The sequence below is a fragment of the Drosophila suzukii genome, unplaced genomic scaffold (assembly GCF_043229965.1).
Source record: "Drosophila suzukii unplaced genomic scaffold, CBGP_Dsuzu_IsoJpt1.0 scf_4, whole genome shotgun sequence".
Taxonomy (NCBI): domain Eukaryota; kingdom Metazoa; phylum Arthropoda; class Insecta; order Diptera; family Drosophilidae; genus Drosophila; species Drosophila suzukii.
In genome coordinates, this window is record NW_027255927.1 from 5388357 (window position 1) to 5676714 (window position 288358).

The 288358-nt window shown below is 40.5% G+C and overlaps 3 protein-coding genes and 4 long non-coding RNA genes across 18 annotated transcripts; 1 reads left to right on the forward strand and 6 right to left on the reverse strand.

Moving 5' to 3' along the window:
* Nucleotides 1–4940: 4940 nt before the first annotated feature.
* On the reverse strand, nt 4941–212315 carry LOC139354879 (gamma-interferon-inducible lysosomal thiol reductase). Of its 12 annotated transcripts, none has more exons than XM_070999125.1 (6): nt 212053–212260; nt 211858–211998; nt 65206–65430; nt 6089–6280; nt 5330–5488; nt 4941–5245 (listed from the first exon to the last, which is right to left on the reverse strand). In XM_070999125.1, exons 2-6 carry the CDS (start codon nt 211960–211962, stop codon nt 5093–5095), a joined length of 834 nt encoding a protein of 277 aa, XP_070855226.1. In that variant the 5' UTR covers nt 211963–211998; nt 212053–212260; the 3' UTR covers nt 4941–5092. The 12 variants fall into 12 exon arrangements, with proteins under 12 accessions (XP_070855226.1, XP_070855225.1, XP_070855224.1 ...); XM_070999124.1 differs by having other exon boundaries at nt 65206–65529; nt 212053–212254; XM_070999123.1 differs by having other exon boundaries at nt 65206–65529; nt 211858–212254.
* Nucleotides 143170–168051, reverse strand: LOC136117341 (uncharacterized). The gene is made up of 2 exons (XM_070999118.1): nt 152221–168051; nt 143170–151932 (listed from the first exon to the last, which is right to left on the reverse strand). Exon 1 carries the CDS (start codon nt 163354–163356, stop codon nt 161713–161715), a length of 1644 nt encoding a protein of 547 aa, XP_070855219.1. The 5' UTR covers nt 163357–168051; the 3' UTR covers nt 143170–151932; nt 152221–161712.
* LOC139354881 (uncharacterized) lies at nt 176266–191732 on the reverse strand. The gene is made up of 2 exons (XR_011605721.1): nt 182845–191732; nt 176266–182596 (listed from the first exon to the last, which is right to left on the reverse strand). It is a non-coding gene; the product is annotated as an uncharacterized lncRNA (long non-coding RNA).
* Nucleotides 212316–215720: 3405 nt separating the features above from the next.
* Nucleotides 215721–216354, reverse strand: LOC139354884 (uncharacterized). Its single transcript, XR_011605724.1, has 2 exons — nt 216218–216354; nt 215721–216160 (listed from the first exon to the last, which is right to left on the reverse strand). It is a non-coding gene; the product is annotated as an uncharacterized lncRNA (long non-coding RNA).
* Nucleotides 216355–221582: 5228 nt separating this feature from the next.
* LOC139354883 (uncharacterized) lies at nt 221583–222216 on the reverse strand. Its single transcript, XR_011605723.1, has 2 exons — nt 222080–222216; nt 221583–222022 (listed from the first exon to the last, which is right to left on the reverse strand). It is a non-coding gene; the product is annotated as an uncharacterized lncRNA (long non-coding RNA).
* A 4593-nt stretch (nt 222217–226809) lies between these two features.
* Nucleotides 226810–227968, forward strand: LOC139354880 (uncharacterized). The gene is made up of 4 exons (XM_070999132.1): nt 226810–227083; nt 227138–227363; nt 227425–227482; nt 227545–227968. The coding sequence occupies exons 1-4, from the start codon at nt 226940–226942 to the stop codon at nt 227642–227644; spliced, it is 528 nt and encodes a 175-aa protein (XP_070855233.1). The 5' UTR covers nt 226810–226939; the 3' UTR covers nt 227645–227968.
* LOC139354882 (uncharacterized) lies at nt 227053–228789 on the reverse strand. The gene is made up of 2 exons (XR_011605722.1): nt 227985–228789; nt 227053–227927 (listed from the first exon to the last, which is right to left on the reverse strand). It is a non-coding gene; the product is annotated as an uncharacterized lncRNA (long non-coding RNA).
* Nucleotides 228790–288358: the final 59569 nt, after the last annotated feature.

The window sequence follows — 288358 nt, forward strand, 5'->3', positions numbered from 1 at the left end:
GATCGAGATAGTTTGGAGACCAAGGATGAAGATCCAGAGAGTTTGGAGACCAAGGAGCGGATAGGGAGAGAGTGGAGACTTGCCGGGCAGAGCAAGAGTGCCATGTGGGGATAACGGGACTCCACCGTACTTTGGACTCTCCCGTGAACTTTGGACCGGGAGAAGAAATACCACATCTCGGCAGTGGAGCGGCACACAGGTGTGCCACCAGCATCACGGGAATCAGCGGGACGGCAGCAGTGGGCGGAGCATCGATTGGAAGCGGTACGTGAAGGGCAAGTGGGTCAAGTAGGAGGCACGGACTTTGGACCCGGAGTGGAGAGATTCAGCGGGCCATGCGCAATAGGCAAATAACGGTTCCCGGAGGCCCTATATAAGGCCGCAGAGCGCTGGCAGCTGGATCAGTCGATCACAAGGAGTCAAACCATCAAGATCACTTAGATACCAAAGTAAACAATCAAACAACCAGATAATCTACTAGGGAGCAACAGCAAGTCGAGTCGCCAGAGAAGCGGCGCCGTCGGAGCCTACAAGGAGCAAGATTGCTACGTCGAGACGTTCGGGATTGGGATACCAGGAATCTCCGAATTGAGACGCAGGGAGCTGAGGTCCAGAGGGCATCACACGGCTAGGTCAAGGCGTTCGGTTAACCTTATCCACAAAGTCCTGGCGTTACGCCTGGAGAGAGTATAACAAACCAGAAGGGAGAGCGATCGATCGGTACGGTCTCGAGAGGAATTGTCCAGGAGAGCCCTACAGATTCGACTTTCGAGGTCCCGGAGAGGCGTGCCCGAACCCCAAATATAACAAGCCAGAAGGGAGAGCGGTCGATTGGTACGGTCTCGAGTGGAATTGTCCAGGAGAGCCCTACGGATTCGACTTGCGAGGTCCCGGAGGGGCGTGCCAGAACCCCGAGTACCAAAAGCCACGCGGAAACGTCCCGGACCAAAAGCAAAGGGTTGAGGCTAGGGTGGAACGTTCGTTTACACTAGGCGTGGAAGCGAAGTAAAGCGCGAGGCAGCTTCCTGGCGTTCCGCCTTGCCTGTCCGCGCGGGCTGAGCGGAAACCCCAGTGGGACCATCCGGGACAGAGCAAGGGACAGGCGGCGACTAGGTTCACCCTAGTCTGAGAAGGGTGACGCTTCTTTAAGCCCGTACGGCTGATCCCCCTCGCGAGTCCGAGTCGTTACCAGCAGTCAGAGGAGCGAGCAGCGAGCGAGCGTCTTCAGGGAGCTGCGAGGATCTTCAGGGAGCTACAGGACGTTCCAAAGGTCACAAGCGACGAGTCAAGGCCAACCAAGCTACCAAGACATTTGTAATAATAAACCCGCAATAAACCCACTACGAACCCGTGAATTCTGTGCTTTCTCACTGAGCTACTGGGCGGTCACGTTTATATAAATTTGGTGGGTCGAACACGCAATCTACTGAGCTAGCCGCACGAATCTCGTAGCGAGCAGACCACAAAAATCAGTTCGTTACAGGTTAAAGCCGTTATTTTGGTAATACTTGTTTCCTCTACCACGATAATTATCTCGGTAGTTATTACCGCGATAGGTTACCCGTTTCTTTTGTATAATACTGAAATCTCGTTGCCTGTAATTTTGGTAGTAAATTGTATGTACTTTGTGGCGGCTTCATTCATTGTATTGAAATTTCCTGCTTCCAGCATTCTCGAAAACCATCAAAGATATAGAATTGGGATTTCAAATTTAGATTCCGTAGCTTTGAAGTCTGACGCCCACAAGCCACCCAAAACAGTTGCGGCCAAAAATTTCATGCTAAAAAATAATTTTTAACTGAAATGTATTTTTCTCGTCAATACCTATCGGTTAACCTAAAAAAGTTTGCCACGCTCACTGTCTTCCGCCCACATAACCATATATTGAGATCGTGGGTAGGATGCCCATTATAATCGCCCTTTGCTGCTTGTATATCTGCATCTCGCTTTGGTCCCTTTAGCTGAATAACGGGTATCTGATAGACGAGGCACTCGACTATAGTGTTCTTCCCTGTTTTGATTGAAATAAAACTGGAACTCAAAATTCTTTCAATTTAATACCCATGGCTTTGAAAAGTGTGATCTTAAATTGTTGGGCGTGGTCAACTTAGTATTTTTCCAACTATTTACACTGCCATTGGTCTTAAATTGGTAGAAATTAGAGATGTTAAATCGGAAAGTACTCATCGAAACTAGCTTAAGCTAGTTTGTGTTTCTTTGGATTAGCTCGTGTTTTCTTATTATAACGAGTTAAAGTTGTAAATACCAATTTTATTTATAATGGCCACACCTTTTAAGCCGATTGAACTCATGTCTTCAGCGGTTATGTAGCTATGAACCCAAGGAACTAAAAAACCAACACACCCTTTCAAAGAAGCGAACCTAATAGTTAAAAAACGAAAAAAAAAATATTTTTTGGGGTTAATCGAACTCTTTTCTCCTTTAAGGGATTCCACTTAATTATTATATTGGATGTTAATGAAGCTAAATACAGATTCAATTATTTGGATATTGGAGCATATGGTCAACCAGGACCGAAACAGAAAAATCTTGATAATCATCGTGTTTTTTGCGTATTTACATAGATAAATGGCAATATTTTCATAATACAGTGGAACCATAGCATATTTTATTGATTTTGTTGAAGAAATTTCCCTGGAAACTGAAAAATTTACTTGTTATCATTTTTAGCTACTTTTAAAGTCATTTTTATGTTTAATTACTTCGCAAGGAAAACATACGATTTGTTTGCACCTTTTCTATCAAATCTCTTTATTGCAATCTAATAAGAATATAAAAACCAAAAGAGGGCGAAAAAATGTTCAATTAACTATTAACCCTCTAGTGCCCAAATTTTCTCTTCCAAAAAAAAAAATTATTTTTGGATTCATTGTGTATCAAAAGTGAATGTTTGTTTTAGAAAAACTTTTACTTTTGCATGGATCGAGTTTTGTAGGACTATATCGTTGGACCGCCTAGAGGCGGCTTTGGGAAGGTAGGCCGACAAAGAATTAGGTAATCAATTCTTTTGTTTACAATTTTTATTATAAAAATTCTTAAAGAAAGGCTCCAAAAACAAATAAAACAACAAATAAAACTAAAGTTACTTAAATTCACAAAGCTTCAAATATTTGGGTACAAAAAGTTATATTACTTATTTGTGGTGAAAATCATAGAAACAGTCTTTTTTCTGGGAAATGCACAGGTTTATATTACTATTGCGGCAGACAATTTGAGTTTCCGATGTACAACCAGGAAGCTTACAGGTTTTTTTGTCAGCGCGTGATAAAAACATTGGAAAATGCTCGACTTTATCATAACGTACATCATTAATCGGAAGGAAAGTTTTCTTCCCTGTGCATTTATTTTCCTTTCCATCAACTTGTCGCGGGCGCCCGGGTCCTTTTGGCAGATAAGGAGTTTGTAGCATGCAAAGAACATTTGCAACTTCTGACCGGAAGTTTGGCAATTGGTATTTTGTGTTATTAGCGTCCGGCTGGTTTATTCGGTGGAACAAAATGTAAGCGTTTACCATGGCTAAATCGAGCATATGTGTAAATAGTCGATTTGTATACTTGTTGCTCTTTACGGGAATTTTATATCGACCAATAAGTCCGTCCATTGAGTCGACACCACCCATGTGGCTGTTGTATTCGTGGATTACATTTGGGCAATTTATGTCAACGTACTTTTTTTCGGAACGAACAAAACGTGAAACCTGATCTTTTGAATTCGTTTCATTCAGGAAAGGCTTTGTGCCCGCGTAAGTCGAAGCAAGTCGTACTGCCTTATTGTCCTTCCAAATCGTCAAAGACAGTTCGACTCCTGATACAGATCCACAAAATTCTGTAGAATATCCACGCACTTGTTTCTTGAGGTCGCTGTCAGATGGCAGCTTACAATTTGGAATGCGATTCGAGCGAATAGTTCCCAAAGAAAATATTCCCCGGGACTTGAGATATACAAGAAGCGGCAAAGAAGTATAATAATTGTCAAAGTAGATAATCTGGATTTTGAAATCCGGAACATTGCGTGACAATCGAACAACTACATTTGCTGCCGCACCAAGATCTGGTGAGCCAGTTTGAACAACGTTGTCACCTGCTCCACAATATATCTCGAAATTATAGCAAAAGCCAGAAGAGTCACACAAATTGAAGAATTTCACTCCCCATTTGTGTGGTTTGTCTGGTAAATATTGTCTAAGAAAGGTCTTCATCTTCGTTGCACACATTTGTTCATCCACAGATAAGCGTTGGCGCATCGGAACTGACTGACACTTCTCATTGAAGTGATTCACGAGCGGCCGTATTTTGTATAAAGGATCGTGGTCGGTAGAATCCTTGGAGGGCAATATCAATTGAATTTAAAAATTTTTCAATCTCCACGTCGGAAAGAGCTGATAGCTTATTCACTTGTCGTCGCTCCATGACTACTGAAGCAATTATTTGTACTTAAATATGTCATAGGTTGTTCCACTTTCAAACTTACCTTATAATTTTTTTTTCCCGAATTGTCCCAAGACCGCCTCTAGACGGGATACCTTATAAAAGCTATAGAAAGCTAACGAAATCTTATTTTTAGTGTGGGTTTCGTTTTTTTAGTCCTTGAGACTATCAGCAACACGGTACAATTTTTTTTTCCAGCAACAAACTTTTTACAATATTTTAAAAAAATATTTATATTTTGCACTTAATTTGCAAATAATTATTTCGTCCGAATTGCACAAATTTTCTGCTTCAAATGACTACAGCAGCTTGCGCAAGCTCTAGTATGTATTCCAAACGCAACGAACTTAATTTTTGGACTTCCCCGAATTAGAAAAAACGCAAAACCGAGTCAAAAGGAATGAAAAGACTAAAATAACGGTGTTTTTAACCTTACCCGTCTGGAGGCGGTCTTGGGCACTAGAGGGTTAATAAAACAATATGGAAAAATCGTACGTTCGCGACGGGTATTTAATTCAATAAAAAAACAAATGGAGTTATTTCCTTGGGAACACACTCGATAGAAAGCTACATGAATCCTTTTTTAAAAAGTAAAGTTATTGCTTTAGAATATTCCGTCCCAATTCGCAGATTTTAGCATTTTACTAGATTAAGCCAAAGTCGACATCTCCACTAGAGCCAAATGTTCTTCGGTTTTCCTTTACCTTGGGTCGCCTTTTGTTCGGAGTTGTTTTTGGCCTTCGATGTCGAACAGCTTCAGATTTGTTCATAATTGAGATAATTAATGGACTCGTCGTCTTTCTTAAAATTTGTGATATAAGTTTTAAAAAAGTTGAATTTTTTAATCTTTTGGGTGTTCATATACAGGGTAAAGTACTTACGTTATTTTTTTGAAGAAGAAACTCCCACTGAACTTTATCTTCGTACTTCAAAGCATCCCCGTCATCTGCTTCTCTTTTTGATAATCGAAAGGAAACCTGCCTTCGATGGTACTTATAACTTTCTCGTAGATAGGTCACTGCATCCTTACATTCAATCACCTATTAAAAATAATAAAGTTATATAAATATCCGTACTTATTGTCCTTACTTGCCAGTTTTCTTCAAAGTTTCGCCAATGAATTCCCATTCCTCTCTGAATATGTTACTATCAATAGTAATATCAATTAGTAAGGTCCCAAATTACGCTATGATTTTTAACGAAATGAATTATCAATTATTTTTCATTACTTAAGAATCTTTTGATGCGTTTTTGTCGTTGCGAACATATTTTGCGATTTGACTTTTAGTAACATAATTAATAGATCAAGAAATATATAAAATACATTATTTTTTAGCGGCATTACAGTATTTTTTTTTGTGTGGCATAAAGGCTGCTGACTTTTGACTGCTAACTTTTAAGATTGCTTAACCTATTCAATTAATGGTCCGATTTCAACCGCTATGTGAAAAAAATATAGGCGTTGTTTTGCTTTGCACTAAGAATTATTCAAAAACTTTTTATTATATTAAGATATGTAAAATTGTATATTTAGTTAAACATTCAAATTCAACAATAAATATTATATATTTAGTGAGTTAGAGGTTTTGTTACTCGCATATATTTTTAGCTTCCTCTAAATCACTGACTGCTTTGCATACCTCAGAAAACAAGTCTTTTAAAATAGAGGCTTGTCTACCTTGGGACCCGTCTATTGTAATTGTAGGAATAAATGTTACAGGAGGCCTCAGTGCGTGTGTGGCTTCTGCATTCAATTTAAGCAAATCCAGGCCTTGCTTACTGTCGGAACATTTTTGAATGAGCGTATAGTCTATATTGTGTTCTTTTGCGCACTGAAAATAAACAATTGATTTTTATTGTAAATAAATCTATAATACAGAAATTTCATCGAGAAGAGCACCTGAAAATAAAAAAGGGTCAGATGTAAGTAAAGCAAGCCCAATCCATTTAAGGTTTTTAATTACACTAGCTTAAACATTTTAATTTTAAAACAAAGTCTTATGCAGTCTTATGTTGGTTGATAATAATTTTGGTGTGAAGAAGAACTGCCTGAGCATGCTGTATGTTCTGCCAGAAGTTTTGTAAATATGGTCCTGCCTGAAAAGAGCGCTGTTTATTGTATACCCGTGGTTTTCAGTTTAGTCAACGTAATCAATGAAAATATTTTTGGGTTTTGGTAAGTAAGTAAGTAAAATTTCAATCGTAGTGGACTAGATAAGTTTTTTATATATCACTGTTATTATACGCTCAAAAATATTACATACAGACGTACAGGCTTACACATATGTGTGCATATATTGTAATGTTTCAATTTAAGAAAAAATTTTGCAGATCATTCAGATGCAAAGAGAACAACAAAGAACCCAGAACAGAGCCTTGAGGAAGAGTGGTACAGGTACGAATTTCACGTATCTTTAGGTGCTCAAATTTATTGTTAAGGTCATTCCTGTTTATATTATTTTCCTGCTCTAAAGTTTTTTGCTAAATTTTTCAGAATATAACTATTTTAAATAGTTATGTTTTTTGCTCTACACTATTTTACAGCGATCTATACGAATCTTTAAAAGCTGCGGTCTTATATCTGGTTTGTTTGGCATAAGCTACGCCTCGTTTTGTAATTACTGACATATTACTTTGGCTGATCCAAGAGGATTTTCCGTCGGACAGGTACTCATTTTTCAAAGAAATAAACTATTTCCAAACACAAATGTTTGAATTGTATATCAGGAGTTTGTAAATGGCGTTCCAGTCAGGGCGACTAAAGAGTTCTGACACAGTTTGACACAGTTAAAAAATAATGAAAGATGCTCGCAATACCATAACAAATGAGTAACAATTTTATTATGCCACTATATAATAAAATATTTACTCATTTGTTATGGTATTGCGAGCATCTTTCATTATCGTTTCATCTTTTCTAACAAAATTACACCCAGAAAGCAAATCTAGGTGTCACAGAAAGCGGTTCAAAAATAAGTGGGCGAATTTAAAACAACCAAATAATAGGCTTTGAAAAGAACGTTTACAGGTCCTGCGCAGAGACCTTGTGTAGACCACTGCAAAAACTTTTTAATGTCTTTAGAAACCTGCAATTTCCAACATACTCGTATATGTATAAAGTCGTATTCACTTCATAAAAAGAGTAGCAAATTGAACGCATGTAACTAAGTTCTTTGAAAACATTATTACACCCCATTTGCAACATAGTTGTAGGTCTCATATTTCCTCATGCCAACACGGATTTATAAAACGTAGGTTAACGACAACAAGCCTTTAGGGCTCCGCGGGTAACAAGCATTGGTTGGTGTCTTAGGGCCACTTGTTTGTACTGATCATAAAGCATTAATGTCCAAAAAAGAAACAAAAAGGCCAAATTTACTACGAATTTTAATAGATTCTGTGATACTGACGGTTTTGGTTGGTTGCATTCAAAGCCAACGGTCCTAAAAACCGTCGATGGTTTCTGTGAAACTTCTGTGGAAAAAATTTTTCTAGCTCCATTTCGGCGATTTCCATCGAAGAGGCCGATATCAATTCGAGATTATTGTATCCTATGTCCTAAAACTGGTTTCAGAAAAGAGTTACCCTCGCCAACATTCCTCAAACAAATAATACAGTACTCAGAGGTATAACTTGTTTAATTATTTTCTTTTGTATTTATCATACATTGGTAATCCTTATTTTTCACAAATAAATCAAAATACTTTTCCGAGCTGCCCCCTTTTGGCTGCGATACACATTTAAACTAGCATAGTTCTTATAATCCTAATTTTTCACAAATAAATAAAAATACTTTTTCCGAGCTGCCCCATTTTGGCTTCCTGCGATACACATTTAAACAAGCATAGTTCTTATGTCTTTCCAAAATCTATTGCTGGTGCAAATTCAGAATTACCATTCCATCCTTACCGGCAGCCAAAGTATGTGGGACTCCTTTCACCGATATCCTTCGATTTTCAAAGATTTTGTATCTCCATTATCGATATGTCGAATACTATTGGTAACACTTATATCATTTCCGAATATAGTACCTTTAAATTAGAAGTCTATCTTAATGTAAAAAATACCTATCTTGTTATAAAAACATCTCTCAACTTCTATGTTTTTTGTATTCGCCAATTTAAAAACTATAAATGATCGAGAAAAATAATTAGTTCACCAAAATTATTATTGAACTGTGGTCGTCTCCTAAGTGCAGTAAAACTAAAGTGAAAGTGAACACAATAAAAAATAGTCGAAATGCATTCAAATTCTGCCATTGTTTCTTGACAAAGAACAAGTAGGCAAACCATTTTTGTTCGGAGATGCATAGGCGGAATGCATTTCAACCCATTGTCCCGTACAAGTCAATAAAATTTCTGAGGCGCTTGAAATGGGTTTTAAAAACTCAAAATGTTCAAGAGAAAGGCAGTGGTCTCTTATGGTGTTTCTGGAAGACGGTGAAAATGTACTTTATATGTACAATTCAAGGTAAAATTCTTTATTTATCAGAGACCGTTATTTAAGAGTTATGGGAATAAAAAAAATCAAGCAGGGAGCCCTTTTCTATGATGTAAACACCAAGAATTTGTTGTCAATTTTTATTCAAAAGTTTAACAAATGAAATTATTTGGTACTTTTATTTACAAAAAGAAATGAAGATAGCTTCGGCAAGCCGAAGATTCTATACCCATTTATATATCCTTTATTATTTAAATGAATATATTTTATGGTTTTGCAAAGAGCTAGTGGGATGGCTCGGAGGGCGCCGAGCTGAAAGCTACCGAACGGGTAGCAGGTTGCGGATAGCGAGTGCCCTGGTTCTCCAGGGTAGTTACGAATAACCGTGGAAGTTGGATACGGCCCGGCTACCGCCAAGCCCCCAACATGAAGCGTAGGTAAGTAGCCCCGGACAGTAAGCGGGTATCTGCGCCGTAGCAGTACCGACGTCGCGCTTGTGCTGCCGCCTCCGACAAATAGCTCACACATACCCCCTTCCCACACTCTTTAAACCTATCTCTTCCCTACCCACACAACTCATCTCACCCCGGGCTGGACTAAGGTGTCATTCGAACCGTGCCGAGAGTCAATCTGGCTGGGAGCCCGAGTCATCAATTAACTCAGTCTCAAACGGTGAGCTCAGGCAAGTGGCGACCGCCTGTTCTAAGTCAGCCTTACCCGGGTTCGGCGGATCTCTGCCCGGGTGGACCTGTCCCTTCTCCGCAGCTCGTGAGAACTAACATGGAGAATCTAACTAATAGCAACAATATAACAGACAACAACAATAAAAAAGAGCCCGACACTCTCAGAAAGTCGGAAGTCGTAACCAACGACAATAAGAAGAGCAAGATCACGGCTCCGTTTACCCTAGTCCCTGTGACGTCGACCCCTGTCAAGGCCAGCGAACAACGCACCCGGCTAGGCCCAGCTCACCACAACGACAAGCCCAAGCCTTCCACCATCGTAGGTGTGGCTAACCAGCTACACCAGCCTGAGGGGATCGCCAAAGCCGGTCTCGTGGTGAGTACCAGGGCAAAGGAGTTAAAGAGGGTACCACCTAACCAGGCAGGACCTCTTGATCGCAAGAAAGCTTTTCGGATCCTCAAACGGCTGGCCACCAACCCGATACGAGAGGATCAAGCGTCAAAATCGGATTACCTAAAAAGCCAAGAGGACAAAGCCCGGGCAAAGGCGGTAATCCCAGACTTCGACATCGCTATGACCACCAGCAAAATCAACAAGCGAGAAAGGTCGATGGAGACAGCTCAACCAGCGAGCAAGAAGGCCAAAGTAACCAACCGCGGCACATGGTCGAGATCCTTTGCTGAGGTAGTAAAGGATCGGAAGATCATTGGAGTCATCGACCAGAGCGATGAAGGCGGTAGGATCCCAAGGAACCGATGGGGTCTGGTTAGACGGGCCCTTCCGTCAGTGGCCTTAAAAGTGCTGGACGAGAACCCACGTCTGCCACCCGATTGCACAGATGCAGGGTGGTACCAGGGCAACGTTAAGTACTACGTTATAAGGCTGCCATTAACAAGGTCGACGAGGTCTACCCCGGGGCCAAGCTGGCAGTTTGCGAGGCTGCAGACATCCCGTCTCGACCGAGAGCGAGGGTGTGGCTTCCGTCGGAACCCTCGGAACCAGAGGCTATACTCATCCTGCTGACCAGGTTCAATCCGAAACTTTCAACAGACGGTTCACAGTGCTCTTGAAGCAGAAGCAGGGTTTTTGAAAATGGATGGAAGGTTTTTGAACGTAGAGTTTTCCTACATGAGCTCTAGTTTCAGAATTTTCAAACAGCGAAATCATACCTGATCCTATTTTAAAGATACATGTGTATATATCTTCATATGTATACTCTAAGTGGATTATAAATAAGTCTGCACAGATAATAATTTCAAATACAGATTAAATGTGTTTTATATATTTCTTTTGTATTGTTTTAGTTAATTTAGAGTTGGATTAATTAGTTTAATAAGACATCTTGTCAGAAAAAATTTAAATACTTGAATATACCACTTTCAGCGTAACCCGGGACCAACGGCGTGGACGTAGTGGTAATCTGGACCCATATTTTTTTTTTGTAATTTTTTGATTTTTATTATATTTTTTTGTATTTTGTTTTTTTTATTTTGTTTTCGTTTTGTTTTTAATGTGGTTTTTCGTTTATCGAGAAATGTTCAAATGATGAAAAATAAAATAAAATGACGTCTGGTGCTACAGATAAATACGTCATTATTATATAAAAATTTGAGGAATAACAATCCTTTTTGGAATCGGAATTTCGATTATACATTGAGTGATGAAAATTCTACAACTGCTCTGAAAAGCCTCTCTAAGTATAATTCGTCTTCGATAGTATTAATTTTATACCTCTCCCAAGTTTGAGAGAATTCGCGGTGGAGTGACTCCCCACTTTGCTCAGACCAATACCCTAGTCCATTATTGTGTTCTATGAACTGAAGACATTCTTTAATGTGAGTTTTTAATACATGTATTTTCAATGTTATAGAGACGTCTTCAATTTCATGTAAAGCATCTAAAGCTTCGTTAAGCTCATTTAAATGAATATCCAGTTCTGGTCCTACTTTACCAGATGTGAAACTGCAATCGACAACTTTATTCATTATCACAAAAGCATTGAAAAAGGGTATGATTTTCAAATAACCGACTTTTTCATATATCTCAGGATCTTTTAGTTTGTGAGCTTCTTTTAAAAGTTTCCTACATGCGTTGCCTTCGAAACAATCTCCGTGGTAGTTTTTGGAAATAAGTTTTAACTTTTTCGGCCAGATCAAAGCTTTCTCTTTACCCAAAAGGGGTACTAAACCCTTCCAAAATAGATGATTTACTAAACCCATCAACACATGTAATTCAGGAATAACGCATTTTTCTAACACGGTGGTATCATCACTTTCTGTGAATAGAGGAGAGTTGATAGTACTGTGAAACTCTTTGCTGTTTTTCTTATTTCTACCAGAAAGATCGAACTGTTCGAAATCATTTCTTAAATCTCCGAAAGTTTTTAGTCTCGTGACATTGGTTTTTAAATTATTTGCATCCGAACTACAATGAGAACTGCTTACATCCTCCTGCGTAGGAGTCTTATTTTCTCTCAGGTCGTCGAGTGAAATGAAACAGTAGGGGCAAGGAAACATTGCAGATGCTGTCTGTTGGCCATTTATGATAAGCAACAATTTGAAATCCGAAACGAACTTAAAGGGAATATTATTTATTTTAGTGATTTCAAACAAAAGTTTAACATTTTCATATGTTTCCTTAATCTTAGGAACAATGCATAGCAACACAACTCGTTTCACGCTCATCAATTTCGCTTTCTTACTTGCGCTACCACCTTCGAAATACAGACATCTTCGATTCCTATTCTGAATTGTTGAATCATCATCATCATCGTAATCACAGTTTTCTTGAAATATTGATAGAGAAATTTTGAAAAATCCCTGAAATTTTCTCTCTGTAACAACTGCATCAAAAAGTTCTTCTGCATCTGTGTAAACTACTGGTCTTTCTTCTTTTTTTCTATCGTCACAATCAAAAGAGTATTTACCTTTTTTATAAATATTTTGTAAAATTTTAGATTGCCCTGATATGTGCTTACTGTAATCAGCGGGTACTGACTTTCTCCCAACATTTGATCTTAGAAAGTTAGCAATATTCTTCATTTTATTGCTAGATAAGCCAAGATTCACTCGCAAATTATCCAAACGCTCCTCGCTGAACGTAGTGTTTTTTTTTTCATTCGGATTGACAACAATTTTCATTTTCGAACCCTTTGTACTCAACTGAATTTGCTTATTCCTAATGCGCCCGCTTGCATTGTCTTCAGAATGAATTTTTGTTTTAATAATACTAGACGCAATGTATTCTTGCTTTTTCTCGGGAACGTTTTCCATTAGTTTCAAGACACCTTGCATATTGTTACATGAATGCTTCTTACCTTTGCTGATTTCTTGTAAGCATTTTTTACACACTTGAAGGGTAATTTTTTCCTTTTTTTGGATATTTTTCTTTGCAAGTTTGTCAATATTTGAGGATCCATAAAGACCGTTAGTTGTGTCAATCTCAGATTCAAAGTTTCGTTTACAACCTCTACCCTTTACTACTTTTTCATGACCTTTATGTCTACCTGTTAAGCATATATAACAATTACAACTGTCCGTAGATGTGCGAGTATTTTTAGGTAAAACCAAACAAATGTAATCTGGCATACCTGGTAAAGGTCTTGTAAAAATATTCTTACTTGCATCAAATAGTGTAAGATAGCAGGTTCTGCATATGCTTAGGGGAAATTTCTCGTTATTTAAATCGTAATCTTTGTTTATAAACATCTTAATCAATGATTCATACTTTTCATTTATAAGAAATTCATTCGGCTTTCTTTTCCCGAAAAAAATTTTTTTACCGCAAGGTCCGCAGACTTTACGTCTATTTTCATCGTGAAGACAAGTTTTCGTATTGTCCATTAGAGCCTTGCAGTTTTTATGAAGTCTTATAACAATGCTGATATGTAAATAGCTCGTTACACCCGTGAGGCCTTGCGTCCATAGGGACCTGAGCACATACGCAGTAAGCATACGCGACTGTCAACTGTCGAGAGAAGCTATTGGTTCAGTTCAAATGTTTATATTATATTCAACCAAAAATTTTTCTCGACAGTCAACTGTCTTTCTCATTAGTAAATCAACTAAAATTAAATAAACTTTTGATGTTATATAACCTATGGACCTCCAATGACGAAATGAGCAATGTATTACTCATAATAACGCATCTATCACAGGTTAAATCAGTCTAACTTTAAAATAGGATCAGATATGATTTCGCTGTTTGCAAATTTTGAAACTAGAGCTCATGTAGGAAAACTCTACGTTCAAAAACCTTCCATCCATTTTCAAAAACCCTGCTTCTGCTTCAAGAGCACTGTGGGTTGGAAGGTGGTCAAGGTGGAAAAAACCGAGCGCGTCACCATGAACGTGGTTATCCTCCTGAACCAGGCCTGCTCTGAACGCCTCGCAGCCCAACAAAACCGTGTGAACTACAGGTTCGATAAGATGCAACTGCGCGTCTATGACACGGATAAGCTAGCGGCAGACAACTTGGCTGCCTATGCGTCGTACGAACCCCCGAGCGACGACGAATTGGAACATGAAGAGGCCACCCTCAACGGCTACTTGTCAACCGACTCGGAGCTGACAGAGAGCCTGAAGCAGCTGTGCACCCAGGACACAACCCGACCAGGGCGCACTGTTCTCCAGGACATAGCGGAGGAAGCGGAGGGTACCCAGCCCGACCTCGGTCCCAAAGATGCTGCAGTTTCTGCAGATTAACCTGCACCACAGCAAGGCAGCATCCGCTGCCCTCCTCACCCGCCTGGCAACAGGCAACATAGACGTAGTCCTCATTCAAGAGCCATGGATTGTTGGTAACAACATCTGTGGCTTATCAACCCCCCTATACAAGCTATTTTACACCAAGGATATGGGTAAAACCAGAACCTGCATTCTTACAAAGACACACTTTAACACATTTCTTATTCCACAGTTTAGCGAGGGGACCTCACCACGGTCAGACTGGAGCTAAACGAACACACTCATCACACCATAGCATCATTCTATCTGGCTCACGACTACAAAGGGCCACTACCAAACACCATTATACAACAACTCATTCACACACACACTCATCTAAGGAACTCATCCTGGGTGGGGACGCTAATTCACACCACACACAATGGGGAAGTACAAACACAAACGAAAGGGGTGAGTTACTCTACGACTATCTCCTTCAATCAAATCTATTTATCTGCAACAAAGGTAATGACCCAACTTTCATCACTAGAAAAAGGAGGAAAGTCTTAGACATTACACTAATATCTGATCCCCTACTTAACCAGCTAGATGCGTGGAAGGTGGGGATCGAGCACTCATTCTCAGACCACCGACACATAGAACTTACAATAACTCTAGACTGTCCTCCCGCCGAGAATATTACTAATCTAAGATTAACCAACTGGGGATACTACAAAAATCTCCTCAACAGGAACCTACACGCTCCACCGACACACATACGCAACTGTCAAGAATTAGATAACCTTGTTAACACTTTTACTGATATCTGCGGTGAGGCCCTAAAAAGGGCTTGCCCAAGCAGAACAGTCAAAACAAAGCACAAACCCCCTTGGTGGAACGCAACCCTGGCGAACCTTAAAAGAGAGTGTAGAACTTACTTCAATACAGCTAAATACAACAATAGCGAATCCTCCTGGAATTTATACCATACAAAACTAAGCCTATACAAAAAGGAAATTAGAATACCAAAACGAAGAGCTTGGGTAAATTTCTGCAGTAGAATAGAATCTACTGCGGAAGGATCCAGACTCAGAAGAATTTTAGCAAAATCTAAAAACCAATGCTGACAGCTGAACGGAAAACAAACTTCCCTAAAAACACCCATGGAGTGGAGGACCTCTACATAGAGGAAAACTTAGACGACCAGAGTATAGACAACATCTCGAGCCCTGGCCGCATTCAGTGGGCTGTTAACTCTTTTAAGTCCTTCAAATCCCCTGGCCCAGATGGATTCTCCCCGGCCTAGCTACAACGGACACTTGATATTTCCCTACCCTGGCTGACAGCCATCTTTTGCGGCTGCCTTGCTCTAAACCATATTCCAACAAGGTGGCTTGACGTTAAGGTAATTTTTATACCGAAAGCCGGCAAACTCTCCCACACCAACCCAAAGGACTTCCGCCCGATTAGTCTCTCTTCCTTCTTGTTGAAGACCCTCGAAAAGCTAGTTGACATTCATATCAGGCTAACCATCGACCAAAGCCTACTCTCTGACGCACAACAAGCGTACTGTAAGGGCAGATCAACAGATACCGCCCTCCACTCTCTAGTGGCCAGTATAGAGAGAGGTTTCCACAATAAGGAATACTCTCTGGCAGCGTTTCTAGAAATAGAAGGAACCTTTAACAACGTCACCCCAACGGCGATTACTGGTGCTCTCACTGAACTGGGCATTGAGTGGCCCATAGTGGGACTCATACTCACCATGCTAACCAGCAGAGTAGTGTACTCCACTATGGGATCAGCCCACTCGACCAGGAATATCAGCAGAGGAACCCCACAAGGGGGCGTACTCTATCCTCTTCTATGGGTTATAGTGGTCAACAAACTGCTATTACTTCTAGAAGAGGCGGGCACTAAAGTGCTAGCTACTGCAGGGCAAATTCCCGCAAACTCTTTGCAATCTAATGGAGACAGCCTTATCCACCCTCTCCAGGTGGACGGCTGGCTGTGGACTGGGAGTTAACCCAGAAAAGACCGAACTGGTTCTCTTTTCAAGGAAGTATAAGATAACAAATCTAATTCTCCCCAAACTACACCAAACGCGCCTAACCTTAACAACCAAGCAAAGTACCTAGGTGTCATCCTTGACAAAAAGCTTCTCTGGACAGACAACATCCTAGATCGCACACGCAAAGCGGCCATAGCTCTCTTCGCTTGTAAAAAAGCCATAGGGAGGAAGTGGGGTTTCTCCCCCATTATAGTTCACTGGCTATACATTGAAATAGTCAGGGCCATTCTTTTCTACGGAAACATTGTATGGTGGCATTCCCTAGAAAATAATTGCAACCTTCGGATCCTTCACAAGATCCAAAGAAGCGCAGAACTATGCATCAGTGGGGCGCTTCGCACCACCGCCACTGAAGCTTTAAACTCAATTCTCGACCTCCAACACCTGGACCTACTTGCCAAAAGCTGGGCATCTGCAACAGCGTTGAGGCTCCGCGCAGTACAGACTACGTTACACCCATAGTCAACTTCGAAAGAAGATACAAGATCAGACTGGGACAACCTCCCACACCAATTCGAAAAGGCTGTCAACATATACACAGACGGCTCCAAGCTTAACTCCGAAACAGGTGGGGGAGTCTTCTCCACCAAACTAGACATAAAAGTCTCATTCCGCCTACCAGACCACTGTAGTGTTTTCCAAGCGGAAGTCATGGCTATTCATGAAGCCATGACCCACCTGGGCACGTCAACACATCATGACATGGATATTTTCATCTTCTCGGACAGTCAAGCAGCCCTCAGGGCCCTCGACTCCTACACAACAAACTCAAAAACAATCTCTGAATGCCGCAAATCTCTTAACGAGATGGCCACTCATCTGAGAATTAAACTCATCTGGGTGCCTGGACACCGCAATATTGAGGGCAACTGCATAGCAGACGAGCTAGCAAGACAGGGGACAACCGCCGATATCCTTCGCGGTAAGGACACGGTGGGTATGCCCATGGCTACCTGCAAGCTCCTTCTTAGGCAGAGACTGTACACACTTTCCAACAACCGTTGGAACTCAATCTCAACATGCCACAATTCTAGACTCACATGGCTAAACTACAACTCGAAAAGAACAAAAACTCTCCTACAATATAGCAGTGAGGACATCTCCACTCTCCTAAATGCCACTGTCTTATAGGGACTCATGCGCTCAGGCTGGGACTCAGTAACCACGACTTCTGCCAGAGCTGCAAACAGATAGACAAAGAGGAGAGCATCGAACATCTCCTATGCTTTTGCCGAGCGCATAACCTAAAGCGCTTTCAAACCCTAGGTAGCTACACACTTCCGAACCTTGCGGCCATTCAGGGCGTAAGCATCCAAAAACTCTTATGTTTCCTAAAAAGAACAAAATACTTCGCGAAAGCAAATGACCCATGATCTATGGAAAAGGATCTAACCAGAGATCATGTGGTATGACAAGGGGCCCAATGCGGCCTAAGTGTGGGGATTGGAATCTAATCTCCAACCACTCCTACCTAACCTACCTAACCTAACCTATGGTTTTGCATTATGCACAATCTTAAGAGTCACAGCAAAATTAAACATAACGATTTTTCTTCTTGACAATTTTGCCTGGTAGCCACTTATACATTTGCGGAGTGTATAATACATCGATGGTTATACGGGATTCGATTTGGACAAATTGTACAGACTATAAGTAGTTTCGATTGGACACTTTAAGTAGAAATGCTAAATTAGGCTTCGGTAGTAGGTGGTAGAGTTTAGCAAGTTAATCCATATAATCCAAGTTTGTGGGGCGGAATCACGAGTTACTTAATTTCAACAATTGCGTTAGACATGTTAAACGATTTACTCAGACGATAGGACATAGTGAGAGGCATGAAAATGAAACGACGAAAGGAAGAACAACTTGGAGTGCTGCTTGCAAAATATATTCCCTTCTCCGGCTGATCAGCAGATTAATATAGGTATGCGCCTCTAAGTATGTGTGTATAAGTATGTTATAAGCGATTTATATTTATAGGTTTATGTTTTTATGTCGGTCTGAGGATGTGATGGTGAGTCATTAAATGCTTGGCAGCTGCTTCTGCTCCAGGGCACACTCCCTCTACCAGAATCCGCCCGACGAGAATCCGCCAGGAGGGACTCGGCCACGAGCCTCTCCGTTCGTGGCCGCCTGTTTGTTCGCCGAATCCTTCGTCTAGATCGCAAAGTACAATCTCTGACCTGGAACAAATCATCGAAATGTCTTTTTGCATTGTGTTGATTGTTTAGATGTTACTCTGATCTGGGATCCCTCAGGGCGAATTGGAACCAGGCGCGTGCGTAGTTATCTGCCCATAAATAGTTTCTCTGGTGACTCGCCTATTGTGTAGTGTTGAGCGTTGTTGTACTGACCGTGGAATTCGTTGAGATCTACCTTTAAGGAACTAGAGGAAGTACCTATTGCTTTAAGGGCACCTTTGTACTTTGTACAGTTGTATATTGCGCTCTGCTTGTCGTTCGATGCTGATATGGAGCTGTGTACTTATGGTATTTAACTCCGATTTTGGTCAAAAAATCGTTGATTTAAAATTGGTTCCGTTATCGGTAACTACCAAACTTTAATACTTCGCAAAAAGATTATCCAGTAAAGCGCTGGTAGCTGATGCTGTGTTTAATTTCCTAACTGACATGGTAGGCATAAGAAATAAGTAGTCGGCATTGCTATTTTGGCCTAGTATTCAACCTAACAAAAAGTCGTCCAAAACCAAAAAAGGTATATAAAAAAAAAATCACAAAAATGTGTAGTTTTTTTATATAAAGATTCTGGTTTTGGACGACTTTTTGTTAGGTTGAATACTCTCTCGGGATCGAATGTTCGTCGATAATCATTTGCGGGTTTACTGTTTGTTTGTATTTGCCTACAATGCAAATACCTCCATTCTTCTTTGTAACTACATGTGTAGTTGATGCCCACTCTGATTCGACCGTTTGTAAAATTCTGCTTCAGTTTTTGATTCGATCTCCTTGCTATAAGCGTCCTTCGGTGCTAAGGGTACCTGTCTTGGTCATGTGAATATCGGCCTGGCATCTGCTTTGAGGTGATCTTTGGCAACCGGTTCCTTAAACTTGCCCGCTGTTGTACTGAAAACATCTGTAAATTGTTGGAGTAATTGTTGAAGGAGCCATATTTCGTCTGTACGCAAGACTGTTGTTTGTATTTCTATTGCGTTGACCAACTCTTTACTCGCATTCGAGATTCCCTGAGGTGCGGTGTGTGATCGAGAGCAAATTGGCTTGAAAAATGTACTACGAATTGTCAAATCCATCTCGTTCACATAATGTATAAATGTTTCCATCCACTACATACAGATTTAGCTTGTGGGTGGTGTTTTTATATTTCACGCTTACCACTGCACGACCTTTACAGTTGACGACGTGACCAGTGAAGCTCGCCAATCTACGGTTCGTATTTATTATTCGGAATCCGATATGATTTATGATGCTACATAGAGCCCCTGTATCTAGTTCCATTACTATTTCCTTTCCATTGATCTGCATTTGAATCATTTTCTTTTCGTGTTTCCCTGACGTGCTCAACTAATTACATTGGCGCAATACTTGCACCTGCTCATTTTCTTCTGCTTCCAAATCAATGATTTGGTTTGTAGTGGATTTGCACATCTTTCTTAAGTGCCCCAATTGTTAAATTTATGAAGAACGCTTTAGTCGAAGGCATTGAATATTAGATACCCGTTATACGGCTAAAATAAGTGGAAGGGAGGTGGAGATACGCATGCAGCAAATCAGCAAATCAGAATACACACTACCCCAAACAGGCCACCATGGTCTGATTTGAACAATTTTTGGCTGAACGCTACAAAATTTGAAAGCATTTTACCTTTAAATTCGTACTCCAAATGTGGAAACTTTCTATCACGTACAGGTAAAATCCTTTCAGTAGCGTTCAGTCTTAAGCTTTTTTTCCACCTGTGTAATCAGAACAAAATCCCTGTTCGTACCCAAAGGTGCTCAACATGACCACACGCAACAAATCAAGCAGTAGCCAAGTTGGGAACAGTACCAGGCGCCCAGTAGCACCCACTGCATATAAGAATTGCTGATCAGCATATTATATGTCTCACTCACTCACCGTCTCACCGACTCAACGGCACACTGACCCGCCAATGCAGTCAGCACATTTTGCAGTGTCAGCCAACTACGCAAAGCCAACTACGCTAACTGCTACCATAATCATAATTCCCTGACCTACTTTAGAATATAGCTTACTTCACTAATCATTACACTAAACTTCCGTGTTCCAAGTAGTATATAAACATGTTCCAAATGAAGAATAAAACAGTTATCAACACACCTCTTAACTCCGCGATTCTACTTCCTACATCTGGGAATAGGGCTCGTAATACACTATCTCAAGTAGCAGCTAACCTACGTTAGCTCAACCTCAGCGCAGTTCCGCATCGCCTGTGGTCCGGCATTGCAGTAACCATTGCCGCGACGCGATCGTCCTGCCAGCAATGCGTCCCCGTGCCAGCGACAAGTGCTCATTACCCTCTTGCCCCGCAGTGTGACCAGGAAGTGTCTACTTCGGTTAGGCACAAACATTGGTGACCCCGACGTGATCCTTTAACAACAAAGAATCACATTCAAGCAACCACCACTAAAGGAACTTCAGCTTAATCCAGCTTCACAGGATACGCTTCTTCTTCAAGCGTCACAGGAACTTCAGCTTCATCCAGCTTCACAGGATACGCTTCTTCTTCCAGCGTCACAGGAACTTCAGCTTAATTCAGCTTCACAGGATGCGCTTCTTCTTCCAGCGTCACAGGAACTCAGCCTAATCCAGCTTCACAGGATACGCTTCTTCTTCCAGCGTCACAGGAACTTCAGCTTAATCCAGCTTCAAAGGATACGCTTCTTCTTCCAGCGTCACAGGAACTTCAGCTTAATCCAGCTTCACAGGATACGCTTCTTCTTCCAGCCACACAGGAACTCAGCTTAATCCAGCTTCACAGGATACGCTTCTTCTTCCAGCGTCACAGGAACGTCAGCTTCAACCAGCTTCACAGGATTCGTTGTTTCCAAGACACACAATATGTATACTTCATTCATAGAGGAAACAAGTCACACAAGAATCGATTTACACAATCGATTACTAGACACCCAAAACGAGCTGCAAGGGAAAATCCAACAGCTCATTATTATTCCGGTAAGCTAAATCAGTTAAACGATCTCTGGCAGCAGTTTTGCGACCTAGATGAAGAAGTCCAGCAAGCGGCATTACCCACTGGAAGTGAGTACTCTTCACGATTAGTAGCACTTAAGGAGCTGGTCGAAAAATATCAGAATATGTTTCTGGACGACATGCCGACTGGAAGCGGGCTTCCGAAGGCCCCGAGGCGAACTTCGGCCAACATCAAGATCACAACAAGAGATCAAGTCAAATGAGATTCCACAATTGACACGGTGATCCGACAGTTGCAGAGAAGATGCAACGAATTGGAGTCATCATTAACATTGGCCTCGAACGCCCCAACCGTCACCCCAGCCCTACAAAGACACCCGGATCTCCATTGGGCGTTGCTGAGGCAAGCCCACGACGAATTGGACAGCACACCTGGGGCCGCAGCCCTGGCAGAAGCAGAGCTGGCTCAATTCCACACATCATACGAGGAATACGAAATGAACCTGCTTCGAGAAAACGACTCGCCAATGAGCCTAAACTTGGCACTTCCGCCAATTAGCATTCCGGAGTTCAACGAAGATTATATAGACTGGCCAAGGTTCCATGATCTCTTTGTGGAATTGGTACATAATAAACCATATTCTGCCAGTCAAAAACTACATATTCTACAGATTTCGCTTCGTGGTGAAGCAAGAAACGTCTTGACAGACACAGCCTTCTCACAGGGTGGCTATGACGACGACACCTGGTTGCGTTTAAAGGCCAGGTACCAGAACGGAAAACTACTAGTATTCGCCGCCATTGCAAAAATTATTGACCATAAGCCTATAGACGGCTCCTCGCGGCAACTAAGGGCCTTACATGACACTATAAAAAACTCAATGAGTACTCTTAAAAACCTCGATATCAGCACAAAATCCTGGGATCCAATCCTGTTTTTTCTTATCAGAAGAAAACTAGACCAGCAGTCTCTAGCTGCTCTAGAAAATTCAGCGGATGCACCAACGGATATTCCAACGTTATGGAGTGTACTGACGTTTTTTGAGCGGCGCGCTTGCATGCTGGAGACGACAGCAACACTCCGTCAGTTCACAACGAAGGCAGCTGTAAGATTTGTCACCTAGGACAACATAATCTTAGAGCATGTAGCCGTATGCAGCAAATGAACCCCAACGCACGGCGCCAAGCCATTACACCAGTTTATAAAAGAAAATTGATGAAATACGCCTTTCAGGAAACCTTTGTTTTCCGGTAAGATACATCTCCCTGATTAAGAAAAGGGCACTTAAAATTTTTTCTATGGTACCAATTTTTTTTAAAGTGTAAAAAACGTTTTTCGCCTTTTTTTATTTTCTAACTTGAGTTGTGATAAACCGAATTCGGTCATCAAAGACTCATTTTACAGGTAATAGAATGCCCTTTAACTTTCCTATACACATCATTAAGTTCCATTCATTAGTTCAAAAGCTACACTTCGTCAAAGTTGAAAAATTTGGAAAAAAATCAAAAACGCTGGCATAAATGGCTTCCTTAAAAATACACGAGTAAAAACCGAAATTAGTTTTATATTGTTTTCTTGAAGGCTGAACCATAACGGAGAATATGCGCCATTGATCACGACAATCCGTTGGTAAATCGATTTTTAACAGATTTTTAAACGTATATACCCAAGTTCAGTATTCGGGAGCAGCGGCCGTTAAACGTTATTTTAAATTTTCAGTGTTGGGGAACGTAAGAATTTGGTGCCAGTTGTTATGCATAACGTCAGTTTCCTTGCTATTAGCGCTGGGCAAGCTAAAAAGTATGCGATTACAGTTACGAGGAAATCATTTTCATATATTTTTAGCAAGGAAACTGACGTTATGCATAACAACTTGCACCAAATTCTTACGTTCCCCAACACTGAAAATTTAAAATAACGTTTAACGGCCGCTGCTCCCGAATACTGAACTTGGGTATATACGTTTGAATATCTGTTAAAAATCGATTTACCAACGGATTGTCGTGATCAATGGCGCATATTCTCCGTTATGGTTCAGCCTTCAAGAAAACAATATAAAACTAGTTTTGGTTTTTACGCGTGTATTTTTAAAGAAGCCATTTATGCCAGCGTTTTTGATTTTTTTCCAAATTTTTCAACTTTGACGAAGTGTAGCTTTTGAACTAATGAGTGGAACTTAATGATGTGTATAAGAAAGTTAAAGGGCATTCTATTACCTGTAAAATGAGTCTTTGATGACCGAATTCGGTTTATCACAACTCGAGTTAGAAAAAAAAAGGGCGAAAAACGTTTTTTACACTTTAAAAAAAATTGGTACCATAGAAAAAATTTTAAGTCCCCTTTTCTTAATCAGGGAGATGTATCTTACCGGAAAACAAAGGTTTCCTGAAAGGCGTATTTCATCCATTTTTTTTTGTAAACTGGTGTTATTCAAGTAGGAGCATGCACAAATTGTTTGTCTACAGCTCATAAGGTTGAAAACTGTGGATCACCGACCACTTGTCGAGTCTGCCAGCAACGGCATCATTCACTGTTACACTAAGGACCGACTAGCAATCCAGTGGCCGGCGCAGTAACCATTGCAAGCTTCGACGACGTAGGAGGATATACTCTGCTCTCGACCGCCAAGGTATCATTACCATGGGCCAAACGGCAGACCAACCGTCAGTACCGATTGATACCGATCTTAATATTCCCGGGGGCTGCCGTTAGCAGATCCTGACTTTCGGCAACCTGGACCCGTTGACCTAACCTTAGGGGTTGAGGTGTATTCTCGTGTTATTACCGGTGAACTTCTTGAACTAGGACCTAATAAACCTTTGGCACAAGGCACAAGGCTTGGTTATGTAATCACAGGTTATCTCAATAAAGAAACCTCATCTGATATGGAAATCAACCTTATTCTAATAGAAGACAGAGATGATCTTGCAGGACCGAATGCTGCTTATGCGCCAAAGAAAGGATTCACTTAACGAACTTAGAATTGATGGATCATAAAAAAAAGGGAACCTGAAGATATATGTAGCCAATCAAGAACCAGCGACACTGACTCGTCCGATCGAGGATCAACCGCTATACATAATAGTTAATTGCAGCACTTTATACTACAAAAGAAAAACCAATTGATACAGAACCGACTTCCCATCAACTTAAAACCAATAAGCCTGACTTTTGTTCAACATTTCTAAATTTAACCAAGAAATACCTAAGTGTTGTTGCAGAAAGTCCACATACCACAGACGTGCCAAATAATCAAGTTCTACGAGGGCACAATTTCAGTCCCCACGGTAATGTAAATTTTTTCGCAACGGGGAGTGTTAAGCAGCATCAAGAAGGTATGAGTGACCTGAATCGCAAACATGAACCGCCGCAGTTGAAGGAAGGATCCACCTCGGTCATTGATTTGTTAGGTGTTTCCTATACAATTCGACCAAGAGCTGACCGACATCACGACTTAATTGAGGGTACCCCTCAATTGGGGGTAGAATGTTCGTACCCAAAGGTGCTCAACATAACCACACCCAACAAATCAAGCAGTAGCCAAGTTGGGAACAGTACCAGGCGCCCAGTAGCAGTTGGTGCTAAGAATTGAGAATTGCTGATCAGCATATTATATGTCTCACTAACTCACCGTCTCAGCGACATTTGCAGTGTCAGCCAACTACGCAAAGCCAACTACGCTAACTGCTACCATAATCATAATTCCCTGACCTACTGTAGAATATAGCTTACTTTACTAATCATTACACTAAACTTCCGTGTTCCAAGTAGTATATAAACATGTTCCAAATGAAGAATAAAACAGTTATCAACACACCTCTTAACTCCGCGGTTCTAAATCCTACATCTGGGAATAGGCCTCGTAATACACTATCTCAACTAGCAGCTAACGCACGTTAGCTCAACCTCAGCGCAGTTCCGCGTCGCCTGTGGTCCGGCATCGCAGTAACCATCGTTACAATTGCCGCGATGCGATCGTCCTGCCAGCAAAGCGTCCCCGTGCCAGCGACAAGTGCTCATTACCCCCTTGCCCCGCGGTGTAACCCGGAAGTGTCTACTTCGGTTAGGCACAAACAATCCCATTTACACTTTCACAAAATATAAATAATTAAGATACCATTTATACCCGCAATTTCAATGTATGGTAATGCAAGCGGCAGACAGATTTAATCGTTATGGGCGCTTGTGGGTGATTGTGTGGGCGGTGCAAACTTTTTAGGTCAATCGATAGATATTGAGGAGACCAATACATTTCAGTTAAAATTTTTTTTCCAGCTTGAAAAATGTAAGCGCTGCAGTTTTGGGCGGTTTGTGCGCGTTAGAGTAGAGGTGGCATGTTCGCGTAACATATTTGCGCTGCTTACCAAAATAAGAAATCTATATCTGAACCCTCTAGCTCTTATAATTTCCGAAATTACAGCGTTCACACGGACAGATGGACATGACTAGATCGACTCCACTAGTGATTCTGATCAAGAAAATATATTTTTTGTGAGGTCAGAATCGCTTCCTTCTACCTGTTACATTCATTTCCCCGAAACAAAATACTCTTTTACTCTACAAGTAACATGTACATAAATGTGTGCGATTGACAAGTTTTTCTGTGTTATGGGCGTTACAGTAGGCGAACAAAACTTCTTAGGTGGAGTTATTACTGAACCGTTGGAATTTTCTTTACCGATCTACGCGGGACGCAGAACTTGTATCCTCTCGCGGTCTTTACCAGGTCCCTGTTCGGGTTTGATTATACATTTTATTTAAAAAGATTTAACTTTTCTTGAATGAGTTGGATTAAGAACTAACTGTACATAAGTTTAGCGTTGCCACCGTCTTTGCCGGTGTTGTCGATTCTGCTGACATTGTGCTTTACCTTGGTTGCTGCTCTTAGTACCGTCGATGTCACTGTCGCCGATGGCCATTAGTGTCGAATTCAATGAACCTAGTCGAATTCAAAGAACTTCGAAAATTCTCTGTTCTATATTCCCACGATAGCTGGCTGAAAAGATGCGGTCCTAGCGCAAATTGATTCGGATGAACTTCGGGAGCTGATATTTATTTTAATGTGTTCCAGGAGTTCCTTTTAGTTGCAATAAATTCAGTACTGAAAGATACTTCTGTCAAGTTCACGTTAAGAATTGAGAGTAAGTTTATTACTCAGCTTTACTTTATGTACACCCTCGCGACACAAAAATGTCTTAGTCAGCCAATGTTGGGGAATCAGACACCCTGTACACTTATACTTGTAAACTTTATCTCTCGCTCACTTGTGGTATCTACTTACACACACACGCATGAAGCGCAGCTTAACTTTTATGTACTTTCAAGAGTTTGCCCAAATACATTGCCTCGGTCAGTTCTTTTCCAATCATCTCTAACTGTAACGTGTTTACAAGTTAACTCAACCTATTCTTGTAGTAATATACCAAGCCACCTCAACCGAAGCGGGATTGATTGTATAGAATTTTTGGATTGTTCGGTGAAGACAAATAATTATAAATTTATACAGTTACACTTCTAGCGTCTGACTTATTAACATAAAATAATTTATCCTTCGAGCTGGACAGCCAGGAACTTGTTTGTTTTCGGGACATTTTAATTTAAGTTAGTGATGAAACGGTGATCTATAGATATCTGCATCGTATAGAACGGTCGTCAACATGGCATAACAATGCCACTAAATTTGTGGAAGACGTTCAGTCAATCCCGACCTTAGTCGCCAGCCAACTACAGGACAACTATTTGCGGTTCGTGCCGCTCACGGAGGATTTGTGCGCCTATGAGTCTGATAAGGGTTGGGAAGAAGAAGACATTGATATATACTAGGGAGAACACAACGCTACATACGCTATTCTCAGTAACACGCTTAAAGAGTTAAAGTCTGAAATCGGTGACAATACTCTTCTTACTACCGATCAATCCATCAAAACTTCTAGCAGAAGCCACGTGGACTTTTAGTTCGAACTAATCAAGCTCCCAAATTTTTCGGGAAACTATGAAGACTGGAAACATTTTTCGGACATGCTCACGCATCAAGCACGGGTCTCACTTATTGCCAAAGCTTTCACTATTTGAAATCATACCTGTCCGGCGGGGCGCTCACATTAGTGAAACAAATTCCCATTACTAATGAAAATTACAGTGAAGCCTGGTACATGATGGAAACGCGGTATAAAAAAAACGCTAATTATCCGATCACTTCTGTACAGTTTTTAAACGTTACCTAGTGCCACAACCAGTAGCATCAGCACCGTGCGTAAATTCGTTGAAGTTATGAAGTTATCATGGGTCCAGGGAGCAGAATCTGAAAATCACAGTGTGATTATCGACCAATTTCTCACTTTACACTGCGACACCTATGAAGCGCCCATGCTAACGCCAATCAGAGACGCGACGAAAACAGGTGTATATATTGCCAGCAGACTCATCTACTGTATAGGTGTGATCTATTCCTAGCATTGGACGTTGCAACTCGCAGAGAATTCCTGAAAGCCAGAAAGCTCTAATTTAACTGCCTCAGCGCATCCCACATGGTCGGCAACTGCACATCGAAACACAGCTGTTGGGTCTGCCGCCGTCGAACTGGAGTGCACAATGGGTAACTTACCGTAAACACTCTGTCCTCAACATCTCGAGCTAGATCTTTAAGCTCGAGCAATCAACTTCCCACTAAAGAAGATACAGCATCAAGAAGCGTTCCTCCTGTAGGGAACAATTTCACTCACCATACCCTGGAAAACATTCCGGTTGCTGGTTCGCAAACCCCTTGCCAACCATCCTCGCCGACTTCATCGACGCTTGGGAAACACAACAAAAAGCAGAATGCTCTTAGACACGGGATCCACCATTACTTTGGCATCGGAATCATTTGTTCAGTGGATTGGCGTGCATCGAACGCATGCACGATTTTCAATTTTTGGTCTGGCCGCAAACAACGCCGGTCATACTAGAGGGCACTCACACTTTAGGCTGCGCTCTCAGCATTCGCATCAAATCATCTAGATGGACTCCTTACTTTTGTCTTCGCTGACATCATCGCTTTCAGCGCAAACTATTGACACTTTACCTTTAACCTGGAAGGAAATTTCAGCACTTCCCTTAGCAGATCCCACGTTCTGCACCCCGGGATCTATAAATGTTATCGTTGGATTTGATCAACTAAGGTCTCTATATACCGGACAACGAAAATATTTTGGTAAGGACTATCCTATTGCTCTCAATACAATTTTTGGTTGTATTATTGCAGGCTCGTACGCTGCCTGCGACGACCACATCACTCCGGCCATCACAATGGACAATGCGCAGCCTACCCAGACTCTCTTGGACTCCAGTGACCCCACAAAGAGTCATTTTGCAAACACTTACACGCGCTCCGAAGACGGGGTCTATATTGTCGAGTATCCCTTCAAGGATCGGCTCCGCCTATTGATTCAACTCTTCCCCAGGCCACCAGCCGCCTAATCTCATTGGAACGAATGTTTTGCCGACATCCGGAACTTAAACAGCAATACGAGGAGTTTTTGGATGACTACTTTCAAGCCGGTTATACGGAATAACTGACATCAGCCCAAGTGGGGGACGACCCTGACACTTGCGTTTATCTACCGCACCACGCTGTCATCAAGAAGGATAGCCCGACTATTAAATGTCGGGAAGTCTTCGATGGATCTGGGGAAGACAGTTCTTCATATTGGGCCACCGATTCAGCGGGACGTTCTCGGGATCTGCCTACGTTTCCGGCAGCACCAGAATGTTATATGTTCAGATATGAAAATATGTTTGCAGGGATTCAAGTTTCCAGGCCTCACACAAATTATCAACGCATTTTGTGGCGCAAAAATGAGAATGAACCGAAGCTTTATTTTCGTCTTTTTACAGTCTCGTACGGCCTAGCACTCTCACCATTTCTGGCCGTTCGAGTTTTAAAGCAACTAGCTGACGATCATCGCCTCGAGTACCCGGCCGCATCACGAGCGAAATCACAAGATGCTTATGTGGACGACATCCACACTGGATGTGATTCGGTAGACGATCTTTTGGTTCTAAAGACGGAGCTGATTGGACTTTTCGGCAAATCAAAGACCAAACTACGGAAATGGAGCTCAAACTTTTGGCATCTTCTGCAATCACTTGGTGAAGAGAATAGATGTTATGATCCAGTACCATCCGTAAAGGTCATCGGAATTCAATGGAATCCAGGTCGGGATGTAATGTTCATCAAACCCACAGCATTTGATCTCAGCATTCTCCCAACGAAACGGCTGCTGACCATTGTCAAGGCGTCGTTAACTATTCCTGTTAACAACACGATCTGCTGGACAGATTCGGAGATCGTGCTCCACTCACTGTTAGCACCACCACGGAATTGGAACACATACGTCTGCAACAGAACGGCTGAAATACTGAGCGAACACCCACGTAGCTGCTGAAGCCTTGTCCGCTCCGAGGATAATCCTGCCGACTGCGCAGCTAGACTCCATCCATTTAAGCTTTTTAACCACGAACTTTGGTGGAAAGGCCCCTCCTGGCTGGCCATGCCACGATGCGAATGGCCGCTTTCTACTAGCAAGTTCTGAGGTGATACATATTTGGAGGACAGGGCCGAGCAACGTCCAGCCAAGTCAACAACTCAACATAGCTTCCCTGAGGAAAGTATCGTCGTGATGCTTATTAACAAAATCTCATCCTCGACTCGGCTCATAAGGTTAACTAACTATTGTTATCGCAATGAGGACATTACCTCAACGGAACGGACCAACTCCTTCGTCACATCCAACGAAGGGCTTTTCAAAGAGAGTAAACGCAGCTATAAAACGGACGGCAGCTTCATGCAAAATCGCTGCAGATTCAGTTTTCTCAATTAATCGATAAGGAGAGTCCATTACGAGTTGGCAGACGAATAGAGAGGTCGACCCTTAACTACAACGCCAAGCACCGGGTCTAATTCCAAAGAGTTCTCCAATCACCGAGCTCTTTGTGCGACATTCCCATGTAAATAATCTTTACACTGGATTGGACGCTACGTTCACAAATCTTTGTTAACAGTACTGGATCTTAAGTTCACGAAATATTCTCCGAAAGACTCCCTTTCAATGTACAAGGTGTTTGCTCGAACGCACGAGTACAGGTAGCTAGTTAATGGGAGAGCTATTGGTGCTGGGCAAGGTAATAAATATGCGTATACGTGGAAATAATTTTCATATATTTTTTGCAAGAAAATAGAAAGGAAACTGAAACTATGCATTACTACTTGCACCAAATTCTTACGTTCCCCAACACTGAAAATTTAAAATAATGTTTAACTGCCGCTGCTCCCGAATACTGAACTTGGGTATATACGTTAAAAAATCTGTAAAAAATCTATTTACCGAAGGTAAATCGATCTCACGATCGAAGCCCAAGCTTTTGCGTTCTAAGTTCAGATCATATTGCGTTTCAATTTTCAATCAAATTGAATCGGTTCTAGAAGCTTGAAAAATACAAGCTTCTGGCCGAGGTTTGTTGGATAAGCTTTTAGATTTAAGAAGTCAGTCTATTTCGGATTGAAGCCGCGATCGGTCATTCAAAAAAAATGGAAAGTAGAAAAGTCTTGTGTCTTCATGAAAAAGTGAGTTAAATGAATTAAGGTCTAACAACAATAAAAAAAAGTTGTTTTTAAATCCACGACAATTCATAAAATTATTTTGTAAATATATATGTATCTGTGTCAGCGACCGGTTGTTGCGACAGAGGTACATTGTGCTGGTTGCTGGCGCTGCATTCTGTTTCCGGAGTGAGCGGCCACTGACCGATCATTGGTCACCTCACTGGGTAGCACGAGGTAATTTGGTTATGTACGTTGGTAATATACGTTATTTTCCTGATCAGTACCATTATTATAACTCCTCCAGCTGTTGTAATCCCTAGCTAAACAAATGTATACATGACTTGTGAAGAAGTGGTGTGTCCAATCTTCAAAAGTTTTCCAAAGCTTGTTAGCTCAGTTCTTTAGTAGTCTTATTGACAATGATAGGTATAAATATATTAAGGACTTCGGTGAACACGCCTATATTTTCGCCGTATGTTGAGTTATTAATCGTGGTAGTCCAATTATGGGTGTTAATCAATGCACATCCGCTAAATATAAATTGGTCTTTACAGGAGGGTATGGTTAAGATGTTGGCGGTTTTAATATGAATAACGTTTCCGTCTTCTGCTTTTATTATTGTCACGTTTTCCACAGCTTACACCTTTTTCCACTTTCTCGCTTTGAATGATTTCTAAACAATACTTACATTATTTGTGTGAGATTTTGTCGCTACGATAAACATATTGGTTATGTATTGTAGACCATTTTTGGTTAATACTAAAAATATTTCGTTCAATTTGTACAACGTATTTAGGTAGTTGTAGAAAAGTTGTGTTCTTTATAGATAATAGAATAATATTCCAAATTATACTGTCATTATACCCGTTACTCGTAGAGTAAAAGGGTATACTAGATGCGTCGGAAAGTATGTAACAGGCAGAAGGAAGCGTTTCCGACCCCATAAAGTATATATATTCTTGATGAGGATCACTAGCCGAGTCGATCTAGCCATGTCCGTCTGTCTGTCCGTCCGGATGAACGCTGAGATCTCGGAAACTATAAGAGCTAGGCTACTGAGATTTGGCGTGCAGATTCCTGAGCTTCTTACGCAGCGCAAGTTTGTTTCAGCAGAGTGCCACGCCCACTCTAACGCCCACAAACCGCCCAAAACTGTGGCTCCTACAGTTTTGATTCTAGAATAAAAACTTTAACTGAAATGTATTGGTCTCATCAATATTTATTGATTGACCCAAAAAAAAGTTTGCCACGCCCACTTTAACGCCCACAAGCCGCCCAAACCTGTGACGCCCACAATTCTCATGCTAAATAAAAAATTTTAACTGAAATGTATTGGTCTCGTCAATACCTATCGATTGATCCAAAAAAAAAATTACCACGCACACTCCAACGCCCATAACGCATAAATCTGTCTACCGCCGGTAGGTGGCGCATTTTAATCTCGCTTTGCTGCTTGCATATTTCCATTTAGCTGAGTAACGGGTATCTGATAGTCGAGGTACTCGACTATAGCGCCCTTCCTTGTTATTAAGTAGATTACTTGCTCGTAATAGGTTGATTATGATGCAGTTACAGAATTTGATGCTCGCTATAGCACTCGCGAAAATTTACGTAGCCAGACCGAATTTATTAAATCACACAGACTTAGAAAAGGTTTGGATGGAGAAGCCCACCGATACCCCTATAAAAGATATATTGTCCGTTGCGTCCGTAAAAATTTTTTAATCCATTAACATTTTACATTTTGTAATAAAATTTCCCAAAGTTAAATTAGCATGTAGAAAGATAACAATTTTTCCCGTGGCGCACAATAACGTGATGTTAAGATAGTGGATGACGTCGAGGATGAATGCAACGGAGAATTCCATGCGATTAAAAGTTGCTCTGTAACACCAGGAGGCCCTTTCTGCCAGCTGGCGACTGAGAGTTCGTGTGTGTCTCAGCCAAGCGAGTTACACCCAATCACGTATGTCGACGAGGGAACCATTATCATAAATGATCGAACAGCTCTGGACGAGTGAACAACGGGAGCAGCGTCTGGATACACTGCACTCATCTTATCATCTTTAATGAGCGCGCTGCCATCAACCATAACTACGCCCAGAAGAGGACTCCTAGAGTGGCAAGATCGCCCGCTCTGAACATCATCATCAGTCAGGATGTTTTAAGTCTTCCTTACCTTCACCGCCTGAGTGAACGAAATCTGGAATACATTCAACAGTTCGGAGGAGAAGTCAACACAAACCGGACCGGATTTGCGTCAGTCTCGCCTATCAGCGATTCACCAGGACGAGGAGATATGCGGTTCAACTAAGGGAGGTGATCGCCCAGATAGGGAAGTAGTTAATTAAAGTCAACAGGACTCAGAGTCAATGTCTGATGGCTGAGCGCTGGCCAAATTGCAGACACTGCATTTGACCGGAAGCTCGTGCATAGCCGAAAAACACAGCATATTTGAGTGGCCGCTATGAAGTTCTTTTCTTGTTAGCTTTGGTTCAGTTCCCTTTTGGTATTCAAAGAATAAAGAACAAAAGTTCTAGGCGAACAACTCCGGCAACCGCCATTAAATCTTTTATTAATTTAATCTTGACTGAGTAAATGAAAGTGAATCCAAAGTAAATACTGAATCGAAGAGTTTTACGTGACCTAAAATTATTTGATTCATTGAAGTGCTCTTTGGTAAACCACATTTTTTGTTTTTGATCTGACGTTAAAACAAACAAAGCGAATGGTTTGATTGATTTTCTAAACTTATCCCGCAAACACTAAGCGATTGGCCTTGCGACTTGTTAATTGTCATTGCGAACGCAAGGCGAACTGGAAATTTCAATCGTTTAAAGTCAAACAGAAGATCAGTCGGAACTATTGGTATTCAGGGAATACATACATTTTCACCTGCGTACTTTCCGTTCATAATGATTGCCTTAATCAAATTCGGAATAAGTCCTTTTACCGAAAATCGAGTACCGTTGCAAAGTCGCGGTGGATTCAAATTACGTAATATCATAATAATTGTACCAACTTTGAGTTGCAAGTTATGTAGGGGAAATCCTGGTAACTCCAGAGAGTTCAAATGGTGAAATTCAGTGCGTGTACATCATTATTCTTTGCGGCAAGAATTGCTCGTTGACTTAACCAAGCATAATTCTGATAATTCTCACTAATGTTTGTGAAAACATTTTCAATAAGAGCTAATTGAGAGTCTACAAATCGGCAAAAGTCGTTGATAAGAGTAATTAATCCAGATGTTGCAACAACTGGGACTTTTCCATTTCTAACAGCTAACAATTGTTTGGAAAATTGTGCTGCCCTTTGATCATTTTGAAATTGAACTCTCATATTAGTGGTTAGCGATAATGTTTTTACGTTATTCCATAAAGGTGATGCCTTCAGACAAGCATTCAATTCATCTGCAGGCGTTCCACGGGGAATTACTGACAACGTCTGCCTGAAATGACCTGCCAACAATATCATCAAACCGCCAAAGATGTTGTTATTTCGCCGAAGATCCTTCAGTGTGAAGTTAAGTGCTTCAAGTGATTTCTTATGTGCTATTGTGCACTGGATTGTGAAATATTGCATGTTGGAGTATCAATTCTGTTTAAATTGAGTGGCAACTTAAGCGCAGAATGTGCAGTACGACCGCCATCTAGAAGAGTCGCCGCAATTCCAGATGATGCTAACGCCAAAGCTATATCACATCTTGATCGAATAGTGGCCAAAATCAATGAAATGACAAATGTTTTCCCTGTTCATCCAGGTGCGTCCAGAAAGAATAGACCACCAGTATATTAATAATGTTTCGAATACTGGTTTTTGCTGTTCATTCAGCAACGGCACATTATTTCGAGCGAATTCCTGCAATGTAACAACATTGTGTTGCAGCTCTTGATTTAATTCTTGGTTGAATGCATCGTGCATCGATCGATTTGGAGCAATCATTCCTACTTCAATCAGTAGCTTGTTTGCAATAGTCAAGCATTGATTCTCAATCAGAATCAATCCTTCATTGTAGATATCATCGGTTATTTGGATGTCAGGACTATTCGTTTGATTGCGCAAGCGATGCAAGATATCTTCACATATGTCGTCTTTGTATTTGTTTCATAACTGAGTTGGTTGTGAAGGAAAATATGTGGTGATGATAATTGCGAACAGCGTTCGTATTTGGTACGCATTTGATGAAACAACTGAATCCGCAAGTGTTAAATCCCAATGAGAATCGTTTTCCAGCAAACCCAATAGTTGACATGCTTATCGATATGTTTGGCATTGGTGGACATTCACAGTTTTCAAATGCGCAAAAGATTTTGGTCCGTGAACATTTACCAACAACAGTCGCAAATAAAAACATTTATAATTTCTAGGATGAGCAGTATACATGCGACGTAGTGCATCAGTGGAAAACACCTGTGACCAATCTGGAACTGGGGTTCTTTGTTTGCGACGTTGGAATTTCTTTGTTGATTGATTTCAAGTGTAATACTTGGGCATTTCAACGTACATATGCGTCGCTGCGAACGGATCTGCTCCACACATTGCAAAGAAGCTAGTCAATGTTGTCGATGGTGGTCTCTCTATATATACTAGCAAACCCGGCGAACTCCGTTTCGCCACTAGATGGCTTCGTTTTATGTTACATTTCGTTTGGTGATTAAAAGATGAAGAAAAATTTGTTTGTTGGCTTCTGACATTTCACCGAGTACATATAACAACGTGTGTCACCAAAAAGTCGATACTTAGTAAGCACATCCATCATAACCTTGAGTTTTTGCTGAAATACTCTGGCGATTATGTCATGGCGATCTTGCGGTTTTTGGCCCGGTTCCAACTCACGTTCAATTTTCGTCCACTTCGGATTGCATGTGAACGTAATAAATAAATCCGGAGATCCATAATTTCGCACGTACTGACGTACGTCTTGCGTCTTGAGTGTACTCGTGCATGTGGGCGTGGACTTCCGATATGAGATGATACAGGTGCAGACATCTCTTTAATAAAAGATACTTCGAACTCATTTAACCATGTTGACTACAAAAATATTACCCAAATATCAGGTGTTGGTGAAGGAACAACCAACTCAAAAGGATTAGTATCAATAGAACTTCATTCAAGAAACTATGCTACACCGCATAATATATTGTATATATTGTTGAACGTTGATGCACTAAAAGCATTGCAAACAAGTGGCCCAAACGACACCAAGCACGTGCTTGTTACGCGCGGGCCTGTGCATTTTTATTTCGGGCAAATATGGTTCGCGTGGAAGGTACATAGAACAAATAAAGACAGGACAGAACATAGATCAACAAGACTAAAGCAAATGAGCTAAGATTTTAGTTTTTAATTCAGGGATAGAAGTCAAGAAACAAATTAAATGATATAGGTTGTTATAATTACTAGAAAAGAACGCGAAAGGGCTCGTGCTGACTAAAATTGGATGAACATCGTGGCAAGTAAATAGGATAGTAGATTCGCATTCGTCTAACAGGAACATAAAAGGTTAGGAGGCATACCAAATCTATGGAATCAATATCGCCTCTAATAAGATAATGCATAAAAATAGTACCAAGCATAGTTCTACGGTTATAGACTAGGCTAATTAATTAATAGCAATCTACTCGAGTAAGAAGGCAACCTGACGTTTTGATCTCAGTTCAAACCACGTAAGGCAAAAAGAAAAAATTGTTTCCGTACGGACTCTATACGGTCGATGTGCATTTGATACTGAGGACTCCAAACAGTATTCAAAATTAGGACGGACAAGGGAGGTAAATAATAATTTGGTAGCGTATGGATCATCAAATTCTTTAGACCAACGCTTTATAAACCCAATAACACTCATAGCTTTATTAACAGTAGTGGGAGTCAAATTTAAGTTTAGGATCTAGGAGAACGCCTAAATCGTTTACTGAGTATATTCGGTCCAGGGATATGTTCTGAAGGGAATAACTCATGTACGTTGGCGTATCTCTATAAAAAGTCATAACGTTGCATTTAAGATAGACACACTATTGAGCTTAAACTATCTTAAATGCAACTTTATGACCTCGTATAGGTGTACCCCTACGTCTACGAGTTATTCTCTTCAGAACAAGTCCCTGGACCGAATATGTTCAGTTAACAATTTAAATGTTTTTCTGGATGCCGAACTTAAATTTGACTCCCACATAACCTCAAGCGTAAACAAAGCTGGGAGTGCTCTTGGGTTTATAAAGTATGTCATAATTTAATGGTCCCTTGTCCACATTAATCTGGAATAATGTTCTTCGGTTTGGATTCCAAAATATCAAGTGCACACTGGCCGCATTGAGTCGGTCCTAATGCAATTACATCTTTTTGACCTTCCTGGCTGGAACTGGGATCAAAACAAGAGGTTACCTTCTTACCAGAGTAGATTGCTATTTCTAACTTACCTACTCTAGTAAATCGAAGATTAATGCTTGGTTCTGTTTTTGTAAATAATCTTATTAAAGGTGATATGGATGCGTATCAAAACCGTGCTTGGTGTCGTTGTGCCACTTGCTTATTGCATCAACGTTGAACAATCCAATATTAAATCAAAAGAGAACGCTATAGTCGGTGCCATGTACTATCAAATACCCATTAATCGGCTAAAGAAAGTTTAAGAGCGATGGAGATATGCTTGCTTGAGGCTAGAGCCACCTAGCGCTACCAATCGCGCCCTAGCCCATAACACCAACTAGCCCATAGCGCCCCTAGCAGCTTGGTGGCGTATAGGTGAAAACAGCTGATTTGCTGCATGTGGTGTTCAATCCCGATTGAATTTGCAAAATATTGACTATTAGTTGGTTATAACTTTTTAATAAATGGTCCGATTTCAATAATGGCACGTAGATGGTTTTTGATAATGAAATCTTTTAATCTACGAGTAACGGATACAAAAAGTAGTCACATGGATCTCAATGTTATATTGACTGCACAAATCCATGAATAATTTTCCCGAAAATTCTGCTCCTTGGTCAAAGATAAGTTTTTGAGGATTGCCGTACGTTGTACGCAGTGCTTTAGTAGTGTTAAGGCGGTCTCTTGTTGGGATTCTATATCCCACTGAGAATTTAGAAAAATGTTCAATAATAGTTAGTATTGTCTTTCAATTTATCGTTTATAAATCTTTAAAAAAAAACACCTCTTAACGAGGTAAAAAGTAGTGGCGAACGCGCCTTTAACAAAAATTTCTGATATCAACAATTGTGACGAAAAATGATTTTACATTCGATAAAATAAATAAACTATATTAAATTTATGACTTCGGCCCGCAACAGTAAATATTTATTTACCTACACGTAAATTTTCTGTTATAACGTGCCGAATACATAAATTTAATATTATAAAATTAAATTATCTTTTCAAAGATATATAGCACGTTTCCGAGCATTAGTTGTTATATACTATAAGCATTTTAAATCTGTTTTTTTTTGGATTTTCCGCTAAACTAGCGGGTTTTTCCAAAAGTCGTAGAACAAACGTTTCCTAATTCCGGCTACTTTATACACCCATAGGGTTTCCAAACCCCTAAAACTAAGATGGGATGCATACAAACCCACAAACAAAGGGACAAATATTTTCATTTTGGGTAAAAGAAGAAAATCTTGTTTTTTGAATTACTTTTGAACGGGACATCGGATTTCAACAAATGAGGTGTCATTCGACGCGTATTCTCAGTAAGATTAAAACTAGGTAAACAGCCGGGGGCTTTTAAATTTCCTAAATTTTTACTTTTACACTTTCACCGCTTTTTTTTCCAAACAAATCTGTTTTTCGAAAGTCTTGGTAAGCAATCTTTTTAGTTTTTGCAATACCTTTTGATTGGTGTATCACTCGTTACGATCGGACCATAATGGCAGATTTTCAATTCTGCGGCTATATATAGTAGTTGTCTTCGCACGCTCTCTTGCGCACTTCGCCACTACGTGTACTGCCGTCCACAGTGATGTGAATTTTTCAAATTTTTTGTTTTTTAGGTCGCTTGTCGTATTTTAAAGTTTGGGAAATGTAACAATTATTCGTAAATTGAGTTATTGCCTGTCGTATTTTTGGAAAACAGATAGTTCTTCTAAGATAATTAAAGGTGTCATCAATAATAATTTCTTAGCTTTCCGGATCCTCAAACGGCTGGTCACCAACCCGATACGTGAGGATCAGACGTCAAAATTGGATTACCTAAAAATCCAAGAGGACAAAGCCTGGGCAAAGGCGGTAATCCCAGACTTCGACATCGCTATGACCACCAGCAACAGCAACAAGCGAGAAAGGTCGATGGAGACAGCTCAACCAGCGAGCAAGAGGGCCAGAGTAAACAATCGCGGCACATGGTCGAGATACTTTGCTGAGGTAGTAAAGGATCGGAAGATCATTGGAGTCATCGACCAGAGCGATGAAGGCGGTAGGATCCCAAGGAACCAATGGGGTCTGGTTAGACGGGCCCTTGCGTCAGTGGCCTTGAAAGTGCTGGACGAAAACCCAGGTCCACCACCCGATTGCACAGATGCAGGGTGGTACCAGGGAAATGTCAAGTTGATCGCCTGCGAAGACGAGAGATCGGCAGCACTGTACAAGGCTGCCATTAACAAGGTCGGCGAGGTCTACACCGGGGCCAAGTTGGCAGTTTGCGAGGCCGCAGACATCCCGTCTCGACCGAGAGCGAGAGTGTGGCTTCCGTCGGAACCCTCGGAACCAGAGGCGATACTAAGCCTGCTGACCAGGTTCAACCCGAAGCTTCGAGCAGACGGTTGGAAGGTGGTCAAGGTGGAGAAATCCGATCGCGTCACCATGAACGTGGTAATCCTCCTGAACCAGGCCTGCTTGGAACCTCTCGCAGCCCAACATAACCGGGTGAGCTACGGATTCGATAAGGTGCAACTACGCATCTACGATACGGATAAGCTAGCGGCAGACAACTTGGCTGCTTGTGCGTCGTTAGAACCCCCGAGCGACGACGGATTTGAGCATGAAGAGGCCACCCTCACTGGCTACGTGTCAACCGACTCGGAGTTGACAGAGAGCCTGAAACAGCTGTGCACTCAGGACATAACCCGACCAGGGCGTACTATTCTCCAGGACATAGCGGAGGAAGCGGAGGGTACCCAGTCCGACCAAGGTCCTAAAGATGGTGCAGTTCCTGCAGATTAACCTGATAACCTGCCTGGCAACAGGCAACATAGACGTAGTCCTCATTCAAGAGCCATGGATTGTTGGTAACAACATCTGTGGCTTATCAACCCCCCTATACAAGCTATTTTACACCAAGGATATGGGTAAAACCAGAACCTGCATTCTTACAAAGACACACTTTAACACATTTCTTATTCCACAGTTTAGCGAGGGGACCTCACCACGGTCAGACTGGAGCTAAACGAACACACTCATCACACCATAGCATCATTCTATCTGGCTCACGACTACAAAGGGCCACTACCAAACACCATTATACAACAACTCATTCACACACACACTCATCTAAGGAACTCATCCTGGGTGGGGACGCTAATTCACACCACACACAATGGGGAAGTACAAACACAAACGAAAGGGGTGAGTTACTCTACGACTATCTCCTTCAATCAAATCTATTTATCTGCAACAAAGGTAATGACCCAACTTTCATCACTAGAAAAAGGAGGAAAGTCTTAGACATTACACTAATATCTGATCCCCTACTTAACCAGCTAGATGCGTGGAAGGTGGGGATCGAGCACTCATTCTCAGACCACCGACACATAGAACTTACAATAACTCTAGACTGTCCTCCCGCCGAGAATATTACTAATCTAAGATTAACCAACTGGGGATACTACAAAAATCTCCTCAACAGGAACCTACACGCTCCACCGACACACATACGCAACTGTCAAGAATTAGATAACCTTGTTAACACTTTTACTGATATCTGCGGTGAGGCCCTAAAAAGGGCTTGCCCAAGCAGAACAGTCAAAACAAAGTACAAACCCCCTTGGTGGAACGCAACCCTGGCGAACCTTAAAAGAGAGTGTAGAACTTACTTCAATACAGCTAAATACAACAATAGCGAATCCTCCTGGAATTTATACCATACAAAACTAAGCCTATACAAAAAGGAAATTAGAATACCAAATCGAATAGAATCTACTGCGGAAGGATCCAGACTCAGAAGAATTTTAGCAAAATCTAAAAACCAATGCTGACAGCTGAACGGAAAACAAACTTCCCTAAAAACACCCATGGAGTGGAGGACCTCTACATAGAGGAAAACTTAGACGACCAGAGTATAGACAACATCTCGAGCCCTGGCCGCATTCAGTGGGCTGTTAACTCTTTTAAGTCCTTCAAATCCCCTGGCCCAGATGGATTCTCCCCGGCCTAGCTACAACGGACACTTGATATTTCCCTACCCTGGCTGACAGCCATCTTTTGCGGCTGCCTTGCTCTAAACCATATTCCAACAAGGTGGCTTGACGTTAAGGTAATTTTTATACCGAAAGCCGGCAAACTCTCCCACACCAACCCAAAGGACTTCCGCCCGATTAGTCTCTCTTCCTTCTTGTTGAAGACCCTCGAAAAGCTAGTTGACATTCATATCAGGCTAACCATCGACCAAAGCCTACTCTCTGACGCACAACAAGCGTACTGTAAGGGCAGATCAACAGATACCGCCCTCCACTCTCTAGTGGCCAGTATAGAGAGAGGTTTCCACAATAAGGAATACTCTCTGGCAGCGTTTCTAGACATAGAAGGAACCTTTAACAACGTCACCCCAACGGCGATTACTGGTGCTCTCACTGAACTGGGCATTGAGTGGCCCATAGTGGGACTCATACTCACCATGCTAACCAGCAGAGTAGTGTACTCCACTATGGGATCAGCCCACTCGACCAGGAATATCAGCAGAGGAACCCCACAAGGGGGCGTACTCTATCCTCTTCTATGGGTTATAGTGGTCAACAAACTGCTATTACTTCTAGAAGAGGCGGGCACTAAAGTGGTAGCTACTGCAGGGCAAATTCCCGCAAACTCTTTGCAATCTAATGGAGGCAGCCTTATCCACCCTCTCCAGGTGGACGGCTGGCTGTGGACTGGGAGTTAACCCAGAAAAGACCGAACTGGTTCTCTTTACAAGGAAGTATAAGATAACAACATAACATCGAACACCTCCTATGCTTCTGGCCAGCGCATAACCTAAAGTGCTTTTAAACCTTAGGTAGCTACACACCTCCGAACCTTGCGGCCATTCAGGGCGTAAGCATCCATAAGCTCTTATGTTTCTTGAGAAGAACAGAATACTTCTCGAAAGCAAATAACTCATGAGCTAGGGAAAAGGATCTAATCAGAGATCATGTGGTTTCACAAGGGGCCCAATGTGACTTAAGTGTGGGGACTAGTATCTTATCTCCAACCTCTCCAGCCTAACCTAACCTAAGTCTGGCCTTTGATAATTTTTCGAAAATTCGCCATTGTAGGTGGTGGGGATGCGATTCGAGGGTCGCGGGGACTGAAAATCCTACGGACTGGACCTTCGAGCGAGGCCGCAGCCGGGTCTTCTCGTGGACGGTCGGGGTGAGCGTCGTGGGGTCTGAAAATCCTACTGGCTTGACCTTCGGGTGAGGCCGCGGGTTGGAAGCAAGTTTGATTAATTATGGCGGAAGGATCTGCCATTCCGTTACGATGTAGGATTGGTGGGGCAAGTGAGAGGATATTTCCTCTCGCTGCGGGAAATAGGTGGACACCAAGGGTTCTGCCGCTTCGCTTTAGAGTGCTAGGGGGCCACGCGAGAGGATCTTCCGTATCGTTGCGGGAATCAGTGAGACACGAAGGGTTCTGCCGTTTCGTCGGAGGGAATAAATGGGAGAGTGAGGGGATCTTCCGCCTCACTGCGCAGGTGGATTAACGGGATGTTGTAAGAATAAATATAGTGTGAATATCCTCACCGCGACCAGCCGGATCGCCGGCCATCGGTAACCTAATCCACTTGGGGAAAAGGGTACGTGGAAGTAAAAATAACAAACACTCGTTTTGCATATACATATATTTCACTTGTTTTCATCAACTGTCGCCATTCTTTGTGTTTCCGTTGTATAAATACATTTTTGTTTCAAAAATGCCTTGCGTTGTTGCTCTGTTTTCTGTTTCCCTACACCGATTGCACTTATTGCTTACTAACCTTATTTTCCTACCGACCGCGTTCTTACTCGCCGCGTGCTTAACTTTCAACTTTTTTTCCGCGTTGTCGGCGTGCGCGACCGTCTGCCTCGACGTACGTGAGAAAGAGAGACCCGGAAGCTGCAGTGAGACCCGCTCGTACTCTCCGGTCTTTTCCTTGCAATATCGGTTTAGTATTTTCCTCCAATTTTCTAGTATTTTCCTCTATTTTTCTAGTATTTTCCTCTATGGTTGCCACCTTGGGCGGATGGTGTGGAACTAAACTTGGCCTATTCTGGTTCCATACCCAAAAATCCCATCGGTTCGCTTTCCGATTATTAAATAAAAATACTTCATTTCATTTCTCTTACAAACTAAAGATTATAATAATATTAAGCTCAAATAACTATTTCCTATAACCATTGAGCCGGCCCAGCAGGATCGTCACAATGCTATTTGTCCCAAAATCCTCGTTTCCCATGTACTGCACACTGGTCCCAATGCCCAATATTTTTGCAAAAAGCCATTTTTTTAAGTTACAAAAAAAAAATTTGATCTCCTTAGAATAATATACGTTGCATTTAAAAATCGCAATTTCGTTACTGAAACTGCAGCCCTGCTAAATTCGGTGGCCCTGAAATTCAGCTGTTCGTTGATCAGAAACGTTGACTTTTTGGCGCGCTATGTAATTGCACATTTTAAAGTAAGATTGGAAAAGTGATATATTAACATTTTAAAACAAAGTAAAATGGAAAATATTAGTGCCGGTATGTAAAATTTAAGTGTTTAATGCAATGGACGCGAAACCGAAAGCCTTTACAACTTTGTGTTGCAGCATCGAACTGGAAACTTAAATCAAAACATGGAGTACATTTGAAAAAGCTCGGCTGAGGAACTTGTGAGATGGTTCCAAAGTCGCCTAGCTGGGGCAACCGAGTAAATAAACAGTCACGGACAGCCAGCGGGTATACTGCAACGAAGCAATACCGGCGATGCGAATTGTTCAGCCGCATCTAAATATTTGCGTTAGACAAACCCACTCCCAACACAACACCTACCCATCTCCCCTCCCAAGCAACATCTCACTCCGGGCCGAACTGCGGTGTAATACGGACCGTGCCAAGAGTCAGCCTGGCTGGTGGCCCGGATCAAAAACTAGCACAGTCTCAAACGGTGTGCTCAGGGACATGGCGACCCCCTGTTCTAACTATCGCCTTAGCCGGGCATCGCGGATCACTGCCCGGGCGGACTTTTCCCCTTCGCCACTCGTGGGACCAATTATGGAATCAACTAGTACAACAAAAAAAACAAAACACAGAGACGGGAACTCCCAAAAAACCGACGGATAAGCTGAACACTGGTTCCACCATCCGCACCAGCACGGTCCCGAAAGGGCCGCATCCTAAACTGGGGATGACGGGTGGCAGAAAGCCAGTCGCTTCTGCGCCTAAAGCAGCGGTAGGCACTGCCAAGGCGCTCTGCGCTCTTACACTAGGAGCAACGTTGCCACACCTTTGCCTTAATGGTTAAAGAAGGTAGAGTGGGCAAGGAAGGTGCTTCCTAACTACGGGCAGGACAAGCCCACTCAAGAAGGGGCTTAGGCGAAAAGTCAGCGATCCCTCGAACTACCCGGACCATCGGTCTCGTTCGCCGAAATCACGAAGAACCGTGTCCTACTCGGCCTAATTGACAGGGGAAATCCGGAGGGCAGGATACCCAGGAACAAGTGGAAGGCAGTGGAGTCCCACCTTTCCCTCATTTGCCTGCGCATGGTACGGGAGAAGCCAGGCACCACCAGGTGGTGGCCTGCGACAGTCAGCGGTCGGCCGACCTGTACAAACAGGCGACGAGCAAGCTCGGTGAGGTCTACGAAGGGGCGAGCATCGTCGCACTAGACTGGTGTGTTCTCCCCAGTAAGCCCCGAGTCAGGATTTGGTTTCCAGCAGCGATCAAGGCGCCGGAGGATATCCTCTTCATGTTGCAAGAATGCAGCCCGCACCTCCCCACGAAGGACTGGAAAGTCGTCAAGGTGGAGGAGCATGAAGGGAATGTCAACCAGGCGGTGTTGGTCCTAAACAAGGAGTCAGTTGCTCCGATCGAGACTGCTCGAGGAGTGCTGCCCTTCGGGTTTAGTGCGATCCACATCAAGGTGTATAACACTCTAACGCCGCTAGCAGCTCTGCCGGCAACCCAGCCGAGCAGGTGTTTGCTGAGGAGTTGGAGGCACCTGGTGGGCCGGAAGACGGCTATTCAACTGATTCGTCGCTAAACAGAGAGATGCGAACGCTCGGACCGGCTATAGATGTCACTAAGACTTCTACAAATAAACCTGCACCACAGTACAGCAGCGTCTGCTGCACTTTTGCTTCGCTTGACCGAAGGCGGAGCCGACCTAGTCCTTGTACAGGAACCTTAGATAGGCAAGGTTGCTGGACTAAGAGCAAGGGAATACAAGCTTATGCTTGACCCGAACAAAGAAGGTAAAATTCAAACCTGCATATTAGCCAAAAGGCATCTTAGTATATTACTGCTTCACAATTACAGCAGCCGAGACAACACCGCAGTAAGCCTGGAGCTGCAAAGGGACTCTACAAGGGTCCTGTCGGCCTACTTGGCCTTTGAAAAGGAAAACCCCCCAGATTCGCTGGTCAGAGGACTGGCAGAGGAATGCGAAAAGCTCAGGAAAGGTTTGGTAATAGGCTGTGACGCCAACGCCCATCACACCCAATGGGGTTGCCCAAGCAACGACAGAGGTGAGTCTCTTCTTGATTTTATTCTAAATTCGAACCTATTCTTATGCAATAGGGGCAATGTCACTACATTCATAACTAAAACTTGCCAAACGATCATAGACCTAACTTTGGAATCAGACTCACTCGTAGGCGCAGTCAAAAACTGGGCAGTCTCTGACGAGCACTCCTTTTTGGACCATAGATTCATAGAAACCGTATTGTCCCTTGATTCGCCCTTGCCGGTCAGCTTCGCCAACACCAGACGAGCCGACTGGCACAGGTACAAAGAAGTTTTGACGAATATCCTCCCCTTGCAACCGTCAGAAAGCATCACAAACCCACAGGAGCTGGACGGAACGGTAAATAAATTCACAGGAGCATGCAACACTGCCTTCAAAGTTGCATGCCCCACAGGGAAATCAAAGGGAAGGAAAAAACCCCCCTGGTGGACCCAACAAATATCAATCCTCAGAACCAACTGCAGATGCCTGTTTAACAGAGCAAAGGCGGGAAATGAGGACACTAACTGGCAGAACTATAAGTATGAACTAGCCTATTACAAAAACGCCATTAGAAGAGCAAAACGAACTGCTCTGACATAGAAAAAACAACCGATGCCGCAAGGTTCAGGAAAACACTCTCTAAGACAGCCGCGCCTTTGGGCTATCTTCAGAAAGCAAACGGATCATGGTCAGACTCCAGTAAAGAGTCCTTGGACGTGCTCCTAGACGCTCACTTCCCGGGGAGCCAACAAACAGGTCATCCTCCTAAAAGAGGAGCAGGAGAGGGAATCGAATTAGATTCACTCCTATCAGACCGCAACATGAAGTGGTCCGTTCATAGTTTCAAACCATACAAATCGCCGGGACCGGACGGGATAGCCATAAACTGGTGGAAGAAAATCTTCCACTCCATCCTGGCGGTAGGAGAACTACCAACAGCATGACAAGAAACGAAGGTGGTTTTCATTCCCAAGGCAGGGAAGGCCACTCACACCACAGCAATGGATTATAGGCCAATAAGCCTAACATCATTCCTGCTTAAGAGCTTTGAAAGAATGATAAGCCTAAACATAGGGGCCACCGTAGACCCGACACAAATATCAGAAGCACAGAACGCTTACACAAAAGGTAAGTCAACCGAATTGGCGCTACACTTGGTGGTAAGCAGCATCGAGAAATCACTTACCATTAAGGAATACACACTGATCGCCTTCCTGGACATAGAGGTAGCCTTTAATAACGTGCTTCCCACTGCATTAACAGAATCTCTCACAGAACTAGGGGTTCAGTCGCAAATGATAGGGTTGATCCATAAATTGCTGATAAGCAGAATGGTCACAGCCACACTAGGGACCTCAACCCAGACTAGACTAGTGAACAGAGGCGCCCCGCAAGGAGGTGTACTATCGCCACTCCTGTGGAATATCGCAGTAGATAAACTACTGCGGATTCTGGAAGGAGGAGGTTAAAAAGGTTGTGGCATACGCAGACGACGCCGCCATCATCTTTAATGGAAAATATCCACAAACACTTTGCGATCTTATGACCGCTAAACTTAAAACACTATCGGAATGGACGAACGGACTTGGGGTAAATCCCTCGAAAACGGAACTTGTTCTATTTACAAATAGATACAAAATTCCACAACTCAACCCACCCATTCTAAACAAACGTAATCTTTCTTTTAGCGATCACGCCAGATACTTGGGGTTAGTACTAGATAAGCGCCTCAAATGGGGCTTAAACAACCAAGAGAGAACCAAAAAAGCGACCATTGCACTATACTCCTGTAAAAAAGCAATTGGGCTAAGATGGGGCATGTCCCCTAGAATAGTCAAGTGGATATACACAGCGGTAGTCAAGCCAATCCTACACAGGGACACAGGGCAGTGGAAAGCCCAATTTTATGGTCATGCTAAAATTCTCCAGCATGATAAATCGATTCCGAAGATAACGGATCTATGCAAATCCATTGAATATAGTCGCACACCCTTTGAGGCCCTGATTCCAGATAGAGAGGAATGGGAGCAGGGCCGACCGGGCACGACGGACGAAATCTGTTTCTATACAGATGGCTCCAAATTAGAAGGACAAGTTGGCGCAGGTGTATACTCCGAACAATTAGATATCAGGAAGTCATTCAGGCTCCCTGACCACTGTAGCCTCTTCCAGGCGGAGGTCCACGCTATAAAAGAAGCACTAACCTGTTTAGGGAACTTAAGCCTCCAAAGAGGACACCTAAACATATATATTGACAGCCAAGCGGCTATTAAATCGATCTACTCGACAAACACCAACTCCCGTACTATAGCAGACTGTCGCAGATCTCTCCACGAGATGGCTAATCACTTTACTATCAGCCTAATATGGGTTCCGGGTCACCGGGATATTGTAGGCAACAGCATAGCGGTCGAGTTAGCCAGGCAGGGTCACATCAAGCCTCTCCTCCCAGGAAAGGAGAATGTTATTATGCCCATGGCAACTTGCAAGCTAAATATAAAAAACTACTTTAACAAACTAGCCAACACCCATTGGCAAAACGCACCTTAGTTTCGTATCTCTCACCAGACATGGCCTGTGATAAACAACAAAAAAAACCTCGGAATTAATCAAACTCAGCCGCACAGAGTGCGGCATGTTGATTCGAGCTCTTACAGGCCACAAAATGATTTCTGCAGAAGCTGCAGGGATGAGGAAGAAGAGGAAACGGTAGAACACCTGCTCTGCTTCTGCCCAGCCCTATGCAGACTCCGACTGAAACACTTAAGAAGTCCCTTCATCGATGGTCTGACCTAAATATCGGAGATTAACCTCAAAAACATAAGTGCCTTTATAAAATCGTCCGGGTGGAAGACATGCTGATCAGCTAAACACAGGCTGAATCTTCTAGATACGGGACCCTAGAGAAGGAAAAAAACGAGATCATGCGGTATCACAATGGACACATAGAGGTCTAAGTGTGTCGGACCATAGTCCGACAGTCGCCCTAACCTATCCTAACCATTTGAAAAAGAGGATTAAGAGCTTTGTTGCTTATGTTGATGCTGGAATAAAAAAATGCTCTTGGATAGTTCCAAGGTATACGGCGCAGAAAGAAAGTTTTCTTGCATTACGTTTTCAAGCGAAATTTCAGCCACTATATTAAAGAATCCCCCAATAGTGGAGGATGGCCACGATTAAGCTGTGATGAAGGGCGTTCTCGATTAAAGCATAGATTAGCTTGCGATCTATCTATCAATCTATCAATCTCCTAGCTCATGCAGCTGCTATCGCTGCCAAGAAAGCGTGCTTGAAGCCCGTGGAGGAAGCAACAATAATTCCGCTTAAGTTATTGGATTCGATAGGTCGAGTTATTTGGATAAATCGGTCTCCGCAGTCTGTTCGATTTTGCAGGCCTCTAAAAATTGAAATGATAAAAGAAACACAAAGTCATATCAGAGCAGAGAAAAAACCACTGGACTCTGAAATTGAAAATTTAGTGCCGTTTGGTTTCACAGATGAGATCAACAGCGTTTTCCCCATACATTTTGAACTGAAAATGACATTAATTGATGGGAAAGTTTATAATATTTTGACAGAAAGGATTTCGACCCAGCCTTGCCCAATCTGTGGAGCAAAACCCCTGGAATTCATGACTGTCGCTGATGTTCAATCGGTTCGCTACATGCGTGGACTCGTTTTTTCAAGTGGGAAGTACGTGTCCCTCAAGACAAAGAAAAAGTGGCTGCCCGTAAAAAAGAAATACAGCACAAATTATAGGAGAAGCTTGGGCTCCATGTCGATAAGCCCAAAGCAAATGGAAGCGGAAGTACCAACGACGGGAACACAGCGAGGAGAGCATTTTGCATACCGACAAATTTGCAAATGCTCTTGGGTTCGACCAGGAGATTTTGAAATTTTTTTTTTTATTTTAATAGCAATTTTAAGCAACTTTGAAATAGATGCTTCAAAATTTAAAAGTTTCTGCGCAAAAAATGAATTTTTATATATAGGAAAATATCCCTGGTAACCTATGTCAGCTACTGTACATAAAGTACTAGCTCATGGGGCCCAGATCGTTGCCGCTACGTCCCTTCCACTTGGCTGCCTAGGCGAAAATGTATCCGAAGCTCGGAACAAAATTTATAAAAATGATAGACGTTCGCATGCAAGACAAAATAGTCGCTTAAACACCATGCCTGACGTTTTTTGTAGAGCACTTGATTCATCAGATCCGATGGTTTCCAGCATCCACATCAAGGAAAGAGTACATCAAAACAAAAAACGCAGTAGTTACCCATTAGTAGTTATTGATCTTTTAACACCACCAAATGTCGATTTCCTAAATAGTTATCCTACTACAGATAAAGACGGTGAAGATGATTTGGATACATTTGATTTAGATGTTGAAAGTGATTAAAAATTAATGAAGTAAATATATTATAATTGTTCAAGATGCATTATTTAGTTTGGAAGTTGAATATTGGTAGGGCGGGAGAGGATGGGGGATTGAGGGGATATTTACTAAAGTTATTTTATATATATTTAAAATTTATTGGATATATTGACCAAATTTTCATGGATATTTTGTAAATTTTTGTCCCAGGGTGCATTGGTTTCTATGGGGCGAAAAATAAGGCGAGGCCCGATCGGCACAACATTTTGTCCAGACTATGCATATATAATAACTTATAGTGTGCCAAGTTTCAAGTCTGTAGCTTCATTTTTCTAGTTTGTGCAAGAATATTGGGCATTGGGACCAGTGTGTACTGGTAGCATCACCTCCTAGACTGAGTTCCTTAGATAAGTGCACGTGTATGAGTTCTTTTGTAATGCTGTCAGGTGTAGGCCCATCGGGACAGGTAAAATAAGTATAAAGTGAGATATGTGTTTAGATCCAGCTTAACTGTGGAATTATAACTGTGATGTGGAATAACATATATAGCTACAGACGTTGTTACCAAGAATAAATGGCTCTTGGATGAGAACTACGTCTATTTGGCCTTTATGCGTGCGTGTGAGCAGACCAGCTTTAAATTCTCGGTGAGCTTCGAGTCAGTCGACAGGTAACCTGTGTGGTTGGTCTTTTCGTGTTCAATCGTAGCTTGGGGGTTTGTAGGAAGTGCATGCTCCGCTGGATCTTCCGCTAGCGTGTCCTCGCATTGCGAGGGGTTCCAGGCATATTGTTTTAATTTGGCTCCTTACTAACGCCCCAATTTTTTCCATTCCGCTTTATGTTTCTATCACGCTCTAACGTGGTCTCAGCCGTATAGTATGTTTACTAGAGCATGTCAGTGTGAAAAATGTTAGGCTAGTGTGTGGACTCAAATTTCGGTGGCGTTTTAGGTAAAACATCACATGAACATTTTTTTTAAAGTTTATTTAAGTGAAAAGAATCCCAATAATAATTACATTTTTAAAAAAGACCATCGACCATTTTTAAAAGATTTAGATTTTTGTTATATTGAATCGGAATTCACTGCATTATGTCAGATAGAAAGAGGGGAGCGGTAGAAGAGTAAGATAAAACTTCTAAATTAAAAGTCCGTCCTAAAAGTGTTTTTACTTCGCCGTATAGTATGTCCTTAGTATTCGGACCAATAGCCGAGTCGATCCAGCCATGTCCGTCTGTCCGTCTGTCTGTCTGACCGTCTGACCGTCTGTCCGTATGAACGCTGAGATCTCGGAAACTATAGGAGCTACAATACTGGGATTAGGCATGCAGATTCCTGAGATTCCTGCGCAGCGCAAGTTTGCTTCAGCAATGTGCCACGCCCACTCTAACGCCCACAAACCGCCCACAACTGTGGCTCCTACAGTTTTGATGCTAGAATACAAATTTTAACTGAAATGTACAATTGTTCTCATTGCCACGCCCACTTTAACGCCCACAAACTTCAAAAAATCGTAAATCTGAACGCGTATATCTCGGAATATATCAAAGATGGAGAAATGGGATCTCAGATTTAAATTCCGTAGCCTTGTAAGCACCGCAAGTTTGTTACGCGAATATGCCACGCCCACTCTAACGCCCACAAACCGCCCAAGCCTGCGGCGCCCACAAATTTCATGCTAGATAAAAAATGTGAACTGAAATGTATTAGTCTCCTCAGTAGCAATTGATTGATTAAAAAAAGATTGTCACGCCCACTCTAACGGCCACAAACCGACCAAAGCTGTGGCGCCCCCAATTTTCATGCTAGATAACAAATTTTAACTAAAATGTATTGGTCTCGACAATACCTATCGACTGATTCAAAAAAAGTTTGCCACGCCCACTCTAACGCGCATAACGCTTAAATCTGTCTACCGCCCACATAACCATATATTGAGATCACGGGTAGGTGGCGCATTTCAATCTCGCTTTGTTGCTTGCATATCTCCAATTCCCTTTGGCCCCATTAGCTGAGTAACGGGTACCTGATAGTCGAGGTACTCGACTATAGCGTTCTTCCTTGTTTTGTTTTTAATTCACTTACAACGTAGTTAAAAATTAAAAAGGCATTTAATGAAACCAAGAAAATGTACAGAACAAATATGAACCAGGCGGATAACTAATGACAACCAGAGTACTGTTATCGATTTCTTCAATGTCACAAAGTAAGTACTTAAAGCGGGCGGATAACTAATGACAACCAGAGTACTGTTATCGATTTCTTCAATGTCACAAAGTAAGTACTTAAAGCTTTACTATTTTATTTTAATGGTCCGTTTTATTTAGCGCTCAAGGGTGTGCTCTTATTACTATTTAATTATTCTTGCACCAAAGGGAAAATATAAAAAAAAACAAGGAAGAACGCTATAGTCGAGTACCTCGACTATCAGATACCCGTTACTCAGCTAAATGGAGATATGCAAGCAGCAAAGCGAGATTAAAATGCGCCACCTACCGGCGGTATACAGACTTAAGCGTTATGGGCGTTAGAGTGGGCGTGGCAAATTTTTTTTTGGATCAATCGATAGGTATTGACGAGACCAATACATTTCAGTTAAAAATTTTTATCTAGCATGAAAATTGTGGGCGTCACAGGTTTTCGCGGTTTGTGGGCGTAAAAGTGGGCGTGGCAAACTTTTTTTTGGGTCAATCGATAGGTATTGATAAGAACAATACATTTCAGTTAAAATTTTTATTCTAGCATTAAAACTGTAGGAGCCACAGTTTTGGGCGGTTTGTGGGCGTTAGAGTGGGCGTGGCACTGTACTGAAACAAACTTGCGCTGCGTAAGAAGCTCAGGAATCTGCTCGCCAAATCTCAATAGCCTAGCTCTCATAGTTTCCGAGATCTCAGCGTTCATCCGGACAGACAGACGGACAGACGGACATGGCTAGATCGACTCGGCTAGTGATCCTGATCAAGAATATATATACTTTGTGGGGTCGGAAACGCTTCCTTCTGCCTGTTACATACTTTCCGACGAATCTAGTATACCCTTTTACTCTACGAGTAACGGGTATAAATAGGAAAACCTTTAAAATGAAAATAATAAAGTTTAACAAAATATATTCACCGTGGAAAATGCCTCTCGAAATATAAAGTTTTGCAGCCAAGGGGAGTGTGGGGGAGATGTTTAAGCAGCAACGCGACTGACAGGTTTTAGCGCCATGGGCGTTTGTGGGCGTTAGAGTGGAATTGATACCTTGCTGAATTAAACTTACGCTGCGCAATAACCTCCAGAATATTCATGCCTAATCCAAAAGCCGAGATCTGAGCGTTCATACGGGCGGACGGATAAACGGACATGGCAAATTTGACTCGGCTAATGATCCTGCTCAAGATTATATACTTTATAGGGTCAGAAACTCTTCCTTCTACCCGTTACATACGTTCCGACAGACCTATTAAACCTAATTCCTCTACGACTAATGGGTATAAAAAGAAAAAAAGCAAAGAACTATACAGTCGACGGCCTCGACTATTATATATCCGTTTTTCAGCTAAAGAGAGTGCGGGAGAGATGCAGATAAGCACTCAGCAAATTGGCTGTTTTAGAGATTGCACACTTTATTTCCTTATACATTTTTAATGAAAAGTCTGGCTTAAAAATTGATTTATTGATAGTCAAATCAAAACCCCATTTACACCTGTGTGTGTACATCTAGGACACCCTTCTACTCTACGAGCAATGGGTATAAAACCATTAAGGATCGTACGGCACTTTAAGTCAAAATCGGATCCGGTCGCTGGGAAATAAAATTAAACCGACATGCGGTTGTGGCACAGAAAAAACAACTCTTTTGGTTAAAAACTGTGGTAGTGACTTGAGTGTCAAATCAAAATTTACAGATTTTTGAGAGGTCTTGGAAGTCCTTTATAGTCAGATTTCACAAAATCCTTTCTTAGTGCTCCTTTTACTAAAAAACGATTCCGATATTATGATCTCGTGTCTTATTTCGGTTCCAACATATGTGTGCGAGTGTCATGCCAAGGTCAACTCACCCACTACCCCTGATTATATCAGCAGGGTCATGGTCAGTCATTTGGTACCGAATTGGACTTCTACTCCAAGTTGTGTACTTATTTCCTTGTATCTTCCGTCTGACAACCTAATTTGCTGTCCTAGAGCATGCAGATTGTCACCCCATTTATTTTCAACGAAGCTCGCTGAGGCCCCGGTATGGGTTGTGGCTTTGTATGGTTTTCGACAAGACGTCTGTGTGATGCTTGGTGGTCTCCATTAGGTGTTGATTGGCTGCCTCTTTTGGCTCATGCTATTTGGTGTCCACTGACCACTCTCTCGTATGTTCTGCTTGCCGATGTCTTCACACCTTGCTTAGGGACTGACGTCTTATTCCTAACAAATTCGATTTCTTGAACGAACGCATTTCGATTATTCTGCAACTTCTCGTATTCGTCGGCCATGATATGTTTTGTTATAAGGTTGAGTCTCTCTTGGCGAATATTTAAATGACCTTATTATCGTCGGCAAGTCAATTATGTAGTCCTTGGAGGAGTTGAAGGGCATCTCTCCATATGTCGATTATATCGACCATATCGCCCATTGTTGATGAATCGCATTTTTTCCAATAGTCTTCTCAGCTTGCTGGCCTTCAGACCCAGGTCTATCAGCTGTTTCGGTCAATCCCTTTGCTCATTGTCTGCATGAGCGATGAGGTGACTATATACACGATTAATATTCCATAAATGGACGAACGAGGGAAACATAAAACAGATTTATTGCGTGGGTCTTAGGTATTTTAAGACCAGTTGACCTTTTCCCAAAAAAATTTTTGGACTTTTATCGATAAAAGCTCCACTCAACTTCTTCATGTGTGACGACGTTTTAGATCGATAAATAATTAATCAAAAACTTACCTCGGCAGAAAAATGGAATTAACTCGTGAACATTTTCGTGCAATCATTTTTCACTACTTTCGAATCATTGTATGGCGATGAAGCCTATAGCATTGGATTAATGAATTTAATCGTGGCCCACGCTCGTTCGATGTCGAAGGTCGTGAAGGTTGAATTGATTCCGCGCGTAAACTTTTAATGCCAGATCATCATGTGACATACCGTGAGATAGAGGCATCCTTGGGCATTTCTTGCACATCATACATTCGATACTGCATAAACATCTGGCTGTAAAATGGGGTTCCTCTCGTCGGTTCCCGCAAAATTTGAAGAACGGTCAAAAAAAGGTTCGTGCTGATTGGTGCAAATACATTTTAAACAAATACAATCGCGGTGTTTTAAAAGAGGCTAATAAGATCGTTACAGGTGACGAATCATGGATCTATACCTTTGAGCCCGAAACAAAACAGCAATCGACCGTGTGGGTCTTTGAAAAAGAGCCAAATCCAACGAAAGTTGTTCGGGGAAGCACTTCGATGCAAATGGTCGCCTGTTTCTTCGGTAAAAGTGGTCATGTGGCGACTGTTCCGCTTGACAACGTAGGACGGTCAATTCTGAATGGTACACGGAAAATTTGTTAGCCTGAAGGCTTTGGAGATATTTGTAGAACGAACAAGAGAAGACGGATCATTATGCACCATGACAATGCGACCTCTCACACATCAGCTTAAACCAGCGCCCTTTTGAACAGCAAAAACGTCAAATTAGTGGGTCATACGCCGTACAACCCTGACTTAGCACCCAATGACATATTTTTATTCCTGCACATCAATGGAAAAAAACGTGGTCAACGATTTTCGTCGCCAGAAGATGCTGTTGAAGCGTTCAAATGCCATGTTTCGCAGGTGTTTCAATCGGTGTGAAAAAAGTGCTTCGACAGTTAGCTTGAGAGCATGCAAAGGTGTATTAATCTTGCTGGATAATACTTTGAAATACAATAAATATTAGAATTTTCATTATTAGGCCAGAAATATATATAGCGACCCTCGTAATTTTACGAACTAGGTAAACAGGTGGACAAAAACACACACATACATCCATACAGTTATGACAGATGGCTACCTTATGATACTTCAGAGGTTATTATTAACACAGACCTTTTGGATTCTTTTAGAAAGGTAGAGAAATATCCACTCGAGCAAACTAGGAGCAAAACTAGGAGGCAAACCTAAAAACAAGAGAAAACGCTATAGTCGACGTCCTCGACTAACAGATACCCGTTACTTAGCTAACACCTAACGCTCATTCCTATCGGCTGTTTACGGGGGGGCTAACAAAAGTTCGTTTAGTCGGTGTCATTTTGTAAGATTTTATTAAGTCAGAAATTATATAATAATTCTCATAGTCTTACGATATACCTCCGTAATTTTCAGAAAGATTGGTTAAAATGGAGACAAGAAAACGTAAAATCAGTGAAACAGTGTCAGTGGAAATTCTTGTGCCAACGCAGCAAGAGATTCGGTTTGCTATTCTTTTCGGATTTCGACGTAAGCTCAAGCCTGTGGAAATACTTAGTGAATGCCAAACAGCGTTTGGGGTGTATGCTCCATCCCTTGTGACTATTTCAAAGTGGTTCCGGCGATTCCAAACAGGTCATTTTTCTGTGGAGGACGAACCTCGAGAAGGCCGTCCATAATCTTCGACTGACGATGTAAGTGTAATGGAAATGATTGCTGAAGAACTGGGCTTGAATGCCATGGCTGTATCGCGAATATTAAAAAATGATCTTGGATACACGAAAAAATCTGCACGATGGGTTCCCAGAATTTTAACTGAGGCTCAAAAAGAGGCACGCGTGCGTTTTGCTCATTTTTTTCTTAACAAATTTAAAAACGGTGAGTCTAGCACTTTCAAGAAAATTGTAACAGGTGATGAAGCAGGGTTTTACAAGTACGACCCTGAAACCAAACAACAATCCATAATATGGAGCCCAGAAGGTGCAAATCCACCTGTTCAAGCAAAGCAGCAAAAGTCAGCAACAAAAGTAATGTCAGTTTTCTTCACTAGATATAAAGTTATAGCTGCTATTCCTTTGGAAAAAGGTTAGACGGTAACTGCTAAATGGTATACTGAAACTTGCTTACCAGAAGTATTCCAAAAATTATTGGGAAAACGCCAAAAAAGGAACTTCGCAGCTACTTTTTACATCATGACAATGCGCCTGCACACACTGCTGGAAAGACATGCCATTTTATTGCGCAGTCAGGCATCGAAGAAATCCTACGAGCACCTTATCCGCCAGATCTAGCACCTTGTGGCTTTTATTTGTTTCCAAAAATAAAAAAAATCTGAGAGGAAGAGTCTTCAACAGCAAAGAGGAAATAATAAATGCGGTCAATGGTGAACTTTTGAAACTCCAAAATGCCGATTTGGAAGACTGTTTTTCAAGGTGAATTTATCGACTTCAAAAATGTATCGAAATAAATGGCGATTACGTTGAAAAAATACAAAGAGATGAAGAATAAACATATACAATTTAAAAAATGTTTGTTTAATTTTTTCTACTCTATTAAGCGAACTTTTGTTAGTCCCCTCGTACGAGATATCACTAACACGCCACATAACGTGAAACGTAGGTGGCACTAGTGAAATTTCGTAAGTAGATGGACTCGGCTAGTGACCCCTTTATGGGGTCGTAAACGCTTCCTTCTACCTGGTACATATTTTCCGACGAGTCTAGTATACCCTTTTACTCTACGAGTAACGGGTATTGAACGGGTGTTTCTGTCGATTAGGAGAAGCCAGACAGCTGTTTTCTGGCGACTCTGAGAAGCAGTGGACAACAGCAGTTTTAACAGCGAATGTTAGATTTCTGCTGCTAATGTTAGCAGCACAACACTACGAAGAAGACATAAGGCGAAGCTGGTTGCGTTTATAACCGAGCTTTTATATTTTCCTAATTTGTAAATCAAAGTTAGCAATTAAGTCAAAGATTGAAAGTATACAAATGAATACAACTGGTGAAGTTCAACATATTTCCGAGTTTTTATTACAAAGTGTGTGAAAGACCCCCAGAGTAGACTTCTGCTCAACTTTGACGATCGGGTGCGAATCGTCACAACATTTTGGTGGCCCATGAGGGGAACATACACTCATAATTTCATCAGCTTCCAATATTTGTAAACATACTTCAATCTTTGTGCTTACTTGTTTGCAAATCTATTATTAATTTAAACCAGCAAAGTTACGCAACCTTTGCCACGTACATCGCCATAACGGAGCCTCGAATAACGGAGGAATCAAGAAGTCGAGGAGAATAGCGGATTCAACCCATGCCTATTGCCATCTCATGCGACACACTAGTCTCGTGAAGTTTGCCGTCCCCTTCCTTCAAAGCTTGATCGCAACACGAGCGGAACGGCTGAAACAGGTGAGTGTGTTTGTGAGAGTATTTGTGCGTGGTATTTCAAAGCAGAGTGCAATAGGAAAACATTAAAATGGGTAAAAATGAAAGTAATGGTAGTGATTTGGCACAACAGAGCTCGGCACCTTTGGCTGTGGTCGAGCCTTTTGCAGACATGTACGCAATGCAGATGGACTTATCTTCCAGGTTGACCCAACTAATTAAAAATGCTAAAAAGGACGGTCAAATAAAGAAAACTAAATCCTACTATGAGTTTCGCCTCAATAAGCTCAACGAGCTTTCAAAACAATTTTACACAAATCATCAAGCGCTCATTTTACAGCAATGTCCACGATCGCATCCATATTTTGCGGATGCTGTTGAAGACAATTTTGAGCAAGCATACAGCCACATTTATTGTTCTTTCGCCGATGAATACGAAACCAAGTTTCCAGTCCCAATACAGGTATCAGGTGATCAATCCATAAACAACACCCTTGTGCCCATTCCTGTTTCCACAATTCAGCTGCCCAAATTGCCCGTACCCCACTTTTCAGGAAATTTTGTGGATTGGCCATCTTTTTATGACAGCTTTACGCAGCTAATACATGAAAATCAATCTCTTTCAAACATTCAAAAATTTCATTTCTTGAAGCAAGCACTACCGCACGGGCGAGACCAGGATATACATCATATGGCATTAACAGAAACCAACTATTCAGTGGCATGGAACCTTGTGGTAAAACGATACAACAACCCTCGACTGCAGCCACTGTCCAAGGAGATCGCGGTGGACCTTAGGAATTTGTTAAACTTGGCAAATGTATGTATTAGTGAATTCCGACGACTACACGTTGCCATTGATTCCTGTGATCATTGGTTGGTACATCACTTACTCACAAAGCTGCCTATCAGCGCAACACAGGCCTGGGAACATTCCCTGGGCAACAACGTGGAAATCCCCACCTTCACAAAGCTGGAGGTGTTTCTTCACAATCGATTGGTCAGCATCGACCTAATCGAGAGTAGGAAACCAGCCGTTCCAGTTAGATCATCTATACAATCGACCAACCATCGCCAGACAACCAGACCATCGGGAAACTCCACTGTTAGGGGACACAGCTTCCACAGTACTCTTGAGTCTGGATCCATCAGGTGCTCGCTCTGCCAACAGAATCACGTTCTAAGACGGTGCCCGGACTTCCTTGCCAAGGATTGTTTCGCGCGAAAGGTTATAGTCGACCGCTCGAAGGCATGCATCAATTGCCTTAGTGCTTCCCATTCTCTCAGTTAATGCAGCAGCAACCGAAACTGCTCGCAATGTGGTCAACGGCACCACACTTTGTTACATTTCCCGAATGCTCAACAAAGTCCTTCATTGACTCCTGGAGTATCCCGACAGCTTACTTCAGACTCTGGTCGGAGCGCAGACGCGGTACAAAATGCACCATCAACGCAACTCTTCAGCGCAGTTGCCTCCCATCTGAACTCAACGACCCTTCTTGCTACTGCACTGGTTCGGATCGTAAATAACTCCACTGGGCAGTCAGCTTTAGTTCGAGCTCTCATCGACCATGGCTCGGAAGGCACCCTCATCACGGAAAACATCGTTCAAGCGCTTAGACTCAAACGGCATCCTGTTCGAGCTGAGATCACCGGAATTGGTAATACGTCGCATAATCAGTGCAGGCACAGCACCGACTTCACTATAATCTCATGTTCAGGATCGGATTTTAATGCCTACGTATCCTCAGCCTTCATCCTTCGGTCACTAACAGGTCATTTACCAAAAGAAAATGTAAACATTAAGTCCTGTAAACATCTCCAAGGGTTATTCTTTGCAGATCCTAATTTCATCAAGTCGGGTCGCATTGACCTACTTATCGGTGTCGACATTATCCCGCAATTAATGCTTCCGGACATACGCAAAGGGACGGTTGAAGAACCAATTGCACAAAACACACAGCTGGGCTGGATAGTTTTTGGACCAGCTGAAGCAGCCCAGACGACATCAATCTCCATCCGTTGTAATTTGGCAAACCTAAACAACATGGTACAGAGGTTTTTCGAATTGGATCAGGTCTCCACAACACGACAACTCAACGCAGAGGAAAAATGGTGTGAAGACCATTTTCAACAAACTCATATCCGTCAGCCGAATGGGAAATATCTAGTTCGTTTGCCTTTAAAAACGTTGTTTGACCCCACACAGGTGATCGGCCAGTCAAGACAAATCGCATTAAACCGTTTCCACGCCCTGGAAAGGAAACTTAATCATCGGCCAGATTTCAGTCAACAGTATGCCAGCACTATTCAAGAGTACTTTGATCTAAAGCAGATAAAAGAGGTAAAAGGTAGTGAGGAAGAACACACTAGGATCAACGCTCAAAGGCAACTCTCAATCTCTGCGTGCACCGTTCCACATCATGCGGTGATCAAAGACGACAGTTTAACTACAAAGATGCGCGTCGTATACGACGCTTCGTGCAAAACGTCTAACGGGAGGTCTTTGAATGATATTTTATGCACGGGTCCCGCCCTACAAAACGATCTTGGAGGAGTTATACTCAACTGGCGTCTCCATCGGTATGTCTTCGTGGCCGATATAACGAAAATGTATCGCTGCATAGATATGCATGAAGAAGATGCCCAGTATCAGCGAATTTTCTGGCGCGATGAAAAGGGACTCATCAAGGAATATTTTTTGACTACAGTAACGTTTGGCACTGCCTCGGCACCCTTCACAGCGATTCGAGTCATACATCAGATTGCGTCCGACGAGCGCGAACGCTATCCTCTGGCCGAGCATGTCCTTAAAAAAGAAATCTATGTGGACGATGTTCAAACAGGACACGAGACCATCGACGGAGCTCTAAAAATTCGCAATGATGTCATCGCAGCTCTGCAATCAGCAGGCATGGAGCTCAAGAAGTGGGCATCCAACCATCCAGATATCTTAGAAAGCATCCCAACTACAGATCTCTCTAACAGTAGCATTTTTGAGATAGACAATAAGGACTCCATTAAAACTTTGGGGTTGTATTGGCATCCAAACAAAGATGGTTTTGGTTTTAGTCTTAAGTTTTCTCTCAATCCTATATTCACCAAACGTTCTATACTATCCACAGTAGTACGCTTATTCGATCCGTTGGGATACCTGGCACCAGTGATCATCGCTGCGAAAATCCTGTTGAAGGAAGTTTGGAGTTTTCGTATCGAGCGCAAGGATGAGCCCCCCGCATCATTAGATTGGGACGACCCATTGCCAGATCAACTCGCCGAGCGGTGGCGACAGCTCATTCAAGAGCTCCCCGACATTGAAGAGATACACATCCCTCGGTGGTTAGGCTTCGATTTAAGGCATGTCTCGACGTTGCAACTACACATGTTTTGTGATGGATCATCCATGGCGTATGCAGCATGCGCCTATCTTCGAGCTAGTTGTACGGATGGTTCCGTGCAGGTTAACTTATTAGCCGCCCGCAGTCGAGTCACACCTGTTAAGCCGCTAACAATTCCGAGAGTTGAGTTATCCGGAGCCCTGCTGTGTACACAATTAGCCGATTGGATTGTCAATCAACTTCAAGCATCACATCACACCATATCCGGACACTACTGGTCGGATGTAATGATAGTGCATCCATTTGTGACAAGACATTTGTGTCAGGTATCTGAATTTCAACAGGCTTTGTTCGCACTGGTGCGGATGGTTCAACAAGAAGTCTATTCGGAAGAATTATCAAGACTACGATCCAACAAATTTCTATCCAAACACAACAAACTCAGTCAGCTATCACCGTTTCTCGACGATGAGGGGCTCATGAGAGTTAAAGGCAGATTTAAGAATGCTTTGCAGCTCTCCATGTCTCAACGCACACCAATAATCCTTCCAAAGGCCCACCACCTGACGATTTTGGTTATAAGGAACGCTCATCACAACACCTTACATGGCGGTGTGCAACTAACTTTATCTACAATTCATCAAGTTTTCTGGATCGTCAACGGTAAACAGGCAGTAAAAAGGATTCTGCGACAGTGCGTAACCTGTTTCAAACACCGGCCGTCACCATCAAGCCAACTGATGGGAGATTTACCAGCGCACCGTGTCAATCCGCCCAAACGGGCGTTCGAAGCAACTGGAGTTGATTACACTGGTGCGATTGAGATAAAGTCATCCAGATTCAGAGGTCACACTTGCTATAAAGCATACATTGCAGTTTTCATTTGCTTAGCGAGCAAAGCGATTCATTTGGAAGCAGTCACGGGAATGTCGGCACAGCATTTTCTGTGGGCGCTGCAGCGCTTTATCGGACGTAGGGGTTTTTGTCAACATCTATACAGCGACTGTGGAACCAACTTTATCTCAACCGACAAGTCTCTAAAGCTGTGGACCAATGAATTCTATAAAGGAATTGAAGAGACAGTAGTTCCTGAACTTACACGTCGAAACATTCAGTGGCATTTCAATCCTCCACATAGTCCAAACTTTGGAGGACTCTGGGAATCCAACGTAAAAGCTGTTAAAACCCATCTTTATCGATCGTTTAATGGGATTCGAATGACGTACGAGCAGCTGTCTACCATTCTTGTCCAGATAGAAGCGTGCCTGAACTCTCGGCCATTATGCCCCTTAACGTCTGATTTAGATGATTTGCAAGCTCTCACCCCTGCACATTTTTCAATCGGTGATTCGATGATGTCACTCCCTGAGCCTAGCCCTAAGGATTCTTCATTTAACACAGAGTTCCTGAATGGTCAAAGGATGTTTCGCCTCTTTTGGAGAAAATGGAGTGCAGATTGGCTATCTCATCTGCAGGCGCGCCCCAAGTGGCGCCACGAAACTGACAATCTTCAGCGTAACGACATGATCATCATCAAGGATGATCGAACTGGTCCTTCTGACTGGAAATTAGGGAGAATCATCGACTTACATCCTGGGGCCGATGGGCTCGTTCGAGTAGCTACAATTAAGACCTCAACGGGTATTTACAAGAGGTCTGTGTCAAAGATTTGTCGTTTGCCCTTGCCAAGATTTACTGAAGAGTCTAGCCCAAGTACACAACCCATGCACCTTTGAATATACCCGCATTCACTCCATAACACACTTCAACCTTTTCAGAGTTAAGCATGGTCTAAGGCTTTGAATACTGGGTCCAGTATTGGGGGCGGCATGAACGGGTGTTTCTGTCGATTAGGAGAAGCCAGGCAGCTGTTTTCTGGCGACTCTGAGAAGCAGTGGACAACAGCAGTTTTAACAGCGAATGTTAGATTTCTGCTGCTAATGTTAGCAGCACAACACTACGAAGAAGACATAAGGCGAAGCTGGTCGCGTTTATAACCGAGCTTTTATATTTTCCTAATTTGTAAATCAAAAATAGCATTTAAGTCAAAGATTGAAAGTATACAAATGAATACAACTGGTGAAGTTCAACATATTTCCGAGTTTTTATTACAAAGTGTGTGAAAGACCCCCAGAGTAGACTTCTGCTCAACTTTGACGATCGGGTGCGAATCGTCACAACAGGTATAAATAACTTATAAAAGAAAACTGAAAACTGAATCAAAGGCTTTATTACCATCGCCCTTTTTTTAATCGGACTTTTAAACCTTAAATTAAACACAACTCTCCCTAACTGAGCATTTATGCTAGCACTGTTTGGCCAATGTGGCCAGCAACTAAATCCAATAAATTTTTATTTACCAAAACCACTCGAATTTGTTTTTCGAATTGCGCAAATTCTTTGTTGTTTTTTGGAAACGATTAACAATGTTTTGAATATATATTTTGAATAAGTGCAAAAACAAGAAAGAAGAGTTTATTTTGCACCCTTTGTCGTCCTGAACATCGCTATCAGTTCAGGTTTGAAGTTTCGACAAAAAGTTTATAAATATTTAGTTAACAAATACATAACGACATTAAATGGACACCAAAGTAATAAAAAACAATGAAGAACGCTATAGTCGAGTACCTCGACTATCAAATACCCGTTACTCAGCTAAAGGGACCAAAGGGAAATGGAGATATGCAAGCAGCAAAGCGAGATTAAAATACGCCACCTACCGGCGGTAGGCAGATTTAAGCGTTATGGGCGTTAGAGTGGGCGTGGCAAACTTTTTTGATCAATCGATAGGTATTGACGAGACCAATACATTTCAGTTAAAATTTTTTACCAAGCATGAAAATTGTAGGAGCCACAGTTTTGGGCGGTTTTTGGGGCGTAAGAGGGGGCGTGGCACATGGCTGAAACAAACTTGCCTAGCTCTTATAGTTTCCGAGATCTCAGCGTTCATCCAGACAGACAGACGGACAGAAGGACATGGCTAGATCGACTCAGCTAGTGATCCTGATCAAGAATATATATACTTTATGGGGTCGGAAACGCTTCCTTCTGCCTGTTACATACTCTCCGACGAATCTAGTATACCCTTTTACTCTACGAGTAACGGGTATAATTACAAATGATTACCAAAGTAAACTCTAAAATACCCGAGTTTGAAAAAAATGTCTCTTATTGTTAATGCTTTATTCTCTGGTCCTACATATACCGATTGATATCCCATACTAATCGCAATTAAAGAAGTGCAATAAAGACTACTCCATCAGTTTTTACATATAATCTACTAACCTTATGCATAGCATCTTGAGGAACTCGATTGTCTCCAATCATACATGTTACAACATTTAGTCGCAGGAGTGGGTCTTCAATTATCTTTGTTGCGCATGCGTGGTAAATGTTAGCTTGGCATTCGGTAGGTCCGTGTTGACAATCGAAAGTAATTTTGCCATTTAATTCTTTTTTTCTTGCCTTTCCATAAGGTGCAAGTTGTACCTCCATAAATTCTTCAGCAACCTTGAAAGTTGGAAGAAGCTGCTTAGTAAGAAAATACTTGGAGTCCGGGCACAGAGCCTCATAAAACACAGTTACGACCACTTTCATTGAACGTTGATTCTAAAAATTAAATATATCAAAATTGAAAAAAATAATGAAATAAATGTTTTGGCAGGCAAAATAGTAGTTTCAAGAACGCCGCGGAAATACATATTAATCAAAACCACGTTTATAAACTCAGTGCTCACCGCTATTTCTTAACTACTTTACCAATTTTCTCCGAAGTGTCCTATGTGGAGCATTAAAGTGATTAAATTTAGTAAGCTAGTCTTATTTAAGGAGTTTTTTAAAATAAGGGTAAAGGGCTAGCATATGGGACGTTCCATATCCACCTCACTTTTTTTCAGCGCTCGTTACCACCTTGAGATCAAAGCACATAGTTTCCAAGATTTATCCTCATACCTATTTCGACGCTTATATTGTCTTTCGCCGAGTATCCACGTAAGATAGTTTATACATAATCTATTACATCTGGCGGAGGACACGATTAACATGAATCAAAAGCAGATGGATTTGTCTTTACATGGCTGATTACCAAAAAATTAATGGATTTTATTTTGCAACAAAAGACTAAGCAGTATCATTTTTAAGTCTAAAAGAAGGATTGCAGCCAAAGCGCCAAACGGAAAATATAGCAATATAATTTTCCAAAAATCGCACTTTATTTCACTTGTTTCAATGTGGAATCTTTGCGAAGAAATAATTTATGACTTTTTAAAATAAATTTATTGTATTTTCCAAAAGCATATATATGGTTTTTGAACCAAAAACAAAAAAAGTTCCGACCCGTCTGCCTGTGTAAACAATCAAATAAAGCCAATTCAATCTTTAATCAAAACATATTTCTCATTAGGCAATGTTACAGTAATCTGTAGTCAAAAACATAAGAGCTCACAAATATTAAAAACAAGAAAGGAAGTTAACTTTGGCAAGCCAAAGTTTGTAAACCCTTGCAGTTATAAGAAATAATCAATGTTAGTAACACCATGTTAAATTTTTAAGGATTGTTGCTAGCTTCAGTGCTATTTGTGTAAAAATAAAAATAATACTGAAAAGTTTAAATATTCTATATCCCAGAGTAAAAGAAACTACAATCAAAATCAACAAAGAAAAATTTTTTTTTAAATAATTATTTCATTATTTCTCGGACCGTTTCTTTGACAGCTATAAGTAAGAGTAAGTAAGTAAGTAAGAGATTTTATTAAATTGAATTCGAAATTCTTAAAAATACAAAAAATTGTATTCCCAATAGTATAAGATAATATTTCAAAAAACACCGAAGCTATACTTTGTTTCATAATATTTTTCCACCAATTTTCCGATCGTTCCTATGGCAGCTATATGATATAGTCGTCCGATTTTGATAAAATTAAATTCAAAATTCAGAACTAGTTAAAAAAAATAGCATACAAAATTATGCTAAAAAACACTTTTATTCCTATGAGAGCTATAAGATATAGTTGTTCGATCCAGCTGGTTCCGACTTCTATACTACCTGCAAAAGAAATAAGACTTTTGGGAAATTTTCAGCCCGATAGCTTTAAAACGGAGAGACTAGTTTGCGTAGAAACGGACGGACAGACGGACATAGCTAGATCGATTCGTCTAGTGATGCTGATCACAAATATATATATACTTTATGGGGTGAAATGGACTGAAATCATAATACCCTCTGCAAGGGAATAAAAATGTAAGATAAGATAATTTTGATAACAGATATTTAGCTTTCAAGGACGAGATATACACACGATAAATTGAGTAGCGATGAAATCACCGTCCTAACCAATCGCTAATATAGTTATGAAAGAACTTTGGACATAATCCAAAACTTCCAATGAAATATGTTCATGATTGTTAAAAAAAAAACAAGATACAACTATAGTCGACGGCCTCGGCCATCTCCCCGTTACTCAGCTAAGTGGAGTGCAAGGGAGATGAAGATATGCAAGAAGCAAAGCGACTGGTCCCACCTCAAAACAACTTATAATGAACAATTTTTGGCATAGGTATTGAATCAAAAAAAAATCCCATTCACATTTTACAATTATTAAACAAGAAATGAAGTTAGCTTCGGCAAGCCGAAGCTTGTATACCCTTGCAGTTATATTTATTAAATTTAAAAATACAAAAAATGATATTCCCAATAGTATATATGTCAGCAAACACCGAAACTATAATTTGTTTCATATTATTTTCTCACCAATTTCCCGATCGTTCCTATGGCAGCTATATGATATAGTCGTCCGATTTTGATAAAACTAATTTCGAAATTCATAACTAATTAAAAAAATGTTATTTCCAAGCGCAGGAGGTTATATGTTAAAAAACACCGAAGCTATAATTTGTTTCATATTATATGATATAGTCGTCCGATTTTGATAAAATTGAATTAGAAGAATTAGAACTGCGTTGCAAACTTCTGACTTCTACTCTGCAAGGGTATACAAATGTGGGCGCTAGACGACCATAACGCTAGCATGCGTTTGCGCCGCGCAAGAACTTCAGGAATCTGCACGTTAAGTCCCAACATTTATAGTTTCCGTCGGGATATAGCATGCAGATGGCTTTGACTACTAGATACCCGTTATTCAGCTAAAGGGAATGCGTGGGAAATGGAGATATGCATGCCTACATTGTTTTACCTTATAACCCTATAATGAGTGGTCTGATTTTTGGAATGTACTAGATGGGCGTGGCAACCTGCAAAAGCAAACTTGCGCCACACAAGAACACCAAGAATCTCGGATCGACGAAAAAGGCAAATTGACCACTATTTAAAAAGTGAGCTGGGGCTAACACATCCAGATCGGCAGGGTTCTTTGAAATCGAGACTAAGGGTCGAGAATTAACTACTGCAGAAATATGACACACCTGTCCTTCGGCGAAGCTTAAGTATTGGCTTTTCAGCGATAATTGGGGGCGGCCAGTTAGCTTTGGAACCACAGAGGAATGGAGGTCCATGAGCCCTGAAAGGACACTCATTCAGTTCAGTGGGAAAAGCACCTCGGGACAGGATGTCGTCTGGATTTAAAGACGTTGAAAAGTAACGCCACTTTACTGACTCAGTGAACTCTTGAATGGCAGCAACCTAGCTTTCTGGTGAATATATAAAACTTCAAACACGACTACTTATCATCTTCAGCAGCTCTATTCAAAACAGCGGGCACCATCGATCAACACTTTTTAAGTTTAAAATTTCCCTTGGCTAAAATTTTGGATGTCTGATCCATGATGGTGACAGCCTCTTCCTTAGATTTGCCTCCAGACATCAGGTCATCAACATAAAAAATGGCGAAGCAGGACCTCAGCCCCAAGTAGAAACGCTGTCCGCTCGTCTTATGCAACTTATGCATAGTTCGTACAGCCAGAAATTATGCAAGTTTCTTTCCATAAGTAAAAGTGTCTAGCCTGAACACCCGCAGTTGGTCCTGAGGGGACAACGGTACATTTTGCATATATCTCCTTTGATTGCTACTGGGTGTGAACGAAACCGAAGAAGAATCTGGAACAGTTTACAGTTTATGCTGAATTACGGGACCCGCCATAAGCACATCGTTGATAGAATAGCCAGATTAACTGGCCGGAGCTATCTTTTTTTTAGGACGCAATGATAAGGCAAGAAGTATTGGCACGACCCGATGTCATCGGCACAGACAAATAACATGTGCCCTAAATCGAGGTATTCCTATATGAATGCTGCATATTGAGCCTTCAAGGCTTGCCTTCTTGTCGAGGGACAAGAATCTACGACGAGCTTGCTGGTAGAACTCTCCCAAAAGATCAAGATTCAGCTGGCAAACGAGCGACACAGTCTCACAGTCTAACTATTCCTCTGTAGCACGTATAATTTGCTCGGCGCAGCTTTCCACTTCTCACCGATCCAAACTATTCCCATTACTAGCGAAAGGTAGATCATGAGACGACATTAAGGAGAAGCCATGTGACTGCATTGTAATACTAACCGAGTAACAAAATTTGAATCTCCCAATCCTGTTACAGATGCCAAAGTCCTTATCTTCTTTGTTTGAAGCTGGTTTGCTAATCGGGATGTTATTAGGTGCATCCGAATCGAGTAGAGCTCGACAAGGAACGAAAACCCAAGAACGGGTTTTTACTAAAACGCTGGCTGTTGCTAAGAGCACAATATCATTACTAAAATCCTGTGCAATAAGTACACAAGAGGTGGAAGGCAATTCAGAGGGTTTTATGACACGATTTAGTGAGGCAGAGGCAAGCGCTTCTGAAGACTGCGATGTTTCTTGCGAAGAAGTGGAAGCTAATTTCCCAGGTGCCGTATGCACGGCCATTACTGAAATTGCACTGCCTATTTTAATGACCAGTCTTAAGGCAATATATGCAAAGGCCTTTTTGCCTCCTGAAGTCGATTCTGACAATGGTAAACAGAGTGACCCGCATCATTACAAAATGCACAGATCCAAGGATTAAGATTAGTTTGCAATGGCAAAATCCATAGTCTCCAACGCACTGCATCGTTGCTTTAGAAAGCATGATTGCAGATGTTGTTTTTTTTTGTGTGTTGATAAGGATTGATTGATTGATTGGACTTTATATATAGCGATAAACGACCAATACATATTCTCGAGTCAGAACTAAGTATCCTCAGGCAGGGACGAATGACAGTTAGAGAATACTATAATGAAGTCAATAAAAAAATGACTCTACTAATAAACAAAACCATAATGACATACGGAAAGGACAGCGTAATTGCCAAAGAAACAAACAAAACAATAAGGAGCAATGCTTTACGAATATTTATATCTGGGCTAAATGGATCTATCTCAGAAACTTTTTTCTCATTAAATCCACCAGATTTGCCCAATGCTTTGGCAAAGGTCCAAGAATTAGAATCAAACAATTTCCGTGCTCAATTTGCAAACAGGTTTAATGATTTAAAAAATGAAAATAAATATCAGGGAAACAACTTACGATTTGATCAAAAACGACAGAACAATAATACTAATAAAATGGGAAATAATTGGAGTAATAACCAGAATTATAATTGGCCACAAAAGGGACTTTTTGGCAAAACGATAATCAAAATAACAATCAAAAGCAACAAGCCGTCGAGCCAATGGATGTTGATCCATCGATTCAACTCCAGAACATACCTAGTTACAATCGGCAGCCGAATAATAATTGGCAGGTAAATAATAATCGAGGTAGATATAATAATAATTATTATCAAAATAATAATCGATCAAATTACTATCGCACTAATCAAAATAGAGAGCAAACTCAAGTTCAGAAAAGGGAACCAGATGGAACAGTAAATCAGCCAGATAATAAAGTAACCAGATTAAATAATATCAACGAAGATCATTGTTTAGACCAGACCCCTCCAGGGGAATGCCTTATTTAAATAGGACAGACCGAAAAACCAAGAAGCAGTTAAAGATTTTAATAGATACAGGCACCACTGCTTGCTATATAAATAAGGGAATTTTCGAAAATAAAAATTAGTTATCAATATACAAAAAGGTAACTACAGTTCATGGGTATTCAATTATAAGGTATTATCATATTTTAAATATATTTGAAACAAGACAATTATTTTATGAAATCGAAGGATTAGAATCTGATTTGCTAATTGGGTTTAATTTATTAAGAAAAATTGGAGCTATAATAAATATAGAAAAGGGAGTCTTGGAATATTTTGATGATAAAAGTAGCGTAAACACTGATTCATTATTTGTGGAAAATAGTGAAAAAAGCTTGGGAACTAAAAATCCTGGGAGTGCCAACGTAGAAATATCCGTCAACAAAAATAAAAATATCTTGGGAATTAAAAATCCTGAGAATGCCGACGTAGAAATATCCGTCAATAAAAATACAAATACCTTGGGAATTAAAAATCCTGAGAGTGCCGACGTAGAAATATCCGTCAATAAAAATACAAATATCTTGGGAATTAAAAATCCTGAGAGTGCCGACGAAGTAAATACCGTCAAATAAATAAAAATCGTTAAAAAAGTACTGATCAATTAGATAAATATGCAGATTCCTTTTAGAACAGACATAAAGGGGGAAAAAAATCTTATTCACGACAGGCCAATATACGGGGAGCAATATCCGTATATTATTATCTGTCACCGACTTCGTGAATAGTAGTAGAATGTTAGCTATTAGCGCTGGGCAAGCTAAAAAGTATGCGATTGCAGTTACGAGGAAATCATTTTCATATATTTTTAGCGAGGAATCTGACGTTATGCATAACATCTTGCACCAAATTCTTACGTTCCCCAACACTGAAAATTTAAAACAACGTTTAACGGCCGCTGCTTCCGAATACTGAACTTGGGTATATACGTTTAAAAATCTGTTAAAAATCGATTTACCAACGGATTGTCGTGATCAATGGCGTATATTCTCCGTTATGGTTCAGCCTTTAAGAAAACAACATAAAACTAATTTCGGTTTTTACGCGTGTATTTTTAAAAAAGCCATTTATGCCAGCGTTTTTGATTTTTTTTTTCCAAATTTTTCAACTTGAACGAAGTGTAGCTTTTGAACTAATGAATGGAACTCAATGATGTATATAAAAAAGTTAAAGGGCATTCTATTACCTGTAAAATGAGTCTATGATGACCGAATTCGGTTTATCACAACTCCAGTTAGAAAATAAAAAAGTGCGAAAAACGTTTTTACACTTTAAAAAAAATTGGTACCATAGAAAAAATTGTAAGTGCCCTTTTCTTAATCAGGGAGATGTATCTTACCGGAAAACAAAGGTTTCCTGAAAGGCGTATTTTATCAATTTTTTTTTGTAAACTGGTGTTATCTTACAGAACTTATGAACATTCGACGACAGTCAGATGCAGATTCCTTGCGCGACTTAGTGGACGCCGGCAATTCTCAGTTGGGTGCGGACATTTTGAATGCGATTGATTTCCACTTACTTTACTTAATTTTCACTTGCTTAAGCCGTTACCACCGGATGAGAAATTCTTCATAGAACTTTAAAATTTGCGTGATGTACAGTGTCGCTGCCATTCAATGAACCTATACCAGAGTTGAACGGTTCGTACGAAAAACTAACTATAGTCAACTTATTGAAGAATAATTGAATATTATAAATATTAAATAATATAATATATTCAATATTGGATATAATAATATTAATTCGGTCAGACAGCGTATCGACTAAGCTAAGAGTTTTTCAGATCCAGCAACGGACTGTCAGTTAGCAACACAATGTTATTAGGAGCAGCACTTCAGCCAGACATTTTTGAAACATTGACAACATTTAGGATTTATAGATATACGCTGACGGCAGACAAATCAAAGATGTATCGATAGTTTTTGGATTGTGCTGAAGATCAAAATTTTCAGTGCATCTTGTAGAGAATGGCTAGAATAGACCCAAACAAGGTCTTGCCCTTGAAAACCGTAACATATGGAACCAACTCATCGCCCGGCAGCAGTACCCAATTCCTTGTTAAGCAAAAGAGAGCAATTTCTATATGTATGACATGGTCTGTGGGACTTACAAATTCAAAGCAGCGGCGTTCTAAATTCACTATTCACATTTATCGTTTTGTTCAAGACTGATTCAACTAAGACCGAAACTTTGTCTGCAGCACCAAATTCATGTCGGCCTCATTTAGATAGCACCCAATTTACAGTTCTTAAGATTCCAAGGCAAATTGACAAAAATACAGGAACTAAATCCGTATATAGACACATTCAACGGGATACAAATTGTAAGACCATCTTTAGATAATGTATCATTTGACACTAAGCACACAACATTGTTACCTAACGATCAAATTGCTATCAGATCCCTATTCAAATACATTCACCAACTAAATTTCACGCCGATGCACACGCCTTGCGTGCTTTTGTGAGACTAAGGTACTGGGCTATAAACTCTCGAAAATGAGCACGCCTGACAGTGCGTAATTGTATTGCATGCTGTCGTCAAAGCCCCCTCTCAGTGCGTCAAATAATGGGATCATTTCCGGCAAGCAGAGTAAATATTGTGAATCCTTTCGAACGAACTAGCCTGGACTTCGCTGAGCCTCTGTGGATGAATTTCAACCAGAGAGGACGGAGACCAATAATTGTGTACTTACGCATCTTTGAATGTTTTCTGACGAAAGCCTGTCATTTGGAACTCGTATCGGATCTCAGCACGAACGATTTTCTCGCCGACCTTTAGAGGCGTTGAACAATGCTATAATGCGGTAACATAACTAATTTCGTTGGGAGATCTTAAGGTGTGGGACTAGGACAGCAAGCAGCAGATTAAGAATCAATGCAGTCTGCTGGCTGTCAACTTTCATTTTATACCACCTCGCTCGACCCATTTTGGAGGGCTGTGGGAGAGCGCTGTCAAGGTGGCTAAACAGCTTTTAACTGATTGCTTCAACGAAGCCGAGAAAACGACCTCGACGTTGCCGTGCACCACTCCTTCTGGCGGTGTCAATGGAGTAGTTGAATCTCCTGTAAGAACGTCTGAAGTAAAGTACTGAATATCGAAATCTACAACAAAGAGGCCTGGTACTGATTGCAGAAGATCACGCGAAGTACGGTCAATGGCGGTAGGCAGAATCCACGAAATTCACCCTGGCCTGATGAAGCAGTTCGCATCGTCACCATTAGGACAAAGGCCGCAAAGTACAATATCCTCCTGCTCTCCTTGTCGATATGGCTAAAACTGATGGAAGAAGCTTCCAACGCTGGAAGGATGTATTCCTGTCAAATGCCACACAGTTGGGCGAAAAAGCCAAAAGGCTCAGCAGAGCCTTATGGCCATCTACATCTGATTGGATATTGCTAGAAGCAAAAACAAAGATGGTTAAAAAGTTTTTGTAAAGTTTTTTAGATTTTTAAAAGAAAACATTTTGGTTTAATTTAACCTTATTTTTAAAACTTGGTGTTGGGGCTAAGTGGCTTGAGCGATGAAAATAGCTGGAGTCCCAAGAACGAATGGTACGCAAAAAACACGGGGGTACTTTGGGGTTTTAGCGCGACGTGCATAGATGTTTATTGGTTCACTTTGAAAATAGACCTAGTTAAGCCTAACTTAACTTAAGCGCTCCAGAGCGAAGCGCTCGGAGAGCGGACGGCAGTGCGAGCGCGCGAGATGTAGACATCTGGATAAAACTGCCGCTCGACACTGAGGCGGATACTGGCCTACGACGGTCGGATGGAATCGGCGGAGTAGTAGGGCCGCTGTTTTGATGCAGCAATGTGTGATACCGATCTTGGCAAGTTAGACAGTTGTGAGCGCTTGTGCAATCCCGGAATTGGTGGCTGCTTGCAAAGCAATTGGAGCACAACTGCTTCCTTTGAATGTAGGCTAGACGACCGTCTACCGTCATTTGTAGGAAGCGTGGACATATACGCACGGGGTGGTTCTTCTTCGAACACAGATCGCAGCCTTTGGGTATCGGAACTAGCCTTGTGTTGAAGGAATTTATTTTTAGAAATTCTGCCACTCCATTTGTGTCTTTGGACTAGACGTGGTGGAAATTGGCAGATCGGAAGCTATCGACGGCCTCAAGGGTTCGATGGCGCTCCGTCAAATAGGAATCAAGCTCAAGCCACGTAGGAATTTCGGCTATATTTTGGATGGATTGCTCCCATAATGAGAGAGTGAACTTTGGTAGTTTTGTCGAGCACATATAAACCAGGATAGGGTCCCAATTCTCAATATTAACACCGGAAAATTTTAAGAACGTTAGGCAACCTTGAAAAGTGCGTTGAAGTTCCTTTAAGGCTGCTCCCGACTCATGTGCTATGGATTGCACATTGAAAATTGTTTTCAGGTGACTGTTCATCTGCAATCGCTTATTTTCGAAACGCTCAGTTAGGTTATTCCAGGGTAAGAACGCAGTAAAAAACAAGAAAGGAAGTTAACTTCGGCAAGCCGAAGCTTGTATACCCTTGCAGTTATATTTATAAAATTTAAAAATACAAAAAATGGTATTCCCAATAGTACACAAGTCAGAAAACACCCAAGCTATAATTTGTTTCATATTATTTTCCCACCAATTTTTCGATCGTTCCAATGGCAGCTATATAATGTAGTTGTCCGAATTTGATCAAATTAAATTCAAAATTCAGAACTAATTAAAAAATGATATTTCCAAGCGTAGAAGGTTATATGTTAAAAAACACCGAAGCTATAATTTGTTTCATCTTATTTTCCCACCAATTTTCCGATCGTTTCTATGGCAGCTATATGATATAGTCGTCCGATTTTGATAAAATTTTATTTGAAATTTAAATCTAATTTAAAAATGTTATTTCCAAGCTTATAATTTTTTACAATTTTTCTTTCCGATTATTCCTATGGGAGCTATATGATATAGTTATCCGATTCGGCTGGTTTCGACTTATGTACTACCTGCAAAAGAAATAAGACTTTTGGGAAATTTTCAGCCCGATAGCTTTAAAACGGAGAGACTAGTTTGCGTAGAAACGGACGGACAGGCGGACATAGCTAGATCGATTCGTCTAGTGATGCTGATCACAAATATATATATACTTTATGGGGTGAAATGGACTGAAATCATAATACCCTCTGCAAGGGAATAAAAATGTAAGATAAGATAATTTTGATAACAGATATTTAGCTTTCAAGGACGAGATATACACACGATAAATTGAGTAGCGATGAAATCACCGTCCTAACCAATCGCTAATATAGTTATGAAAGAACTTTGGACATAATCCAAAACTTCCAATGAAATATGTTCATGATTGTTAAAAAAAAAACAAGATACAACTATAGTCGACGGCCTCGGCCATCTCCCCGTTACTCAGCTAAGTGGAGTGCAAGGGAGATGAAGATATGCAAGAAGCAAAGCGACTGGTCCCACCTCAAAACAACTTATAATGAACAATTTTTGGCATAGGTATTGAATCAAAAAAAAATCCCATTCACATTTTACAATTATTAAACAAGAAATGAAGTTAGCTTCGGCAAGCCGAAGCTTGTATACCCTTGCAGTTATATTTATTAAATTTAAAAATACAAAAAATGATATTCCCAATAGTATATATGTCAGCAAACACCGAAACTATAATTTGTTTCATATTATTTTCTCACCAATTTCCCGATCGTTCCTATGGCAGCTATATGATATAGTCGTCCGATTTTGATAAAACTAATTTCGAAATTCATAACTAATTAAAAAAATGTTATTTCCAAGCGCAGGAGGTTATATGTTAAAAAACACCGAAGCTATAATTTGTTTCATATTATATGATATAGTCGTCCGATTTTGATAAAATTGAATTAGAAGAATTAGAACTGCGTTGCAAACTTCTGACTTCTACTCTGCAAGGGTATACAAATGTGGGCGCTAGACGACCATAACGCTAGCATGCGTTTGCGCCGCGCAAGAACTTCAGGAATCTGCACGTTAAGTCCCAACATTTATAGTTTCCGTCGGGATATAGCATGCAGATGGCTTTGACTACTAGATACCCGTTATTCAGCTAAAGGGAATGCGTGGGAAATGGAGATATGCATGCCTACATTGTTTTACCTTATAACCCTATAATGAGTGGTCTGATTTTTGGAATGTACTAGATGGGCGTGGCAACCTGCAAAAGCAAACTTGCGCCACACAAGAACACCAAGAATCTCGGATCGACGAAAAAGGCAAATTGACCACTATTTAAAAAGTGAGCTGGGGCTAACACATCCAGATCGGCAGGGTTCTTTGAAATCGAGACTAAGGGTCGAGAATTAACTACTGCAGAAATATGACACACCTGTCCTTCGGCGAAGCTTAAGTATTGGCTTTTCAGCGATAATTGGGGGCGGCCAGTTAGCTTTGGAACCACAGAGGAATGGAGGTCCATGAGCCCTGAAAGGACACTCATTCAGTTCAGTGGGAAAAGCACCTCGGGACAGGATGTCGTCTGGATTTAAAGACGTTGAAAAGTAACGCCACTTTACTGACTCAGTGAACTCTTGAATGGCAGCAACCTAGCTTTCTGGTGAATATATAAAACTTCAAACACGACTACTTATCATCTTCAGCAGCTCTATTCAAAACAGCGGGCACCATCGATCAACACTTTTTAAGTTTAAAATTTCCCTTGGCTAAAATTTTGGATGTCTGATCCATGATGGTGACAGCCTCTTCCTTAGATTTGCCTCCAGACATCAGGTCATCAACATAAAAAATGGCGAAGCAGGACCTCAGCCCCAAGTAGAAACGCTGTCCGCTCGTCTTATGCAACTTATGCATAGTTCGTACAGCCAGAAATTATGCAAGTTTCTTTCCATAAGTAAAAGTGTCTAGCCTGAACACCCGCAGTTGGTCCTGAGGGGACAACGGTACATTTTGCATATATCTCCTTTGATTGCTACTGGGTGTGAACGAAACCGAAGAAGAATCTGGAACAGTTTACAGTTTATGCTGAATTACGGGACCCGCCATAAGCACATCGTTGATAGAATAGCCAGATTAACTGGCCGGAGCTATCTTTTTTTTAGGACGCAATGATAAGGCAAGAAGTATTGGCACGACCCGATGTCATCGGCACAGACAAATAACATGTGCCCTAAATCGAGGTATTCCTATATGAATGCTGCATATTGAGCCTTCAAGGCTTGCCTTCTTGTCGAGGGACAAGAATCTACGACGAGCTTGCTGGTAGAACTCTCCCAAAAGATCAAGATTCAGCTGGCAAACGAGCGACACAGTCTCACAGTCTAACTATTCCTCTGTAGCACGTATAATTTGCTCGGCGCAGCTTTCCACTTCTCACCGATCCAAACTATTCCCATTACTAGCGAAAGGTAGATCATGAGACGACATTAAGGAGAAGCCATGTGACTGCATTTTAATACTAACCGAGTAACAAAATTTGAATCTCCCAATCCTGTTACAGATGCCAAAGTCCTTATCTTCTTTGTTTGAAGCTGGTTTGCTAATCGGGATGTTATTAGGTGCATCCGAATCGAGTAGAGCTCGACAAGGAACGAAAACCCAAGAACGGGTTTTTACTAAAACGCTGGCTGTTGCTAAGAGCACAATATCATTACTAAAATCCTGTGCAATAAGTACACAAGAGGTGGAAGGCAATTCAGAGGGTTTTATGACACGATTTAGTGAGGCAGAGGCAAGCGCTTCTGAAGACTGCGATGTTTCTTGCGAAGAAGTGGAAGCTAATTTCCCAGGTGCCGTATGCACGGCCATTACTGAAATTGCACTGCCTATTTTAATGACCAGTCTTAAGGCAATATATGCAAAGGCCTTTTTGCCTCCTGAAGTCGATTCTGACAATGGTAAACAGAGTGACCCGCATCATTACAAAATGCACAGATCCAAGGATTAAGATTAGTTTGCAATGGCAAAATCCATAGTCTCCAACGCACTGCATCGTTGCTTTAGAAAGCATGATTGCAGATGTTGTTTTTTTTTGTGTGTTGATAAGGATTGATTGATTGATTGGACTTTATATATAGCGATAAACGACCAATACATATTCTCGAGTCAGAACTAAGTATCCTCAGGCAGGGACGAATGACAGTTAGAGAATACTATAATGAAGTCAATAAAAAATGACTCTACTAATAAACAAAACCATAATGACATACGGAAAGGACAGCGTAATTGCCAAAGAAACAAACAAAACAATAAGGAGCAATGCTTTACGAATATTTATATCTGGGCTAAATGGATCTATCTCAGAAACTTTTTTCTCATTAAATCCACCAGATTTGCCCAATGCTTTGGCAAAGGTCCAAGAATTAGAATCAAACAATTTCCGTGCTCAATTTGCAAACAGGTTTAATGATTTAAAATATGAAAATAAATATCAGGGAAACAACTTACGATTTGATCAAAAACGACAGAACAATAATACTAATAAAATGGGAAATAATTGGAGTAATAACCAGAATTATAATTGGCCACAAAAGGGACTTTTTGGCAAAACGATAATCAAAATAACAATCAAAAGCAACAAGCCGTCGAGCCAATGGATGTTGATCCATCGATTCAACTCCAGAACATACCTAGTTACAATCGGCAGCCGAATAATAATTGGCAGGTAAATAATAATCGAGGTAGATATAATAATAATTATTATCAAAATAATAATCGATCAAATTACTATCGCACTAATCAAAATAGAGAGCAAACTCAAGTTCAGAAAAGGGAACCAGATGGAACAGTAAATCAGCCAGATAATAAAGTAACCAGATTAAATAATATCAACGAAGATCATTGTTTAGACCAGACCCCTCCAGGGGAATGCCTTATTTAAATAGGACAGACCGAAAAACCAAGAAGCAGTTAAAGATTTTAATAGATACAGGCACCACTGCTTGCTATATAAATAAGGGAATTTTCGAAAATAAAAATTAGTTATCAATATACAAAAAGGTAACTACAGTTCATGGGTATTCAATTATAAGGTATTATCATATTATAAATATATTTGAAACAAGACAATTATTTTATGAAATCGAAGGATTAGAATCTGATTTGCTAATTGGGTTTAATTTATTAAGAAAAATTGGAGCTATAATAAATATAGAAAAGGGAGTCTTGGAATATTTTGATGATAAAAGTAGCGTAAACACTGATTCATTATTTGTGGAAAATAGTGAAAAAAGCTTGGGAACTAAAAATCCTGGGAGTGCCAACGTAGAAATATCCGTCAACAAAAATAAAAATATCTTGGGAATTAAAAATCCTGAGAATGCCGACGTAGAAATATCCGTCAATAAAAATACAAATACCTTGGGAATTAAAAATCCTGAGAGTGCCGACGTAGAAATATCCGTCAATAAAAATACAAATATCTTGGGAATTAAAAATCCTGAGAGTGCCGACGAAGTAAATACCGTCAAATAAATAAAAATCGTTAAAAAAGTACTGATCAATTAGATAAATATGCAGATTCCTTTTAGAACAGACATAAAGGGGGAAAAAAATCTTATTCACGACAGGCCAATATACGGGGAGCAATATCCGTATATTATTATCTGTCACCGACTTCGTGAATAGTAGTAGAATGTTAGCTATTAGCGCTGGGCAAGCTAAAAAGTATGCGATTGCAGTTACGAGGAAATCATTTTCATATATTTTTAGCGAGGAATCTGACGTTATGCATAACATCTTGCACCAAATTCTTACGTTCCCCAACACTGAAAATTTAAAACAACGTTTAACGGCCGCTGCTTCCGAATACTGAACTTGGGTATATACGTTTAAAAATCTGTTAAAAATCGATTTACCAACGGATTGTCGTGATCAATGGCGTATATTCTCCGTTATGGTTCAGCCTTTAAGAAAACAACATAAAACTAATTTCGGTTTTTACGCGTGTATTTTTAAAGAAGCCATTTATGCCAGCGTTTTTGATTTTTTTTTCCAAATTTTTCAACTTGAACGAAGTGTAGCTTTTGAACTAATGAATGGAACTCAATGATGTATATAAAAAAGTTAAAGGGCATTCTATTACCTGTAAAATGAGTCTATGATGACCGAATTCGGTTTATCACAACTCCAGTTAGAAAATAAAAAAGTGCGAAAAACGTTTTTACACTTTAAAAAAAATTGGTACCATAGAAAAAATTGTAAGTGCCCTTTTCTTAATCAGGGAGATGTATCTTACCGGAAAACAAAGGTTTCCTGAAAGGCGTATTTTATCAATTTTTTTTTGTAAACTGGTGTTATCTTACAGAACTTATGAACATTCGACGACAGTCAGATGCAGATTCCTTGCGCGACTTAGTGGACGCCGGCAATTCTCAGTTGGGTGCGGACATTTTGAATGCGATTGATTTCCACTTACTTTACTTAATTTTCACTTGCTTAAGCCGTTACCACCGGATGAGAAATTCTTCATAGAACTTTAAAATTTGCGTGATGTACAGTGTCGCTGCCATTCAATGAACCTATACCAGAGTTGAACGGTTCGTACGAAAAACTAACTATAGTCAACTTATTGAAGAATAATTGAATATTATAAATATTAAATAATATAATATATTCAATATTGGATATAATAATATTAATTCGGTCAGACAGCGTATCGACTAAGCTAAGAGTTTTTCAGATCCAGCAACGGACTGTCAGTTAGCAACACAATGTTATTAGGAGCAGCACTTCAGCCAGACATTTTTGAAACATTGACAACATTTAGGATTTATAGATATACGCTGACGGCAGACAAATCAAAGATGTATCGATAGTTTTTGGATTGTGCTGAAGATCAAAATTTTCAGTGCATCTTGTAGAGAATGGCTAGAATAGACCCAAACAAGGTCTTGCCCTTGAAAACCGTAACATATGGAACCAACTCATCGCCCGGCAGCAGTACCCAATTCCTTGTTAAGCAAAAGAGAGCAATTTCTATATGTATGACATGGTCTGTGGGACTTACAAATTCAAAGCAGCGGCGTTCTAAATTCACTATTCACATTTATCGTTTTGTTCAAGACTGATTCAACTAAGACCGAAACTTTGTCTGCAGCACCAAATTCATGTCGGCCTCATTTAGATAGCACCCAATTTACAGTTCTTAAGATTCCAAGGCAAATTGACAAAAATACAGGAACTAAATCCGTATATAGACACATTCAACGGGATACAAATTGTAAGACCATCTTTAGATAATGTATCATTTGACACTAAGCACACAACATTGTTACCTAACGATCAAATTGCTGTCAGATCCCTATTCAAATACATTCACCAACTAAATTTCACGCCGATGCACACGCCTTGCGTGCTTTTGTGAGACTAAGGTACTGGGCTATAAACTCTCGAAAATGAGCACGCCTGACAGTGCGTAATTGTATTGCATGCTGTCGTCAAAGCCCCCTCTCAGTGCGTCAAATAATGGGATCATTTCCGGCAAGCAGAGTAAATATTGTGAATCCTTTCGAACGAACTAGCCTGGACTTCGCTGAGCCTCTGTGGATGAATTTCAACCAGAGAGGACGGAGACCAATAATTGTGTACTTACGCATCTTTGAATGTTTTCTGACGAAAGCCTGTCATTTGGAACTCGTATCGGATCTCAGCACGAACGATTTTCTCGCCGACCTTTAGAGGCGTTGAACAATGCTATAATGCGGTAACATAACTAATTTCGTTGGGAGATCTTAAGGTGTGGGACTAGGACAGCAAGCAGCAGATTAAGAATCAATGCAGTCTGCTGGCTGTCAACTTTCATTTTATACCACCTCGCTCGACCCATTTTGGAGGGCTGTGGGAGAGCGCTGTCAAGGTGGCTAAACAGCTTTTAACTGATTGCTTCAACGAAGCCGAGAAAACGACCTAGACGTTGCCGTGCACCACTCCTTCTGGCGGTGTCAATGGAGTAGTTGAATCTCCTGTAAGAACGTCTGAAGTAAAGTACTGAATATCGAAATCTACAACAAAGAGGCCTGGTACTGATTGCAGAAGATCACGCGAAGTACGGTCAATGGCGGTAGGCAGAATCCACGAAATTCACCCTGGCCTGATGAAGCAGTTCGCATCGTCACCATTAGGACAAAGGCCGCAAAGTACAATATCCTCCTGCTCTCCTAGTCGATATGGCTAAAACTGATGGAAGAAGCTTCCAACGCTGGAAGGATGTATTCCTGTCAAATGCCACACAGTTGGGCGAAAAAGCCAAAAGGCTCAGCAGAGCCTTATGGCCATCTACATCTGATTGGATATTGCTAGAAGCAAAAACAAAGATGGTTAAAAAGTTTTTGTAAAGTTTTTTAGATTTTTAAAAGAAAACATTTTGGTTTAATTTAACCTTATTTTTAAAACTTGGTGTTGGGGCTAAGTGGCTTGAGCGATGAAAATAGCTGGAGTCCCAAGAACGAATGGTACGCAAAAAACACGGGGGTACTTTGGGGTTTTAGCGCGACGTGCATAGATGTTTATTGGTTCACTTTGAAAATAGACCTAGTTAAGCCTAACTTAACTTAAGCGCTCCAGAGCGAAGCGCTCGGAGAGCGGACGGCAGTGCGAGCGCGCGAGATGTAGACATCTGGATAAAACTGCCGCTCGACACTGAGGCGGATACTGGCCTACGACGGTCGGATGGAATCGGCGGAGTAGTAGGGCCGCTGTTTTGATGCAGCAATGTGTGATACCGATCTTGGCAAGTGAGACAGTTGTGAGCGCTTGTGCAATCCCGGAATTGGTGGCTGCTTGCAAAGCAATTGGAGCACAACTGCTTCCTTTGAATGTAGGCTAGACGACCGTCTACCGTCATTTGTAGGAAGCGTGGACATATACGCACGGGGTGGTTCTTCTTCGAACACAGATCGCAGCCTTTGGGTATCGGAACTAGCCTTGTGTTGAAGGAATTTATTTTTAGAAATTCTGCCACTCCATTTGTGTCTTTGGACTAGACGTGGTGGAAATTGGCAGATCGGAAGCTATCGACGGCCTCAAGGGTTCGATGGCGCTCCGTCAAATAGGAATCAAGCTCAAGCCACGTAGGAATTTCGGCTATATTTTGGATGGATTGCTCCCATAATGAGAGAGTGAACTTTGGTAGTTTTGTCGAGCACATATAAACCAGGATAGGGTCCCAATTCTCAATATTAACACCGGAAAATTTTAAGAACGTTAGGCAACCTTGAAAAGTGCGTTGAAGTTCCTTTAAGGCTGCTCCCGACTCATGTGCTATGGATTGCACATTGAAAATTGTTTTCAGGTGACTGTTCATCTGCAATCGCTTATTTTCGAAACGCTCAGTTAGGTTATTCCAGGGTAAGAACGCAGTAAAAAACAAGAAAGGAAGTTAACTTCGGCAAGCCAAAGCTTGTATACCCTTGCAGTTATATTTATAAAATTTAAAAATACAAAAAATGGTATTCCCAATAGTACACAAGTCAGAAAACACCCAAGCTATAATTTGTTTCATATTATTTTCCCACCAATTTTTCGATCGTTCCAATGGCAGCTATATAATATAGTTGTCCGAATTTGATCAAATTAAATTCAAAATTCAGAACTAATTAAAAAATGATATTTCCAAGCGTAGAAGGTTATATGATAAAAAACACCGAAGCTATAATTTGTTTCATCTTATTTTCCCACCAATTTTCCGATCGTTTCTATGGCAGCTATATGATATAGTCGTCCGATTTTGATAAAATTTTATTTGAAATTTAAATCTAATTTAAAAATGTTATTTCCAAGCTTATAATTTTTTACAATTTTTCTTTCCGATTATTCCTATGGGAGCTATATGATATAGTTATCCGATTCGGCTGGTTTCGACTTATGTACTACCTGCAAAAGATATAAGACTTTTGGGAAAGTTTCAGCCCGATAGCTTTAAAACTGAGAGACTAGTTTGCGTAGAAACGGACGGACAGACGGAAAGGCGGACAGACGGACATGGCTAGATCGACTCGATTAGTCATGCTGATCAAGAATATACATACTTTATGGGGTCGGAAACGTCTCCTTCACTGCGTTGCACACTTCTGACTGAAATCAATATACCCTCTGAAAGGGTATAACAAGGGAGAACGCTATAGTCAGCTAAAGGGACAAAAGGGAAATGGAATTATGCAACCAGTAAAGCGAGATTGAAATGCGCCACCTACCCGCGATCTCAATATATGGTTATGTGAGCGGTAGACAGATTAAGGCGTTATGGACGTTAGAGTGGGCGTGGCAAATTTTTTTTTGGAACAATCGATAGGTATTAACAAGACAAGTACATTTCAGTTTTTTATCTAGCATTAAAATTGTGGGCACCGCAGATTTGGGCGGTTTGTGGGCGTTACATCTTTGCGTAATAAACTTGCACTGCGTACAAGGCTACGGAATCTAAATCTGAAATCCGAATTCTCTGTCTTCTATAGTTTCTGAGATATCCGCCTTCATATTTACTATATTTTGAAGTTTGTGGGCGGTTTGTGGGCGTTAGAGTGGGCGTGGCAAACTTTTTTTGGGTTAATCGATAGGTATTGATGAAAACAATACATTTCAGTTAAAATCTTTATTCCAGCATCAAAACAGTATGATCCACAGTTTTGGGGCGTTTGTGGGCGTTAGAGTGGGCTCAGAAATCTGTATGCCAAATCTCAATAGCCTAGCTCTTATAGTTTCCGAGATCTCAGCGTTCATCCGGACGGACAGACAGAAGAACATGGCTAGATCGACTCGGCTAGTGATCCTGATCAAGAATATATATACTTTATGGGGTCGGAAACGCTTCCTTCTACCTGTTACATACTTTCCGACGAGTAGTAGATTAATACGGGAGCTGGCTCACTAGGTAATAAATCATGTCAAAAAAGGAGGTGGGGGTGACCCTAATTAGTCACGCATGGTTGCACACAGGTATTCTAATGACCTAATTAGCATAATTAAGTCAAAAAGGGGGGTGTTGCTGACCCTAGTTAGATGAGCATGGTTGCACACAGGTCACTTAATGAGGTCAGAAAGTGGTGTGTAGGAGTGTGAGAGAGTGGTGTTTTGATATGTCTTGTTTTGTCTTGTCTTTTTCTCACGCTAAAGGTGTGTGTGTGATAGGGGTGTTTTGTCATGCGTAGGATTTTGTGGAGTGCAATGGTTGCACACAGGTCACTATGTTGCTTCTAACTTGGGTTAGAAGGCGTTATGCGTGGGCGTTTTGTTGAGTCAATTAGGGTTGTAGGTGACACCTGGCTACGGTCTTGTGGTCAAAAGGTGTTGGTTTGAGGGATATTAGACCGCATACTTTTGTGGTGTGAAACAAGCGTGAGTTCGGTAACCTCCCCCTCTTTAGCGAGCATTAGATGGGAAAGTGAGCGTGGGAGTGTAACAAAAACGTTGTTTTGTTATGCGTGGGCGTTTTGTTGATTCAATTAGGGTTGTAGGTTACACTAACACCTGCCTACGGTCTTGTGGTCAAAATGGTGACTGTGGTGGTGGTTCCTAACAGAACAAAACCAAATGAGATCGTTTATTTAGTCAAATACGTTTTTCTTTAATCATATTTGAAAATTTATTCTCATGCGTTTATAGAAAGAGAAAACGGTTACCTTCTAAGTTTTCAAAAAATGTATGTGTTAAGGAGAAATGTGGAAAGTAGTTTGTTGAACTAATAAGCTTTTTTATTAGTTATTGCTAAATTAAAAAATACGAATTTCAGGTTGCTTTAGCTTTATGCTTGTTAACAATTTATTAGCGAAAAAGATTACAGCATGCGAGACGAGAGTGCATTTAATGTCGAGATCAGAATTCGTACTGATTTACAAAGAGACGGCCAGCCGAATGCAGGGCCCAAGAATGCAAGTACACAAAAAACGAGAGAGCTAGAATGGCAAGAGCTACCTTTCGCGATGCAATTAATATAAGAGATCGAATTACGACGTTAATTAGCTGCTGCGGCTGCGTGACCCAACATACTCCCCCCGTTGGAAGCCTGGGTTTCAACATCATCCTTAAGGGGTAGCAGACACAGCTTGTTTACTGCTCGCTTTGTCACTCCTGATGCTGTCTTCAGAACGGCAACTCGAGCAACCCCGTCTCCACCGAACAGAAGCTCGATCACTCTGGCGAGGGGCCACTTCATGGGAGGCAAGTTTTCGTCCTTGACCAGAACTAAGTCATCGACAACCAGGCCAGGTTTTGGGGTGCGCCACTTGGAGCGCTGCTGCAGTAATGTTAAGTATTCTTCCTTCCATCGGGACCAAAAGATCTGCTGCAAGTATGCCACGCGTTGCCATCCATCCAAGCGATTGAAGTTAAGACTGGTCACATCCGGCTCGACGAAAGAGGAAGACGGACCACCATTCAAAAAGTGCGCTGGGGTTAATACATCCAGATCAGCCGGGTTTTCTGAAATCGAGACTAATGGTCGAGAATTAACAACCGCCGAAATGTGACACACCAGGGTCCGCAGCTCCTCAAAGGCTAAAACAGCAGTGCCAACAGCGCGGTAGAAATGATGCTTAGCGATCTTCACAGCCGCTTCCCAAAGACCGCCAAAGTGTGGCGACCTAGGAGGAATGAAACACCAATCAATAGCCTCCGCTAGGCAAAAGTCCAATGTAGCTCTCTGATGATCACTGCTGAGGAATAGGCGCCTTAGTTCGAGCAACTCATTGCGAGCTCCAACAAAGTTGGTTGCATTATCAGACCAAATCTGCCGCGGCCTTCTTCTAGTGCATATAAATCGTTTGAGGCCATGTAGAAAAGATACCGTAGAGAGATCCTTGACCAACTCCAGATGAATAGCCTTCGTGGCGAAGCAAATGAAGACACAAACGTAGCATTTTACTGGAGGCTTGCTTCGCACCTCTGACTTGTAGAGAAATGGCCCGCAAAAGTCAATGCCAGTGACTTCGAATGCATGAGATCCATCAAGTCGTTCCTTTGGAAGATCCGCCATTATATGCTCCACTACTCGAGGCTTCATTCGAAAGCATCTAATGCACTTGTTTACCGCCTTCATTACCGTCTTTCTCCCCCCAATAGGCCAATATTGGGATCGAATTATGCCAAGTAATGCCCGTGGCCCAGTGTGCAGATTGCGTTCATGAAAATGAGTAATAATGGCAATAGTGACCGAATGACTCCGTGGTAATATAATTGGATGACGCCCATTAAAATCCAGAGAAGAATTCCTCAGCCATCCACTCTAAGAAGCCCAAATTGGTCAATGAATGGCGAAAGAGATGCGAGCGAGCTGGAGGAGTGCACCATTCCCTTTGACTGCAATGATTTGATGTCATCCCATAAATGTGAGCGCTGGACAAGACGAAGCAACAGCAGCGTACCGCCTTGAAGGTCAGACACCGTGAGCGTAGGACGATGGATGCGATTACTAAATTTATAGACGTATCCGAAAACTCTTTGAAGGGCAGCAAAGGAGTTGGCAAATTTGGAACTGGACACTATGTCTTCATATGGAGATTTTATTAGCAGGATCCTCCGGCGAACCTCAAGCGTTGGCTTTTCAGCAGTGATTGGGGTCGGCCAGTCAGCTTTGGGACCACAGAGGAATTTTGGTCCATGAGTCCAGAGAGGAGACTCGTTGAGCTCAGCAGGAAAAGCACCTCGGGAGAGAATGTCAGCTGGGTTTAAAGAAGTTGGAACATATCGCCACTCCACTGACTCAGTTAGCTCCTGAATGGCAGCTACTCGGTTCGCTACAAAGATATTGAATCTGGACGGCTCGTCCCGGATCCATGAAAGCGCAACAGCAGAGTCGCTCCAGCAATAAACCTTTCCCTCAAATGCATTCGTCCCAGACACTTCTGCGATGAGCCTAGACAGGAGCTCCGCCCCACACAGTTCCAACTTGGGCACAGTGAGTGTTTTCAAGGGGGCTACCCTTGACTTTGAGCAAAGTAATTGAGATCGACCGTTGCAAACGATGTAGACACACGCACCATATGCTTCTATGCTGGCATCACAAAATCCATGAATTTCACTCTCAGAGTTTGGAGAACGAACCAGCCGAGGAAATGACGCATGCCTAATCTGCCCAAAACTCGTACATATAGCACTCCATTCTGTATTCTGTGATTCAGGAAGGCTTTCATCCCAGGATAACTTCTCCTTGCACAGTTGTTGAAGGAAAATTTTCGATTTGGTGATCACAGGTCCAACCAACCCGAGAGGATCGTAGAATCGCGCTATTGCAGACAGGACAGATCGCCTGCAGGGGCTTGATGTTGACTGTAAGACCGAAAAGGAAAACAATAGTTGGTCAGAAACTGGATCCCAAGCGAGACCTAAGGTTTTTGCAAAATCAGTGCCATCATCAAACTTCAAATAGGACTCCTTATCCTTGTCTGCAACTCCATCCAAAACAGCTGACACATTTGAGCACCACTTTCTAAGCTTAAATTTTCCCTTGGCTAGAAGTTTTGATGCCTGATCCATAATGATGACTGCCTCTTCCTTGGACTTGGCTCCAGATATCAAATCATCCACATAAAAATCGCGACGTATGACCTCAGCCCCAAGCGGAAACGCTGTATGCTCGTCTGCTGCCAACTGATGCATAGCTCGCACAGCCAGAAATGATGCTGGCTTCGTGCCATAAGTAACGGTGTCTAGCTTAAACACCCGCAATTGATCCTGGGGGGAATCCCTCCACAAAATGCATTGCAAATGGCTGTCCTCAGGCTGAACCCTAACACAACGGTACATTTTGCAAATGTCTCCTGTGATTGCTACTGGGTGTGAACGAAACCGTAGAAGAATCTGGAACAGCTTAGGCTGAATAACAGGGCCTGCCATAAGAACATCGTTGAGAGAATAGCCTGAGGAACTGGCTGCCGATCCATCAAAAACTACGCGAAGCTTTGTAGTGGAGCTATCTTTCTTTATGACGCAATGATGAGGCAAGAAGTATCGGCACAGCCCAATGTCAGCGGCAGAAACTGATGACATATGTCCTAGATCGAGGTATTCTTTTATGAATGCTGCATATTGAGCCTTCAAAGATGGCTGACGATTCAACTTTCTCTCTAGGGACAAGAATCTTCGATAAGCTTGCTGGTAGGACTCTCCCAAAAGATCTAGATTGAACTTGGCAGGCAGCCGAACAGAATAATCGCCAGCTGGCAAACGAACGACGTGTCTTACGAAATGTGCTTCACAGTCCAATTCTTCCTTAGTAGCGCGTATAATTGGCTCGGCGCAGCTTTCCACTTCCCAAAATCGTCGAAGAAGATCATCTAACCGATCGAAACTATTCTCTCTACTATCGAGAAGTACATCTTGAGACGACATTAGAGCCGAGCCATTGGAAAGGCCATAGCCTCCAGAAACAACCCAACCCAGACGCGTCTTTTGAATTAGGGGTAATCCAGGTGGGAGCTTGATTTGGCCAACGCACAACATCTCGAAAAAGAGGCTGGCTCCGATTAAAAGATCCACCCGCTGGGGAGCATGAAACGTTGGGTCAGCTAACTGTATATTTTTGGGTATGTTCCAGCTGCCAATGTCGACGTTGAAGCTAGGCTGCCGCTCTGTTATGTTCGGAGCAATCACCGCGGTAATGTTGGCCGAGTATTCGGAAGTTCGGGACTGAATCGTAATATTGACCGAGTGACCGTCCGTCACAAAACTGGAATCTCCTATTCCAGTTACAGATGCTGAGGATTTTATTTTCTTTACTTGAAGCTGATTTGCGAATCGGGATGTTATTAGATGCAGTTGGGAGCCCGAATCGAGTAGAGCTCGACAGGGAACGAAAACCCCAGAACGGTTTTTTACCAAAATGCTAGCCGTTGCTAAGAGCACAATATCATTACTAAACTCCTGTGCAATAAGAGCAGTCGAAGTGGAAGGCAGTGCAGAGGGTGAAGCAGAGGGAAGTACTTCTTGAAGCTGTGCTCCTTCTTGTGAAGGAAAAGAAGGTTAGTTTCCAAGGTGAAGCAGGGTGTGGTGTTTAGATCCGCATGAACGACAACTACTAGAGTTGCATTGCCGAACTTGATGACCAACCTTAAGACAATTTATGCAAAGACCGAGCCGCTTCGCTTCTTGAAGCCTATTCGCAGGAGACAGGATTTTAAAATTCTGACAATAAGGAATGGAATGCCCCGTATCATTACAGAATATACAAATCCAAGGGTTAGCATTCGAGGCAACAAATGCTGATCTACGCGCATTGGGTATTCTGTTACTTCCCACCTGATTGCCCGGCGCATAGTTTGCCATGGCGAAATCCATAGTCTCCAACGTCCTGCATCGCTGCTCCAAAAATGATGCCATTGACTCCCACGTAGGAATTAAATTGACGAAGGCAGGGTCCTCTAAACGCTCTTCCCACTTTGCCTGACTTGCCGGATCCAACCTTTGGAACAGGACTTGGACGATGATGCATCCTGCGATTTGTTCCGTAGTGCCCAGTCCTTTGAGAGCACGAATATGAGCGTTGAATTTATCGGACAGCTCCCGAAGTGTCGAGACGGAACCACTCTGCACCGCCTTTAGTCCCAGGATCTCAGTAATGTGTGCCTGAAAAACCAAACGTCGATTATCAAATCTATTTTTCAGCAAATCTAAAGCAATTGCATAGTTGCCATCCGAAATTTCCAATGAGCGAATAGTTTCCAACGCTGCGTCCCTCAGACATGATCGTAGATGCTGCAGCTTTTCTACGTTGGTGAGGTCCGGATGACTATCTATGATCGTGGTAAACATAGAATAAAAGTCAGCCCAATTTGCATAACCTCCAGCGAATTTTGGAAGCTCCAGTGGGGGCAGCAATGCTGCCCTATGTCGAGGCTGACGCTGCTGGGGGCCGAAAACTCCCGGAGTGATGCCGTCAGCAAAGGTTGAATGCGAAAGAAGCTGTGAGGCGCGCTTTGAAATTTCGGATCGAACCGATGACTTCAGAGTTACGAGAATGTCATCAAATTTCTCACTTAAATCACTTTCAATTTCCTTGAAATCCAATTCTTCGAGCTCACCGAGCACCTTTTTAAATGACTCTTGAAGCTCATCGATCAACTCTAACCTCACATGAAGACCGGATTCGTCGCATGAAGTTAACGCCGCACTTGATAGGGAATCCACTAAGCGCTCCACTCTATTAAATAAAGCCGTTGCCTTGCGCTTTAAAAATATTGCCCTGTTTGCATCAGCGGTAACATCTCCAAAAGTTCCCGTAGGCATGGCTACAACAACAACAGCAGACGAAATGCCCGAAATTCGGCTCAAGCGGGAAGATGAGCGCAAAGCAAACGAAGGAATAACAGCCCGTTACTTGGCTATGTACGCTTCTATGTATAGCTGATTTTGCGCCTTATATGTAAATTTCCGCAATCACCAACTGCTATTTATTTTATAGCGCTCACTGCATTTAAGGCCTTATGATTGTTGCTCCGCCAATGCACCGCAGCAGCAAGAATGAAAAAGTCAATAAATAGACTTATATGATTTGCACTTAGTGTTATTTATGCACAAATCACGTCGGGGTCACCAATGTTGAACTAATAAGCTTTTTTATTAGTTATTGCTAAATTAAAAAATACGAATTTCAGGTTGCTTTAGCTTTATGCTTGTTAACAATTTATTAGCGAAAAAGATTACAGCATGCGAGACGAGAGTGCATTTAATGTCGAGATCAGAATTCGTACTGATTTACAAAGAGACGGCCAGCCGAATGCAGGGCCCAAGAATGCAAGTACACAAAAAACGAGAGAGCTAGAATGGCAAGAGCTACCTTTCGCGATGCAATTAATATAAGAGATCGAATTACGACGTTAATTAGCTGCTGCGGCTGCGTGACCCAACATAGTTCAGTTTTAGAAAACTATTTGAGTTGAGCGAACCATCTAGAATCGTCGTGTGAACCCTCCGGTAATTCAAAGCTAAAGTAAAGTTGTGTTAACTTACGTTCCATCCGAATTCGATTTGTGCGAGATTATCAAATTGATAAAAATTAAAATACTTTACCAAGTGTAAAGTAAAGTTGTGTGAACTGTGAACTACCCAGATTTGTGTTGTGTAAACTTATCAAATTGATAAAACATAAAATACTTTACAGTAAAAGTAAAGTATAACAAAGTGAAAAGTACAAGTAACAATACAATACTTCCAAAAAAAGAAAAAAATCAAAACAAAAAAAATGAATAAGTATTGTGGAAAGTGCAACATTACCCTATCGGGTAACATTTCGTGGGCTCATCATCTGCGAACGGAGCAACACAAGAAGAATGTTGTTGAACCAGTGGATTCAAGGACAAAAAAAATCAGTTCTGGATTTCAAGGAAGGATTGTTCACTACTTATATGAAAACACCAACAATGATGTAATTTATCCAACACAATTTATGGAGGAAGCAGGAGAAGCTTTTCTACCTCACTTGTATCCATTGTTGGAAAGTTATGCATCGGTGAAAATAAATTTTGAACTTTTTGGAGAGTACGAACTTTTGAAGGAAGAAAAGGAATGTATTGAAATAAAGTCATTTCAAAGTAAGATGACAATAATTAGTGCCTATTCGAACATTAAAAATGAATATAAGGAGCACATGGAAAAAATTTTGGCGAGGATGGAAGAATTCCAAGAAAGGGATAGTGGATGGACTTTGCTTCATCTCACTCGATTGGAGATGAATATTAATCAATATTCACCCTTAAGAGGATCATCTTATATAAAACTACCCTCTTGTTTAGAAGGAAAAAAAGCAATTATAAATGTGAAAAACACAAATGATGAATATTGTTTTAAATGGAGCTTAATCGCAGCATTAAGTAAACTAAATAAGAATGCGAACAGATGCACAAGCTATAAAGTGAATATAAATGATGAAGTAATTCAAGTCAATGGGATCACACTAAATTTCACTGGATTGCAATTTCCACTAAAGCCTGCGGATATATCGAAATTTATGGAAATAAATAAAGACATAAATATTACACTTTTTGGATTCGACGATGGAGTTATATTCGGGCCCATATTTTACTCTCCTGAAGTGAGGAGAAATCATATAAATATGTTGATACTGGAGGAAGGATGTAAAGCACACTATACTTGGATAAAAAATCTCTCAAAGTAAGTTGTTTTATCATTTTATCATTATTATATCTTTTACCTGTTTTTGTTTTTAAATTTCATAATATTTATTAGCTTTCATACTTAAAAAAATTTTTTTTTTCTTGTGTTTATCTTTTTTTAGTTTGGTTTCCTCTCAAGTTTCGAGAGACAAATCAAAAAAATGGTTCTGCCAAATTTGCTTAAATTATTCATTGAGTGAAGATGCTGCCAACCGGCATTCAGAAGTCTGTGGGAAAAAAGTCTCGCGTTTACCCAACATGAAGGATGCCACTTTACGGTATTCAAATGTTCAAAAGGAAGTGATGGTCCCATTCACAGTTTACGCTGACTTTGAATGCATCCTTCAACCAATTAATAAAAACGAAACATTAAATTTAAATATTATAAATATACATAGACCTGTTTCATATGCATACTATATAAAGTGTGCACATGATAACAGTTTAGACACGTTTGTCTTAGAAACTGTATTTAACTCGGGAATGAATTTCCTGTATATATATTTCAAAATCTGTTTCTTTAATAATGTCAGATGTTGAAGAAGATGATTTCCAAAAATCTAATAATTGTCATGTATGCAACACTCCTCTTTTATTAGACAGAGTTAGGGATCACTGTCACTTCACAGGAAAATTTAGGGGGGCAGCACATAATGAGTGTAATTTAAAATATACAGTTCCAAAATTTATTCCTGTTTTCTTCCACAATTTCACCAGGTATGATTGCCATCTATTTATTAAAGATTTGGCAGTCATACCTGGTGAAATAAAGGTAATTCCATTAAATAAGGAACAATATATATCAATTTCAAAAATTATAACTTTAAGTAATGGTGATAACTTTGAAACCCGTTTTCTAGACTCGTTTCGATTTATGCCTTCTGCTTTAGATACATTAGCTTCAAATCTAGATAGTGAACAAATGTGTATAGCAAGATCATTTTTCCCTAATGAAAATTATTTCAACTTAATGCGACGAAAGGGTGTATTTCCATATGAATATTTAGATTCAGTTGAGAAATTAAAAGAAAGTAAATTACCTCCTAGAGAAGCTTTCTATAGTTCCTTAACCGAAAATGAATGTTCAGTTGAAAATTATACTCACGCACAAAAGGTATGGAATGAGTTTTCTTGTAATAATCTTAAAGATTATTTAGAATTATATTTAAAAACAGATGTTTTATTAATGTCTGATGTCTTTGAAAACTTTCTAAGACTTTGTAGTAAAATTTACTCACTTGATCCAGCACATTTTTTCACTACACCAGGATTATCATGGGAAGCTATGTTAAAATGTACTAAAATTGAATTAGATTTATTAACTGATATAGATCAGTATAAATTTATTCAAAGTGGTATTCGTGGTGGCTTAGTTCAATGTACATGTAGATATGCTAAAGAAAATAATAAATATGTTGAGAATTTTGATAGTACTCAAAAATCATCATATTTGATTTATTTGGATGCAAATAATTTATATGGTTGGGCTATGTCACAATCTTTACCATATGGAGGTTTTGAATGGATTTCAAGGGGGGAACTTGATAGTATTAACATTGCTGAGATTGCAGATGATAGGGAATATGGATACATTTTTGAGGTAGATTTAAAATATCCTTTAAAATTGCACGATAAACATAATGACCTTCCATTTTGTTGTAATAATCAGTTACCAACAAAGTCAGACAAAATAAAAAAATTAATTAATTAATTAAAAAAATATATAATTCATTATAAAAATCTTCAACAGTGTATAGAAAATGGATTAATTCTAACAAAAATTCATAGAGGTCTTCGCTTCTTTCAGAAACCTTGGCTAAAAACATATATTGATTTGAATACATTCCATAGAACTAATGCAAAAAATACATTTGAAAAAGATTTTTTTAAACTTTTAAATAATGCTGTCTACGGTAAAACGATGGAAAATGTCGATAAGCGCGTTAATATTAAATTAATTACTGAATGGGAAAGTGCTTCACCATCCGATTCTTCTGGTCCAAAAAGGCATTGTGGTAGATCTCTTATTTCAAAGTCAAACTTCCATAGTGTCAAACAGTTTTCAGAAAACTTCTTTGCCTTTCAAATGAAAAGATTAAATGTGTTGTACAACAAACCTTTATATTTAGGTTTTGCTGTATTAGATTTTTCGAAATGGAAAATGTATGATTTTCATTATAGTTATATCAAACCTAAATACAATGAAAATGTTCAATTAAATTATATGGATACAGATTCTTTTATATATACCATTAACACTGAAGATTTTTATAAAGATATTCAGAATGATGTTGAGATGAAGTTTGATACATCAGATTATTCTGATGAATTACTTAATCTCTATAATTTTCCTAAAGCTAATAAAAAAAGGTTGGGTTTTTTTTAAAGATGAACTCAATGGAAGACCTATGACTGAATTTGTTGGTTTGAGATCAAAAATGTATGCCTTTAAAACATCTAATAGTAATGACAGCTCTGAAAAAACAGTCAAAAAATAAAAGGGTGTTAAAAGAAGTGCAATAGATCAATTAACTTTTAATAGTTTTAAAAAATGTTTGTTTTCGGAAGAGGAAGTGGTAGGCTCTATGTCAATGATTAGATCTAAAAATCATCTTTTATCAACAATTAAATGTAAAAAAGTAGTTCTCAGTCATAAAGACACAAAGGCTCTTATACAAGACAATAAAATTAATACACTACAATATGGCCATTATAAAATAGATGAAAAAAGATTAGAAAATAAACTTAATGAAATGGATTCAAATATTTATGTTTATGAACAAAGAATAAAAGAAATAGAGAATTGTTCTAATAGAAATAATTATCAAGAGAATGAAATAGAAAAATTTCACAAAAAATATATATGAATGTGAATTTGAAATGTTTTGTACAGAATTAGAATTAAGTTTACTAAATGATAAAAAAATGAATAAATGTACTCTATAATTGTAAATAAGACAGAACAAACAACGCTTTTTTATTTAAAGGGTAAAATGTAAGGTAATGTATAAACCAAATATTACAATTCACAATATTATTATTATAAAATTTTTATTTAACAGAACAAACATCGCTTTTACTTACAGGGTAATGTTAAAATCTATGAGAATTAACAGAACATGAAAATTTGAATTTAACAGAAGAATTACAATATTTTCTTTGAATTACATTCAATTTGCTTACTTTCTTCTATATTTAGTGGTACAGTTTGTTTATAGTTATCTATACCACCCTGTAATCTATATACTTTATTGTCATCATTACTTAAAGGAATTGATTTAATGTATTTATCATTATCTTCATCTAAATTAAACGGTATAGTTTGAACATAGTTATCTATACCACCCTCAACAAGAATAGTTTCATCCTCACTAGATGATCTTGGAATACATGGTTCCGGATTTTCATCATCATAAAGGATTGTATCATGATCATCATCATCATCATCGTCATCACCATACAAATTATGAGAAAATTTGCCATCCTCTTTTTTATTAATGTTTTGGAGTTCTGAAAATATAAATATTTTACTATATATATATATACAAATATTATTTTATATGTATTTAACCAACCTTTTTGAGCTCCATCCGAAATATTATTTTCAACTTCTTTATTTATGTTTTGGAGTTCTGAAAATATATATATATATATATATATTAGTATATAAAATTATATATATATATATATATATATATTAAACTCACCTTTTTTTAATTTACTCGAATTATTATTTTCATCTTCTATTTTTATATTCTGTAAAAACAAACATATTTCCCTACTCAATCAGATTATGATATAATATCACTATTAGTTATTTTGAAATCGTTAATATCGTTAATTGGTATTTTATCTGTGCTAATCTGACTTTCTTTTTTATTTAAATATTCAACCATCATTTGAGCTGCTAAATTTCTCTTTCTTAAATATATTCCATTAATTCTTTCTGCTTCATCGATTTCAATTTCATGGATTTGTGGACCATCACTAAGATAACCTGTTTCTTCTTCTTCTATCTCTTCTCTTTTACTCTCTTGTTTGGAGAGAAGATCAGCATCCTTTGATATTTTTTCATAGACAATCCTATCTTTTCGTCTCTCTGCATTAATTACTGTTTGGGATAAAACTTCTGCAAATTCAAAACAATTTATTCTTAAAGTTGCTAAGGGGGTATTAGTATTGCGTTTAGATTTTTGGTGGTGGTGGCGATTAGATAAATATTTTAAATTCATACGCTTAGATTTACTTAAACTTCGCCTAGAATGTGTTCTTCTATATATATTATTGTAATGACATTTAACTCCTACTGTAGCAGTTTTGTATTGGATGGTAAAGAATCTGTTTAGACCCCTTCTTCCCAAATCCATATGCCCTCCTATTCTCCTTTCATTTTCAACTAATTTTTGCTTAAAATTCTCAATTATACATCTCTTTGTGAATTCGATTTGAGAGTTGTGTATGTTTTCAGTGCTTTTTAATTTATGAGTAGTGTTCCTTTTTATTGGAACCCGACTTACACTTTCAAATTCTGTATCACTATCACTGATCCCCAACACTAATTCTTGTGACGTATTACTAAATGTTGGTGCTCGACTTACGTTTTCAAATTCTCTCTCACTATCAATTATACCCATATCAATTTTTTTTGATTTTTCTTCTCCTATGGTTTTATTTTCTATGTGATCAACACTTTCATTTTCGCTATTAAAATCAAAAAGATTGGTTGGGGTTGTAGTTGTTGATGTAGCTGTTTTTGTTGTATCTTCTTCCAGAAGTTCTTTTTTTAATGTAGTCGCTGCTGTTGTAGTTGTTGTTTCTTCCTTCTCCTCCTCCTCCAGAATTCCCCTTCTCATTGTAGGTGTAGTTGCACTTGTTGTAGTTGAGGTAGATGTAGTTGTAGTAGATGTTGATGTAGATATTTCTTCTTCTTCAACTGTACTTGCACTTGTACTTGTTGTTAAGTCTTTTTCATTAATGCTACCATTAATAGCATTAAATATTTTTGTATCGAGTTCACTTTTTAAGTTTGGTATCTCACTTTCATCACTTGTCTTGTTTATGAGATCCATAAAAATATGACTGTCCTCTAGGATCTCAAATTTTAAGTCAATTTTAATGATTTTTTTAGTTTTGGAACATTGATAAATAACCCAATCGAATTATTGGAAGTCGATGGGTTTTCAATTAAAGTCATTTCATTGGGGAGTGGTACCATTTTCACCATCGGATTAAAGAGGGAAAGTATCACAAAAAATATTATAAAAACCGCCATTTTAATTTTGATTTTGTTTTTTTTGACAATCGAACAAACGAACGAATGAATGAATAAGCAAACGATTCGAAATTGAGTTGCGTGAACGAATAGATGGAAACTGAACACTTTTTGAAATTCTTCCGCCTTTATACCCTCCAGATTTGTATATATAAATATGTAACGTTCTGTTTAAATTCTTATCTGTACATGCTTTTCTTCACACTTTATAAATAGGAATTGCGTGATTGTGAAGAAACATAATTTATTTCACGCATTGACGTCAATGTCTACATTTTTATTGTTCTTTATAGAATTTCGTTTTTATGAATCCAACTATCTTCTGATTTTGAAAGGCCTACCCAACGCACAAGCACATAATCAAGTTCCACCCAAAATTCTTATCTGTATATACTCTTTTAGTCTAGCCAACGCACAAGCTCATAATCAAGTTCCGTTCCGTTTATAAATAGGAATTGCGTGCTTGTGAAGAAGAAACATAATTTATTTTCACGCATTGACGTCAATGCCTACATTTTAATTGTTCTATGCTTCCACTTGTTTTTTATAGAATTTCGTTTTTATGAATCCAACTATCTTCTGATTTTGAAAAGCCTAGCCAACGCACAAGCACATAATCACCTTTTTGTTTCACAATCTTTTCAACAAGATAAGTATTAGGGAATTTTGTTTTTTTAGTTTCTTGTTTATAGAAACCACCTTGTACTGGATCACCCTTCAAGTCCTCAAGTAAATATGTGGTGGGGGATGTATTTTGTACTTTCCGAATTCGAAAAATTTCCGTTGTCCAGTTTGGGGTATAGCCTTTTTCAAAGACATGTTTATATTTACTTATTCGTACATGATCCCCCTCTTTAAAGTCCCCATTTGTAAATATTTTTAGATGATTGTATGATCTCATCAAAATCTGTTTTTCATTTTTAGCATTGACGTCAATAGGCTTCATTTTAATCGTTCTATGCTTCCTGTTATTATAATTATTAATCAACTCTTTGTATATTTGAAGCCAAGTATATTTTCCATTAAAACTAAACTCACGCCACATAAGTTCTTTTATTGTTCTATTAAAACGTTCCACAATAGATGCTTTAAGAGTACTAAATGTTGAGTAATGATTAATTTCATATCTTTTCATCAATTCTCTAAATTGTTTATTATAGAATTCATTTCCATTATCTGTTTGTAAATTCTTTGGTACTCCACGACCAGATTTCAATATTTTTTCCATTGCTTTTGTAACTTCATCTGCATTTTTTGATTTTATAGCTTCACCCCATCCATATTTAGAAAATGTATCTATTACTGTTAACAAATACCTATACCCCTTATTTGATGATGCATATGCCCCCATTTCAACCAAATCAGCCTGCCATAAATCATTAATACCCTTTACTATAACTCTACGTCTTGGGAAATTCTTGAATGATTGGCGATGTAACTCATTTACAATATCTCGTTTACTCATAGCTTTATTTTATCTGGTATAAATGGTTTCTTCTCTAAAGATTCAGTTTCACCTTTTAAAACTGAGGTTGGTGCAATTATATAATTGAAAATGTTACTTTCTATTTCATTTATATCCTCCACTACCTTATTAAAAGTTTTCATGAGAAATTCCAATTTTTTAGAAATTTCACTCACTTTTCCCTCAATATTATTGATTCGAGGTCTTAATCTAAAGATTTGTTGTTTCTGCGGTTGCTTAGAAATTTCATTAGATGTATTCTGTACTACTTTACTTATTTCATCATCAATATAAATCTTTGTTGCAATATCATTTTCATGAATGGGGGGTAGGGAATTTTTAAATCGTTTCCTCTGAACATTTAAATGTCCATCATAATCATTAAGTATACTTTGAAATTTTTCTAGACCTTTTGTTATATCTCTTGAGTACTCTTTCTCATTTAAAAAACAACCAAACTTATCAACTGACATTTTAATTATAAAATAAATAATGAAAGAGTGGTATATTTATGTATGATCCACATTAATTGTTAAAACTTCTTCTTCGTTTACACGATGTGCAAATGGACTTTTCCGAAGTATTATTCCATCTATTTGTGTCTGATCAGAACGAATGATTGGTGGAGGTTTTTTTAAATGTTGGTTTATGAATTTGTTAAGATTTTCCAATTTATCTAGAAGCTCTTTTATTGAATTATGTATATACTCCATTTGAGTTATCATTTTTATTACTTTACTTTCCAGCTCTGATACTCTTTTATTTCGTAGTTGAAATGATTTAGTTATAGTTTCCATTTGATATGATTTCGCTTCATTAATTTTATCATCAACATAAAATTTAATAGCCAAATCATTTCCATTTATTGGTTTTGAAGAGTTTTTAATTCTTTTTTTCTGAACATTTATGTGACCATCAGTGTCTATATATATACCTGTAAGACTCTCAACTTCCCTTTTGAAAAGCGAGGAAAAATCTCTATCATTTGAAAAGTGACCAAACTTGTCAATAGACATTTTACTATTAAACAAAATGAGAAAATGTTTTCTATTTTATTAATATATTATTTTTGCTTCCCGCAATTCTTCTATTATTGAAAGAATTTCATTAGTATGGTTATTATTACCAGCAGCTCTCGATGCCATTAAGAGTTGCAATCTTTCAACAAGTTCATTAACATTATCCCAATATACATAGTTTGGTGGTATTTTTTGTAGTCTCATATACCCAGAACCAGTAAATTCTTCATTTACTGAAGATGATATTAATGGTTTAATAATTGAAGAATATTTTTTAGAACGATTACCCTTTACTTGACCATCTGGTTGATAGTTTCTTTTGTGAGCACTTGTTTCAATTAAAATGTTTTTATATGATTCTAAATCATTCTTAGTATAATCCTTAGGACTATTATGAAAAATTAAAGAGTATAGACCTGGTGATAGAGTCCATAAATTTCCACTTCCTAATTTCATTAAATTTTTTTTTAATTTTAAGTGTTGTATTACCCAACATTAAAATATTATTTTCTTCTCTTGGCCCATAACTATTGTCTAAAATCTTTTCTTGCTTTAACTGATTAATGTTGAGATTGTACTTCACCCCGGTTTCTTCATACACACTTTCATTTAAATCATCTGTGTGAGGCTGTTGTGAAACATCGGATTCATCTATAAGAGACTGTTGTGAAACATCAGATTCATCTATAAGAGACTGTCGTGAAAAAGCATCAACATAAGCATCACTCTCACTATCACTTTCGATTACTCTCTCGTGTACCCTTTTTTCTTTTTTACTTTTAGGTACTTTTATTTTCTCTTTCTTGAACTTAGTCTTAATATCATGTGTATCATTAATATATTCTTTTTTATTCAATTTTTTATTTTCAGTGAGTAATTCATGTAAAGGTTCTGTAATAGGTTTAAAAGTTTCCTCCAAATTTGATACGTTCTCATTTTTTAATTGTTTCAATTCATTAAATTTTCTTTTTAATGAATTTCTACTTTTCGTCAACTGTTCTAAAAGTTTACGCTTCATTGTTGTCGTTTTCTCTGATACTCATGTGCTACTGGGAAAAATGTACTATAATTTAAATTTTTATAACAAAGGGTTTGAGTTTGAGTTTTATAAAACTTTATTTTTATTTTTATTTATCAAAATAGATACATTAATAATATTAAAAATGAAAACATTTTAAGCTTTATTTAATTCTAAATAGAGATTGTTATCATTCTTTTTAATAATACAAAAAAGATTATCTTTTATATAATCAATTGTTGAATCCTCTAAAGTTGAGTATCGTTCCGGCAAGTACAGCATATACTCTTCAAGTTCAAGAGTGAGGGCCATCCCAAAGCTGGTTTTCTTACGTTGAGCACGTCGAATAGGGTAGCACACCTCCGATTCCATCTTCGTCTTTGTTAAGAGAGGTTTTGGTGCGTTACCATTAAACTCCTTGAGTACTTTCATCATTCCCGGATTGACCATTTGTAGTTGTTTCTTCTTGTAGTTGTTTTCGTTGTTTTTGTTGCTTTTACCTGTTTTTGTTGTTGATTTTAGTTGTTATTTTAGCAGTTGTAGTTGTTTTTGTTGTTGAATTTACCTGTTTTTAGCAGTTGTAGCTGTTTTTGTTGTTAATTTTAGTTGTTTTTTTAGCAGATGTAGCTGTTTTGTTGTTGTTTTCAGCTGTTTTTAGCAGTTGTATCTGTTTTAATTGTTGTTGTTGTCTTACTGTTTTAACTGTTTTTTATGTTGTTCTTATTGTTGTTGATTTTGATGATTGCAAGATTTTTTAGGTTGAAACTTTAGGCTGAGAACGTTTTAGCTTGAAACTTTTAGGTTGAGACTGTTTGCAGGTGGTTTTTAAATGTGTGTTAGAATAACTTTTGATCGAGTTTTTATACCTTGAGGTAAACTAACCCTCCCTGTTCTCTCTCATTCTTGATTTAGCATCGACCAATCACAGCAGTGAATAGCATGTAAATAGGGTGGGTTTCAAGAATCATAGAGAAATTACTTGATCATAGTGTAAAAGTTAGGGTGGGATAGAGAGAGTAAGAATTGGAGGGACAGGTGTCCACAGTTGGTACTATTAAAGTCTTGTTTTCTCTCATAGTTATAGTTAATGTTATTCCCCAAGTATTTCACAATTTCTTTTGGGGGTTGTAAATTTCCAAAACTATCAAAGTAATGTATACTTTTTTTATTTTTGTTATAAGCTACCCAATGTGTACCATTTGATGAACTATCATCTAGGTTTATAATTCCTGACTCTTCTCTCCAAGGAGATTTGGGGAGTGAGTCTCTCATAAACACACCTCGGAAATGTGGAATGTACTTTTGAGCAAAATTCAAAATTTCGAAATTTGAAAGAGGTTTTTTAGGTAGCTTAGTAATTAGTTTTTTGGATTTCCTCTAAATGGATTAAGATATAATCCATAACCTTTTCTATAAGGTTTAAGAAACATATTTTCACCCACCTTAATACTTTCCATTTTCTTATTATGTTGCTTATCTCTTCTAATTGTTTTTTCCCCATATTTGCATTATTAATAGTTTTAGCAATAGCTGCACTACCAGAGGCGAGACTACCTAATGCACTTAGTGCAGTCAAAATGGGTACAATAGGTAAAAACCACCAATTTTCGGTACATTAATAATACGAGGAATCTTAATTTTTTTTTTATTTCTGCCAATTGATTTATTGACTGCTTTACGTGCAACCTTAATCGCACTCATTAGATCTAGTGGCTTCTGAGTTTTCAATGCCCGCATTCCTGTTTGGATAACATTTGAAAAACTCTTTACCTTTGATTTCCTTTTCTTACACTTTCTCTTTGTTCCCTTTTTCACACCCATTCCGAATTTCTTTTTTGTTTTCATAATATTTGTAATCAAGTATGCTGCTGTTTTCTCTGCAATACTACTATCTTTTGAACCAACACGTTCCCACGCTTTATTTATTAGTACTGCGTCAGCCTTATGTCGATCAGCTAGATCCTTATATTGTGAATATGCAATATCATGTACTCTACAAGCTTCATCCAATTGATTTATCCCACGATCACCGCGCTCCAACCTTTGTTTTAGCTTTGTTCCAGGTCCACAAAAATTATAACCAGGAATATGTACTTCAAATGGAAGTGTGTTAATTATTTTGTTGATAATACCACTACCTCGTTTCAAGTTTGAACTCTGACTGCAACAATTATAAAAACTTTTACCCATTTTATATAATGTTTAATCAAGGAGCATTTCTCATCGAATGAAGTACATTACACACGTGAATATGCGTTTAATACGTCAAAAACAAGAAATCTGTGTTAGAAATATCGAGGGTGGTGATCATTCATTAACAAATTCAGTTCCACGACATAGTTCTTTATTACCCAATACAATAAGAGCATTGGTTGTCGGTCCCTCAAACTGTGGAAAAACAAATGTTATGCTCAGCCTTATTGAAAGTCCAAACGGGCTAAAATTTGAGAATATATATGTATTCTCAAAGAGTTTATATCAACCAAAGTATGAGTATTTAGAGAAACTAATTAAAGATCATTCATTATACGAATTTGGAATTAATGTTCCACCAGGCTATAAAATGAATATCACACCACACAATCTTATTTACTTACCAGTCAACACTAGAGAAATAAGTACACTCTCTATTCACATAACTGATCAGAACGGTGAATTAATAAATTTACGCGGTGAAAACTATACAATTCGTTTACACTTAAGATTAATACAATGATTATATACAATAAAAGAGGTGATACCTACCATCATCAGCACACTTTAAAACATAAAGTTATAGGAAGAGGATCGAAACCAAAAAGACACACACTTACATTAAAAAATAAGTTAATTCTTAAATCATTGGGCTTCAAAGTGCGAGTTTAACTAAAGTCATGGGGTTGAATGAAATATTGGCAGTACGGGAAAAACCTTTCTCTGATGAAAGTATATCAAAGAAGGAATATCACAGCTATCAACCCTATCAACAATCATTTAAACCAAATGATGAGATAAGAATTACAATCCAAAATCAAGATTTATATGTACTCCCCCATGAGAGTCTTCTAAATTTTCAAGGAGATATTACCCTAATTAAGAAAGGGGGAGCGGTAGAAACTCAAAATGTTATTGCGAGAATGAGAAATAATTGTATGGCATACTTTTTAGATGAAATACGCTATGAAATCAATGGTGTTGAAATAGATAGAACAAGATTTAGTGGTATTACTTCTACAATAAAAAACTTTGTTTCTTTAAATCAATTTGAAAGCAAGAGACTTTACAATTCTGGATGGAGCGGAGGACCCGATTTCAATTTAACACCCCACTTCAACTTTTCAATACCCCTTAAAAATCTACTTGGATTTGCTGAAGATTTCAAAAAAGTATTATTAAATTGTAAACATGAACTAGTACTATTAATATCAAAAAATTTTAATGATGTACTTGAGCAAGATAAATTTGAGAGTGCACAATTAGTCGGAAAGTATCATCTCAATATGACTAATATTACATGGAAAATTCCTCATATAACACCCAGCGATTCAACGAAAATTAAAATGTATGATATTATAAAAAGTGGAACCAATCTACCGATTGCATTCCGTAGTTGGGATACATACATTAATCCTAAACTAAGTAATGGAACAAATCATGTTTGGAATGTTAAATTAGCTGCTAACCGAGAACGTCCACGATTTGCTTTAATTGGATTTAAAGATAACCACCATCTGATTACAAACAATTTAAGAAATCTAAAGGTCTACTTAAACTCTGAAACATATCCCTACGATGACATAAACTTGGACTTTGAAAAAGATCGATTTGCTCACCTATATGAAATGTATTGCAAGTTTCAATCTAGCTACTATAACCGAAGTGAATCTCCTTTACTATCACCTACAGAGTTTAAAACTAAAGCTCCTATTATCGTAATTGACTTATCATATCAAAATGAAATGGTTAAATCGGGACCCATTGATGTTAGGATTTCAATTGAACTTACCAAGCCCACTATCGAAAATGTTCAAGTATATTGCGTGCTCATACATGATCGTTTAGTTGAATATAACCCGTTGAATGGTCTAGTTCAGCGGATTGTCTAACAATTAATCAATTATGAGTGAAGATATTGTTGCAATTGATGTTCAAGGATTTCTTGGGAACAACAATAAATTTATTCTAAAGGAAATTGGAGTCGTATTCAAAAACGAGACAATCTTGAATTCTAATTTTATCATACACTCTCCACATGATTTTATTGAATTGAATAAGAAATGTAGAAAAACAGCTACTTGGCTAACAAAAAAACATCACAAAATTTATTGGAATGATGGAGTATACTTTTTCAAAGAAACACAAATGTATTTAAGAGAAAAATTAGAAAACAGGAAATAATTTGTAAGGGATATTAAAAAGGGTTATTCCTACAAAAATTTTTAAAAATTAATAATGTAATTAACATTGATGAAATTGGTTGTCCCTCTCTAAAAATAATGGATGGAAAGCACTTTCCATATTGTTCATTACATGCTCGGGATGGTGTCTGCTCTCTGAACAATGCTCATAAAATCTTAAACTTTTACACAAACGAAAACTCCTAAACACCTTTTAAACAATTCATTCACATTTTGAGAGTCGGGAAAATAAGTTTACGAAATGACTGATTCTAATAACAATCTTAATATACCGACTTATTCATCTTTAATAAATAAAATTAATTTTTTTATTAATACATTTGGAAATATGATTTCAAAAGAGGACTTGAAATTACTACTGGAGACAAGGAACATGTTCATGGGTACTGACGTAAAGGAGTTTATAAAAACAACATTTGGAGAACATTTAAATTTATGTACATTTTCTCATGATAATATAGAAACTTGTGCTTGTTTTAATTTTGTAATTCAACAATATAGAGTTAGAAAATTAATTTCATCATATATTGAAATTTTTAAATAAAGAGAAAACCAAAAAAAAAAATTTCTATTGTTTTGAATTTGTTTTCGAGGGTGGGGATATCATCAGCTGTTGCATTTTTTAACATCTGTTTTCTAAGTATAATACAACGAGTTATCTCTACCAAACTTTAGTTTAAGATAAACATTCAGACTATTACGTTGAAAGAAAAAATGATTTCCTCAAAAATTGAAGAGTTCTTAAGGGAGCATGGAAGTGAGATCTTCAAGGAACATGCTACGAAATTGAAATCATTTCATACATTTTTTAAAGATGTAGAAGCCACCCCACTAATTCATTCAAAGTATGGAGAACACCTATCATCCTGTGCATGGGCATATGATGATTGTAAAGTTGGACCTGACACTTGCAGGTGTATGCATGTTGAAAAGAGAGAAGAAGACGCCTTAAAATTGATGGAAAGATACATTCATTTATTTAAAAGACTCAATGTAAACTAATTTAAGACGAATATATAGAAATAAAAACGTATTTGACTAAACAAACGATCTCATTTGTTTTTGTGTATAAATGTGTATATTCTGTTAGGAACCACCACCACAAGCACCGCCACCACCACCATCCCTCTTACACTCCTACGCTTACTTTCCCATCTAATGCTCGCTAAAGAGGGGAGAGGTTACCGAACTCACGCTTGTTTCACACAACAAAAGTATGCGGTCTAATATCTCTCAAACCAACACCTTTTGACCACAAGACCGTAGCCAGGTGTCACCTACAACCCTAATTGAATCAACAAAACGCCCACGCATAACAAAACAACTTCCCTTCCTCCTCCTCCTCCGCCTAAATATAGTTTTACAAATTCATACGCATGACAAAACACCCCTTGTAAAACGAATAGTTTTCTAAAACTGAACTACTTTCCACATTTCTCCTTAACACATACATTTTTTGAAAACTTAGAAGGTAACCGTTTTCTCTCTCATGTAAGCGCATGAGAATAAATTTTCAAATATGATTAAAGAAAAACGTATTTGACTAAATAAACGATCTCATTTGGTTTTGTTCTGTTAGGAACCACCACCACAGTCACCATTTTGACCACAAGACCGTAGGCAGGTTACACTAACAGGTGTCACCTACAACCCTAATTGAATCAACAAAACGCCCACGCATAACAAAACAACGTTTTTGTTACACTCCCACGCTCACTTTCCCATCTAATGCTCGCTAAAGAGGGGGAGGTTACCGAACTCACGCTTGTTTCACACCACAAAAGTATGCGGTCTAATATCCCTCAAACCAACACCTTTTGACCACAAGACCGTAGCCAGGTGTCACCTACAACCCTAATTGACTCAACGAAACGCCCACGCATAACGCCTTCTAACCCAAGTTAGAAGCAACATAGTGACCTGTGTGCAACCATTGCACTCCACAAAATCCTACGCATGACAAGACACCTCCTATCACACACGCAAGCCAGGTGTCACCTACAACCCTAATTGACTCAACAAAACGCCCACGCATAACGCGTTCTAACCCAAGTTAGAAGCAACATAGTGACCTGTGTGCAACCATTGCACTCCACAAAATCCCACGCATGACAAAACACCCCTATCACACACACACCTTTAGCGTGAGAAAAAGACTAACACTCCTACACACCACTTTCTGACCTCATTAAGTGACCTGTGTGCAACCATGCTCATCTAACTAGGGTCAGCAACACCCCCCTTTTTGACTTAATTATGCTAATTAGGTCATTAGAACACCTGTGTGCAACCATGCGTGACTAATTAGGGTCACCCCCACCTCCTTTTTTGACATGATTTATTACCTAGTGAGCCAGCTCCCGTATTAATCTACTACTCCGACGAATCTAGTATACCCTTTTACTCTACGAGTAAGGGGTATTATAAAGAGTGGAAATCTTAAGGAAAAATTGTATGATCGGGAATTTTTTACTGTGGCTGAGTTTAATTTTTCACACAATTGGAATTGAATATATATTTCAAAAATATTTTAGTTGAATAGAAGCACTGAAATGTCTACTGGAATTGTTTCAAGTGTACAATTGTGGGGAAAAGAAACTGGAATATTGTCGGGCACAAGTAACGGAATTGAAATACATATATTCAATGCCGTTGCGTCGGTTTAATCACTTTTGGATTTAAATCCTGCCCACATGTTTGATGATTTTTTAAAAGGGTAAACGCAATTTTGTTTTGATAATCAATAACTATCTTCATGTTGAATTGGAATTGTTGAAATACAGAAAGTTAGTCGAAATAGGGTTCGAAAAACTGGCTGTATGATTGGCAAGTATTAGTAAGTGGCACTTATCTTGAACGGTTCAAGCCTGCTGGGAAAAGTCAAAGGAAACTCCAGGAGAGGAAAATCCAAAGATTTTGAAATCCGGCTCGAAGGACCAAAATGTTGGGGCGGGGTGGCTTGATCGAATAAAATAGCTGAAGTCCCAAGAACGAATGGTACGCAAAAAACACGGGGGTACTTTGGGGCTTTTACGCGACGTGCATAGATGTTTATTGGTTCACTTTGAAAATAGAACTAGTTAAGCCTAACTTAACTTAAGCGCTCCAGAGCGGAGCTGAGACTTAGGGGAGAGATGGAGAAGCAGAGCGGATGGTAGTGCGAGCGCGCGAGATGTAGACATCTGGATAAAACTGCCGCTCGACACTGCCTCCTGAAATTAAACGCCCTTTTGACGTAAACAGTTGGACTTTATTTTATAGCTGCCATATAAGTGTGTCCTTTACAGGGGAATATAACGCTTCTATTTGAATATTTTATTGTGAATATGTAACAGTTAGAAGGAAGCGCCTCTGAACCTATTAAGTGTATATATTCTTGATCAGGAGCACCTGCCGAGTCGATCTAGCCATGTCCGTCTGTCTGCCTGTCTGTCCGTCCGTATAAACGCTGACATCTCTGAAATCGTAAAAGCTAGAAAGTTTGGATTTGGCATGCAGGTTTTGGAGGTTCTGGGAAAGCGCAAGTTTGCTTCAGCAGGATGCCACGCCCACTCTAACGCCCATATGCCCACGCTAAGTCCTGCCCTCATGTTTGTCGTTTATTAAAAGGGTAAATGCAATTTTGTTTTGATAATCAATAACGATCTTGATGTTGAATGTTGAATTGGAATTGTTGAAATCGTATACTGGAATCGTCGGAATGTTTGTAACAGGTAGATAATGTAACTTTTAATATTTTGAAATTCAATCCAGATTGTGCACCACATGCAGCAAATAAGCGGTTTTTACTAATACGCCGCCAAGCCGCTAGGGGCGCTATAGGCTGTAGGTCAAGTGGCGCCATAGGCTTAGTGTATGTGAAAAACGCACAGTTGCTTTAATCATATCTCCATCCCTGACTTTAGCGTTTAGCTTTCATTCGTATACAGATTTCAATTGTTTTTAAAGTTCCAATTTTCAAAATCTTAAAAAAAAATTTGACGTGGTTTATGTTCTAGTAGCCCAATAGTGTGTCATGGCTGGGAGAATTAGCAATAGCATAAAATACATCGTTTTGAAATGGAATTTCTAATTGGCAACAATACTATATTTTGAATTTGAAAATTTAACTGCATTTAGAACGTACTAATCGATAATACTAGTTTACATTCAAAAACGATCAACTTTTAAATCGAATTTTCTAGACTAATTTGGGCTCTCTGTACACGCTGGTGTCCCTCACGTGGTTTTTGATGTTGTTGTCCCTGTTGTCTAACCGTTTTGCAAGTATCACTATCTGAAAGTAAATGAATGTATCTTTAAAAAAATGTATAACACTATCCTCTATTTACATATTTTCATTCGGCACGCTTTATAAAAATCGCGAAAAGTATAACTTTAACTAACTTTATAACTTTATAACTTTATAACTTTATAACTAACTTTATACGAAATAATTCTTAATTGCATTAATAACCGAATAAAATAAAAAAATCGTGGACACGGTATAAGCATTAAAAAAAAATATCGTTGCTAAATACACAAAGCTAAATTACAGTTCTTATTTAAATTAAATGACACTAAGACATTTTTGGGTTTTACTGTTGTCAATTTCAACCGATACAACATGGAGATTAAGTTGAACACAAATTGATAGAGCACAGTTGTACTGGTAATTTTTCCTTTCTTTAAGGACCAGAAAAAATCTATTGTTTATATTCACTTTATAAACAGTTGGCAATCTAATTAAAAATTACCCGATATTTTTTGTGTTGTTTAATTATAACTATATTTGTCTCTTTTGAGACAAAATTGAACTTTGTGAAATTTCCACCAACCATTTCTATTTTTCAATGACATTTGGGTGCACCTGAGTAAAAGTCATATTTTTCCAATATAATTTAAAATGTCAGCAAACATCGGATTTCTTTTTCTTATCTATACCGCGGAACCGGTTGGTGATGAAACAAAACTTTGTATGGGATTTTAACTTAGGATAATCCAATTATATATTGTAACGAACTGATTTTGTGTGTCTGCTCGCTACGAGATTCGTGCGGCTAGCTCAGAAGATTGTGTGTTCGTCCCACCAAATTTATATGACGTGATTGCCCGTAGATAAGTGAGAAAACAAAGGGGTTCAAATGGTAACAGTGGGATTTATTCTCGTGGTATTAGTACAGCGGCTGTGTGGCTGGGCTGGCTTCGGTATCTCCTGGCTCTGGTTCCGCCGGCTGCTGGCGCTCCTCTTTCTGGCTCCTCGACGCGTTGACTCGGCTTCCACTGGATCCTGGGCTTCGGGACGCTCGTAGTGGCCGCCTCCGCTTGCTTGCCGACGCGCTGCCTCGGGGTCGCTTGTTGCGCCTTCGACCCGCAGAGAGTTCGGCCTTGTGGGCTTAGGGAAGCGTCACCGTTCTCAGATTAGGGTGAACAAGCCTTGCTCTCCAGGCCGACGCCTTTCAAGGCAATACCTGTCCCTTGCTCTGTCCCGGACGGTCCCGCTAGGTTCTTGCTCAGTTCGCGCTGACAGTCAAGGCTGCCGCCAGGAAGCTGTCTTGCGGTTCACTTCGCTTTACGCCTAGCGCAGACGAACGTTCCACCCGGCTTCACCCTAATGCGTGAAGTCCGCGACGCTCCTGCGCTCCCCAATGAGTTCCGCGCGGCGATGGTGACGTGGCTGCCGGAAATGTCTACTGGCGTCGCCGTCGATTTCCTCTGCGCTGTCTTCTCACCAGTATCTCGTCGTTCTGGCACTCGGGGAGTTGGGCGATTGCTGTTCGGAACTTCGCCGGTAATCGCAGGGCTCTCCAGGCGGCCGCCTCTTGAAACCACAAATCGATCTACCGCTCTTCGTCGTAGGACTCTTTTGCTTGTCTCTGACAGACCCGCCGGGCGACTCGCCAGGGTGTGGTCGTGACAAAGTTGGAAAACAAACGCCTTGACTTAGCCGCGTGACGCCTTCCAGAGCTCAGCCACCTGTGTCTCAATTCGGAGAATCCTGATGTCTCAATAACGAACGTCTCGACGTGGCGATCTTGCTCCTTGTGTGCTTCCCACGGCGCTGCTTCCGACGACTCGCTTGGTTGTAGCTCTCTCGTAGATTATTTGCTTGACTGACTGTTTACTTGGTACTTTAATTGATCTTGAAGGTTTGACTCCTCGTGATCGACTGATCCAGCTGCCAGCGCTCTGCGGCCTTATATAGGGCCTCCAAGCACCGTTATTTCCCTTTTGCGCACGGCCCGCTGGATCTCTCCACTCTGGGTCCAAAGTCCGTGACTCCTAGTTGACCCACTTGTCCTTCACGTACTGCTTCCAATCGATGCTCCGCCCACTGCTGCCATCCCGGTGGAGTTCCGTTATCCTGTTTTTGCACACGGCACTCTTGCCTTGCCCGCGAAGTCTCCATTCTCTCTCGATCTCCATGCTTGGTCTCCAAACTCTCTCGCTCTCCGTCCTTGGTCTCCAAACTCTCTCGATCTCCATCCTTGGTCTCCAAACTCTCTCGCTCTCCATCCTTGGTCTCCAAACTCTCTCGTTCTCCATCCAAGTCTCCAAACTCTCCTCGCCGCGCCGTTACTACGCGAATTCGCCGCGTAACTGGTAAACGGCCGGCCATCTGCTGCTGCTTCTATTTGTGGGGAGTTATTCAACTCCTCACAATATATGTACTTAATATTTCTCTAAAAAAAATACTTTTTCAAAAGTTTCGAAGCATAAGTCTTTTTGTCTGGCCAATATTCTCAACACATTTTGTTCTGAAATCCTTAATAATCTTTTCACTGAAGAATTATTCATTATTTCCTTTACTCGTTGACAAAAAAGTATATTGCATACGAAAAAATAAGTAATAGATAAAAGAAAGCGTTTCCGACTGAATTGATTCGGATCACTAGCCGAGTCGGATAATAGGTTCAGTGCAAGTTTGTTTCTACAAAAGGTAAAAGGAAATGTATTACTTTCTTCAATACCTATCAGTTGACCTGAAAAAAAGTTTGCCCACCCACACTTACGCCCACAAACCGCCCGAAACTGTGGCAGTTTTCAAAAAAAAAAAAAATTTAAAAAAAATTACTACTTTCTTCAATACGTATCGATCGGCATTAAAAAAAATTTTGCCACGCTTACTAACGTCAAAAGAGCCCATAACATTAAAATCTGTGTGTTGCACACATTTTTGTAAAAGTTTAAATGGAATTTTGTTTTATTTATCAATACTTATCTACAAATTGTTCAAATCGGACCATTTATTAAAAAGTTATGACGATATATTGTAACCGCCGCTAGGTGTTGCCCTGCAATCTTGGAAGAAGTAGGTTTGCAGCTAAGATTTCCCCGTCTCCCTTGTGTTCTCTTAAGCTAAAAAACGGGTATATGATAGTCGAGGCACTCGTCTATAGCGCTCTTATATGTTTTGAAGTTTGCGGATGTATCCCGAGGCTACACCAGTTTCAAGATGACAAAGGTCAGTGTGTTCTGTGCTAGTCTAGTTTCTTAACCCGTTACTCGTAGAGTAAAAAGGCATCTAGATTCGCCGGAAAGTATGTAAGAGGTAGATGGACAATGTAAAGTATATATCTGGACATGTCCGTCTGACTGTCCGTCCGTATGAACGCTCAGATCTTGGAAACAATAAAAGCTAGAAAGTTGGGATTTGGCATGTAGATTCTTGAGCTTATTGCGCAGCGCAAGTTTATTTTAACGCACACTCTAACGCCTAAAAACGCCCATAACGCTAGAACCTGCCTAACGCCCAAATTTTATAAAATTTTTATGTTTAAATTATAATTAAATTTAAATGTGACTTTGTTCTTATTATCAATACTATACAATTCTTCATATAGGACCAATCATTAAAAGGGTTTAAGAAAATAAAGTGTGCAATCTTGGTAACAGTCGTTTTGTACATCTCCTTATCTCTCGTACTCCCCTTAGCTGAGTAAGGGGTATTTGATAGTCTGAAAAGCAGTGTCTCAGTAAAAGAGAGCAAAAAGAAATGCTCAGTGTTCGAGGAAAACACTTGAGATCCCATATTTCATAGGGTCCTAAGGTAACAGGCTTTTCTTTGACAACATGTAAATGCGGACACTTTTGGGAAGCTCTGTTTTTGATATGTGTTAAAAAGAACGGATTGCTTGTATCTGGTTGTTGCTGATGATCATCCTCGTCACTTTTCGTCATATTCTCATACATTTTAAATTATTTCCAAGCACAAAATTTTTTTTAAAATATCAGTAAGTTTATGAACATTAATGCAGTTAAGGTTTCAGTGGGATTTACTCATTCCAAGAGAGGAATGCGACGATATATTCTTAAACACAGTTCGTACGACATGGACGGTTGTTTGTAGTCTGTTAGTAGAGTCAATCAACATAGCTAGCAAATGATTTCGAGACTTAGAGCTCGAACCCTGACATTCAAATTATGCAAGAGTTTTAAGGCCTAGTTCCGAGATCATTTCTACATACCGCATCATAGCGCATTCAAGACAAACCGCACCTCGACAATACTTCAAGAAGTTTTTGACGTTTCTTGACACGCAAGATCGCGAAAAATCTCTACATTATTTATTACTAGCTCTATAGACTTCTTATTCAATGTAACATCGTAACGCCATTACTGCCAACCAAGTAAAAATGGTCCGATAAGTCCTCGTGGATAAGAAGGATCGAAGATCCAAAAAGTGCTCTGGAGAAAGTCACCGCTAGACCCACCTCGTACCTTTGAACCTAGCACTGTGTCTTAAGTGAATGCATCGGCACCATTTCTGGAAATTCACAGCACCTGCCGACCAATTCTCGTGTGAACATAAGTTGCCTAAGCCACAAGGTCTTCGTTTTGTGTAGACAAACTTCTACCCGCTACCGATACCGTAGAATCGTTAGTTCAGATCAAGAGTGTTTTTTCGGTTAGTTATGACAGACACCAAGATGGAGAATATGGAGCGTTTGCGGCCAGTCTGGGGTTTTAAGCCCCATAAAGTATATATATATAAACAATTATAACCCAACACCAACTTTTTTAATATTTTGAAAAGATTTAAATTAGATTAGATAGAAATCGGACCAGTCATAAAAAAGTTATTTATTTATTTATTTATTTGTACACTGTAGGCTTACTTATAAAAATTAAGCTACAGGGAGGGATGACAGCCATAGCTGCTAAAGCTTTCGGCTGATTATATATTCTTCTATTTCTTATTAATTTTATAAGATTTAACACTTAACATTTAGCTTACGATTAACAAATAACACTTAATTAGGAAACAGAGATCTTAATTTTAATACATGATATTAGAAAGTAGCTTTAAATTCTCTTATTGTAGCCTTATAATTCGTTCATGATGTTGGCTTTTTTTAGAAATTTAAGAAGGATAATTATGTTTTCAGGTTTTGGATTAGTTAAGAAAGGGATGAGATCGGAGTTTGGGGTTTTGGGTCTAATATTGTGGAAGGATGGGCATTCGTTCAAGATGTGTATAATCGATGTGTCCGTGCTATTGCAAAATTTGCATTGGTTCGATGGAGGTTGAACGAATCTGTTTGCATGGGTCAGTCTAATGTGTCCAAGGCGTAACCGTATAAGCTTGGTTTGTTCATTTCTGGATAGTTTAAAAAAGACCCGGTTTTTTGTGTAGTGGGCAATGTTAAGATGGCTGACATTCGTTGTTTGGTACCAAGTGGAGGTTTTATTAATCAGTTGTGGAACATAGTTAAGCAGTGTTGATTTTAAGTATCTATTCCTATCAAATTTATTTATGTTTGCTGACGCTATTAAGGGGGAAATTGTAGCTGGTTTAGCAGCTTCATCGGCGAATTCAGTACCAGCTATACCCATATGGCTTGGCACCCAAAGAAGTTTTATTTTTGGGAAGTTGTTAATTATAAGACTTCGAATTTTGGAGATAAGATATGTCGAGTTTTCTATGTTTTTTATACCTTCCACTACTGACAGGGAATCAGTGCAAATGCATGTTTTCCCTCTAGTTTTTAGACTTATTTCGATTGCGTCAAGGATTGCTGTAGCTTCTGCTGCGTACACTGAAGAGTACTCAGGGAGCACTCCTAGTTTAATAGTTGAGCTTTCTGTTGTTATTGCATAGCCAATTATTTCTTTGGATAGAGATCCGTCCGTGTATATAAGGGTATAGTTTTTTAATTTGTGTTTAGTTTCTAAAAATTCTTTTAAAAATATTTCTTTTGGGGTACTTGCTTTTCTTTTTTTGTTAAGGTGTGTGTCTAATGACTCAGGTTTTATGTGCCATGGGGGGTTGGACTTAGGTAGTTTTTTAACTGGGGTAATTGTCAGTCCTAGATTGGTGCAGATGTCGATACATTCTTGGAGTACTGAGTTTTTGTATTTTTTATTCTGTTTGTTTATAATTTTGTTTACTATGGGATAAAGGGGGGTGTCCTGGGAGTGTACTATTGTATTCCAAAGTTTGGCTTTCATGAACAGGAGTTTTGTTTCTAAGGGGCATACATTCGCTTCAAGATAGAGGTTGTGGGTTGGAATGGAAGGGAATGCTCCTAACGCTGAGCGGAGAGCTGAGTTAATGTATGTTTTAATTGGCCTTAACGTAGATTTTGGGGCGTTTCCGTATATTGGTAAAGCGAATTCAATTTTTGATATCAAAAGACTTTTTGCTATTTGGACTAATGTGTGTGGGTGACTGTTGTATTTGTAGCTTGATAGACATTTAATAATGTTTAACGGCTTGGCCAGTGATTTTTTTAATCTGTTAATGTGAGAGTTCCATCTGTACTTTGAGTTTAAGGTTAGTCCTAAAATAGTTGTTTCTTTAGATCTTTTATCGGACATAAGCTTGCTTCTATTTCGCATCGGCAGTTTGTTTTCCTACATATATGTAAGTGGTTGCATTTATTTAGGGATAATGATGCTCCAGAGATTGAGCACCATTTGCTTATTTCAGAGAACAGGGCGTCTAAGTTGGGTCTTACAGATTGGCTTTTTTTTAGGTCAATTATAATGTTAAAGTCATCTGCATAGGTAGTAGATAGTGGGGATCCTTGGGGAATGCCGTTGTGAAGATTTTGTATCGATGAGTGTGTCTGGTTCGTGCGTACTCGGATTTCCCTGTTCGTCATAAAATTCCTTACATAGTTTAGGGTCGTTTGACCGCAACCCCAAGCCTTCAATTGACCTATTATAGTGTGCAATCCTATTTTTTCGAATGCCTTTTCAAAATCTAATGAAATTATGGATGCGTGTCGTTTTTCGGATAGGGCTCGGCTGACCAAAGCGTCTACAAACAGTAGACAGTCTGTAACCGATTTCCCCTTCCTAAAGCCAAGTTGGTGACTATTAAGTAATTTGTTTGTTTTAACAAACCACCATAGTCTTTTGGAGATAATTTTATCTAATATTTTAGATATGCAGGGATTGAGCGATATAGGGCGGTAGGATTCGATTAATGTTTTGTCTTTTCCTGGCTTGTGGATATTATTATTGTGCTGACTTTGTATGTTTGCGGAATGTTTGATCTTAAAATGCTGTTGAATAAGACTATTATTCTATTTTTTAAAAGTTTTGAGGCGTGCCTAATCATTGAGTAATTGATTTTGTCGTATCCTGGTGTGTTTCCCTTAAGACTATTTAAGGCTGCAGAAAATTCAATGAAATTTATGTTTTGTTCCATGAATTCTGCGTTTTTGTGCGGTAGGTCATGGGTCCAGTTGTTAAATATATCGTTTTTAGCTTGTAGAAAAAGAGTCGAGAAATTGCTGTCATCTGAATGGAGAGACCAATGCTTGGAAAATGCGTTGGCTATAACCCCCTGATCTGTAAAGGTGTGATTTGCGTTGTAGTCCTTGATACAATGAATTGAGGTTGCCTTATGTAAGCCACAGAAAGTGCGTGTTTTATTCCAGATAGTTTCACATTTAGTGTCTGGGCTGATGCTAGATGTTAAAATTTGTATGCTTTCTTTTTTACAAGCTCTAATTTCCCTTCTGTACAGCGCGTTAATTTGTTTAAAGTTTATAAGATTTTGAGAGCTCATATTTCTGTTAAATGTTCTCCAAGCTGTGTTTTTTTTGTTTTTTAAGGATTCTAATTTTCTGTTCCACCATGGTACGTCGTATTGTTGTTTAGGGGCCTTGGTTTGGGGGATGCTTTTGTATGCACTCTGTAAAATTATTTTATTTATGTTACTAGCTTCTTTGTTGGTGTTGAATGCTATTGGTAAACTAGTGTTTAAGTTGTTCGTGAGTGTTTCGTATTTATCCCAATCTGCTAGGTTCATAATGAATCTGGGTAGGTACCTATTTGTTTTTTTATTCTGAAAGGGAAACATTTGTATAATAATGGGGAAGTGATCACTTCCTTGGAGTGTATCGCTAATTTTGAAGGTAGAGTGGATTATAAGATCTGTAGAGCAAAGAGTTAAGTCAACGTGCGTGTATGAGCTATGTGTGGAGAAATGTGTGGGTTTGCCATTGTTTAGGATTATATAGTTGCTGTTGTGTATGAATTTTCCTAGCGTGTTTCCTTTTTTATTATTCTTGGGCGATCCCCACAAGCTATTCCAACTGTTGAAGTCGCCTGTGATTATGGATGGTGTATTATTGTTTGGAAACATTGTTTCCAAGTCAGTTTGAGTGAACTTTTGATTTGGGGGAATGTACGCAGCGAATATAATAAATTTTTTGGCTGAATGAACTTCAAGAGCAATGGCATCGAATATACGCCCTGTAGGGATTTGTGTGTGTTGCAGTGATTTGTGGATTAGTAAGGCGACTCCGCCTTTGGCTACAATGGATAATGTGTGGTAAATTTCGAAGTTTACTGGGGTAGGGACGTTTTGGTAAGGTGTTATATGGGTTTCTTGTATAGAGATAATTTTCGGGTTGTATTGTTTTATTAAGATTAAGAGTTCGTTATAGTTGTTAGTGTATCCGTTCATATTCCATTGTAGTATGTTAAAGGCCATTGTAAAGTGATAAATGGAATTTAAGAGGCTAGGTTAGTTGTATTCTTAACTTAGATTTTCTTAACTTTAGATCGGGTTTGTATTGGGCTTTTTGAGACGTCGTTTTTTAGTATTCTTTTTTCTCTTTCGGTTAAGTTTTTTGGGTAAACTAGGCAATTAGGATTCGACTTATCATTGGGATTTTTTTCCGAACTGATAGAGCTGGTGGACATTTCGTCGTCGTCGTCGTATTTGATAACTTTCCGTTAATTGCTTGTTGATGGTTGTTCCTGGGTTGTTGGTGGTGAAGGTTCGGCTAAATTTTGTTGTACTTTTTGTTCTTGATTTGCTTGGATTTGTGTAGATTTGGCAACTGTTGAATACAAAGAGCCGTCGTGCTGATGTCTCTGCTTGTAGATGGACCATGCTTTTCGGTTGTCAACTTTTAGTAACGTTTTTATCGCTTGTACTTCCTGATGAGTTATAAAGACTGGACATTTCCTGTCCCTTGGAATGTGATTGGTGTTAGGGTATTTATTCTCTAGGCAATTTATACAGCATGGGGTTTCTTGGCATTCTTCTCCTGTCATAGCGTCGGTATGGCTGCACTTAAGGCACGATCCTTCTCTTTTGCAGAACTTTGCAATGTGTCCAATACGCATACAGTTCATGCAACGCATTGGCTGAGGGATGTATGGTCGAACGTTTATTTTCTCATAGCCGATGTTAATGGTTTCTGGTAGGGTGAGCAGTGAGTATGTAAGTATTATGAGGCCCGTTTCGCTGGTTACACCAAAGCTGGCCCTTTTTGTAATTTTGTGGACTTCAATTACTTTTTGGGACTTTAAGTTCTCTAATATTTCAGCCTCTTCGATGCCTCTCAAGTCGTTGCAGTATATAACTCCTTTGCAGGAATTAAGTGATCTGTGTTCTGACACTTGAATTGGGATGTTGCCAGGCATTGTGGTAAGTTTAATGAGTTTTTCCGCTTGTAGATTGTTCTTCGTTTTGATCAGAAGGTTTCCGTCTCTAGTTTTCTTGCATTCTGCGACTTCTCCACCCACGGCAGAGTCAATAGTCTTCTTGATCAAAAACGGTGAGGTGTTGCTAAATGTTTCGCTGTCCGATCTGGTGATAACGAGGTACTTTCCGTCGGGTGCGGGGGGCCTCTTCCAGGGGGGGTCGTGCATTTTGAGTTTTTTGGCGACTTAAGCTGCACTTTTTGATTGACGAGCGTATGTCGGATTGTCTTTCGATAAGATAAGCGATCTATTAATAGATTTACGAGTGGGTTCACTTCGGGTACTTGAAGGTTTTTACTTGATCTATCACAAGAAAAGCACAACCGTTCGTATCGACTGTCGAAAGTTATAACCAAATAATAATCAATATTTTACAATTTAATCGAGATTTCACACCACATGCACCAAGTTAGCTTTTTTCACTATTACGCCACCGGTAGTTCGCTATAGAGTATGTGGCGCTGTAGAAGATGAAGATAGGTGACGCTAGGTGGCGCTCTAGGCTAGCAGAGTTTTTTTTAAGCATATCTCCATCCTTCTCGCACTCCCTTAAGCTGAGTACCGGGTATCTAGTTGTCGAGGCCATCGACTATAGCGTTTTCTCTTGTCTTTTGATAGAATCTAAAAAATCTGTTCGCGGCTTTATTTCGCTTATAGCCCCATACCTGTGCATTATAACCCAATATTGTGAGCGCTGCGGCCGTGTAGATTTTGTACTCCATACTCTGCAGGATTTGATTGAGACTGCAAGCTTGGATTGTTTGTGCTCTTCGAAGTTCCCATTATGTGTGAGTGTGACACCAAGGTGTTTAAGTTCTTTGGCGATCTCCAGAAAGCTGCCATCTTCCGTTATTGCGCAGATAATATTTTAACGACCCCTGGGAGGGCAACGGACTTGAAATGCTGCCTTACTTATCTTTCATTCAGAATGATATTTTTCGTTCCTTGCCAATGCTGCATTTTTACTATACAGAAAATTTATAGAATTAGCTGAACTAAAAGAACAAGCTTTGTCTGTCGATGATGTCGAAGGCTTCTTTAAAGTCGAAGAAGCAAATGTACACATTGGAGATTCGTGTTTTATGTTGTCCACTGTGATTGATTTTTAACCCAGTCAGCTAGGCGCGCAACCACTATTCATTTCTTCACTATTGCCGTAATAATAGATATTTCCCTGTAGTTCGCCAGATCGATGTGATCACCATTTTGAAGTTTTTTTCCAGAACCTGGTCTGTATTCCAGATTGACCGAATTTCCCCCGGCGATTTTTTAGGAACTCTGCTAAAATCCTGTCTATTACGAAACCCTGAAACTAGAATTGCTTGGGTACCATGTAGCTGCTCACCGCTAGCTCACCCTTTTTCAGTTCTATACAGATATTTGGGAAATAGAGGAGCAACATTTAAAATTAAATTCACCATTCAGCTTTTAAGAAAAAAAATTGAAGAATAACAAGAAAGGAAGTTAACTTCGGCAAGCCGAAGTTTGTATACCCTTGCAGTTATAATTATTAAATTTAAAAATACAAAAAATGATATTCGCATTAGTATAAGATAATATGTCAAGAAACACCGAAGCTATAATTTGTTTCATATTATTTTCCCACCGACTTTACGATCGTTCTAATGGCAGCTATATGATATAGTAATCCGATTTTGATAAAATTTAATTCGAAATTCAGAACTAATTAAAAAGTGTTATTTCCAAGCGTAGGAGGTTATATGTTAAAATACACTGAAGCTATAATTTGTTTCATATTATTTTCTTACCGATTTTACGATCGTTCCTATGGCAGCTATATGATATAGTCGTCCGATTTTAATAAAATTAAATTCGAAATTCAGAACTAATTAAAAAATGTTATTTCCAAGCGTAGGAGGTTATATGTTATAAAACACCAAAGCTATAATTTGTTTCATATTATTTTCCCACCAATTTACCAATCGTTCCTATGGCAGCTATATGATATAGTTATCCGATTTTGATAAAATTTAATTCGAAATTCAGAACTAATTAAAAAATTTTATTTCCAAGCGTAGGAGGTTGTATGTTAAAAAGCACCGAATCTATAATTTGTTTCATATTATTTTCCCTCCAATTTTCCGATCGTTCCTATGGCAGCTATATTATATAGTCGTCCGATTTCGATAAAACTAATTTGGAAATTCAGAACTAATTAAAAAATGTTATTTCCAAGCGTAGGAGGTTATATGTTAAAAAATACCGAAGATGTAATTTGTTTCATATTATTTTCCCACATATTTTTAAATCGTTCCTATGACAGCTATATGATATAGTCGTCCGACTTTAATAAAATGTAATTTAAAAATTTAAAACGAATTAAAAAATTGTATTTCCAAGCTTAGGAGGTTATATGTTAAAAAACACCAAAGATATAATTAAGAAAAAAAAATTTGTACGATTATACTTATGGGAGCTATAAGATATAGTTGTCCGATCCGGCCCGATAGCTTTAAAACTGAAAGACTAGTTTGCGTAGAAACGGACGGACAGACGGACATGGCTAGATCGGCTCGTCTAGTCATGCTGATCAAGTAAATATATACTTTATGGGGTCGGAAACGTCTCCTTCACTGCGTTGCAAGCTTCTGACTGAAATCAATGTACCAGATGCAAGGGTATGAAAACTAAGAGAAGTATTTAAAGGGCAAACTTAAAAATAAACGCAGCGAAATGTAATTTGTTTCAAAAGGGGTTACAATTTTTGGGACTTTTAGTAAAAGATCAGGGCATAAGAACAGACCCGGAGAAGGTGGCAGATATAGGGAAGTTGCCGACACCGAAAACAAGGAAAGAGGTCCACAGTTTTTTGAGCGTGGCATCGTGTACAAGACCTTAGGAAAAAGGATAACAATTCGAATGGCAAACTCGACATCAGGAAGCGTTCGACAAGATAAATAACATTGTTTGGGAACCAGACACCCTATACATATATTCTTGTTAACTTTATCTCTCGCTCGCCTGTGTTATCTATTTACACATACACGCGCATGAAGCGCAGCTTAATTTGTGTGTTCGTGCAAGAGCTTTGCCAAATGCATTGCCTCGGTCAGTACTTTTCCATTCATCTCTTACGGTAACGTATTTACGATTTAATTCAGCCTATTCTTGTAGTAATATACCCAGCTACAGTCAGTCACATTTTTGCTACCAACGCAACCAGAGCGAATCGAGATTGATTGTACCAAATTATATTGAATGTTCGGTGAAGACGAATAAAAATTAATTTAAACAGTTACACTTCTGGCGTCTTATTTGTTAACATAAAATTACTGGTCCTTCGATCGCGGATAGCCAGGAACGCGTTTGTTTTCGGGACATTTTAAATAAAACAAGGAAGAACGCTATAGTCGAGTACCTCGACTATCAGATACCCGTTACTCAGCTAAATAGAGATATGCAAGTAGCAAAGCGAGATTAAAATGCGCCACCTACCGGCGGTATACAGATTTAAGCGTTATGGGCGTTAGAGTGGGCGTGTCAAATTTTTTTTTGGATCAATCGATAGGTAATGACGAGACGAATACATTTCAGTTAAAATTTTTTATCTAGCATAAAAATTGTGGGCGTCACAGGTTTTCGCGGTTTGTGGGCGTTAAAGTGGGCGTGGCAAACTTTTTTTTAGGTCAATCGATAGGTATTGATGAGAACATTACATTTCAGTTAAAATTTTTATTCTAGCATCAAAACTGTAGGAGCCACAGTTTTGGGCGGTTTATGGGCGTTAGAGTGGGCGTGGCAGTCTACTGAAACAAACTTGCGCTGCGTAAGAAGCTCAGGAATCTTTACGCCAAATCTCAATAGCCTAGCTCTCATAGTTTCCGAGATCTCAGCGTTCATCCGGACAGACAGACGGACAGACGGACATGGCTAGATCGACTCGGCTAGTGATCCTGATCAAGAATATATATACTTTATGGGGTCGGAAACGCTTCCTTCTGCCTGTTACATACTTTCCGACGAATCTAGTATACCCTTTTACTCTACGAGTAACGGGTATAATTAGTACTTGTAAACGGTGATCTATAGATATCTGCATCGTATAGAACCTTCCTCTAACCTCAATCGTCATGCGGAATGTGATTCAACAGCGGGGCTTTTGCAAAAGCCAAATCACTCGTGCGCATAACAATGCCACGAAATGTGTGGAAGATATTCAGTCAATCCCGACATTAGTCGCGCGATTGGCCCACCTACAGGACAACTACTTGCGGTTTGTGCGGCTTACGGAGGATTTGTACGCCTACAAGTGTGAAGAGGGTTGGGAAGACCCTGTTGAAGACGTTGATATATACGAGGAAAAACACTACGCTACATACGCTATTCTCAGTAATACGCTTGAAGATTTAAAGGCTGAAGTGGCTAACATTCTCTTCTTGTTTCCGATCAATCGTTCAACTTTACTCGCAGAAGCCATGTGGACTTTCAGTTCGAGCGAATCAAGCTCATAACCTTTTCAGGAAATTATGAGGACTGGAAACATTTTTCGGGCATGTTCACGGCATCGATCGCATCAAATACGAATTTCACTGATTGCCAAAGATTTCACTATTTGAAATCCTATCTGTCTGACGAGGCGCTCGCATTAGTGAAACATATTCCCGTGACTAAAGAAAACTACAGTGAAGCATGGGACAAGTTGGAAAAACGGTACAACAAAAAACCGCTCATTATCCGATCATTTCTGAACATTTTTTTAACGCTACCTAGTGCCACACGCAGTAGCATCAGCACTGTGCGTAAATTGGTTGACGGCGCAGATGAAGTTATTCGTGGGTTAAGAGCACTTCAGTGCGATAACCAAGATCCCTGGTTAATTTTTATATTATTATCAAAATTAGATCCTGAAACTCGGCAATCATGGGCCCAGTGCGCAGAATCTGAAACTCCCAGTGTGGCCATCGACCAATTTCTAACTTTTCTCACATCTCACGGCGACACCTTTGGAGCCTACCAACTCGCTCTCAAGCTCGACGATCTGCTGCTACCCATCATGCTGACGCCCACCAGAGGCGCGACGAAAACAAGTGTATATATTGCCAGCAGACTCATCAACTGTACAGGTGTGACCCATTTCTAACGTTGGACATCGCAACTCGCCGAGAATTCCTGAAAACCAGAAAGCTCTGTTTTAACTGCCTCAGCGCATCACACATGGTCGGCAATTGCACATCGAAACACACATGCCGGGTCTGCCGCCGCAAACATCATACATTGGTCCACGACACGCCGCTGCCTTATCGAACTGGATAGCACAATGAGTCGCCCAGCGTAAACACCGGCAATCTGCCCCCTCAAAATCCCGAGTTAGATCTTTCAGCACAAACAATCGTTCCTCCTGTGGGGAACTATTACACTCATCATACCCTGGAAAATATTCCGTAAGCAGGTTCGCAAACCCTATTGGCAACCATTCTCGCAGACGTCGACGACGCTTGGGGAAACACAACAAAATGCAGAATGCTCTTGGACACGGGATCCACCATTACTTTGGCATCGGAATCAATTGTTCAGCGGATTGGCGTGCATCGAAAGCATGCACGAATTTCAATTCTTGGTCTGGCCGCAAACAACGCCGGTCATACTCGAGGGCGCGCACACTTTAAGCTGCGCTCTCGGCATTCGGATCATATCATCGATATGGACTCTTTCATTTTGTCCTCGCTGACGTAATCGCTTCCAGCGCAAACTATTGACACATCATCTTCAACCTGGAAGGAAATTTCAGCACTTCCCTTAGCAGATCACACGCTCTGCACTCCTGGATCTATAGATGTAATCGTTGGATCTGAGCAACTATTGTCTGTATATACCGGAGAAAGAAAATATTTTGGTAAGGACTATCTGATCGCTCTCAATACAATTTGTGGTTGGATTATTGCAGGCTCGTACACTGCTTGCGACGACCACATCACTCCAACCGTGACCCATCACGCGCATCTCGACACGATGGTTCGATCGTTTATGGAAATGGACAGTTTGCAACCTAACCAGTCTCTCTTGGACTCCAGTGATCCCACAGAGAGTCATTTTGCAAACACTCACACGCGCTCCGAAGACGGGGTCTATATCGTCGAGTATCCCTTCCCGCCTATCGACTCAACTCTTCCCCAGGCCAACAACCGCCAAGTCTCATTAGAGCGACATCCGGAACTCAAAAAACAATACGAGGAGTTTTTAGATGACTACTTGGAACACGGTCATATGGAACAACTTACATCAGCCCAAGTAATGGACGACCCTGACACTGGCGCTTATCTACCGCACCACGCTGCCCATAAGCAGGATAGCCCGACGACCAAATGTCAGGAGGTCTTCGATGGATCTTGGAAAGACAGTTCTGGAATCTCCTTAAACGACAGACTTCATATTGGGCCACCGATTCGGCGGGACTTGCTCGGGGTTTGCCTACGTTTCCGGCAGCACCGATATGTTCTATGTGCAAATATTGAAAAAATGTTTAGAGGCATTCAAGTTTCCAGGCGTCACACCAATTTTCAACGTATTGAGAGGCGCAAAAATGAGCTTCATTTTCAGCTGTTAACAGTCACGTACGGCTTAGCACCCTCTCCATTTCTGGCCGTTTTGAAGCAACTTGCTGACGATCATCGCCTCGAGTACCCGGCCGCATCACAAGCTTTATCACAAGATGCTTATGTGGACGATATCCCAACTGGATGCGATTCGGTAGAAGATCTTTTGGCTCTAAAGACGGAGCTGATTGGACTCTTAGGAAAAGCGAAGTTCAAACTACGGAAATGGAGCTCTAACTGCTGGAACCTTCTGCAATCATTACCTGAAGAGGATCGATGTTATGACCCAGTACAGCTCAGCAAAGGTTCACCGATGGAATCGCCCGTCAAGGTCCTTGGAATTCAGTGGAATCCAGGTCATGATGTAATGTTCGTCAAACCCACAGAATTCGATCTCAGCATTGTCCCCACGAAACGAGAACTGTCATCGCAACTTTCCAAGATCTATGACCCACTCGGGATTGCAGCGCCTACCACCGTGCTTCTCAAGCTCATCTTCGAAGAAAGTTGGACCGCTGCAATACACTGGGACGAACCTATTCCTGAAGCCCTGAATGCACGCTGGAGGGCATTAGTAGAGGAATTATCATCGCTAACACAATGCCAAGTACCTCGGTATATTGCTGCACCCTACCAACACATCCAACTGAACGCATTCGAAGACGCATCCGTGCACGCGCATGGTGCTGTTGTTTATAGTCGAGTAGCATCGGATGGGAAGTTCCACATAAATCTCGTAGCCGCCAAAACACGTGTGGCTCCACGAACTTTGGTGGAAAGGACCATTCTGGATGGCCTTGCAACAATACAAATGGGCTCTGTCTACTAGCAAGTTCCGAGGTGATACAAATTTGGAAGTCAGAACAGAGGAACGTCCAGCCAAGCCCACAACTCTACATAGCTTTCCTGACGAAAGTATCGACGAGTTGCTCATCAACAAGATCTCATCCGGACACGGCTCATAAGGGTAACTAGCTGTTGTTATCGCTTTATTCATTGTCTTTCCTTGCAGCACAGGCCTATTCTGCGTACCTAACTTCAACGGAACTGCAGTCAGCTCGAGACCAACTTCTTCGTCACAACCAACGAAGGGCCTTTCAAAGAGAGTATACGCAGCTAGAAAACAGACGCCATGCAAAATCGCAGCTGATCCGGTTTTCTCCGTTTCTTGATAAGGACGAACTAATGGGAGTTGACGGACGAATCGAGAGGTCGAACCTTAACTACAACGCTAAGCACCCGGTTATAATTCCAAAGAGTTCTCCAATCGCCGAGCTCCTGGTACGACATTCTCATGTGACGAAACTTCACACTGGAGTGGACGCCACGTTCATAAATCTTCGACAACAGTACTGGACCTTGGGTGCACGAAATATCGTCCGAAAGAGTGTCTTTCAATGTAAACGCTGTTTCCTCCAACGCAAGAGCACAAGTAGCCAGATCATGGGAGAGCATCATACCGGCTTGGATTATGCCGGGCCAATTTCAATTAAAGGTTCAACTGGGCGCACACCAATGATCGGAAAGGCATGGTTCGCAATGTTAGTTTGTCTATCAACTAAGGCGCTCCACATCGAAGCAGTCACCGATCTAACAACCAAGGCCTTTATTGCGGCTTTCCAACGATTCATTGCTCGCGATCCAAACCAACTGATCTCTACTCAGACAACGGTACCACCTTCAGGCAGCAAACGAGTACTCGACGAAATGCGGCTGCTAGCCATGGAGCAACGCAAGGATGAGAATTTAGCAAACTTCTTCGCCAACAAAGGAATCCTGTGGCACTTCATACCGCCTTGTGCCCCACATTTCGGGGAAATATGGGAAGCCGGAGTTTGGTCCATCAAGCTACATATGAAAAGGATAATGTCTACAGTTTTAATACAGATTGAAGATTTAAGTAAACTCTCGTCCTTTTTGCTCATCAGGGGATTCTACTTTGGATCCGCTTACACCGGCCCGTTTTTTGACTGGCGCTCCCTATACTGCCTTACCGGAGCCAACCCGTCTAGACGTCCCGATCAACCGCTTGGAACGATGGACTCAACTACAAGCAATGATCCAAGGCTTTTGGAAACGATGGCATATGGAGTACCTATCCTCTCTGCACGAGCGCACCAAATGGCAACTGGAAGACGGTAATTTGAAGGTCGGCACACTGGTAGTGCTCAAGGAACCAAATCTACCTCCATCGAAATGGATTCTGGGACGTATCCAGGAGGTACACGCCGGACAAGACGACAAAGTCCGAGTTGTTACCGCCCAAGGACTCTTCAAGCGGCCAATTACCAAATTGGCGATCTTGCCCCTTTGCTGAATAGCCGTTCAGGGGGAGCGGTATGTTGGGGAACCAGACACCCTGTACATTTATTCTTGTAAACTTTATCTCTCGCTCGCCTGTGTTATCTATTTACACATACACGCGCATGAAGCGCAGCTTAATTTGTGTGTACGTGCAAGAGCTTTGACAAATGCATTGCCTCGGTCAGTACTTTTCCATTCATCTCTTACGGTAACGTGTTTACGATTTAATTCAGCCTATTCTTGTAGTAATATACCCAGCTACAGTCAGTCACATTTTGGCTACCAACGCAACCAGAGCGCATCGAGAATGATTGTACTAAATTATATTGAATGTTTGGTGAAGACAAATAAAAATCAATTTAAACAGTTACACTTCTCGCGTCCTATTTGTTAACAAACATCTTGATGTTAGTACCGGATCTAGCATGCCCGGAATTCACGAAACAGTTCATACTGCAACAGTCGCAAGTGATCTGGGAGTTGGACGGAGAACACCACCATAAACACCACATTCGTCTGATACTTTGGAATGTGTGGAATCAGAATTAGACTTCCAGCCTCCAGCCATAAAAAACGCAAGAAAACTGGACCTGGCGTGTGAAAGTATTTTGAGCGATGCAAAAAAAAAATAAAAAGAGAACAAGACTTCTGGCAACACAACCGACATGTCAGATCACTTGAAATTCTTCCATCCAACAAAAGTAGTTGCAAATTTGGAAAATTAAAGAAAAAGGGTGTTGGATAAAGGTTTTGCTAAAATGGTGTGTTCTGATATTCAACCATTCAGCATTATGAACGATAGAGAATTCCAACATTTTATAAAACTACCGACTCAAAATATGTGTTGCCGAGACGTACATTACAAATTGTGATTATCAAAATATTTATGATGAAACACTGGTAAAATTGAGAGGTAAGCTGATTACGATCCATTATTGCTGCCTTACAACGAATTGCTGGACGTCTCGTTCGAACAGAAGTTACCTTACGTTGACGTGACACTTTGTTGAAAACTTCAAGTAAAAAACGGTAGGTCTAGCCACACACTATGTCGACAATATTGCAGGAACCGTTAAAGAAAAATGTCTTGACTTTGATATTTTAGATAAAATAGTAACTGTTGTTACTGACATTGCGAGAATTTGCAGAAAAAGCAACTGGGCTGTTTTGCCCATTTATTAAATTTAATCGTTCAAAGCTCGTTAGTTTTAAAGGATGTGCAAGAAGTTTTAAAATGCGTGAAAAGTATTGTAACATATTTTAAAAGCAGTGCGATTGCGTATGCCAAACTTAGGTCTGCTCAAGGTGTAGGAGAGCCGTTAAGCCTTATACAGGAAGTTCCTACTCGTTGGAATACTGCCTTTTATATCATAAAGCGAATTTTCTCGCTGGAGAGGCAGTTTGAAGAGTCTTGCCAAAAACATTGAAGGCACCAGATTCCTTGAGTGAGGAGCAATTTTGTATTATTGAAGATATTTGCACAATTTTATAGCTTTTTGAAACAGCAACAGTAGATTCGTCGGCTGCGAAAACAGTAACTATATCCTTAATAATACCGACAGTGCCGGCCCTTATAACTAAAATGAATAAGCAAATTTACATTTATTGTTCAACAACTTTTTGGGGGATAACGAAGTCCTATTTGTCTCCCTTGCGCAGTGCGCCCTAAAATATCTAAGTATTCCGGCCACCTCTGCGGAATCGAAAGGGATTTTATTTTTCGTTGATTGTAAAGATTTCGTTTTTATATTAAATAAATTTAATTTTATGTTAAGCTCTGAAAATCAATAATTTTTGTAACTATTTGGATCAATTTATGGGAATTTTATAAAAATGTTTTCCACTATCGATGTTTTTGCATCACTAGTATTTAGGACCTAGTACAGCCACACTAAATGCGGGCGGGTATAAAGGGAGGTCCGATCGCCAAGGATAAGTCACTGTGCGGCCAACAGCGATTGGATGAGGTGAGCGCTTAAGTAGGAGTCAGCTACTGAGTTTTTTAGGGCCAGGTCTCGTTACCCGGTCCAACCAATACATGGTAGTTAGCAACCACTTTCCCACCCCACTTTCCCAAGAAACAGCCGTCATTAGTGACCACCGATCCTCAGATCCTATCCCGAAAGCCAACGCCGCCATTAGTGGTACCCGATGCCGTGGTCGAGTCCGTTTACCCCGTGCCTACGAGTCGATCGATTTCCATTAGTCAAAGCCGATCGACAGAGGGCGGGATTTATCTCGTGAGCTACAAGCTATCCCGTCTCGTAACCTAGAAGATCTTTGTGGTCTCTAACCCGTCTGGTAACCAAAAAGACCTGTGTGTTCTCTTGGTCTCTATTGGGGCCAAATATATCGCAGCGCGACCCAGTCACCTCTCCGTTTTTCCCACAAGTCACACCCACAGCCAACCGGCAAAATCTCGCCGCTGATGTTTTCCTTTATCTCTTAACTTCCAAATTTACTCGAAACTATTCTTTACCGAAGCTCGTACGTGCCATACTCTGTGATCGGGTCAGACTCTTTTACACCAACCACGCCTGGATAAAGAAATATTGGAACGAACCGCTGCACAGTGTTTGATCTTGTATGGCAAAGGCGGCCAAAAATACTTCTAGTTGGAATATAGATCTGAACATTTCTGTACTGCTATATACACCCAATAATATAAATTATGTATCCAGAGGACAATGCTTACAGTATTGATGCACATTTTGTTACGTGGGCATATTAGTGCCCGAGTCCTGACAGGGACTTGGGCCGGGGGAAAGGCCTCCGATGTTCAGGCACCATTTGCCGGCATAAGGTACGTCGTATTCGGGTCGTGGGATCTTGGTAAGCCTCTCTCCTCTCCAACATAAAGAAAATAAATATGAAAAGTGTCTGGAAAATAATATTAGTCATAAAGTTCGTCAGTCATCAGTCCACACTGCCCAACAAGCTTAGCTGTAGCTTGATCGCAATACGATCGGGCTGTGTTTTGGCCATATACCCTCCCCTTTACACATTCGTGTGCCAATAGATCGTCGCGGGCCGCGCAATACGATCCCCTATTGTGAAGGTTGTCCGTCGAAAGTTATGTCATTGTTCTTGACCTACTCCACTCCTCGCGTCAGCACACCCCCTTTGTTAGAGTTCTAGCACACCATGGTTTCGAATTCTTTTCACATTATAAATTTATTAGGTAATATATATCTGCGTCCATTGATTAATTTAATTTAATGGACAATTATTCTGTTAGCGGAGAGTATCGAATTTATCACCTGTGAAGGTGCACACATTAGCAAAATACTGACTATTCACGACTACAAACGTCGCTCAGAGGGCTCAAGGTTGATACTCGCCGCTGAAAAAGTTTATAGTAGTCTATAAAACTGTAGAATACTGCACGAATATTTATATATGTATGTTTATAAGAAAGGAACCGTGTCCCGACAAACTTACCCCCTCTTTAAATCCTGGGCGATGAGATCTCGACGCTCCGGATCCTGGGCTTTGGAAAATATTATATTGGATATATATATATATAAATATACGTGCACCAAAATACGGCTGTTCTTAAGTATACCAGTTCACTTAAACACAAAATATATATATATATTATGCCAGAGGCATGTGACTTCTTCAACGGCTGCTGGAGAGATTCGTCCTCTCTAATTGTTCATCATGATTCGCACTTTGTCTATTGATTCGGTTGGTTTAAGTATATTTCAATACATGTTTGAATGCTTCCAATGTTTTTTTGATTTTCACTTGTTATCCAATTGTATTATTTGAGAATATTGGTCTTTGGTTATTCATGAGTTCACTTTAGCTTCGGTTGGCTCGTACGCTATGGGTCGTTACGCCTCTGAACGGATGGCTCCTACAGCTGAACAAATTTCATACATCACAGTATGTCGGATGTCGTCCTTATTGTTGATCCTCTCCACGTTCTTTGATGACAATGACGGCGCTGGTTCGACACTTAAGATTCTTTCAAACTGCAATTGTGTTCTCCTCAAGGAATGTTGGATATGGTGGCTGGTCCTGGTGGCAGAAGACTCCGTGGTCGACTACTCCCTGGGAAAGTCGCCTTCCCTCGGAGCTGCCGGCTTCCGTCAGCAAGACACCCAAATGGATTCTCCCCCTTTCTCTATTTGTCTACGGTCTTTTATACCAGACTAGAGCTTTTACTTGGCTGTCGGTATGGATCTGACGCAAAAAATGGATGACATGAAAGTCTCATGTTTTATCGGCTGAGCTGTCCAGGCTGATATCCTCACTGCTGTTGCTTTATGTTAAATGTGTATTTTGTACCCTAGTATTTTTCTTAAATTTGGCGCATGGTATCTGTGTTTCGCTTAAGGCATAATTATTAGAAATGTTTGATTTATATGTTTACATGGTGTAAGAACTTTTCTACTATTAGGAAATTTTTTAAGAGCTGGGCATGTTTTTCGCAGTATTGTGTAACCAGCGGTCCACTAGAAGACCCTCGCTTTTGAATTCCGTTAACGAAGTTATTGGGGATGTCAGCAGCAAGCCGCCCATTTGGGAGCTCATGTTATCTTTTGAAAGCTCAACAAATTCATCTTCATCCATTTTTTGCGTCAGTTTGAAATGCAAGTTGTGCATATCGGAGACATAATCGCTGAAGGTTTCGTACTGTCCTTGCTTGCGTTCCATTAGTTCCTTGACTTTCATAAGGTCACTTCCGGTAGTGGAAAACGCTCGATCCATCTCCTGTGTCAACGAATAGTATTCAAAATCGTAGTCTTCTGTCTTGTCCTCCATTAGCTGCCAATACCATTTCGTGGCTGCACCTGCCAGCAGAAGATGGAATTCATGAAAGACTTGTTGGCGGCTGAGGTCATAGAATTCTTGTAACCGTTCCACGCGGAACAGGAAACTTTCAACTGTCCGCTACCATTGAACTTTAGGTTCCATCTGTCTAATCTGACATCTTTTTATCTCGGTCCCTGAAACGATCAGTTCCGATCGATCTCTGGGTGCAGTTGGTGACTCGACTCCCTCTCGTTTGTTCTGGACTGCCTATGGGACGGGGTGTCCATCCGCCTGGGTGTTCTTAACCAGTGCATCTAGCTATTGAGCATGTCCTGCGTTACCGGTTCCAGAGGCGGAGTGTCTTGATATCTCAAGAAACTGTCCGTGGGACTCGGAACAGCTCGGGGCGGCGAAGGCAGTCCCTTCTGTTCGGGTCTCCTTGATGTCGGCGCTCATACCACGCTGCATTTCGTTACTCTGCCTCAAGAGCTCCATCAATCTTTGTTCCCGCCGCTCGGCAGCCTCTAAGTTGTACTCCTCATGCCTCTGAAATTGGGGAAGCATACTTGATCTCCCCTTCGGCGGTCCTAGGGGTAGATTCTCCCCACCGGCGGCTCCTTCCATTTCAGTACATTGCTCCAGATTGTTTTCCTCAGACAGGGAATCTACGTGTCCTGGCTGATTCTGTGCGAGCTCCCTCGGCTCTCTTTCAGGTGAATCTCCTAGCCTTGGCGCGCTTGCACTGCGGGGTTGGTGATTTTCACCGCGCGTTGTTGCTCGGGTCACTCTTCCGGTGCTGGGTTGGAATAGGACCTTCTTCTTGGCCCCTTCATTTATATGATTGGGCCTTTTTTTAAAGGCCTCCGCTTTTTTTTTATAAACTGTCACTTTGTGCTAATTAATACACGCACTAAAATTGTCTTCATTTTTTTTTCGTTTAATATAAAAGGTTGACGTGATTCTTTTCAAAACACCCAGTCAGCGACGTAAACGCTGAATAAGTCGACAATAGAAATGTTTATAAACTGGGGGTGCTTCTCTCTGCTTCTCAAGTTTCTCTTCGGTTAAGAACCGTCCGATATTTAAGCCCCAAAAACAAAACAAATATCCCTAACTAACTGGGTTCCGCTAAACTAACATGCCCTTACTTTCCCTTTCTATTCAGCCCAAATGCTCCAAACGGAATCTGGCTGTGTTTAGATAAGGAATCTGTCCAAAAACCCCCTCCCGCCAGTCGTCGGAAAACAAGTTGTTTGACCGATCATTCTCGGGCTCCACAACTGTCTCCTATTTTTCTGGACTCGAACCAAGCAAACGACCTGACCAACTAGCCTAATACGTTGTGGGGCGTCGGCCAGAGAAACTAAATATCGTTCACCGCCCAAATATGTCAAGGGAAACCGCAAAGAAGCGAACCAAGCAAACGACCGGGCAAATGCCTAGCACGTTGTGGGGCGTCAGCTTTGCGTTTCCTGTCAGTTCCCCCACCCCCGTTCTGTCCTGGATCGACAAACGAACAGTAGACCCGCACCGCAACTGCTAAATGCGTTACCGTAATGCTTGCGCTCCTGCTCTTTCTGGACTCGAACCTATCAAACGACCTGACAATTGCCTAGTACGTCGTGGGGCGTCGGCCAGAAAGCACCTATAAATTGTATTTACGTTAATTTCAACAAATAGTCGTTCAGCACGTAATTTCATAGTATTATAATAAGGAAATCTCATAGTTCTTGTTTTTAGGAAATTCTGGCAAATTTGTCCATGAACAAAACAGGGAATTTCTACGGTTAAAAACATTTCAAAGTCAGGCCTCTATTCTGCGACAAAGTTCTGATTGAGTGGCCACTGAGCACTGACAGTCACAGAAGTTGGGGACTTTACGGTTACTAATTTAAAGACTATAAAGACAAGAAATTACGTGCTGTCTACATGTAATGTCCATTTATATGCTGATGATGTTCAAATGTATGTTAGTCGTCCCTTAAACAGAATTAGTGAGTGTTTAGATATTTGTAGAACGGAGCTTGCAAAAGTAAATGAATGGGCGAAAAACAACGGTCTTGCCATCAATCCGTTAAAATCAAAGTGCTTAATCATTTTTAAGAAGAAATTATGCAATATTGAACTATCCCCCCTGATGATTAACGAAACACCAATTGAGTACGTGGAAACCGCCAAAAATTTGGGTATAACATTTAATAGGACCTTGAACTGGAATGACCACGTAAACAAAGCTGTAGGAAAAGCATACGGACTAATAAGATCCTTGTCACTAGTTAAATGTTCCTTACCTGTTAGTGTGCGTCTTCTAATTGCGAAGTCTTGTATAATACCCACACTCTTCTATGGTCTAGAGATCTATGCAAATTGTGATGAAGCAAGTCAACATAAGCTGAAAATAGCATGCAATAGTATTGCGCGTTTTATATTTAATTTGCATAGATCTGACCATGTAACTCAATTTGCTTACAAGATATTTGATATAAGCTTGGCAGATTATATTAAAAGTAGAACAATAATCTTTTTACACAAAGTTATATAGAGAGCCATCGTACTTATTTGAAAAATTTCAATTCTCCAGATCTACAAGAACAAAGAATATTATCTGCATTCGACACAGGTTTCTGCTTTCAAATAGACAATTTTTTATAAATACGATTAGAACGTGGAACGAGCTTCCCAACTACATAAAAGAAACTAGGAGCGCAACACTATTTAAGACAAAACTTCTCTCACACCTAAAAAATAGCAGTTCTAGTCTGCTATAAGGTATCATATCCTATCTTAACATTGCGACTTATCCCCAAAACCTTTTCCTCAGTTTTTTAATTTCGATTTAACTTTATTTGTCACTCTAAATGTACAACAATTAATGTAATGTAACAAAGTATGTCATTAGATTTAAGAACCAATTTTATCCAAATTAAAGTATGTTTACCAGTTGTGACTAGCGCAGTAATTTATAAGTTTTAGAACTGGTAGCGTTAGGAAGTCTAAACAATAAATAATAATAATAATAAACAATTAAGTAGGTGCATATTAAAAAATATTTAAGTTCCCTGTTCTATAAAACAGTCAAATTACTCATGGCAAATAAAGATGAAAGCTATGCCATCCCTATGCACATCCACTCTGATACCGCATGCATCGAGACTGTGGACCCTGGTAAAATTCCTTAAGGAACATGAAATGTCCTAGCGTTGGACGCCAATTCTGTTACGTGGGCATATTAGTGCCCGAGTCCTGATAGGGACTTGGGCCGAGGGAGAGGCGTCCGATGTTCAGGCACCATTTGCCGGCATAAGCTACGTCGTATTCGGGTCGTGGGATCTTGGTAAGCATCTTTCCTCTCCAACATAACGAGAATAAATATTAAAAGTGCCTGGAAAATAATTTTAGTCATAAAGTTCGTCAGTCGTCAGACCACATTGCCCCACAAGCTTAGCTGTCGCTTGATCACAATACGATCGGGCTGTGTTTTGGCCATATTCCCTCCCCTTTACACATTCGTGTGCCAATGGATCGTCGCGAGCCGCGCAATACGATACCCTATTGTCAAGGCTGTCCGTCGAAAGTAATGTCATTGTTCTCGACCTACTCCACTCCTTTCGTCAGCACACCCCCTTTGTTAGAGTTCTAGCATACCATGGTTTCTAATTCTTTTCACATTATACATTTATTAGGTAATATGTATCTGCGTCCATTGATTTATTTAATTGACAATTATTCTGTTAGCGGTGAGTATCGAATTTATCACCTGTGAAGGTGCACACATCAGCAAAATACTGACTATTCACGACTACAAACGTCGCTCAGAGGCCTCTTGCAATTGTGAGGCCTCTTGCGGGCTGATACCCGCCGCTGAAAAATATTAAAGGAGTCTATAAAACTGTAGAATACTGCACGAATATTTATATATGTATGTTTATAAGAAAGGAACCGTGTCCCGGCAAACTTACCCCCTCTTTAAATTCTGGGCGATGAGATCTTGACGCTCCGGGTCCTGGGCTTTGGAAAATATTATATTGGATATATATATATATAAATATACGTGCACCAAAATACGGCTGTTCTTAAGTATACCAATTCACTTAAACACAATATATATATATATATATTATGCTATAGGCATGTGACTTCTTCAACGGCTGCTGGAGAGATTCGTCCTCTCTAATTGTTCATCATGATTCGCACTTTGTCTATTGATTCGGTTGGTTTAAGTATATTTCAATGCATGTTTGAATGCTTCCAATGTTTTTTTGATTTTCACTTGTTATCCAATTGTATTATTTGAGAATATTGGTCTTTGGTTATTCATGAGTTCACTTTAGCTTCGGTTGGCTCGTACGCTATGGGTCGTTACGCCTCTGAACGGATGGCTCCTGTTGAACAAATTTCATACATCACAGTATGTCGGATGTCGTCCTTATTGTTGATCCTCTCCACGTTCTTTGATGACAATGACGGCGCTGGTTCGACACTTAAGATTCTTTCAAACTGCAATTGTGTTCTCCTCAAGGAATGTTGGATGTGGTGGCTGGTCCTGGTGGCAGAAGACTCCGTGGTCGACTACTCCCTGGGAAAGTCGCCTTCCCTCGGAGCTGCCGGCTTCCGTCAGCAAGACACCCAAATGGATTCTCCCCCTTTCTCTATTTGTCTACGGTCTTTTATACCAGACTAGAGCTTTTACTTGGCTGTCGGTATGGATCGGATAAACTAGGTGTTCCCACCTAGGATTACTGTTTCTTGATATCTGCTATCTTGGGAGTCAACGGCCGGCTGTTGCCCTTTGCCAGCTACCGGAGTATGGTTACCAGTAGATCGATCATGGCCGTTGTTTTGGCCACGCGACACCCGGGAATTGCCGAATTGCATTTTCTTCTACCTTTACCATTATGAGTCTGGTTAGTCACATGCACCCCTCCCCCTGGCTACAGATTCGTCGTTGTTTCTCTAAGTGAATCTTTCTATGTGGAGGGCGTACGTAACAAATTTTCAATTAAATGTTGTTCAATGCCAGTTATTCTGCAGATAAATGGGAATTATGGAAAAATTTTCTTGCAGTGTTGCCATCATTTGATTTTTCACTACCACCTACTTTTGGGTTATGGACAATGAGACCCGTTTTTTCTCTAAATTCGAACTGAATATTTGATTTCCTTCTCTGAAATAGTACTTTATTTTCTTTACCTCTTATTTGCCATTGTCTGATTTCAAGTTTATAAGTAAGGTGAAGAAAATATTCAAAGAAACAAATATAGGCATGTAATGGTGACCATCCAAATTCGTAACGATCATCTCTGACTTCTTCATTTTGTATTAAATTTACGGATTCCTTTTAAAATTTAATTCGAATCGGTCGGCAATAACGGGTAGACGATGGTCGCGGGTTTTTCGAAAAAAGTTCTGTCCGTTATCATTATCAGATTTTACTATTAGTTGAAGAGGAACTTATGATGTGATAAATAAGGAACTGTCTTCCAAATAGTTACCTTCCAATTTTTGCCTTTATTAACTGTGTCCAGAACTGTCATCGAAGCCCCATTTTCCTATTATTGTGAGGTTATTATAAGACTTATTGTGTTTACCTGTTACATCGGTCCAATAAACTTTGTAGCGAAACTTTAGTGTCACATTCTGTAACGCTTAGTAGCTCAGGAAAGCTTTTCTGTTTTTCCTTTTAAATTTTATTAAACAAAAACACCACCTTGATGGTGCGTGATCGCCACGACCTCTTACCATGTAATGAAATGTGTTTGTTTGATATCAGAAGTTTTTGTTATGCCCTTGCCGAAGGTATAATAATTTCAGTCAGAAGCAACTTTCCTTTCTTGTTTTAAAAAGCAATTATAAAATGGGAGTTCCATTCACTTTTGCTGTAATACTCATATATGCGGGAAGAGGTGTTTTTCTCGACTCGACTATTTTGACCTCCTTCCATAGCTTCCTCATGCTTGCTTTTCTGGCCTTTTCACTGCTTCTGCTGGTATTTTCTGCTGTTAGCTATAATGCTTTCTTCTGTTATGATAACTCTTAAACATAACATCAAATTTTATTGTGCTTTTTATAATTTATTTATTACAAAAAGTTTTAGTCGATAACCAACTTCTTAATGCTTCCCTTTTTATTAAAAAAAGACCTAACAAGGAAGAACGCTATAGTCGAGTACCTCGACTATCAGATACCCGTTACTCAGCTAAAGGGACCAAAGAGAAATGGAGATATGCAAGCAGCAGAGCGAGATTGAAATGCGCCACCTACTTGCGGTAGACAGATTTAAGCGTTATGGGCGTTAGAGTGGGCGTGGCATACTTTTTTTGAATCAATCGATAGGTATTGACGAGACCAATACATTTCAGTTACAATTTTGTATCTATCATGAAAATTGTGGGCGTCACAGGTTTCGTCGGTTAGAGTGGGCGTTAGAGTGGGAGTGACATATTCGCGTAACAAACTTGCGCTGCGCTCAAGGCTACGGAATCTAAATGTCAGATCCCAATTTTCTATCTTTGATATTTTCGGAGATATCCGAGATTTGAAGTTTGTGGGCGGTTTGTGGGCGTTAGGGTGGGCGTGGCAAACTTTTTTTTGGGTCAATTGATAGGTATTGATGAGAACAATACATTTCAGTTACAATTTTTATTCTAGCATCAAAACTGTAGGAGCCACAGTTTTGGGCGGTATGTGGGCGGGGCACTCTGCTGAAACAAACTTGCGCTGCGTAAGAAGCTCATCTCGCGTATCTTTAATCGGCGGTCTGCCAATACGAGATCGTGGATTTTTGTCACGTTGTCCTCCGTGTTAGCCGTTTTCGGGGCACCTGGGCGTGGCTCATCAAAAACCGACGTGCGACCACGTTGAAGCTCGTTAAACCAATTTTTGACGGTCGCCGTCGAAGGAGAAGAGTCACAGTACACAGCATCCAAGCGCTCTTTGATTTCGCTGCGCGATTTCCCTTCCAAAAACAAGAATCGAATCACAGACCGACATTGCTCTTTCTCCATTTTTCTAAAATCCGCGGACACGTCCGATTCCACACGCAGTCAAAACAAAACTACAAGCCCGATTCGGCTGAAATTTCGACAGTAGCCGTCTACGAGACTAATAAGATCCTTGTCACTAGTTAAATGTTCCTTACCTGTTAGTGTGCGTCTTCTAATTGCGAAGTCTTGTATAATACCCACACTCTTCTATGGTCTAGAGATCTATGCAAATTGTGATGAAGCAAGTCAACATAAGCTGAAAATAGCATGCAATAGTATTGCGCGTTTTATATTTAATTTGCATAGATCTGACCATGTAACTCAATTTGCTTACAAGATATTTGATATAAGCTTGGCAGATTATATTAAAAGTAGAACAATAATCTTTTTACACAAAGTTATATAGAGAGCCATCGTACTTATTTGAAAAATTTCAATTCTCCAGATCTACAAGAACAAAGAATATTATCTGCATTCGACACAGGTTTCTGCTTTCAAATAGACAATTTTTTATAAATACGATTAGAACGTGGAACGAGCTTCCCAACTACATAAAAGAAACTAGGAGCGCAACACTATTTAAGACAAAACTTCTCTCACACCTAAAAAATAGCAGTTCTAGTCTGCTATAAGGTATCATATCCTATCTTAACATTGCGACTTATCCCCAAAACCTTTTCCTCAGTTTTTTTAATTTCGATTTAACTTTATTTGTCACTCTAAATGTACAACAATTAATGTAATGTAACAAAGTATGTCATTAGATTTAAGAACCAATTTTATCCAAATTAAAGTATGTTTACCAGTTGTGACTAGCGCAGTAATTTATAAGTTTTAGAACTGGTAGCGTTAGGAAGTCTAAACAATAAATAATAATAATAATAAACAATTAAGTAGGTGCATATTAAAAAATATTTAAGTTCCCTGTTCTATAAAACAGTCAAATTACTCATGGCAAATAAAGATGAAAGCTATGCCATCCCTATGTACATCCACTCTGATACCGCATGCATCGAGACTCTGGACCCTGGTAAAATTCCTTAAGGAACATGAAATGTCCTAGCGTTGGGCGCCAATTCTGTTACGTGGGCATATTAGTGCCCGAGTCCTGATAGGGACTTGGGCCGAGGGAGAGGCGTCCGATGTTCAGGCACCATTTGCCGGCATAAGCTACGTCGTATTCGGGTCGTGGGATCTTGGTAAGCATCTTTCCTCTCCAACATAACGAGAATAAATATTAAAAGTGCCTGGAAAATAATTTTAGTCATAAAGTTCGTCAGTCGTCAGACCACATTGCCCCACAAGCTTAGCTGTCGCTTGATCACAATACGATCGGGCTGTGTTTTGGCCATATTCCCTCCCCTTTACACATTCGTGTGCCAATGGATCGTCGCGAGCCGCGCAATACGATACCCTATTGTCAAGGCTGTCCGTCGAAAGTAATGTCATTGTTCTCGACCTACTCCACTCCTTTCGTCAGCACACCCCCTTTGTTAGAGTTCTAGCATACCATGGTTTCTAATTCTTTTCACATTATACATTTATTAGGTAATATGTATCTGCGTCCATTGATTTATTTAATTGACAATTATTCTGTTAGCGGTGAGTATCGAATTTATCACCTGTGAAGGTGCACACATCAGCAAAATACTGACTATTCACGACTACAAACGTCGCTCAGAGGCCTCTTGCAATTGTGAGGCCTCTTGCGGGCTGATACCCGCCGCTGAAAAATATTAAAGGAGTCTATAAAACTGTAGAATACTGCACGAATATTTATATTTTATTATTATTTATGTTTATAAGAAAGGAACCGTGTCCCGGCAAACTTACCCCCTCTTTAAATTCTGGGCGATGAGATCTTGACGCTCCGGGTCCTGGGCTTTGGAAAATATTATATTGGATATATATATATATATAAATATACGTGCACCAAAATACGGCTGTTCTTAAGTATACCAATTCACTTAAACACAATATATATATATATATATTATGCTATAGGCATGTGACTTCTTCAACGGCTGCTGGAGAGATTCGTCCTCTCTAATTGTTCATCATGATTCGCACTTTGTCTATTGATTCGGTTGGTTTAAGTATATTTCAATGCATGTTTGAATGCTTCCAATGTTTTTTTGATTTTCACTTGTTATCCAATTGTATTATTTGAGAATATTGGTCTTTGGTTATTCATGAGTTCACTTTAGCTTCGGTTGGCTCGTACGCTATGGGTCGTTACGCCTCTGAACGGATGGCTCCTGTTGAACAAATTTCATACATCACAGTATGTCGGATGTCGTCCTTATTGTTGATCCTCTCCACGTTCTTTGATGACAATGACGGCGCTGGTTCGACACTTAAGATTCTTTCAAACTGCAATTGTGTTCTCCTCAAGGAATGTTGGATGTGGTGGCTGGTCCTGGTGGCAGAAGACTCCGTGGTCGACTACTCCCTGGGAAAGTCGCCTTCCCTCGGAGCTGCCGGCTTCCGTCAGCAAGACACCCAAATGGATTCTCCCCCTTTCTCTATTTGTCTACGGTCTTTTATACCAGACTAGAGCTTTTACTTGGCTGTCGGTATGGATCGGATAAACTAGGTGTTCCCACCTAGGATTACTGTTTCTTGATATCTGCTATCTTGGGAGTCAACGGCCGGCTGTTGCCCTTTGCCAGCTACCGGAGTATGGTTACCAGTAGATCGATCATGGCCGTTGTTTTGGCCACGCGACACCCGGGAATTGCCGAATTGCATTTTCTTCTACCTTTACCATTATGAGTCTGGTTAGTCACATGCACCCCTCCCCCTGGCTACAGATTCGTCGTTGTTTCTCTAAGTGAATCTTTCTATGTGGAGGGCGTACGTAACAAATTTTCAATTAAATGTTGTTCAATGCCAGTTATTCTGCAGATAAATGGGAATTATGGAAAAATTTTCTTGCAGTGTTGCCATCATTTGATTTTTCACTACCACCTACTTTTGGGTTATGGACAATGAGACCCGTTTTTTCTCTAAATTCGAACTGAATATTTGATTTCCTTCTCTGAAATAGTACTTTATTTTCTTTACCTCTTATTTGCCATTGTCTGATTTCAAGTTTATAAGTAAGGTGAAGAAAATATTCAAAGAAACAAATATAGGCATGTAATGGTGACCATCCAAATTCGTAACGGTCATCTCTGACTTCTTCATTTTGTATTAAATTTACGGATTCCTTTTAAAATTTAATTCGAATCGGTCGGCAATAACGGGTAGACGATGGTCGCGGGTTTTTCGAAAAAAGTTCTGTCCGTTATCATTATCAGATTTTACTATTAGTTGAAGAGGAACTTATGATGTGATAAATAAGGAACTGTCTTCCAAATAGTTACCTTCAAATTTTTGCCTTTATTAACTGTGTCCAGAACTGTCATCGAAGCCCCATTTTCCTATTATTGTGAGGTTATTATAAGACTTATTGTGTTTACCTGTTACATCGGTCCAATAAACTTTGTAGCGAAACTTTAGTGTCACATTCTGTAACGCTTAGTAGCTCAGGAAAGCTTTTCTGTTTTTCCTTTTAAATTTTATTAAACAAAAACACCACCTTGATGGTGCGTGATCGCCACGACCTCTTACCATGTAATGAAATGTGTTTGTTTGATATCAGAAGTTTTTGTTATGCCCTTGCCGAAGGTATAATAATTTCAGTCAGAAGCAACTTTCCTTTCTTGTTTTAAAAAGCAATTATAAAATGGGAGTTCCATTCACTTTTGCTGTAATACTCATATATGCGGGAAGAGGTGTTTTTCTCGACTCGACTATTTTGACCTCCTTCCATAGCTTCCTCATGCTTGCTTTTCTGGCCTTTTCACTGCTTCTGCTGGTATTTTCTGCTGTTAGCTATAATGCTTTCTTCTGTTATGATAACTCTTAAACATAACATCAAATTTTATTGTGCTTTTTATAATTTATTTATTACAAAAAGTTTTAGTCGATAACCAACTTCTTAATGCTTCCCTTTTTATTAAAAAAAGACCTAACAAGGAAGAACGCTATAGTCGAGTACCTCGACTATCAGATACCCGTTACTCAGCTAAAGGGACCAAAGAGAAATGGAGATATGCAAGCAGCAGAGCGAGATTGAAATGCGCCACCTACTTGCGGTAGACAGATTTAAGCGTTATGGGCGTTAGAGTGGGCGTGGCATACTTTTTTTGAATCAATCGATAGGTATTGACGAGACCAATACATTTCAGTTACAATTTTGTATCTATCATGAAAATTGTGGGCGTCACAGGTTTCGTCGGTTAGAGTGGGCGTTAGAGTGGGAGTGACATATTCGCGTAACAAACTTGCGCTGCGCTCAAGGTTACGGAATCTAAATGTCAGATCCCAATTTTCTATCTTTGATATTTTCGGAGATATCCGAGATTTGAAGTTTGTGGGCAGTTTGTGGGCGTTAGGGTGGGCGTGGCAAACTTTTTTTTGGGTCAATTGATAGGTATTGAGAACAATACATTTCAGTTACAATTTTTATTCTAGCATCAAAACTGTAGGAGCCACAGTTTTGGGCGGTATGTGGGCGGGGCACTCTGCTGAAACAAACTTGCGCTGCGTAAGAAGCTCATCTCGCGTATCTTTAATCGGCGGTCTGCCAATACGAGATCGTGGATTTTTGTCACGTTGTCCTCCGTGTTAGCCGTTTTCGGGGCACCTGGGCGTGGCTCATCAAAAACCGACGTGCGACCACGTTGAAGCTCGTTAAACCAATTTTTGACGGTCGCCGTCGAAGGAGAAGAGTCACAGTACACAGCATCCAAGCGCTCTTTGATTTCGCTGCGCGATTTCCCTTCCAAAAACAAGAATCGAATCACAGACCGACATTGCTCTTTCTCCATTTTTCTAAAATCCGCGGACACGTCCGATTCCACACGCAGTCAAAACAAAACTACAAGTCCGATTCGGCTGAAATTTCGACAGTAGCCGTCTACGAGAACGTACTACACGATAGTAAATTTCTCTTGCGATAGTGACGCCATCGGGCGGTAAGGATAAGGTACTTATCGGACTGCCCTCGTATGCAGACAATTTCAGCATAGGTAGAGTATTTAGCAAGTTAAATTACCTTTTTAGAGAAATGTAACACAACTCTGTAGCATTAGTTTTTTAGAATATACAAGCCTTTCAAATCTGCTTTTTTTTGTTTTCTGCTAAAACGAGATTTATACAAACCCACACCGCTTTTCTCCCAAGCGAGTTGAAATTTCTAAAGTCTTGGTATGCAATCTTCTTAGTTTTTGCGATACCTTTTAATTTGTATATCATTCGTTACGATCAGACCATCATAGCAGATTTTTAATTCTGCGGTTATATATAGTAGTTGCCTTCGCACACTCTCTGGTGCGCTCAATAATTTCGTTATCATAAGATTTAAATCAATGTTTTAGGTAGTAATATACTTTTTAGCTTTATCAGCAAATGAACCTATTACTGACCACTACATCTCAAAAATATTAATGCGTGATAGTTTGCACTAATATGAATTATTATGTATATTAAGAAAAAAAGTTTAATCAAGTTAAAAATTTTAATTCAAAATTTACAATTGGGCAAATGAGATAACAAAGCACAAGCGAATATGACGAATACAACAATACATAAAATATGCGCGAACACAAAAAAGCGAGAGAGTTGCAAAAAGTTGCAGCTCAAATTTGAAACATAGACTAAGAAAACATTCACTAGTATTAATAAATAAGTTTCATTGAAGGGTAAGAATGGCATCATATTTTTTTAATCTTAAATCGATGTATCCTTATCCCTAATAATACCGACAGTGCAAGGCTTTAATATTAAAAGGAATACGCTTAGTAAGAAAATGAAGACAACTGGAGGGGCTGATACTTGCTTGTTTTTAAGAAATCATTTGAAGAGCCGACTTAACTAGGAGGCCTACAAGGATAACAACTATATTAGACCCAAGATTTAAGAGGTAAGATTCCACAATCCTATGAATGCTGACTAGCTGCTTAAAAATGTGCAGAACCAATGTTTAAAAAAGAAACCGCCCGCCGAGAAGAACCAGATTTGTATGGATTTTTGGCAGAGAAGATAAAAAAAAGCAACAAAAGGCTCCTCATAATATGGACCCGCTGGAGAATTGGACGGTAAACCTTAATATATTTTACATTTATTGTTCAATAAGCCAGTTTTTTACAGGGTAGCGAAGTCCAGTTTGGACAACTTATAAATTAGCGTCGCAAGCAACTATCATCGACCGTTGTCGATAAGCTCCTCTTTTTAAACAAAAACAAACATGTAAATAATACATATATATATATATATATAGTAGAGTTCGGGATAGTAAAGAAAGGAAAGTAAAGTAAGGATAGTTCAATATCCTAAAGAAGTGTTATTTTCTTTGGACCATGTATATAATGAACAATCATATTAAATTTGATTTTTTTAAGTTTTTATTTAAGTTTAAGTTTTTATTTTTATTTATCGCCAAAAACATCGACGTCCGTGAACATATCTCGACCTTTACTCGCTATTAGTAGCGCGTACGAGTGAGAGTGAAAAAAATGAGAAATACAGTTCGTTTCATTGCTCTGTTAACAATTTTTTTAAGGACAAAAAGTCAGGCCTCTTTTTTTTATTTTTGGCTTATGATATCAACCACTGTGCGTTGAGCTACCCCAGCCAATGCCAGTCTGCACTGTCATCAGACTGACTTAGTATTGTAGTAATTATTGTTGTTGTTGGAGCGGCCGTCAGAAGATTGACTACAAACAGATCTACAGCTGCGGTCAAAATAATAGTAGTGCCCACAGAGGCTTTTTAGTAGCCCCAAAAAAAAACTTTAGAAATGTTTTTACAATTTTGTCTATAATTTTCATTGAAACTTAACTAATAGTACAAAACGACTACTTCATATGATTAAAAAAGTGATTTTTACAAAAAATTGTTCTGTCAGAATAATAGTATTGAAACGTTTCAAGAATGTTCACAGCAAAAAAAAACGTTTAAAGGTTGAATTATAATGTATATAATTGATCTATATTTATGTTTTATGTTTTGCTTGCGATAACAGCTGCACAGCGCCTTTGCATGGATTCAACCAAGTATTGGCATCTATTTACAGGAATACAGCTCCAAGTCCTTTGTACAGCTTCCCAAAATTGAAAGATATTGCTTGGTTTTATTTCTGAGATTGGTCTTTTTACGTCTCACCATAAATTCTCAATAGGATTGAGGTTTACTTGGTTGGCTGCGGAACCACTCCTTAGCATGTTTACTTGTATGTTTTGGATCGTTATCCTGCTGGATGAATTACCATGATTTACGTTTTTACCGTATACTTTGGAGAAAACGCACATAAACTGCCGAGAGCAAAAAAAAAAAACGGCCTCCAAACAAAACTTTTTTTACTTATCCGACCACAAATGTTTTTTTGTGAGTAAGGACACTTTTCTTGGACTTCTTGAAATGATGTGATTATCTCTAAGCCGTCTTTTTACCGTTTCCAAACATACATTTAAGTCACATGATTTTTTCAGAGATGCAGCAGACGCGAAAGGCTCTATTCTTGCCTGTCTTGTTAAGCGATTTATTGATCTTTTGTCCAATAATTTGGGTCGACCACGCGTTTCATTTGCTGGCTCATATTTAATAGCATTTCTAACCATTGTTGGAGAGCAGCCAAAAATATTTTGCACTTCGACATAAGTCTTTCCAGCAGAAATCAATTTTTTAATCAGATCTCGCCTTTCGGCAGTACAGTGTCTGCCACGTCCCATGTAGCCAGAACTAATTGTCGAGCAAAAATCTAAAAATGATAGGGACTATTAAATAACATATCATTTTCACCCCAAACTTCTTGGAGATAAGACGTGTTACCTCTGAGCTCCCGTAGTGCTAATCGCCAACAGCAGCTCCCTCTAGCTTTCCAGCAAAAAAACAAACAAGTGCACAAAACAAAATTCGCAACAATCAAAAACAAAAAACACAACAAACAACCAGCCTAATAAAAACAACAACAATGGAAAACCACCTGACATACGTAGAAATTCAATGTACAACAAACACCTAAGCGAACCAAAACACATTGTAGTCAACAGAACCGACAATAAATCTTTTGAAAATTTATCACCCTTTCTAATTAAAAAAATCCATTGATTTCGCATGCGTAGGAGAAGTAGAGTTATGCAAACTACTACTTATTGGGTAAAACTAAGAACAATTTACAGGCTAACAAGTTACTTAGAATAAAAACATGGCAGACATTGAAGTAAAAGCCACCGAACACAAGACTTTAAACTTTTCTAAGGAGGTCCTATACTGCAATACTGTAATACAAAACGAACTAAAATTTCAAAATGTCACTGAAGTGCGAAAAATCCCAAAAAAAAACAAGATCCATCTTTAACAGAAACTGCCTTAACTATAATAACATTCCAAACCCTTACTCTCCCAGACTCCCTGAACATTTGATACGAAAAGATTCGCGTACGCGCATACATCCCACTCCCATTAAGGTGCAGAAAATGCCTACGATTTGGACACCCGACTCCAACCTGTAAAAGCCCCGAAGAACTTTGCAAGAATTGCTCCGAGAAAGTCCACACAGAAGAAAATGAGAAATGCAACAGCGAAAATGCTGCAATAACTGCAAACACATTTTCGAAAAAAAAAACAGCCTACTAGACCGCAGTTGCCCAACATTTATAAAACAAAAAAAACTGGTCACAATAAAAACTACACAAAAAGTGGATCACAAAACTATATTACACTCGTCGCAACCAACATCTTAGCAACAGCTTTGCATCTGTCCTATCTAAACAACAGACCAACAAAACAACAACAAACACAAAATGAACACCCACACCCCAGCACACAAAACAAAACAATGACACGCAAGCAACACACGAACATCAACAAAGAAAACCAATATCATACCAAGACCTCTCAACAGACACCCCCACACCAACTCAATTTACAAACACCACACCACCCCTACAAACCTCACCCGCTCACCAAACAACGGATGTTATCAACATGGATATCGACCCCCCTACCACCTGAAAAGACAACATGGCAAGCGAAAGGACCCAAGATCTGAAACTACGTATTTTCTCCAAGGACAAAAACAAGACACTAACAACCAACCTATGAAGATTATACAATGGAATATGAATGGATATATCAACTACTACTGCGAACTTCCAACAATCATTAAAAAACACACACCACTTATATCTTTACAAGAAACACATATTCAAATTTCCATTTACTTATTTCAAGAAACACCTCATCCTCCCACGGTGGCGTGGGTCTCCTAGCCCACAAATCACTGCAAGCTCGAGAAATAACCCTTAGCAATGATTTTAACGCGGTATGCATGGAACTGAACTCCAAACTTAAATTCAGAATTATATCAGCCCATATCGCACCTAACAAATCTTTCTCACTGCAAAACCTTCAGGCCGTACTAGACACCTCACACATACCCACCTTGATCACTGGCGACTTTAACGGTTGGCACAAAAACTGGGGCTCAAATCAAAACAACTCAAAGGGAAAAATATTGGGGAAATTTATAACCCAATAAAACTATATTTTATTAAACGACATGTTTCCTACTCACTTTAGCACACACAACACACTCACAAACGTTGATCTAACTTTCAGCAGCCCAATGCTACTAATCGACAGCACATGGCAAACAGAAGATAATCTGTTTGGCAGCGACCACTTCCCCATAAAATTTACCCTCTTCACCTCCAACACATCGAACCGCCAAGTCACTCCACGTAAGCCTACACAGAGAGAATTATTCAAGTAATTTGCACTCAAATTGAGTATTTTTGTACTCAAAAATTCAGCATGAACAAAAATTCTCACATTGAGTGCAAAAAACTCACTTTCAGTACAAATTTCTCAAAAAATTTGTACTTAAACTGAGTACATTTGTGCTCTTTCTTGAACAATTTTCCTCAATATGAGTACAAACTGCACTCATTTTAAGAAATAATTTAGCTTGAATTTTGGAAACGAGTATCCCCTTTTCTCATACTGAGAAATTTCCAGCGCTCAAAATGAGAAACAAGTTCTTGATAGTGAACTTCTAAATTCTCAAATGAATAACTTTTGCACTTAAACCCGCGCCACCCATTCCCAGAAAAAAGGGTAAAATATTTTTTTTATTTTATTTTGTAATACAGTTATATATATACATGTTCCGTGTTCTAGGTTATTATTTTTTCCCTTAGCTGTCTGGTCTAGCGAAGAGCAAAGAGGCTGAAATAGAAAACGTTATTGTTAGCAAATATTGTAAATATATATGCATATATATGAAACAATAAAATTAGAATGTTATTAAATGTACATTTAATATTATATTTAATTATATGTGTATGTATGTATGTACAATGTACGTATAAACTAACTAAACTAGACTGCATCACGCCACTTACAATCACACATACAAACATATTAATGTACACGCTTTGGCAATATTTTTGCAGTGTTTGGTTACTGTATCATTGTTTAGCACATTATAAATACAGTTTAAATTAAAAAACTTACCCTCGAGGTACGGAAGGGTCGTACGAATGTCCAATTCACTAAAATAGTTTTTTAGCTTTGAGTTACGCGCACGTCTTCACTTTGCTAAATCACACGGCAAATGACAGTCACACAAATGCGGCGCGCACCACTTTACACACCCATTAGTGAGAGAGAGACAACCACATACGCAATGAACTTAAGGCCGCTCATGTCTCGTCTCGTTCGCAGAACGGAATTCTCTAGAATTCCTTATGAGAATTCGCAACTCATTTTTGAGTTTATCGGTTACTCATAATAAGAATATTAATTCTCAAGTTGGAAATTTAAGAACACATTTCCTCAAACCTAGAATTTTGCGATCAATTCAAGTCCTTTTTCTTAAAATGAGTGCAGCTTTTCTCAACATGAGCTTTTTCCACAAATTTTGTACTTAAATTGAGTACATGTTCAAATTGAGAATACAAATACTCAATTTCAGAACGTCATAATTTTCTCTGTGTACATTTTTATCCGACAAAGCAAACTGGGAAAAATTTTGGCAAGCTAACTGAAGAATACTCCGCACATAGACAGCCAAGCACAACATAAACAAGGAAGCTGCAACAATTCACAAAATCATCCTCTCCAGCGCCCACAAGGCAATACCTCAAACACACACGATAAGAAAGATTCAAAATGTACCATGGTGGACCTTAGCCAATTGAGAGTAGACAAAATTAAGAAATGGAAGGATCTTAAAGAAACATAACTACAGAAAACATCCTGAAGTACAAAAAAGCAAATGCACTATTTAAACTAAAACAAGATAAAAATCAAAGTATAAACAACTTCACTTTCCAAATCTCACCCGAAACACATCCAAAAACAATCTGGAGCAATATCCGACCATTTTGCGGACTCAACCCTCAAAAAAATATACACTGCATATTGAACCCAACCACAAATCAAAACACCACCCACAAACTAGAAATCGCAGACTTATTCAGCAAAAATTTTACCACTACATTCATACACCAAAAGCAAACATCACTTAATAACACACACACACCCTGCAATACATTCCCAGCAATAGTAATAGAAAAGCCCATAACACCAATAGAATTCTCAGCAGCATTAAACACACTAAAAGGAAATACACCCGGACTGGATAGAATTAACTATACAATGATAAAAAACATAGATAAAACAACAAAAAATAGAGTAATAAACCTCCAAAACTCAATACTAAATAACTACATCCCACAAGCCTACAAAAATAGTCTGATAATACCAATAATAAAACCAAACACAGATAAAACCAACCTAAATTCATACCGACCAATCTCAATAAACTCATGCCTATCAAAAACTCTGGATAAAATTATAGCAAAAAGACTGTGGTGGTTTGTACTAAACGAAAAACTTATCCAAAACAGTCAAACTGGTTTCAGAAAAGGTAAATCAGCTATGGACAGTCTACTGTTAGTAGACCATCTATGAGCAAGAGCTATCTCAAGAAGAAACCACGCATCCATCATATCCCCAGATTTCGCAAAAGCTTTCGACAGAATTAGAATCCACTCCATACTCAATCAACTCGCCATTTGGAAAACAGGACCAAAAATAAGAAACTACATAAAAAATTGTATGACAAACAGAAAAATACTGGTTCAAATCAACTCCGACCTCTCTTCCTTTCAGCCCATCCAAAACGGCACACTCTCCACTTTCCGTGATTCTTTTTGTGATAGCAAACAACAAACTAACAGAAAAACTTAGCCTAAGCGCATATGCGGACGACTTAAACTTGATACTAAAACTAAAAAAAAGAAAAAACTTCAACATAAACCTTAACCCCATCATAACCTCCATACTAGACTGGGCCGAAGACTCTGGCGCCAAGCTCTCGATCACAAAATGTAAACATCTACACGTTTGCAGAAAGCACAACTGCAACTGCGCTTTATCCACGGGTAACATACAAATACAAAACGAAACTTCACTAAAAATACTTGGCGTACATTTCAATAACAAATACAGGTGGAAAACGAACACAGAACTACTCTCACACAGCCTCAAACAATCAATTAACATAATAAAATGCCTTTCAAGACCAAAATTAAACTGCAATACGTCTACACTTCTAAACGTCACAAAAGCAACCATCACCGCAAAAACAGATTACGGCCTTCCAATCTACGGATATTGACCACAAACAACATTACGAAAAGTAAAATCAACGATAAACACTGCCTTCACTGCTCTTTGCGCATTCAGGACGACACCTATCGACAACATCCTGTACGAAGCACGCGCAGACCCGCTAGAAGATAGACGTGACCTCCTAACAACAAAAATTATAATATCTCTGATTAACGCCAAAAACTCCCCAAAGACAATCACAAATTCACTTACATTTACACAGATGGATCGCACACAAACACAATTACCAGCCTCGCAATCACAAACGAAAAAGATTGCATAAAACTAGGCCTTCTACCACACTACTCGTCAATGTTTTCCGCTGAGCTTCTAGCAATAGTGGAGGGACTCAAAATATTAAAAAACAAAAGAGGCAAGTTTTGCATATGCTCTGACTCTCCCTCTCTCTGTCATCGACGCAATAAAAAACACAAGCAATATTGAACATAACACTTCACACGCCCGCAACCTGCTACAAGAATTCCCTAACAAATTCAAACTACTTTGGATACCCGGCCACGTAGGAATACCAGGAAATGAACTGGCGGACACCCTAGCAAAAGACGCAATTAAACAACCACTTATAACTATTGAAAATCTTAACACAAAAGACATGCTAAAATATGTAAAAAACACACACCAAGCAAAAACACTAGCATACATAACGAAGACATCAGTCTGGTACCAGTCAATTAACCAACTCCAACTCAACAGCTACCAAAGCACAAAGAACAACCATTTATCCATCTCACGTTTAGACCAGATTAAAATAACAAGACTCAGACTTGGACACACCAAAATAACCCACGCACACTACATCGATCCAAACCATACCAATACCTGCCCATTCTGCAACGACATTGTATCAATAAGACACTTACTTTCCACTTGCAACGCGCTAAGCATCCAAAGACAACAAATATTTAATAACACCAACCCACTAGAATCACTTTCCAATCCCACACCACCAAACATCAAAAATTATACAATTTCTAAAAAACACAAATTTATACCACCGCATATAAGATGATTCTACCAAAGCTAAACAATAGAAATAAATACCTATGTACAATTCATTAACATCTACATGTACTGTTAAGCAACACAAACCTTGTTAAGAATAAAGTAAATTTAATTATTCTTGATAATTTCTCTGGCACTGATATTATTTGACTGAGTCAAACGCGCGGTTTTTTGCAAGTGAAGGCAAAAATAAATACAAAGAGGTATGAGAACCGAAATTACCGTGCACATTCTTAGAGAGCAGATAATTACAGATACCTAAGTGAAAATCCCACACCACCAAACATCAAAAATTATACAATTTCTAAAAAACACAAATTTATACCACCGCATATAAGATGATTCTACCAAAGCTAAACAATAGAAATAAATACCTATGTACAATTCATTAACATCTACATGTACTGTTAAGCAACACAAACCTTGTTAAGAATAAAGTAAATTTAATTATTCTTGATAATTTCTCTGGCACTGATATTATTTGACTGAGTCAAACGCGCGGTTTTTTGCAAGTGAAGGCAAAAATAAATACAAAGAGGTATGAGAACCGAAATTACCGTGCACATTCTTAGAGAGCAGATAATTACAGATACCTAAGTGAAAAATAATTAGATTGGCGAAGAAATAGAGAAAATATTGAGAAAAAATTCTCTACGCGAACGGCACTACTATTATTTTGACCCAACTGTATGTCCCCATGTCACAACCCCTTTATAATAATAGTAAATATAGGTTCGCAAAATAATAAATTCGCAGTTACCCCCTTAAGGCGGCTATGCTGAGAAAGCATTTAAGGGCACTAGTGCGACCAAAGAAGCCTTAAGATTCTCAAAGACTACATATTACTTAGAACCCATTCTGTAGCATACCTGTAGAATACCATAATGCTAATATTATACCAGTTTAAGGAAAAGTACTTAAAAGTAGGATAAATCTTTTATTGATCAATTATATCTTGACAGAAAATAAACCCATTTGTTATGTAGAGTTAATGGATCTTTAAACAAGAACTTTTAATCCCAAAAGAGAATATGTATTCGTTTTTAGCTCACCCCAAACTAAATTGCAAACATCTGAGCTATGCAACCAACCATTGTAAATTCCATGCTCATTAGATATGAAAAAGTTTTAAAATAAAAAATTTGACTTTAAAAAAAAACATAAATTGATCAACAGCGATGCAGATATTATAAAAAACAAGGAAGAACGCTATAGTCGCGTGCCTCGACTATCAGATACCTGTTACTCAACTAAAGGGAGCAAAAGGGAGATGAACAAGCAGCAAAGCGATATTATAATGCGCAACCTACCCCCGATCTCAATATATGGCTATGTGGGCGGCAGACAAATTCAAGCGTTACGGGCGTTTGTGCGCGTTAGAGTGGGCGTGGCAATATTTTTTAAGGTCAATCGATAGGTATTGACGAGACAAATACATTTTAGTTACCATTCGCATGTTCGCGTCACAAACCTGCACTGCGTACGAAAATAAGGAATCTAAATCTGAAACCCTGTAGCTCTTATAGTTTCCGAGATCACAGCAATCACACGGACAGACGGCCACATCCACTCACCTAATGATGCTGATCAAAAATATACATACTTTATGGGTTTGACATATTAACATCTACACTTGGGAACATCAAATATTTCAAAATTTCAAATAAAATTTTTAAAAAATCGGACGACTTTATCATATAGCTGCCATAGGAACGATCGGATATTTAATGTCAAAATAATTATATTTCGACTTCAGTAAAGTTTTCAAAATTGTTTTTAGTTTTCCTTAAATCGAAAAGCTCTTTTCATAAAATTCGTTCCGACTGGAACGAAACGCAAGGGTATAGAAACTTTGGCTTGCCGAAGTTAGCTTCCTTTCTTGTTTTTATGATGTGGATGATTTAAATACTTAAATACATTATTTGGCGTGCCGGAATGTATTGAGAGTCTGTTTCAGCGAAAATATTAAAGATAAGTCCAATTATATAAGCCACATATTTCAAAACTAGAAATGGTAGGTGTACAAATTTAGTTGTGTACCTATGGTATCAATAAATATATAAGGTCTGAGTCGCTCTAGGACCTATTCGATGTAATTTGAAAAGCCTTGACGGTTCCAGGGCTGGTCCACACAGTTATTCAAATAATTGGTCGCATTTTGCGATGGGTACTAGTTGATTTTGATTTCCTTCAACATCAATATTTGATGTTATTATGTTTTGATATACAGAGTAGTTGACAATTATATCGCCAATCACACTACTGTGTGCAGCAGGGCCAAGTTGATCCCGGATGCATACCTTTGTTCCGATGAAAAATTACTCTATTTCTCTACGAGAATCGAGCACAATCTCCTCGGCATCCAATTCCTTCAGCTTGCAACGTCGGGGCCAGCTTGAAATAGGCTTCGAGTATTGCCAAGCATTTTAAATCCGCCGTTGATCTTTGTTTAATTGGACCCAGGATTTGTTTAATACGAGTCATACTCCATTGGGTATTGAAACGCTGAATTTGTACCTTTTCTTTCTCAGACATATGAAATTTCTAAGCTAAATCAATGAAATGAAATGTCGACGATCTGTTTATTCAGGTTGATAATAAAGAGTCATAAATCGAGCAAGTGTAAGTAACTGTTTTTCTAGGTTTGCGAGACTTGTGCGACTAGCTTTGTAAATTTGTGTGTTCGTCCCACCAAATTTATAGTAAACGTGACCGCACGTTTACCAGTAACAACAATTAAGAAATCGGGTAATGAGGCATTTATGAATTTATCTTGTGCTGGAGATTTTTGTGCTGATGCTTCTCGCTGTGCTCCGCTCTTGGTCCCCTCCGCTGCTCCGGATAAATTTTCCTTCACTCGTAAGAAATAACGAAGAGTTGGGCTGTTGGGGCTTAAAAAGCGTCACCGTTCTCAGACTAGAGTGCTCGTCGATGTTCTCGCGCTGCGCTGTACTGGCTCTGCGATCGCTCTGCGTAACCTTGCTGTAACTGGGTTTCTGGCTCTCAGGATTCCGGTGCTACGTCTGCACAATTCCTGCCAAACTATTCGGGCAACCGTCCGACATAGCTAGAGCAGTCCTCGTAATAGCCGACCAAGTTTCCTCTGTGCAAATCGCCTCCGATACCGGACTAATGGGATCTCCAGACAACCGTATCCTATCGACTCCACGTCAGAATCAGCGGGATACGCCTTCGAAACCGGACTCAAAATAGCTAACGGCTGCGCTTTCCAGACAACCGGCGCCACAGATAACACCACGTTAGAATCGGCTGAATATTCTTCCCGAGCCTAACGGCTTCTCGTTAAGATAGATCTCCACCGATACCGCACTCAAGGTAGTCTTGGACTGCGCTTTCCAGATAAACGTCGGGGGCCACAATCAGTTATGCTGTCCCAAAAGTCTCGACGTAGCGATCTTGTTTCTTGCCGACATTCACGGCTGTCTCTCTTTGACTTTGACTCGCTTGACGTTGTTCACTCGCGTTCTGTTTCTCGATGACTAATCAAGCTACCGTAAGTCCTCGGCTTCTCCATTTCGCCCTCGGGTTTAACGTTCGACCTTTCGCCCTCTGCTTACGGCACCCCACTAAAGTCCAAAGTGCGGCGATGTACCGTTGTTTCCTTCGCTTACGGCGCGCTTTCTCGTCTCCCGCGGTCTCGCTCCTTCAGCTGTTTTGTCTTGCTTTGTCGTCTCTCTCCGCTCCTTCTCACAAAACTATCTCGCTCTCTCTTTCCGCAGTGCCATTACTTCGCGAATTCACTGCTTATTCAGGAACTGCCAGGCGTCCGTACAGTTCGCCTTATTTGTGCTAAATTACTTAACAACTCACACTCATTTTCCAAATGTATAGCAAAAGTAAAATTGTAGACTTGTATACAGACTTGCAAATTTGTGTAGATCTACTGTAAAATGTATATTTAGCTCACCGAATGCTTAGAAGCGAAGTTTAAGCTAGGTTTAACGCGCGTGACGTAACCTTTATAGACGTGTTCCTTGGACGATTAGGCGATGTTTTACGACACAGATTACGGTGTCTGAGGTGTGGCGCAAGATGTACATTCCGACGACGGACAGCAGCTATTGTTGCTCTAAGACGTGCCCAAGTTGTATGTGATCAAAAGTTAAAGGTTTAATCACAGTTTGCTGGAAGTTTTTTTTCAATCTATAACTTCAGGTTTGTGTGCTTGTAATGTACAAGAGGGCCTTATACATTTGTATGTTTTTAAGGTAAAACTCCAGGTTTGTATCTATGAAAGAAATCGTGGGCTTCCTTGTTTTTAGTTTACTGCTTTTTTAACATTTATTTTTAGCCGATGTTGATTATAGGCTATTCTTCCATTCAAGTTTGGGATTTAAAGCTGTTATACGCTGGCGAAGTTAAGCAAAAATAAGGACCGAGCATTAGCTGCCTCTACGGTAAGAGCACGACGGAATGCAGGTTGGAAATTGTGGAAGCACAGTTGGATCCAACCAACTGTTCCAAGGTTGTTCAACATGGGTCAACCACAATGTTTCTCAACATGAGCAGAGCATAACTTACAACCGACACAACTTATACAGAACTGCGACAAGGCGCCCAGTAGTAATTAAAGTAAGCAAGTAAGGTCTGCCATCTCGGAAACTATAAAAGCTATAGTTTGAGATGTCAGAAATCATTATAGTGGTAAAAGCTTCTCACTTACGTAAAAATCTGGCGATGCAGATTCGGTGAACAAACAAGATCCGAGATGATTATTTTAAAGCCGCGCGTGGCATGCGGTTTGTAGGAGGCCGCGTCGGAGATTTGCACCGCTTCTGGGCAAACTTTAACCTTACTCACCTGTCAGAGTAACGGTGACTTTGACTCAGAAAGTTATGTGTCCGCAGTTGGCCACCCTTGCGTGTCAGGTTAGCAACTATTGAATATGTCTAAGAATGATAATAGATTATACCAAAAACAGCATTATAATTTCAACGATCTCTGGTAACACTAAAGCGTAAATTACGCGGTCAATCCAACTCTCTTATTTCCCATCTCGTAAGCTGTTGTTGGTTGTGCTGCGCTAAATAAACAAAAACATCATTGAATACAAAATAACGCTGACTTCTTTACTTAAACTTGGAATCTCAATATTTAATGGGCCAGGCTACGCCTAATATATTCAGATCAGTATAATTTTAATTAGTTCGCCAAATCGCTTTGGTTTGCATAACGTTGTGAAATACTGTTTCTCACACATACATATAGCTGTATGTGTGAGTGTGTAAATTACAATGGAAAAGACAAAACGCAACATAAAGGCTTTTAAGGGGGAGAGGTATTTGGTGTAGAAACTCAGAGTCAAGGCTCTATTCGCCGAATTGGATGTTTTAAAAGGTCGACGATTCCTGGAAAAAGCAGAGCGTTGTGCAAGGAGCATTTTGATAGCATACCGTAGGCACTCTTTTAATAAGTGCAATGCTGAGCAAAATCTTAATTTAGTTTTGTAAGGAAAAGATTGCTTGACCACGTGATAAAAATCAAAAACGATACCAGTGATACAAGTCGGAAAGTTATGATATATAATTACAACAGCTATAAAAAAAACTCATTTTGGAAAAATTACAGTGTAATTTGCAAGCCATTTAAAGGAAAGGGACAATTTAATATCAAGTGTCATCACTATGGCAAACAACGGCATAATAAAAAAGATTGTTACGCTTATAAAATAATAAATTATATTAAACAAGGAAAATAACACACAAGCAAAAATAGCAACAATTAAAAGAATAATTAAGCTAGCACAAGCCACTTGGAATGAGTTGAAACATGTTATATTTATTTAAATTTTATTTACAATGCTGTTTAAGGGGGCGAATTGAATATGTCTATGAATAACCCCATTTAATTTAGAATATACCAAACACAGTATTATAATGTTATCTATCTCTGGTAACCCCAAAGCGTAAGCCACGCGCTCGATCATTCTCTCTTGTTGGGGCGGGGTGGCTTGATCGCTGAAATAGTTGCAGCCCCAAGATTGATTGATACCCAAAAATCACCGGAGTACTTTTGGGGTTTTTACGCGACGTGCGTAGATGTTTATTGTATCACTTTGAATCAAGAACTGCTTAAGCCTAACTTAACTTAAGCGCTCCAGAGCAGAGCGGAGACTTAGGGGAGAGATGGAGAGGGGGAGCGGACGGCAGTGCGAGCGCGCGAGATGTAGACATCTGGATAAAACTGCCGCTCGACACTGCCTCCTGAAATTAAACGCCCTTTTGGCGTGAACATTCTCCCCCCCCTTGCGAGGACACCCGTAGCAAGAACCTCAGGATAGTAGGCTCAGGAATATGTTGGAAGTATAGATCGGTCGTCCGTATGTAGGAGAGTGTGGTGGGCCTTTCCACACTTGTGGCAGTGATGACCACTGCGGCAGGAGTCCTTGGAATGATTGTGAGCCAAGCAATTGGAGCAGTACTTCTGGATATGTACTTCCTGAAGCCGATTCTGGGGGCTTAGCCGTAGAAAGTGGTGGCACTTCCGTAGAGGATGGATCTTTTGGCAGACTCGGCATTGGTAGGATTTAATACCTCGAGTACGTCTGCCATCCAAGGCGGGGTATGGAACCCAATATTCGGATGGAGCATTCTTAGGAGGAACTTTTTGTACGGAAACTTGCGTTGAATAGGACGAAAGGATGTGTGGAACTGAGGCGGATACTGGCCTTGGAGGGTCGGATGGAATCGTCGGAGTAGTAGGACCGCTGTTTCGATGCAGCAATGTGTGATGCCGATCTTGGCAAGTGAGACAGTTGTGAGCGCTTGTGCAATCCCGGAATTGATGGCTACTTGCAAAGCAATTGGAGCACAACTGCTTCCTTTGGATATAGGCTAAGCGATCTTCTACCGTCATCTGTAGGAAGCGTGGACATATACGCACGGGGTGGTTCTTCTTCGAACACAGATCGCAGCCTTTGGTTATCGGAACTAACCTTGTGTTGAAGGAATTTATTTTTGGAAATTCTGCCTCTCGATTTGTGTCTTTGGACTGGACGTGGTGGAAATTGGCAGATCGGAAGCTATCGACGGCCTCAAGAGTTAGATGGCGCTCCGTCAAATATGCATCAAGCTCAAGCCACGTAGGAATTTCGGCTTTATTTTGGATGGATTGCTCCCATAATGAGAGAGTGAGCTTTGGTAGTTTTGTCGAGCAGATATAAACCAGGATAGGGTCCCAATTCTCAATATTAACACCGGAAAATTTTAAGGAAGTTAAGCAACCTTGAAAAGTGCGTTGAAGTTCCTTTAAGGCTGCTCCCGACTCCTGTGCTATGGATTGCACATTGAAAAGTGTTTTCAGGTGACTGTTCACCTGCAATCGCTTATTTTCGAAACGCTCAGTTAGGTTATTCCAGGCTGAGCGAAAGCCATCATTGGTGAGTGGGGATCTTGAAACTATGGAATGAGCTTCGCCACTTGTTTTTGAATTTAAGTGGAATAATTTTTCAACGGGCGTTAGACTCGGATTGTCTATGTATATTGCCGTGAAAAGGTCCCGGAAAGTCGGCCAGCGAAGATAATCGCCAGAGAAAACCTCTGTGTCGATAGGAGGGAGCCGACAGCCATAAGACGTCAAATTTTGGGACGGAGTTACTGGAGCTTGAGGTATTTGGGAGGAGCCCTTTTGGATTTGTTCCATCAGCTGCGCGGCAAATATTTCGTAAGTGGAGTACGTTTGGTAATACTTGGACTTTAGTATGGATTTTGTGTCTGCGGCGCTCTCGCCTGCAGCTATAATGCAGTCGGAGCATATGTCGTATGCTGCCTTTACCGTTTGCCACAAGGAATTGAGATGATCGCGACGGATTTTATAGGCGGATAACGTTGGTGTAGGAGCACCTGGAGCGTTCACAGTGGCCTCAAAGTGGATCAGACAGTCAGCTGTGGCCATAAATCGGGTTAAAGCGGATTTTACTGATGTTGCCATGACGTTAAATAATTTAGAATTTTAATTCTGATGTAAGGAAACGGATTGGAATCAAATTGGAATTTAGGAACCAATTAAGATTGTAAATATATACGGTCACACTGTCGGATAGGCAATAAATATTTAATATATCGGATGGTCGGACTTATGTAAGGAATTAAGGACTTTAATATTGTTTGTTTGAAAGGAACACCAACTTCGCATGCATATCTTGTTGCAGTATGAGACTTCTTTTGCGCGAAGTTTCACTTGCTTTCAAGTCACTAGTCAACAAATACCAAGTGACAACAAGGTTACAACTCCTAAATCGGGTGACCCTCAACACCACGGGATCTTAAGATTCTACTTCAGATAGAAATTAAAGTCTTATGTGGGCATAAATTATGGACTCGATTAGGCAGCCCTAGTTTCGGGCACTTGGACAAGTAGATTTGCTTCTCGGTGCTGAGATGTATGCGCGACTGACAAGACACGGTACCATCGACTTAGGAAGTGACAAGCCAATCATTTTGCAAACCAATCTTGGATGTATCCTTATCGGCTCAATAATAAAAGACTACTCATGTGAAAATCCGGTACCAGATTGAAAATGTTTGTTAACTTGGCGATGGCGGGGTACGAATTACTAGGCGCTTTATAATCGGGTTTAAGCACAGAAACAATCATCACTGAGGGACCAGCCAATGAAACAGCTAGTACAGCCAACCGAACTATTGCGAAATGGTTTTTATGATGAAATCAGCATCGATTTAGCGTCGCATGTGACCGGTTGGGTTTATCTTGTGCTCTGTGATTTTTGTCAATTTGTCATTAATATCTGTGTTACTGGTGCCTTGCTTTGTGACTTAGTCTAACATAACAAGCCTTGCTTGTGTTTTAAATCGTTTGTTTGTGTTTAATTGTCTATTTTATTGTAGAATTCTTAACAAAACCTAACTCTGTTTTTAGCCTGTGCATTTTGTTATTGTAACTCATGTACGCTGCGGTGCATTTGTTTCAATAGCTTTTGTTGTTGTTTCCCATAACTTTCTTGTAATCTGTCTCCTGTTTCTTGTCGTCTCAACTGTTGTCGTGTATATTTTGTTTGTGCTCACGCTCAGTCGACAGCCACTCTGTCGCGCTCTCTCGCTTTCGCAGTCTCTTCGCGCTCTTATACTTTTGTGTTTTTGTGTGTCTACATTTTTATTGTTTGATCCCAGTGTCAAATTAAGTGAGTTATTTATAATTCTTTTGATTCTTTGGTTTTATAAATAACTTTTTTTTCTTAAATTTAAATACTTAAAAAAGGCTCTTTTTTGTTCCAAGAAAGATTGTCAGTTCGGATCGTCACCTAATGACGTTTTTATTTACTGTCGTCTCTGCACTACAGTCATACATCCAAAATGTACTGGACTTGTTGGCAGAGTAAAAGATTTTATTGATCTGCGTGTTGGTTTTTCGTGGACTTGTGCCTCTTGCGTTGAAATAGACCGTGATTTGGATGGCTATGTTGCGCTGACCAATGATCGTTTTATGAAACTTTTTGATAAGCTTATGAGCGTAGTTGCTGATTTTAAAGAGTTTAAGGCGGACCTTGAGAATAAAAAAATGTCAGTAGGGTCACCTAAACGCAAAAAGACCGCTCCTTCAAAATTTGCTCCCGTAAAGGCATCAGTTCCAAATCCCAACTTAGCTCCAAATATTTTTACCCGATCGGTAACGGCAGCTATGTCGGCATCTACTGGGTCTGGGGGACCTAAAGCTTCACTGACAGCAGTACCCATAGGTACCAAAAGCTCTGGAGGACTCCCTGTTTCTGCTAGTCAGCCTAACCCTACGCAGCTTTCTGTGCCTACTGGTGAAGTTAGCTCTATAGGAGTCCCTAGTCTCGATAATCAGACGAACGATGTTCAGATTGCTAATAATGGAAGAAAGAGCCTCTCGGTTGTTACATATAGAAAGCAATTATTTGTGTCTCGTTTAACACCTGAAACCACATCTGCAGATGTTTTGGAATTTATACAACAGGAATTCCCATCTCAAAACATCACAGTGGATGAGTTTAAATTTCCATATGTTCGTAGGATATCTTCATTTAAAATATATGCTCCTCCGGAAGTATTTAATGTACTAAATTCTAAAAGTTTTTGGCTTAATGATGAACTGGTCATTGAAGAATTTGTTCCAAACAGACGGAGAACTAATAATAGGCCTTCCACGACAGTACCTGCGCCAAAAAACTGAGCAGTTTATTTTTGGCCTATCGAAATGTTAGGGGACTTAATGTGAAGCTACCTAAGCTTTATGCTGACTCCTCTGCCTTTTCTGAATACATTCTGGCCTTTACTGAGACTTGGCTGAAACCGGAGATATCAGACTCTGAAGTTCTGTCCAAAGATTTTAATACGTATAGAACTGATTGCACTCCTCGTAGGGAGGGTGGATGCTGATTGCCGTTACCTCTACCTTAACATCGGAGAGAATATTAATCCCAGTGACATAGAATTCGTTGGTGTTAAAGATTCTTTGAAATCTTTATCTATTTATGTAACTTGTTCTTATATTCCACCTGGATCCGACTTAACAATTTATGAGCAACATTTGTCTGCAATAAAAACTGTTCTACCTCATCTTTCCGAAAGGGATCTTTTAATTGGTTTTGGGTGATTTCAATCTCCATGACATTTCTTGGTCCCCTTCCACTGACTCACTTGTCTCTACCCCTTTATCTGACCATGACTATTTGTTATAGATCCGTCTGAAGTAACGGTATCTAGAATTGACCCACTAGTTGTGCCAGAAGACCGGTATCATCCCACATTAGAACTTACAATTTGTCTTCCCTGCGTTGATACCCTCTCTCCTTTACTTTCTCCAACTAAAAGTAGATGTTTTCGTAAATGTGACTTTAGTAAACTCAACAACTTGATTTCACAATATAACTGGACAAATTTATATAATTGCTTGGATATTGAAAGTGCTACGGAACTAATTTATAGTGTCCTAAACTCTTTTATCTGTGAATGTGTTCCTGATAGTTTTCCTCCTAAGTTAGACAGGCCTCATTGGTTTACCAATCAGTTGCAAAGACTTAGAAACTTAAAAACAAACTTCTATAAAAAGTACAAAAAGTCGGGTAGGCCATCCGTTTTTTTTTTTGTTTTGTGCCCAAACTATTTGTAAACCCATTCTTAAACTTTTTAATTTGTCTATCTCATTATCTGTTTTTCCTACTATCTGGAAAGATTCTTTTATTATTCCACTCCACAGAAAGGGTGCGACGGTTAATGTTCAGAACTATAGAGGTGGAGATTCCTCTGCAATTCCTAAAACATTTGAACGCATTATTACCTCTCAATTGGAACATTTGTGCTACTCTTGAATATCTCAGTGTCAACATGGTTTTGTTAAGCGAAGATCGACCACCACTAACGTGCTCGAATTGACATCTTTTGTAATAGATGAATTTAAGAAAAAATTGCAGACAGACGTTATATATAAAGATTTTAGTAAAGCCTTTGACTCTGTAAACCACTCTCTTCTTTTTTTCAAATTAGATCAGCTCGGGTTTCCGAATAATCTGTTAACTTGGATTTCAAGTTATTTGAATGGTAGATCTCAGAGGGTTTTATTTAAAAATGCTGTTTCCAACAACATCTGGAGTGCCGCAGGGCAGTCATTTAGGCCGTTTGCTGTTTACTCTGTTTATAAATGATCTTCCCTCTATTCTAACTCACTCTCTGTTAATACCTAACGATTGATCCAAAAAAAGTTTGCCACGCCCACTCTAACGCCCATAACGCTTAAATCTGTGTACCGCCGGTAGGTGGCGCATTTTAATCTCGCTTTGCTGCTTGCATATCTCTATTTAGCTGAGTAACGGGTATCTGATAGTCGAGGTACTCGACTATAGCGTTCTTCCTTGTTTTTATATAATAATATTGAGTCTGGTTTCTGGTTGCAGTCAGACATTAATAGATTCCAGGAATGGTGTCAGTACAAGCTTTTGAATTTAAACTATCTTAAATGCAATGTTATGACATTTTATAGGGGTACGCCAACGTTCATGAGTTACTCCCTTCAGACATGTCCCTGGACCGAATATACTCAGTAAACGATTTAGGTGTTCTCCTAGATCCTGAACTTAAATTAGACTCCCACATAACCTCTACTGTAAATAAAGCTATGAGTGTTCTTGGGTTTATAAAGCGTTGGTCTAAAGAATTTGATGATCCATACACTACCAAATTGTTATTTACCCTCCGTCCTAATTTAGAATACTGTTCTTCCGTTTGGAGTCCTCAGTATCAAGTGCACATTGACCGTATAGAGTCCGTACAGAAACCATTTCTTCTTTTTGCCTTACGTGGTTTGAAGTGGGATCAGTTCTACTCGAGTAATTTGCCTAGTCTAGTAAACCGTAGAACTATGCTTGGTACTATTTTTATGAATAATCTTATCAGAGGCGATATTGATTCTGTAGATTCGGTAAGCCGCCTAACTTTCAATGTTCCTGTTAGAATTGACCGAAACTACTACCCTATCAACTTGCCACGATGTTCATCTAATTTTAGTCAGCACGAGCCCTTTCGCGTTCTTTCAAATAATTATAACATCCTTTACCATTTAATTTGTTCCTCAACTTCTATCCCTGTACTAAAAACTAAAATCTTAGCTCATTTGCTTTAGTCTTGTTGATCTATGTTTTGTCCTGTCTTTATTTGTTCTATGTACCTTCCTTGCGAACCGTATTTGCCCGAAATAAAAATGGGCCCGCGCGTATCAAACACGTGTTTGGTATCGTTTGGGCCACTTGTTTGTACTGCTCTTAGTGAATCAAAGTTCAAAAATATAAACTGCATCCTGGGCCATCTACGAAAAGCACGCTTTATCAGCAGCCTGGGCTTAAAGGATGGGTACTGGCAAATTCATCTGGAAGAAACAAGTAGATAGTTCGCGGCGTTCACGGGGCCAGGAGAGGGGAGGGTACTGCCGTTTGGATTACAATCGGCATGCGCAACATATCAACGTGCCTAGGACGAAACGGCAGAACCCTTCGTGTCTCACTGATTCCCGCAACGATACGGAAGATCCTCTCGCGTGGCCCCCTAGCACTCTAAAGCGAAGCGGCAGAACCCTTGGTGTCCACCTATTTCCCGCAGCGAGAGGAAATATCCTCTCACTTGCCCCACCAATCCTACATCGTAACGGAATGGCAGATCCTTCCGCCATAATTAATCAAACTTGCTTCCAACCCGCGGCCTCACCCGAAGGTCAAGCCAGTAGGATTTTCAGACCCCACGACGCTCACCCCGACCGTCCACGAGAAGACCCGGCTGCGGCCTCGCTCGAAGGTCCAGTCCGTAGGATTTTCAGTCCCCGCGACCCTCGAATCGCATCCCCACCACCTACAATGGCGAATTTTCGAAAAATTATCAAAGGCCAGACTTAGGTTAGGTTAGGCTGGAGAGGTTGGAGATAAGATACTAGTCCCCACACTTAAGTCACATTGGGCCCCTTGTGAAACCACATGATCTCTGATTAGATCCTTTTCCCTAGCTCATGAGTTATTTGCTTTCGAGAAGTATTCTGTTCTCCTCAAGAAACATAAGAGCTTATGGATGCTTACGCCCTGAATGGCCGCAAGGTTCGGAGGTGTGTAGCTACCTAAGGTTTAAAAGCACTTTAGGTTATGCGCTGGCCAGAAGCATAGGAGGTGTTCGATGTTATGTTGTTATCTTATACTTCCTTGTAAAGAGAACCAGTTCGGTCTTTTCTGGGTTAACTCCCAGTCCACAGCCAGCCGTCCACCTGGAGAGGGTGGATAAGGCTGCCTCCATTAGATTGCAAAGAGTTTGCGGGAATTTGCCCTGCAGTAGCTACCACTTTAGTGCCCGCCTCTTCTAGAAGTAATAGCAGTTTGTTGACCACTATAACCCATAGAAGAGGATAGAGTACGCCCCCTTGTGGGGTTCCTCTGCTGATATTCCTGGTCGAGTGGGCTGATCCCATAGTGGAGTACACTACTCTGCTGGTTAGCATGGTGAGTATGAGTCCCACTATGGGCCACTCAATGCCCAGTTCAGTGAGAGCACCAGTAATCGCCGTTGGGGTGACGTTGTTAAAGGTTCCTTCTATGTCTAGAAACGCTGCCAGAGAGTATTCCTTATTGTGGAAACCTCTCTCTATACTGGCCACTAGAGAGTGGAGGGCGGTATCTGTTGATCTGCCCTTACAGTACGCTTGTTGTGCGTCAGAGAGTAGGCTTTGGTCGATGGTTAGCCTGATATGAATGTCAACTAGCTTTTCGAGGGTCTTCAACAAGAAGGAAGAGAGACTAATCGGGCGGAAGTCCTTTGGGTTGGTGTGGGAGAGTTTGCCGGCTTTCGGTATAAAAATTACCTTAACGTCAAGCCACCTTGTTGGAATATGGTTTAGAGCAAGGCAGCCGCAAAAGATGGCTGTCAGCCAGGGTAGGGAAATATCAAGTGTCCGTTGTAGCTAGGCCGGGGAGAATCCATCTGGGCCAGGGGATTTGAAGGACTTAAAAGAGTTAACAGCCCACTGAATGCGGCCAGGGCTCGAGATGTTGTCTATACTCTGGTCGTCTAAGTTTTCCTCTATGTAGAGGTCCTCCACTCCATGGGTGTTTTTAGGGAAGTTTGTTTTCCGTTCAGCTGTCAGCATTGGTTTTTAGATTTTGCTAAAATTCTTCTGAGTCTGGATCCTTCCGCAGTAGATTCTATTCGATTTGGTATTCTAATTTCCTTTTTGTATAGGCTTAGTTTTGTATGGTATAAATTCCAGGAGGATTCGCTATTGTTGTATTTAGCTGTATTGAAGTAAGTTCTACACTCTCTTTTAAGGTTCGCCAGGGTTGCGTTCCACCAAGGGGGTTTGTACTTTGTTTTGACTGTTCTGCTTGGGCAAGCCCTTTTTAGGGCCTCACCGCAGATATCAGTAAAAGTGTTAACAAGGTTATCTAATTCTTGACAGTTGCGTATGTGTGTCGGTGGAGCGTGTAGGTTCCTGTTGAGGAGATTTTTGTAGTATCCCCAGTTGGTTAATCTTAGATTAGTAATATTCTCGGCGGGAGGACAGTCTAGAGTTATTGTAAGTTCTATGTGTCGGTGGTCTGAGAATGAGTGCTCGATCCCCACCTTCCACGCATCTAGCTGGTTAAGTAGGGGATCAGATATTAGTGTAATGTCTAAGACTTTCCTCCTTTTTCTAGTAATGAAAGTTGGGTCATTACCTTTGTTGCAGATAAATAGATTTGATTGAAGGAGATAGTCGTAGAGTAACTCACCCCTTTCGTTTGTGTTTGTACTTCCCCATTGTGTGTGGTGTGAATTAGCGTCCCCACCCAGGATGAGTTCCTTAGATGAGTGTGTGTGTGAATGAGTTGTTGTATAATGGTGTTTGGTAGTGGCCCTTTGTAGTCGTGAGCCAGATAGAATGATGCTATGGTGTGATGAGTGTGTTCGTTTAGCTCCAGTCTGACCGTGGTGAGGTCCCCTCGCTAAACTGTGGAATAAGAAATGTGTTAAAGTGTGTCTTTGTAAGAATGCAGGTTCTGGTTTTACCCATATCCTTGGTGTAAAATAGCTTGTATAGGGGGGTTGATAAGCCACAGATGTTGTTACCAACAATCCATGGCTCTTGAATGAGGACTACGTCTATGTTGCCTGTTGCCAGGCAGGTTATCAGGTTAATCTGCAGGAACTGCACCATCTTTAGGACCTTGGTCGGACTGGGTACCCTCCGCTTCCTCCGCTATGTCCTGGAGAATAGTACGCCCTGGTCGGGTTATGTCCTGAGTGCACAGCTGTTTCAGGCTCTCTGTCAACTCCGAGTCGGTTGACACGTAGCCAGTGAGGGTGGCCTCTTCATGCTCAAATCCGTCGTCGCTCGGGGGTTCTAACGACGCACAAGCAGCCAAGTTGTCTGCCGCTAGCTTATCCGTATCGTAGATGCGTAGTTGCACCTTATCGAATCCGTAGCTCACCCGGTTATGTTGGGCTGCGAGAGGTTCCAAGCAGGCCTGGTTCAGGAGGATTACCACGTTCATGGTGACGCGATCGGATTTCTCCACCTTGACCACCTTCCAACCGTCTGCTCGAAGCTTCGGGTTGAACCTGGTCAGCAGGCTTAGTATCGCCTCTGGTTCCGAGGGTTCCGACGGAAGCCACACTCTCGCTCTCGGTCGAGACGGGATGTCTGCGGCCTCGCAAACTGCCAACTTGGCCCCGGTGTAGACCTCGCCGACCTTGTTAATGGCAGCCTTGTACAGTGCTGCCGATCTCTCGTCTTCGCAGGCGATCAACTTGACATTTCCCTGGTACCACCCTGCATCTGTGCAATCGGGTGGTGGACCTGGGTTTTCGTCCAGCACTTTCAAGGCCACTGACGCAAGGGCCCGTCTAACCAGACCCCATTGGTTCCTTGGGATCCTACCGCCTTCATCGCTCTGGTCGATGACTCCAATGATCTTCCGATCCTTTACTACCTCAGCAAAGTATCTCGACCATGTGCCGCGATTGTTTACTCTGGCCCTCTTGCTCGCTGGTTGAGCTGTCTCCATCGACCTTTCTCGCTTGTTGCTGTTGCTGGTGGTCATAGCGATGTCGAAGTCTGGGATTACCGCCTTTGCCCAGGCTTTGTCCTCTTGGATTTTTAGGTAATCCAATTTTGACGTCTGATCCTCACGTATCGGGTTGGTGACCAGCCGTTTGAGGATCCGGAAAGCTAAGAAATTATTATTGATGACACCTTTAATTATCTTAGAAGAACTATCTGTTTTCCAAAAATACGACAGGCAATAACTCAATTTACGAATAATTGTTACATTTCCCAAACTTTAAAATACGACAAGCGACCTAAAAAACAAAAAATTTGAAAAATTCACATCACTGTGGACGGCAGTACACGTAGTGGCGAAGTGCGCAAGAGAGCGTGCGAAGACAACTACTATATATAGCCGCAGAATTGAAAATCTGCCATTATGGTCCGATCGTAACGAGTGATACACCAATCAAAAGGTATTGCAAAAACTAAAAAGATTGCTTACCAAGACTTTCGAAAAACAGATTTGTTTGGAAAAAAAAGCGGTGAAAGTGTAAAAGTAAAAATTTAGGAAATTTAAAAGCCCCCGGCTGTTTACCTAGTTTTAATCTTACTGAGAATACGCGTCGAATGACACCTCATTTGTTGAAATCCGATGTCCCGTTCAAAAGTAATTCAAAAAACAAGATTTTCTTCTTTTACCCAAAATGAAAATATTTGTCCCTTTGTTTGTGGGTTTGTATGCATCCCATCTTAGTTTTAGGGGTTTGGAAACCCTATGGGTGTATAAAGTAGCCGGAATTAGGAAACGTTTGTTCTACGACTTTTGGAAAAACCCGCTAGTTTAGCGGAAAATCCAAAAAAAAACAGATTTAAAATGCTTATAGTATATAACAACTAATGCTCGGAAACGTGCTATATATCTTTGAAAAGATAATTTAATTTTATAATATTAAATTTATGTATTCGGCACGTTATAACAGAAAATTTACGTGTAGGTAAATAAATATTTACTGTTGCGGGCCGAAGTCATAAATTTAATATAGTTTATTTATTTTATCGAATGTAAAATCATTTTTCGTCACAATTGTTGATATCAGAAATTTTTGTTAAAGGCGCGTTCGCCACTACTTTTTACCTCGTTAAGAGGTGTTTTTTTTTAAAGATTTATAAACGATAAATTGAAAGACAATACTAACTATTATTGAACATTTTTCTAAATTCTCAGTGGGATATAGAATCCCAACAAGAGACCGCCTTAACACTACTAAAGCACTGCGTACAACGTACGGCAATCCTCAAAAACTTATCTTTGACCAAGGAGCAGAATTTTCGGGAAAATTATTCATGGATTTGTGCAGTCAATATAACATTGAGATCCATGTGACTACTTTTTGTATCCGTTACTCGTAGATTAAAAGATTTCATTATCAAAAACCATCTACGTGCCATTATTGAAATCGGACCATTTATTAAAAAGTTATAACCAACTAATAGTCAATATTTTGCAAATTCAATCGGGATTGAACACCACATGCAGCAAATCAGCTGTTTTCACCTATACGCCACCAAGCTGCTAGGGGCGCTATGGGCTAGTTGGTGTTATGGGCTAGGGCGCGATTGGTAGCGCTAGGTGGCTCTAGCCTCAAGCAAGCATATCTCCATCGCTCTTAAACTTTCTTTAGCCGATTAATGGGTATTTGATAGTACATGGCACCGACTATAGCGTTCTCTTTTGATTTAATATTGGATTGTTCAACGTTGATGCAATAAGCAAGTGGCACAACGACACCAAGCACGGTTTTGATACGCATCCATATCACCTTTAATAAGATTATTTACAAAAACAGAACCAAGCATTAATCTTCGATTTACTAGAGTAGGTAAGTTAGAAATAGCAATCTACTCTGGTAAGAAGGTAACCTCTTGTTTTGATCCCAGTTCCAGCCAGGAAGGTCAAAAAGATGTAATTGCATTAGGACCGACTCAATGCGGCCAGTGTGCACTTGATATTTTGGAATCCAAACCGAAGAACATTATTCCAGATTAATGTGGACAAGGGACCATTAAATTATGACATACTTTATAAACCCAAGAGCACTCCCAGCTTTGTTTACGCTTGAGGTTATGTGGGAGTCAAATTTAAGTTCGGCATCCAGAAAAACATTTAAATTGTTAACTGAACATATTCGGTCCAGGGACTTGTTCTGAAGAGAATAACTCGTAGACGTAGGGGTACACCTATACGAGGTCATAAAGTTGCATTTAAGATAGTTTAAGCTCAATAGTGTGTCTATCTTAAATGCAACGTTATGACTTTTTATAGAGATACGCCAACGTTCATGAGTTACTCTCTTCAGAACATGTCCCTGGACCGAATATACTCAGTAAACGATTTAGGTGTTCTCCTAGATCCTAAACTTAAATTTGACTCCCACATAACATCTACTGTAAATAAAGCTATGAGTGTTCTTGGGTTTATAAAGCGTTGGTCTAAAGAATTTGATGATCCATACACTACCAAATTATTATTTACCTCACTTGTCCGACCTAATTTAGAATACTGTTCTTCCGTTTGGAGTCCTCAGTATCAAGTGCACATTGACCGTATAGAGTCCGTACAGAAACAATTTCTTCTTTTTGCCTTACGTGGTTTGAACTGGGATCAAAACGTCAGGTTGCCTTCTTACTCGAGTAGATTGCTATTAATTAATTTGCCTATTCTAGTAAACCGTAGAACTATCCTTGGTACTATTTTTATGAACAATCTTGTCAGAGGCGATATTGATTCTGTAGGTTTGGTAAGCCACCTAACTTTCAATGTTCCTGTTAGACTAACACGAAACTACTATCCTATCAACTTCCCAAGATGTTCACCTAATTTTAGTCAGCACGAGCCCTTTCGCGTTCTTTATAATAATTATAACACCCTTTATCATTTAATTTGTTCCTCAACTTCTATCCCTGTACTAAAAACTAAAATCTTAGCTCATTTGCTTTAGTCTTGTTGATCTATGTTTTGTCCTGTCTTTATTTGTTCTATGTACCTTCCTCACGAACCATATTTGCCCGAAATAAAAATGGGCCCGCGCGTAACAAGCACATGCTTGGTGTCGTTTGGGCCACTTGTTTGTACTGCTTCTAGTGCATCAACGTTCAACAATAATAAGCCTGGATGAACCGATATGGGTCGATCAATCTGATATTTATAAAGGTTACATATTTAGAATAGTAGATAAATTTCCCGCCGAAAGGTGTGCTTCACAATTTATGCCCACGTTTAAATTTTGAATTACGTTTTTTGGTCAAAGGCGCCACTGGGTAATGTCTTCTGTTGACTGCTTCTTTATTTAAAAAAAAACGATTATTTTGTATTTATTTATAATTTATAGTACTACTCACAAATATTTTTCTGTTAAGTTTTACATTTTGTCTGAACCGATTTGTATATATATTTTATTAGTATCATAATTTTATTGTATTCTTATTTTATTATCATTAAACATTTTATTGAATTGAATATATATTGAATTGTTAATAAGCAATAAGCTCTACTTCATACATTAAAGTTGGTACAAAGCATGTTTTTGCTATCAGTGATGGAATTGGTATTGATAAAACATATTGTGTCAAAGAAAGCATTCGTAAAACGATATACGTTTGTTAGTAGCATGACTTTAAAAATTCTTTCAATTTATTGAAAATAAATCTTAAATTCGATTTTTGTCAGTCTAGCAATTAAAAGTATCTTGTATGATAAGTATTTCTAAGTTGTCTGTATTAATGAATTTCTTATAAGTTACAATAATTTTCGATTTAATCGGTTTAAAATGTAGACCTTACCACTCATTAGTTCCCGATGAGATACAGTGATACAGTCATTAGTTTCACATACATGTGTATATCATCGGCATACATATGCACTGTACTTTCAGAGTCGGCTTGACTGGAATCAAACCCCAGTCGTAAACGACTACATTTCAGCACCTGTTCTTTCATGATGAAATGACACCAAAAACCTGTGCCGAAAGTGATGAGTCTGTCCATTCCTTTTACACGGGTGCGGGACAAAACAGAGTGTACCCGTTACATGCATCTAGATGGATACATTTTGAATGCACCTAGATTCAAAAACTAGACGCACTCTTTTTTAATGCACCTGTGACCTGTACCCAGGAATGCACCCAGATGCAACAAGCTAGACACATTCTGGACGCACTCTTTTTTATTGCACCTGAAACATGTACCCAGGAATGCACCCAGATGCAACAAACTATACACATTTGGACGAACTCTTTTTTAATGAACTTAGATGCTTTCAAAAATTAAATATCTGTAAGTTTCCCCAAGGAATATAAAACTTGATTTCATTTCATATTTTTTTTTATTTCAATATTAAAGAACGCAACTAATTTTTGATCGGAATCTCTCCCCTTCTGCTTTTCTGCTTCCTTCTTATTTATGTACTTGTATCATTTACGCAGTTCAGTCCTTGGTGTGCCCATCCCTTTTCTGCGATTCTGAAAGATATAACGCAAATTGAATATTATATATTTATATACATGTGTTTTTTTTTTTACAAATATACAATATTTATTTTGGCACAAATACACTGTTGTATGTACAATTTACATGCAAATAATTATTATTTTATATAACTAATTTGTTTTTAGTTTGCACATTCAATGTACATATGTACAATTGTACATATGTATTATGTTATTATATTGTGTTCATATTGATCTAAATTATCTACACTTTACTTACCTGTGAAAATATTGATGTAAAATTGGTGGCAGAAACCAACAAACTATTTCAAAACACTTGGCGTGAACGCCACTTTTCAGAATTAAAAATGCAACTGACAAGAAATGCAAAAGACAAGAAAAAACCGCTCGCGAACTTGCATGTTTCCTTTTGTCAAGAGAGCAGTACCGAAAAAACGATCGTAAAAACGGGCATCGGCAACCTTCGGGTTTCTATTTGTTCTTTTACATTTCCAGCAAAATAAACCTGGATGCACTATATTGACATCTAGAAGTCACCGCAATATTCTGCACCTAGCACGCACATTTGTCTTAGTAAAATTGCATGCGTGTTGTTTTGCGTAATAATGATACGACCCAAAACTATTTGTTTCAAAATGCATTCCCGAATTTCCATTTGGGCATGCATCTGGATGCAATATATTGAAACACATCTACATGTTCGTGGTCTTCTTTACTCGCTTCGTTTTACATATCTTTTTCTGGTATGACTGAGTCGTACGTTACAGACTTACTCAATCTAGTGTGCCTACAAATTCAAACTAACTCAACTCAATTAGAGCATTTTTTTTTAATTTGAATTTTTTGACATAATTGCTTATGTCTATTTCAGACTTTTATATACAACAAAAATAGAAGCGGCACACCACTTTTAACTGAAAAAAATACCAAATAGTTTGAAATCGGTCCCAAGATATGATGCCATTAGATTTGTTGCCGTGCCTAAATATTTTACTTAGTTTGGTACAAAGTATCGAGTGATCATCGGTGTCAAAAGCTTTGCTATAGTTAAGTATAGTAGGGTCAAGAATATTATTTAATTTATCTTTGTGTCTATCCTTATTTGCATTTTTTGTTGTATTCAAGGTAAGTAGTCCCAGATTTGTATATTTTCCACCTTTTTAAAACCATATTTCGTTTCAAAATGACATTTTGAATATCCCTACTGTCCTTATTTGCATTTTTTATTGTATTCAAGGTAAATTGTTTCACATTTATATATTTTTCTTCTTTTGAATCCATATTTCGTTTTAAAATGGCATTTTGAATATCCCTACAGAACCATTTTCCCCCAGAACTATTTAACAACTTTCTTTTAATTTGAATAGTTTTATTATAAAGAAACGTAGTCTTCTGAAAATCTTCTAGTTGTCTGTAAAATAATGTCTGATTATCCGTATAAACTAAAAATGATCAGTATATGGTTTGTGCAATTTACTAACTTATCCGTATAAACTAATAATGATCAGTGTATGGCGCAAAAATGTGAGGACGCTTAGAATTCTTAGGTATTGAAAGTTAACTAGTACTCAGGACTTATTGACAAAAAAAAACAAATTTAAAAGTATATCTATGGTGCTTGTAGCCAGTTTAAAGTTTACTGGATGAATGTTTCTATGGCTTCAAGTATATGGGTTTTGCTTAAAATACCACTTTTTAAGCCTTCATCTAATATTATGCCCATAAAAGTCAATGTTAGGATCGATGTTAGGATCTAATAGTTCCGTGAAATCAACGTTCCGATGACGTCTATTAAAGCAGCCAATAATTGTATTGCACACGGTTCATAAGTTTTTTATTTCAATAAACACATTTTCTATTGTACTTACATGACTTTACGAACAACTTTAGTATTAAGCCTATTACTAACATATGTATATGTATAAACGTGATCTCTGCTGCACATATCACCATATTAATTGAATTTAAACATATAATGTGAGTATCCACATGGATACAAATAAAAGTTAGAACCACTATAAATTTAAAGCGTTAAGAAATTTAAAAAAGTGTACCTTTAGGAAACACAGGGGAAAGGAAAATTAAGTTCTTATAGCAATGACTAATATAAACCTACGATCCAACTTTTCAAAGTCTCTACAGACATAAATCTTCTTTCTCGCTCAGTCGCACGTGTAATATTCCACCCTTTGATTAGCACACGGATGTTCTATGATTTTCTCACAGGCCAAAGGGTATCATTGAGATCTGGCTTGCATTGTCTACTTAACTAGTCACTCTGTTGGACTGAATAAGCCTTTAAGTCTGTTTTTTTAAATAAAAGTTATGGAGTCCCTGGATATGAAAAAGATCCTAGCACGGTTTTTGTAAAATGAATTTTACAGGATGTGCAAAAAAAATGTTTCCCGAGTGTGGCAACCTGCTAAAATAAACATTCGCTGTCTTAGAACCCGAAGAATCTGCATGCCGAATTATAGCTTTCATTGGTTCCAAAACCTCAGTGTTCATACGGACGGACAGGCGGTCATGGCTAGATCGACTCGGCTGTGATCCTGAGCAAAAATAAATGTACTTTATAGGGTCTATACATACTATCCGACAAATCAATTATACCCTTTTACTCTACTAGTAACGGGCATAATGAAGAATCGCCATATTACGGAATATGGAAACCGCGTCTGGCATAAATATTAATCAACCTCTAAGCTCGACAAGAAAACTAATTGCTGTCCTCGACACCTCCGCGAAAATAGCCTTGAATCTATTGCTGACCGATATTTTAGTGGTTGGACCCGCGATCCAACAAAATCATATTTTAACTCTGCTTACACTGTTTTCGATCTGAAAAGTTAGGCAAGACCGACTCTTACTCAAACCGAGATTAAAGTCTTCTCGGTTTCGAATGGCTTTTGAGAATGTGTGGTCTCGACATGAAAATGAAGACATCTTGGTTTCAGCATCCAGTCGATCTCGATTTCGGGATGAATCATTTTCGGATTCAATCATAAATCAGTCCTATCAATGACGAGATTCCATTCTCGCCAACAGTTGGTACCTTAACTGGCTACTTGTCTATTACTAAACTAAATACTAAGGGACGAAAGGTAATTGTAAAGGGTTTTCTTAATTAATTCCCTAGGGGAGCATGGGTCCAGCCGCATGTGAGATGGAAGTTTGTTCCAGTAGAACAAGGCTCTACACAGAGGCTCATTAAAAGCATAGTTAGCTCTATATGCCGGAATAAAAAAAGGTTCAAATGACCTTAAAGACCTACCAGTTACGGAAAAGCCTATGCTACTCAGCAATGCAGGGCAGTCTATTTTGGAGGACAGCAGGTCACAAATAAAAACTAGTGCGCTAGTTGTTCTACGATCTTGTAGGGAAGAAAGGTGCACAAGACGACATTTCGCAGAGTAAGAGGGAACCGGGTCATTAAAGTTTAGAGAAAGAAGGGCAAAAGATAGGAATTTTTTTTGAACACGCTCAATACGATTGATGTTTGTAGTTCCAGTCGGACTCCAGACAAACGAAGCATATTCCAATCTGGACCTAATGAACGAAGAAAATAGGCTTAGTTTCGTGTACGGATCTTTAAATTGCGTGGAATTTCGTTTTACAAAACCATACATAGCGTATGCCTTTGGAATTATGTAGTTTATGTGATCCATGAAAGTAAATTTGGTATCAAACATAACTCCTAGGTCCAGTGATTCATTTCTTAAGGAAAGAACATGGGAACTAATGGAATAAGAGCTAAGGACATTAATTAATCGTTTGCTGTACCTAACGTAGAAACATTTTGACACGTTCAGAGGCAACTTATTACGAGAACACCAATTTCCCACTTTTACTAGGTCATTTTGAAGAAGTTCACTATCGGAGATTGAATTCACAGACTTAAATATTTTAAGATCGTCCGCAAACAACAGGAATTCAGAATTTGTTATGCAATAGCTTAAATCATTAATGAAGATGATGAATAGAAAAGGACCCAATGCACTTCCCTGAGGAAGGCCAGAAGTAGCCACATACGGGTTTGAGAAAACACCATTGCACTCTACTCTATAAATCCGCCCATCTAAATAAGATTTAAACCAATTTAATATTGATGAATGAAATCCCAATTTCTGCAATTTTGCCAATAAAGCATTATGGGAGACTTTGTCAAATGCTTTGGCGAAGTCGGTGTAGACTACATCAACTTGATGATGACTGATAAACGAGTGGATGCAAAAAAGATTAAACGTAGCTAAGTTAGTGGTAGTTGACCTTCCAGGCATAAAACCATGTTGGTTAGGACTGATGAACCGACCAGCAAGAAAAGTTAGCTGCTTAGCTACAATTCGTTCAAACATTTTTGAGACATTACTTAGCTTTGCAATTGGCCTATAATTTGAAACAATATTTTTGTAACCAGACTTGAATATAGGAGAAACTGTGGCAAGTTTCCATCTATTCGCAAATACCCCAGTGGAAAGAGACTTGTTGAAGATCATTTTTAGGGGCTCACAAAGAACACCTATACAGTTTTTCAAAATAAATGGAGAAAGGCCATCGCAGTCTAATTTTCCTGAGTCGTTAAAACTCTCAGCCGCCATATGACAGTCCAAATCAGTAACATCTAAGCACCCAAAATTTAGCATCGTGGCAATGGCACCGAGTGAATCATCGTCATTCCACAGCGAGCTCGGTTCAAAGTTAGATACAAAGTACTTAGCAAATAGATTAGCGACCCCAATATCAGAAGAAGCTGAAAGACTTTCATATGACATATGCTTGGTGTCGTTTGGGCCACTTGTTTGTACTGCTTCTAGTGCATCAACGTTCAACAATAATAAGCCTGGATGAACCGATATGGGTCGATCAATCTGATATTTATAAAGGTTACATATTTAGAATAGTAGATAAATTTCCCGCCGAAAGGTGTGCTTCACAATTTATGCCCACGTTTAAATTTTGAATTACGTTTTTTGGTCAAAGGCGCCACTGGGTAATGTCTTCTGTTGACTGCTTCTTTATTTAAAAAAAACGATTATTTTGTATTTATTTATAATTTATAGTACTACTCACAAATATTTTTCTGTTAAGTTTTACATTTTGTCTGAACCGATTTGTATATATATTTTATTAGTATCATAATTTTATTGTATTCTTATTTTATTATCATTAAACATTTTATTGAATTGAATATATATTGAATTGTTAATAAGCAATAAGCTCTACTTCATACATTAAAGTTGGTACAAAGCATGTTTTTGCTATCAGTGATGGAATTGGTATTGATAAAACATATTGTGTCAAAGAAAGCATTCGTAAAACGATATACGTTTGTTAGTAGCATGACTTTAAAAATTCTTTCAATTTATTGAAAATAAATCTTAAATTCGATTTTTGTCAGTCTAGCAATTAAAAGTATCTTGTATGATAAGTATTTCTAAGTTGTCTGTATTAATGAATTTCTTATAAGTTACAATAACTTTCGATTTAATCGGTTTAAAATGTAGACCTTACCACTCATTAGTTCCCGATGAGATACAGTGATACAGTCATTAGTTTCACATACATGTGTATATCATCGGCATACATATGCACTGTACTTTCAGAGTCGGCTTGACTGGAATCAAACCCCAGTCGTAAACGACTACATTTCAGCACCTGTTCTTTCATGATGAAATGACACCAAAAACCTGTGCCGAAAGTGATGAGTCTGTCCATTCCTTTTACACGGGTGCGGGACAAAACAGAGTGTACCCGTTACATGCATCTAGATGGATATATTTTGAATGCACCTAGATTCAAAAACTAGACGCACTCTTTTTTAATGCACCTGTGACCTGTACCCAGGAATGCACCCAGATGCAACAAGCTAGACACATTCTGGACGCACTCTTTTTTATTGCACCTGAAACATGTACCCAGGAATGCACCCAGATGCAACAAACTATACACATTTGGACGAACTCTTTTTTAATGAACTTAGATGCTTTCAAAAATTAAATATCTGTAAGTTTCCCCAAGGAATATAAAACTTGATTTCATTTCATATTTTTTTTTATTTCAATATTAAAGAACGCAACTAATTTTTGATCGGAATCTCTCCCCTTCTGCTTTTCTGCTTCCTTCTTATTTATGTACTTTTATCATTTACGCAGTTCAGTCCTTGGTGTGCCCATCCCTTTTCTGCGATTCTGAAAGATATAACGCAAATTGAATATTATATATTTATATACATGTGTTTTTTTTTTTTACAAATATACAATATTTATTTTGGCACAAATACACTGTTGTATGTACAATTTACATGCAAATAATTATTATTTTATATAACTAATTTGTTTTTAGTTTGCACATTCAATGTACATATGTACAATTGTACATATGTATTATGTTATTATATTGTGTTCATATTGATCTAAATTATCTACACTTTACTTACCTGTGAAAATATTGATGTAAAATTGGTGGCAGAAACCAACAAACTATTTCAAAACACTTGGCGTGAACGCCACTTTTCAGAATTAAAAATGCAACTGACAAGAAATGCAAAAGACAAGAAAAAACCGCTCGCGAACTTGCATGTTTCCTTTTGTCAAGAGAGCAGTACCGAAAAAACGATCGTAAAAACGGGCATCGGCAACCTTCGGGTTTCTATTTGTTCTTTTACATTTCCAGCAAAATAAACCTGGATGCACTATATTGACATCTAGAAGTCACCGCAATATTCTGCACCTAGCACGCACATTTGTCTTAGTAAAATTGCATGCGTGTTGTTTTGCGTAATAATGATACGACCCAAAACTATTTGTTTCAAAATGCATTCCCGAATTTCCATTTGGGCATGCATCTGGATGCAATATATTGAAACACATCTACATGTTCGTGGTCTTCTTTACTCGCTTCGTTTTACATATCTTTTTCTGGTATGACTGAGTCGTACGTTACAGACTTACTCAATCTAGTGTGCCTACAAATTCAAACTAACTCAACTCAATTAGAGCATTTTTTTTTAATTTGAATTTTTTGACATAATTGCTTATGTCTATTTCAGACTTTTATATACAACAAAAATAGAAGCGGCACACCACTTTTAACTGAAAAAAATACCAAATAGTTTGAAATCGGTCCCAAGATATGATGCCATTAGATTTGTTGCCGTGCCTAAATATTTTACTTAGTTTGGTACAAAGTATCGAGTGATCATCGGTGTCAAAAGCTTTGCTATAGTTAAGTATAGTAGGGTCAAGAATATTATTTAATTTATCTTCGTGTCTATCCTTATTTGCATTTTTTGTTGTATTCAAGGTAAGTAGTCCCAGATTTGTATATTTTCGACCTTTTTAAAACCATATTTCGTTTCAAAATGACATTTTGAATATCCCTACTGTCCTTATTTGCATTTTTTATTGTATTCAAGGTAAATTGTTTCACATTTATATATTTTTCTTCTTTTGAATCCATATTTCGTTTTAAAATGGCATTTTGAATATCCCTACAGAACCATTTTCCCCCAGAACTATTTAACAACTTTCTTTTAATTTGAATAGTTTTATTATAAAGAAACGTAGTCTTCTGAAAATCTTCTAGTTGTCTGTAAAATAATGTCTGATTATCCGTATAAACTAAAAATGATCAGTATATGGTTTGTGCAATTTACTAACTTATCCGTATAAACTAATAATGATCAGTGTATGGCGCAAAAATGTGAGGACGCTTAGAATTCTTAGGTATTGAAAGTTAACTAGTACTCAGGACTTATTGACAAAAAAACAAATTTAAAAGTATATCTATGGTGCTTGTGAAGAGTAGCCAGTTTAAAGTTTACTGGATGAATGTTTCTATGGCTTCAAGTATATGGGTTTTGCTTAAAATACCACTTTTTAAGCCTTCATCTAATATTATGCCCATAAAAGTCAATGTTAGGATCGATGTTAGGATCTAATAGTTCCGTGAAATCAACGTTCCGATGACGTCTATTAAAGCAGCCAATAATTGTATTGCACACGGTTCATAAGTTTTTTATTTCAATAAACACATTTTCTATTGTACTTACATGACTTTACGAACAACTTTAGTATTAAGCCTATTACTAACATATGTATATGTATAAACGTGATCTCTGCTGCACATATCACCATATTAATTGAATTTAAACATATAATGTGAGTATCCACATGGATACAAATAAAAGTTAGAACCACTATAAATTTAAAGCGTTAAGAAATTTAAAAAAGTGTACCTTTAGGAAACACAGGGGAAAGGAAAATTAAGTTCTTATAGCAATGACTAATATAAACCTACGATCCAACTTTTCAAAGTCTCTACAGACATAAATCTTCTTTCTCGCTCAGTCGCACGTGTAATATTCCACCCTTTGATTAGCACACGGATGTTCTATGATTTTCTCACAGGCCAAAGGGTATCATTGAGATCTGGCTTGCATTGTCTACTTAACTAGTCACTCTGTTGGACTGAATAAGCCTTTAAGTCTGTTTTTTTAAATAAAAGTTATGGAGTCCCTGGATATGAAAAAGATCCTAGCACGGTTTTTGTAAAATGAATTTTACAGGATGTGCAAAAAAAATGTTTCCCGAGTGTGGCAACCTGCTAAAATAAACATTCGCTGTCTTAGAACCCGAAGAATCTGCATGCCGAATTATAGCTTTCATTGGTTCCAAAACCTCAGTGTTCATACGGACGGACAGGCGGTCATGGCTAGATCGACTCGGCTGTGATCCTGAGCAAAAATAAATGTACTTTATAGGGTCTATACATACTATCCGACAAATCAATTATACCCTTTTACTCTACTAGTAACGGGCATAATGAAGAATCGCCATATTATGGAATATGGAAACCGCGTCTGGCATAAATATTAATCAACCTCTAAGCTCGACAAGAAAACTAATTGCTGTCCTCGACACCTCCGCGAAAATAGCCTTGAATCTATTGCTGACCGATATTTTAGTGGTTGGACCCGCGATCCAACAAAATCATATTTTAACTCTGCTTACACTGTTTTCGATCTGAAAAGTTAGGCAAGACCGACTCTTACTCAAACCGAGATTAAAGTCTTCTCGGTTTCGAATGGCTTTTGAGAATGTGTGGTCTCGACATGAAAATGAAGACATCTTGGTTTCAGCATCCAGTCGATCTCGATTTCGGGATGAATCATTTTCGGATTCAATCATAAATCAGTCCTATCAATGGCGAGATTCCATTCTCGCCAACAGTTGGTACCTTAACTGGCTACTTGTCTATTACTAAACTAAATACTAAGGGACGAAAGGTAATTGTAAAGGGTTTTCTTAATTAATTCCCTAGGGGAGCATGGGTCCAGCCGCATGTGAGATGGAAGTTTGTTCCAGTAGAACAAGGCTCTACACAGAGGCTCATTAAAAGCATAGTTAGCTCTATATGCCGGAATAAAAAAAGGTTCAAATGACCTTAAAGACCTACCAGTTACGGAAAAGCCTATGCTACTCAGCAATGCAGGGCAGTCTATTTTGGAGGACAGCAGGTCACAAATAAAAACTAGTGCGCTAGTTGTTCTACGATCTTGTAGGGAAGAAAGGTGCACAAGACGACATTTCGCAGAGTAAGAGGGAACCGGGTCATTAAAGTTTAGAGAAAGAAGGGCAAAAGATAGGAATTTTTTTTGAACACGCTCAATACGATTGATGTTTGTAGTTCCAGTCGGACTCCAGACAAACGAAGCATATTCCAATCTGGACCTAATGAACGAAGAAAATAGGCTTAGTTTCGTGTACGGATCTTTAAATTGCGTGGAATTTCGTTTTACAAAACCATACATAGCGTATGCCTTTGGAATTATGTAGTTTATGTGATCCATGAAAGTAAATTTGGTATCAAACATAACTCCTAGGTCCAGTGATTCATTTCTTAAGGAAAGAACATGGGAACTAATGGAATAAGAGCTAAGGACATTAATTAATCGTTTGCTGTACCTAACGTAGAAACATTTTGACACGTTCAGAGGCAACTTATTACGAGAACACCAATTTCCCACTTTTACTAGGTCATTTTGAAGAAGTTCACTATCGGAGATTGAATTCACAGACTTAAATATTTTAAGATCGTCCGCAAACAACAGGAATTCAGAATTTGTTATGCAATAGCTTAAATCATTAATGAAGATGATGAATAGAAACGGACCCAATGCACTTCCCTGAGGAAGGCCAGAAGTAGCCACATACGGGTTTGAGAAAACACCATTGCACTCTACTCTATAAATCCGCCCATCTAAATAAGATTTAAACCAATTTAATATTGATGAATGAAATCCCAATTTCTGCAATTTTGCCAATAAAGCATTATGGGAGACTTTGTCAAATGCTTTGGCGAAGTCGGTGTAGACTACATCAACTTGATGATGACTGATAAACGAGTGGATGCAAAAAAGATTAAACGTAGCTAAGTTAGTGGTAGTTGACCTTCCAGGCATAAAACCATGTTGGTTAGGACTGATGAACCGACCAGCAAGAAAAGTTAGCTGCTTAGCTACAATTCGTTCAAACATTTTTGAGACATTACTTAGCTTTGCAATTGGCCTATAATTTGAAACAATATTTTTGTAACCAGACTTGAATATAGGAGAAACTGTGGCAAGTTTCCATCTATTCGCAAATACCCCAGTGGAAAGAGACTTGTTGAAGATCATTTTTAGGGGCTCACAAAGAACACCTATACAGTTTTTCAAAATAAATGGAGAAAGGCCATCGCAGTCTAATTTTCCTGAGTCGTTAAAACTCTCAGCCGCCATATGACAGTCCAAATCAGTAACATCTAAGCACCCAAAATTTAGCATCGTGGCAATGGCACCGAGTGAATCATCGTCATTCCACAGCGAGCTCGGTTCAAAGTTAGATACAAAGTACTTAGCAAATAGATTAGCGACCCCAATATCAGAAGAAGCTGAAAGACTTTCATATGACATATGGGAAGGAAAGTAGGAGGTTGTACGTTTAGAATTGACAAAGTGCCAGAATGACTTAGGATTGGTAATTAGTTTACATTCTTTATCAGCAATATATTGGCTGTATAAGAATTTCTTGAGGAACTCAAACTCACGCTTATGTTGTTTGTACCGATCAAAGTCGGCAGCTTCACCGCTTTCTATGTAGCGCTTATAGAATTTATTTCGGAGATTTTTGTATTTTTTTAGTCCTTGTGTGTACCATGGTAGTCTATAAGAACTTTGAACTCTAGTTTTAGCATATCTGCCTATAATAGTAGAGAGAAAAGATATAAAAACTTCATAGGTTGTATTCACATCCGCATGCGAGAGGACTTCCGCCCATCTGATATTAGAAATATCACTACGGATAGAATCTAAACTGCTAGAATTAATATAGGTAAGAGGCAAGCGAGAATTATTTGGTGAGAAAATATAACAAGTAATTAAGATTAATAGGGGCTTGTGATGAGCATCACACGCGGCTAGAGGATTATCGCTGCAGCATAGAGTAAGGCATATATCAGGGTGTACAAAAATTAGATCTAGAAGCTTATTTAAGTTATTAAAAACATGGTTAATCTGGACTAATCCCATACTAAGAAGCTCATCGATGACTAAGATTTCGTGGGGAAGATGCAGATTACTGGGAACCATTGCTGAAGACTCAAGATCATGAGCCCACACGAGCGAAGATAGGTTGAAGTCGCCCAAAACACATATATATTGGCCATCTTCCAGCTCCTGGTATAGGTGGGCAATGTTGTCAACATGCGCTTTATATAAATCAAAACTGCTGCTTGGGGGTATGTATGATACTGTCAGGAAAATTGTTTCCGTAGGACCAGCGAGAGATACACAGAGTTGGTCGAGCAGAGAATCCTCGTTCTGGAGACAAATAGCAATGCAACGCAGCTCACGCCGCACAGCAATTAAAACTCCGCCACCTCTGGAGCATCGTGTTTTAACGGAATCTCGATCCTTACGGAACACATGATAAAGATTTGTATCGAAGAATTCATTATCGAAGAAATCCATGTTGAGCCAGGTTTCAACAAAAATGATGACGTCATGATCACCATGAGACGTTGCCTGGAAAAGGGATTGAGCTTTCGTACGCATACCACCGATATTTTGAAAATAAATATTGAAATTTGTATTGTTAGCGCATATCCGGTCATCCATGGTCATGCTATCAATAACTGGTCCAGCATCATGGCCCGAATCCGTAAGAGGCCTCGCTGGGATTTTATCATAATTAATAAAATTATTTGTAAGAACCTTTAGTAAAGTAGTGGTACGGATACGAATAGGCTGGTGATCGGCGCTCCAAATATTAGGTGGGCAGTCAATATTAGCATTCAAGATATAACTGCACGCAGGTGAATCCACTCCTGGTAATAATGAGCGAGAACGTACTACAGCAGCCGCAGTCCATTGTTGTTGTTGATGGCGAAAGCATCTCCAAAGAGCACCTTCAGAGAGAGCACTCTGAGAGGCTCGCCATCCAGCCAAATGTGTCGATAAAAGTTGTTGTAGATAGTCGAACGTCAGAAAGGTTGGAGAGCGCATAACTATTAGGCGATGAAGAGTAAGAATCCACCCGATTTTCTAGGTCCTTCCGGAGAGAGACGCAAGATGATGAGAGCGCAACTCCGAGGAGCGCGCCGATATTAGAGCCAGGCGGACGGCGAATGTCGCGCACAGCGGACAACAAAAGCTCCAGCTGATGTTGTTGACGGTGCAACGGGAGAGAGGCGAAAGATGATGAGAGCGCAACTCCGAGGAGTGCGCCGATATTAGAACCAGGTGGACTGCGAATGTCGCACAAAGTGGACATCAAAAGCTCCGGCTGACGTTGTCGATGGTGCGTTAGGAGAGAGTCAGAAGATGAAGAGAGCGCAGTGAGAAACGCAAGCAGCTGCCGATGTTGTTGCGAAAACGACTCCGACAAATTAGGAAAGGCTTGCAGACGATGTCCCGCAAAAGTATCAACGCCAGTGGCGTCGAACACTAGGGGTTTTTTGACGACTGACTTGATGATGAAGTTTGTCCAGGCTCCGGCAAATTATATAAAATTCCATCCCCTACCACAATGGCCCGCTCTCTATGAATAAATCTTTTGACCTTAACTGAGTTCGGCCAGAAATCGTTTTTGAAGACTATATCGTAAAGCTGATCAGGGATACCAAGCTTGAAATTTACAAACTTTAAAGTTGTAACGTCAACATCTTTTTTTACAAGTTTTACACAAGTGAAAGAATTAGCATCCACATTAAGCTTGGTGGACACATATTTTCGAACAGCATTCGGCTCTGTATCTGTTGAAAACTTACCGATGTGCAAGAATTTCTTGCTGGGCAAAACATTAAGATCTTCGGCATTAGGAGCTACACCAACAACATGCTTATTGGGCTTGTTGTTGATCCTTCTCTTTTAATTTCGAATTTGTATGAAATTTCCCCTCCCAAAATCCAGAGCTTAATTAGGAGGGTCAACGACCGCGGAAGACGTAGCAAAAGCAGCCGCGTATGACTGGAAGCTGCAGTTACGTTGGCAGGCCTCGGTAGACGGAGTCTCCAAGAATTTAATATGAAGGCGCTGATATAAGCTCTCCAGGGCTTTCAGTTTATCATAATGTTTATCAATTTAAGAATGCGCATAATTCGAAACCACACAGCTGTCACATTGCCACAGTATGTTTGGATTTAATAAAAATTTGAGCACAGCGTCCGGTAGGACTAGGCAAGAAGTATGATAAGCTCGACGGCACAAAGAAGAACAGCGGACAGCATCCGAAGCGCGAAGCTGGGCCAGTGTAACATCGGCATTGCACTCGTGACAGCGGGGAAGCAACATACTGAGAATTTTAAGCACGTCCGAACGCAAATAAAGCGAGATGACGATTCCGATTTATCTTGCTCGTATTGTGATAATATATTGTTATGCGCTTTAAAACTCTTTTTTGAAATCATTTCTCTTTCAAGTAGTTTCAGCGAATCCGAAGTAAACATCTACGCTACCCTGATTTAATTTTCCCTAGTTAAAAGGCTTGCATATCTGTAAAAATGTCTTGTCATTAGAAAAGTCGCTTTTAGATAATGAAAAAGGTTCTTCATCAAATATTTAAGAAAAAACTTTTCATAAAAACATAAAATTTTAAATCTTCCTTTTTTTGTGTTGTTGTAGCCAAAATATTTTTAGTTTCGAAAAGGCAAAAGCCGCAATTAAATTCAAGTCCTTGAAAATGTTACGAAACAAACGTTACTAGAGTACAACGGTAGACTAGATGCGTCGGAAAGTATGTAGCAGTTAGAATAAAGCGTTTCCGACACCATAAAGGGGTCACTAGACGAGTCCATCTAGCAATGTCCGTCTGTCCGTAAGAACGCTGAGATCTCGGGAACTATAAGAGCTAAAAGTTAAGACTTGTCTTGCAGATTCTTGGGCTTCCTGCGCAGCGCAAGTTTGTTTCAGCAGGGTGCCACGCCCACTCTAACGCCCACAAACCGCCCAAAACTGTGGCTTTTTTAGTTTTGATGCTAGATAAAAAATATTAATTGAAATGTAATAGTCTCTTATACCTATCGATTGGCCCAAAGTTTGCCACGCCCACAAACCTGTCTACCGCCCACATAACCATATATTGAGATCGCGGGTGGGTTGCGCATTTCAATCTCGCTTTGCTGCTTGCATATCTCCATTTCTTTGGTCCCTTTAGCTGAATATCGGGTATCTAATAGTCGCGGTACTCGACTATAGCGTTCTCCCTTATTATACCCGTTACTCGTAGAGTAAAGGGGTATACTAGATTCGTCGGAAAGTATGTAGAAGGCAGAAGGAAGCGTTCCCGACCCCATAAAGTATATATATTCTTGATCAGGATCACTAGCCGAGTCGATCTAGCCATGTCCATCTGTCCGTCTGTCTGTCCGGATGAACGCTGAGATCTCGGAAACTATCAGAACTAGGCTATTGAGATTTGGCGTGCAGATTCCTGAGCTTCTTACGCAGCGCAAGTTTGTTTCAGCCACGCCCACTCTTACGCCTACAAACCGCCCAAAACGGTGGCTCCTACAGTTTTGACGCTAGAATAACAATTTTAACTGAAATGTATTGTTCTCATCAATACCTATCGATTGAACCAAAAAAAGTTTGCCACGCCCACTTCAACGCCTACAAACTTCAAAAAATCGTAAATATGAACGTGGATATCTCGGAAACTATCAAAGATAAAGAATTAGGATCTCAGATAAGATTCCGTAGCCTTGTACGCAGCGCACGTTTGTTACGCGAATATGCCACGCCCACTCTAAAGCCCACAAACCGACCAAACCTGTGAGGCCCAAAATTTTAATGCTAGATTCAAAATTTTAACTGAAATGTATTGGTAACGCCCATAACGCTTAAATCTGTGTACCTCCGGTAGGCGCTGCTTGCATATCTCCATTTCCCTTTGGTCCCTTTAGCTGAGTAAGGGGTATCTGAGTGTCGAGGTACTCGACTATAGCGTTCTTCTTTGTTTTCTTTTGAATGGTCCGTGCTACTCCAGAAGGTCGTTCAATTTCTGGAGGCAGTGTCGAGCGGCACTTTTCTCCAGATGTCAAAGTCTCGCTCGCACTGCCCTCCGCTCTCCCTCTTCATGTATCGCCTATGTCTCCACTCCGATCTGGGGCGCTTAAGTTAAGCTAGGCTTAAGCAGTTTTATTTTCCAGGTGTAAGAATAATCACCCACGCACGTTGCGTAAAAAACGCGAAAGTACCCCCGCGTTTTTGCGTACCTTCAACTTCAACTATTTCAGTGATCAAGCCACCCCGCCCCATCAGTCCGATTTGAACATTTTGGATGGGTAGGATACTAATTATCAACACGAAATCTCATTTGCACATTTCCAAATTCTTAAAAACTGTGGGGCGTTAGAATGGGCTTGGCACGTTCGGATAGCAAACTTGCTATGAATCAGATTCCAAGGAATGTGAACCTAAAAGGTTAGTGATCCTGATCAGGAATATAAAGCTTGGCAGTTTGGCGCGACCTTAATCTTTAAATACCCTTGCAGAAAGTGTTTTAACTTTAACCAGAAGTTCAAAACGCAGTGAAGGTGACGTTTTTGACACTATAAATATTCTTGATCAGCATCACTAGACGAATTGATATTGCTATGTCCGTCTGTTTCAATACCGTAGGGGGGTTCAGGTTTAAGCCTAGCGCTTTGTATTTTTCGCAACTGTCTAAAAATATGTATGCGGAGGTGAAGTTTGAAAAGGCACTGATCTTAAAGACCCGATCGAATTAAACTAACAAGTTTAGTTTTTTGAGCAAATTTTGCGTAGTATAAGCCCTGTTGCCCTTGCAAATCGTAGTTTTTTAAGCCTCCCATGACTATGACTATGGCAAAGCCGCTTGCAAAGGTCTCCTTCCGTTTTGGTTCTTCTGTATAAACTTTATTAGCTACACATTTTTTAAACGTATTCTCTTAATATGAAAGCGGTCGGTCAAGTCATTTTTGAGATACCGTGGGTACTGTTCGATAAAAGCGCGAAATGGGTGAACCCCATTTTGCTCAACTATATTTATGAAGTGGCAAACACTCATTTGAATTTTTTTTATTTGCATATGGAGACTTCACTGGCCATGTGAGCCCTAATTGCTTTAATTTGTTAGTAACTGCCAAAGTAATGGTTTTATATTTGGATTTGTATCTTAGTTCAGTGTTTCCTAATGCTAGGTAAACACGACAAGATATAGTTTTAAGTTTCAAATACAAATTATTTAAAATCTATATTCCTTTATCTTGTCCTAATCTGAACAGAGGTAAGTTTTAATATTTAATATTAATTTTCGAGTGCTTTTAATTAATTGTATAAGCTGATTCCAAGTCAAAACGATGATCGCAACTAGCTTTAAAGGTGTGCTTGTTGTGGGGTCATGACTATTTTGTGAAAATGCATTAGCTTGATCAGAAATTGCAAAGGCATTTAAAGGTATTGTCAGCGCTTTCGGCGTCACGTTCAAATCCTTTCACTTTAAAGACACACCCGCCAATGCTATTAAATTTGGTTTTTAATCGAGCGAGACTTAAACCACTTCAGCTTCCAAATTACTCGACCCCATTAAACAAAGTCTTATGCAGTCTTATGTTGGTTGATAATAATTTTGATGTGAAGGAGAACTGCCCGAGCATGTTGTATGTTCTGCCAGAAGTTTTGTAAATATGGTCCTGCCAGAAAAGAGCGCTGTGTATTGTATACCCGTGGTTTTCAGTTTAGTCAACGTAATCAGTAAGTAAAATTTCATTCGTAGTGGATTAGATAAGTTTTTTATGTATCACTGTTATTATACGCTCAAAAATATTACATACAGACGTACAGGCTTACACATATGTGTGCATATATTGTAATGTTTCGATTTAAGAACAAATTTTGCAGATCATTCAGATGCAAAGAGAACTACAAAGAACCCAGAACAGAACCTTGAGGAAGAGTGGTACAGGTACGAATTTCACGTATCTTTAGGTGCTCAAATTTATTGTTAAGGTCATTCCTGTTTATATTATCTTCCTGCTCTAAAGTTTGTTGCTAAATTTTTCAGAATATAACTAACAAGTTAACAAGTTATGTTTTTTGCTCTACACTTTTTTACAGCGATTTATACGAATCTTTAAGAGCTGCGGCCTTATATCTGGTTCGTTTGGCATAAGCTACGCCTCGTTTTGTAATTACTGACATAATATTTTGGCTGATCCAAGAAGATTTTCCGTCGGACAGGTACTCATTTTTCAAAGAAATAAACTATTTCCAAACACAAATGTTTGAATTGTATATCTAAGGAGTTCTGACACAGTAAGACACAGTTAAAACATAATAAAAGATTCTCGCAATACCATAACAAATGAGTAATTATTTTATTATGCCACTATATAATAAAATATTTACTCATTTGTTATGGTATTGCGAGCATCTTTTATTATCGTTTCATCTTTTCTAACAAAATTAGACTCAGAAAGCAAATCTAGGTGTCACAGAAAGCGGTTCAAAAATAAGTGGGGGAATTTAAAACAACCAAATAATAGGCTTTGAAAAGAACGTTTACAGGTACTGCGCAGAGACCTTGTGTAGACCACTGCAAAAACTTTTTAATTTGTCTTTAGAAACCTGCAATTTCCAACATAGATGGATAGGGTCGTATTCACTTTAAAAAAAAGTAGCAAATTGAATGCATGTAGCTATGTTGTTTGAAAACATGTTACGTACGCCCTCCACATAGAAAGATTCACATAGAGAAACAACGACGAATCTTTAGCCAGGCGGAGGGGTGCATGTGACTAACCAGACTCATGCTGGTAAAGGCAGAAGAAAAAGAAATTCGGCAATTCTCGGGTGTCGCGTGGCCAGAACAACGGCCACTATCGACCTATTGGTAACCATACTCCGGTAGCTGGCAAAGGGCAACAGACGGCCGTTGACTCCCAAGATAGCAGATATCAAGAAACAGTAATTCTAGGTAGGAACACCTAGTTTATCTGATCCATACCCGCAGCCAAGTAAAAGTTCTAGTCTGGTATAAAAGACCTTAGACAAATAGAGAACGAGAGAGAATCCATTTGGGTGTCTTGCTGACGGAAGCCGGCAGCTTCGAGGGAAGGCGACTTTCCCTGGGGCAGTCGTCCATGGAGTCTTCTGCCACCAGGACCAGCCACCATATCCAGCAGTCCTTGAGGAGAACACAATTGCAGCTCGAAATAATCTTGTGTCGAACCAGCACCGCTATTGTCATCAAAGAACATGGAGAAGATCAACAATAAGGACGACATCCGACATACTGCGATGTTTGTGGACGCAGTATCCGTGATCTCCATGCTCCTGAAATTTGTTCAGCTGTAGGAACCATCCGTTCAGAGCGTAGCGACCAGTAGCATACGTCGGAGAAAGTAGTGATGCAATATAAATGTGTTAATCGAGCCAACCAAAGCTAAAGTATGAGTTCACTTTAGCTTTGGTTGGCATAACCAAGGACCAATATCCTCAAATAATACAATTCGATAACAAGTGAAAATCAAGCATTCAAACATGCATTGATATATATTTAAGCCAACCGAATCAGTAGACAAAATGCGAATCATGATAAACAATTAGAGAGGACGAACCTCTCCACCAGCCGTTGAAGAAGTCGCATGCCTTTGGCATAATATATATATATTTTGTGTTTAAGTGAATTGATATACCTAAGAACAGCCGTATTTTGGTGCACGTATATTTATATATATTATCCAATATAATATTTTCCCAAAGCCCAGGATCCGGAGCGTCGAGATCTCATCGCCCAGGATTTAAAGAGGGGTTTGGTTTCAGAAAAAAGTTACCCTCGCCAACATTCCTCAAACAAATAATACAGTACTCAGAGGTATAACTTGTTTAACTATTTTATTTTGTATTTATCATTCATTGGTAATCCTTATTTTTCACAAATAAATAAAAATACTTTTTCCGAGCTGCCCCATTTTGCCTACCTGCGATACACATTTAAACTGGCATAGTTCTTATGTCTTTCCAAAATCTATTGCTGGTGCGAGTTGACAATTACCATTCCATCCTTACCGGCAGCCAAAGTATGTGGGACTCCTTTCACCGATATCCTTCGATTTTCAAAGATTTTGTATCTCCGTTATCGATATGTCGAATCCTATTGGTTACACTTATATCATTTCCGAATATAGTACCTTTTATATCTTCTATTGAATTAGAAGTCTATCTTACTATAAAAAAGTACCTATCTTGTTTTCAAATTTACAAAATGTTATAAAAACATTTCTCAACTTCTATGTTTTTTGTATACGCCCATTTAAACACTATAAATGATCGAGAAAAATAATAAGTTCACCAAAATTATTATTGAACTGTGGTCGTCTCCTAAGTGCAGTAAAACTAAAGTGAAAGTGAACACAATAAAAAATAGTCGAAATGCATTCAAATTCTGCCATTGTTTCTTGACAAAGAACAAGTAGGCAAACCATTTTTGTTCGGAGATGCATAGGCGGAATGCATTTCAACCCATTGTCCCGTACGAGTCAATAAAATTTCTGAGGCGCTTGAAAACTCAAAATGTTCAAGTGAAAGGCATTGGTCTCTTATGGTGTTTCTGGAAAACCGTGAAAATGTACTTTATATGTACAATTCAAGGTAAAATTCTTTATTTATCAGAGACCGTTATTTAAGAGTTATGGGAATAAAAAAAATCAAGCAGGGAGCCCTTTTCTATGATGTATACACCAAGAATTTGTTGACAATTTTTATTCAAAAGTTTAACAAATAAAAATTATTTGGTACTTTTATTTACAAAAAGAAATGAAGATAACTTCGGCAAGCCGATTTTGTTGTTGTGCTTGATTTCATAATGAAGGTTACCCAAATTCTTGACAATTTTGCCTGGTAGCCACTTATACATTTGCGGAGTGTAGATCGCAAAGTACAATCTCTGACCTGGAACAAATCATCGAAATGTCTTTTTGCATTGTGTTGATTGTTTAGATGTTACTCTGATCTGGGGTCCCTCAGGGCGAATTGGAACCAGGCGCGTGCGTAGTTGTCTGCCCATAAATAGTTTCCCTGGTGACTCGCCTATTGTGTAGTGTTGAGCGTTGTTGTATTGACCGTGGAATTCGTTGAGATCTACCTTTAAGGAACTAGAAGAAGTACCTATTGCTTTAAGGGCACCTTTGTACTTTGTACAGTTGTATATTGCGCTCTGCTTGTCGTTCGATGCTGATATGGAGCTGTGTACTTATGGTATTTAACTCCGATTTTGGTCAAAAAATCGTTGATTTAAAATTGGTTCCGTTATCGGTAACTACCAAACTTTCATACTTCGCAAAATGCTGTGTTTAATTTCCTAACTGCCACGTCTAGCCATTTGGAGCAAGCGCCAGTGATTATTAATAACATCTTGCCAGCATAGTCGATATGCACGCGTTCCCAAGGTGCTTTCGGATATTCCCAGTGATGCGAAGAGTATTTCTGTAGAAAATAAGCATTATTTGCACAGCATAATTTGACTATGTTTTCAATATCCTTATCCCTGGCCAATATGTAAAATAATCTGTCCGTCTGACCGTCTGTCCGTATGAACGCTGAGATCTCGGAATCTATAGGAGGTACAATACTGGGATTAGGCATGCAGATTCCTGCCACGCCCACTTTAACGCCCACAAACTTAAAAAAATCGTAAATATGAACGCGGATACCTCGAAAACTATCAAAGATAGAGAAATAAGATCTCAGATTTAAATTCCGTAGCCTTGTACGTAGCGCACGTTTGTTACGCGAATATGACATGCCCACTCTAACGCTTACAAACCACTCAAGCCTGTGGCGCCCACAATTTTCACGCTAGATGCCCACTCTAACGCCCATTACGCTAAAATCTGTCTACCGCCCACATAACCATATATTGAGATCACGGGTAGGTGGCGCATTTCAATGTCGATTGCATATCTCCATTTCCCTTTGTTCCCTTTAGCTGGGTAACGGGTATCTGATAGTCGAGGTACTCGACTATAGCGTTTTTCCTTGATTTTAATATGATTATAACTACTATAAGTATTTTTGTTCTGATAAAATTTAATTATTAAATCTTAAATTATTATTGTTCCTCTGGTTGTCATAATTATTGTTTTGTTGTATTGATTTGTGGTTTAAGTGTGCTTCTCCATTTCCACCAGTTTGGCTCATAAGTGTGGCTCTCTGAGAAGTTGGGAAGCTATTTGCGAAAAGAGCCCTCATGTTGTTACTTTCTAACTCTTGAACTATTACCATTACATTTGGTAAGTCAGAAGGATTCATTGAGAAAATTGTGTCTGAAATTTGGCCGTTAGGCCGGTAATGAAAACTCTGAGAGCTGTCTTCCAATGCTTTTCGTTCATCTCTGCTGTTATTGGTTTTTTCCTACCATAAGTCATAATAGTTTTATTGATTAAAAGAGTTAATTTTCTAATAACCATACCATAGTAATCCATTATGGATCATTTTCCCTGACTCAATACACTCAATTCTTGCTCGATAATATGAATGGGACGTTTGTCACTTAAGACAAAGTCAAGTGCGGCCATTATGGCATCGAAATTTAACACAATACCATTATGTGACACTGCATATTGCCCTATAGCTGTTTTAGCTGGTTCTCTCCAACTTACATATTTTTCTTCCTCACCTTTACATTCTCTAACCGATTTGACGATCTCATAACACATGTCGCATTTAATGTTGGGATCAATAATCTGTATCTGATAAACTTCAGCCTTTTTTATTTTGTGAGATAAATTCGATCATTGGTGCACAATCGCCTCATCTAATGGATTCAAAACATATTTATAATTTGTTTTATTAAATCTCCTATATTTAACATTGCATTATTTGTTACCGTCTGATGATTTGTAGTTTCTAGAGGCGAATTCATTATGTCCGGTCTCTTATTATTTGTTCCAGCATGGCTGGTTGACGGTTCTGATGGATTCATTTTAAGAATTTTTTCAAAACCAGAAAATAATTCTTCCACTTTTTTTTTTATTTCCCTTACACAAAATTCTTTATTATTAAAAAAAAAATGTATCGCTCACGAATCGTCTTCTCTAATTGTCTTCATGTTGCTTGATGATCCTGTTTTAAGGTCGTCCTTCTCTTGATTGATGATCCTGTTGTTTTTTTTTTCAATTTTTAATTTTTGGGTCTCCCTTCTTTGTAACTATTTTCTATTTGGCGAGGGATTAACCTTCAGCCCGTTTTTAATTTCAATTGTTTTTTGCTGATGATTTTTTTTTTTTGATTTGATTATTTTTTATTTTGCCTAGCTGTCTAGAACAGTGCATTTTTTTGTTACAATCACTATTTGTAATTTGGATATCTTAATGGGATTTATCCATTAGTTATTTTCCACCTTAATGTTTTGAATCAACACAAACTGTTTTGCTTTCGTCGGTTGTTTTATTTTTAAGGGGATTATTACATTTATTATTTTATCACTTTCGTCGGTTGTACCGGGCTTTTGGCAGAATTAATTCTTGTTTCACTTTAAATTTTTTTTAGTTTATGTTTTAAAGCCTCGTTTGAGACACGTTAAGCGCCCATTAACTTTCTTACTAGAGAATATTTAAAAAAATTAATTTTTATTTTTTAGCTTTACTTAGTCACTATTACAATTTTATAGGTCGAACTTGTTTTATATTCACTGCTCTTTACTTTACACTCGATTCAACTCCTCGATTCGATTATCAAAAACAGACTGCCCCACCTCGAGTTCAATGATCAATAATCAAACCTCGGGTGTAGAGATTTATCCAAAAATTGTTTATCTAAAAATTGAATAAGAGAGTGAAAAGAGAGTCGGAGAAATAGGATGATGAAATTTGGCAATTAAATTTGAAATTAAAATTCGGCCGCAAATTTGTGTTTACGTTAGCGGATGTTGTTGATGAAGCATCAGGAGAGCCCCGGAAAGTGATGTGAGCGCAACTCCGAGGAGCGTGCCGATATTCAAGCCAGGCGGACGGCGAATGTCGCACAAAGTGGACAACAAAAGCTCCGGCTGATGTTGTTGATGGTGCGTTAGGAGAGAGTCAGAAGATGAAGAGAGCGCAGTGAGAAACGCAAGCAGCTGCCGATGTTGTTGCGAAAACGACTCCGACAAATGAGGAAAGGCTTGCAGACGATGTCCCGCAAAAGTATCGACGCCAGTGGCGTCGAACACTAGGGGTTTTTTGACGGCTGACTTGATGATGAAGTTGGCCCAGGCTCCGGCAAATTAGATAAAATTCCATCCCCTACCACAGTGGCCCGCTCTCTATGAATAAATCTTTTGACCTTAACTGAGTTCGGCCAGAAATCGTTTTTGAAGACTATATCGTAAAGCTGATCAGGGATACCAAGCTTGAAATTTACAAATTTTAAAGTTTGAACGTCGACATCTTTTTTTACAAGCTTTGCACAAGTGAGAGAACTAGCATCCACCTTAAGCTTGGTGGACACATATTTTAAAACAGCATTCGGCTCTGTATCAGTTGCAAACTTTCCGACATGCAAAAATTTCTTGGTCGGCAAAACATGAAGGTCTTCGGCATTAGGAGCCACTCCAACAACATGTTTATTGGGCTTGTTGTTGTTCCTTCTCCTCTTATTTCGAACTTGTATGAAATTTCCTCTCTCCATATCCAGAGCATGATTGGAAGGGTCAACGACCGCGGAAGCCGTAGCAGCAGCAGCCGCATATGACAGGGGAGCTGCAGCTACGTTGGTAGGCCTTGGTAGACGAGGTTTGGGATTTACATTCTGATTCAATGCATCATCTTTAGGGGGAAACGCCTCCATGAATTTATTTTGAAGGCCCTGATATAAGCGCTCCAGGGCTTTCAATTTTTCATCGAATTCATCTATTTTAGAATGCGAATCATTCGCAACCACACAGCTATCACATTGCCATAGTATATTTGGATTTAATAAGAGTTTGAGCACATCATCCGGTAGCGCTACGCAAGAAGTATGATAGGCGCGACGGCACAAAGCAGAGCAGCGAACAGCATCCGAAGCGCGAAGCTGGGCCAATGTAACATCGGTTTTGCACTCGGGACAGCGGGGAAGTAACATAGCGAGAATTTTAAGCACGTCTGGACGCAAAGAAAGCTAGATGACGATTTTAGCCTCACGGCTTTCATTTCAATTGGTTGATATACATGGAGAGGTGGTGTTACAAATTCGTGGTGGTGTTACAACATTTATCTCCTACATGTGTACGTTTTTTTTAATTAAATAAAGCTTAAACATATACAGGAATAAAAGTGGTAGAGGAAGAGAAGAGATAGAAGTGTTCCGTTCCAGCGGGACTGCCGCAAAGCTATACTCCTTGCGTCGACTCCGCTCTCGACACCTTAGATCCTTCAGGATGCCAGCGGCCATGTTGGCTATCGCGTCCCACTTGCATTGGTTTTCCAGCATGCAGCTGATCACGATCTCCGCTGTCAGGTTACAATCGGTTATTGTTTCAGCTTCGGCTCGGTTCCTAGCGTATAGGGGGCAGATGAATAACGCGTGCTCCGCGTCTTCGATGCTTCCTGTGCCGCAGTGGTCGCAGAAGGGGTTTGGCTCGTGCTTAAACCTATGCAGGTATTCCTTAAAGCATCCGTGCCCGGAGATCATCTGCGTCTGTAGCGTCTGTAGACAGCTTTGCACTGGCGGCTGTATGTTGCGGTCTTCATAGCTTCGGCCCATATGGGTCCTTCTGATCCTTCTGCTGTGATGCTTTGGTCCTCGAGTATTGGCCATCATCCTTGAGATGGCTGCAGTCGATTTGAATGCTTTGGCTGCTGCGATCAGTACTCCAAGATACTTAATTGAGGCACTTGCCTTCTCCACAGCCTTCCTGCTGCTTATCAGCACTGCCTCCGTTTTGTGCTCGGCGACTGCTAACCCGTTGACTGCGAGCCAGCACATGAGGGTGTGTATCGAGAGGCTGCATCTATTCGTGATCTCTTCGATGGTTTTCGCTACCGTTACCAGCGCTATGTCGTCCGCAAATCCCACAACAGTGCATCCTTCGGGTAGTGCCTGCCTTAGGATCCCGTCGTACATGACGTTCCATAGTATCGGGCACAGGACTGTGCCTTCAGGTACTCCTCCTGTCACCTGGTACTCATGCTTTCCGACGTCAGAGGAATATGTGAGCACTCTGTCCTTTAAGTAGTCCGCTACCAGGTCGATCAGGTGGTCCGAGATTCCCATGCGATGAAGTGCTGGCAGGACAAGGTTCCAGTTGGCAGAGTTAAAGGCATTCTTGACGTCCAGGGTGCAGACGAGGCAGTACTCTTTTGAGCCATCTAGCCACCTTTCTCCTTCGATTGCGTTAGCAGCCAATTAGGTGACCGCTTGGATCGCGTCTTTCTTTTTCTCCGGAAGCCAAACTGATGGTCCGATATCGCTCTAAGTTGGTCGAGTTCTTTTTCGAGGTGGGTGCAGATTATGCGCTCGAAAATCTTCCCCGTTGTATTTAGCACACATAGGTGTCTGTACGAGGATGCGTCATCGTTTAACTTGCCCGGATTTGGGATAAGCACCAACCTTTGACGCTTCCAACCTATGGAGAAGGTTCGTTGGATGGGACACGTGTTGTACATCTCCGTGAATACACCCGGGTAGTTTGCCACCAATGTGAGCAGTGCGGCATTGGGAGTGCCATCGGGGCCAGGTGCTTTTTCGATCTTGGTTTTCAAAGCGCAGCCAGGACTTCGGCTTCGGTGGTAAGAACAGTATCGCCTTCCCCGGCGGCTTGCCAAGTAAGGGGCGGTTGCGTGGGGAACAGGGTGGACACTATTTGGCCAAGCTTTTGTTGTTTCCTCTGCTTTTCTGACACCTGCGCCGGGCCGCTAGGCAGTCTCTCCTCGCGCTGCCTATCTCGTCGTTCCACCATGGTACTGGTCTTCGCCCGTTACCACCTTTCGTGGCCTTCTCCATAGATGCGTCACACGCCGCCTTCACTCTATCGGCTATGTTTCTCGCGCATGTGTTACGGTCTCCTGTAACGCAGACGCCTTCCATGTGTGCTAGGAGGGACACTGTGTTAAGGGTGTGCGCTTTGCAGGTCGTTTGGCGGCTGCTTGGGGCGGCCAGTCTGGGGCTTGTCTGGGTGATGTTCAGGGCGTGGTCGCTGTGAGTGTAGCGAAGGTCAAGTCGATAATTGACTCCCGACCTGGTTTGCTGAAGGTTGGTCTGTTACCTTCGTTAAGTAAGCATACGTTTAGCGAAGCCACTGCCTCAAGGTGGATTGTTCCCCGCTTTGTCGTACTAGCGCTGCCCCATGTTGTGGACCATGCGTTGAAATCACCTGATATGAGGATAGGGCACCTACCGCGTGCGTCGTCAGCGATATCCTGCGTTATAATTCTTAACTCGCTAATGTGCACGCTCGGGGCTATGTAGCAGCTGTACCTTATGCATTTGTTATACCTTTAATTTTCGCTCTGGTGTATCGTGCCAATTGCTTTTCCAATTTAGTAATTTATCCCTATAAACTAATAATGATCAGTATATGGTTTGTGCAATTTACTAACTTATCCGTATAAACTAGTACTCAGGACTGTTGGACTGAATAAGCCTTTAAGCCTGTTTTTTATATCAAAGTTATGGAGTCCCTGGATCTGGTAAAGGTCCTAGCACGGTTTTTGTAAAATGAATATTTACAGGATGTGCAAAAAAAATGTTTCCCGAGTGTGGCAACCTGCTAAAATAAACTTTCGCTGTCTTAGAACCCGAAGAATCTGCATGCCGAATTATAGCTTTCATTGTTTCCGAGACCTCAGTGTTCATACGGACGGACAGGCGGTCATGGCTAGATCGACTCGGTTGTGATCCTGAGCAAAAATATGTATACTTTATAGGGTCGGAAACGCTTCCTTTTACCTGTTACATACTTTCCGACAAATCAAGTGTACCCTTTTACTCTACTAGTATCGGGCATAATGAAGAACCGCCATATTATGGAATATGGAAACCGCGTCTGGCATAAATATTAATCAACCTCTAAGCTCGACAAGAAAACTACTTGCTGTCCTCGACACCCCCGCAAAAATGGCCTTGAATCTATTGCTGACCGATATTTTAGTAGTTGGACCCGCGACCCAACAAAATCATATTTTAACTCTGCTTACACTGTTTTCGATCTGAAAAGTTAGGCATGACCGACTCTTACTCAAACCGAGATTTAAGTCTTCTCGGTTTCGAATAGTTTTTTAGAATGTGTGGTCTCGACATGAAGATGAAGACATCTTGGTTTCAGCATCGAGTCGATCTCGATTTCGAGATGAATCATTTTCGGATTCAATCATAAATCAGTCCTATACTGAGATTCCATTCTCAAATAAGAAAGCTACATTTTTTTAAAACTATATGTATTTTAGCCTCACGGCTTTCATTACAATTGGTTGATATACATGGAGAGGTGGTGTTACAAATTCGTGGTGGTGTTACAACATTTATCTCCTACATGTGTACGTTTTTTTTAATTAAATAAAGCTTAACCATATACAGGAATAAAAGTGGTAAAAGAAGAGAAGAGATAAAAGTGTTCCGTTCCCGCGGGACTGCCGCAAAGCTATACTCGTTGCGTCGACTCCGTTCTCGACACCTTAGATCCTTCAGGATGCCAGCGGCCATGTTGGCTATCGCGTCCCACTTGCATTGGTTTTCCAGCATGCAGCTGATCACGATCTCCGCTGTCAGGTTACAATCGGTTATTGTTTCAGCTTCGGCTCGGTTCCTAGCGTATAGGGGGCAGATGAATAACGCGTGCTCCGCGTCTTCGATGCTTCCTGTGCCGCAGTGGTCGCAGAAGGGGTTTGGCTCGTGCTTAAACCTATGCAGGTATTCCTTGAAGCATCCGTGCCCGGAGATCATCTGCGTCTGTAGCGTCTGTAGACAGCTTTGCACTCGCGGCTGTATGTTGCGGTCTTCATAGCTTCGGCCCATATGGGTCCTTCTGATCCTTCTGCTGTGATGCTTTGGTCCTCGAGTATTGGCCATCATCCTTGAGATGGCTGCAGTCGATTTGAATGCTTTGGCTGCTGCGATCAGTACTCCAAGATACTTAGTTGAGGCACTTGCCTTCTCCACAGCCTTCCTGCTGCTTATCAGCACTGCCTCCCTTTTGTGCTCGGCGACTGGTAACCCGTTGACTGCGAGCCAGCACATGAGGGTGTGTATCGAGAGGCTGCATCTATCCGTGATCTCTTCGATGGTTTTCGCTACCGTTACCAGCGCTATGTCGTCCGCAAATCCCACAACAGTGCATCCTTCGGGTAGTGCCTGCCTTAGGATCCCGTCGTACATGACGTTCCATAGTATCGGGCACAGGACTGTGCCTTCAGGTACTCCTCCTGTCACCTGGTACTCATGCTTCCCCGTTGTATTTAGCACACATAGGTGTCTGTACGAGGATGCGTCATCGTTTAACTTGCCCGGATTTGGGATAAGCACCAACCTTTGACGCTTCCAACCTATGGAGAAGGTTCGTTGGATGGGACACGTGTTGTACATCTCCGTGAATACACCCGGGTAGTTTGCCACCAATGTGAGCAGTGCGGCATTGGGAGTGCCATCGGGGCCAGGTGCTTTTTCGATCTTGGTTTTCAAAGCGCAGCCAGGACTTCGGCTTCGGTGGTAAGAACAGTATCGCCTTCCCCGGCGGCTTGCCAAGTAAGGGGCGGTTGCGTGGGGAACAGGGTGGACACTATTTGGCCAAGCTTTTGTTGTTTCCTCTGCTTTTCTGACACCTGCGCCGGGCCGCTAGGCAGTCTCTCCTCGCGCTGCCTATCTCGTCGTTCCACCATGGTACTGGTCTTCGCCCGTTACCACCTTTCGTGGCCTTCTCCATAGATGCGTCACACGCCGCCTTCACTCTATCGGCTATGTTTCTCGCGCATGTGTTACGGTCTCCTGTAACGCAGACGCCTTCCATGTGTGCTAGGAGGGACACTGTGTTAAGGGTGTGCGCTTTGCAGGTCGTTTGGCGGCTGCTTGGGGCGGCCAGTCTGGGGCTTGTCTGGGTGATGTTCAGGGCGTGGTCGCTGTGAGTGTAGCGAAGGTCAAGTCGATAATTGACTCCCGACCTGGTTTGCTGAAGGTTGGTCTGTTACCTTCGTTAAGTAAGCATACGTTTAGCGAAGCCACTGCCTCAAGGTGGATTGTTCCCCGCTTTGTCGTACTAGCGCTGCCCCATGTTGTGGACCATGCGTTGAAATCACCTGATATGAGGATAGGGCACCTACCGCGTGCGTCGTCAGCGATATCCTGCGTTATAATTCTTAACTCGCTAATGTGCACGCTCGGGGCTATGTAGCAGCTGTACCTTATGCATTATTTATACCTTTAATTTTCGCTCTGGTGTATCGTGCCAATTGCTTTTCCAATTTAGTAATTTATCCCTATAAACTAATAATGATCAGTATATGGTTTGTGCAATTTACTAACTTATCCGTATAAACTAGTACTCAGGACTGTTGGACTGAATAAGCCTTTAAGCCTGTTTTTTTATATCAAAGTTATGGAGTCCCTGGATCTGGTAAAGGTCCTAGCACGGTTTTTGTAAAATGAATATTTACAGGATGTGCAAAAAAAATGTTTCCCGAGTGTGGCAACCTGCTAAAATAAACTTTCGCTGTCTTAGAACCCGAAGAATCTGCATGCCGAATTATAGCTTTCATTGTTTCCGAGACCTCAGTGTTCATACGGACGGACAGGCGGTCATGGCTAGATCGACTCGGTTGTGATCCTGAGCAAAAATATGTATACTTTATAGGGTCGGAAACGCTTCCTTTTACCTGTTACATACTTTCCGACAAATCAAGTGTACCCTTTTACTCTACTAGTATCGGGCATAATGAAGAACCGCCATATTATGGAATATGGAAACCGCGTCTGGCATAAATATTAATCAACCTCTAAGCTCGACAAGAAAACTACTTGCTGTCCTCGACACCCCCGCAAAAATGGCCTTGAATCTATTGCTGACCGATATTTTAGTAGTTGGACCCGCGACCCAACAAAATCATATTTTAACTCTGCTTACACTGTTTTCGATCTGAAAAGTTAGGCATGACCGACTCTTACTCAAACCGAGATTTAAGTCTTCTCGGTTTCGAATAGTTTTTTAGAATGTGTGGTCTCGACATGAAGATGAAGACATCTTGGTTTCAGCATCGAGTCGATCTCGATTTCGAGATGAATCATTTTCGGATTCAATCATAAATCAGTCCTATACTGAGATTCCATTCTCAAATAAGAAAGCTACATTTTTTTAAAACTATATGTATTTTAGCCTCACGGCTTTCATTACAATTGGTTGATATACATGGAGAGGTGGTGTTACAAATTCGTGGTGGTGTTACAACATTTATCTCCTACATGTGTACGTTTTTTTTAATTAAATAAAGCTTAACCATATACAGGAATAAAAGTGGTAAAAGAAGAGAAGAGATAGAAGTGTTCCGTTCCCGCGGGACTGCCGCAAAGCTATACTCGTTGCGTCGACTCCGTTCTCGACACCTTAGATCCTTCAGGATGCCAGCGGCCATGTTGGCTATCGCGTCCCACTTGCATTGGTTTTCCAGCATGCAGCTGATCACGATCTCCGCTGTCAGGTTACAATCGGTTATTGTTTCAGCTTCGGCTCGGTTCCTAGCGTATAGGGGGCAGATGAATAACGCGTGCCCCGCGTCTTCGATGCTTCCTGTGCCGCAGTGGTCGCAGAAGGGGTTTGGCTCGTGCTTAAACCTATGCAGGTATTCCTTGAAGCATCCGTGCCCGGAGATCATCTGCGTCTGTAGCGTCTGTAGACAGCTTTGCACTCGCGGCTGTATGTTGCGGTCTTCATAGCTTCGGCCCATATGGGTCCTTCTGATCCTTCTGCTGTGATGCTTTGGTCCTCGAGTATTGGCCATCATCCTTGAGATGGCTGCAGTCGATTTGAATGCTTTGGCTGCTGCGATCAGTACTCCAAGATACTTAATTGAGGCACTTGCCTTCTCCACAGCCTTCCTGCTGCTTATCAGCACTGCCTCCCTTTTGTGCTCGGCGACTGGTAACCCGTTGACTGCGAGCCAGCACATGAGGGTGTGTATCGAGAGGCTGCATCTATCCGTGATCTCTTCGATGGTTTTCGCTACCGTTACCAGCGCTATGTCGTCCGCAAATCCCACAACAGTGCATCCTTCGGGTAGTGCCTGCCTTAGGATCCCGTCGTACATGACGTTCCATAGTATCGGGCACAGGACTGTGCCTTCAGGTACTCCTCCTGTCACCTGGTACTCATGCTTTCCGACGTCAGAGGAATATGTGAGCACTCTGTCCTTTAAGTAGTCCGCTACCAGGTCGATCAGGTGGTCCGAGATTCCCATGCGATGAAGTGCTGGCAGGACAAGGTTCCAGTTGGCAGAGTTAAAGGCATTCTTGACGTCCAGGGTGCAGACGAGGCAGTACTCTTTTGAGCCATCTAGCCACCTTTCTCCTTCGATTGCGTTAGCAGCCAATTAGGTGACCGCTTGGATCGCGTCTTTCTTTTTCTCCGGAAGCCAAACTGATGGTCCGATATCGCTCTAAGTTGGTCGAGTTCTTTTTCGAGGTGGGTGCAGATTATGCGCTCGAAAATCTTCCCCGTTGTATTTAGCACACATAGGTGTCTGAACGAGAATGCGTCATCGTTCAACTTGCCCGGATTTGGGATAAGCACCAACCTTTGACGCTTCCAACCAATGGAGAAGGTTCGTTGGATGGGACACGTGTTGTACATCTCCGTGAATACACCCGGGGTAGTTTGCCACCAATGTGTGCTGTGCGGCATTGGGAATGCCATCGGGGCCAGGGGCTTTTTCGGTCTTGGTTTTCCTTAGCGCAGCCAGGACTTCGGCTTCGGTGGTAAGAACAGTATCGCCTTCCCCGGTAGGTTGCCAAGTAAGGGGCGGCTGCGTGGGGAACAGGGTGGACACTATTTGGCCAAGCTGTAAGTGGCCGGTGGGGGTCGGCTGTCTGTTGAGCTTACCCATGACCATCCTGTATGCTGACCCGAATGGTTCTGCATCTGCCGCTTCGCACAGCTTCTGGAAGCATCTGGCCTTGCTAGCTTTGATCGCGCTCTTCAGCACCTTTCTCTTGGCTTTATAGGTTGTTTCCCTTAGCTCCTGATTTCCGCGTCCTCTGCTTCTCTGACACCTGCGCCGGGCCGCTAGGCAGTCTAATTGACTCCCGACCTGATTTGCTGAAGGTTGGTCTGTTACCTTCGTTAAGTAAGCATACGTTTAGCGAAGCCACTGCCTCAAGGTGGATTGTTCCCCGCTTTGTCGTACTAGCGCTGCCCCATGTTGTGGACCATGCGTTGAAATCACCTGATATGAGGATAGGGCACCTACCGCGTGCGTCGTCAGCGATCCTGCATTATAGCTCCGAACTCGCTAATGTGCACGCTCGGGGCTATGTAGCAGCTGTACCTTATACCTTTGTTATACCTTTGATTTTCGCTCTGGTGTATCCCGCCCTGGAAGCCCTTTGCGATAGGTGTCCTGGGGGCTGCCCGCAGCTCCATATTGCTGCTCCGCCGTCCGAGCTATGTTGCCATACGACTTCATGCTTGTCCTTGTAGGGCTCGCTGAGTATTGCCACCTCAGCCTGCTGCTTGATGACCGTCTGTGCTAGCAGGTCCTGCGCCGCTCTGCAGTAATTTAGGTTGAGCTGCAGGACCTTAACCATTCTGTTTATCATTCATGGCTTTCCGGTACTCAGGGCAAATCCTGCTGAGGGTCGAGTGTTCGGCCTCTCCTCCAGATTTCCCGCTTCTTGTGCAGATGATGCATTTCGGTTTGCCCTGGGTACAAGTTTTATACTCGTGGCCATCCTTGCCACATCTGAAGCAGGATTTTGGCTGTTGCCTCTGACGCTGGGCATCTGACAGACATGTGACCTATTCCGACGTATATGGGTCGTCTGCCGCATAAGACAGAAAATGGAGCCCAGGCGATGCTACAAATGCATGGGAATAATCCACATGTCTGCCAGATGCCCAGCTTCCATGTGTGCCCAGCGTACATGTGTACGTAAATCAATATATTTATATACAATGTACACTGTACAGATGTAAGAAAAGGAGTTAATAGAACGCATTTCTGATTTCGCTTTCTTATGAAAAACGTGCTCGAAAAAAAGCAGAATAAAATAACAGAACTTGTAAAAATTTGATTTTACTTACGTTATCTAATCGAACAGGCGGAGCCAGTTCTCCATTTTTTTGTCACTTTTGTTGTCACGTTAACCGAACATTGTACCAAAACGAAGAAGTGAATATCAGAGACGAAGAGTCGCAGCTCACTCCGATACCTTTTTGATAATTGCAAGAGAAGAGTCTCTCTCCTGTCACTCACTTCCCTCTTCAACAACCTCAAGCCCAGGATTGCTTTTTTATCAGAATACCAAAATCGAAATCGTACTCGTCTCGTTATCGAGAAGAAAAGGTGAGAAAACAAAATTCTCAAACAGAGAAGAACCGATCTCGACTTTTTTCGTTCTCAATTTTTCTAAGTAAGTATATTCTTGATCAGGATCACTAGCCGAGTCGATCTAGCCATGTCCGTCTGTCCGGATGAACGCTGAGATCTCGGAAACTATAAGGCTATTGAAATTTGGCGTGCTGATTTCTGAGCTTCTTACGCAGCGCAAGTTTGTTTCAGCAATGTGCCACGCCCACTCTTACGCCCACAAACCGCCCAAAACTGTGGCTCCTACAGTTTTGATGCTAGAATAAAAATTTTAACTGAAATGTATTGTTCTCATCAATACCTATCGATTGACCCAAAAAAAAGTTTGCCACGCCCACTCTAACGCCCACAAACCGCCCAAGCCTGTGACGCCCACAGTTTTCATGCTAGATAAAATTTTAGCTGAAATGAATTGGTCTTGTCAATACCTATCGATTCATCCAAAAAAAATTTTCTCTAACGCCCATAACGCTTAAATCTGTCTACCGCCGGTAGGTGGCGTATTTTAATCTCGCTTTGCTGCTTGCATATCGCCATTTCCCTTTGGGTCCTTTAGCTGAGTAACGGGTATCTGATAGTCGAGGTACTCGACTATAGCGTTCTTCCTTGTTTTTCTATATGTAGGCTGTCTTGCCGTGGATGGAAACTGCGTTGTGTCAACTTCGTCTATTTTTGTTTCAAATTGACTGAGATCATACAGTTAAGTTAGGAAGATAAACATTTTTTTTGTAAAAACTTCAAACTGAAATACATGTTGTCCTAATAACACTAGTTTACAGCCAAAATGCCCCAAAGATGATGGTAGAAAAAAAATGTTGTTTGTGTGTTCTTTTAAAAATTAATAAAAAAAATGTTGGTGTCTCCGTGTTTTATTTATATCTCAAGTTGCGCTTAAACAATTATGGTGATATATGTTTTAGTCTGAATCTTTAATGTCGCTCATTAATTTTTCTAAATAAATGAATAGGCTACATTGAGTGTATTGTAAGCTACAACTCGGCAAACTTTGAATATGTAAAATTTTTCACAATTTAGTGATCGTAGGGCGTCTGTTGATATCGACAAAGGTCCGACAAAAACAAAGACATGTACCATTTTAAAGTTATCGTCCAGACAAACCATAATTGGAAACAAAGAGCTAAGACCTAAAATTGAAAGAATTAAGATTGGGAAACCGGAGATCCATTATGTCCATTGACTTAGGTATTGAGTAACTAAGGGGTTAGGGAATATAAACAGCTAATTTTGTTCTAATTCAATCTTCAGAATAAATAAATAATTTCACGCTTTTTTTTGATCGATTTTGTCGGGCAGAAAAAAAATCTCACCATATCAGGTACTCCGGAAATCACCATTTAGAAATTCAATTGTTTCACAAAATGTAATACAAATGTTTAGCCAATGCAAAATTATAAGTACTTACAGTCAAAATTGGCAGAGGTGGGTTCCAGAACAATATTTTCAACAAACAAACTAATACAACGGCCACAAAAATTGTGACATAGCCATGGTTACGTTTCGGAACCATTTTAAGGAATTACTATTAAGAGGAAACTGTACCAGCCTAAAAAATAGCCAATTTAGCCAAGAGTCAAATACTTTCTAAAACTCCAATTACATTACAAACATGCATATATTTATGTACATATGTAAATCAAGTCATCTCCGCGAATCGACACCTGCTCTTTCAAAATGACAAGTTCAACGTTTAGAAATACTCTCAATATTTAGAACGCTCTTTTTTCGGGCCGGTATATTTTAATTTTAGATGTTTTTCAATCATACAAATTAGTTGAAACTAGTTTTATTTCGTTCCTTTGCCTTATAAGATGTCAGGCTAGCGTCGATGAATAAGCAACCAAAGTGAAACGGTAAAAATTGGAACATGAAGTGTTTTAATATTTCATTGTTTTTCCCGATAGGTACAAAAAACAATTAGGAAAATCGACTAACAGTAAAAAATAAAGTTGAAAGTATCAATTTAAAATATAGATATAACGATGATATTTTATGTTTTCTAAAGTCTAGTACTCAGATCGGCTAAGAGTTTCACTAGTCGAAAAATCTTATTTTTTGTAGTGTGAACGAAGATTTCAAAGTTCACCCGCAAGGCATGTAGCATGGTCTTACTTTCAAGCAGCTGGGTTTGTTGCCAAACGGAAAACAAATCAAATGGATCAATTTAAAAAGGAGTCTGCTGGTACACAAAGAAATTTAAATAAAAATAAATGGAATGTTCAACGAATGTTTTCATTTATGTAAATTAGTAGTTTAAGGCTTCCTACTCGTCCCACGGATGCTTCGCCATCTTTCCCGCTCCACCGCAGTACAGCTCCGAGTCGCAATAGGCATATTGGACCTTGAGGAAGTGGGAGAACTGGGTTGATCCGCTGATGCTGCAGGAAGTCAGCCAGCATCCTGGCAGTGGCTGGCTATGGCTTCTCCAACTTTTCCTTAGCGGGCGCCCTATTTCCCTCCTTCCTATAGAAGCCAGCGGGTCCTCCACGCAACCAAATTCTTTTGGCCAGATTTTACTTTCTTTGCGAGGTCGCGCCCGGCAGGATGTCCATGTAGAGATCGAAGTCCCCCTCGGCATGTTCCTTCCCACTAGGATTCTCTCGTGGATCTACTCCAGCACTTCAACTATTCAGCGAATTTGCCCCTTTTGTGGAAATGCTTCCACAATAAAGGCCATAAGCTTGGATTTAGGGTCCTACTTAATCTGCACTGACCTCCTGCATCCGACTTTGGGGTTTTCCTTTCATTTGTAATTTTTAGTCTCCACATCGCCATTGCACGAACACCGCCAAAGATTAAATTTCTTATTCTTTGGGCCGCGGGTAACGAAGTTCATCGAAAATTCACTTGCTAGGTATGGCATTTTTTCTGGTATTTTCTTAGCTCATCTGAGTACCGCGCTGAAAAACAGACCCGAGGAAAAGCGTTAGCCTCGTATTTGCCTCTCGCTCACTCCTATGGTTGGCTCGCGGTTTTCATCGATCTGAGGTCTAGGCTTAAATATATAAATATTAATGGGAGAAGACATCACAGGCTGCTCATTTTAAATTCACATCGCACAGTGCCCTTAATATGTTGCTTTAACAAACCAAATATGAAGAAAGTCAAAAAATCTAAATACTGTATCAAATCAAGTTCACATTTTTTATTAAATACAAGAATGCTAAAATGATAGCTCAGGTTCTTTATATATTGATGCAATATTCACAGAAATTCTCCAGGAAAACGGTCATCTTGGAATTAAATTTTCTCGCTCTATGTGAGGACCAATTTGAAAAAGCTAAAATGCAAAATTTCTTAGAAAAAAATGTCTAACGATCAAGGTAGGCTTGCAGCTAATCCGTGGCATATTAATGTTACAAAAATGCTTTTTTAAAATCTTGGCCCCACAAGATAAATACGGCTTAATTGCCGGTTTGACTTTCTGTACGAATTGTCCAAAACCGATTAAATCCGACAACGGCAATTAATAAATTACTTCGCTATTTTTCTTCGATTTTCCTTTTGCTACGTGCGGCCATATTGCCCATTTTTTAATTTCATTTGGCCGTACATCCGTATGTATGGATACACTTACATATATAAAATCGACACACCACATCACATACCCGCCTTCATACACATCAACATCCATACATACTATATATATCTACATACATACACATATCTTTTAAATTTCAATCATATTGTTCCCACTTATGAAAGTTTTCCGGCGGTCATCCGGTTAAATATATTAAAATAAAAATTAAACCAACCGACATGATAAACTTTTTTTGGTCAGCGTGTTTTATTTATACAACCACCAAGATGCGTGTGGTATTCAATGCCTCCAGCCTTGTAGAGAATGGGGTCAGTTTAAATGATATCCTTCAGGCTGGCCCAGTCTTACAGTCCGATCTAACTATCCAGATCCTGAAGTGGCTATATTTCCGATACGTCTACAGTGCCGATATCGAGAAAATGTATCGACAGATATGGGTAGATCCGAAGCATTCCCCGTTTCAGCGCATCTTATTCCGAAATGGCTTGCTCCATTAGTTGTGTGTGCCAAATCTTTATGCAAGAGATTTGGCTTCCGGATCTAGGTTGAGACGATAAACTTTCAACTGAGCTGTGCCAAAGGTGGAACAGTGTTCTCCAGAGCTATTCGGTCCTAGACCAGGTCAGAATTCCCAGGTGGGTTTCCTTCCGTCCAGAGCTCCGCGTAGAGCATCACGGATTCTGTGACGCCTCGCAAAAGACATACGGGGCTGCGATCTATGTGCGCGTAGAGATGGGCCATAAGACGATGATGCACTTGCTCACGGCCAAGACGCGTGTGGCTCCAGTCAAAACGGTGTCCCTTCCTAGGCTGGAGTTATGCGGGGCTCTTTTTTGTCCGAGATGGCCAAAGCCATCCTTCCTAATATGCCGAGGCTGAAATCTCAAAACTCCATTGTTGGACCGATTCCACGATTGTGCTAGCATGGTTAGCCAAACCAGCGAGTCATTGGACAACGTTCGTTTCCAACAGGGTGTTACGAACTGCTTTTTTCGGTGGCAGTGCCGCTAGCTCAGTCGTTCCTCAGGGCTGAGTACCCCTAATGCCACAGCTCGCAACATAAGTATCGATAACTTCGCGGTCTCACTTTACTAATCTATCGGTCATCACTAAGGGCAAAAACGTAAACAAAGCAAAAATCTACAATTATTGTCGGGAAAATGGATTACATTTGGTGGCTATCGATGTCCTAGCCAAGCGCTCCCACCCAACCATGGATGCCCTCAAGATACTGCAGGGCACCACCCATTCGCAGTCGGCAGGAGCCCCCTCCTCGCGACTACGCCTACGGTTCCATCTCCCCCACTGGGAAAGCTCACTTACACATAGTGGGTATTACAAAGGTTTAATAAATATCGTAAGTACAAACGTTTATATACATGCTCCTCTTAACAGATTTATCCTTCCTCAGCCTTTAAGACCGAAAGCAGAGGATTCGTTTTGCAGGATAAGGGTACAGGCGCCGCGGAAACTATGCTCTACCAGCCATGTATTGGTAGAGCTCGCATGGAAACGCGGCCCTCAAGGAACATGCGCGATGCGCGTGTGTATGGTCACCTAATCCTGAGGAGCTCCAAGGGAAAAGAAGGGACGGGCCAAAAAGGTACGTAACTGCACTGTAAGCTATACCATTTAACTAATGCTCGCGACCTTTTTAATTTCAGGCAAACAACGAGGACAAATAAGGCTCTCGGGTCTAACTCCGGATAAACTCACAAACAGGTAAGTAGATATCAATATATACAATCGAGGTACACGTGTATTTAATTTCTCGTAAATTTCAGCCACCGTCGGGCCGGGCCTGGAGGCGATGATGACTTTCCGCCGGAGGCCAGCAGCGATACGGATCTTCACACGGTAAAACGGCGCTGTCCGGTGAGTTGAGTAAGGGCAGTCCGAGATTCGGCTGCCAGACAAAATGGCGATACTTCTCAGCGCCGCAATGCGTTCGCTGGAAGTTCCAGAGAACGCCGGAACGGACTCACCGGGAAATGTTGACGTCGTCGGCGTCGATTGTGGAAGGCTTTCCTGGCTGGTCGCTGGCACGGGTCGAACGGACACCGGTTGCTGGGTAGCCAAGTCGGGCTGGTAGGTATGGCGAAGTATGGCGATGTCAGTAAACTCCAAATAAATCTTCCGGGGCCCTTTGTATTGGGACCCCGGCTGCCTTTATAAAAGATAAATATTAAATACCGAACTGCTCTAGAACTTTCACATAACTCACTATTTAATTTAAGGCACAAAGAAAATGTATACTAGCACTCCTAGCTGGATCTGCCTTGATTGCTGGACAGTATGGCCGCGACTATCACGATATCTGCTGATCATCGCCCCCCGCCATATTACAAGGCCTCTCTCGACATTGGGTCATTGGATACATGGGCCATTTGAAGTAATCCCAGAGCGAACCGGGATTAATCTTCAATTGGCCAGATCGCCCGCCAGACTCATCCCGCTGCTGCAGCTATCGCCCTATCGACCTAAACTATCGATAACGTCGCTCCCACTCGACTCCAATTGCAACAAGAGTGACGAAGATCACCGAGTCCACAGAGGCAGCCAATTGGTCACACGTTCAATCCGAACACAATCCAGCTGATTTGGCTAGTCGAGGAGTTCCCCTTCAAGAGCTTGTGGATAGCCCGCTTTGGTGGCATGGACCCACTTGGCTGCAACGGCCACGCGTTCAATGGCCTAGCCAGGGAACCGACCTGCCGGCGACCGAGATCGAAAGGGGTGCCGTCAAAGCCCATGTAGCGTTTATGCCGACAGAGGATTTCCTTGATCGCATTTCCAAATTAGATAGAGCATTGCGGGTCCTCGCGTATGTCCATCGATTTATCCAGCGATGTCGAAGACAATCACCGCTTTCCGGGATCCGTCTAGAGGCCAAGGACGTTGACGCCACGGAACGGCTCATGACAATTTGTACTCAGCTCAAGTATTTTTCTGAAGAATACCGCTGCTTGAGTCAGAAGCGCCTGAACCCCTTTCTAGACCAAAAAGGGCTAATCTGGGCATGCGGCCGCGTAACGGCCTCCGAGAGTTTGCGAATGTGCACTCTCGCGGCTTTTGGTAAAATTTACGCATCTCATTTCATTACATGGTGGTGATCAGTTAGTGGTGCGTTTTACCCGGTCCAGATACTGGTTTCCGAGAATAAAGAACTTGGTGAAGGCATTGGTTAACTCCTGCAAGGTCTGCGTTATCCACAAAAAGAGATTGCAAGTCCAGATGATGGGAAGCTTTCCGAAAGAGCGAGTGTCTTTTTCCCGTCCGTTCACGTACAAATTAACGAGTGTGAGGGGAGGGGAACGCTCGATGTGGGGTCCCTCGCCGCTGTCTCCAATAATTCGCCGGTTGGCCGCACTGCTCTTATGTTGAGATAGGGAGATTGCTGTCTCCAATAATTCGTAGCCCGTCGGCCGTACTGCTCCTATGCTGAGATAGGGAGATTAGGGTGGAAGGGAACTGTCCTTCGATACCGCTGGCCTAAAGACTCAGTCGGTATATTGGTTAATAAAAGATTTTACGGCTAAGTGCCGGAGTTTCATTAGTAGGAGCTGGTGCTCTTAATTTATTTATTTACTGAACTTAAGAATTGACAAAAGCTCATGCATGACCGGATGCCCGTGGCAGACCGCTGACCATGCACATTTTGCAGAAGTCATACGATTGCTGTCAGCCAATGAGACAAAGCCACGGCCCATAATGGCACAATATGTTGGCTCAGCTCTCGGGCCCATTAGGGTGGACCAAAACTAAGGTGGACCATACATGAGTGGTATAAGAAGTGTAATAATAATAATAATACAAATTATTAAAGGGAATATGAATTGGCCTGCTCAGCCTAAGCTGGGAGTTGGTTGTTAACTACTCCCCCCTTAAATTAGACGCCGTCCTCGGTGACAGCCAATTCGTCGATGGACTTCGTAATTGGGATGCCTCTCGTTTGCGCCTGCAGTGTTGTTGGAGCAGGACCAAGCCGCATAGTGTGAGGCTGACGGCGTCTCCCGCGGCGAACCAAATCCTTGGTGCACCTTCAGCCGACACGTCATCTCTGAGCTCCTGCATCAGACGCAGGTTGTAGTTTTAGGTTGTCCGTTGTAGTAGTGGCAGACTTAGTATGTGATCGTGTCCCGTGATGTTAATTAAGGGAGAGGCCGCGATTCCCGGGCTCTTTTTCACAGAGTAATTTTTAATATTTCATTGTTTTTCCCGATAGGTACAAAAAACAATTAGGAAAATCGACTAACAGTAAAAAATAAAGTTGAAAGTATCAATTTAAAATATAGATATAACGATGATATTTTATGTTTTCTAAAGTCTAGTACTCAGATCGGCTAAGAGTTTCACTAGTCGAAAAATCTTATTCTTTGTAGTGTGAACGAAGATTTCAAAGTTCACCCGCAAGGCATGTAGCATGGTCTTACTTTCAAGCAGCTGGGTTTGTTGCCAAACGGAAAACAAATCAAATGGATCAATTTAAAAAGGAGTCTGCTGGTACACAAAGAAATTTAAATAAAAATAAATGGAATGTTCAACGAATGTTTTCATTTATGTAAATTAGTAGTTTAAGGCTTCCTACTCGTCCCACGGATGCTTCGCCATCTTTCCCGCTCCACCGCAGTACAGCTCCGAGTCGCAATAGGCATATTGGACCTTGAGGAAGTGGGAGAACTGGGTTGATCCGCTGATGCTGCAGGAAGTCAGCCAGCATCCTGGCAGTGGCTGGCTATGGCTTCTCCAACTTTTCCTTAGCGGGCGCCCTATTTCCCTCCTTCCTATAGAAGCCAGCGGGTCCTCCACGCAACCAAATTCTTTTGGCCAGATTTTACTTTCTTTGCGAGGTCGCGCCCGGCAGGATGTCCATGTAGAGATCGAAGTCCCCCTCGGCATGTTCCTTCCCACTAGGATTCTCTCGTGGATCTACTCCAGCACTTCAACTATTCAGCGAATTTGCCCCTTTTGTGGAAATGCTTCCACAATAAAGGCCATAAGCTTGGATTTAGGGTCCTACTTTATCTGCACTGACCTCCTGCATCCGACTTTGGGGTTTTCCTTTCATTTGTAATTTTTAGTCTCCACATCGCCATTGCACGAACACCGCCAAAGATTAAATTTCTTATTCTTTGGGCCGCGGGTAACGAAGTTCATCGAAAATTCACTTGCTAGGTATGGCATTTTTTCTGGTATTTTCTTAGCTCATCTGAGTACCGCGCTGAAAAACAGACCCGAGGAAAAGCGTTAGCCTCGTATTTGCCTCTCGCTCACTCCTATGGTTGGCTCGCGGATTTCATCGATCTGAGGTCTAGGCTTAAATATATAAATATTAATGGGAGAAGACATCACAGGCTGCTCATTTTAAATTCACATCGCACAGTGCCCTTAATATGTTGCTTTAACAAACCAAATATGAAGAAAGTCAAAAAATCTAAATACTGTATCAAATCAAGTTCACATTTTTTATTAAATACAAGAATGCTAAAATGATAGCTCAGGTTCTTTATATATTGATGCAATATTCACAGAAATTCTCCAGGAAAACGGTCATCTTGGAATTGAATTTTCTCGCTCTATGTGAGGACCAATTTGAAAAAGCTAAAATGCAAAATTTCTTAGAAAAAAATGTCTAACGATCAAGGTAGGCTTGCAGCTAATCCGTGGCATATTAATGTTACAAAAATGCTTTTTTAAAATCTTGGCCCCACAAGATAAATACGGCTTAATTGCCGGTTTGACTTTCTGTACGAATTGTCCAAAACCGATTAAATCCGACAACGGCAATTAATAAATTACTTCGCTATTTTTCTTCGATTTTCCTTTTGCTACGTGCGGCCATATTGCCCATTTTTTAATTTCATTTGGCCGTACATCCGTATGTATGGATACACTTACATATATAAAATCGACACACCACATCACATACCCGCCTTCATACACATCAACATCCATACATACTATATATATCTACATACATACACATATCTTTTAAATTTCAATCATATTGTTCCCACTTATGAAAGTTTTCCGGCGGTCATCCGGTTAAATATATTAAAATAAAAATTAAACCAACCGACATGATAAACTTTTTTTGGTCAGCGTGTTATATTTATACAACCACCAAGATGCGTGTGGTATTCAATGCCTCCAGCCTTGTAGAGAATGGGGTCAGTTTAAATGATATCCTTCAGGCTGGCCCAGTCTTACAGTCCGATCTAACTATCCAGATCCTGAAGTGGCTATATTTCCGATACGTCTACAGTGCCGATATCGAGAAAATGTATCGACAGATATGGGTAGATCCGAAGCATTCCCCGTTTCAGCGCATCTTATTCCGAAATGGCTTGCTCCATTAGTTGTGTGTGCCAAATCTTTATGCAAGAGATTTGGCTTCCGGATCTAGGTTGAGACGATAAACTTTCAACTGAGCTGTGCCAAAGGTGGAACAGTGTTCTCCAGAGCTATTCGGTCCTAGACCAGGTCAGAATTCCCAGGTGGGTTTCCTTCCGTCCAGAGCTCCGCGTAGAGCATCACGGATTCTGTGACGCCTCGCAAAAGACATACGGGGCTGCGATCTATGTGCGCGTAGAGATGGGCCATAAGACGATGATGCACTTGCTCACGGCCAAGACGCGTGTGGCTCCAGTCAAAACGGTGTCCCTTCCTAGGCTGGAGTTATGCGGGGCTCTTTTTTGTCCGAGATGGCCAAAGCCATCCTTCCTAATATGCCGAGGCTGAAATCTCAAAACTCCATTGTTGGACCGATTCCACGATTGTGCTAGCATGGTTAGCCAAACCAGCGAGTCATTGGACAACGTTCGTTTCCAACAGGGTGTTACGAACTGCTTTTTTCGGTGGCAGTGCCGCTAGCTCAGTCGTTCCTCAGGGCTGAGTACCCCTAATGCCACAGCTCGCAACATAAGTATCGATAACTTCGCGGTCTCACTTTACTAATCTATCGGTCATCACTAAGGGCAAAAACGTAAACAAAGCAAAAATCTACAATTATTGTCGGGAAAATGGATTACATTTGGTGGCTATCGATGTCCTAGCCAAGCGCTCCCACCCAACCATGGATGCCCTCAAGATACTGCAGGGCACCACCCATTCGCAGTCGGCAGGAGCCCCCTCCTCGCGACTACGCCTACGGTTCCATCTCCCCCACTGGGAAAGCTCACTTACACATAGTGGGTATTACAAAGGTTTAATAAATATCGTAAGTACAAACGTTTATATACATGCTCCTCTTAACAGATTTATCCTTCCTCAGCCTTTAAGACCGAAAGCAGAGGATTCGTTTTGCAGGATAAGGGTACAGGCGCCGCGGAAACTATGCTCTACCAGCCATGTATTGGTAGAGCTCGCATGGAAACGCGGCCCTCAAGGAACATGCGCGATGCGCGTGTGTATGGTCACCTAATCCTGAGGAGCTCCAAGGGAAAAGAAGGGACGGGCCAAAAAGGTACGTAACTGCACTGTAAGCTATACCATTTAACTAATGCTCGCGACCTTTTTAATTTCAGGCAAACAACGAGGACAAATAAGGCTCTCGGGTCTAACTCCGGATAAACTCACAAACAGGTAAGTAGATATCAATATATACAATCGAGGTACACGTGTATTTAATTTCTCGTAAATTTCAGCCACCGTCGGGCCGGGCCTGGAGGCGATGATGACTTTCCGCCGGAGGCCAGCAGCGATACGGATCTTCACACGGTAAAACGGCGCTGTCCGGTGAGTTGAGTAAGGGCAGTCCGAGATTCGGCTGCCAGACAAAATGGCGATACTTCTCAGCGCCGCAATGCGTTCGCTGGAAGTTCCAGAGAACGCCGGAACGGACTCACCGGGAAATGTTGACGTCGTCGGCGTCGATTGTGGAAGGCTTTCCTGGCTGGTCGCTGGCACGGGTCGAACGGACACCGGTTGCTGGGTAGCCAAGTCGGGCTGGTAGGTATGGCGAAGTATGGCGATGTCAGTAAACTCCAAATAAATCTTCCGGGGCCCTTTGTATTGGGACCCCGGCTGCCTTTATAAAAGATAAATATTAAATACCGAACTGCTCTAGAACTTTCACATAACTCACTATTTAATTTAAGGCACAAAGAAAATGTATACTAGCACTCCTAGCTGGATCTGCCTTGATTGCTGGACAGTATGGCCGCGACTATCACGATATCTGCTGATCATCGCCCCCCGCCATATTACAAGGCCTCTCTCGACATTGGGTCATTGGATACATGGGCCATTTGAAGTAATCCCAGAGCGAACCGGGATTAATCTTCAATTGGCCAGATCGCCCGCCAGACTCATCCCGCTGCTGCAGCTATCGCCCTATCGACCTAAACTATCGATAACGTCGCTCCCACTCGACTCCAATTGCAACAAGAGTGACGAAGATCACCGAGTCCACAGAGGCAGCCAATTGGTCACACGTTCAATCCGAACACAATCCAGCTGATTTGGCTAGTCGAGGAGTTCCCCTTCAAGAGCTTGTGGATAGCCCGCTTTGGTGGCATGGACCCACTTGGCTGCAACGGCCACGCGTTCAATGGCCTAGCCAGGGAACCGACCTGCCGGCGACCGAGATCGAAAGGGGTGCCGTCAAAGCCCATGTAGCGTTTATGCCGACAGAGGATTTCCTTGATCGCATTTCCAAATTAGATAGAGCATTGCGGGTCCTCGCGTATGTCCATCGATTTATCCAGCGATGTCGAAGACAATCACCGCTTTCCGGGATCCGTCTAGAGGCCAAGGACGTTGACGCCACGGAACGGCTCATGACAATTTGTACTCAGCTCAAGTATTTTTCTGAAGAATACCGCTGCTTGAGTCAGAAGCGCCTGAACCCCTTTCTAGACCAAAAAGGGCTAATCTGGGCATGCGGCCGCGTAACGGCCTCCGAGAGTTTGCGAATGTGCACTCTCGCGGCTTTTGGTAAAATTTACGCATCTCATTTCATTACATGGTGGTGATCAGTTAGTGGTGCGTTTTACCCGGTCCAGATACTGGTTTCCGAGAATAAAGAACTTGGTGAAGGCATTGGTTAACTCCTGCAAGGTCTGCGTTATCCACAAAAAGAGATTGCAAGTCCAGATGATGGGAAGCTTTCCGAAAGAGCGAGTGTCTTTTTCCCGTCCGTTCACGTACAAATTAACGAGTGTGAGGGGAGGGGAACGCTCGATGTGGGGTCCCTCGCCGCTGTCTCCAATAATTCGCCGGTTGGCCGCACTGCTCTTATGTTGAGATAGGGAGATTGCTGTCTCCAATAATTCGTAGCCCGTCGGCCGTACTGCTCCTATGCTGAGATAGGGAGATTAGGGTGGAAGGGAACTGTCCTTCGATACCGCTGGCCTAAAGACTCAGTCGGTATATTGGTTAATAAAAGATTTTACGGCTAAGTGCCGGAGTTTCATTAGTAGGAGCTGGTGCTCTTAATTTATTTATTTACTGAACTTAAGAATTGACAAAAGCTCATGCATGACCGGATGCCCGTGGCAGACCGCTGACCATGCACATTTTGCAGAAGTCATACGATTGCTGTCAGCCAATGAGACAAAGCCACGGCCCATAATGGCACAATATGTTGGCTCAGCTCTCGGGCCCATTAGGGTGGACCAAAACTAAGGTGGACCATACATGAGTGGTATAAGAAGTGTAATAATAATAATAATACAAATTATTAATATTAATAAAGGGAATATGAATTGGCCTGCTCAGCCTAAGCTGGGAGTTGGTTGTTAACTACTCCCCCCTTAAATTAGACGCCGTCCTCGGTGACAGCCAATTCGTCGATGGACTTCGTAATTGGGATGCCTCTCGTTTGCGCCTGCAGTGTTGTTGGAGCAGGACCAAGCCGCATAGTGTGAGGCTGACGGCGTCTCCCGCGGCGAACCAAATCCTTGGTGCACCTTCAGCCGACACGTCATCTCTGAGCTCCTGCATCAGACGCAGGTTGTAGTTTTAGGTTGTCCGTTGTAGTAGTGGCAGACTTAGTATGTGATCGTGTCCCGTGATGTTAATTAAGGGAGAGGCCGCGATTCCCGGGCTCTTTTTCACAGAGTAATTTTTAATATTTCATTGTTTTTCCCGATAGGTACAAAAAACAATTAGGAAAATCGACTAACAGTAAAAAATAAAGTTGAAAGTATCAATTTAAAATATAGATATAACGATGATATTTTATGTTTTCTAAAGTCTAGTACTCAGATCGGCTAAGAGTTTCACTAGTCGAAAAATCTTATTCTTTGTAGTGTGAACGAAGATTTCAAAGTTCACCCGCAAGGCATGTAGCATGGTCTTACTTTCAAGCAGCTGGGTTTGTTGCCAAACGGAAAACAAATCAAATGGATCAATTTAAAAAGGAGTCTGCTGGTACACAAAGAAATTTAAATAAAAATAAATGGAATGTTCAACGAATGTTTTCATTTATGTAAATTAGTAGTTTAAGGCTTCCTACTCGTCCCACGGATGCTTCGCCATCTTTCCCGCTCCACCGCAGTACAGCTCCGAGTCGCAATAGGCATATTGGACCTTGAGGAAGTGGGAGAACTGGGTTGATCCGCTGATGCTGCAGGAAGTCAGCCAGCATCCTGGCAGTGGCTGGCTATGGCTTCTCCAACTTTTCCTTAGCGGGCGCCCTATTTCCCTCCTTCCTATAGAAGCCAGCGGGTCCTCCACGCAACCAAATTCTTTTGGCCAGATTTTACTTTCTTTGCGAGGTCGCGCCCGGCAGGATGTCCATGTAGAGATCGAAGTCCCCCTCGGCATGTTCCTTCCCACTAGGATTCTCTCGTGGATCTACTCCAGCACTTCAACTATTCAGCGAATTTGCCCCTTTTGTGGAAATGCTTCCACAATAAAGGCCATAAGCTTGGATTTAGGGTCCTACTTTATCTGCACTGACCTCCTGCATCCGACTTTGGGGTTTTCCTTTCATTTGTAATTTTTAGTCTCCACATCGCCATTGCACGAACACCGCCAAAGATTAAATTTCTTATTCTTTGGGCCGCGGGTAACGAAGTTCATCGAAAATTCACTTGCTAGGTATGGCATTTTTTCTGGTATTTTCTTAGCTCATCTGAGTACCGCGCTGAAAAACAGACCCGAGGAAAAGCGTTAGCCTCGTATTTGCCTCTCGCTCACTCCTATGGTTGGCTCGCGGATTTCATCGATCTGAGGTCTAGGCTTAAATATATAAATATTAATGGGAGAAGACATCACAGGCTGCTCATTTTAAATTCACATCGCACAGTGCCCTTAATATGTTGCTTTAACAAACCAAATATGAAGAAAGTCAAAAAATCTAAATACTGTATCAAATCAAGTTCACATTTTTTATTAAATACAAGAATGCTAAAATGATAGCTCAGGTTCTTTATATATTGATGCAATATTCACAGAAATTCTCCAGGAAAACGGTCATCTTGGAATTGAATTTTCTCGCTCTATGTGAGGACCAATTTGAAAAAGCTAAAATGCAAAATTTCTTAGAAAAAAATGTCTAACGATCAAGGTAGGCTTGCAGCTAATCCGTGGCATATTAATGTTACAAAAATGCTTTTTTAAAATCTTGGCCCCACAAGATAAATACGGCTTAATTGCCGGTTTGACTTTCTGTACGAATTGTCCAAAACCGATTAAATCCGACAACGGCAATTAATAAATTACTTCGCTATTTTTCTTCGATTTTCCTTTTGCTACGTGCGGCCATATTGCCCATTTTTTAATTTCATTTGGCCGTACATCCGTATGTATGGATACACTTACATATATAAAATCGACACACCACATCACATACCCGCCTTCATACACATCAACATCCATACATACTATATATATCTACATACATACACATATCTTTTAAATTTCAATCATATTGTTCCCACTTATGAAAGTTTTCCGGCGGTCATCCGGTTAAATATATTAAAATAAAAATTAAACCAACCGACATGATAAACTTTTTTTGGTCAGCGTGTTATATTTATACAACCACCAAGATGCGTGTGGTATTCAATGCCTCCAGCCTTGTAGAGAATGGGGTCAGTTTAAATGATATCCTTCAGGCTGGCCCAGTCTTACAGTCCGATCTAACTATCCAGATCCTGAAGTGGCTATATTTCCGATACGTCTACAGTGCCGATATCGAGAAAATGTATCGACAGATATGGGTAGATCCGAAGCATTCCCCGTTTCAGCGCATCTTATTCCGAAATGGCTTGCTCCATTAGTTGTGTGTGCCAAATCTTTATGCAAGAGATTTGGCTTCCGGATCTAGGTTGAGACGATAAACTTTCAACTGAGCTGTGCCAAAGGTGGAACAGTGTTCTCCAGAGCTATTCGGTCCTAGACCAGGTCAGAATTCCCAGGTGGGTTTCCTTCCGTCCAGAGCTCCCCGTAGAGCATCACGGATTCTGTGACGCCTCGCAAAAGACATACGGGGCTGCGATCTATGTGCGCGTAGAGATGGGCCATAAGACGATGATGCACTTGCTCACGGCCAAGACGCGTGTGGCTCCAGTCAAAACGGTGTCCCTTCCTAGGCTGGAGTTATGCGGGGCTCTTTTTTGTCCGAGATGGCCAAAGCCATCCTTCCTAATATGCCGAGGCTGAAATCTCAAAACTCCATTGTTGGACCGATTCCACGATTGTGCTAGCATGGTTAGCCAAACCAGCGAGTCATTGGACAACGTTCGTTTCCAACAGGGTGTTACGAACTGCTTTTTTCGGTGGCAGTGCCGCTAGCTCAGTCGTTCCTCAGGGCTGAGTACCCCTAATGCCACAGCTCGCAACATAAGTATCGATAACTTCGCGGTCTCACTTTACTAATCTATCGGTCATCACTAAGGGCAAAAACGTAAACAAAGCAAAAATCTACAATTATTGTCGGGAAAATGGATTACATTTGGTGGCTATCGATGTCCTAGCCAAGCGCTCCCACCCAACCATGGATGCCCTCAAGATACTGCAGGGCACCACCCATTCGCAGTCGGCAGGAGCCCCCTCCTCGCGACTACGCCTACGGTTCCATCTCCCCCACTGGGAAAGCTCACTTACACATAGTGGGTATTACAAAGGTTTAATAAATATCGTAAGTACAAACGTTTATATACATGCTCCTCTTAACAGATTTATCCTTCCTCAGCCTTTAAGACCGAAACCTGGCCGCCGTCTCGGATATTTACGCGGTCAAAGCAGAGGATTCGTTTTGCAGGATAAGGGTACAGGCGCCGCGGAAACTATGCTCTACCAGCCATGTATTGGTAGAGCTCGCATGGAAACGCGGCCCTCAAGGAACATGCGCGATGCGCGTGTGTATGGTCACCTAATCCTGAGGAGCTCCAAGGGAAAAGAAGGGACGGGCCAAAAAGGTACGTAACTGCACTGTAAGCTATACCATTTAACTAATGCTCGCGACCTTTTTAATTTCAGGCAAACAACGAGGACAAATAAGGCTCTCGGGTCTAACTCCGGATAAACTCACAAACAGGTAAGTAGATATCAATATATACAATCGAGGTACACGTGTATTTAATTTCTCGTAAATTTCAGCCACCGTCGGGCCGGGCCTGGAGGCGATGATGACTTTCCGCCGGAGGCCAGCAGCGATACGGATCTTCACACGGTAAAACGGCGCTGTCCGGTGAGTTGAGTAAGGGCAGTCCGAGATTCGGCTGCCAGACAAAATGGCGATACTTCTCAGCGCCGCAATGCGTTCGCTGGAAGTTCCAGAGAACGCCGGAACGGACTCACCGGGAAATGTTGACGTCGTCGGCGTCGATTGTGGAAGGCTTTCCTGGCTGGTCGCTGGCACGGGTCGAACGGACACCGGTTGCTGGGTAGCCAAGTCGGGCTGGTAGGTATGGCGAAGTATGGCGATGTCAGTAAACTCCAAATAAATCTTCCGGGGCCCTTTGTATTGGGACCCCGGCTGCCTTTATAAATGATAAATATTAAATACCGAACTGCTCTAGAACTTTCACATAACTCACTATTTAATTTAAGGCACAAAGAAAATGTATACTAGCACTCCTAGCTGGATCTGCCTTGATTGCTGGACAGTATGGCCGCGACTATCACGATATCTGCTGATCATCGCCCCCCGCCATATTACAAGGCCTCTCTCGACATTGGGTCATTGGATACATGGGCCATTTGAAGTAATCCCAGAGCGAACCGGGATTAATCTTCAATTGGCCAGATCGCCCGCCAGACTCATCCCGCTGCTGCAGCTATCGCCCTATCGACCTAAACTATCGATAACGTCGCTCCCACTCGACTCCAATTGCAACAAGAGTGACGAAGATCACCGAGTCCACAGAGGCAGCCAATTGGTCACACGTTCAATCCGAACACAATCCAGCTGATTTGGCTAGTCGAGGAGTTCCCCTTCAAGAGCTTGTGGATAGCCCGCTTTGGTGGCATGGACCCACTTGGCCACGCGTTCAATGGCCTAGCCAGGGAACCGACCTGCCGGCGACCGAGATCGAAAGGGGTGCCGTCAAAGCCCATGTAGCGTTTATGCCGACAGAGGATTTCCTTGATCGCATTTCCAAATTAGATAGAGCATTGCGGGTCCTCGCGTATGTCCATCGATTTATCCAGCGATGTCGAAGACAATCACCGCTTTCCGGGATCCGTCTAGAGGCCAAAGACGTTGACGCCACGGAACGGCTCATGACAATTTGTACTCAGCTCAAGTATTTTTCTGAAGAATACCGCTGCTTGAGTCAGAAGCGCCTGAACCCCTTTCTAGACCAAAAAGGGCTAATCTGGGCATGCGGCCGCGTAACGGCCTCCGAGAGTTTGCGGTATGATGAACGACATACTATGTTCCTACCGTACGAATGTGCACTCTCGCGGCTTTTGGTAAAATTTACGCATCTCATTTCATTACATTTCATTACATGATCAGTTAGTGGTGCGTTTCACCCGGTCCAGATACTGGTTTCCGAGAATAAAGAACTTGGTGAAGGCATTGGTTAACTCCTGCAAGGTCTGCGTTATCCACAAAAAGAGATTGCAAGTCCAGATGATGGGAAGCTTTCCGAAAGAGCGAGTGTCTTTTTCCCGTCCGTTCACGTACAAATTAACGAGTGTGAGGGGAGGGGAACGCTCGATGTGGGGTCCCTCGCCGCTGTCTCCAATAATTCGCCGGTTGGCCGCACTGCTCTTATGTTGAGATAGGGAGATTGCTGTCTCCAATAATTCGTAGCCCGTCGGCCGTACTGCTCCTATGCTGAGATAGGGAGATTAGGGTGGAAGGGAACTGTCCTTCGATACCGCTGGCCTAAAGACTCAGTCGGTATATTGGTTAATAAAAGATTTTACGGCTAAGTGCCGGAGTTTCATTAGTAGGAGCTGGTGCTCTTAATTTATTTATTTACTGAACTTAAGAATTGACAAAAGCTCATGCATGACCGGATGCCCGTGGCAGACCGCTGACCATGCACATTTTGCAGAAGTCATACGATTGCTGTCAGCCAATGAGACAAAGCCACGGCCCATAATGGCACAATATGTTGGCTCAGCTCTCGGGCCCATTAGGGTGGACCAAAACTAAGGTGGACCATACATGAGTGGTATAAGAAGTGTAATAATAATAATAATACAAATTATTAATATTAATAAAGGGAATATGAATTGGCCTGCTCAGCCTAAGCTGGGAGTTGGTTGTTAACTACTCCCCCCTTAAATTAGACGCCGTCCTCGGTGACAGCCAATTCGTCGATGGACTTCGTAATTGGGATGCCTCTCGTTTGCGCCTGCAGTGTTGTTGGAGCAGGACCAAGCCGCATAGTGTGAGGCTGACGGCGTCTCCCGCGGCGAACCAAATCCTTGGTGCACCTTCAGCCGACACGTCATCTCTGAGCTCCTGCATCAGACGCAGGTTGTAGTTTTAGGTTGTCCGTTGTAGTAGTGGCAGACTTAGTATGTGATCGTGTCCCGTGATGTTAATTAAGGGAGAGGCCGCGATTCCCGGGCTCTTTTTCACAGAGTAATTGAGGTTCAAATACGCGGAATCGTTAATCACCGCCTTCCTTTCGAAAGTAATAAGGTGGGTCCCTATTATGGTTGTTGTAGGACCGTCATCGATGGTAATCCTCGTAAGTTTTTTCTTGACGATTATTACTCCATCGTCCACGATTGTGAGGGGTTCCACATTTCTGGGCCGCGTCCGGCATGTAGCAGCCCTGCCTGCATGTAATTGCCTGGCGCAAGTGTCGTGGGACGCCTTTTTCCAAAATGTGGCCAAGTTGGTAGAAGCGCAATCGGAGACTGCTAGGATTCCGTCATCGCATTCCGCCACGATGTTGTCTTCTATTTGTAGCATAGTATGGTAGTGTGCGACAGGGAAGAGCAGGACTTTTTTACAAATAAGCTTAACTCTAGGATACTGATCTATGACATGGATAAAAACATTAGATTGAAAAATTTTAATCTTAGATACAATCATAATACTAACTATGGGGACCTCCATAGGGAAGTGTTTCGAAAAGGTGGCCGGAGTCAACTTTTTTCCTTGAGAATTTTATTTACTGTATCTGTAAGTTGGTTAATGTGTTTCTGTGTCTCTGTGTTGATTACAACCTGCCTTTTGCTTGCCTCAATCAGCGCTGCTTCGTTTGCTTTAATTTTATAGAGGTCCTCCGCGTCGGGCCTGCCTGCCACGACCTTGAGTGCCGAGCCCAGGAAATCTAAGCTCCTGGCCATTCTATGGTGCACTGTTAATTCATCCAGCATGTTCTGGGCATGGTTGACGTCAACTTCCAGTAGCTTCCTCATGTGCGATTGTGGGAACAGCTCGAGCATTCTGACCGTAGAGTTAATTATGCTGGAGAACTCAGACATATTAGTCGAGTGCCTAACCAGGCCATATTGTTCCCATACTAGGACATTCCCATCCAATACTGGAATATACTTTGCGTGAGAGAAGTCGGTGATTCGCACGTTCGCTATGGACAGCAGTAAGATGAGTATCACGGCAAGCCTGTGGATATTGTAGCAATATTGAGTTCTGCATAACATAAGGGCGAGTATGGATGCTGAAGATGTTTATTTGATATTGTCCTTATGGACCACCCTCCCTATAATGAGAACAGACGTTTTTAGGTCTGCTTCTATGCGCTCTTCTGAATAGAGCGGCGTCAGCTTATTTCCGAGTCTTTTATTATTGCTCACGAGGACCTTTTCCCCAATTTCAAAGACTCTGTTTTGTCTTGAAGTGTTGATTCTGTCGAGGTTGGTCTGTTGCGCCTTGTCAATCTTGGCTCTAATAGCCGAGTTGACTTCGTCGCTGCTGGCATGGATAACTTCCGCTGGCCTACAATCCGTGACTGAGTGCAACGATCTATTGTATTCTACTGTAGCCCGCAAAATTAACTCCAAATTGTCGTCAATTTTTTTTTATCGATTTTGAGGCACCTGGCTATTTCTGCCAAGGTACTTTGGAATCTTTCCACTTGGCCATTGGAGCTACTGTGAAGCGGTGGCGCATTAATGACATCGATGCTGTATTGGTTTTTCAGCAAAGACGTAATCGTTTCAGAATTGAAGGAAGCCACATTGTCACAATAGATGGTTCTAGTTTTGTGGTAGAAATTTAACAATTGGAGTAAAGGGGCCCGTACATCAACTATTGCCCTAGAAGATAGGGGCTGTACGATGGCGAACTTTGAGAACTTATCGATGCAAGTTAGGAAGATCTTTTTGTCGGTAGAAAAAATGTTAATATGTAACATCTCCCCCACATATGAAGGAATTGGGGTGCTTCTTGGGGTGCTTGGGGTGGCGATCGTATATGGCTTTATTTGAGGCTTTGCAATTCGCGACAACTTCGCTGGCCAGTTTTGACATGTTCGGGAAATAGTAGTCGCGAAGAATTTGCTTGGCGTGTTCCTGCGCAGCCCTGTGGGAGCGGTTGTGTTCGGCATTAACAATTTACCAGCTGTTCATTGGTATTTGTATTGTCAGTTACAAAGTTTTTTTTTTTTTTTTTTTTTTTTTTTTTTTTTTTTTTTTTTTTTTCTTGGATGTTGATGCACTATGGTCAGTACAAACAAGTGGCCCTACGACACCAAGCAAAGCTTGTTACGCGCGGAGCCCATCACCGTTTTGGGCGAGTAAACATAATCGCGGACAAAGAAAAAGACAATGTTACAATAGACAATTAAAAATACAGGTCAATACGAATAGACAAAATACATCAAGTAAAACAAATTAGTTACTAGGGAGGATAGTATTATTGATTTAAAGATAGGAAGTGAGTCAGTAGTAGATATTAGATGATATAGTCTATTATAATCATTGCAAAGTACTCTAAAAGGTTCATGCATTGCGTAATTAGAGATACAGTGATTTAATACTAAAGGAATATAGTTTCTAGTGAATCTATTTGGCACATTAAAATGCAGGCGACCCAGTAACTCGGGACTCTCTACATCACCATGAATAAGATTTATAATAAACGTAATACCAAGCATAGTTCTACGGTTAGCTAACGATGGTAAGTTAATTAGAAGTAGTCTACTAGAGTAGGATGGTAGTATTAGGCTTGTATCCCAGTTAAGTCTCCGTAAGGCAAATATTAAGAAGTTTTTTTGCACAGACTCAATCCGGTCTATATGCACCCCATATTGGGGACTCCAAACAGGAGCGCAGTACTCAAGAATTGGTCGGACTAATGAAATAAACAAGGTCTTTGTGATATAGGGATCATCGAATTCCTTCGACCACCTTTTGATAAATGCAAGCAGGCCCCTGGCTTTATTTACCATAGTAGTAATGTGATCGGAAAATTTAAGTCTAGGATCCATGTAGACTCCAAGGTCGTCAGCATGCGTTATCCTATCTAACGCACAACCACTCAAAGTATACGTTGAGTAGTGGGGGCTGACACGAAAAAAGGTCATTAGTTTACACTTAGAACCATTTAAATTCAATTCATTATCCATGCACCATGTTTGAAATGCATTTAGATCCGATTGTAAAGCTAAACTTTGTGCGGGGTCATTATATTGCAGGCACAACTTAACGTCATCTGCGTACATAAGAACCCGTGACTTCGATAAGACTAATGGAAGGTCATTTATAAATAATGTAAACAGGAGCGGACCGAGATGACTTCCTTGTGGTACACCGGAAGTAACTCGGATTAGGGATGACAAAGAGTTTTTAAAAATGACCCTTTGAGTCCTATCATTCAAATAACTTAAAATCCACCTAAGAAGATCACCTGAAAATCCTAAAAGGTCCAATTTCCGGACTAAAATCGGGTGACTTACAGAATCAAACGCCTTACTAAAATCAGTGTAGACCACATCAGTCTGACGATTCTTTCTAAAACCTCCTATAACAAATGAAGTAAACTCCAAAAGGTTGGTTGTCGTTGACCTACGTTTTATAAATCCGTGTTGACAAGAGGAAATAAGGGACCTACAACTGTGTTGTAAATGAGGCGTAATAATGTTCTCAAAGAGCTTCGGTATAGCTGATAGCTTTGAAATACAGTGCCAAAATGTTGTTGCAGGGAACTCCTGCCTCAAGGCAGGTTGAACACAAGCTAGTGTCGGAAAGTCGCAGTGGATCGCGTTTACGACGTTGGCGTTGATGATTTCTTTAACAGATTCGACAACTAGGTTTTTGTTATTAAAGTAAATAAAGTGGCGAGTTCTATTGCCAAAAACAATGAAGTCTCGCCGAAGTGGTTGGTTTGCCTCTTCCAAAATAATTTGGTTTCTGAAGCAGTATAGGGGTTTATCCGTAGTCTAGTCTGGCCCAAACTATCGCCAGCCATTCTCTTTCGTTGGTGGCGTAATTTAGCTCGCAATCTTTAAGCGTACGCGAGATCATTGTAATGGGCCTCTTGTTCTGGGACAATATCGCGCCTATTCCACTGGCTGAAGCGTCGGTGGTTAGGTCGAATGGTATTTTGAAATCGGGGTACGTCAGAATGACATCCTCTGATGCCAGGATATTACGCAGGTGGTCAAACGCATTGCGCTGGGTTTCATCAAACGTAATAGAAACTTTTTTGGACATGTTTTTACTGACCGTTCCATTTTGCCCTTTGAGAATATGAGTAAGAGGCCTGGCAATAGAGGCAAAATTCTTGACAAAGCTTCTGTAATAGCTCGCCAGGCCGAGGAAGAACCTGAGGCTAAACAGAGTTTTGGGTCCGGGGAACTCTTGTATTGCCCTGACTTTTTCAGGGTCTGTTTTCGATCCACCTCTAGTAACTATGAAGCCTAAAAACTCTACGCTTTCTTTAAAGAATTTAGTCTTTTCTCGTGCCACCTTCATGTTGGCATCGAGCAGTCGCTTAAGCACTATATCGATGTGCTTAACATGTTCGGTTTCCTTTTCCGAAAAAATAATAACGTCATCGATGTAGACGTAACATATCTTGCCTATTTCTTCCCGTAGCACATCATCGAGGGCTCTTTGGAATAGCTACCTGCGGTTTTTAATCCGAAAGGTAGTCGGCAAAATTCGTATTTTCCTCCGTTAACTGAGAACGAGGTTTTTTCCCGGTCTTTCTCGGCCAAGTATATCTGATGATACCCTGACTTCAAGTCTAGGGTAGTAAAGTATTTGGCTTTCCCCAAGTTCGCCAGAATCATGGGAATGCTTGGCATAGGGTAGCGATCGGCAATTGTTTGCTCGTTTAGTTTCCTAAAGTCGATTACCAAACGCTTCTTCTTGATGCCATTATCGTCAGTCCCTTTTTTGTCAACTTTTCCTTGCTTTTGCTCAGCAGTTCCTTGATTTCGTTGTTAACAAAGTCTGCTGCCCCCATTGGGTAGAGGTATAATCTGTAGTAGACGGGTTCGTCACTCTTAGTTCGAATAGTGGCGATGACCGAGGTGTTGAAGGTTAGCGCCTCGTTAGAGGTCGAAAACACCTTTATTCTTTTCAGAATAACTTTTTTGAATTCGGCTTTCGCCGAATTTGGTACCACTATGTCATAGATCTTTGTACAATTCACGTTTTCGCAGTCAAAGAATTTGAATTTTTCCGTGGAGTTTGCGAATTTTATTACGCTATTGCCTAAGTCCAATGCGACCCCTGCTCGCGTTAGCGAGTCAAAGTCAATTATGGCATCGAACGTGCTTAGCGTATTTAACAAAAAAAATGGGGCGTTTAGCCCAAAAATGCGCATCATGCATTTATGCTTGTCGCTACTGGAGCCGTAAATAGAGCTCACAGTAAAGGGGTTCTCGACCGGCATTACATTTTTTAGCTCCTTTATGGGCTTTAAGTAATTTGTTTGCGAATGCACTTCTTTCAATGCTATTTTCGGCCTCCCGCTCTAACGCTAGCGCAGACGGAAGGTCTTTTGGTTGTGCTGGCAGCACCAGTGCTTTAAGTGGTCTTTTCAGTCCAGCAATAAATGCGTGTAAGGCTTCGTTCCTAACCTCCTTGTTTAGGATGGTTGCCGTGTCCGCACTATGCGACATAACTATTTTGTTCGTGACGAGCGTGAGTTTTCTCTCGACTTCGTCATAATATGCCGTAAGATCGGCATCGCGTTGTTGAACCATCTCCAGATTCTGACGTAGTACGCGTAGAGACGTTTTGTTCGCGTATGTGCAATCCAGCCTAGCCAGAATTGCATCGAAATTTAGCACAATATTATGGGCCGTGAGGAGCGATCGCGCGTTACCGCAAATTTTGTTCTTGATAATAACCACTGCTTCATAGTGGGCCTCGCTGCCTTTGTATCTCCTGAATACCTCATACGCATCTGATGCGGCCTGCCTCCACGACACGTATTCATCGTGGCTGCAACTAAAGGTTGGGAGCGATTTTAAAATGTCTAATTTGACATCGCACTTTATGGCTGGGTCCGGTGTTACCCTTTCATAAACTTCTACTTGGGGTGCCTGCACAGTTAACGAGCTGACCTGGTTTCTAAGTGATTCAATTTTTGCTCGCCAGCGCTGCTCCTGTGCGGTTAGCGCGACGCTGACGGCATTTGTTATGAGCGCTTGTATCATTTCTGGGTTCATTTCTGATGAGTCTGGTTGTGTCGTTGTGGGACAAAATCCGATTTCTTCACTATCGTCACTGTCTACTTCTTGTTTTACTTCCCTATATTCCCAACTCATCGGCCGCAAACGGGGCTGAGTGAGTTAATCGGCAGTAATAAGGGCGACAAATAAAGATAAAATTTGCGTTTTGCGCACGACGATTAGTTGGACAACACTTGTAGCCAATTCAGGGTCTTGCGACGATGGACAATTTTTTTAGAGGAGTCACTACACGGTGGGTGAAGCACAACAAATTTCAAGAGAAAATATAATAATAAGCCCGCTGAATTTATATGTGTAAAACTTGGCAATCGTTTGGTGGAGTCGCTGCACAGTGTGTGGAGTCACACAAAAATTCTATAAAACATCACAACAAAAACGCTGAATTTATACATCCCAAGAAAAAATTCCAGTTGAGAAATGGTTGGAGTGAAGCAACAGGCTTAGCAATCACACAGGCACACTGGACACAAAATTTCTGTTTTTTTTTTATTTAAAAATAAACACATGCAAATCAAGTATATTCACAGAATAATCAAGGGAAAAGGTGAGGGGCAAATTTTCCCATCCGTAATCGCCACTCAAAAATGCAAATAAATATATATTTCGAATAATTGCTTTTGTTGTATTTTTTAAATTTTAAAACTAAATTTAAATTGCTAGCTCTGGCACAAGTTTGTAAGTAAAATTTTGTCGATATTTATTGACTTGTATTGAATTTTTAATGGTAGGGTGTGGAGAATTCGTAGACACTTTATTTATTACAATATCACGTATTGACCTGGATACTACCTTAGGCGCACAGTCACTTACATTTTATGTTCCTCAAGGTGAGATTCGAAGAGTGAATAACATGTAATATTATCCAGTAGTTGGGCGTCAATTACCGAGTGTGAGGGGAGGGGAACGGTCGATGTGGGGTCCCTCGCCGCTGTCTCCAATAATTCGTACCCGGTTGGCCGCACTGCTCTTATTTTGAGATAGGGAGATTGCTGTCTCCAAAAATTCGTAGCCGGTCGGCCGTACTGCTCCTATGTTGAGATAGGGAGATTAGGGTAGAAGGGAACTGTCCTTCGATACCGCTGGCCTAAACTCAGTCCGTATACTGGTTAATAAAAGATTTAACGGCTAAGTGCCAGAGTTTCATTAGTCGGAGCTGGTGCTCTTAATTTATTGAATACAAAATATGAACTGAACTTAAGAATTGACAAAAGCTCATGCATGACCGGATGCCCGTGGCAGACCGCTGACCATGCACATTTTGCAGAAGTCATACGATTGCTGTCAGCCAATGAGACAAAGCCACGGCCCATAATGGCACACTATGTTGGCTCAGCTCTCGGGCCCATTAGGGTGAACCAAAACTAAGGTGGACCATACATGAGTAGTATAAGAAGTGTAATAATAATAATAATAAAAATGATTAATATTAATAAAGGGAATATGAATTGGAATGCTCAGCCTAAGCTGGGAGTTGGTTGTTAACTTACACAGGAATGGACTACGCCGGCCCGTTTGATATACAAAATTATACCGGAAGAGTTTGTCTCATAGCAAAAGGGTATGTGTTGGTTTTGTTTCTTTTTCTACAAAGGACTACATCCGACATTACGACTGAAGAATTTCGGGCCGCCTTCGCTCGTTTCATATCTAGAAGACGGTGGTCAGTTCTCATAAACAAGTACTGCGCAAACTGTCTCGCACACGAGCACTCCACTCCAATACACACTTACACTTACACTTACACTTAGACTTATATATACTTTGTACAGAAATGATTATGCTGCATTTCTTAGAGTACGGGCCGAGCTTTGGCGGAGCCAACCGTTTATAGAATAAAACACTTGACTTCTGTCTTCTGAAGCGATCACTTTTTCAATTCGTTTATTTAAACCCAGCTATACATTTACCATTACCTCCTACCCAAATTAAGGAGAACACATATGTAACTGGCGCAGCCGAAGGCGGACTAAGGATTAAGAGATGCCTACTACGTTCCTGTTACTATGCATGTAAGCAAATGAATAAATAATAAATGATTAAAGTGCGAGGAAAAACACTTCTTATGAAACGGCCACCAAAAAAAAGAAAAAGTGCAGTTCAAGCAAAGAAAAGGAAAAAATATAAATTAGCAACCAAATAAAATGTGAGCGATAACTGGCATATCGAAGTGCATAACTACTAACTAAACCCTAATTATCCTCTGTGTACATCGTGGAGGATCATCTATTGCAGATAAAGTACACACAAACAATGGGAATATTTATTGGTAAAGCCTAGTACTCACATCGACGAAAACCGCGAGCTAACCATAGGAGTGAGTGAGAGGCAAACAAGCGGCTAGAGCTTTTCGTCGGGTCTGTTTTTCAGCGCTGTACTCAGATGAGTTAAGGAAATACCAGAAAAAATACCAGATTTCGCGAGAGAATTTTCGATGAAAGCCGTTAGCCGCGGCCCAAAGAACAAGAAATTTAATCTTTGGCGGTATTCGTGCAAAGGCGATGTGGAAACTACAAATTCGTAGAATAGTTGAAGTGCTGGAGGAGATCTACTACGGAATCCCAGTGGGAAGGAACATGCCGAGATGGTCTTCGATCTCTACATGAACATCCTGTCGGGCGCGTCCTCGCAAAGAAAGTAAGATCTGGCCAAAAGAATTTGGTTGCGTTGTACTAACGGAAGTATCTTTTTAGCAGAACCACCAGTAATACGATCTCCGACGACCTCTCCATTAGGACTACGGACACCACCACCACCAGCTACTTGGCAGCTTAAGCGGAGCTGGAGGACCCGCTGGCTTCTATAGGGAAGAGGTCAATAGGGCAACCGCTAAGGAACAGTTGGAGAAACCAAAGCCAGCCACTGCCATAATGCTGGGCGACTTTCTGCAGCGTCAGCGGATCAATCCCGATCTCCCACTTCCTCAAGGTACAATGTGCCTATTGGGACTCGGAGCTGTAATGCGGTGGAGCGGCAAAGATGGCAAAGCATCCGTGGGACGAGAAGGAAGCCTTAAACTTCTAATTTACATAAATAAAAACATTCGTTGAACATTTCATTTATTTTTATTTTGTGCACCAGCAGGCTCTTCTTTTTTAAATTGCTCCAATTGAGTTCTTTTCCGTGTGGCAACAAGCACAGCTGCTTGACAGTAAGACCATGCCATATTCATTGCGGGTGAACTTTGAAAACTTCGGTCACACTACAAAGAATAATATTTTTCGACTAGTGAAACTCTTAGCCGATCTGAGTACTAGGCTTAAGAAATTAAATAAATTCCAACACATGTAAGCGTACTCAAATTCAATATTTACGTGCAACGTTAAAATAACATATATGGACTTCATGGTAATCCGATGCCGTGCAAATACGTGAAATATTCCACTGCAAATCCAATGCGATCATCTACCAAGGATAAAGTGCATATGGATGGCAACGGGAAAACCGGCATGTAAGAGACCATTTATCGCAGATAAAGTACATACGGATCACTGCAAATTCAATGGATGAAATCATATACTATGAAAAATACATTCGACTAATACTACTGCCCAAAAAAACATTAAATTACAAAAAATTGCCAACACTCGCAAGCATTTAATTTGTCGCAAGCACAAGCAAGCCAAACCAGCCAGGCCAGCAAAACGGCCACAGTCAAACCACTCGATATCCGACACACACAAAAACAAAAATATCGTTTCCCTACCTTGTGCAAACATAAACAAACAGCACTTTAAACATTTATAGATATTTACTTGCCCCTTATTTTATTCGGCTAAAGAGCTAGTGGGATGGCTCTGAGGGCGCCGAGCTGAAGGCTACCGAACGGGTCGCAGGTTGCGGATAGCGAGCGCCCTGGTTCTCCAGGGTAGCTACGAACAAGCGTGGAAGTTGGACACGGCCCGGTTACCACCAAGCCCCCAACACGAAGCGCAAATAAGTAGCCCCGGACAGTCAGCGGGTATCTGCGCCGTAGCAGTACCGACGTCGCGCTTGTGCTGCCGCCTCCGACAAATAGCTCACACACACCCCTACCCACACGCTCTGTACCTACCTCTTCCCTACCCACACAACTCATCTCACCCCGGGCTGGACTAAGGTGTCACTCGTACCGTGCCGAGAGTCAATCTGGCTGGGAGCCCGAGTCATCAAATAACTCAGTCTCAAACGGTGAGCTCAGGCAAGTGGCGACCGCCTGTTCTAATTTAGCCTTACCCGGGTACGGCGGATCTCTGCCCGGGTGGACCTGTCCTTTCTCCGCAGCTCGTGGGAATTAACATGGAGAACTTAAGAAATATAAAACTAAAAGACTGCACAAGACAAGAGCCCGACACTCTTATAAAGTCGGAAGTCGTAACCAACGACGAAAGAAAGAGCAAAATCACGGCTCTGACTACCCCAGTCCACGTGACGTCCACCCCTGCCAAGGCCAGCGAACAACGCAGCCGGCTAAGCCCAACTCGCCATAGCGAGAAGCCCAAGCCTTCCACCAGCGTAGGTGTGGCTAACCAGCCACTCCAACCTGAGGGTAGCGCTAAGGCCGGTCTCGTGGTGAGTACCAGGGCAAAGGAGTTTAAGAGGGTACCACCTAACCAGGCAGGACCTCTTGAAAGAAGGAAGGCTTCTAGGATCCTCAAACGGCTGGCCACCAATCCGATACCAAAAAATCCAAGAGGACATAGCCTGGGCAAAGGCAATTATCCCAGACTTCGACATCGCTATGACCACCAGCCACAGCAACAAGCGAGAGAGGTCGATGGAGTCAGCTCAACCAGCGAGCAAGAAGGCTAAGGTAACCAAACGCGGCACATGGTCGAGATCCTTTGCGGAAGTGGTAAAGGATCGGAAGATCATTGGTGTCATCGACCAGAGCGTTGAAGGCGGTAGGATCCCACGAAACCAATGGGGTCTGGTTAGACGGGCCCTTGCATCAATGGCCTTGAAAGTGCTGGACGAAAACCCAGGCCCGCCACCCGATTGCACAGATGCAGGGTGGTACCAGGGCAATGTAAAGTTGATCGCCTGCGAAGACGAGAGATCGGCAGCACTCTACAAGGCTGCAATTACCAAAGTCGGCGAGGTCTACCCCGGGGCCAAGCTGGCAGTTTGTGAGGCTGCAGACATCCCGTCTCGACCGAGAGCGTGGGTGTGGCTGCCGTCGGAACCATCGGAACCAGAGGCTATACTCAGCCTACTGACCAGGTTCAACCCAAAACTTCCAACAGACGGTTGGAAGGTGGTCAAGGTGGAGAAAACCGAGCGAGTCACCATGAGCGTGGTTATCCTCCTAAACCAGGCCTGCTTGGAACCCCTCGCAGCCCAACAACACAGAGTGAACTACGGGTTCGATAAGGTGCAGCTACGCATATATGACACCGATAAGTTGGCGGCAGACAACCTGGCTGCCTGCGCGTCGTACGAACCCCCGAGCGACGACGAACCAGATCACGAAGAGGCCACCCTCACCTGCTACGTGTCAACCGACTCGGAGCTGACGGAGAGCCTGAAGCAGCTGTGCACCCAGGACACAACCCGACCAGGGCGCTCTGTTCTCCAGGACATAGCGGAGGAAGCGGAGGGTACCCAGCCCGAACCCAGTCCCAAAGATGGTGCAGTTTCTGCAAATTAATCTGCACCACAGCAAGGCAGCATCCGCTGCCCTCCTCACCCGCCTGGCAACAGGCAACATAGACATAGTCCTCATTCAAGAGCCATGGATTGTTGGTAACAACATCTGTGGCTTATCAACCCCCCTATACAAGCTTTTTTACACCAAGGACAAGGGTAAAACCAGAACCTGCATTCTTACAAAGTCACACTTTAACACATTTCTTATTCCACAGTTTAGCGAAGGTGACCTCACCACGGTCAGACTGCAGCTAAACGAACACACTATACCATCATTCTATCTGGCTCACGACTACGAAGGGCCACTACCAAACACCACTACACAACAACTCATACGCACTCACTCATCTAAGGAACTCATCCTGGGGACGCTAACTCACACCACACAAAATTGGGGAAGTACAAGCACCAACGAAAGGGGTGAGTTACTCTACGACTATCTCCTTCAATCAAATCTATTCATTTGCAACAAGGATAATGACCCAACTAGAAATAGGAGGGAAGTATTATACATTTCACTAATATCTGATCCCCTACTTAGCCAGATAGAAGCGTGGAAGGTGGGGATCGAACACTCATTCTCAGACCACTGATACATAGAATTTACAATAAGTCTAGACTGTCCTCCCGCCGAGAACATCACTAATCTAAGATTAACCAACTGGGAATATTACAAAAATCTCCTCAACAGGAACCTACACGCTCCACCGACACACATACGCAACCGTCAAGAATTAGATAACCTATTTAACACTTTTACTGATATCTGCGGTGCGGCCTTAAAAAGGGCTTGCCCAAGCAGAACAGTCCAAACAAAGCACAAACCCCCTTGGTGGAACGCAACCCTGGCGAACCTTAAAAGAGAGTGTAGAACTTACTTAAATACATAAATAGCGAATCCTCCTGGAATTTATACCATACAAAACTAAGCCTATATAAAAAGGAAATTAGAATATCAAAACGAAGAGCTTGGGCTCACTTCAGCAGTAGCATAGAATCTACTGCGGAGGCATCCAGACTCAGAAGAATTCTAGCTAAAGCTCCAGCAACCATTGGCTATCTTAAAACCAATGCTGTCAGCTGGACGGAAAACAGTCAGGAAACCCTTGAACTACAGTTAGGCACCCACTTCCCTAAGAACACCCATGTAGTGGAGGACCTCCACATAGAGGAGAATTTAGACGACCAGATTATTGACAACATTTCAAACCCTGGCCGCATTCAGTGGGCTGTTAACTCTTTTAAGCCCTTCAAATCACCTGGCCCAGATGGGTTCTTCCCGGCCCAGTTACAACGGACACTAGATATGTCCCTTCCCTGGCTGACAGCCATCTTCCACGGCTGCCTTGCTCTAAACCATATTCCAACAAGGTGGCTGGACGTTAAGGTAATTTTTATACCGAAAGCCGGCAAGCCCTCCCACACCAACCCAAAGGACTTCCGCCCGATCAGTCTCTCTTCCTTCTTGTTGAAGACCCTGGAAAGGCTAATCGACACCCACATCAGACTAACCATCGACCATAGCCTACTCTCTGACGCACAGCATGCGTACCGTAAGGGTAGGTCAACCGATACCGCCCTCCACTCTCTAGTGTACAGTATAGAACGAGGCTTCCGCAATAAGGAATACTCTCTTGCAGCGTTTCTAGACATAGAAGGCGCCTTTAACAACGTCACCCCAACGGCGATTACTTGTGCTCTGACCAAACTGGGCATTGAGCGGCCCATAGTGGGACTCATACACACCATGCTAACCAGCAGGGTAGTGCACTCCACTATGGGACCGGCCCACTCGACCAGGAACGTCAGTAGAGGAACCCCACAAGGGGGCGTACTCTCACCTCTTCTATGGGTTTTAGTGGTCAACAAACTGCTTTCACTCCTAGAAGAGGCGGGCACAAAAGTGGTAGCCTACGCGGATGACGTGGTTATCCTACTGCAGGGTAAATTCCAGCAAACCCTTTGCAATCTAATGGAGACAGCCCTATCCACCCTCTCCCGGTGGACAGCTGGCTGTGGACTGGGAGTTAACCCGGAAAAAACCGAACTAGTACTCTTTAAAAGGAAGTACAAGGTACCAATTCTAGTTCCCCCAAAACTACACCAAACGCGCCTAACCTTTAGCAACCAAGCAAAGTACCTAGGTGTCATTCTTGACAAAAAGCTTCTCTGGACTGATAACATCCTAGATCGCACACGCAAAGCGGCCATAGCCCTCTTCGCTTGTAAAAAAGCCATATGGAGGAAGTGGGGTTTCTCCCCCATGATAGTTCACTGGCTATATACTGCAATAGTCAGGCCCATTCTACTCTACGGAAACATCGTTTGGTGGCCTTCTATAGATAAAAACTGTAACCTCCGGGTCCTTCACAAGATCCAAAGAAGCGCAGAGCTCTGCATCAGGCACTAAATACAATTCTCGTTCTCCAACCCCTGGACCTACTTGCCAAAAGCTGGGCATCAGCCACAGCGCTGAGGCTCCGTGAAGCAGTGGCATGGACAACAGGCTCCACGGGCCACTCCAATATCCTATCAAAGCATTCACCCCTACCACTTTATACAGACTACGTCCCACCCATAGTCGACTTCGAAAGAAGATACAAAATTTATATACCCACCCGTTCAGACTGGGACAACCTCCCACATCAATTCGTAAACGCCGTCAACATATACACTGACGGCTCCAAGCTTAACTCCCAAACAGGTGGGGGAGTCTTTTCCCCCGAACAAGACTTAAAAGTCTCTTTCCGCCTACCAGACCACTGTAGTGTTTTCCAAGCGGAAGTGATTGCAATTCAGGAAGTCACTACCCACCTGAACACGTCTGTACATCAAGACATAGATATCTTCATCTTCTCGGATAGTCAAGCTGCCCTCAGGGCCCTCGACTCCTACACAACGAGCTCAAAAACAATCTCTGAATGCCGCAAATCTCTTAACGAGATGGCCACTCATCTGAGTATCAACCTCATCTGGGTGCCTGGACACCGCAACATTGAGGGCAACTGCATAGCAGACGAGCTAGCAAGACAGGGGACAACCGCCGATATTCTTCGCGATAAGGACACGGTAGGGATGCCCATGGCTACCTGCAAGCTCCATCTCAGGCAGAGATTGTATACTCTTTCCAACAACCGTTGGAACTCAATCTCAACATGCCACAATTCTAGACTCACATGGCCAAACTACAACTCGAAAAGAACAAAAACTGTCCTACAATGTAGCAGGGAGAACATCTCCACTCTCCTAAATGCCCTCACGGGCCACTGTCTTATAGGGACTCATGCGATAAGGCTGGGTCTAAGTAACCACGACTTCTGCCGCAGCTGCAAACAGATAGACGAAGAGGAGAGCATCGAACACCTCCTATGCTTCTGCCCAGCGCATAACCTAAAGCGCTTTCAAACCCTAGGTAGCTACACACTTCCGAACCTTGCGGCCATTCAGGACGTAAGCATTCAAAAACTACTATGTTTCTTAAGAAAAACAGAATACTTCGCGAAAGCAGATAACCCATGAGCTGGGGAAACGGATCTTTTCAGAGATCATGTGGTATCACAAGGGGCCCATTGTGGCCTAGTGAGGGGGCTAATATTTAGTCTCCAACCACTCCTACCTAACCTAACCTATTTTATTACAAATTATCACACGTATTAATAAAATTATATTACAGGTAAACTCCAACACATAATAAGAATATATTACAAAAATACCATATAAGAGACATAAACTACAAATAATTTGTTGATATTTCTGAATCATCAGGTATTGAATTTATTTTCGTAAAACTTTCTTTCCCAAAAAGAAATATTTTTTTAACCTGCTCGTATATATCTCCTGGCTCTGAATTTAACGTGTATCTATTGCACCTGTCCGCCATACATTCTATCTCCTTGTTGCTTACTGAAACTGACCAACTTATTGTGCTTGGTGACTTTAATCTTCCCAATATCTCTTGGTTGGAGAGTAAGGACTCATTGGCAATGATTCCTAGGATGCAAAATGATTTTATTGATGGTCTTGTTGAACTATCTTTGCAGCAAGTTAACAGGATTCCCAATCATATTGGTCGTCTTCTTGACTTAATCTTTGTTTTTGATAGTAGCGATGCTGAAGTCAGACGTATTTCGCCACTATCTTTACCTGAAGATTGTTATTATCCTATCCTTCAGCCCTGTATTAATGGATTTTTTAATAATCCTAGGACTGCAATAAATGTACAGCCTAGTTTGTGTTTTAAGAGGACTGATTACGGTAGACTAGTGGAATCTTTATCGACAGTAAGCTGGTCCTTTCTAGTTGACCTTCCTGTTGATGATGAAGTTAGGTACTTTTATGAGATCCTTTACCGTCTTTTTGATGAATATGTCCCTCTTTCCTCCATGAAGATTTCTTACAGCTCTCCATTGTTTACCCGTCAACTATCTTATTTGAAGAATAAAAAAAACAGACTATTTAAACGGTTCAAATAATCCGGCTTACAGACAGACTTCACCAAATATAGTTCGGCTAAGCTGGAATTTGTCCAGTACAATTCTGATTTTTACAAAAATTACCTGCCTCGTTGTAAGCGTGATTTCAAAAGTAATCCTAAGCTTTTCAATTCTAAACGGAAATCTAGCTGCTTCCCTCCCTCTCCCTTTTTCAATAATAATGTAGCATCTGATGATAATGATATTTGCAACTTATTCGCAGACTTTTTTCAATCGACATATACGAAATGCAATAGTGTCATTAATAAAGATTATCCATACCCACTACCTCATTTGAACTATATCTTCAAACCAGTGATTGATGTATCTGATGTTCTTCAGAGGCTTAATACTCTCAGGCTCTAATTTTCACCGGGTCCTGATAGAATACCAAGTTGTATACTTAGGAACTGTTCATCTTATCTTGCTCTTCCCTTAACATTGATATTTAGTCTGTCCCTAAGTCAATGTAGATTTCCATCCATATGGAAGGAATCCTTAATTAGCCCATTGTTTAAAAAAAGGGACAAGTCCGATATTTCAAACTATCGCGGTATTGCTAAACTCAGTTATATTCCTAAACTTTTTGAAAAAATTATTACCTGTCAGTTGCAGCATCATTGCAGGTCTAATATTTCACCTTGTCAGCATGGCTTCACTAGATGTCGCTCTACTTCTACAAACCTACTTGAATTTACGTCTTTAATTACTAGAGGTTTTCTGACACATCATCAAACTGATGTGATTTATACCGATTTCTCTAAAGCTTTTGATTCAGTGAACCATAGGATTCTTATTTATAAATTGTCCCTTTTAGGTTTTCCACCCAACCTACTAGAGTGGATACTTTCCTACCATTCTAATAGAACTCAAATGGTCTGTTTTAATAATAAAATTTCAAAAATAATTAATGTCACTTCTGGAGTGCCACAGGGAAGCCACCTGGGACCTTTACTTTTTGGCTTAATGATTAATGATCTACCTTATGTCATAAAATCGTCAACTATTTTAATGTATGCAGATGATGTCAAGCTATGTTTGTCCATGTGTTTACCTAATTCATATAATGACCTTCAATTAGATCTTGATTGTTTGTATACGTGGTGCATGATTAACATGTTTAATTTGAACTATTCCTGAACTAATCCATCTTTGTATTCTTATTCTATCGGAAATAACGCCCTTGAACGTATTTTTTCTGTTCAGGATCTTGGCGTTCTATTTGATCATAAACTTAGTTTTAAAGACCATATATCTACTATGACTAACAAAGCCAGAAGTCTCCTTGCGTTTATGAAGCGCTGGTCAAGGGAGTTTGATGATACATACACAACAAAGCTTTTGTATGTTTCCTTTGTTCGTCCGTCAATGGAATATTGCTCGTGTATATGGTCACCTCAAATTAGCTGTTACCAAAATATGTTAGAGTCCGTTCAAAAACAATTCCTTTTATTTGCTTTGAGAGGTTTAAGCTGGGACACAGGAAGTCGATTGCCCTCTTATCATGCGAGGTTGCGCCTGCTGGACTTACCAACCCTGAACCATCGTAGAAAGTGTCATGGAGTTATGTTTTTGCATAAATTAATTAATGGTGATGTTGACTCTCCCTTCCTTCTTAGTTCCCTCAACTGGAATGTACCCTGTAGAACAGTTCGTCGTTTTCGTCCGTTGTCCCTGCCAATTTGTAGATCCAATTATGCCCTTCATGATCCTTTTCGGGTTCTTTGTGACGACTATAATGCACTGTGTCACGTCTTACTGTTTGATAGCCCTAATGCAACTAATTATGATAATCTTATGTATTTTCTATCTTCCAATAATTTGTAAATTTCTATGTTACTAGCCATTCTATGTAAGCATGTATTTTAAACTGTCTATTGTTATGTCGTCTTTTTCCATGTCCGCGATTTCGATTACTTGCCCAAATCGGTTTAGGGCTCCGCGCGTAACAAGCATTGCTTGGTGTCGTAAGGGCCACTTGTTTGTACTGACCATAGTGCATCAACGTCCAAGAATTAATACAAGGAAAATACTCTACTTATAAATAAATGAAAGTTAGGACTAGATTCGGACTGAGGAGTAGTGGTAGTTTAACATCCATAGAAGAAGTAACTTCAGAGGTAAACGTCAGCACAACAAACAATACAATGGAAACATTACCGACTTCATCCAGACCCCAAACCCCTACTCCTACCCCAACTGTTAGCACCCTGACGACAATCTCAACAAATCTTAAGCCAACAGATCTTCTTGCCTTTATCGATCAACTACCCACTTACGAGGGACCACCAAATAACCTCGATCAATTTATAGACAGTGGAGAAGAGATCAGCAATCTCTTTAGAGGAGCTGACCAAACTCCTTATGGAGTATTACTCATGAGGGCTATCAGGAACCAAATTAAGGGGAACCCCAACTGTTAGCACCCTGACGACAATCTCAAGAAATCTTAAGCCAACAGATCTTCTTGCCTTTATCGATCAACTACCCACTTACGAGGGACCACCAAATAACCTCGATCAATTTATAGACAGTGGAGAAGAGATCAGCAATCTCTTTAGAGGAGCTGACCAAACTCCTTATGGAGTATTACTCATGAGGGCTATCAGGAACCAAATTAAGGGGAACCCCAACTGTTAGCACCCTGACGACAATCTCAACAAATCTTAAGCCAACAGATTATCTTGCCTTTATCGATCAACTACCCACTTACGAGGGACCACCAAATAACCTCGATCAATTTATAGACAGCGGAGAAAAGATCATCAAGCTCATTAGAGGAGCTGACCAAACTCCTTATGGAGTATTACTCATGATGGCTATCAGGAAGAAAATTAAGGGGAAGGCTCATGAAGCCTTGACATTAGCCAGGACTAGACTAGAATGGGACCATATAAAAGGCAATCTTCGCAACACATATGTACCAAAATAGACAGAAGCGATGATAATAAAGGAAATACAAAGATTTCCACCCAATTCTTCGGTAGGGCAATTGTATTTTGCAATCGCAAGGCCTAGCGACCAGCTGCTATCCCTCACTAACACGGATGATCCATTTGAGGAGGGCATGCGAACAAGGAGGAATTATATGACAAATTTGTTTAAACCCATTTTTTATAGGTCTGAGAGAACCCCTCAGGAATGTCGTCCGATCTCGGAAAACAACAAACTTAACAAAGCCTACCAGATTTGCAAAACAGAACAAGCTTTCCTGTCTCAGACTAACCACGGACAACGCGACAATTCATATGACCGCGATAGACCACACTCACGACGTTACGAAAAAAAATCAAGAAATAACAACAAAAAAAAAAATCGTTACGAAAACAATTCAAGGAACAATATTCAAGAAATAACAACAACCGATACGAATTCAACACAGCCCTCTTATTTATGTAATATAAAATATACCACAAATTTTGCAATAGAAGCCTCGACACACCAATCGGATACCTAAGTAGGCGAACTCATGGTTCGACCCTACCATTTATAGAGCTAGCATCTCCCAACGACCCAATCATATCATGAAATTACTAATCGTTACAGTTTCCACATACTCTTTCGTAGACCCAAATATTATCGTTGATACAATCCGAACAAAACTTGACAAAGAAATCCAAGTCAACACGATCCTCAACAACTTCAACATTACTAATTTTTCAAATTTAACTACATTCAAAGAATTTTTAGAATCAGGAATCTCGCAATTTCTACTTTTCAAGTTCCACCCTTATTTTAATGGCCTGTTGGGAATAGATTTCTTAACTAAACATAAAGCGAAAATAAATTTTGCAAATAACTTACTAGAAACACCATTTACTAAACTTACAATCTCTACTCAAAATAATCCTACTACCGAAACACATAAAATCCCACCATTTACAAAAGTTCGACTACCAATAAATGTAGAAAAAATTGGAGATAACCTCTCAATCACTGGAGGGTTGTACACAGCCATAAATAATACAGGAATATTAGAGATAGTTATCGAATTAGATCAAGACCTGTTTTCTTACCTAGAAAAACCCCTCGAGGTAGATAGATTCGAAGTGGAAAATTTGCACATATCTCAGTCAATGAGAACACATACCACTAGTAACAAACCAAATGACGAGAACCAAATACAAATAAACCACCTAAATAGCGAAGAGAAACTAGCACTCAGTAAATTGTTAAAAATGTTCCCAAATCTCCTCGATAGCGAAGGGAAACCACTCTCCTTCACAAACGTTGTTAAACACAAAATTCAAACAACAGACTCCATTCCCATTTATACTAAAGCTTACCAATATCCCTTCGCACACAAAAAAGAAGTACGCATGCAGATAACGAAAATGCTAGATGAGAAAATCGTCAAAAACAGCCACTCACCCTGCAGCTCACTAGTATGGGTAGTTCCCAAAAAGTCGATAATGACGGAAACCAGAAATGGAGACTAATCATAGACTTTCGGAAGCTCAACGATAAAACAGTTTCGGATAAGTACCCCATACCAAACTTTAACGACATCTTAGATAGATTCGATAAAACTAAATATTTTACGACACTCGACCTTGCAAGTGGATTTCATCAAATATAAATGGATCCAAAGGACACGTCCAAGACCGCATTTTCTGTCGAGAATAGCCATTACGAATTCACAAGAATGCCTTTCGTGTTGAAAAACGCCCCGGCCACGTTCCAGCGAGTCATGGACAATGTCCTTGGTGAATTAGTCGGAAACAATTGTTTAGTCTATTTAGACGACATATTTGTTTTTTCTCCATCACTGGTAGAGCATGTCGCCAACCTAAAAGATGTACAGTAAACAGCTAACCTCAAAATGCAACCTTCAAAATGCCACTCTATGCATAAAGAAGTAGAGTCCTCGGACATATCGTCACACAAGAAGAAAATAGAAGCAATAAAAAATATCCCGTGTTTAAAAAAATGTCAAAGAAATAAAATCTTTTCTAGGCCTATTAGGTTACTACAGGGAATTCATCAAAGATTTCGCCAAACTCACACAACCTACACAAAACCCAACAATTGAAAGGAAAAAAATCCGTAATAATAGACACAGAATTCGTGAAAGCCTTCGAACTATCCAAAACCTTACTCTGTAACCAACCAATTCTTCAATACCCAGATTTTTTGAAACAATTTACGCTCACTACAGACGCTAGCAATTTTGCAATAGGAGCAGGACTACCCAAGGTTCTGAGTTCAACGACAAACCAGTGTCGTTTGCTAGCAGAGCCTTATCGGATACTAAAACTAGATACTCTACTATAGAAAAAGAAATGCTAGCTATTATATGGGCAGTGGGACACTTTAGACCCTACCTATTCGGCAGGAGATTCAAGATTATCACAGATCACAAACCTCTAATTTGGTTACAAAACCTTAATGATCAAAACACTAAGTTTCTACGTTGGAAAACAACATTAGCCTCATATGACTTCGAGATAACTTATAAAAAAAAATCCCAAAATGTGGTAGCGGATGCACTTAGTCAAATAGAACCCAACCTTAAAATAATAGAAGGATCTACTGAGAGACCCATTTCCTCACAGCCCCTTAACATTTACAACATACAGACCATTTTCAAAATTGGAACACATTTTTCCTTAACAACTTCAGCCCCCTTCACAAATAAAATACGCAGAACTTTAACAGAACCAAATTTTGATCTAGAAATCGTTAGTAGATTACTAGCGTCAATCCTAAAACTTATCAAGGCTTACGCGGTACTTGCTACAGACGAAATATTCAACGTTCCCCAAGAGGCCTTTATCGCACAGTTTTCAGAGAATAATCTCTACAAACTCAATCGATGTCTAACACTAATAGAAGACATCCCAAACCCAAACTATCAAATCTCTAGAATGTCGGATTACCACATCAATAACAATCACAGAGGTAGCGAGGAAACCTATAAATACCTTAAAAAAGAAATATACTTGCCTCAACTCAAAAATAAAGTGTCGATAGGAACCCGCCTAAGGTAGCACTTCAAGACACAAACACCTAAAAGATCCTTAGACATACTCCATATCGATATCGGGGTCACCAAATGTTTGTGGGGAAGACAACAAATATGCCACCCTTATATTTATAATTAATAACGCACGAATAGGTTATATTAAAATGTATAGCGTTTATTCGGAGCGGCAGACGGACTGTGAATATGTAAAAAGCTTGGCTCCAAGATCTTCATATAGACATATGCAGGCTTACAAAGTAGTTGCTGAATAGATAAGCGACAGCTTTATGGGTATAAGAAAGAAGGCGAAAGATAAGCAGAGAGCGATGCAGGTGCCGTCGTACACCTATGCGCGCATGACTAGGCGCTGGCGATCTGCTCCGTCCCTGCTAGACTCAGTAAAGGATCTTCCAGAGCGCCGTTCTGTGGCTCTAATTGGGGCCGTTTGCATAGACAGTTCATCAAACTGCAAATTCCTCAACTCTTTCGATAAGTTGCAGCGCGTATTTGCATACATTTATCGATTCATTTCAAATTGCAGAGCCAAATCTGCGCCGTTAAAAGGTCGACTTTCGGTGGAGGAGATCAACTCTGGAACTGTACTTCTTCTGAGGAGCATCCAACAGGTTAACTTGGCGAAGGAGTATGGATCTCTTAGCCAGGGCAAGCCGTTTCCACAGAAAAGCAAGCTGGTTTCGCTTAGACCTATACTCGGCTCCGATGGGTTACTTCGCGTGGGTGGAAGGCTTCAGAACGCAAACTTGGACTACGACACGAGGCATCCGATACTGTTGCCCAAGGATCATCCAGTCACCAAGGCGATCATCGTTTATTATCATGAGAAATATTTGCATGGAGGATCGCAGGCGCTGCTTGCCGCATTACGGCAAAGGTACTGGCCGATTGGAGGCCGCAAGTTCGTCGCCAGCGTTATCAACAAATGCGTCCGATGTTTCCGAATGAAGCCTGTTACTTGGGAGCACGTCATGGGTAGCCTTCCAGCAAATAGAGTGCAGCCTAATCCAGCTTTTCATACCACAGGAGTGGACTATTGTGGGCCATTCTATCATAAAGCAGAGGCCAGAAATAAGGCACCCCACAAGTGCTATATCGCCGTCTTTGTCTGTTTTTCCACGAAGGCTGCTCATTTGGAAGTGGTCCAGGATCTCACGACGGATTCTTTCATCGCAGCGCTGAGGAGATTCATCAGCCTTAGAGGCAGTCCGCGTACCATTTGGAGCGACAATGCTACAAACTTTGTCGGTGCAAAGAGAGAGCTTGCCGAGCTGAAAGAGCTCTTTTTGAGCGAGCAGCACACAGCATCGATATCTTCCGTCTGTTTAGCTGATGGGATCGATTGGAAGTTCATCCCTCCGCGTGCCCCGCACTTCGGTGGTTTATGGGAGGCCGCTGTGAAGTCAGCTAAATTTCACTTCTACAGAGTCGTCGGTGCATCCATCTTAGCCATCGATGAATTAAGAACTCTTGCATATGAGATTTCTGCCATCCTTAACTCCCGTCCACTCTGTCCAATTTCAGAAAATGCTGAAAGCCTTGAGGTGCTAACACCGGCGCATTTCCTGAAGGGTTCCAGCTACACTAAGTTTCCTGAGCCTGGCATTACTCATCTCCGCGAAGACCGCCTCAGCAGATGGCAGCGGGTTACCCAGATGCAGCAACATTTCTGGAAAAGGTGGAGCAGCGAGTATGTGTCCCTACTTCAAGAGAGGAGCAAGTGGCGCGTCGAAACGTCTAACATCAAGGTTGGACGCATAGTTTTGCTTAAGGAGGACAACGTTCCACCCTTGAGATGGCAGCTTGGGTGCATCCAAGAAGTCATACCCGGTGGGGACGGAGTCATCAGAGTAGCTATGGTCCGTACAGCTACGGGTCTGATCAAGAGAGCCGTCGCCAAGCTAGCCGTTCTGCCCATCGATTCCGAGATAGTTGGAACCTTACCTCTTCCAACGGGGGGAGTATGTTCGGAGCAGATCGCCAGCGCCTAGTCATGCGCGTATAGGTGTACGACGGCACCTGCATCGCTCTCTGCTTATCTTTCGCCTTCTTTCTTATACCCATAAAGCTGTCGCTTATCTATTCAGCAACTACTTTGTAAGCCTGCATATGTCTATATGAAGATCTTGGAGCCAAGCTTTTTACACATTCACAGTCCGTCTGCCGCTCCGAATAAACGCTATACATTTTAATATAACCTATTCGTGCGTTATTAATTATAAATATAAGGGTGGCATATTTGTTGTCTTCCCCACAAACACACCATCAACCATAATTTGCATCTCACCACAATAGATAAGTTCTCGAAATTCGCGCAAGCATACGTTCTAACAAATAGAAATACCGCACGCGTAATTAAAGCCTTGAAAACATTTATTTGCCAGTTCGGCATCCCCTCAAAAATCGTTTTTGATTAAGGTGCAGAATTTTCAGGAGGCATGTTTCAGGATTTCCTTACTCAATACAAAATTACCCCTCATATTACTTAGTTTCAACAGTCATCAAGTAACTTCCCTGTTGAACGACTTCATTCCACACTGACAGAAATTTTTCGAATAATTTTAACGACAAGGAAAGAACAACAATTAACACTCAAACATGAAACAAATTTTACAGAAACTATTATGACATATAACAACGCGATTCATTCAAAGACCAATCTAACCTGTTACGTGGGCATATTAGTGCCCGAGTCCTGACAAGGACTTGGGCCGAGGGAGAGGCGTCCGATGTTCAGGCACCATTTGCCGGCATAAGCTACGTCGTATTCGGGTCGTGGGATCTTGGTAAGCCTCTCTCCTCTCCAACATAACGAGAATAAATATTAAAAGTGCCTGGAAAAATAATAATAGTCATCAAGTTCGTCAGTCATCAGTCCACACTGCCCAACAAGCTTAGCTGTCGCTTGATCGCAATACGATCGGGCTGTGTTTTGGCCATATTCCCTCCCCTTCACACATTCGTGTGCCAATGGATCGTCGCGGGCCGCGCAATACGATCCCCTATTGTCAAGGTTGTCCGTCGAAAGTTATGTCATTGTTCTTGACCTACTTCACTCCTCGCGTCAGCACACCCCCTTTGTTATAGTTCTAGCACACCATGGTTTTCAAATTCTTTTTCACGTTATAAATTTATTAAATAATATTTAGGTCGGCGTGCGCCGGTGTTGAATAACATAATATTGGCTACTTCATATAGGAATCAAACTAATTGACAATTATTGTTTTAGCGGAGAGTATCGAATTTATCACCTATGAAGGTGCACACATCAGAAAAATACTGATTATTCACGACTACAAACGTCGCTCAGAGGGCTCTTGCAATTATCAAATAACTACAAGGCTGATACTCGCCGCTGCAAAAGTTTATAGTAGTCTATAAAACTGTAGGATAATGCACGAATATTTATATATGTATGTTTATAAGAAAGGAACCGTGTCCCGACAAACTTACCCCCTCTTTAAATCCTGGGCGATGAGATCTCGACGCTCCGGATCCTGGGCTTTGGGAAAATATTATGTTGGATATATATATATAAATATACGTGCACCAAAATACGGCTGTTCTTAAGTATATCAATTCACTTAAACACAAAATATATATATATTATGCTAGAGGCATGCGACTTCTTCAACGGCTGGTGGAGAGATTCGTCCTCTCTAATTGTTTATCATGATTCGCACTTTGTCTATTGATTCGGTTGGTTTAAATATATTTCAATGCATGTTTGAATGCTTGATTTTCACTTGTTATCCAATTGTATTATTTGAGGATATTGGTCCTTGGTTATGCATGAGTTCACTTTAGCTTTGGTTGGCTCGATTAACACATTTATATTGCATCACTACTTTCTCCGACGTATGCTATTGGTCGCTACGCTCTGAACGGATGGTTCCTACAGCTGAACAAATTTCAGGAGCATGGAGATCACGGATACTGCGTCCACAAACATCGCAGTATGTCGGATGTCGTCCTTATTGTTGATCTTCTCCACGTTCTTTGATGGCAATAGCGGCGCTGGTTCGACACAAGATTATTTCGAGCTGCAATTGTGTTCTCCTCAAGGATTGTTGGATATGGTGGCTGGTCCTGGTGGCTGGTCCTGGTGGCAGAAGACTCCATGGACGACTGCCCCAGGGAAAGTCGCCTTCCCTCGAAGCTGCCGGCTTCCGTCAGCAAGACACCTAAATGGATTCTCTCCCTTTCTCTATTTGTCTAAGCTCTTTTATACCAGACTAGAGCTTTTACTTGGCTGCGGGTACGGATCGGATAAACTAGGTGTTCCCACCTAGAATTACTGTTTCTTGATATCTGCTATCTTGGCAGTCAACGGCCGGCTGTTGCCCTTTGCCAGCTACCGGAGTATGGTTACCAATAGGTCGATAGTGGCCGTTGTTCTGGCCACGCGACACCCGAGAATTGCCGAATTGCATTTTCTTCTGCCTTTACCAGTATGAGTCTGGTTAGTCACATGCACTCCTCCCCCTTGATAAAGATTCGTCGTTGTTTCTCTATGTGAATCTTTCTATGTGGAGGGCGTACGTAACAGGCTCGAAGTGATCGATGCGGACCGCATGGAATGACTTCGCAAAAGAAATCTGCGTACGACCATCGTTGTCTGTTCCGTGTTTCTTCTCCTTTTTAGGCGCCCATTCACGTGTGGCTTCGACCCACTCCTGTGATCAAGAGTCTCATGTTTTATCGGCTGAGCTGTTGCTTTATGTTAAAGGTTATTCTGTACATTATTATCTTTCTTAAACTTGGTGCATGGAATCTGTGTTTTAATGTTTCCTCTTTTGATCTAACTGACGATCGATTAAAGCATATTTATTAGAAATGGTTTGATTTATATGTTTATAAGGTGTAAGAACTTTTGTACTATTAGAAAAGCTTTGTAGTGCTGGGCATGTTTTTTGCAGTATTTTTCAACCAGCGATCCACTCGGAGACCCTCCTTTTTAAACTCCGCTAACGAAGTTAACGGCGATGTTAGCAACAAGCCGCCCATCCGGGAGTTCATGTTGTCTTTCAAAAGCTCAACAAATTCATCTTCATCGATTTTATGCTTTAGTTTGAAATGCAAGTTGTGCATATCGGAGACATAATCGCTGAAGGTTTCGTGCTGTCCTTGCTTGCGTTCCATTAGTTCCTTGACTTTCATAAGGTCACTTCCGGTAGTGGAAAACGCTCGTTCCATCTCCTGTGTCAACGAATAGTAGTCAAAGTCGTAATCTTCTGCCTTGTCCTCCATTAGCTGCCAATACCATTTCGTGGCTGCACCTGCCAGCAGAAGATGGAATTCACGAAAGACTTGTTGACGGCTGAGGTCATACAATTCTTGTAGTCGGTCCACGCGGAATAGGAAACTCTCAACTGTCATGCCGCGTCCGCTTCCATCGAACTTTAGGTTCCATCTGTCCAATCTGACATCTTTTGGTCGCGGTCCTTGGAATGATGAGTTCCGATCGATCTCTGGATGCAGTTGGTGACTCGCCTCCCTCTCATTTGTTCTGAATTGCCTGTGTGATGGAGTGTCCATCCGCCTGGGTGTTCTTAACCGGTGCATCTGGCTTTTGAGCATGTCCTGTGTTACTGGTTCCAGAGGCGGGGTCTCTTGGTATCTCAAAAAACTGTCCGTTGGATTCGGGACAGTACGGGGCGGCGAAGGCAGTCCCTTCTGTTCGGGTCTCCTGGATGTCGGAGACTGCATTTCTGTTATCTGGGCTTTCAGCGCTTCTATCTGGGCACTCATTCCACGCTGCATTTCATTGCTTTGCCTCAAGAGCTCCATCAATCTTTGTTCACGTCGCTCGGCAGCCTCTAAGTTGTCCTCCTCGTGCCTCTGAAATTGGGGAAGCATACTTGATCTTCCTTTCGGTGGTCCTAGGGGTAGATTCTCCCCTCCGGCGGCTCCTTCCATTTCAGAATATTGGTCCAGGTTGTTTTCTTCAGACAGGGTATCTACCTGTCCTGGCTGATCCTGTGCGCGCTCCCACGGCTCTCTTTCAGATGAGTCTCCTAGCCTTGGCGCGCTCGCACTCCGGGGTTGGTGATTGTCTCCGCGCGTTGTTGCTCGGGTCACTCTTCCGGTGCTGGGTTGGAATAAGACCTTCTTCTTGGCCCCCTTCATTTTTACGATTGGTATAAAAGCTTTACGTGATTCTTTTCAAAATACCCGGGCAGTGACGTAAACGCTAAATAAGTCGACAATAAGAATGTTTATCAACTGGGGGTGCTTCCCTCTGCTTCTCAAGTTTCTCTTCGGTCAAGAACCGTCCGATATGTAAGCCCCAAACAAAAATAAAATTAATTTCCCTAACTAGGAGTGTTAGCCGCTTCTACACAACGCGGTTCCGCTAAGCTAACATGCCCTTACTTTCCCTTTTTCTAGACATCCCAAATGTTCCAAACGGAATGGCTGTGTCTAGATAAGGAATCTGTCCAAAAACCCCCTCCCGCCAGTCGTCGGAAATCAAGTCATTTGACCGATCATTCTCGGGCTCCACAACCGTCTCCTATTTCTCTGGACTCGAACCAAGCAAACGACCTGACCAACTAGCCTAATACGTTGTGGGGCGTCGGCCAGAGAAACTAAAAATCGTCCACCACCCAAATATGTCAAGGGAAACAGCAAAGACTCGAACCAAGCAAACGACCGGACCAATGCCTAGTACTTTAAAGATAAAATAAGTATGCGCATATTTCAAATTATTTAAGCTCCCTGTTCTATCAAACAGTCAAATTACTCATGGCAAATAAAGATGAAAGCTATGCCATCCCTAGGTATATCCACTCCGATACCGCAGGCATCGAGATTGTGGACCCTGGTAAAATTCCTTAAGGAATATGAAATTTCCTAGCGTTGGGCGCCAATTCTGTTACGTGGGCATATTAGTGCCCGAGTCCTGACAAGGACTTGGGCCGAGGGAGAGGCGTCCGATGTTCAGGCACCATTTGCCGGCATAAGCTACGTCGTATTCGGGTCGTGGGATCTTGGTAAGCCTCTCTCCTCTCCAACATAACGAGAATAAATATTAAAAGTGCCTGGAAAAATAATAATAGTCATCAAGTTCGTCAGTCATCAGTCCACACTGCCCAACAAGCTTAGCTGTCGCTTGATCGCAATACGATCGGGCTGTGTTTTGGCCATATTCCCTCCCCTTCACACATTCGTGTGCCAATGGATCGTCGCGGGCCGCGCAATACGATCCCCTATTGTCAAGGTTGTCCGTCGAAAGTTATGTCATTGTTCTTGACCTACTTCACTCCTCGCGTCAGCACACCCCCTTTGTTATAGTTCTAGCACACCATGGTTTTCAAATTCTTTTTCACGTTATAGATTTATTAAATAATATTTAGGTCGGCGTGCGCCGGTGTTGAATAACATAATATTGGCTACTTCATATAGGAATCAAACTAATTGACAATTATTGTTTTAGCGGAGAGTATCGAATTTATCACCTATGAAGGTGCACACATCAGAAAAATACTGATTATTCACGACTACAAACGTCGCTCAGAGGGCTCTTGCAATTATCAAATAACTACAAGGCTGATACTCGCCGCTGCAAAAGTTTATAGTAGTCTATAAAACTGTAGGATACTGCACGAATATTTATATATGTATGTTTATAAGAAAGGAACCGTGTCCCGACAAACTTACCCCCTCTTTAAATCCTGGGCGATGAGATCTCGACGCTCCGGATCCTGGGCTTTGGGAAAATATTATGTTGAATATATATATATAAATATACGTGCACCAAAATACGGCTGTTCTTAAGTATATCAATTCACTTAAACACAAAATATATATATATTATGCTAGAGGCATGCGACTTCTTCAACGGCTGGTGGAGAGATTCGTCCTCTCTAATTGTTTATCATGATTCGCACTTTGTCTATTGATTCGGTTGGTTTAAATATATTTCAATGCATGTTTGAATGCTTGATTTTCACTTGTTATCCAATTGTATTATTTGAGGATATTGGTCCTTGGTTATGCATGAGTTCACTTTAGCTTTGGTTGGCTCGATTAACACATTTATATTGCATCACTACTTTCTCCGACGTATGCTATTGGTCGCTACGCTCTGAACGGATGGTTCCTACAGCTGAACAAATTTCAGGAGCATGGAGATCACGGATACTGCGTCCACAAACATCGCAGTATGTCGGATGTCGTCCTTATTGTTGATCTTCTCCACGTTCTTTGATGGCAATAGCGGCGCTGGTTCGACACAAGATTATTTCGAGCTGCAATTGTGTTCTCCTCAAGGATTGTTGGATATGGTGGCTGGTCCTGGTGGCTGGTCCTGGTGGCAGAAGACTCCATGGACGACTGCCCCAGGGAAAGTCGCCTTCCCTCGAAGCTGCCGGCTTCCGTCAGCAAGACACCTAAATGGATTCTCTCCCTTTCTCTATTTGTCTAAGCTCTTTTATACCAGACTAGAGCTTTTACTTGGCTGCGGGTACGGATCGGATAAACTAGGTGTTCCCACCTAGAATTACTGTTTCTTGATATCTGCTATCTTGGCAGTCAACGGCCGGCTGTTGCCCTTTGCCAGCTACCGGAGTATGGTTACCAATAGGTCGATAGTGGCCGTTGTTCTGGCCACGCGACACCCGAATTGCATTTTCTTCTGCCTTTACCAGTATGAGTCTGGTTAGTCACATGCACCCCTCCCCCTTGATAAGGATTCGTCGTTGTTTCTCTATGTGAATCTTTCTATGTGGAGGGCGTACGTAACAAACCCCATTTGAATTATTCACAGGACGGACACACATTTTCGATAAAACGATCAATTATAACGATAATCATGACTATTTACAGAAACTGAACAAGTACCAGCAAAAACTTTTCCCTCAAATCGAACAAATATTAAATATTATTAAAACGGCACAAACCAGAATAGACAAGAGACGACAGACACCTCTAAATCAAGGCGACATAGTATTCCGTAAAGAAAATAGAAGAAACAAAATAACTCAAAGATTTACAAAACATAAAGTAGTTTAAAAAAAGCACACAACTTTTACAACAACTAAGGGCCAGAAACTTCGTAAGGCAAAAATAAGGAGATTAGTCAAAAATTGTACTAACTTGGTAAATATCGTTGGTCAGGCAAACTCACCTAATGAAGTGGACGAATTATCTTCCCAACCCACATAAACAATCCATTTTATAACCCATCTCACCTAAAATTTCCTATTACTCATTTCTTTCCTTAGGTTGATACATGTAAAAGCTCACATTCACATACATAAAGTAAACGGAACACAACTGATAGCAAGCATTTACCTAGGAGAAACCTTCATCGACCATAACCACAAATCAAACACTCATATAATTAACATAGAAGTATACGAAAATTGCACGAAAATAAGAAACTTAGTCGAAGATCCATTAAAAATTAATATCATTCGTGGCACACAACGATGGAGAGACAAGAGAATTCAAGACTAAATGTCCCATGTTAAACAAAATAATGTTTTGTAAGAAGCCGAAAGACACACACACACATTCGGTTTCAAGCAAATGCCTCAATAGTTGAGTTGTGAAAGCAGAGAGTGCGGACGCGTTCTAAAACCGCTCCGTTTATTCCTTAAAGTTTTTAGCGTAAGGCCAGAAGTGCAGCCGGCCATCCGGTGTGAAGCACTTGGGACACGCACCTGGACATCAGCTGGTGGACGGGAGGCCGTGGACGACATCCAGGAGCAGCTTGGGAATCTATCCCCAACAGCCTTGGCGGCCAGGCAGGGGACGGTCGTAGGTGAGAGAGGGGAGGCATCTCTGCCTCCTATTACTTTCCACTCGTTGATTGTTTAGCAGTTGCCAAATTTTGTTCACTCGCGCTTTCTATTTTCGCAAACACTGAATCAGTTGTGGAAAGCGCTTGCGCGACCAGCTGATCGTAGTGTGCGAAAGGGGCTGCGGGTGCTATAGCAGCAAGCTTCGGAAAGGGTGCAGGACAAGCACATAAGTGCGTGCCGTAGCACGTAGGGAATTTTGGGCGGCTCTTTTAAAAATTAGAAAATAAAAACCATAAACCTTATTACTTAGATTTATCCCTTTTATTAAATAATTTATAAAAATATTAAAGTCCGATCGAAGAACAGCAGGATACTGCGGGTAAAGATCCACGCTTCCTGTAGTACCATCGAACTCCCCAGGCGGGGAAATGGCGGGCAGGGGATCGGGGGCACAACACCCTGGCGCTACCCTGGGCCAACCAATAGTGGAGGCACGCCGGCAAACAAAGGCCTGGCGGCACCGGCTATTGCCGACGGCTTCCACACGCCTTTGTCCAGTCTACCTGACTGGGCCAACACGAGAGCTGACCCGTTTAAAAAATGCAGTGTAATGGCGAGATCACCAGAAAAAAGGGTGGAGTGCAGTGGCAGGCAGCCTGGCACCCCCCCAGCAGGAGAAAAAAGCAGCCCAAAAGCTGCTGATGAGGAGCAAGAGGATATGCTGAAACAGCTGACTGGCCTGGGATCGAAGGCCAGGGAGCTGAAGAAGATAATGGAAGGAAAGCGTTCCACTAGTCGACGAAATTGACTATCTCCAGAGGGAAGTCCTGTCGGCTGTGCAATGCATAGTCGAAGAACAGGAAAAGCTAAGGAGATAGCTAAAAAACCTGCGCAGAAGTGCTCGCGAGCGGCACCAGCAAGCGACCCAGGGGTCAAGAAACTGGGATGACGTTAGCGGTACCAGGCAAAGGCCTGCTGCATGCTATGCAAACGCAAAAAGGAGAAAGATTGCGATCACCCAACAACGAGTGGGAAATGCCCGTACTTCAGGAGGGCTATGCAAGGGCTTAGGGGTAACAGATTAACCTAAACCATTGCGAGTTTGCCCAATCGTTGCTGGAGCAAAATGTCATCGAGAAAAACGTAGACATGGAACTCATAAGCGAGCAATACAGAATAAAAAATCCGGAGAATGGGTAACAAATAATAATAAAATATCGGCAATATGGAGCTGCGGTAATCCAAGGCGACAGATTAGCAAGAAAAAATGCGGATTTTGCTACGCTAGGGCCCAGGTGAATGGTATAGCTTTCTATAGCTCTTACCTGCCGCCAAGCCTTAGCCTTCCCCAGGAAATATCTGCGCTCGAAGAGATTGCAGAAGACGCCCGGGAAAATCGCCCCGCCGTAATTGCCGGGAACTTTAATGCCTGGGCTACGGAGTGGGGCTCCCCCCGAACCAACGCGAGGGGAAAGGCGCTACTTGAGACCTTCGCCGCACTTGACCTAGTGCTGCTGAACTCTGGAACAAAACCGACTTTTTCAAGAGCCGGCACCAGTTCTATCATTGACCTCACATTTGTGAACGCTGGATTGGCCTCGGGCTCCAGCTGGGAGGTTAGTGACACCTACACGGGTAGTGACCATGCAGCAATAATCTGCACGATAAATTCTAGAAATTGCCCACCACGAGTTCCCAAGTCCGTGCCAGGGTACAAAATAGAAACGGTAGACGTGGAGATGGTACAGATGTTGTTCGAGGACCTCTCCACAATCGGCTCAGCTGAAGAAAGTGCAAGCCACATCGCAGAATACACCAAGGTAGCCTGTGATGCATCTATGCAGAGAAGGGGGAAAACCCCATTAAGAAGAAGACCTGCATACTGGTGGAACCAATCCATTGCGGAAGCCAGGAAAGACTGCCCCAGGGCAAGACGCGCATACAAACACTCAAGAGGAAGGCCGGAATTTGAGGCACTTCAAATATATTTCAGGGAAAAAAGACGAGCCCTGGAAAATACTATAAAAGAGAGCAAACGCAGGTGCTTTAACAATATATGCGAAGAAATAGACTCCAACCCATGGGGCTTCGCATATAAACTCGTCACAAAACTACTGCGGGCATTTAGTCGGCCATCACCGACATGCCCAGTCAGCCTTAAAAGGATAGTGGAAACACTATTCCCAGACCAAGAGGGTATGGCGCGAACCTCACTGAGCAGGGCGAGCATAAAGCTCACAAGTGCCGAAGAAGTCCTCCAGGTATTGAAGACAATACTGGACGACTAGGCACCAGGACCAGATGGAATCCCGAATAAAGTTCTCAAAATTGCCATAAAAGCAAATACTAAAGAGTACGTTGACATGTATAATGCATGCCTAACGGAAGGTGTGTTCCCTAGCCGCTGGAAAACACAGCGGCTGGTACTCATACCAAAGGCGAAAAAACCCGCGGAGGAGCCTTCTTCGTATAGGCCACTCTGCATGCTGGACACGGTGGGTAAAATTCTCGAAAGAATAATCCACTCCCGGCTAGAAGGTGCCCTTGTGGAAACAAACGGCCTGGTTTTCGGAAGGGGCTATCCACCACCGACGCCGTCGGTAAACTGTGTGAAATCGCAGATAAACCCATTGAGGGGAAAAGGTGGTTGAACGGAGTAGTAGGGAAAGACGGGTTCTGGGACAATTAGCATATTAATGGCCCCCGCCCCCTTACTAATTAGCATATTAATGACCCCCGCCTCTCACTAATTAACATATTAATGACCCCCGCCTCTTCATTAATGTATGCGGGTTCTGGGACAATTAACATAATCCATAAATTATCTGATTTTAAGGGGTTTAGATGTCATAAAAATGTCACGATCATATCCATAAAGAGTATACTAAATTGCCACCCCCCCAACCCCACACCACCATGTGACAATACTGATCACGTGACCTTTTTGCCTCATTATCAGCAATTAATATTCAGCAGGTGTTGCTGTACACGGGAGAAAGGTCGCACACTTTCCCCACATCTCCATGTGACAATATTGATCACGTATCCTTTTCCTCATTATCAGCAATTAATACTCAGCAGGTGTTGCTGTGCACGTGAGAAAGGTCGCAAACCCAAAACATCTAAAGCTGGTTGCCTTAGAGGGACATGTCCGATCATGTTGGGGAATAACGTTTCCTATGATTGTAAAACTAATTTAGAAATCAAAAGAACCCCAAATAAAATAAATCCCACAAGTTAATGATTCTCAGATGTCGAATATTTTCAAACAGACTTTTTTTTCGCCCCAGAATGTTTAACTGGTAAATTTTTTCAAGATCTCTCCTTTCTACAAACGGGTCATAAACATATCATAAAAGGGATTCAAGCAAGAGCTACCCGAACATGCGCACCTGTCTATTACCTGACCGGAATAAAAGGGACACATGCACAAGTCTGAAGGCGCACGCCCATTGAAAAAATCATGAGCCTCACGCCAACGACCTCACGGCTAAGTGCGAGCTCTAATACGTTCCCATAATAGGGGTTGAAGTCACGACCGCGCAACAACTCGCAAGTAGCCGACATATCTCAGTCAAGGAAATATTTTCCATTCTCCGTACCTGTAATTTTAACTCGAAATAAAATGTCAGAAGTTTATTTTGTACCATAAAAATACATTTATTCATTTACATTTATTTATTTTGGTATTGCGAACATTTTTTTTATATATAGAAATTTATTTTCTGCTATGATTCCGGCGATTTGCATAGAAGAAGCAGGCGCACGTTTCCGACGTCATTTCTGGATTACAAAATGTAAAGTGTTCACCATAATTCGTAGTTTTGAGGTCATGTCCACCTCGATTCATGAACATAGTTTTTGTGTTTAGAAGGTATTGAAAATGCTGACCAATTATCTCTCCTTTAAATTGTTCAATAAATTGGTCAATTTCCTCATGAAACTTAATTTGGTTAATTTTGTTTTCTTGCACATCCTTACACATCTAGTCTCAACTTTAAAATAATGCATAAAAATTATTTTATTGTTTTGAAGCTACTTTTAAAAAATGTCAAAATAATGTATGCATTGTTTAGAGCACAAATCCCGCCCTTAAGGTGTGTTTCACAATAGGGAAACCGGTTTCCTTTAAACCTGTTTAATGACGGACAGCCCATTTCCTCGACATTAATGAGCTGACGACTCCCAAAAAACGTCTGTAGAAATCGTTTCTTTTCCACACCTTTACAAATAATTTGTTTTCCGCTTGTAATTGTCCTTAGATACTTTCGAGTTTGTGGAAAACTATTTTCTCCATCGTTCCAAAAAATTTTGTGATGTGTATTGGTTAACCAAATTGCAGTCTTTCGAGATTTTGTATTTAGCAAAGTAAAATCATATGGTGGTTCTATTAAAAAACTATTATTCAAGTTTGGATCTTTTTGGAATACAATTCCAATTTCCTTTAGAATAAAATTATTATTATTATCAAAGAAACCTTGAACATCAATCGAAACAGTATCTTTCAACATTTTTCTAATGTTAAACAACTCGATGTACTAGTCCGTTTAGTGGGTTATATTCAACTAAACGGTCTTGTATGAGGAGACAATAATCTTGGGTATTTTCATGACTTGGTGTCTTTAGTTCTATTGAAATTCTCACATCAATAGGACCAATTTTACTGATTCATTTTGATATGAAAGATAAACCACAATAATAGGGGTCTTCAATTTAAATTCATTTGGGGTCAAAAATGGTTGTGATTCACGATTAACTAGATTGAAATCTTGTATACATTTCATATAGGTGAGCATACTAATTCTTACTAAAATCAACATTCAGATTATCACATGGATATGACTCAGAATTCAAGTGAACTTTCAAGTTTGATAAGTTATTTGTGATAAGTTCTCCATTTAGTGTAAATCCAATTATGACAAATCTTGTTTTTTTGCGGTTAGCCGACAATTTCACATTCCAGCTGTGTTGACTTCCATACCCCAATTTGGCGTTAACATGTGAATCCCAACTCCGGAATGCGATTGGTAGGTTTACACCACTTTTAATAATATCGTACATCTTAATTTTTTGCAAAATCGCTCAGAGTTACATGTGGAATTTTCCAGATTTTATTCGTAATTTCCAACTTAAAAGTTTGTTCATTTCTGGTTTGCTCAAACACATCACCAAGAGTCTTAGTTAGCATCAAGACTAGTTCATGCTTACAATTTAACAAAACTTTTTTATAATCCTCAGTCAATCCCAACAAATTTTTTAATGGTACAGAAAAATTTTAATTGGGGATCCCGTAGAAATTTCGTCTCCACTGCTCCATCCAGAATTTAATAGGTATTGACTTTGAAGATTATCCAGAGATATACAATTTTTTAGGGTAGTAGCCATACCGACATAGACTTGACACGTTGGACTCGTTGTATTTAGTTGTTACCTAGCAGTATTTTGATGGTTACTTTCTTTTTAGTCTTGCTTTTGGATGGTTACTTTTTGTATAGTACCTGTACAGTACTTGATTTTGGATGGTTACTATCTGTATAGTATCTGTAAAGTACTTGGTTTTAGATGATAACTAAATGTTAACAAGTATTATGAGTCGCTATAGTCTCTTATTAAGAACTATCAAAGTACACAAGTTAAAGTTTCTAAGATGTGTTAGCCAAACACACTTGCAGTGAACTATCATTACCTGACCGTCATCAAAGTCACATGCCCAAGGACATTGAATAAAATACTTCCCCTTCATTTGTACCTGGAGTCTTAATTACAGTCAGATACAAAATTTGTAGGATTATTCAATATTTCTTTATATATTTTATTATTGTAAACATATTTCATTAAATTTATAATTAATTATATTTTATGTATATTTGTATATAATTAATTTTCTTACTTCAGCCCTCTGTAAGAAACATGTCGCTTATTAATCTTCGTTCCAAGCGTAGATTTTCGCTTGGTTCCCATAGATAGATGTAAAATAGTTCTCACAATGTAATCTTTCTCAGATGCTGAATTATTTTTAAAGCATTCATTTGTTCCATCCCATAATAATATTGTAACATATTTCGAAGGCATCATTAGCTAGCATAGGAGCGCCTATCAATTTAATTTTTGATTGAAGTTTATGATAGAGGTGTTGGGACCTGGTAATATCGGTTTTTGTTGTCAACTATTTTTCTAGTTCTAGTTTTCTAATTCTATTCTATTTGTATACTATTTGTATGAGTAAGGCATCATTGTCTAAGATTCTGAATAAGTTTAATAAACTCTTTAATTACAATACTGATTAGCTGGTTACTATATATTTAGTAGATGTATACAAGTTGTTTAGTATCTGGTTTGATATGTTTAATAGATGTATACAAGTTGTTTACTAGATGTATACAAGTTGTTTACTAGCTGTTTAGTATCTGGCTACTATATATTTAGTAGATGTATACAAGTTGTTTAGTATCTGGTTACTATATATTTAGTAGATGTATACAAGTTGTTTAGTATCTGGTTTCTATATGTTTAATAGATGTATACAAGTTGTTTACTAGATGTATACAAGTTGTTTACTAGCTATTTAGTATCTGGTTACTATATATTTAGTAGATGTATACAAGTTGTTTAGTTCTGGTTACAATATATTTAGTAGATGTATGCAAGTTGTTTAGTATCTATGTTTAGTAGATGTATATAAGTTGTTTACTAGATGTATACAAGTTGTTTACTAGCTGTTTAGTATCTGGTTTCTATATGATTAGTAGATGTATACAAGTTGTTTAATAGATGTATACAAGTTGCTTACTAGCTGTTTAGTAACTGGTTTATATATCTTTAATATCTGTTTACTTGATGTTTACTATTTATTAGCTGGTTACTAGTTGTTATTAACGTCTACGAGCTTTTATAGTCTTTTGTTAAGAATGATCAAAAATTCTTGATCACTAGACGACTTTCGATGTGAAGTAAAAACTTACACTCTGATTTTCAGTGTGTTTGCTATGTACGTAAGAAAGAATGCAAAGCCAAAATAGCTCAAGATTGATATATAAATCTTAGAGGAATATGTCCGATTATGTTGGGGGAAGATGTATCCTGTGATTGTAAAACTAATTAAGATATAAATTGTTCACAAGTTGTCTAAAAGCTGTGTAGAAGCTGCTTTGATAAACAATTTTGATTCATAATTACAGATATTAAGAATATATAATAATATCATCCACTTTAACTAGTATATTGTTAAAATAAAACATTTCCATTTTTCATATTCTTTCATCTTATGTAGGTATAATAAATGTAATCTTAACTACGATAGCTAGCCTTACATCCCATAACTATAGTTATTAGCTACAATAAAATGTCTAGAAAGAACAAAATATATGAATGTACAAAAACCATTTAAAACTAACTATAATTGGGAAAGTAATTGAAATCGCTCCGGCGTAATACAGTAAAAAACAAAAAACACTGTGATTATCCCATTTTCTATCACCATAACAAATGTGTATACCCACACCTAAATGACCAATTATATCATTTGTCCAAAAATGTCTGTGACTTTCACTTATAAATTTGTCACCGATAATTTAAATCCCATTAAGCAAACCACCCATTGCTAACCGTACCATAACCCCAGAGTCAAGTTGGTTACCTACAATAAACATAGGTGGTGGTGTAAAGGATTGCTAAAATGCCTCGACGCAGGCGCAAATGTCATAAAAAATGATCATAAAAATACAATTAGGAAAGTATTTTTTGTTTGCGAACAATTTATAAATGTTACCAACAACACAAATAGTTGTTACAAAGGATTGCTAAAATACCTTGATGCAGGCGCAAAGGTCAAGGTATTGGAAAAAAATTCATGGAATATTATCCCTTCATAAAAGAGGTCATAAAATATATAATTAGGAAAGTATTTTTTATTTGCGAACAATTTATAAATGTTACCAACAACACAAATAGTTGTTACAAAGGATTGCTAAAATACCTTGATGCAGGCGCAAAGGTCAAGGTAATGGAAAAATTCATGGAATATTATCCCTTGACCAAAAACGAAAGTTTCTTCTATTTGGATAATAAAAAAATATATATTAATTCAATACTTTGATTTTTCCATCAAAATGCTTGATAAATCTAGTTGTTTGATATTCTCTAACTAATTGAGTAATATGTTTTCATGTGCCTATTTAATTTACCAAAAACAGTATTAGTCTTCTCTCATAAAATTTATCTTTTGGATCCCTCTAATTCCCCACCGGTGAAATATATGTTCCTCATATTTAATAATGATGGTTTGTCATAGATGGGTACTTGTAATTCATATTTAAGATACTTACATCCTTCTCTAACTATTATCCTTTTATCCATCATGTAAACAGGTTTAGAATTGTATTGCGTGCTTCAACCCCTAGCCACACCCACCACAGATAACAGATTTCACTTTTCCAATGGCTGCCCCAGCTACCTAAACTGTACATTTCTTTTGATTTTCTCTTTTCCTTTCTAAGCAATGTACACAATTTTTAAACTGGTTCTGACCTCCCTCTTTATTGGCATCCTCTACTTTATTTTCGTTATATTTCTGATCTTTTCCTAACAGTAGGTTGTTAAACTTTTATTAGTTTATGGGATTATTGAGCACCCGAAATTCCTGATATTAAGTCATAACATGTAACTAGCAGAATATAGTAAAAGACATCAGACTCTAAAAAGACTAGATTTACCTACAATTCAATTTACCATCTACAATCCCTGGAGAAGAGCTTAGTATTTGCAGTTTAATTTTCAAATTTATTGATTTCACAGATTCCCGCTGGTAAATACCAATAATTAACAAATGGACTGCCAACTCCATACCATTCAGACACTGGTTTACAACCTCATAGAACTGACTCTCAAGGTATCTGTAATGCACAATATATTTCTGTCCCTTTTCTTCTAATCAATATTAAAAAATTTCATAAACTGGTTTTGGAGTTCATTTTATTCTTAGAATTAAATGATTACAAATTATTAAGCAACAGAGATAATAATGATTTTGTGATAGTATCCCGTTAATAATACATAATTCTTATTTGTATATTTTCAAATTTTTTTATTTTAGAAAATTATTCATTAATCACATTCAAATAATATTCATAATATATCTTACAATTTTTTAAATTTATCAATAATGTTTCCCAATTATTAATATTAAATGATATTGCATCATATCTATTTTTAAGATTAAATATTAAGAATAAAAATTCTTTTCCACTCCTCCTACTTAATGATGACCATTATAAAATTATAATTATCAACAACTATTATATTAAATACAATTAAATGTATGCGTACTCATATAACAACAGTTCCCAATATCGATATATGATGGCCTACAATCTTACTTTGCCTTTGATTTCCGGTTTCTTATGTATTCTTCTTCTCACTTTGACACAGTATGGAATGGTTTTACTTAAGCCAATCGCATGGGATGGTGGTTTGATTCTTGGGGGAGGGGGTTTGATCCTTAGATATAAAGTACCTGCTCGATTCTACGTTCTGTCTTTTCCTGGTTGATGAGATTACAAAACCTAAAACAGAACAAAATTTGAATCGAAGGACATAAGATGACTGAAATCAACAAGCAAATCAACCACTGTGATTTTAAAATAAATGAAGATTTGTTGGTTGAGATAGGAATCTTCAAGGAAATTTTAAAGGTTTCCAAAGAGTCGCGGCGAGAATTCGGTAGTATCTATTATGATACTATAGAAGAGTTGGACATCCTGAAATGGCGCTTGGTGGATTTGCAGAGCGAAAACAATAACGATTCCCATCTCTTTGATATTGAGAACGTGGAAAATCGAATCACCGAGCTGATGATGGAGACAACCAAGTTTCAACAGCAAATTGATCTTCACGATGCGGAAATCGAAAATAATCCGCTGTCACGACTGCTCCTGGAAGTTAAGGAGATGATTTTTCGTATAGATACTACCGAATTCTCGCCGCGACTCTTTGGAAACCTTTAAAATTTCCTTGAAGATTCCTATCTCAACCAACAAATCTTCATTTATTTTAAAATCACAGTGGTTGATTTGCTTGTTGATTTCAGTCATCTTATGTCCTTCGATTCAAATTTTGTTCTGTTTTAGGTTTTGTAATCTCATCAACCAGGAAAAGACAGAACGTAGAATCGAGCAGGTACTTTATATCTAAGGATCAAACCCCCTCCCCCAAGAATCAAACCACCATCCCATGCGATTGGCTTAAGTAAAACCATTCCATACTGTGTCAAAGTGAGAAGAAGAATACATAAGAAACCGGAAATCAAAGGCAAAGTAAGATTGTAGGCCATCATATATCGATATTGGGAACTGTTGTTATATGAGTACGCATACATTTAATTGTATTTAATATAATAGTTGTTGATAATTATAATTTTATAATGGTCATCATTAAGTAGGAGGAGTGGAAAAGAATTTTTATTCTTAATATTTAATCTTAAAAATAGATATGATGCAATATCATTTAATATTAATAATTGGGAAACATTATTGATAAATTTAAAAAATTGTAAGATATATTATGAATATTATTTGAATGTGATTAATGAATAATTTTCTAAAATAAAAAAATTTGAAAATATACAAATAAGAATTATGTATTATTAACGGGATACTATCACAAAATCATTATTATCTCTGTTGGCTTAATAATTTGTAATAATTTAATTCTAAGAATAAAATGAACTCCAAAACCAGTTTATGAAATTTTTTAATATTGATTAGAAGAAAAGGGACAGAAATATATTGTGCATTACAGATACCTTGAGAGTCAGTTCTATGAGGTTGTAAACCAGTGTCTGAATGGTATGGAGTTGGCAGTCCATTTGTTAATTATTGGTATTTACCAGCGGGAATCTGTGAAATCAATAAATTTGAAAATTAAACTGCAAATACTAAGCTCTTCTCCAGGGATTGTAGATGGTAAATTGAATTGTAGGTAAATCTAGTCTTTTTAGAGTCTGATGTCTTTTACTATATTCTGCTAGTTACATGTTATGACTTAATATCAGGAATTTCGGGTGCTCAATAATCCCATAAACTAATAAAAGTTTAACAACCTACTGTTAGGAAAAGATCAGAAATATAACGAAAATAAAGTAGAGGATGCCAATAAAGAGGGAGGTCAGAACCAGTTTAAAAATTGTGTACATTGCTTAGAAAGGAAAAGAGAAAATCAAAAGAAATGTACAGTTTAGGTAGCTGGGGCAGCCATTGGAAAAGTGAAATCTGTTATCTGTGGTGGGTGTGGCTAGGGGTTGAAGCACGCAATACAATTCTAAACCTGTTTACATGATGGATAAAAGGATAATAGTTAGAGAAGGATGTAAGTATCTTAAATATGAATTACAAGTACCCATCTATGACAAACCATCATTATTAAATATGAGGAACATATATTTCACCGGTGGGGAATTAGAGGGATCCAAAAGATAAATTTTATGAGAGAAGACTAATACTGTTTTTGGTAAATTAAATAGGCACATGAAAACATATTACTCAATTAGTTAGAGAATATCAAACAACTAGATTTATCAAGCATTTTGATGGAAAAATCAAAGTATTGAATTAATATATATTTTTTTATTATCCAAATAGAAGAAACTTTCGTTTTTGGTCAAGGGATAATATTCCATGAATTTTTCCATTACCTTGACCTTTGCGCCTGCATCAAGGTATTTTAGCAATCCTTTGTAACAACTATTTGTGTTGTTGGTAACATTTATAAATTGTTCGCAAATAAAAAATACTTTCCTAATTATATATTTTATGACCTCTTTTATGAAGGGATAATATTCCATGAATTTTTTTCCAATACCTTGACCTTTGCGCCTGCATCAAGGTATTTTAGCAATCCTTTGTAACAACTATTTGTGTGGTTGGTAACATTTATAAATTGTTCGCAAATAAAAAATACTTTCCTAATTATATATTAATGACCTCTTTTATGAAGGGATAATATTCCATGAATTTTTTTCCAATACCTTGACCTTTGCGCCTGCATCAAGGTATTTTAGCAATCCTTTGTAACAACTATTTGTGTTGTCGGTAACATTTATAAATTGTTCGCAAATAAAAAATACTTTCCTAATTGTATTTTTATGATCATTTTTTATGACATTTGCGCCTGCGTCGAGGCATTTTAGCAATCCTTTACACCACCACCTATGTTTATTGTAGGTAACCAACTTGACTCTGGGGTTATGGTACGGTTAGCAATGGGTGGTTTGCTTAATGGGATTTAAATTATCGGTGACAAATTTATAAGTGAAAGTCACAGACATTTTTGGACAAAGGATATAATTGGTCATTTAGGTGTGGGTATACACATTTGTTATGGTGATAGAAAATGGGATAATCACAGTGTTTTTTGTTTTTTACTGTATTACGCCGGAGCGATTTCAATTACTTTCCCAATTATAGTTAGTTTTAAATGGTTTTTGGACATTCATATATTTTGTTCTTTCTAGACATTTTATTGTAGCTAATAACTATAGTTATGGGATGTAAGGCTAGCTATCGTAGTTAAGATTACATTTATTATACCTACATAAGATGAAAGAATATGAAAAATGGAAATGTTTTATTTTAACAATATACTAGTTAAAGTGGATGATATTATTATATATTCTTAATATCTCTAATTATGAATCAAAATTGTTTATCAAAGCAGCTTCTACACAGCTTTTAGACAACTTGTGAACAATTTATATCTTAATTAGTTTTACAATCACAGGATACATCTTCCCCCAACATAATCGGACATGTTCCTCTAAGATTTATATATCAATCTTGAGCTATATTGGCTTTGCATTCTTTCTTACGTACATAGCAAACACACTGAAAATCAGAGTGTAAGTTTTTACTTCACATCGAAAGTCGTCTAGTGATCAAGAATTTTTGATCATTCTTAACAAAAGACTATAAAAGCTCGTAGACGTTAATAACAACTAGTAACCAGCTAATAAATAGTAAACATCAAGTAAACAGATATTAAAGATATATAAACCAGTTACTAAACAGCTAGTAAGCAACTTGTATACATCTATTAAACAACTTGTATACATCTACTAATCATATAGAAACCAGATACTAAACAGCTAGTAAACAACTTGTATACATCTAGTAAACAACTTATATACATCTACTAAACATAGATACTAAACAACTTGCATACATCTACTAAATATATTGTAACCAGAACTAAACAACTTGTATACATCTACTAAATATATAGTAACCAGATACTAAATAGCTAGTAAACAACTTGTATACATCTAGTAAACAACTTGTATACATCTATTAAACATATAGAAACCAGATACTAAACAACTTGTATACATCTACTAAATATATAGTAACCAGATACTAAACAACTTGTATACATCTACTAAATATATAGTAGCCAGATACTAAACAGCTAGTAAACAACTTGTATACATCTAGTAAACAACTTGTATACATCTATTAAACATATCAAACCAGATACTAAACAACTTGTATACATCTACTAAATATATAGTAACCAGCTAATCAGTATTGTAATTAAAGAGTTTATTAAACTTATTCAGAATCTTAGACAATGATGCCTTACTCATACAAATAGTATACAAATAGAATAGAATTAGAAAACTAGAACTAGAAAAATAGTTGACAACAAAAACCGATATTACCAGGTCCCAACACCTCTATCATAAACTTAAATCAAAAATTAAATTGATAGGCGCTCCTATGCTAGCTAATGATGCCTTCGAAATATGTTACAATATTATTATGGGATGGAACAAATGAATGCTTTAAAAATAATTCAGCATCTGAGAAAGATTACATTGTGAGAACTATTTTACATCTATCTATGGGAACCAAGCGAAAATCTACGCTTGGAACGAAGATTAATAAGCGACATGTTTCTTACAGAGGGCTGAAGTAAGAAAATTAATTATATACAAATATACATAAAATATAATTAATTATGAATTTAATGAAATATGTTTACAATAATAAAATATATAAAGAAATATTGAATAATCCTACAAATTTTGTATCTGACTGTAATTAAAACTCCAGGTACAAATGAAGGGGAAGTATTTTATTCAATGTCCTTGGGTCTTGGGCATGTGACTTTAATGACGGTCAGGTAATGATAGTTCACTGCAAGTGTGTTTGGCTAACACATCTTAGAAACTTTAACTTGTGTACTTTGATAGTTCTTAATAAGAGACTATAGCGACTCATAATACTTGTTAACATTTAGTTATCATCTAAAACCAAGTACTTTACAGATACTATACAGATAGTAACCATCCAAAATCAAGTACTGTACAGGTACTATACAAAAAGTAACCATCCAAAAGCAAGACTAAAAAGAAAGTAACCATCAAAATACTGCTAGGTAACAACTAAATACAACGAGTCCAACGTGTCAAGTCTATGTCGGTATGGCTACTACCCTAAAAAATTGTATATCTCTGGATAATCTTCAAAGTCAATACCTATTAAATTCTGGATGGAGCAGTGGAGACGAAATTTCTACGGGATCCCCAATTAAAATTTTTCTGTACCATTAAAAAATTTGTTGGGATTGACTGAGGATTATAAAAAAGTTTTGTTAAATTGTAAGCATGAACTAGTCTTGATGCTAACTAAGACTCTTGGTGATGTGTTTGAGCAAACCAGAAATGAACAAACTTTTAAGTTGGAAATTACGAATAAAATCTGGAAAATTCCACATGTAACTCTGAGCGATTTTGCAAAAAATTAAGATGTACGATATTATTAAAAGTGGTGTAAACCTACCAATCGCATTCCGGAGTTGGGATTCACATGTTAACGCCAAATTGGGGTATGGAAGTCAACACAGCTGGAATGTGAAATTGTCGGCTAACCGCAAAAAACCAAGATTTGTCATAATTGGATTTACACTAAATGGAGAACTTATCACAAATAACTTATCAAACTTGAAAGTTCACTTGAATTCTGAGTCATATCCATGTGATAATCTGAATGTTGATTTTAGTAAGAATTAGTATGCTCACCTATATGAAATGTATACAAGATTTCAATCTAGTTAATCGTGAATCACAACCATTTTTGACCCCAAATGAATTTAAATTGAAGACCCCTATTATTGTGGTTTATCTTTCATATCAAAATGAATCAGTAAAATTGGTCCTATTGATGTGAGAATTTCAATAGAACTAAAGACACCAAGTCATGAAAATACCCAAGATTATTGTCTCCTCATACAAGACCGTTTAGTTGAATATAACCCACTAAACGGACTAGTACATCGAGTTGTTTAACATTAGAAAAATGTTGAAAGATACTGTTTCGATTGATGTTCAAGGTTTCTTTGATAATAATAATAATTTTATTCTAAAGGAAATTGGAATTGTATTCGAAAAAGATCCAAACTTGAATAATAGTTTTTTAATAGAACCACCATATGATTTTACTTTGCTAAATACAAAATCTCGAAAGACTGCAATTTGGTTAACCAATACACATCACAAAATTTTTTGGAACGATGGAGAAAATAGTTTTCCACAAACTCGAAAGTATCTAAGGACAATTACAAGCGGAAAACAAATTATTTGTAAAGGTGTGGAAAAGAAACGATTTCTACAGACGTTTTTTGGGAGTCGTCAGCTCATTAATGTCGAGGAAATGGGCTGTCCGTCATTAAACAGGTTTAAAGGAAACCGGTTTCCCTATTGTGAAACACACCTTAAGGGCGGGGTTTGTGCTCTAAACAATGCATACATTATTTTGACATTTTTTAAAAGTAGCTTCAAAACAATAAAATAATTTTTATACATTATTTTAAAGTTGAGACTAGATGTGTAAGGATGTGCAAGAAAACAAAATTAACCAAATTAAGTTTCATGAGGAAATTGACCAATTTATTGAACAATTTAAAGGAGAGATAATTGGTCAGCATTTTCAATACCTTCTAAACACAAAAACTATGTTCATGAATCGAGGTGGACATGACCTCAAAACTACGAATTATGGTGAACACTTTACATTTTGTAATCCAGAAATGACGTCGGAAACGTGCGCCTGCTTCTTCTATGCAAATCGCCGGAATCATAGCAGAAAATAAATTTCTATGTATAAAAAAAAATGTTCGCAATACCAAAATAAATAAATGTAAATGAATAAATGTATTTTTATGGTACAAAATAAACTTCTGACATTTTATTTCGAGTTAAAATTACAGGTACGGAGAATGGAAAATATTTCCTTGACTGAGATATGTCGGCTACTTGCGAGTTGTTGCGCGGTCGTGACTTCAACCCCTATTATGGGAACGTATTAGAGCTCGCACTTAGCCGTGAGGTCGTTGGCGTGAGGCTCATGATTTTGTCAATGGGCGTGCGCCTTCAGACTTGTGCATGTGTCCCTTTTATTCCGGTCAGGTAATAGACAGGTGCGCATGTTCGGGTAGCTCTTGCTTGAATCCCTTTTATGATATGTTTATGACCCGTTTGTAGAAAGGAGAGATCTTGAAAAAATTTACCAGTTAAACATTCTGGGGCGAAAAAAAAGTCTGTTTGAAAATATTCGACATCTGAGAATCATTAACTTGTGGGATTTATTTTATTTGGGGTTCTTTTGATTTCTAAATTAGTTTTACAATCATAGGAAACGTTATTCCCCAACATGATCGGACATGTCCCTCTAAGGCAACCAGCTTTAGATGTTTTGGGTTTGCGACCTTTCTCACGTGCACAGCAACACCTGCTGAATATTTATTGCTGATAATGAGGAAAAGGATACGTGATCAATATTGTCACATGGAGATGTGGGGAAAGTGTGCGACCTTTCTCCCGTGTTCAGCAACACCTGCTGAATATTAATTGCTGATAATGAGGCAAAAAGGTCACGTGATCAGTATTGTCACATGGTGGTGTGTGGTTGGGGGGGTGGCAATTTAGTATACTCTTTATGGTAATGATCGTGACATTTTTATGACATCTAAACCCCTTAAAATCAGATAATTTATGGATTATGTTAATTGTCCCAGAACCCGCATACATTAATGAAGAGGCGGGGGTCATTAATATGTTAATTAGTGAGAGGCGGGGGTCATTAATATGCTAATTAGTAAGGGGGCGGGGGCCATTAATATGCTAATTGTCCCAGAACCCGTCTTTCCCTACTACTGAACGGCACTAAGCAGTACTGCATAGCGGCAACGTTGGATGTAAAAAACGCTTTCAACTCCGCCAGCTGGCTCCACACATTAAATGCACTGAGCAACCTAAATGTACCAGTGTATATACAGAGAGTAATAGCGAGCTACTTTAAAGGCCGCCTGCTCCTGTATGAAACTGATTCCGGGCAATCGACCCACAGGGTCACTAGGCCCTTTGTTATGGAATGTCATGTACGATGGGATACTTAGGATCACGATGCCCGAAGGGGCACGACTTATTGGTTTCGCGGATGACGTGGCCATAGTGGTTACGGCAAAGAAACTACCAGATGCGGAAAGAATTTGCAACGAAGCGGGGAAACGGGCAAGCGCACAAGACTGAAGAAGTCCTGATAAGTAGCAGGCAGAAAGTGAAGGCGGCTACTATCAAAATTGGAGAAGCCACAATTACATCTCGTCCAAGCCTTAAATACTCTGGCGTCATGATCGACCACCGGATTTCTTTCAAAGAACATCTAGCGTACGCTAGTGGCAAGGCAAGTAGGACCGCGATTTCGATTTCACGAATTATGGCGAACACTCGGGGACCAGGGCAACCAGGACGTAGATTACTGGTTAGTGCTGTCACATCGACGCTGATGTACGCTGCTCCCATATGGGCTCGAGCCACAAAAAATGGAAGTTATATGCAAGACGGCGACTCCGGGCAGAGATTTTGTGCCCTGCGGGTATGCTGTGCGTTCCGCACGGTATCCCATAACGCGGAGCTGGTAATATCGGGAGGCATACCGATTGATCTGCGGGCAGTGGAATCAGCTAACATCCGCGCAGGCAGCACAGGGGTCGCAACTGCAGAATCCCTACGGAAAAGGTGCAGAGAACTCACCATTTTTAAGTGGCAAGAGAGGTGGGAAAATAGTAGCAAAGGACGATGGACGTATAAGCTTATCCCAGAACTGCAGAGATGGCTGGGACGGAAGCATGGACATGTAGACTTTTACTTAACGCAACTGTTAACGGGACATGGATGCTTTAAATACTACTGAATAGGTTTAAGCATGAACGTTATCCGCACTGCCCACTCTGCGAGTCCGATTATGAAGACGCAGAACACGTGTTTTTTGTCTGTCCGAGATTCGAAAATGAACGAAGTGATCTGAGCATAAGGGTTGGGAGGACGCCAGCCGCTTGTAACCTGGTGGACATTATGCTTGAATCAGAAGTAAATTGGTCTGCTATATGCAGCGTGGCCACAATAGTACTCAAGAAACTGCGCATCGCAGAATGACTGCGAAATTCCAATAGGATAGAATCCTAAAGAGCCCTAAGGGCATTCCCCTCCCGGCGAAGTAATACCTAACGGCAGTACCGCCGGGGAAGCGGGGAGGGGGTGGAGTTTTTACTGGGTTAGAGTCGGCAAGCTAGCTCAGCTCCGAATTGGCTTTCAATGCTTTAAGCCACCACTAACACAAAAAAAAAAATGCCTCAATAGCCTATTGAATACGATGAACCCCGAAGCTTGCGACATACAAGAAATCGGAGAGGCCATCGATATTTTTTTATCTTTATATTCAACGGGAGAAACCTACCCATTAAATCTTCTTGCGGTGTGAACACAAACGTCAACGGGTCCGCAATTATTACACACAACAATTGCACAGTTGTAATAAACGCCATTGTAGTATACGATAGCACCGAAACCACAGTAATGGATCACTGGAACATCTTTCTACCAATATCGGAGAAGCTAACCATCAACCGAAAAATGCAAGTGGTCACCTTAAATGGGCTACACATGCAAAGCATGGACCTCAAAAACACAATAACAACAGAACAGTATTTCCAGAAACCAACGCAGTTACTTACGGCATCACGGGTATATTGACACTATTCCTAGTCATCATCTGGGTAAAAGCTAAACCCAAAACTATCATATGGACACAACAACAGGAGGTCACCAGTCGGCCGGTTGTCGCGACGACCATCCCCTCTCTCTGGCCGTCTCTCCAATCTGGTGGGTGGGGGAGGAGTTACCGGCAGAGCACACCTTCTCCACCGGCACAGCGAAATCCAGCTAGTCGACACATCCGGCCTGACGTAGCTGGATAAAAGGGAATACACACATACACTTAGACTTATATATACTTTGTACAGAAATGCTTATGCTGCATTTCTTAGAGTATGGCCCGAGCTTTGGCGGAGCCAACCGTTTATAGAATAAAACACTTGACTTCTGACTTCTGAAGCGATCACTTGTTCAACTCGTTTATTTAAACCCAGCTATACATTTACCATTACCTACCAAAATTAAGGAGAACACATAGCTCGCTCAGCATCCTTGACACCAGCTCCGTCGCTCGCGGCACTTCTCCAACGTCATAGAGTCAACGTCCTCCCGACTGCTTTGGAGATCGTCGAGACCGGGGAAAAGACGTTCGACACCGCTGCACTCATCGATCCGTGCACCCCGGCAAGCTCCATCGATGCATCCGTGGCCGCCGCGTTTTGTTTGCCGACAACCAACGTGGGAGATGAGAGCATCTGCTCTTCGACGATTCGGTCGAAGGTCGACGAGGCGATCAAGCTGGAGGTGGTCCTCAATATCGAACCGAACGTGCGCATCCGCACTCCCATCCGTGCGCTCAGTGAGAGCGTGGAGAGCGTTCGGGTGGATCCTCTCCGGCGACAGTACGCAAGCTTATTGCTCAGGCCCACTGTCCCACTGTCCGGCAAATCTGGACTCCGGCACCGCTATCAAATTGCACCGCCCTCCTATTGCACCGTTCTCCCGCTTTCTCGCTCTCCCGCTCTTTTCCCATCTCTCCCCGTGGCGTCTCCACAGCGCATTGGAGCGCGGAACTCTTCTTAGGCTTAAATAGTACAGTTCTGCCATAAACTTCATAAAATCGTAAATATGATCGCTGACATGTTACGCCCACAATTTGCATGCTAGAAAAAAATTTTAACTGAAATGTACTAGTCGCGTCAATACCTCTTGATTGACCCAAAACTCACTGGCACGGGGACGCTTTGATGGCAGGACGATCGCGTCGCGGCAATGGTAACGATGGTTACTGCGATGCCGGACCACAGGCGATGCTGGAGCTCCACTGAGGGTGAGCTAAGTGTATTACGAGCCCTATTCTCAGATGTAGGAAGTAGAACCGCGGAGTTAAGAGGTGTGTTGATAACTGACTGACTGATAACTGTAATGATTAGTGAAATAAGCTATATTCTAAAGTAGGTCAGAGAATTATGTTTATGGTAGCAGTTTGTGTAGTTGGCTCGGCTGACACTGCAACATGTGCTGACTGCATTGGCGGGTCAGTGTGCCGTTGATTTGGTGAGACGGTGAGATAGTGCTACATATAATATGCTGATCAGCAATCCTCATGTGCTGTGGGTGCTACTGGGCGCCTGGTAATGTTCCCAACTTGGCTACTGCATGATTTGTTGGGTGTGATCATGTTGAGCACCTTTGGGTACGAACATTGCCATTTTTGCCTTCTAAATTTATTTTGTTAATGGCTTCGCAATCTTTACGTAATTTTGCACAAATTTGCTGTTCTATCCTGTAAGGCCAAGAAACCTTCTCGAATATTTTTCGGAATTGGATATATTATAAGTGTGTAAATTTTTTCGGGATCGGTTTTGATCACATTGTGAGAAACAACGTAAGCGGGGAAGTTAGTTTCTAGTTTAAAGAACTTTGATTTTTCAATCGAAATTTCATGTTAAGTCCCAAAAAATCTCAGCGGCAGCAGCAACAGATGGCTGGCCGCTTACCAGATACGCCGCGAATTTGCGTAGTAACGGCGCGGCGAGGAGCGGTTGGAGAGGAAGAGAGTTTGGAGACCAAGGTTAAAGAAGAAGAGAGTTTGGAGAAACTTGGACTCTGCTGTGAACTTTGGACCGGGAGAAGAAGTGCCACATCTCGACAGCGGAGCAGCACACAGGCGTGCCACAAGCGTCACGGGAACCAACGGGATGGCAGCGGTGGGGAAAACCTTGGTTGGAAGCTGTGCGGAGAGGACAAGTGGGTCAAACAGGAGTCACGGACTTTGGACCCGGAGTGGAGAGATTCAGCGGGCCGTGCGCAAAAGGGAAATAACGGTTCCCGGAGGCAATATATAAGGCCGCAGAGCGCTGGCACCTGAGTCAGTCAATCACGAGGATTCAAACCGTCAAGATCAGTCAAGATACCAAAGTGAACAGTCAGTCAACCAAATAAACTACAAGGGAGCTCAAACAAGGCGAGTCGTCGGAAGCAGCGCCGTGGGAGCCTACAAGGAGCAAGATCGCTACGTCGAGACGTTCAGGATTGGGATACCAGGAATCTCCGAATTGAGACGCAGATAGCTGAGGTCCAGAGGGCATCACACGGCTAGGTCAAGGCGGGCTGTTTATCCCTATCCACTAAGTCCTGGCGTTACGCCTGGAGAATCCCGAGTATAACAAGTCAGAAGGGAGAGCGGTCGGTCGGTACGGTCTCGAGGCTAGTTGTCCAGGAGAGCCCTACGGTTTCAACTCGTGAAGTCCCGGAACGGCGTGTCCGAATCCCGAGTATAACAAGCAAGAAGGGAGAGCGGTCGATCGGTACGGTCTCGAGTGGAGTTGTCCAGGAGAGCCCAACGGCTCTCGGCGCGGGCGTACGCCCGAAACCCCGAGTACCAGAAGCCACGCTACGTCAAGCCGCTCAGCCAGCACAGCCAGGAGCAGTGCGCAGGACATTGTCAGCAGCAAGCCAGCTACCACATCACGACAGACACGCAAGACAGATCGATCCACGCGGAAACGTCCCGGACAATAAGGAGAAGGGTGAGGCTAGGGTGGAACGTTCGTTTACACTAGGCGTAGAAGCGATGTAAAGCACGAGGCAGCTTCCTGGCGTTTAGCCTTGACTGTCTGCGCGGGCTGAGAAGAAACCCTAGTGGGACCATCCGGGACAGAGCAAGGGACAGGCGGCGGTGTGTCGAAAGGCGTGATCCTGGAGAGCGCAGCATCTGCTCACCCTAGTCTGAGAACGGTGACGACAAGTTTTAAGTTCTCTTAAAACATCATCCATTGCTCGTTGGTATATTCGTCCCGCTGGAATAATGGCGTTTGTTAATCCAAACGTCATTCTCAGGAATTCGTATTTTTTTAATTGTTTATTGGGAATGAAGTTTTCTGAATGTCTGTTTCATTCTCGAGAATCTGAAGTCCAGTTCCAGATTCCAACTCGATTGTGGAAAAGTATTTAATCTTTCCAATGTTTGTCACAATCACCAAAGGGTCCTGCATTGGGTATCTATCGGGTATATTATTTCCATCACTTTTTTTATAATCTATTACCAGTCTGAGTTTTGGAGTCCCATCCTCGTTGAAACCTCTTTTTGGTTCCACTAGTACAGAAGAATTATAAGGACTTCTACTTGGCCTTATAATTTCTTCTTTTACCATTCCACTAAATTCAGAGTTTACAAAATTAATCTGATAGAGAATAAGGATACTGTTTGCTGTAAATGGCTCTTTCATTTACGGTACTTTTTTAATCCTAAAAAGAAACTTTATATTTATTTTTAAATGCTCCTCATTGATAATATTCAATATTTCATTCTCCAAATCTTTTCTTTGATGTGCAGATGATATTTGTACATTGTTTTTTTTTTGGCTATCGGATAAGTCAACGACTCCGGGTTCAGGATTTTTAATTTCCAATTTGTCGGATAATTCAACGACGTCGTGTTCAGGATTTGTTAGTCCCAAACTTTTATTTTTGTAGGATAATTCAACGACGGCGTGTTCACGATTTTTTAATTTTTCTTCCTTTCCGTTACATTCTATAACTCCTTAAGCTGTATCAATCACAGCTCCAATTTTTTTTGAAAGGTTATCACCAATTAGTAAATCAGAATCTTACCCTTCTATTTCATAAAATGTACATCGATTATCAAATATAGTTATCATATGATAGTATTTAATTGTTGAATACCTCTTCATTGTGAATACACTTTTATATATTGGAAGCTCATTTCCATTTTTATATATTCCTCTTTTAATATACCACGAGGTTGCCAATTGTCACTTGACATTTTTAACTTTTTATTTATTTTACTATCATTTCTTATTAGTAGGGTAAGACGACTTCTGACTTTTGTCTATAAAATGGTCCTCCTCATTATTGTTCAATCTCATCGTCTTGTTAACAGTTCCAGTTGGTACTCTTTTATTTTGGGCTTGACCTTGCTGAGTGTTCTCTGTTTCATTTTTTTGGTTTGATCCGACTTGTTCTGATTATAATTGTTATTTTGATATTTGTTATAGCCTTGATTCTAACCGTTATTGGCCTTATTTTCAATCTGAATAGACCCGTCTATTTCCTTTGGCTCTGGCTTATTTTGAGGCTGCCTATAAGTGTTTCACTGACTTGGTTAATTAAACCTACCCGGATTCCAGGAACTTTTTTTTTTATTTTTTTAGTATAACAAATTTATTTATTTAACGTTGATTAGCTAACTTAATGGCTATAAAACGTTGTGTACGAAGAGGAAAAATTAACATGGAAACATAACAGAAAAGATTAACAATATTTACAATAATTGAACAATTTCATTGCTTTAAGACTCGAGAGACCTGACGTCCTCTTGTCCAGAGATCACCGGGGTGCCTTCGCTTTAGTCTTCTTCTCATTGTGATTCGGTTTGCCAGGGATGCTGCTAGATGGTTGGTGTGGGCTAGTAGACGGTCGTTGTAACAGCTTGAGTGCTGTGAAGATCGCAAGCTAGGACATCGTTCCTTACGTACCAAGGCGCATCCGCAATTGTACGTAGCGCCCGGTTTTGAACTCTTTGGACCCTCATGACATTTGAGTCTGAAGCGGTACCCCATATTTGTATGCAATACGTGAATGAAGGAACCACTATCGACCTGTACAGCAACATCTTGTTGCTAAGGCTGAGCTCACTTGAACCTTTAAGCATCCAATTTAGTTTCCGCAGTTTGGAGCGACATGTTGCTGTAATTTTAGTTATGTGCTGCCTCCACGTAAGACGTTTGTCCAAAATCAAGCCCAAGTACTGAGCCTGGGCTGATTGCGGTATGACCGTGTCCTGGAATTTCACTCTGGGGAGAATTTTACTTCTAAGAGTGAAGTTGCAGTGCTGAGACTTATTTCCGTTTATCGAGATATTCCATCGATTCGTCCATTCGCCATACAAATCCAAAAAGTTTTGTGTGATTTGGGTTGCTTCAATTCGACACGTGGAGTTGGCAATAAAGGCTGTGTCATCAGCATATGTAGCCAAGAGGGTACCCAGTTCCCTGGGGTATGGCAGGTCAGCGGTATACAGAGTGTATAGAACCGGACCAAGAACGCTACCCTGAGGTACGCCAGCTCGAATGCATCTGATGGACGATCTTTCGCCTCTCACATCTACCATTAAATTTCGTTCTTAGAGATACGATTTTAGGAGAAGATATTGGGCAGTAGGCAGGAGAGTTTTCAACTTATACAGCAAGCCATCGTGCCAAACGCGGTCAAAAGCTTCTTTGACGTCAAGAAAGACTGCTGAGCTGTACTGCTTGTTCTCGAACGCTCCAAGGATGTGCTGCGTTACCCGATGTGCTTGCTCTGGGGTTCCATGGTGACTTCTAAAGCCGAACTGGTGGTCTGGAATGGCGTCCTGCACACTTCTTACTGCCATTATTCTACTAAAAAATATTCTTTCGAATATTTTAGAGAAGGTGGGCAGTAGACTTATTGGTCGGTAGGATGCAACAAGGTTTTCCGGTTTTCCTGGCTTGGGTATCATCGATATCACAGCACACTTCCACTGTGTGGGAAAATGGTGGATACGTAGCATGGAGTTGAAAAGAAGAACTAGAAAAAGTATACCCTTCCTAGGTAACGCCTTGGCAATTCTGCTGTCGATCCCGTCGAAACCGGGAGCCTTACTGCGTTGCAGCTTGCGAATTTGAAGGCAAACCTCTTCCGGACTCACATGTGGGATAGGTTCAATCGCCGAGGAGGGGGCATTTAGGAATGCTAGGGTATTATCCACGTCTTCAGGCTTAGCAAGATTGAATGGCTGAAAGCGCCCTTCCAATTCCTCAGCAAAGGCCATCGAAGTTTCGCTGTCTGATCTGCACCACGTGGTGTCGGCACGCTTTATTGGAATGGATTCCAGGAACTATTTTTATTTTAATTATAATTACTATAAGTATTTTTGTTCTGATTGTTGCCTTTGTCAAACCTTAAATTATTATTGTTTCTCTGTCTGTTAAAATTATTGTTTTGTTGTCTTGGTTTGTGGTTTAAATGTTTTATCCATTTCCACGCGAGTTTGGCTTGTTATACTTTCTCGGAGAAGTTGAGAAACTATTTGCGAAATGAGCCCTCATGTTGTTACTTTCTAACTCTTGAACTATTACCATTGCGTTTGGTAAGTTAGGTAGTTTTCGATAATATGAATGGGACGTTTGTCACTAAACACAATGTCAAGTCAGGCCAGTATGGCATCGAAATTTAACACCATACCATTATGTGTTTAGGCATCATTTGCCATTCCCGTGATTTTATTTCTTAGTACTGACAAGGCAGAATTTAACTTTCACTGCCTCTGGCATGTTGCCCCATAGCTATTGCAGCTGGTTCTCTCCAACATATTTGTCTTTCTCACCTTTATATTCTCTAACCGATTTGACGATCTCATAAGACGTGTTGCATTTAATTTTGGGATCAATAATCTCTACCTGAAAATCTTCAACCTTTTTTATTTTGTGAAATAGATGCGATCTAAAGTTCACGTTCTCCTCTTTTAATGGTAAACCAAGGTAAGTCCTGCACTTAAGTGAAACACACAACTGGGATGCTTACATTAAAATATACGAGTATATTCTGTAATTTGTTATAACTGAGTGGTTGTTGAAATTGAAACAATTTCTCTCACTCTCTTAATTAATATTAATGTCTAACATCAAATTTTCGTTGTTTCTTAGTTACTATTATTGTTGTTTTTAATATATATATTTTTTTATTTTTTTTTTTATTTCATTTTATTTAATTTTTATACTTATGAGTACTGGTATTTTAAAAGATCTTTAATTATTTTGTAAAATTGAGTTGCGCTCCTAATTGTTTTGTATTGGTGCGGTAGATTGTTTCATAACCGGATACCATTTATGAAAAATTGCCTTCTCGAACACAGTGTTTGTATTCGATGGCATATGTATTTTATATATATATATATATATATTTTGGTTCTCCACCCGTCACTATTGTGTGAAAGAATATTAAAGTTCTAAGTTCGATCCAGGAGGTCAAATTAA

Excerpts from the sequence above, each read along its gene's own strand:
- LOC136117341 (XM_070999118.1), bottom strand. The coding sequence starts at position 163,356 with ATGGCAACATCAGTAAAATCCGCTTTAACCCGATTTATGGCCACAGCT.
- LOC139354879 (XM_070999120.1), bottom strand. The coding sequence starts at position 205,449 with ATGTACAACACGTGTCCCATCCAACGAACCTTCTCCATAGGTTGGAAG.
- LOC139354880 (XM_070999132.1), top strand. The coding sequence starts at position 226,940 with ATGGATGCCCTCAAGATACTGCAGGGCACCACCCATTCGCAGTCGGCA. Across the intron at positions 227,364-227,424 it reads AGAAGGGACGGGCCAAAAAG|GCAAACAACGAGGACAAATA; the intron begins GTACGTAACTGC and ends TTTTAATTTCAG. Across the intron at positions 227,483-227,544 it reads CCGGATAAACTCACAAACAG|CCACCGTCGGGCCGGGCCTG; the intron begins GTAAGTAGATAT and ends CGTAAATTTCAG.